This window comes from Hylobates moloch, unplaced genomic scaffold, assembly GCF_009828535.3.
Source record: "Hylobates moloch isolate HMO894 unplaced genomic scaffold, HMol_V3 SCAFFOLD_17, whole genome shotgun sequence".
Taxonomy (NCBI): Eukaryota; Metazoa; Chordata; class Mammalia; order Primates; family Hylobatidae; genus Hylobates; species Hylobates moloch.
This window is the reverse complement of record NW_026652292.1, coordinates 69,637,389-69,865,622: the sequence shown is the minus strand read 5'-3', so window position 1 is coordinate 69,865,622 and position 228,234 is coordinate 69,637,389. Positions and strand designations below refer to the sequence as shown.

The window sequence follows — 228,234 nt, the reverse complement described above, 5'->3', positions numbered from 1 at the left end:
CATGCCGTTCTCATGATAGAGAGTAAGTGCTCATGAGATTTGATGCTTTAAAAGTGTTTAGCAATTCTCCCCTTTGCACTCTGTCTCTCCTGCTGCCTTGTGAAGAAGGTGCCTGCTTCCCCTTTGCCTTCCCCCATGATAGTAAGTTTCTTGAGGGCTCCCCAGCCATGTGGAACTGTGTGAATTAAACCGCTTTCTTTTATAAATAACCCAGTCTCAGTATTCTTTATAGCAGTGTGAAAATGTACTAATACAGACTCCCAGGAGAAGAGTCCTGGGGTATATGAACAGTCATTTGATACAGTCCATTGAAATATTGAACAGTGTCATGCTCATTTAAATCAGTTGCCCAGGAAGTTCCTGATATAAACTATAAAGTCTTTTTCTCTTCCTGGGAAAGGGTTTCCTGGAATAGTAAAGTCATATTAATGAAGATGAAGTGACTGCAGATTTTACCACTCAGCAACCTTGAAGCATGACTCAGCAATTGTTTATATTCATAAAAATCTCAGTGTATTGTCTGGGCATGGTGGCCCACACCTGTAACCCCAGCATTTTGGGAGGCTGAAGCAGGTGGATCACTTGAGACCAGGAGTTCAAGACCAGCCTGGAAAAAATGGCAAAACCCTATCTCTACAAGAAATTAGCCAGCCATGGTGGTGTGCACCTATAGTCCCAGCTACTTGGGAGGCTGAGGCAGAGGCAGAGAATTGCTTGAACCAGGAAGGTGGAGGTTGCAGTGAGCCGAGATTGTGCCACTGCACTCCAGCCTGGGCAACAGAGAGAGACTCCGTCTCTAAACAACAACAACAATAACAACAAAAACTCAGTGTATTTTCATGCAATGTTGATTTTACTGAGAATTTTTAATAAAGAGAAAATAAAGGAAAAGGTTTATCTTGCATAGTAAAAGCATATTGATGAAGACAATGAAATACCAAAGTCATGTTAAGGTAGACACAGAAATGAGTTAGAGGTATTAGAAATTAGAAATGAGAACAGAGAGGGAAGCAAGGGTCAGATTTTACAGAGACTTATAGGCCATGCAGAAGAGGTTGGTTCTTATTCCACATGTGACAAGAAGACTTTGGGGGTCCTGGGCAGGGGAGTGATAGATCTGTTTTATGTTTCAGAAAACATTCTGGCTGCTGCATGGAGAATTGCCTGTAGGAGAATGGAAACAGGAGGCCCAGTGAGGAGACATGGTGAGATATGGTGGTGATTTGATGGTGGAGCCAGCAGGACTTGCTAATGGATCAGATGTGAGGCATAAAGGAGTGAAAGATGGCTCGTATGTTTACAACCTGAATACATGGAACCTGAATACATAAGTAAGTGAGAATGCCGTTTACAGAGATGGGGACTCCTTGGCGAGGAGCAGGTTGAGAGTCAAGACTTTTGGATGTGCTTTCTCGGAAATGATCACGAGGCATCCAAGCACTATGCCAAGTGGGCAGTTGGATACATGAGTATGAGCCTAGAGGAGAGATTGGCCTTGGGATTCTTTAGAAGGCAAGAATGTAGATGACAACAGAAGGGTTCCAAGGACTGACCCCTCGAGCACCCCAACAGGTGAAGGTGGGAAGGGGGAGATGAGGCCAGCATAGGCGACAGAGAAGAACTATAAAGTATACCTATACAGTGTGACCTATGAAGTAGAGGCAAACCAGGAATGTGATGCACCACAGCCACTCAAAGGGGGGAACTCATGAAAGACTGAGTCTGAGTGAGGTGAGCTCTGAGCATCCACAAATGAAAACAAATACATTACAATTCAGGCAGGTCTGCAAAAACCATTTTCTGTAAACTGCTGGTATTGTCTGCCGAATCCCATCCCTTCCAATAAGGGTGGAAGAGGGGGTTAGCGAGGCAATTAAAGGTTGCTTCATCTTTGGGTTTTAGTTTTAGCTGTTTGAGGTTAACTCAGCCTCTTTGGGGTAAATAGTAACTTCAAAGATAAAACTGCTTATCGGGGTTATTTTCTCCCTCCCTCAAGAAGCTCCTCCTTCACCATCTCATTTGCGGGGAAGGTGTCTGGGGGCAGGATGGAGTGTATGGGGCTGGCGTGAGGCCAGTAGTCCTTACTCTCTGCTGGTGTCCCTGAGGTGGGGCTCCTGCTGGCTGGTTCTCTCTGTGCTCTGAAACCAGAAGAGGTCCCTCTTCTGTCCACCAATTCTCTCAGCATCTTTGTGTCCCCTTTTGCAAGGTGGGTAGCACAGGAACTCTGGGGCAGCTTTTACTGCCCTCATCAAATCCCCCAGCCATCACATCCAGGGTCTCCCCTCTGGCCTATGGTGTAGCTGTGGGTGCCATGTTTAACAAAGGCATTCTCTCAGGCTGCTGTAATTTACCTGAGCAATGCTGGGAGAAGCAAAAATAAAGCCTCCTTTAGATCAACTCCAAAGCTTGGCAGATGTTTCTATTGCTCTTCACTTCCCCCCACCCTCTGGAGCGCCCATCCTGAGGCGGAGTCAAGACAGTGGCTGGCATCCCCTTGCCCTAATCTTCCTGTACTTCCGTTCCTGCTCTAATGCATCACATCCAGGGTCTCCCCTCTGGCCTGTGTTGTAGCTGTGATCCTACACAGGTAGGCGTGGCTCTTGATAAGTAAAGGGGAACTTTTCCAATGTAGAGAAATCCTTTTCTCCTGAAAAAAAAAAAAAAAAAAAAAAAAAAAGCCTGGTATTCAAAACTACTGTCTTCCTAGGGACTCTAGAAAATCAACTTTGGGACTCAAAACTGTTAAAAAAAACACTTCAGCCAAATTAAATTTAAAGGAGTTTAATTGAACAATGAATAATTTGCGAATTGGGCAGCCCCCAGAATCACAGCAGATTCAGAGAGACTCCAAGGGCATCTTGTGGTCAGAACAAATTTACAGACAAAAAAATAAAGTCACTTACAGAAATTGGAAATGAGGTACAGAAACAACTGGATTGGTTACAACTAGTGTTTGCCTTGTTTGAAGACAGTTTGAACACTTAGCAGTGTATGAATGGTAGAAGTATGGCTGCTGGGATTGGCCAAGCCTCAGTGACTGTTACAGGTGCATACTCCTAAGTCAGGTTTTCAATCTTGTCTACCTATTAAGTTAGGGTACAGTTCATCCACAAGGACTCAAATATAGAAGTAGGGAGGATTCCTTCTCAGGCCATATTTAGTTTGCTTTAAGAAAACTAAGAAATGACTTCAAATTAGGCCTTCTCCCAAAGCAAGAAACTTATTGATCCAGCATGGTCTGTTGCCACAGGGCAATATGCTCTAAAAGTAATAAAAAATGCAACTATGAAATCGGGCACACTTTTTTACATTACCGCCTTTTTGTCTGTCCCCTTTCAACATCCCTTGGTGTGGTCCCATGAACTATATATATTTGCTCTTACTTCTAATGTGCCCTTCAGCCATCTCTGAGCAGTGGCCTCCTGTTGTGAACTTCATCAGTGCACACTCTTATTGCTGCTTTTCAAAGAAGCCATGTGCAGCCAGGGGAGATGTCCGCCCTTATCCCTGCCACTGTCCTTGTCAGGTCATTGCCAGGCAGGACTGAATTCAAATGACCGTTCCAATTTGCGTACTGTGTGTAAGCTACCCATGATTTCTGAGCCTTACTTTTATCTTAATTGTAAAATGGGTATGATGATACTGATCTCAAAGAGTCATTGTGAATGCTGAAAATAAAGGAATTCATGTAGGTAAAGAGATGGTTATAGAGTTGGCCTTCCAAAAATACAAATGATACAAAAGCAATTACTTAGACTAGAATCCAAACTTCTCTTCATAGCCTGTAAGGTCTTTCACAGTCTGGTTCTTGGGCACCCTCTACCTTTACAGGGTTTTTATATCTAACTAGCCAGTTCTCTGACACCAACTGGGCGTCCTACAATTCAATTTTGACATTAACTACCTGGAGTAAGTCTCTGCCTCCACCGGTTTAAGGGCTTGGTCTCCCAAGACTGCCCTCACCTGAGATGCCAATTGCAAGTAACCAGTCACATTTCTTCCAACTTGGTTACAAAGTTGAGGATTTCCAACACCCTCCCCCTGCCTCAGGTTCAGTTTCAATAATTTGCTAGAATGACTCATAGAACTCAGGCAAATATTCTACTTACTCTCAAAGTTGATTATAAAGGACGCAAATGAAGAGTCAGATGAAGAGGTACATAGGGTGAGGTCCCAAGTGCAGGAATCTCTGTTTCCATGGGGTTGAGGTGCACCATCCTCTTGGCACATGGAAATGTTTGCCAACTTGGAAGCCTCTCAACTCATTGTTTAGGGGTTTTTATGGAGATTTCATTATGTAGACATGATTGAGTAAATTATTGGCCATTGGAGATTGGACTCAGTCTCCAGCCTCTCTCCCCTCCCCGAGCTTAGTTGAAAACTCCAAGCTTATAACAAAGGCTTAGCCTTTCTGGTGACCAGCCCCCATCTTGAAGCTATCCAGGGATCCTCCAAGAGTAGTCTCATTAGCATAAACTGAGATATGGGCGAAAGCGACTCCTTAAGAACAGCAAAAAGCATTCCTCTCACCTCTATTACTCAGGAAATTCTAAAGGCTTTGGGAGCTCTGTGCCAGAAACCCTAGACAAGGGCTATTTTAAGAAATATAATTATTATGTTACAACCTCTTTTCCACTTCTCCTGCTCCCTCTCCTACCACTCTGTCTCCTTGCTTGAACACATCAAAAATATTCTCCACAAGGAACTCCATTTATGCTGTTTCCCTTCCCAAGACATCTGTCCCCAAGGCATGTTTTCTCACTTCACTCTGGTCTCTGCTGAAAGGTCAGCTTCTCAGGAAGCCACTGCCAACTACTCTATCCAAAAGAGCCCCTGGGATCTCTACACCCCATTCTTCTTTGTCTGTTTTTGTAGTAATTGTGACTGTCTGACATTATTAGGTTAGCTTTTTTTTTAATCATCTCCATCCTCAAAAATAATATAAACTCCATGAGGGTAGAAGCTTTGTTTTCTCCACTATGAGAATCAAGATCAGCTCCTGACACATGATAGGAGTTCAACGAATATTGGTTTAATGGAAGAATGAATGATTTTGTCCTGCTCTAAAAGATGAATGGTCTTTGGGTCAAGTGCCCTGCTTGATGTATCCTGGGATTGAGGCAAAACACAACTTTTCGAACTTGGATTTCAAAGTAATTGGGGTGAGGGTGAGGAGGTCTTTCCCATTCCCTTCCTTTCCCTCTTGCCACTCAGTGACTCCCAGAAAAGGCAATGCTGCAAAGATCTCTTCCGGACTGACCTGCTCTCACCTGAAGCGGTTCTTACTCACTTGAGGTTAGCCAACTGCCTGGGGGTTGGCAGGAAATAACAACCTGATCATTCACTTCCCCTGGGAGGAGTCCTTTCCCTGTGATCTCTTTGGGGATAAATTATTAATGAGCAATCAATGGGCTCACTGCCCAATTCACTTAGAAGCCAACACCATGGCACTGGCTTTTGAGAAAAGGAAAGATTTATTGCAAGTCAACTAGCAAGAAGACAGGAGGAAATGCTCAAATCTATCTCTCTGAGTTGGGGGTTGGGTCAGGTTTTATAAGCATTGAAGGGGTGGCCTGCCCCTCCACACCTGTATTTCTAGTCGGGTGGGACGAGAGACTGAGAAAAGAAATAAGACACAGAGACAAAGTATAGAGAAGCAACAGTGGGCCCAGGGGACCGGCGCTCAGCATACCAAGGACCTGCACCGGCACCAGCCTCTGAGTTCCCTCAGTTTTTATTGATTATTATTTTCACTATTTCAGCAAAAAGGAATGTAGTAGGAGAGCAGGGTGATAATAAGGAGAAGGTCAGCAAAAAACATGTGAGCAAAAGAATCTATGTTATAATTAGGTTCAAGGGAAGATACTGTGCCTAGACATGCACGTAAGCCAGATTTATGTTTCTCTCCACCCAAACATCTCAGTGGAGTAAAGAATAACAAGGCAGCATTACTGCAAACATGTCTCACCTCCCACCATAGGGCGGTTTTTCTCCTATCTCAGAATTGAACAAATGTACAATCGGGTTTTATACCGAGACATTCAGTTCCCAGGGACAGGCAGGAGACAGTGGCCTTCCTCTATCTCAACTGCAAGAGGCTTTCCTCTTTTACTAACCCACCTCAGCACAGACCCTTTCTGGGTGTCGGGCTGGGGGACGGTGAGGTCTTTCTCATCCCACGAGGCCATATTTCAGACTATCACATGGGGAGAAACCTTGGACAATACCCCGCTTTCAAGGGCAGAGGTCCCTGCGGCTTTCCGCAGTGCATTGTGCCCCTGGTTTATTAAGACTAGAGAATGACGATGACTTTTACCAAGTATACTGCTTGCAAACATTTTGTTAACAAGGCACGTCCTGCACATCCCCAGATCCCTTAAACCCTGATTTTATACAACACGTGTTTTGTGAGCTCCAGGTTGGGTCAAAGTGGCTGGGGCAAAGCTACAAATTAACAACGTCTCAGCAAAGCAATTGTTTAAAGTACAGGTCTTTTTCAAAATGGAGTCTTTTATGTCTTCCCTTTCTACATAGATACAGTGACAGTCTGATCTCTCTTTCTTTTCCTTACAAGCATAAGGTAATGAGGTGTGATCTGATTGGATCTTGCAGTGAGGTGATGATCTGATTGGGTCCTGCCATAGGGAAATGCCAGGGCTTGATCTGATTGGATCTTCTGTTTCTTCTTCTCCTTCTCCTTCTCCTTCTTCTTTTGAGATAGGGTCTTGCTGTGTTGCCCAGGCTGGAGCAAATTGCATGACCATGGCTTACTGCAGCCTTGACTCCTGGGCTCAAATGATGCTCTTGCCTCAACCTTTTGAGTAGCTGGGGCCATAGGTGTGTGCCACCAAACCCAGTTAAGTTTTTATTTTTTATTTTGTAGAGAATGAGGTATTGCTATGTTGCCCAATCTGGTCTCAAACTCCCAGGCTCAAGTGATTCTCCTGCCTCGACTTCCCAAAGTGTTGGGATTCCCGCAGTGAGCCACTACATCTTCCCAGTGTCCACTTCTTAATTCAGTCTTTGCTCTCAGTCTAAGAACAGGTTCCAGCATGTTTGCACACTTGGTTGATCTGGGCATGCTCAGGTTATCTGACATTTAACCTGGGGGGCCATGGCAACTAAAAAACAATGCACAACTTTGTTACATAAAAGTTGAACCAGATTAGAAGAGATACTTAATGTGTATTTGATAAGTATGTGCCTAGAAGGATACATAAATGAATGAAGACATAAATGAAAGCCATAGCAAAATCCAATGCAATAGGGAGCAACACCTATTTGCCAACTTTCATTTTGCAATATTTAGTATTTAAATTATATGGATAGATTTTGTTAACAATTTTTTTTAATTAAAAAGGCAATATATGAATGTTAAAAATTTTTTAATACCATTGTGTATAAAGTAAAAAGACTCTCCCCCAAATTCTCCTCTTTTAAACAGCTACTGTTGTAATTCCTTCCAGTAATATATTGTGTATATAACAAACATACTTTTATAGACGTGTCCACAAGTGAGAACATCTTGCACACAAACTGCTCTGTATTTTGCCTTTTCCCCTTGGGCCTGATTTTGTATCAGCCCATAATATCTTCTGCATCCCTTTTCACAATTGCAAACCTTAAATGGATATCTATGATTTATCTTGCCACTTCCCTACTAATGTTCTTTTAGGTTGTTTCCAGCTTTCACTATTACAAACACTACTGCAATAACTAACGTTGCATGCATGTCACTTACCACATGTATTTTTGGGCAATATCCAGAAATGGATCTTCTGGGTTAGAGAGGTGGCTTATTTAAAAGTTTGAATAGATATTACCACATTTCTTTCTAAAGAGATTGTGGTAATCATACTACTACTAACAGAGTAGCAGAGTGCCTGTTTCAAAACATCCTGTTTCGTGCCCACTCTTAAGCAGTAAGAGTCTCAAACTGGAGTCTGGTTTTTTTTTGTTTTTTTTTTTTCTTTTGAGACAGAGTCTCCTTTGTTGCCCAGGCTGGAATGCAGTGGCAATCTCGCCTCACTGCAACCTCTGCCTCCTGCATTCAAGTGATTCTCCTGCCTCAGCTTCCCAAGTGGCTGGGATTACAGGTGCACACCACCACGCCTGGCTAATTTTTTTTTTCTGTATTTTTAGTAGAGATAGGGTTTCACCATGTTGGCCAGGCTGGTCACAAACTCCTGACCTCAAGTGATCTGCCTGCCTCCGCCTCCCAAAGTGCTGGGATTACAGACGTGAGCCACAGCGCCCAGCCTGGAGTCTGTTTTTATTGGTGCCTCTTGTCCAGGGCTCAAGTTTTGTGAGTATAGGGGAAAGAGCGCTGGTCTAAAAATCAGAGCTTCTATGTCCTGATCGTGGCTTTCTAATTCCCTAAAAGACAGAGGAAGTTATTTCCACTCTCTGGTACTCCAGTTTCTCATCTGATGAAAAGAGCTTTGACCTAGAGAAATGCCGAATGATTCCAAATCTGTGGTTCCTATCTGATGTGGCAATTGCCAATCACCACAATGTATAAAAGAAGCTCAGTCAATGTCTCATTATGAGCCAACCTCCACGTGTAAGTGCCCTGTGAGATGCCAAAGATAAAGCGTAAGAACTGATCTTTTAAGAAAGATAGCTGGCAAACTTCAAGGAATTGGTGAACCACAAATGACTGCAGATAATCAAGTGTCCAGTAGGATGGCATAGACTATAGGGACTGAGATTGTTCATGCTAATGAGGGCTGGGTGTAACCAGAGGATTCACACAGAAAGATGCCATTTTTCTAAGATTTTGCAGATAAGTGGAAATTGACCCAGCAGTGGTGGTAGAAAGGAAGCTGTGGTCACAGTTGGCCACAGAAGTCAGGGCATGGAGGTGTGCAAGTCCAATCAACATGATGAAACAGGGTACTGGAGTGCGGGAAAGCCTCTTGATATGGTTTGGCTGTGTCCCTACCCAAATCTCAACTTGAATTGTAGCTCCCATAATCCCCACGTGTTGTGGGAGGGACTCACTGGGAGGTTATTGAATCAAGGAGGCAGGTTTTCCCATGCTGTTCCTATGATAGTGAATAAGTCTCACTCAACCTGATGGTTTTATAAAGGGCAGTTCCCCTGCACACGTTCTCTTGACTGTCACCATGTATAATGCGCCTTTCCTCCTCCTTAGCCTTCTGCCATGATTGTGAAGCCTCCCCAGCCATGCAGATGTATGAGTCCATTAAACCTCTTTTTCTTTATAAATTACCCAGTCTCAGGCATTCCTTCATAGCAGCATGAAAATGGACTAAAACAACCCACATCAAATATGGTCGTGCCTTATCACTTTTTTGCCCAGTTGCTGAGAAACAACAGTGAACTCCTAATCTCCACCACCAACATTCCTTCTACAGCATTTCCTGTCTCAAGAGATGCCAACTCCATTTTTTGAATTTGGTTAGACCTTCAGACCATTTTTGGCTGCTCTTGTTTATAACCCATGCCAGTCCATCTCCAAATCCTATTGAAACCAGCTTCAAATATATCCATAATCCAAGTTTTCTCCCCACCTTCGCTGCTCCCACCTTGGTCCACGCTACAATGGTCTCTCAGCTGGATTGCTGGGAATACCTCTTACCTGGTCTTCTATCTCACCCATGACACCCTGCATGCTATTCTCAGCATACCAGTAGAGTAACCTGTTTGAGATAAAAGTCCAGTAATGTCACTCGTCCTATAGCCTCACATGCCACCCAGAGTGAAAGTCAGTCTTTATAATGACCTACAAGATCGTATGTGTCATGACCTGACCCTGATCCCCACCAAACATTAGATCCTTCCATTCTTTCCCCCTCACTCTCCCCTGTCTTTCCAACACTTTTAGCCTCCTTGTTGCTCCAGACACACTCCAGCCTCAGAATTATGGCATTAGCCATTCCCTCCACAGGGAAAACTCTTTCTCAAGACATCAGCAAGCTCACACCCTGGCTGTCTTCTCAATGAATTGTACCATGAAAACCCTATTTAAAATGGCAATCTGCTTTCACCTCCCCTCCATTCTCAATTCCCCATAATGCTCTGCTTGCTCTCATAGCACTTACTTTGCTATATAATTAAATGATTTTCTTACATTTATTGTTCATTGCCGATCTTCCCCTTTCCACTAGGATTTTTGCCTGATTGTTGCACTGCCTGGCTCCACATGTTTGTTGAATGAAAGAGTAAATAAATCATGGAATATTCTGATGGCGGGCTATGGAGACAGAGTGAGTTGGACAGTCACCACTAAATAGGTATTTTTCCTCATCCTGTTTTCATGTTCTCTGCCCAGGAAACTGGTGTGTTCTAGTCTGAGTCTCTGTTGAATGCCAACTGATCCCATAGGGATTAAGAGGCATACCAATGCAGAGTGGTCACACCCAGGGCTTTGCTTTCCGGCTGCCCCACTCGTTGTGTAAACCACCCTCCCTGGACCTCAGTTTTTGTTAGGTAACAGGAGCACCCTAATGGTGCTGGTTCCGGGTTCTTCTTCCTCCCCAACACAAGCCCGCCAAAAAGGAGCCAACCAGAGTTCACGCCTTCCCGCCTCGGCCCAGGCGCAGCCCCTCAGCCAACCAGCAACCCCCACGTAACGTCCCCGAAGACAGAGCTCTCTGTCTTCCCTTCCGCTTCGGCTCTCCCTCGGACTCCTCCAATAAAGATCTCTTGACTGCAACCAGTGTGGCGTGGTCTTAGTCCGAGCCTACAGAGCCACTCTTTCAGTTTTCTCATCTGCAAACTGGGGGCAATGATGCAAACTTCCCAGAGAAGACTAAACAAGATAACGGTTCAAAAGCATTTTAGCAGGATGCCTGCCATTTTATAAGCACTCAATAGATCTTAACAAATTATTAGTATTTAAGGGACATATTATATCTTCCTCTTGAATGTGCGTCCCAGAGGGGGTACTCCAATTCAGATGAAGCTTCTTGCTTTACAGGCACTCAGGTGTAATTGAATGGGGGTGGCCTGGCAGCCACACCTTTGGGACCTTGGCCATGACACCCCCCTTCCACTATCTTCACATCGAACCAGTTGATCTTGCCTAGTCCTTATTTCCTATCCCGTGTAACGACCTTTGCCAGTGACGCGGAAAAAGCCAGTTTAGGTCTTAGGGAAAATAAATAAAATTTTAAAAAGCTAGTCTAAGCCCAACTCTTGCTTTTTTGTTTTGTTTTCTTTTTAAAAAACAAAACAAAACACCGTTCTTTCCCTCTCCCATCCCCACTTAGGCGTTGAGGTACCCGCCCTTTAAGGGGAGGGGCCTTCAAAAGGAATGGAATGGGTGAGCTTGGACAAGGCTGGGGGTGAATGCTCGGAGCGGGCTGGAGCAGGGGAGGAGGTGGGGCCGGAGAGCGAGCCCGGAGCCCGCCAGCTCGCTGGGGCAAGTGCAAGCCGGGTGCCTGCCAAGGGCGGCGGCCCCGCTGATTGGCCCCGCGCGTATGGGGCGACATCAGGCGGCGGGAGGGCCCGGGCGGGGCTGGCCTCTGGCCTGGGGCACCACCGCTCTGCCGGGTGCGTCCTGCCCCTGCCCGAGTTCCCTTTTTCTCCAGGCGTGATTAGGCAAGCGTGCGAGCAACCAGCTGCTGGCTGCCAAGTGGGTGACTCACTGGGCCAGGTGGGTGGGGCGAGAAAGTGAATTTAGAAAGAATGAGAAAGGTTTCCTGAGGCAGAGATGGCCACTTTCAAAGGAGCTTCCGCTTCCCCTCCGTACAAAGGGCCATGTATTGACCCGTCTGCTAAGTACCGGGCACTGTGTGGCGTGCTTATGCGCTCTGGCTCATTGCACCCTCACAGCAAGCCCGAGAGTAGAGGCTGCTTTAAATTCCTACGTTATAGGTAAGGAGAAGGGGGGCGCAGAGAGATAAGAACTGTCCCCTTGCTGCAGTCACCAAGTGGCAAAGTCAGGCTTCCTAGCCTCAGACCCTTGCCTTGAAAAGGACTGAACCACTCCCATCTTCCTTTTTTTTTTTTTTAAAGGAATGTAAGTTGCCATGAATAAGCATCTTCTTATTTATCCCAGATTTTCTTGGGGACTTAAAACTAATATTTTGCATTATAGGTGGTGACAAGGAGCCCACACAGACCTCAACTTCCACCTGTCTGAAAACGATACTCCCAATCCTGCCCTTCAAACCTGTTTGTCTTGGATTTCTTATTTATTTTTATTTTATTTCATTATTTTATTTAATGTTTTGAGACAAAGATCACTCTGTTGCCCAGGCTGGAACGCAGGGGTGCCATTATAGCTCACTGCAGCCTCTATCACCTGTGCTCAAGTGATCCTCCTACCTCAGCCTCCTGAGGAGCTGGGTCTATAGGTGCATGCCACCACACCTGGCTAATTTTTAAATTATTTGTAGAGATGAAGTCTCATTATGTTGCCCAGGCTGATCTTGAACTCCTGAGCTCAAGCAATCCTCCTGCCTGGACCTTCTAATGTGCTGGGATTACAGGCATGAGCCATGGCGTTTGGCCTTGAATTTCTAATGTCACTGAATCACTGAATCAGAAATTTAGAAAGGGGTCCAAACTGCCCACGACTGTTCTCCTGGCAGCCTAGGAAGTGTAGGCTCTTCTTGCCTGTAGCTCCAACCAGGCCAGGCCAGCCCAGTACCCTCCAGATTGTTCTGGATATAGGAGGTGACCCTGCCTCTTGACTGCCTGCCTCAGAGGTCTCAAAAAGTTTGGCCTCAGGATGCCTTTATGGTCTCAAAAATTATTGAGAACTCCAAAAAGCTTCTGTTTCTGTGAGTTATGGCTGTTAATAGTTACTGTATTAGAAATTAAAACTGAGAAAATAAAAAACCATTATTTTAAAACAATAGTAAACCCATGACACGTTCACAGAAAGTTTTATAAAAAATAACTATATTTTCCAAAACCAAACATAACTAGAATAGCGACATTGGTTCACATTTTTGCAAATCTCTTTAGTGTCTGCTTTAATGAAAGCCAGCTGGCTTTTTCTGCTTCTGCATCCAATCTGTCATGATACCACTGTAGCTTCTGGAAAACTCCACTAGTGACTCTGGATGGAGAGAGAGTGAAAGAGGCAAATAATATCTTAGTATATTAGGACAATAGTTGTGACTTTAGAAACCCTTGAAAGGGTCTGAGACTTTTGGGAAGTCCCCAGACCAAGTCTTAGACTGCTTGATTTTCATTTCCAATTCATATTCTGCCAAACATTACTGCTTTGTGCTCACTCATCTAAATAAGGGTTGTAAGTGTCCTGGACATCAAACAGTAAAATAGGTAACTCCCTAAACCAAATAAAATGGAGCCATTTGAAAAATATTTTCTTCTTATTTCAATTCAGTATCTTCCTAAATACAATAAAATCAGAAAATTGTGAATACCTATGAGCTTGTATACCCAAAGACACTCATCAGTACCAATGTGAGTATACAAAACTGAAACTATACCAGGGCAAGAGAGTCCCTGCCTATGGTAGGCAGAAAAATTCCCCTGCCTCCAAGATGCTAATGTTTTGTACTTTTTGTAGAGATGAGGTTTCACCGTATTTCCCAGGATAGTCTTAAACTCCCGGGCTCAGAGCAATCCACCCGCCTCAGCTTCCCAAACTGCTGAGATTACAGGCATGAGCCACCACTCCCGGCCCGGATTGTGATTTTAAACTTAGAGAGCTATTGACAGATTCTTCTGAAAATGGGTTGTCCTCGTTTGCATTCTCCCCACTAGTGTGGCTTCTCTCTCTGTAGTCTACACTCATGCCTTCCCTCATGACTTAAAGAATATTTTGGTCCAGAAAAGATCGTATTCATTAAAAAAGCTAAACTAAAGCAGCAATGCTCAGAGTGCCCATCACTGCCCTGCGGACTCTCAGATCCATCCCCCCACGCTCCCCACTGGTCTATATGGGGTTGGGGTGAGGCTGTAGATGCAAACTCATTTCCCAGGCTCCCCTGCTCATTGCATCTGATCAGATGTGGCCAGTAGGAGCAGAGGGAGGGAAGAAGCCAAGACATTGCTTCTCCCTGTTTCTGGTGGCATTTTCAGCAGTCACTGTGACTCCAGCGTCCCTGGGGTGGTTGCTCCCTCCAGGGTTCCATTGCAGCAGCAGCCCTGCCAAGGTTTCCTGGCTCCAGCTGGGTGCCCTGGACCCCGGGCTTTGGCAACCCCGCCTCCACCATTTGTCATTCCAGCCCTGGGGCTTCCCGTGGGAAGCTTCTGGCTGTTGGATTGCTCCATTCTGCCTAGGCTGCCCTTTTAGCTTTTCCAATATCTTTGTAACTGGTTTTCCATTTTACTTTAATTTAATTTATTTATTTATTTGAGATGGAGTTCCACTCTTGTCCCCCATGCTGGAGTGCAATGGTATGGTCTCGGCCCACTTAAACTCCACCTCCCGGGTTTAAGAGATTCTCCTGCCTCAGCTTCCCGAGTAGCTAGGATTACAGGTGCCTGCCACCACGCCCAGCTAATGTTTGTATTTTTAGTAGAGACGGGGTTTCACCATGTTGGCCAGGCTGATCTCGAAAACCTGACCTAGGTGATCCACCCACCTTGGCCTCCCAAAGCTGGGATTACAGGGGTGAGCCACTGCACCCAGCCTGGTTTCCCATTTTTTATCACCTCTGTTGAACTATCTGTTTCAGTTTTGTCTCATTCCCTCACCTCTTCTTAACTGGACACTGACCCGGGGTTGACAAGACCAAAGAGAAATGGCCACATTCTTATACAGTTGGTGGGAATGGCAATTGTTGCAGAATTTTTTGGCAGGCAGTTTGGCAGTCCATACCAAGAGTTTTAAACATGCGTACTCTTGCCTTATCTTTGAGAGATACGTGTTAAATACTCATGAATGAAATGATATGCTGTCTGGAATTTGTTTCAAAACAACCCAGGGAGTGGGGATAAGTGGGATCTCGCATAGATGCAACAAGATGGACCACGAGCTGACAGTTGTTTGAGCTGGGTGACGGATATGTTGGCACTCATTACTCTGGTCCTCTTTACTTATAAATGTTTGACTTTTTCAATAATAAGAATTGTTTTCTGGCCAGGTACAGTAGCTGGTGCCTGTAATCCCAGCTCTTTGGGAGGCCTAGGCTGTAGGGTTGCTTGAGGCCAGGAGTTTGAGACCATCCTTGGCAACACAGTGAGACCCCATCTCTACAAAAAATAAAAAAAATTAACCAGGTGTGGTGGTGCAGGCCTGTAGTCCTAGCTACTCAGGAGGCTGAGGCAGGAGGATCACCTGAGCCCAGGAGTTAGAAGCTGCAGTGAGCTATGATTGTGCCACAGCTGCACTCCAGCCTGGGTGAGAGAGTGAGACCCTGTCTCAAAAAAAAAATTCCTAAAACCCCCTTGTTTCTAAAAGCAAAATCTTGGACCTTGGAGAATGACTTTTTTTTTTTTTTAAAGATTTCTCTTCAAGGATGGGTTTTAACAGTGTTGTTTGTAATAACAAACAATTGACAACATTCTGATTTTCCAGCAGTGGGATGGTCCTGTCATAACTTACAATATATCCATATACAAAACACGATTCAGACTTAAAAAGATGTTTCAGCAACAAGCTCACCAACAATGTCGTTTGTGATTTTTTTTTCTTTTGGATTTGTGATATTTTAAGTGAAAGAAAAGATGTAAGCCTGTGATATTACCATCCAATTAAAAGATTTGTATATGTGTCTAAGGAGGATTTGTGCCCAAGCGTGAAGGGTGGTGCCTTCGAATGGACAGGCCTGTGCTCTTTCTTCCTTTGACTTGTTTGTGCTCTCTGGTTGGTTTGTTGTTACATACAATCATTACTTTCAAATTCTAAAAAAAAAAAAAAAAGAATGCATTCTTTCTTCCTTCCTCCCTTCCATCTTTCAATGTCTCTCTCTTTTTTTTTTTGAGATGGAGTCTTGCTCTGTTGTCTAGGCTGGAGTGCAGTGGTGTGATCTCGGCTCACTGCAACCTCCACCTCCCCAGTTCAAGTGATTCTCCTGCTTCAGCCTCCCAAGTAGCTGGGACTACAGGCGCCTGCCACCATGCCCAGCTAACTTTTTGTATTTTTAGTAGAGGTGGGGTTTCACTGTGTTAGCCAGGATGGTCTCGATCTCCTGACCTCGTGATCCATCCGGCTCTGCCTCCCAAAGTGCTGGGATTACAGTTGTGAGCCACCATGCCTGGCCTCAATGTCTCGTTTCGAAGGGGTAGGGCCCTGGTTGAAGATGGGCATGTATTGGGGTAGGGAAGCCAAGGGGTCCCACCTTGGCTTCTTTTTAGTAAATGTCAGTTGTCTGCTCAACTTTTCCAGGCAAGGCTTAGGAGAAAATGGGCATAGGTTGGGGACAGAGGGAGGGAAGAGAAAAAGGAGTACTAAAGGAGATGGGGTGGCCACAACATCTTCCACACAACAAAGTGGCTAAACGCGGATGCCACAATCAAGAGTGTGGGTGAGGGTGTGCAGTTGACAGTGGGAGGTGCTGCCTGGCATGGCCCCTTCCCATGCCCCCAGCCATCCTGGCCTTGTCCCCTCTTGCATGTTTATGTCTATTGGACTACGTGGTCCTCCCTCCTGGATGCTACCTCCATTTTGCCTTTGCATTTGACTCCTGACACCTGCCCTTCACCATGTCACTCTCTCTCTCTCTCTGTTTTGTTTTTTTTTTTTGAGACAGAGTCTCACTCTGTTGCCCAGACTGGAGTGCAGTGGCTCGATCTCAGCTCACTGCAACCTCCGCCTCCCAGGTCTAAGTGATTCTCCTGCCTCAGCCTCCTGAGTAGCTGGGATTACAGGCACCCACCACCATGCCTGACCAATTTTTTTTTTTTGTATTTTTAGTAGAGACAGGGTTTCACTATGTTGGACAGGCTCGTCTCAAACTCCTGACCTCTGGTTATCTGCCCGCCTCAGCCTTCCAAAGTGCTGGGATTACAGGTGTGAGCCACTGTGCCCGGCCCAGCATGTCAATGTCTCTTGATGATCCTTTTCAATATCTGCTTTTCCACCTGCTGACCCATTTTTGGCAACATGGTCTAATAATAAGGATAAATAACCGAGCACTGGGCTATGTCCCAGAAATGTTGTCAGGAGCTTCATAAACACCATCTCACTGAATCCTCCCTGCACTCTGCAGTGGTGATAACGTTCCCCCAATGCACAGATAAGAAGGCTAAGACAATCAGAGAAATGAAGTGACTGTCTGAGGCCTCCCCAGACAGTGAGAAGCAGAATGGATTTCAAACCCAGGGCCCTGCTCATTCCACTGCCTCGGGCTGCCTCCCTGGCAGACTCCTCTGCTTCCGTATGAGTGCTTGAGAGCATGGCTGCCTGGGGAGTTTCCAGGCTCTGCTCTTACTAACTCTGTGACCCTGGAAAGTGACAAAACTCCTTACACTCCCTGGACAGTCTTGACAATAGGGTGGTCATGAAGATGAAAGAGCTAATGCAGGGAAAGCAGTTTGAACAGTGCCCAGAGGAGTGGACCTCCACTTTGGGTGTCCATTGTGATCGCTCGGGGTGCTTTAAAAATTCCTGAGCTCCACCTCTACAATTCTGATAGGACTGCTCTGGGGTGCAGCCTGAGAATCAGGATTTTCTAAAGCTCCCCAGGTGATTCTAACCTGCCACCAGGGCTGGGAACCACTGCCTCTAGCATGCAGGAAGCACCTAATAAATGTTGGCTAGGACTCTTTTGTCCTGTCTGGCCCCCACACCTGCTTCTGCTCTGAAGCCATGACCACTCCCCTCCCTACCCTTGCCCTGCCTGGTTTCCCAGAGTCCAAGGGCTTGGCTTTGGGCTTTTTCAACAACATTGGCACATATGCCAGGATGGTCCATCTGGGTCCTTGGATCCCTGCCATTGCAAAATCCCAGCCTACCCTGGGGCTACCAGTATTTGGCTTAGAGCAAACTTCATACTCATTCCAGGAAAGACAATTCTGGGAACTGAATTCACAGTTGTGTTAATGGGAGTGGGTGTAGAAGGAGGTGGCACTTTCAGCTTTGAGGGGCCCTAGATAACTCTGGGACTTTCCTGTGACATTACTCACCTTGGCTACTTTCAATGGGAGGGGGCTGTTGCTTTACTTTGGAAGCTAGTGCTGACAGCATTTGGTAGCAAATGTGCCACCACTAAATCACATTGTGCCTGGCAGTCAGGTTCTGGAGGCAGTGCTTATGTTTGTAAAATTTATTTTAGTCAAAATTACGTTTAACAACCTTTCTTTTGTTGGGTACCAGATAAAGGCATTGGTTTGCATTTAGAGCAAAAATAAAATACATATTTTTACACACTGGAAGACCAGAGACAGACAGAAAAGCAGCAAACTCCCATCTGCTGTCTTAAGTACACCCCGGGCACATTTTCACTGCATCCAAGGGTGGATTAAATTGCTTACAGTATTCATGTCTTTACACTTCTCTCTTTCCCCCTCCACAGCAGGACACGTATTGTTGAAGGAGCGTAAGTGAATTGTGAGTGTGCTGCAACTTCACCGTAGTCCAGTTGTTCTCCACTGTGGGTAACTTTGTCTCCAGGAGGCATTTAGCAACTTCTGGACATATTTTTGGTTGTCATAACAGGGGGGGAAGGTTGCTACAGTCATCTAGGTACTAGGGCCAGGGATACTACTCCACAGCCAAGCATGCCCAGGGCTGTTCCCTACTCCAGGAAATTATCAGCCCAAACTCTCAACAGTGTCAAGGTTGAGAAACACTTCAGTAACCTCTGAGGTTTATTGAGCAGCTGCCATGCACTGGGTGGGTGCTGAGAATAGAGTGGGAAGCGAAGCAGATCCATTCTCTGCTCACCCAGCGCCCACAGCAAGTGGCATCCTGATTCTTATCAGTGGCTCCACTGAGCACCAAGATCTAAATGCAGTGAAGGTAGGGGCTGCTGTACTCACAGGAGGGTCTCCAGGGCAACCAGCTGCCCAGTAGCCTGAGCAGGAGGAGCCTGTAGAAAGTGAGCTGGAAGTCAGGTTAAGAAAGTCACAGAGGCTGCTCATAGGTGCCAGCCTTGTCTCCAGCTTCCTCCTTCATCAGGCAAAGTGCTTCTGTGGAGTTCGTGAGCATGGGGTTCTTAAGGCCCATTGGGTAGAGACTTTGGGAACCTCATGATCGTGCTGCACACAGCCAGGCTCCATCTCACAGGCAGGTCCTTGGCATGGCCTATCTTGAGTCTGGTGCAGCTTTTTTTAGAAAATTGCCTTCTTATCTCCTCTCTCAGCTAATTGGTTCCTTCATTCACTTACTTATAACAAACATTTAATGAGAATACATATGTGTAAGGACCAAGATTTAGGTTTTAATTATGAATAGTACTTATTGGATACATATTCCAGACCCATTTTAGAAATGGAAAATGTGAGATGAAATAACTTGTCACAGTCCTTTTCTTTTACTCTGGAGCCCATAATCATTGCTCCTGCGGTGACTTCTCTCCTTCTCTTTCATGCACTCAACCAATATTTATGGAGGATCCACTGTGTGCTGGGCATGCACTGAGCACCAGGGCTATGATGATGGACAAGACAGATTTCATTTCTGCTGTGTTATTACCCATATTGTATTAGTCTGTTCTCATGCTGATAATAAAGACATGCCTGAGGCTGGGTAATTTATAAAGGAAAGACGTTTAATGGAATCACAGTTCCACATGGCTAAGGAGGCCTCCCAATCATAGTAGAAGGCAAATGAGCAAAGTTATGTCTTACTTGACTGCCGGCAAGAGAGAGCTTGCAGAGGGGAACTACCCTTTATAAAACCATCAGATCTTATCAGACTTACTATCATGAGAACAGCATGGGAAACACCTGCCCCTCATGATTCAATTACCTCCAACTGGGTCCCTCTCATGACATGTGGGAATTATGGGAGCTACAATTCAAGATAAGATTTGGGTGGGGACACAGCCAAACCATACCACACATTTTCAACTACTTTATGGAAACTCCTCGTGGAGAGCCCACCTCAAGCTCTCCAGGTCCCAAGCCAGCCTTCTTCTAGAATCTTCTCCCCATTCCTCCCATTCTTCAGAGGGAGTCTCATAAAGATTCTCTTGGATATTGTTGCATGAAATATTTTTGAGTGAGACATTTCAAGGTGAGCATTGTACACAGTATATTATGCAAACCAGCACATCAGAGGATGGCTGGCGTCATATCTGCTTGAAAGCTTTCAGCCCCAAACACTTTGGCATTCTTGGTTGGTTCTGCCAAAAGCAACTTTGGAGAGAGGCTGGGGAAGGAGGCTGGGTGAGATATGTTGGATTCCAGAGATTCAAGTCAGCACTGGTGTGACTGTGAGTTACCACACAGAGCTGGGGTGCCGGAGGGAAGAGGCTCTCTTTCTGCTGAGATGTGGTTTTATAAGGGAAGAGAGACATTCCCACTTCCGAGTGGCTTTAGGGGGTACAGACATGCCAATCTTCAGAGCATCTTACCTACCTAAAAATTTCCATCTTTTGCTGTCAAAACAAGTCATATCTTAAAGACCACACACAGAGAAAGTTGGCTTCTCTACTTCATATCCAGAAAGTTCTCAGGGAGAAAATATGTAGCACTAAGGTGAATAGAAGTCAATGTAGCCGGGCACGGTGGCTCATGCCTGTAATCCCAGCACTCTGGGAGGCCAAGACGGGTGGATCGCCTGAGGTCAAGAGTTTGAGACCAGCCTGGCCAACATGTTGAAACCCTGTCTCTACTAAAAATACAAAAATTAGCCGGGCATGGTGGCAGGTGCCTGTAATCCCAGCTATTCGGGAGGCTAAGATAGGAGAATCGATTGAACCTGGGAGGCAGAGGTTGCAGTGAGCTGAGATCGTGCCACTGCACTCCAGCCTGGGTGACAAGAGTGAAACTCCATCTCAAAAAAAAAAAAGGAAAAGAAAAAGAAAAAAGAAAAAGAGGTAAAAAAGAAAGTCAATGTAAATCTGTGGAGCCTCTATTTACATATTTCTTTTTACTGTGTTCTTAAAACATCCCCTCAGCATATGACTATAATTGGAGGCCGAGTGCAATGGAAGTGTTTACTTCTAGAACTTTTCTCTCTGTAAGGATAGGAAGAGGATATATATGTGGAATGGACCGATGGATATTGTTCATTGTCAAGTTTGGCCTATATCCAGAGACCATAAATGTCACTCTTCTATCACTGAGTGAAGAAAATCATGCACTTCAGAAGCAGAAAGGGCTTGGGACCTCCAGGCCAGGGATTCCTGTTATAGGCTTTGCCATTTCATAACTTCATAACCCCGGGAAGGTTCCTCAGCTTCTCTCAGCCTCACTTTCCTCGTCTAGAAAATGAGGGTGAGACTCCTACCAGATGGAGTTGTGGGGGATTCATGAGACAACGGAGCAAAACCACTGGCACATAGTGGGTGATCCATAACGGTGGCTCCTGGCCACTTGTACTACAGAAACAAACAAACAAAACCAAAAACCTTCCACAGTTAGAGAGTTTTCACTGGGAATTTTGACTTCCCTCTACAATTCAGTCTCCTGCTGTGGACTTTAAATGGTCAGTGGTGTTGAACAACTATTATCTAACTATTGGTGTAGTATTAAGAGATTCAGAGATATTGACCAATGTCAGTGTTTCAGGACCCTTAATAGTGGGTGGGTTTCGTGATTCCATTGTCAAGATGAGCTCATTTCTGCTCAGAAGATTAAATAATTGGCCCTGAGACTGGTTATCTATCGGCAGAAGCAAACTTTGTGCTGAGATCCAGGTCACTTTTCCATGGTAGAGGCAAAACTCCTTCCAGTTCTGCCAGTGGCCAGAGGCCAGGAGTGAACTCAAACCAGCAACTGCGGGCCTGGAGGAGTTTAAGGAGGCTTTGGGTCTGTTCTTCAATGTTCTTGCCAACCCATAACAAACCTGATGACTGTTGATGACTCCTGGAGGAGATTATTAGTCTTTTTCTATCTCAGGGCTATGTTATTTATGTGGAGGAGGGGGCCACAGGGCTGAGAACCTGTGTAGACCTTAAGGGAAAATATCCTTTCTTTGCTGTGGCTTGAAGGAGCTTGGGGAGGGTCTGGAATGTTGCTTCAGTGCTCTTGGAGTTGGTGGTAAGGTTCACAGGTCAGGCCCCAGGCCCCATCCTACAATGAGCCCACCATCTTGGACATTTCTCTAACACGCCAAGCATGATCCCTGTCATGGGAATGGAAGTGCCATGAAGACAGGGATTTTTTTTCTCTTTTCTTCGTTGCTATTTCTCACCTATGGTAGAGTTCCTGGCAAAGAGAAGGGGCAAATAGGATTGAATAAATAGATTAAGCATGATTTCAGGGCATATGTTCTGACTGGTCCCTCTGTTTGGAACATTCTTACCCAGGAGAGTTTCCTGGCTTGATTCCTCTTTTTAGGTCTAAGCTCAGAAGTAACCTCCACAGAGAGGCTTTTCCTCTCCACCCCATCTAAAGCTCATTACCCTCGATCACTTTATCCCCTTCCCTTGCTTTAATAGTCTTCTCTATTGTGTATCATGTATCATGAGCTCATCATCACTTTTCCCACTGTTCCATGAGGGCAGAGCACTCATCTCTTGTACATCCATTGCTGTATCTCTGGCACCTGGAACACAACCCGGTGCGAGTCAGTGCTCTCTAAGTTATATGTTGAGTGAGTGAGTGAATGAATAAATCCACCATCCATGGGAAAAGCTTGGAACAGTGCTTGCTCATAGCAGGTAAGAGATAAGTGTTCATTTTATTGATGATCATGATGACATCCAAATGTCACTCTGAGGCTATGGTGCTGTGGATTGGCCTCTGACATCCTCAGTGTGCATCCCAGTAGGTTGGTGAATGTAAAAGGCTTTCCTTCCACCCCCCCTGCTATTCCTCCCTGCCACCATCAGACATGCTAAAGAACAGTGCTTTCATCAGCTTCTGCTCCTCTTTTCTCTGGTTGTGGAATTGTGACAAGGCATTGGAGACACTTCATCCTCTCTCCCCAACTCTTAAAATACAACTTTCAGATCCTTAATCTGACATATAAATGAATAATGGCAGTCTCATCCCTGCATCCCATCTGATACCAGACACCTGACCTCTCCCAGAATCTGAAACTTCCCATCTATTCGCTTTCATTCATGTCATCAAATGCCTAAAGTGCCTCCACTTTGCCCCATTTTATTCCTACAGATACTCTTTCCAAAATCCAACTCCACTGTTACCTCCTCTGTTACACTCGAGCCCAGATCTTATAGCAGTTCCTGCCTCCTCTCTCTGGTTTTCCTTGTATCCTTCTCCCCCTTCCTTTACAGCCCTTATTATGGGCCACTGTACTTAACTAGGCCTTTCTTCTCCAAGAATGAAGAATGAAGAAATGAAACTCATTTCTTCTCCAGAAATGAGCTTTGCAAGGCAGGGGTCCTTCGGGTGGGGGAAGGAATGGGCAGCTCTGACATGAATCAGTAGGGGAGATTCCTCAACCCTGTAGACTCAGCTGTCAGAGCTCCTGGGTTCCAATCCTACCGCCCCTCTTACCATCTATGAGTCCCTGACAAATGATTTAATCACACTATATACGAGGTGTCCCACCTGAAAACAGGGATCCTAATTATTATACTTCAATAAGCACCAAACACCACAGACCAATGGATACAATTATAAAGAAGGATTCTGGAAAGAGGTAACGTGCGAAGGGTGGGGAACTAGAAGTTCCTATTTAGATTGTTTTTCCATTGATATATGGGGACTACTTTATGAGTTTATTTGGGACCAGACACAGAGAAACCAAGCAATGTTTGAATGTATTTCTGAAAAACACCCAGAGTTTTATTACCACTAATTCGGCAGAAAGTTCGTTGCACTGAAATTATCACTCTGGCTCATTCAGCTCAAAGACTCTTCACTGCTCAAACACATAGCTGTGTGGGCCATGGAAACCCATGCTGTAGGAAACAGCTTCTGAACATCACATCCAAGAAAAATAAAGCAAATTCCAAAACACAAAAGCAAAAATTACAAAATCTGTTTAAATATTTCGTTGCACTCACTTAGCACAAAAGTTCATATTTTGGGGGGACTGTAGGGAGCTTTATAGTATACAGAGGGACTTATGACATGACATCTCTTAAAGGAACTCGTTCTCTTTTGACCTCATTAGCATGATGTATCCTGCACCATTCTGAGGAAGAACGTGCAGAGAGAGCTCCAAGTCTCTCCACAGAACTCCAGGACAGTCTTCCTCTGGTTTGCCATATCTGGGTCCTCCACACACCTGGGAGCTTTGGTGGTCATGGTCTGGGTCACTGCTAGGCTAGAGGGAGTGGTCTCTTTGCCCTTGATGTGCTCCCCGGAGGACATCTCTGTTTTCTCCTTCCTGGGCCTTGTGTTCCCAGATAGAGTGGAGCTGACTAGCTTAAGACTGGATTCTGGAAAATCCTTTCTGCACACTCTGGTTTTCACAGCTGTCTGGGAATATCTACAGATGTCTTTCTGTGAGCGCAGATTCCGGGCAATTTGTTTCCAATAGACTCTCTCATCCTTGAGCTTTAGGCATGAGGTTGGATTGCCAGCAAAGACACAGGAAAATTCATGGTCCAATCGAGTGCACTCAACCTTGAGAGAGATGCCCTCCTCCTGCTCAGTCGCAGCCCATCTGCAGTTGGCTTGGTCTTTGGTGACAAACTTGCCTTTGTTCCCGGGCCTGCTTTTCTGCTTAATCTGGGTGTTGCCCAGAGTGTCCTTTTGTTCTGAGACCACTTTGCTGTGAAGTCCATTCTTCACTCTTTTTTTCCCCTCCACCAGGAGCACCTGAGCAGCCAGTAGGAGGAAGGAGAACAGGGTGAGGCTACGGATCCTCATGGCTGCAGCTGGGCGGGCACCTGTTTGACAAAAGGCAGATGAGTCAGTGGCAGGCAGCAGTTCAGCTGTGCAGGACTACACACTGGCCTCCCCCTACCCTGACAGGTGCCTACCTGATTTCAGAGTAGACCAAGAATGCTTCTGGCTCCTAGAGTCACTAGACAAACAGGCTGTCTACTCACATTTCCACTTGACTTGAGTCTTGAGTGTCACAAAACTACCACTCTTTGGAGCCCCACGAACTCTCATTTATCATTTATTCACTCATTAACTCCTGCATTTGCTCATTCCTCATTCTTTCATTCATTCATTCAACAAGCATTTACTGAGCACCTACTATATGCCCCCCATTAGACTAGGTGTTGAAGAAATCACCATGATTGAGAAAACCTCAGATTTGAAAGAGCTTAGAGGCCACTCTTTGGGAGAATTTAAATAGCATTGATCAGGGAATCCATCCCGTCATCTCTGTCTCTGATCTGAAACAAGTTACTGCTCCAAACTTTCTTTCAGCTCCAAAGGGCTGACTCCATATGGACACAGATGCCCAAAATGAGAAAAGACGTGACAGATGCCCAAAATGAGAAAAGACGTGACAGATGCCCAAAATGAGAAAGGACGTGGTAAGCACCATGAAAGGTGATGTCGACGCAGAGTTGAACATGCCTGGGGTTTGGGTGGGGTGGGTGTGGTTGTGGGGGCGGGGGAGCCTTTTTGGGGGAAGTAAGAGTTTAAGGAAAGGTGTGAGGTGGGGTGGTTGTCTGATTTGCCTGGGCAAAGTGAATCAGGGTGGAGAGAGGTGAATTTCAACCAGATAGTTCACACTACAATATCGAAGACAAGGATCATGAGAAATCATTGAATCAATAGGATGAACATCAGTGTCACACTGAACTGCATGGATCTGATCATGTGTACAATAAAAACCCATGCTTAACAGAAGAAGAGAAGTCAATTTCTATATGACACCTCCTGTGTGCTAAGTACTGGTCTAGGGTTTGTTTCACACCTTGTGAAATCCACACAAGAGCCCTTCCAGGTAGCTATTAATATGTCATCCCAGGTGACAGCTCTGACTCTTAAGGCTCAGACAGGTAAATAAATTGCTCAGGATCTCATAGTGGGCAAGTTCAAAGCTGGTATGGGTAGCCAGATCAATCTCCTTATTCCTTTCTGTCAGCCCTGGTTGATCACTTTTTGCTTTTCACATTTACTCTGCCCTTTAAAAATGTTGCCAAAGAATAAGAAAAACAACTATGAACAATGACAATTTAGTTTGATATAACACATAATGATAAGATGATTTGTATTATTTGTGCTCCATTTAAAACAAAACACAATTTTTTATAAAAAGAGGCAGACCCAGGAAATGGTCCTGATCTGATTTCTACCCTAGAAGTTGGCCATCTTCTAGGGTTAAGGAAGAGAAAGACAATCACAAAAGGGCAGAGAACAGCAATAAATGGTGAAGAGGAGACTGGATATGCCAGAAAAACACCCAGTCATTTCTCACGGCCCTGGGGTTCAGCCCCCACCTACCCATGATGGAATGCAGGCCCAAAGAACTCCAGGCCCTTGGTGGAGTGAGAAGTGGCAGCAGGTAATAAAGCTGTTAAAGGAACAAGGCTCTTACCTTGTTCTGAGCACACGGATCCAGTGCAATCCCAGGAGGCGGGAGTGAATTGCAGGCTGCAGCTGTCTCAGGTAGAGTGCAAGGGGGGTAGACTATTCAACAGGAGCCAGGCTGACTGGGTTTTTATAACACTCACTGGGTTTTTATAACACTATGGCACCTTACTCACAGCTCCTCCCAGCCACGCCCCTCTGAGGGAGCCGGTTCCTGCGGGGAAAGTGCTGGATGCAATCCAGTGAAAAGGGGGGTTACCTGCATGCCATCAAACGCTTCCTCTAGGCCCTTCCCTGTCCACCCTGTGGCCAGGATAGGAGGACAAATCAGCCTCACAATGACCCTCCTTGATGGGGAGAGGACCCCAGCAGTGACGTCTATGGAGGAGTAAAATAACTATATAATAACATGATCGGAGCTGCCAAACTACTAAGCCCATTTTACCCGAGTTCTCCTTTTCCCTCATCACATCCGCTCTAGTAGGGAATGCAATGATTCTTCCCCTTTTACAAAAGCAGGAATTGGTTCTGGAGATATGCAATAGCTTGTCCAAGTTCACAGAGGCAGGAAAAGGAAGATCTCAAAATTAAATGTGAGATTCTCTACATCCATGGTCTGATCTCTTCCTGCCTGCCACTCTCAATAAATATTTGTTGAATGGGTGACTGAAGTTGCCGAAGTTTTCTTAGTGTCTGAGTTCCTTTTTCCATCTGAAGTTACTATATAAGCAGAGGATTCCCTAATTCTAGAGGTAGGGAAATTTACGTTAACAATTCCCTCTTTTGTATCAGGGAATTCTACCAGGCTCTGAGAGGCTGGTAAAGAGGGAATTTTTAATATAAGATTACTGTGGAAAATATTTACCTTCAGGTCTCATTCAGAGATCTCAGGCTGCCCTGCCTGCTACAGGCACAGTCTCACACCAGAATGACCCAGGTGGAATCCTGGCCACAGCATGTGTTTAGCTGAGTGCTATGCCCAAACCACTCAGCCTCTCCCATCATCCATTTGCAGTGTGCTGACAATAACGACATCTCCTTTATAGCTGCATGCTAAATTTTTCCTGGGCTAAGCTGTTACCATAAAGTGGAGCAGAATCGTTTTGACTCATAATAGGGTCTTAAATTGTATTCTTTGAAAACAGACATTTATTATTTACATATGAAGCATTTAAAAAGAAACTCACTTTTACAGGGAAGATGTGGCCCTCATTATATGTTATCACCTCACCTTTCATAGATTTTCAGAGCAAGAAATTGTTCACTTTCCCTTAATTCAGCCATAAGAAAACTATTGTTTAAGTGTGATATTAAATGGCAACCGACTTTTGGGTTTGAGATAAGGCAATAGGGAGTGATGGGGACTGTGGCAAACTAGAGAGTCTCTGCCTCTGTAGAGGTCAACACTCATCTCCAATTGACTGAGAAAATGCAGGGATTAGGCTCAGTATTGTCACACTTTCTGATTTTTAAAATGACATCCCCAAATCCAGATGTGTTTATATGAAATTGGTTGGCACCTAATTAAAATTTTCTGAAAATAAAGCTGTAGCTCAACAATATGCAGGCCAAAACTTGTAACTGTGTTTGGATTTTATGAACGATCCACCTGTTTGAGAATTCCGTGGTCGTAGCTATAGATGTTGACGGATTTACTCAGAGGCTCAGTCTCTGCATGAATCTGTCGGAAGCAGCCGTTTCTGAAACTGTGTGTCTCTCTCCTAAAATTGCCTCACTCAGGGGTCCGTCCTCACTATCCTCACAAACACCCCACTGAGGCCCTGACCTCCACGAATAGGCTCTCTCATGCGGTATTTTGGAGGATTATTTGGACACAGGCAAGGCAAAGCTGCTTTGCTCAACAAGGGGAATCTTCTGCAAAATGGAAAATTCTACTTGATCCTTGGGAGGCAGGCAGATTCTTTCTGGAGGCAGATTGCAGTTGGAACACAAAACATATTTACAAGGCAACATGCGGACTCCGGGGTCTTTCTGGGAAGTGCTTCTCTGAGCTTTGCCAGGTGATACTGCACACTCCCCACTGGCTCCTTGTGACCCTTCCCCTTCCTGTGACTCCCATCCCAGCATCTGCTTTGCTCTTTCCCTTCTAGACTCAGCAGCACAGCATCAGAGCAGGCTGTGGGGCAGTCACCTCCTTGGCTCATCCTGCCATTCCAACCTCATTTCCAGGTACTCACACCCAGACACATAAATACACATACACACTGACACACACACAAATACACACACAAACACACACTGACACACTCACACACACACAAACACACTCAAAGACACCACAGTCATAGACACACAGAGGCACACACAAACTGACACATAGACACATGCACACACATACTCATAGGCACACACACTCGTAGGCACACACAAACCCAGAATCAGGCACAGTGATACTGACACACACACAGAGACAGACACACACACACATGCACACACACACTGCAATCTGACCACACTGAAACCCTGTCCTACCATTTGCAGATGCTCCGTGCCCACACCCACTTCCTGCCTTTGCCTCTGCTGTTCCCTGCACTTGGGATTCCCTTCCCTTCCCTCTCTGCCTGGCACACACCGCCTCATCCTTCAAGGCCAGGCTCCAATGCAAGCCCCTCTCTGTTGGTGTCATTGGCTCCTGACACTCTGCATGCCACCCCACGCCTTCATGGATGTCCAGGGGGAGAAATGCACGCTTCCTCCAATGAGCTTACAGCGTGCCAGGCACTGTGCTAAGGCTGTTTCCCAAGCTTTCTTCACATCTCCATGAACTTAGGAAACGATGTCCTTTTCCAGTGGCTCTGGGGAGACTGCAGAGGACATGGATCCCCAGCCATGCAGTGCATAGCAGTTTCCAGTAACTTCAGGCCCCTCCGCCTCCCCATGCTCCCAGCACCGAGGGGCTCTGTAACTCCTGGGGATGAGTACATAAAGGCCCATTTCACAAGAACCCCAGGAGGAAAGTCGGCCCAGGTCCTCACGGGACAGATGTGGAGCCAAGGCTTAAAGGGAGTGTCTGACACAGTGTCTGACACACAATTAGAGAAGAATTATCTAGAGGCCACTGCTATTATTCTAAACACAAATGAGGCAACGTACCCATACATTGATAAATTGTGGAACTCTCCTCTCTCTGCCCCTTCGTAACTTCCCTTTAAAAATTTTTTTTGAAGTTTTAGAATAATTTTAGGTTTACAGAGAATTGCAAAGATAGTTATCATTCCACTTCTCACCTGGGTTCCCTATTTACCTGTTACATTACTATCGTACATTTGTCACAACTAAATAACAAATATTGACACATTATTGTCAATTGAAGTCCATACTTTATTCCGACTTGCTTAGGATTTACCTATTGTTCTAGTTTTATTATTATTATTATTATTGACAGACTTTATTTTTTAGAGCAGTTTTATGCTCATAGCACAATTGAGTGGAAAGTATCAAAAGTCCCATGTACCCCTCCCCACACGCAGGCACAGTCTCCCCAACCTTCAACATCATGAACCAGGATAGTGCATTTGCTGTAAGTAATAAACCTACATTAACATGTCCTTGTCACCCAATGTCCATCGTTTCCATTAGGTTCACTCTAAGTGCTGTACATTCTTTGGGTTTTGAGAAATGTATAATGACATGCATAATATCAATTAACTAAGAAATGTATAATGACAGTACCCACCACTATGGTATCATACGGAATATGGTATTCTGTGTGGTATCATGCAGAATAGTTTAGCCGCCCTAAAAATTCTCTGTGTTCTGCCTACTTACCACTCCGTCACCTGCAACCCGTGACAACTGCTGATCCTTTTACTGTCTCCACAGTTTTGTCTTTTTAAGATTGTCATATAGTTGGAATCATACAGTACTTAACCTTTTTATATTGACTTTTTTACTTAGCAATATGCACTTAAGGTTTCTCTATGTTTTTCATAACTTGATAGCAAGTTTCTTTTAAGTGCTGATAAAATTCCAGTGATTGGATATATCTAAGTCCTTTTGTTCGTTCACCTACTACTAAAATTCCATTGATTGGATGTATCTGAGTTCATTTATTCATTCATCTAGGACATTTTGGATGCCTCTAAATTTTGACAATGATGAATAGAGCTGCTATAAACATGCATGTGCAGGTTTGGTGTAGACTTAAATTTTCAGCTCCTAATGTTCTTTTTCTGTCCAGGATCCCAACACGACACCAGGTTGCATTTAGCGATCGTGACTTTTTGGGTTCTTCTTGGCTATGGCTGTTTCTCAGATGTTGCTTGTTTTTGATGACTGTGGCAGTTTGCAGAAGAATTGGTTAGGTGTTTTGAGAATGTCCCTAATTTGGAAATTGTCTGGCATGTTCTGGTTAGATTGGGATCATGTTATTCTTCTCATGGTCACACAAAACTTGAATGATTAATGCTTTCTTTGGGAGTGTGAAAGGAAGTCTGAACACAATTGGTAAAAACACATTGGCTAAGGCTGGTAATTGAATGCATGTCTGGTCACCGGCTGGGGATTTGAAGTTCAAAAGCTGATTTTACTCTCATGCTTACTTCCACGTAGTTTCTTGACCTAGAGGCCTGGCCCTACTTACGCAGTCACCAGAGATTATTCATGTAACGGGTACGATTTGGTTCTGAGGTAAGTCTTAACTGTGCCAAACTTATCACCAGGCCAAAGTTGTCAAAAATCAGCCCTTCCTTCAAAGGTTACTTTATAAACAGACATAGCAAATGCTGAGCTGCTGCACTAAAGCAATATTAATTTGTTGGACAAGTACTGTGCATTAAAATATATTTATTATCGGAAAATAAGGAAATTGGGCTAAGCAAACATCAGTACAATCTAATTCATCTGGCAAAAGGCATTAATCTTAGACCTACTCAAGAATATTTGCATTCCAAATGTTAAGTGCTCATTCATCATGAGATTTCAGGATTCCTGTTCAGGACAACGAAAGTTTTGTTTCTTTAGAAAATGAGGAGATAGCAGAGTGTGGATTCTATAGTATTGGGTATGATTGCAAGGTGAAAACCTATTAAGTTTATTTACGTTAGAAAGAATCTTGTTATTAAACACATAATATTAACATGTTTCTTAACTTTTATTTTAGGTTCAGAGGGTACATGTGTAGATTTGTTACGTGGGTAAATTGCACGTCGCTGAGGTTTGCTGTACAAATGATCTTGTCACTCAGGTAGTGAACATAGTACCCAACGGGTAGTTTTTCAAACCTTGCCCCCCTCCCTTTCTCCCCACTCTAGTAGTCTCCGGCCCTGTTATTGCCATCTTTATGTCCACACTTACCTAATATTTAGCTCCTCATCTTTTTTTATTTTTTATTTTTTTCTGAGTTGGAGTCTTGCTCTGTCACCCAGGCTAGAGTGCGGTGGCACGATCTTGGCTCACTGCAACCTCCGCCTCCTGGGTTCAAGCAGTTCTCCTGCCTCAGCCTTCTGAGCAGCTGGGATTATAGGCGCCCACCACCATGCCCTGCTAATTTTTTTATTTTTAGTAGAGACGAGGTTTCACCATGGTGGCCAGGCTGCTCTCGAACTCCGGACCTCAAGATCCACCTGCCTCTGCCTCCCAAAGTGCTGGGATTATAGTCATGAGCCACCATGCCCGGCCTAGCTCCTTCTCTTATAAGTGAGAACATGCAGTATATGGTTTTCTATTCCTGTGTTAATTTGCTTAGGATAATAGCCTCCAGCTGCATCCATGTTACTGCAAAGGACATAATTCATTATTCTTCAAGGCTGCATAGATAGTATCCCACGATGTATATGTACCACATTTTCTTTTTTCAATTCACCATTGATGGGCATCCAGGTTGATTCCATGTTTTTGCTATTGTGAATAGTACCACAACGAACATATGAGTGCATGTTGGGTTTATTTTTAATTTATATATATATATATATATATATGTAGAATGATTTTCATTTGGGTATATATCCAGCAGTGGAATCATATCAACATGTTTTTAGAAACAATGTTTAATGGTTGATTCTGATTCTCAACACGTTTGAAACCTAACTCCAATTTTTGTGTTAGGTTAAATCATATGAAACTACTATTTGTAGTAAGTCAAAAATGCTGGAATATCAGCCACTAGTATGAAACCACTTAATAATAATAGGTATTTTTTCTCCAAGAATAGGGCGATTTCAAAGCCTTATACAGTGTTTTCTTTTTGTAAATTTTTTTTTTTTTTAGCTCTGCTATAATCAATTGTCCCTACAAATCAAGTTTTTGATCACTTCTTTGCTTTTTGGATCTTTGTTTTTAAGCAAATCATTCTTAAACAGTCAAACACCCTTTAAAGAGGTCTGTGTCTTTTGGATAACATTTTTCAAGATACCCCTACATACATGCACATAAGAAAGCACTCACAAATACACACGCGTTCCCACACACATGCACACACATCACAAAACCCCACACAAGTGCACATTTCCATACACCACCTCCCTTCCTATCTGGGAGCAAAAGAAGGACCTAGAGAGTCTCCCTTTTGGATTTTCAGCCTCTAGACCATGTGTGCTACAAAGAGCACCAGTTGCTCCCTTGGAAAGCTGAAAAAGGGAGAAGGTAAGCTGCCCTTTCTTGGTGTTAAGGCTGAGAGTCACGAGGCACATTGGCTTATGACCACATCCCTTTCTTCACATGCAGAGGTGACAATATTTAGAAAAACCAAACCAGAAAAGCACCTCTGAAAAGACCTGTATGGGTATTCAGCACAGGATACCCTTCTGTGCTGAATGCCGTTACACAAAGAGCAAAAGGACCCACACATGTGGCATGCTGCTTAAGAGAAGACAGGAATGAGCAGGGGAATGAGACTCTGCAAGGCTGGACCCTAACGAGATCCCATTTCTACTACCACTCAGTCATTTTTTCATTCGTCCTAAAAGCAAGCATGAAGCACCTCCTATGTCCAGGCCCTCAGTGTTAATGATTGGCTGGAAGCGCAGTCAAGAAAAATGGTCCGTACCCTTGAGGATTTAGCAGACAATAGGGGAAAAGCCAAGGATATCAGTCATGACAATACGGAGGTTAATGACTATGCTGGAGGGAAAGCTGTGGTGCTTCAAGCTGGGACATCTAGCCTACCAGAGGCAGACAAGAATTTCTCAAGAGACTGCAATTATGCAAAGACAGCTCAACAGTGGGGGAAAGGGGATGTCATCTCTTCAGTCATTATTCAGTAACCACTCTCAGCAAGGCGAAGTACTAGGCACTCAAGGGAAGAGAAGATGAACATGGTTTGGCTCCTGTTGCTAGACCTGACCAGGTGAGCCTATGGCTCACTCTCTGATGATTGCTGTAGTTGTGATACCTCATCACTCTGATGTTTTGACATCAAATGAAGAGGTGATGTTGTCTGGGGTGATGTTATTTTTGTGATGAACTTCTGAGTAAGGGCCGTGTCCACTTGGAAAGGCCATATCCTTTTCCAACTAAGTACCCACTGGAGTTGATGTGAGTCTTACCTTGGCCATGTTTGGTTAAAGCAATGGCTTATTAGGAGGGTGTGAGCCATTGGATCATAAATTAATGAAAGAACCCAGACTGACTTCTTAGTACATTTTCTGTTGCTATAACTGAATACTTGAGACCAAGTAATTATAAAGAAAAGGAGTTTATTCAGCTCACAGTTCTGGATGGTGGGAAGTTCAAGTTCGGGCAGCTGCGTCTGGGAAGGGCCCAGGCATGTTGGCCAGAAGATTGGCAACCTTTCGTAGGCTGAGGAACATCTCCAGGCATCTCAGGGAGAGCAGCATGGGAATTCTTCATCCTCTTTTCCTCTTTCATGAAGAATTGGACCTTCTATCTCCAGGGATGTGATCCCTTGCACCCCACCAGGTCGAGGGACAAATCACAATAGCAGCAAGGCCAGAAACACCAAAGAGATTTGCCCATATAGCAATATTTAAGGTTTCTAGGAGTCATGGTTTTCCATGGGGAGACACCCTACACCTCGCTGCCAACCATTAGAGATGGACCTGTCTAAATTTGGAAACAAATGGGTGAGTATCTTCACAGAGTCCCAATGCTCAGGGGCCCAGCAGTCAAAGTCAACCCGTGATGGACTGTTCAAGGAGGACCTCACTTGTCCAGGACTTTGTCCACCAGAGTAAGAGAAGATTTGTTACAAGAAGGGAGTTGTGCCTGGGCCTGAATGCCCAGCTCCTGAATGCTCTGTGGTGAGCCCTGTCTACAGTCTTGGCAGGCAGGTCATCAGTCTCGGTGCCCTCAAAGCACCCTAGGGGCAGCCACTCCCCGCTCCTCCTCTCTCCAGGAAGCGTTTACTGTGCTAATTACCCAAATTGCCTGCTTAACCTCACAGCTGCCGGGTCACTTGGTCCAATAAGGTGTGCACTGGGGACTTCTCTCACTCCCAGTGGTACTACCTGTGCAAAGCAAGATCTGCGGTCCTTCCCTTGCCACAGTTTAGACTAGAAAACTGTGAAAGGGCACAGCAGAGGTAGCACAAGGCAATGGAAGCCAAAGCACAGGCACCCCACTGGCCGGCAGTGCCCTCCCAGGTATAGCTAATTCCTCCCTGGATTAGCTGATTCCTAAAGATAATATAGTATATGTGGTTGGCACAGTCAGCTAACAAGCCAAGAGCAGCGGGAGGCGTGGTCCTTATGGAATACTGAGTCACCTTGCTGGCTGCTCAACTGTCCCAAAATGTACCTGTGGGATTTTAACTCATGAACGTGACTGAATGATGACACAAAGAGGCTGGTGCCATTGAAAAAAGAATTTACTACAGTTACCTCCTCCCCCCACCCCTGTATCTACAGGTTTCACATTTGTGGATTCAATCAACTGCAGATCAAAATTAAAAAAAAAAAAAAACAATAAAAAATACAACAATGAAAAAAATGCAAATAAATAATACACTATAACAATGACTTTCATAGCACTTATGTTGTATTAGGTATTGTAAGTAATCTAGAGATGACTTAAAGTATACAGGAAGATGTGCATAGGTTATATGCAAATACAATGCCATTTTATAGAGGGGACTTGAACATCTGCAAATTTTAGTACCCGTGGAGGTCCTGGAACTAATCCTCCTTAAATACTCAGATGTAACTGTACTCACCTTTCCAAAGAGAAGGAGCATTCCACAGCACACAGGGCTTCAGCAGGTGAAACGTGAGGTTTGGGTCAGGTGGTGGAAGCAGGAGCGAGGGAACACCTAGGTCAGAGCCTTTATCATCGTTTCCAAGGGAAAGTCGAGGCTGGATGGAGAACACAGTCTCGGATGTGCTGGTTTGAATAATTCCAGCAGGCTCTGGGGCATGTGGTCTGGCTGTCTGGTCCTGTCTCCAGGTAGATTTAGGGTAAGGGTTAAGACTGGCTTGGTATGTGAGGGTTAGATAAAGGGAATGGTTGGTTTACATGTGACAGGCGTGATCCCAAACACACTGTGTTATCTTTAGGAATTAGCTAACCCAGGGAGGGTCTGTCTCTCCCTGAATTTATAAGGCTCCCAAAGGTATCAAAAGAGCATGAGTTGAAAAAATCAAAGCACATGATTAATACAACCACCCAGTCTCATAGATTAAGGAATCTGAATGTCACCATCATGCTTGGTTTTGTATCACCTCAGCTTTTCTTCGCATTTGTACTTTGTTTTCTCAGACTAATTTTCTCTACTTCGTGGGAAACGTGGGTGTCACCAGTTCCAAGCCAAGCAGAAGTGCGAACAGTCCCAGCGAGAGATATGATAGGTTGGTCTTGAGTCGCATTGGACTTGTCAACCATGGCCAAAGAGCAGGATTCTATGATGAACGGCCCAGGCCTCTGAAACATGCAGTTGGGTTTGGAGGAGGAGCAACTGTTCTCCCAGAAGGAGAGCGCTGTTCCCAGAAGGGAGAGAATCTATAATGTAAATGCCTGGGCTGGAAGAAAGCTATGGATAAAGTCAACAAAGAGGTTTGCGGGGGAGCATTCAAGGTTTCACCTTAGGCTTCATCCAGACCAGGGGCTGCCAACCTTGCCGAGGATGAGGATCCTTTTACAACATCCACACTGTGCACACCTGCCCGTCGCAGCACTCAATCACAAACTGGGACTGAGAAACAGTGATGGTGAGAGTGACAGCAGCTACCACTTGAGCTATTACTCCTTGGAATTTGTGTGGATAATCTCATGTAATCCTTGAATCATGCTTAGGAGACAGGTACTGTTATTATTCACATTATGGAGAGGAGAAAATAAAAGATCACTCAAGACCAGACAGCTAGTGAACAGTGGGCCAGAGTCCAAAACAGGTCATTGATTCAAAAAAATGTATTCACATAACCTATGTGATGTTATCAAAACATAATCTATGTTATCAAAAAGTGCCACATGGCTGGGCACGGTGGCTCATGCTTGTAATCCCGACACTTTGGGAAGCCGAGGCACATGGATTACCTGAAGTCAGGAGTTAGAAACCAGCCTGGCAAACATGGTGAAACCCTATCTCTACCAAAAATACAAAACTTAGCCTGGCCTGGTGGCGGGCACCTGTATTCCCAGCTACTTGGGAGGCTGAGGCAGGAGAATCACTTGAACCCAGGAGACAGAGGTTGCAGTGAGCCGAGATTGTGCCACTGTACCCCAGCCTGGGCAGCAAAGCGAGACTCTATCTAAAAAATAAAAATAAAATAAAAGTGCCACAATAGCACATGGACACTTGGTAATGTCTTTAAATACAGTTGCATTTTATTTACCACAATACTATCTACGGTCATTTGGAAATGAATTGTACATTTGTTTACAATAAATGTTACTAATTTTTATTTGTTCTTTTAAAATATTTTTTAGACTTGGTACGGTGGCTTGTGCCTGTAATCCCTGCACTTTGGGAGGCCGAGGCGGGGAGATCACTTGAGGCCAGGAGTTTGAGACCAGCCTGGCCAACATGGCAAAACATTCTCTTTAATAAAAATACAAAAATTAGTTGGTGGTGGTGGTGAGCCCCTGTGACCCAGCTACTCAGAAGGCTGAGTCATGAGAATCACTTAAACCTGGGAGGCAGAGAGTGCAGTCAGCTGAGATCACACTGCTGCACTCCAGCCTGGAAAGACTCCATCATCTCTAAATAAATAAATAAAGAAGTAAAATATTTTTTGGAGACAGGGTCTCACTCTATCACCTAGGCCAGCGTGCAGTGGCACAATTATAGCTCACTGCAGCCTTGAATTCCTCGGCTCCAGTGATTCTTCCACCTCAGCCTCCCAAGTAGTTAGGACTGCAGGCACACACCGCAACACCCAGCTAAGTTTTAAGGGTTTTTTTGTAGAGACAGTGTCTCATTTTTTTGCCCAGACATGTCTTGAACTCCTGGACTCAGGTGATCCTCCCGCTTTGGCCTCCCAAAGCACTGAGATTATAGCCACTGTGCCTGGCAATATGTTGCTAATTTAATGGCTTCATGAATCCCTACATCTCCCCCTTCTAGCCCAATGTCCTCTATTGTCCCTACCCCAAGCCAGCCCCTGCTCTGGAGTCGTTTGGGGTCACCACTTGGGCAACTCTGAGATAACACAGGCTGCCACTCCCGAATGACCAAGGGGAAGAAATTCCACTGGGGGACTGGGAGAGGAAAAACAGTATAGGCATCCCATAACCATCTCATCCTAAGAACTTGTACACCATTTCAAACATGGCGGAGACAAAGCCTACAGAGGGACAGTGTCATCTGAGTGTGACAAATGGAGGGATAGAGAATTAGACTCCGGCCCATGGGGCAGGTTTGATTTAGTAACATGGTCCCCCTTCTTTCAATTTAAATGATCTGAAAACAAAAAAGGGGCCAGAAACCTGTTTCACTCTCCCTTTAAAACAGTTATCTGAATGAATTCAACAACTTAATTTGTCTTAGGCTTAGAACTTACACTAACAAAATGTTGTGACAGATTTTCATATTTAGCAGTGATGTGACTTCATATTTAGCAGTGATGTGATTTCATATTTAGCAGTGATGTGATTTCATATTTAGCAGTGATGTGATTTCATATTTAGCAGTGATTGGGCTGATTTTGGCTCATGTCTTTCCCAGATTTGGTTGCAAGACTCCTATTTCCAGTTTTCAGAAGCATCTGTGACTCCATTGAGATAATATGTGGTAACCTTATCCAGGAAGACCAGACCGATGTATGAAGAGTTTTTCCTTCCTGTTTCATCAAGTTCATCTCTGTCTACCTGATTTATAATCATACTATGCATCTGCATAGCACAATATCGTTGTCAAAGCCCTTCGCTTTGTATTATTACTATATTCGATCTTTTTAAAATTATTTTATTTATTTATTTATTTTTGCAGAAACAGCATCTTGCTATTTTGCTCAGGCCGGTCCTGAACTCCTGGACTCGAGCAATCCTCCCATGTTGGCCTCCCAAAGTCCTGGGACTACAGGCATGAGCCGTTGCTCCCAGCCCCGTCTGATCTCGATAGTCCTCCATAAGGAGTAGCCATTATGACCACCTGAAATAAAGATGAGGAAACTGACTTCTTTAGTGACTTCCCTCAAGTTCGTTGAAGTGTTTCATTTCAACAAGCACTAGTTTGCTAAAGTTGGGCCCAGCTCTCCCACTCTAGTAGAGAAAGTACAGTATTTTTTTCTTACTCTGATGGAAAAAGATGAAAAGTGATACCACAACCCAAAGCTAAATCTGGCAGTAACTGATGCATGCTTCTAGGAAAAGTCCAGCAGGAAGCTGCACAGGGGAAATCTTGGTACCTCTTCAGTTCACAGCCTGACCTGGTTTGGCTTCGAGAAGCAGAGAGGACCACAGAAAAGGAGAGAAAGAAAGGGAACAGATACTTCCAGGGAGGTGTGAGACAAAGGGTGAGTAATTCAAAGGCTAGAGAGGGATGGTGAATATGTGCTCACATAAAACAAGCCACTCTCATTTAATAGGTCTAAAGACTTTCTCAGCTCTAATTTCTAGGGTGTCAATAGCTATTTAATGACTTCATGGTAAGGTAAGAAAGATGTTGTTGAAGGAACAGCTACAAAACCTCCCAGCTGCCTACAGAAGGGCATTAGGCTTGATCTAGAGGCAAAATACGTCCTTTAAGAGTTCCTCTGTGCTGATTATTAACTGTAATCATTGTGGGGCACAAAAATATGTTACATATTAGTAGTTAGAAACACAACAAAGGATTTTTTTTAGTTTTTTTTTTCTGTAGATTTTTGGAAAACCGGTGGTATTTGGTTACATGAATAAGTTTTTTAGTGGTGATTTGTGAGATTTTGGTGCACCCATCTCACAAGCAGTGTACACTGAACCCAATTTGTCCTCTTTTATCCCTCACCCCCTCCTAACCCTTTCCCTCTTAGTCCCCAGAGTCCATTGTGTCATTCTTATGCCTGGTGTGTTAGTTCATTTTCATGCTGCTGATAAAGACATACCTGACACTGGGAAGAAAAAGAGGTTTAATTGGACTTCCAGTTCCACATGGATGGGAAGGCCTCAGAATCATGACAGGAGGCAAAAGGCACTTCTTACATGGTAGCAATAAGAGAAAATGGGGAAGAAGCAAAATCCAAAATCCCTGATAAACCCATCAGATCTCATGAAACTTGTTAACTACCATAAGAATAGCATGGGAAAGACCATACCCCATGATTCAATTACTTTCCCCTGGATCCCTCCCACAACACATGGGAATTCTGGGAGATACAATTCAAGTTGAGATTTCAGTGGGGACACAGCCAAATCTTATTATTCAGCCCCTGCCCCCTCTAAATCTCATGTCCTTGAATTTCAAAGCCAATCATGCCTTCCAAATAGTCCCCCAAAGTCTTAACTCATTTCAGCATTAACCCAAAAGTTGACAGTATGAAGTCTCATCTGAGACAAGGCAAGTCCCTTTTGCCTATGAGCCTGTAAAAGCAAGCTAGTTACTTCCTAGATACAATGGGGGTACAAGTATTTGGTAAATACAGCTGTTCCAAATGGGAGAAATTGACCAAAAGAAAGGGGTTACAGGGCCCATGCAAGTCCAAAATCCAGCTAGGCAGTCAAATTTTAAAGCTCCAAAATGATCTCCTTTGACTCCAGGTCTCATATCCAGGTCACACTGATACAAGAGGTGAGTTCTCATGGTCTTGGGCGGCTCTATCCCTGTGGCTTTGTAGAGTACAGCCTCCCTCCTGGCTGCTTTCATGGGCTGACGTTGAGTCTCTGCAGCTTTTCCAGGCACACAACAGTGCAAGCTGTTGGTGGATCTACCATTCTGGGGTCTGTAGGACAGTGGCCCTCTTCTCACAGCTCCACTAGGCAGTGCCCTAGTAGGGACTATGTGTGGGGGCTCCAACCCCACATTTCCCTTCTGCACTGCCCCAGCAGAAGTTCTCCAAGAGGGCCCCACTCCTACAGCAAACTTTTGCCTGGGCATCCAGGTGTTTCCATACATCTTCAGAAATCTAGGTGGAGGTTCCCAAACCTCAGCTCTTGACTTCTGTGCATCTGCAGGCTCAACACTGTAGGAGATCAGTCAGGGTGGTGGGAGAAATTATAGGCAAAGGGCACAAACCTTCTGAAAGGTCAGAAGGCTCTGCAAAGCTTCGGGGAGAATAAGATAAAGGCAGCTGTTCTCTTACCCTGAGGCAGAGGGCGAGAAGTAGGTACAAGGGAGTGTAGGGGAATTTATCTAAATAGGCTTGTTTACTCATTTTGACCAGAAAATGATCTTTGATCATCTGCACGTGTGACTGGTTCCCTAAAAGGAGAATAGTAAATGTTAATTACCCACAGACTGTGTTTGCTCCAGGCTTTCAGCATTATGCCTGTACTAAATAAAAGCAAGCAGCTCCAGCTTATCGAGGCTGCTCTTTTCTTTGGTTCCTAGTGCCAGCAGCCCCCTCGCTGCTCTTACACTGCATGCCTGTGTCTGAGTACTCCTTTCATCTGTTGCTTGGCCAGGGTCTGCGGGATGGACCCAGCAGCTGGTGCCCCTGTGAGACTCAAAGCTGCCGAGGCTTGAGGCTTCCACCCTCTGAAGCCACAGCCTGAGCTTTACATTGGCCCCTTTCAGCCATGGCTGGAGCAGCTGGAACACAGGTCACCAAGTCCCAAGGCTGCACACAGCATAGGGACCCTGGGCCTGGCCCCCTAAACCACTTTTTCCCCCTGGACCTCTGGGTCTGTGATGGGAGGGGCTGCCCTGAAGGTCTCTGACATGGCCTGGAGGCATGTTCCCCATGGCCTTGGGAATTAACATTAGGCTCCTTGCTACTTATGCAAATTTCTGCAGCTGGCTTGAATGTCTTCCCAGAAAATGAGTTTTTATTTTCTATCGTATAGTCAGGCTGCAAACTTTCCAAACTTTCATGCTCTGCTTCTTTTTTAAAACTGAATGCCTTTAACAGTACCCAAGTCACCTCTTGAAAGCTTTGCTGCTTAGAAATTTCTTCCACCAGATTCCCTAAATCATCTTCTCAAGTTCAAAGTTCCACAAATCTCTAGGGCAGGGGCAAAATGCCTCCAGTCTCTTTGCTAAAACATAACAAGAGTCACCTTTGCTCCAGTTCCCAACAAGCTCCTCATTTCCATCTGAGACCACCTCAGCCTGGATTTATTGTCCATATTGCTACCAGCATTTTGGACAAAGCCATTCAACAAGTCTCTAGGAAGTGACAAACTTTCCCACATTTTCCTGGCTTCTTCTGAGTCCTCCGAACTGTTCCTACCTCTTCCTGTTACCTAGTTCCAAAGTCGCTTCCACATTTTTGGGTATCTTTTCAGCAACGCCCCACTCTACTGGTACCAATTTACTGTATTAGTCGATTTTCACACTGCTGATAAAGACATACTTGAGACTGGGAAGAAAAAGAGGTTTAATTGAACTTACAGTTCCACATGGCTGGGGAGGCCTTAGAATCATGGTGGGAGGTGAAAGGCTCTTCTTACATGGTGGTGGTAAGAAAAAATGAGGAAGAAGCAACAGCAGAAATCCCTGATAAACCCATCAGATTTCATGAGACTTATTAAATATCATGAGAATAGTATGGGAAAAAGACTGAGCCCCATGATTCAATTACCTCCCCCTGGGTCCCTCCCACAACACATTGGGAATTCTGGAAGATACAATTCAAGTTGAGAGTTGGGTGGGGATAAGGCCAAACTGTATCACCTAGCAAAGGATTTTTACGCTCATATTTTTTTAGCCATTTTATTCAAAGCAGTTAGGTGCCATAATTTATGCATCATCTGGAATCACTTAAATTCTTTCTGCAGAAGGTGTGATTGATAATTGTTAAAAATGTCAATAATTGTCCTAGTGTCCAAAATGCCCCCCAAATCAAATAACCTTTGAATTGCTGAATGTGAGTGCAGGAATGTATAGTGGAGATCATGTGGGTCAATGCCACCAGTTTAAATCCATCCATTCGATTAATTGGACAAATATTTGCCTTACTTGTAAAAACTAAAGCCCCACCTGTCAGGTTCCCCTCAAGTACTAAGGGCAGAATTGAAAATGCACAGATTTCTCATATTAAATGGAAGTGGAACACTTCACAGGGCAAGTCTGATCTCATAGATAATTCTCCTTACACAAGTAAGTTGAGACCTTACCTTTAGGGTCTTCTTGTCCCTCTCTTGATTACTCACAGGGACAGCTTTTGACTACCTGGAGACCACTCCCAGGAAGTCTGTGAGGATGCTGAGGCTTGGTTTACTGAAGACTAAATGTGCTGGTGTCCACCTGGTGGCAGCAGCCATCTAGCTCCAGAGACAACTCTGGAAGAGCTACTGCAGGAGGATCCCATAGCCCAATGAGCTATATGGAAAACCATCACCTTTGCCTTATCAGTGCTCGTAAGAATCAGACATGCCTTTTTCACCTACTCTTGGGTACAGCCAGCAAGCTGCCTGGTTGGTGACAACTGACTGGTATATTAAGGACACTCTCTATGAGGCTGTAAGCTATTGATAGCCACTACTGCAGCCTCAGGAGACATTTTTGTAACCCTTGTGGATGCCATGGAGAGGATGCATATGAGGTGAGACAACATGAAACAAAGTGGGTGACTGGACCTTCCAGCCCTGGTGACCAGCATCACTGCCTCAATCCATTATTGGACTCGAGATGGTAATCTTGCCACTAACACAATAGGCTCAAAAGTTAAACCTCACCTGAGTGCCACAGAGAATAAAATGGCCCAGTGGGACTGTGGTTCCTCTGGTTCCTCTCCACAGTTGATCTCTCAGTCTAAAGGTGACAGGGATCCTTAGCTCTGGGGGTGGGGCCTGCCTTTGTCTGGCAAATACAATACATTGGTCCTCTGCTGTCACCTGGTGGCCATTACTGGTGTGCAGTGGTAATTGACAACTGTCATCATGGAGTTGCCATTCTGTGAAGCTGGCAGATTCTGGCCACACCATAGTGGCACTGGAGACTGTTCTCTGCTTGGCTTAGTATCTGGTTCACTTGTGGTTATACAGTGCCATACTGTTCACAGCAATGGTGCCCCCAGTAGTGGGCTAATGGACAAAACATTCAAGCACATTTCATGTCCTGGGTCTCAGGTTGGCGTCATTTTTAAGTGGTAAGATAAACTTTGGAAGATGTGACCGAGAAAATTGCTAGACAGATGATGTTATCTGCACTGTGGCCTACATGTCTTTAGCAGACAGTGTGAGCATTACATGCAGCTGCTCCTCAGAGGAAACATTCCCCTTGGAGGAGGTGTTTGGAGAAAATCAGGACAGAAGAGGCAGGGATTCAGGGAGATTTGTTCTCTATGTCTATGATTTCACCGTAAAATCTCTCAACCACTGCTCTTTTTCTTTAAAAAAAAAAAATTGACCCTACCACCTGGGAATCTTCACTGGTTTCATCATTATTTGACACCATCAGTGACAACACAAAGAGGGTGACTCCAATCTGTTGCTTCTGCCAGCCCCTGGTTTGGGTTATTGAATATGGAAGATCATATGATTAATTGCTACAATTTGTGAACCGTAAGGAACTCTTTCAGTGGCTGAGTTCTACTACTGTGCCCAGCCCTCACAATTGGTGACCCATCGATGAGGAAGGCGTGGGTGTGGGTGAGTACTTGATTAATAAAGATGGATGTAGCAGTTACTGAATTAGAACAAATAGATTATGCCACTGTGGAAGGAAAGGAGCACCCCTAGTATTAGGGAGAAACCACCCTTTACATTTCGGTATATAAACCAATTTCAGTTTATTTTTTGTATCAAGTAATAGTAGATAGTCATATTTTTCTTATGGACATGCTGTTATTTCAGTACCTTGTGAAAAGAATTTTCTTTTTTAAAATTTCTTTTCAAAATTCAAATAAAATACGTATATCATAAAATATGCCATCTTAACAATTTTAAGTGTATAATTTGGTAGTAGTAATTACATTTGTTATGCAACTATCACTGCTATCCACTTCAAGAACTCCTTTAATCTTATAAAACTAAAACTCTATAAACATTAAACTAACTTCCCATTCTCACCTCACCATAGTCTCTGGCAGCCAACATTCTACTTTTGGTATCTGTGATTTTTGACTAGTCTAGGTACCTCATATCAGTGGAATCATGCAGTATCTGTCTTTTGTGACTGGCTTATTTTATCTAGCATAATGTACTCATGGTTCGTCCGTATTGCAGCCTATGTCAGAATTATCTGCTTTAAGGTTTAACAAAGCCTTTCCTTTTAGGATGACTGAAATATTGCTCGGCCAATGTTACTCTGCATAGAACACATGGAAATGTTAAAATACGCATTTCTGGGCCTCACCCCAGATACTGTGGTTCAGTTTGTATGCGGTGGGGCCTGAGAATCAGCATTTTTTTTTTTTTTTTTTTTTTTTTTTGAGATGGAGTCCTGCTCTGTTGCCCAGGCTGGAGTTCAGGGGCACGATATTGGCTCACTGCAACCTCCGCCTCCCTGGTTCAAGTGATTTTCCTGCCTCAACCTCCTGAGTAGCTGGGATTACAGGTGCCTACCACCACATCCAGCTATTTTTCTTGTATTTTTTAGTAGAGATAGGGTTCGCCATGTTGGCCAGGCTTGTCTCAAACTCTTGGCCTAAGGTCATCTGCCCTCCGTGGCCTCCCAAAGTGCTGGGATTACAGGCATGAGCCACCGCCCCTAGCCGAGAATTAGCATGTCTAAAGCTCCCCAGCAGAAGCAGATGCCTCTGGCCCACCTGTCACCCTTTGGGTAGCACAGATTTTCATCTTTAAAATCACTGGTCAGCTATATGGTGATCTTAGTTTAAAATGTTGGTGAAAAATGGTCTGTGACAAATCCCAGTCTATCCTGTGATGTTTATAAATTGAAGGCCATGAGCATTAGAACGGGGTGGACCTGGATTTCTCTGCTGTCCTGACTCTTAACAAGCTGTGTACAACTCACCTCTCCAGGCTTTCAAGTCCCTTGGTTTATAATTGGGAATAAAACTACTTACCTCTTAGGGATGCGGTGAGAGTTATATGAGGGGGCGAGTGAAAGGCTCAGAGCCCTTATAAGAAATAGACTTAGTATGTCACAGCAGATGCTTGATGTATATATATTTTAGAAACTCAACCCCAGCAAATGTCCCCTGGCTGCCCCCACCCACAGCCTTCTCTGTCATCTCCTACACTCATCAATGTGTTGTCTCAGTTTCCACTACTTCACTGCACTTCTAAGATGTGAAACCTAGTTGGTTAGTTCATCTCTCCCCTATCCAATGTCTTGCACAGTGCCTGGGACATAGCAGAGGATGAATAAATATTTCTTAATTGTGTGAACTACATATAGAGGCCATATTAGTAGTCTTCAACTCAGGTTACACATAGAATTGCCTGGAAATTACCTAGGATACACCCCAGAGATTCTAATTCAATTAATCAAGGGTGGGGTTTCTTAAACTTGGCTGCATATTAGAGTCACCAGGGGAAATGTAAAATTGCACATGCTCAGGCCCCATCCCTGGCCAGTTACACCATAACCTCTGGTGCTGACGTCTAAGCACCAGTGTTTTTGAAAAGTTGCCCCAGGTGACTCCATTATGTAGCTAGGGTTGGGCACTGCTGGGCTAGATGGGGAAACAATGTAAGTACATCAAGAGTGGACTAGTGGGCCAGGTACAGTGGCTCACGCCTGTAATCCCAGCACTTTGGGAGGCCGAGGCGGGCGGATCACCTGAGGTCAGGAGTTCGAGACCAGCCTGGCCAGCATGGTGAAAACTTGTCTCTACTAAAAATACAAAAATTAGCTGGGCATGGTGGCACACGCCTGTAATCCCAGTTACTCGGGAGGCTAAGGCAGGAGAATCACTTGAACCCGGGAGGCGGAGGTTGCAGTGAGCCGAGATTGCACCACTGCACTCCAGCCTGCGTGACAGAGAGAGACCCCATCTCGAATAAACAAATAACCATTAAAAAAAGAGAGTGGACTATTAATGTGTTCTTAGGTAAGATAAATATGAAATTAAGAAGAGAGTGAGTCACTTTTTGCGTATGTCTAATAAAATCTAATTTTCTTCCTTTCCAACTCTTGATTAATTTAATTGCTGAGTGTACAGGGTTGTTCTCTTTCAGGTTCACTTCTCTATCTTTTTGGCTAGTTGCTATTGCTGCAGGGTGGCTGTGCTGGGTTGAGTAGTGCCCACCAAAAATGTATGTCCATTTGGAATCTGTGAATATGATCTTATTTGGGAATAGGGTGTTTGCAGACATGACGGAGTTAAGATAAGGTCTTTCTTGATTAGGATGGACCCTAATCCAATGGCTGGTGCCCTTGTCAGGAGAGGGAAATTTGACACACACGCAAGGGAAAATTCCATGTGAAGACAAAGGCAGGGATTAGAGTGATACGTCTATAAGCCAAGGAATGTCAAGGATTCCAGCAACTTTAAGAAACTGAGAGAGAGGCACTGAACAATTTTCCCTGAGACCCTCCAGGAGAAACTAACTTTGGTGACATCTTGAGGCACTTCTTGCCTCCATCACTGTGAGAAAACACATTTCTGTTGTGTAAGCCACCCAGTCTGTGTAATGCACGATGGCACCCTGAATAAAATAACAGTGACTTAATGGGTATACATGATCTCTATAGCATCTAGGTATTGCGTTCATTAAGAAGACGAAAGTCGTATTTCTGAAATGATCCCTTTATTTTGCACACACATAGCTGCTATTTACTGAACTTTCTCTAACTCCAAGTCCATGTTACCATGCAATGAAATGTGACAAATTCATGTCTTGCTCAGAAGGCTAAACTGGAAATTCATGAGTGCGTTACGTATTTAAACTTTCATAGAAGGCTCAGATCAACAAAGCAAAACTTCTACAGATAAAAAGTAGATGTGTATGCTTGTCACTCTTGGGCCCATCAGCACCTGTTCCCTATCATATTGCTGAACTCTGCAAACTCCAGAAAGGAAGATTTCTTTTCCAAACTTCAGAGAAGCTGCAGATCAAGAATTTGGGCAGTTGCATCTGATTAGAGACTCCCTTCTTCCAGTGTGAGAACGTTGGACTGAAAGCGGCATAATATAAAAAGAGACGGTTCTCTGTCAGGGAGAGGTCAGCTCTAAAAAAAAAAAAAAAAAAAAAAGGGATGAAAAATTCTTTGTTAGTTGTTATGAGCTGAATTGTGTGAATTGTGTCCCTCCCAAAACCTAAAAACCGTAGACTTCAGTCCTAACCTCCAGTACCTCAGGGAGTGTTTATATTTAAAGATAGGGGCCATTAAAGAGGTGGTTAAGGTAAAATGGGGCTGTTTGGGTGGGACCTCACCCAGTGTGAATGGTATCCTAACAAAAGGAGATGAGGACACAGATTCACACAGAGGAATGACAGCGAGAAGGCTGCCATCTATGAGTCAAGGAGAGAGTCCTCAGAAGACAGCAATCCTGCTGACACCTTGATCTTGGAATTTCAGTCTCCAGAATTGTGAGAAAATATATTTCTGCTGTTTAAGCCACCCATTCTGTGATATTTTGCTATGGTAGCCCTAGCAACCTAATACAGTAGTCCTATGCAGCTTATCTGCAGGATCAAGTGTTGTTTTAAGCTTTAGCACCTGTATGCATCTGTATATAAACTGTACATCTGTCTGTATAAATATGCACAGATGGATGTCTAAATGGGTACTCTTCTGTTAACATTGTTTATCTCTGTGTGGTGGGATTATGGATGCAGTTTTAAAATTCTTTGTATTTTTCTGTTGTGTTTGAATTTTTCAAATGATTTGCATGTGTTATTTGTAGAAAGACCAAAAAAATCAACTTTTAAAAGAAAAAAAAAAAGGACCTCTCCTCAGTAGTAATTTTTTTTGGCTTAAGTGGCCCCTTTTCTCCTCTGGGACAGATCTGAAATATTAAACAAGCAGAAAACCTCCATCCCAGAACAGGAGACACCAAAACAACTTTGTTGTGACCCAACATTTCTTGCTGCCTTTTAGAAAAAGCCTTATTTGTTTTGTGGTATTAGTTATCAAAGTGCTATTTATCAGGAAATCTGCTTTGTTCCTATTTTTCTTACATAGATAATATGAAAAACCTCAGAAACTCTCCTTTTAAACTCAAAGTGCACAAATAAGACTAGAATCCCATGTAAATGAACTCCTTGCTGGTGTGCAAAATTAATGAAAGCTGCTGCATTTAAGGATAGAGATCAGTAATAAGCCTTATTTCCACAAGAAAAAGTTTGGTCTTTTAAAAGCAATACTTGGAGTTGATTAAATCTGTTATTATTCATTAGATTTTCTCTTCTGTGATGAAAAAAACAATTAAAGGCTTTGAGAGCTGTGAGAAAGACTTTGAAGATTATTTGACTCAAACTTTCCCCAGTGCACAGCACTCCCCACCCTAACTGGACTGTAAGAGAGGAAACTGAGAACAAGACGGGGTGTGGCGACACCTCCACCATGACATAGCACCTCGGCCACAAACAGCTGCAGCAAAGGCTTGGTTCAGTAGGAAACGGCACCCGGCAGAATTCCAAAGGCCTCAGTTTAACAGTGAGGTGGTCCCATCACAAGGAGATTCTCAACCTTGGCTGCACATTCAAATCACTTGGGGGAGAGTTTTAAAAGTCCACATTCCTGCGCTACTGTGTTGGAGACATAGATGGAACGGTCTGGCGAGGGGCCTGGGCATCAGCATTTTTAGAGCTCCTTGTAGGTGATTCCTGTGCATCACCGGGGTCAAGTGCCACTCCGGATGAACCACCTCATCTACTCTGCTCTGCAACGGACAGCCTCAACCCCACCCCCAAACACACACTGAGACTCTGATGTGGTTGCAGCAGCTGTGAAAGTGCTAAGTGCCTCTCACGTAGTCTTTGTATGTGAGTAAAGGAAAGGGTGTTACCTGTAGGAGTCTTTCACCTGTCACCCTTGGAAGAAGCTGATGAGAAAGGCGCACAGGGCCTGGAAGGGTTTCCAACAGTGTTCCCAGGCCTTCTTCTTTGCTTCCTCATTCCCTCCCGGCCTGGGTCCAGGCTGGGTAGGTTTGGCTGTGGGTCGGGTGGTGGGTTTGGCTTTTCCCAGCTCTTCCGTCGCGTCCTTTCCCAGCTGTGTTGCTTCTGTGAGCTTCACTGTGGCCTTGGGCCTCAGAGATGGCGTCCCAGCCTCAGGCTGCTGGTTGGGCACTGGGCTGCCCTTGAGGCTGGAAGTCACCTGCTGCATGTGGGCCTGGGGCCCAGCCTCCCTGCACACGGATGGCCTCAGCACCGGGGCCCCCAGGCATGCATGGGGAAGGCGCCTCAGCTCCTGCAGGGCTTGATTCCAGTAAGGTTTGGGGTCAGCAGCGAAAGCCTGGCACATGCTGGGCTGCCCCCTGTACTCACACCAGTATGTCTGGTCTGTGTTGTGGCAGTCGACGCGAAGCCACACTTCTCCAGCACCTTGCCCCAAGCTGCTGGGGCGCATAGTGCAGGAGTCTCTCCCTCCAGTCTGGAAATGAAATTCCTCCCCAGTGCTTCCTTGCTTTTGCCTCAGGGCCTGACCTAAAGTCCCCAGGCAGGACAAGGTCACCAGCAGGAGGCAGGGGACGAACTTCATGGCGATACTCTGATAAACTTGCCTGCAACACTGCACCAGGAGAGAGAACCCAAGTGGGACGAGTCACCCTTTAAAGGGTGCTGCACAAAAGACTCTTTCTCTGCAAGGGTGGGGAGGGTGTTTTGCAGCAAATGAGAAACATGCCCACAGACCTGAGACACGTAACACTTGGCAAGGGCAGAGCAGCCACCAGGGGCCGCCCACCACAAGCAAAGGGAATGGTTTTCCTGAGTGCCTCAGAGAGATCTGCCCCCGCCCTGTCAGGCACAAAGCACTACACACAGCTTTGGGGCTGAGGGTTTTACAGTTTTCCAACCACAGGGAGCTTGCTCTAAAATTGGCCCTTGTACGGGAACAGCCTTCTTTGTCAACATTTGGTATATGCCAAGGTGTGGCAGTGGAATTCTGGAAAGAGAGGTTTGTAGCTGGGAGTCTGGGCTGCCTCGAGGCTCCCTCCTGCTCCTTGGAATCCCCGTCTTGGGGGACCATGGGTTTAGTTAATCCAAAGGAAGGCAGAATTTTGTGAGCCTAGGTGTTATGAGATGGCCTAGCAAACGCAAAAAAGACTGTGAGGATGTGTGTGCTAGAGGGACACAGAGACACTCCCCCTCCCACCCACTGAGCTCAGAGTCACGTGGTGTGGCCTCTGTGGGGCTGTCCCGCCATCACTGTGGCCACAGGCCACAGAGCTGCAACGTTCACTTCCCTTCTTATTGCATGCCTGACAATTGCACCAACTGAATGACGACGAGGAAGGCATGCAAATATATGTTCACGCTGGGATTCAGTCTATTTTAGACCATGAATTCTATTTCAAATTCAATTGAAATAACACAGTTTTAATTATACCACAGGAAAATATGATTTTAAATATTATTATTATTGTTGTAAAAATAGAAAAAACCAAAATAAATTGAAAATAACTTTTGGTTCTGTGTCAAGAATCATAGTTTGGTATGGTCATAACTGTCTTTTGATGACCCTTTCAGAGGGCACTGTGGAGTGGACAAAAGGTGGCAATTTGCTATTAGTAATAGAGTTGACAGATGTTGGGGGACTAGTTTGAATGTGAGGGATTTATCTTGGCGATCTTATGAGGGGTAGTTGGTACCTGGCACAGCCTTCCTTCCACCTGGATATCCTGAGTCCTGAGAAGACCTAGCAGGGCTGGAACTAAAGCCAGGCTGAGCTTTGACAGCCACTGTGTGTGTAGCGGTGAGAGCCTTCCAGAAGAGGCATCACCCCAGGTGGGGAGCAGAGGAAGCTTCCAAGAAGCGGTGCCAAACCTTCAAGACAAGTCAGTCAAATTGTCAGGTTGAGAAAGGGTAAAGGGCAGGTGTTTTTTTTGTTTTTTTTGGGTTTTTTTTTGGCCTCATTCTGTCACCTGGACCAGATTGCAGTGGTGTAATTATAGCTCACTGTAGCCTCCAACTCCCGGGCTCAATTACTTCTCCTGCCTTCGCCTCTCAAGTAACTGGGACTACAGGCATGGGCTGCCACACCCAGCTAAATTTTAAATTTTAAATTTTTAGGGAGAGGGTCTCACTCTGTTGTCCAGGCCTAACTCAAACTCCTGGCCTCAAGCAATCCTCCTGCTTCCTTGTCCTCTGGAGTCACTGGAATTACAAACGTGAACCCCACTACAACCAGCTAAAGGTAGGTTCCTTTTTTTTTTTTTTTTTAGATAGTCTTACTTTGCCACCCAGGCTGGAGTGCAGTGGCACAATCTTGGCTCACTGCAACCCCCACCTCCCAGGTTCAAGCAATTGTCCTGCCTCAGCCACCTGAGTAGTTGAGATTACAGGCACCTTCCACCATGCCAGGCTAATTTTTGTGTTTTTAGTAGAGATGGGGTTTCACGATGTTGGCCAGGCTGGCCTCAAACTCCTGACAAGTGATCTGCCCACTTCAGCCTCCCTAAGTGCTGAGATTACAGGCACGAGCCACTGCACCTGGCCAAGGGCAGATTCTTAAGGCAAGACAATGCTTCCTGTAAAGGAGTGCTGCTGGAGTGCAGGTTTATGGACTGCTGAAATGTCAAGGGCAAGGAGGCAATGGTGAGAATCAGGCTGGAGAGGTGACGCAGGGTGGGGCCTGCAGCCCCGGTACCAAGCCACAGGGCCAGTTCTAAGACAGACGCTTGCCCTTCGTGTGCTTCCAACTCAGGAGCCCCTGGAGTAAACAGCACTCCAAGCCAGGCTCCACGTCGTGGCCAGAGGAAGGCAGGTGTTCAGCTCCAACCTCCTTTCCCCCACCCACCACAGTGTTGCAGGGAACAGCTTGCTAGACCCATGTAGCCACCCTGAGGTTATGACCAGCCCTTTTCAACGCCCTAGTGAGGCTGAGTTTACCCTGCAATGGGAACTTATCATAAGAGCTCTAATCATGCTCTTCCTCTTTTCGCTTTTGGGACAAGCCAAGCCTCAAGACCTTTGCACTAGTCGTGCCCACTGCCTGAAAATCTGTTCCTTGAACATTGCATGCCTGGCTTCTCCCTGCCACCTTCACAGAGGCCTTCCTTCGCTATACAGTGTAAATGAGCTCTTCTGTTCCTCTATCACTTCATCCTGCTTTAGTCCTCTTGAAGGCAGTGATTTCTCTCTCTTTTTTTTTTTTTTCTTTTGAGATGGAGTTTTGCTCTGTCACCCAGGCTGGAGTGCAATGGCGCGATCTCGGCTCACTGCAACCTCTGCCTCCTGGGTTCAAGCAATTCTCCCATCTCAGCCTCCCGAGTAGCTGGGACTATAAGCACATGCCACCACACCTGGCTAATTTTTGTATTTTTAGTAGAGACAAGGTTTCACCATATTGGTCAGGCTGGTCTCGAACTCCTGACCTCAGATTATCCACCTGCCTTGGCCTCCCAAAGTGCTGGGATTACAGGCATGAGCCACCATGCCCAGCCCAATTTCTCTTCTTTCTTATTTGCTTGTTCATCTTTTAAGTGTGGAGTGTCATGATCAGATTTGCACTGTAAGAGACTGCTGTGTTGAGAAAGGATTGGTGGACAGGGGGGCTGTGCACAGGGAGGGTAGTGGGCAAGCTGGCTGTGTATGGGCTGAGTTGCTGTAACAAAAAGACCTTCTCTACTATGAACCAGTCTTCCAGGTTCATGCCTGGAAGTTCTTCAAATTTAACACATGCCTTCCAAGGTCTGTTTGATTGCTGCCACTTCCAGTGGAACAAGTCCAGGATCTGCGATTTTCTTAGTAGACACTTCAGTTACTTACTGCTGGCCTAAGCCTAGTCACTCAGCCACATCTAGCTGCAAGGGAGGCTGGGAAATATAGTCCCCACCAGGTAGCCTATGTCTAGCCAAAACTCAGGGGGCTGGAAGCCTAAAAGAAAGAGGGGAATGTCTCGCTAGCCAAGAGACATTATGACAACTGTAAGAGGATATCATCAGTGGGGATGGAGAGGAAGGCTTGGTGACCAAGGGTGGATGGAAGGGAGGGGGAAAGCAGACTTAAGAGATTCCTCTGGCTCCAGTGATAGGGTGAAGGTGGAGAAATTCAAGAAAGGGAACATGGTGGGGAGAACCTGTGGGGATGTGCAGGTCAGGACAGTGGTTTAAGGCAGGGGCCATAAACTGTGGCCCATGTAGCCTGCTTTTGTAATTTTTTGAGAACACGGCAATATCTATTCACTTACGTATTGCCTATGGCTACTTTTGTGCTACAACAGAGTTGAGGAGACATAGGCCACATGGCCCAGAAAGCAAAATATATTCACTGTCTGACCCTTTTCAGAGAAAGTTTGCCAACCTCTGGTTTAAGGTGCATCTGGGTGGAGACATGTCATGAACACAGGGTTGGCTGGAGCTCTGTGTGACGAGAGAACCAAAGGGAGCAGGTGAGATGATGAGTGACTGAAATCACCCAAGGAGAGAGTGAGGGGCGGACCAGGAGAGAACTTGCGAATGCCACCTAAATTTAAGAACTGGAGAGATGAGTGTTGGCAGGAGACTGAGGAATAGACAGCCATGCCCCAAGACGAAACTGGAGAGGGCTCTTCTGGGAGCCTGACGGGAGATCTTTGTAAAGGGGATGTGTTCACAAAAGTCAAGTCCTCGGTGACCCCGAGAGGAGCCCTTCAGGAGGGGTGGGGACAGAAGGTAGGTCACAGGAGTTGAAGAACCAGTGGAAATGAGAAAGTGGATATAGAGATGTGTAGAGAGTTCTTTCAAGGAAATTATTTCCAAAGAGAGAGGGAAAAAGGAAAACATCTTGTACTACCAGGCTGAGTGTGCAGTGGGGTTGAGGAAAGGCTGATTTTTTTTTTCTTTTTTGAGACAGAGTCTCACTCTCTCAGCAGGATGGAGTGCAGTGGCGCGATCTCAGCCCACTGCAACTTCTGCCTTCCAGGTTCAAGCGATTCTCCTGCCTCAGCCTCCCAAGTAGCTGGGACTACAGGCACCCACCACCACGCCCAGCTGATTTTTGTATTTTTAGTAGAGATGGGGTTTCACCATGTTGGCCAGGATGGTCCCGATCTCCTGACCTCATGATCCACCCTCCTCAGCCTCCCAAAGTGTTGGGATTACAGGCGTGAGCCACTGTGCCTGGCCAGGCTGATTTTTTTTTTTTTTTTTTTTTTACCAAAGATAAGAACTTTAGGACCATATCCTTCCACTGTGTTTGGTGATTTGAGATACTGAAAAATAAATAAATAAAAGTTGCAAGAGTGACACTAGGAGTATTAAGTTGGCTTGAAAAACTTGAATTATTTAAATGGGCGATAGAAAAATCAGGTTTTCAAAAAATGGGAAGTTAAGAGATAATTTCCTCCAGAAGAATTATACACTATATAGTCTTGTTTAAATTGCAAGCCTCTTGTGTGTTGTTTTAAAGAAATTCATTTTTACTGTTGTGTGTTTAGGAGTACATCAGGCAAAGTAGAGTTTGCCTATAGTTGGTATCCAATTGTGTATATTGTGACCTGGACAGTTCCCTAAGAAATGATGACTTTAGATCTGAAGAAGATCTAAAATATAGCCCACTTTGACCTTGATCTTGACCTTGACCTTGAATTACTTCTGTATAATGGGCCTTTTAATAATAATTAATGGAATAAATTCACAAACAACATACGCCCAAATTTCATCATCTAAGTTGTGAGTTGCTGGATCTACTCAAGGAAGTAATATACAGGCCACGTTTTCCAAGTTCTTTTTTATTGAAATGAATCGGAACTGCAATCTCCACTGAAAAGACCTGGGGGAATGCCTACATCTCGAATTTCATTACGTCAATGTTAAATTTTGTCCGACCAGTTTTTCATTGCTGATCACTTTTGATAATGACAGATCCAACATGAAAACCCTAAAGCAAATGGATATTTACCTTGTGCTTTCATGTAAATTTAGGGACCAAACTCAAAGGTTTCATCCATGCTGGACACCAGATCTAAGAATTGTGACAGGATCTTCTCACATTTCATTTTAGAACACTTGATACTAGTCTGATGATATTCACGTTAGCTGCACTCCAATTAATGTTTATCCTAATGCAACAGAAAACTCTGTTAAACTGTACACCATAATTGGCATCTGTTAAAACAACTCCACTTTTGAACGAACAGCATTTCTTTCTCTCAAGATCTCTCTCTTTTGAATTTGCCAGATGGAGTTACACAGGTTTCTCTAGGATTGCTTTTGCATGCCATTTCCAAGTGGAACGTGGCCAATCTTTGATAAAGTATAACAGATGAAAATCTCTGCGCGAAGGATATGCTGTAGGTTTCACACACTTTTAGTGAAAATGGATTATTTTCAACAGCACCAAGAAGTCAATGGTGACTTATTTAGCTCATTTAGAAGAAAGTCCTATAATACTCATTTATTTAAAAAACTCTGTGGTAACAAAAGGTATATACACCGTTTACTGTACAAAAAACGCATCTTTCCTGTAAACTGGTGTGTGTTTAGCACACTCCACACATGGCAATATGTTAGAACCTAGCCATCACATTTGATAGGGTTTTGACAGAAATGCATCCAATGGGAACAAACACCCCATATATTGTAGTGTCTAAATAGAAACAGTGTAAAAAAGCGAAAAACAAAAATAGACAGGAAGGGAGGGAGTCATCCTTGAATAGTGATGGACCATGGACTATAATGTGATTGTGTTCATTCTTAAAGCACTACCCAGAGACCAATGGCGCCGTTTCCTTGGTGCCCGCCTGAGTCACTTCGTTGCCACTGGCGTTGCTCCTGGATTTGGAAAGTCCTTGTAGACCCAGAAACTACCAAAAATCTGTGATCCTTTCCACTTTGAGTATCCTGATGCTGAAATGAAAGGTAAACACAATTTTAGAAATTGCTTTTGAATTAATAAAGAGAAAACCAGGAATGCATAATCCTAAAATGGTCCCCACCAGGAGCCTAAGAACTAAGGAAAATATAAACTCGTTCAAGAGGCACAGCAATATGTTTGTTGCAAAACAATTTGTTAAAATATAGCATATAGAAAAAAAACTTTGTGGTTTTTGTTTATTTATTTTATTTTATTTATTTATTTATTTTTTTTTGAGAGGGAGTCTCACTCTGTCGCCCAGGCTGGAGTGCCATGGCGAGATCTCAGCTCACTGCAACCTCCGTCTCCCAGGTTTAAGCCTCACCCTCCCAAGTAGCTGGGACTACAGGCATCTGCCACCATGCCTGGCTAATTTTTATATTTTTTAGTAGAGATGGGGTTTTGCCATGTTGGCCAGGCTGGTCTCGAACTTCTAACCCCAAGTGATCTGCCCACCTCAGCTTCCCAAAGTGCTGGGATTACAGGCATGAGCCACCATGCCCAGACAGAAAAAAAGTTTTAAGTCCGTAATACTCAAGGTACATGGTTGGTACACAGATTTCTAGATGTTTGTTTGTTTATTTGTTTAGAGATAGGGTCTCACTACATTTTCCAAGTTGGAGTGCATGAGTGTGTTGGCTATTCACAGGTATAATCATGGTTCACTGCATCTTTGAACTCCTGGGCTCAAGCAATCCTTCTACCACAGCCTCCCACCCCAGTAGCTGGGACTACAGGCAGGTACCACCATGCCTGGCTTATTTTTTTACTCTAAAAAAACACTTTCTTTTCTTTTTCTTTTTTTTTTCCTGTGATGGAGTCTCACTCTGTTGCCTAGGCTGGAGTGCAGTGGTGTGATCTCGGCTCACTGCAACCTCTGCCTCCCAGGTTGAAGCAATTCTCCTGCCTCGGCCTCCTGAGTAGCTGAGATTACAGGCAGGATTACAGGGGCCCCCCACCACACCCGGCTAACTTTTTTTAGTAGAGACAGGGTTTCACCATGTTGGCCAGGCTGGTTTTGAACTCCTGACCTCAAGCGATCTGCCCGCCTCGGCCTCCCATAGTGCTGGGATTACAGGCGTGAGCCACTGCACCAGCCCTTATTTTTTTACTTAAAAAAAAAAACTTATCTTTTTAAGTAAAAAAAATTTATTTTTTTAATATACACACACATACTCACTGTGTGTGTGTATATATATATATAAATACACACACATTTATATAGCAATGCATGTATATACAGAGAGGGTCATTGTATCATATGCATACATGCAGTCGTCCCTCTGGATCCATGTGGGATTGGTTCCAGGACCCCTACACACATCCACCTACATACTGTATATCATCTCTAGATTACTCAAAATACCTAATACAATGTAAGTGTTATGTAAGTAGCTGTTATACTGTATTGTTTTTATTATTTTTATTTTTGTACGTTATTTAAAAAAATTTTTTTAGAGTATTTTTGATCCACAGTTGGTTGAATCTGTGGATGTAGCACCTGCAGGTACAGAGGGTGGACTGGATATATAAAATATCTTGTCTAATATACTGATCTAGATTTCCCACTTAATGTATTAGGAATAGCTATGTTTTGGTGTTCTAAAAACTAAAAACTATAGTCCTGTAGATTCTCTTCAATGAAAGCATCAAACTTACCTCAAGCAATTTCAACATCAGCTATCAATGTTGTGATGGGCTAAAAAACAAAAAAATAAAGAAATATAATACTCCCAGCAAAGCTGTGGGTGGTTTCATCACCTCTGTGCTAAGAAGCAGGCATGTGACTAAAGGTACAGACGAATATAAACCACACCTCATAAAGTTTATCAAGAAGAATGTGTCAGACAAAACACTGGTTACTCTAGCTTCTGTTTGTATTGCTGTTAAAAGCAGCATAGAAGGTAAAGAGAATAAACAGACTATGACAAGTAAAATTGTGAATATTCACAATCTAAAGTTAAAAGTGTTAAGAGTCACTAAGAATACGTGTTGAAGACATTAGGCCAGCAGCAACACAGCAGTACACATGTCTACCACAAGAGTCTTTCTAAAGTCCGCTTCTAGGACAGAAGACAGAAGCAAATGGAAGTTCCACAGGGACCTTGTCACAATTACAAATTCCTGGGTGTAAGATCAGGAAGTGCACATGGCCTCTAAGTGGCTCTCTGGGGGAACCATCAACAGTAGCCCTAGTGTCCTCTAAAGTGACTCTGTGATAATGGCCTTGACAACCAAAAAGGTATACGCCCGGGGGAGACTAGTGAACTCCATCTGGAAGGTCGGCAGTTTCAACTCTGGCACACCCTGCCCGACTGTGACTTCAGGTGGATCACAACCCCTCTGAACCTGCAGGATCCAGCCTGCCTCACTGCAGTGCTGCATCAGACACATGAGGTTGGGGGAGGACATGCACGGAGGACGTCAGGGCACCTGCCAGGCAAGACATTCCTTCTAAGGTTTTTCACTTTAGAAAGTGCACGTGCTTGGTTCTGTGTGCCTCTTCTTGCACTACCCTTTATGCTTTCAGTAGAGAAACAAACTCTTTATTGAAAGGGCTCAAAGGGCCCCTGGAAAAGGGTGCAAGCAGGGGCTGGCTCAATCTCTTGTTACTGTCCACCTCACCAGGACCTGGAGCTGAACATTATGAAGGACTGTAGGCTCTGGCAATCATTTCTAAAGAACACCTACATTTGCCTTATTGAGCAGAGGGATGCTGGGCACGCTAACAGGATCACTGGTTCTTCTCCTCCTGCCTAGCATTGCCTCTCCTCCAGACAGTATATCCATCCTATCCTGGAAGAGAGGGAACTCTGGAGACCTCAGAAGCAGGAAATGAGCAAAACAAGCCAATTTAAGCAGTGTCTTAATATGTTTTCTGCTGCTATAACAGAATATCAGAGACTGGGTAACTTACAAAGAAAAAAATATGCTTTTCACAGTTCTGAAGGCCACGAAGTCCAAGAGCCTGGTGCTGGCATCTGGTGAGGGCTTTCATGATGCATCATCCCATAATGGAAGGGCAAATGAGTGCAAGAGACAGACAGGGAATGGGGTCGAGCTTCCTCTTTTTATCAGGAGCCCACACCCTTGATAATGGCATTAATCCATTTATGAAGGCAGAGCTCTCATGACCTAACCACCTGTCCAAGGTCTCGCCTGTTAATATAGTCGCAATGGCAATTACATCTCAACATGAGTTTTGGAGGGGACAATGAAACTATAGCAAGTAACTAAAACTAATCCTGGAAGCTCCTGATGTAAGAGAAACAAAGGGCCTTAGGTGAGACCATAACTGGAGGATACATTTCTTCAGGCCGTTAGGATTTGGGCTCTGAATGATAACTTCTGGGGTGCCCAACACAATAAAGTAATAAAATAAAGAAGGCCCATACATGACATCTGAGACTCTCCTGTCCCCACAGTAGACATCACACACTGATGACAGCACTTTTGAGTCAGTCTGGATTAAACTTCCAGATTTCCATCAACACAGGGGCTCCGGGCAACCTGACGACAGAGAGAAGTTGGCCCAGGAGGTGGAATCTGTTTGTCACTGATGCACTATCCCTTTCACAGAAAAAGGAGGGTCCTGGCCCTCGAAGAACCTGAAACATCACACAAGGGAAGGGGCTCCAAGCACCCTCTACAAGACCTAAGCAGCCAGAACCTACACAGGTGAGGGTCAGCTGCTGTTTATGTAGCACTCCCTGGGATCCACCTGCTTCCTCCTCTAGGCTGCAGAGGTGCAGCCATGCGAACCCCTCCTACTTCTATCTAAGAATCTGGCCAAGCACAGTGGCTCATGCCTGTAATCTAGCAATTTGGGGTAGATCACTTGAGGTCAGGAGTTCAAGACCAGCCTGGCCAATATAGCAAAACTCCATCTCTACTAATAACAGAAAAATTAGCTGAGCACGGTGGTGTGTGCCTGTAATCCCAGCTACTCAGGAGGCTGAAGCACAAGAATCGCTGGAACCCAGGAGGTGGAGGTTGCAGTGAGCCGAGATCACACCACTGCCTTCCAGCCTGTGTGACAGAGTGAAACTGTCTCAAACAACAACAACAACAACAACAACAACAACAACAACAACAACAGCAGCAGCAGCAAAGAATCCACAGCAGCATGCACAATGACCACCATCTACAGCAGAACCAGCAAGAAGGTGGTTCACAGACATATTTGTTGGGCCCCCATGGTATGTTTTTCTCCACATTGTTTGCTGACATTAAAAAGGGTAATTTCATATTAAAATCAGATTTCTCTCCTTTTCAGATAAACTAGAGTTTCTAGCAACATTTGCCTCTTATTTGTTCCTCTTTCTACCAGTTTGATAGTCTTCAGAGTGAAGACTGGGAAAAATAATCAAATTTTTCTGTGGTCTTTCCACCTGTTTTGGGAACTTTTCTTTGCCCACCTGCCTTTGGGAGAAAAGGAGAAAGAGCTCAAATCTTAGCTTGGCCCTGGCTAGCTGTAGAGACCTGAGCATGGCCTAGACGTCCCTGAGTCTATCTGCAAAAGACAGACAACAGGGCGATGACGACAGCCATAGAAGGCCGATGTGGGGACTGTGCAGGATGAGGCGGGGTGGTCATCCTGCCCAGTTCCTGGGGCTGCTGGACCAGTACTGGTGTTTGTTTGCTCTCAAGCCTTTGTGGCTTCACAGTAAGCAACTTTCTCTCTTGATCTCTGAAGTCAGAGCTAGAAAGAGTAAGTTTACACACACACACACACACACACACACACACACACACACACACACACACATTCTCTCTCTTTTTCTCTCTCTCTCTCTCTAAAGAACTCCCTAGCAGCAGGAAGATCACAATCTGAGTGACCTCTAGTGATCCATGAAAGGCCAGGAAGAAGGTTCAGAAACGAGTCACCCAATATTTCCTGAAATGAAAATGCCTCCACTTGCTCCGCAGACTTTGTATGGGAGACAGAAGCATCGTTGGAAAAAAAAATCCAGGCTTACATAGGTTTATATGAAAGTCTATTAACTTTTCCTTCAAACAAAAGCAAACAGCCACAGACTGTATAATGGACTAATTACAGTGGGTGTGTGTTTAAGAAATAAATAGAAATAAAAGAAAAAGAGATAAAAAAAACTAGTTTATGAAACTGAGTTTGCCACTCAGAAGCAGCCCACTTCATGGTTCTTACTTAAGAGAATTCTCCTGGGAAATGCTCCATGAAGCAATATTAGTTGTCAAACTGCTCTTCACTTGGGAAGCACTAGTGTCCCGGTTTGCAGAAGGCTTTTCTTTCATTCTTACATTTAATTTTTTTTTTTCATTTATAAACACAGTGTCTTGCTGTGTTGTCCAGACTTGTTTTGAACTCTTGGCCTCAAGTGATCCTCCATCCTCGGCCTCCCAAAGTGCTGGGATTAAAGGCGTGAGCCACTGCATCAGCCAGAAGGCTTTTCTAAAATAGCCAAGCACTTTCTCTGTGCACTGATCATTTTCCTCCTAAACCTAGCTTTGTCCTGAAATGCAGGCAACACCTGAAAACTGTTGGCGGTAAACACTGGGGGAAATCACAGTCTCAAGCTGTGTGGAAGAGGCACCAATTTGGGCTCATTGTACAGAAGGTATCAAGAGGTGTTGGCTAATATCCAGAGCCCAGTTGGTGTCATCAGTGGAAGCTAAGTGGAGCTGGCTCAGCTAACAGATTAGAGCCACACTTAGTTATCTTCTGAATCACCTTTGGGTTCCTTCCATCGGAAATGTCAAGGTAATAAGAAAAGATTATGGTTATTATAGTGAACCACAAACCCTTAAATAAGGGCTTACAATGGTCAAAGGGTGAATGTTTTGCCTTGTTACCTCATTGAACCCTCACAACCCTGTGCAAACAAGGCTCTTATTTTTATTTATTTATTTATTTATTTATTTATTTATTGAGACAGAGTCTCACTCTGTCATCCTGGATGGAGTGCGGTGGTGCAATCTCAGCTCACTGCAACCTCCGCCTCCCGGGTTCAAGCGATTCTCCTGCCTCAGCCTCCCAAGTAGCTGGGATTACAGGTGCCCGCCACTACGCCCAGCTAATTTTTTGTATTTTTAGTAGAGATGAGGTTTCACCATGTTGGCCAGGCTGGTCTCGAACTCCTGACCTTGTGATTTGCCTGCTTTGGCCTCCCAAAGTGCTGGGATTACAGGCGTGAGCCACCACACCCAGCCTCAAAGCTCTTATTATTCCCTCCTTTTACAAGTGAGAAAACTGAGGCTCAAGGACATTAAATAGCACTTCCACAATGACACACGGAGGCAGAGCAAGGATCCACTCCAACTCAGACCCCTGGGACCTCTAGGAGGGTCTGGGTGGAAAAGAAAGGTGTCCCAATGTCCCTAGAGTTTCTGGCATGTCATTTCCTAACCTTCTGCAAATAAACCAGATCAGAACTGTGCTTCTTCACTGACTGCCTGTAGACGGGCTGAACATCCAGGAGGCTTGCCAGGGTTCCCACTGGAGGTGGGTGTGCAGGAACGAAAACAAGTCTCGATTTAATTGTTACCATGAAAGATGCTTCAGCGAAACTCACATAGGGTGTCACTCAGTCTTTGGGATTTTTCTCTTGCTGAAACAAAACACTTCAACCCACCCTCGGAGCTCTACTATAGAACACAGAATATAGAAAGTAGAAAAAAATTCAAATGCGCTGTGGACCGTTAAGGAAGGAGGTCCAACATTAGTATAGCCCTAGCCCCAGGCTTCACAGGTGGATGAAGTGCTAGGCCCTTCACAAAGACAAGTCCTTCCAATGTCTGTTGTAAGCAGAATGACCACAGAATCATCCTAAAACTTCATTTATGTATTTAATAGAACAATGGCATTTAATCTAGTTTGAATTTCAACACTAACAGCCCAAGATGAAATGTCCACTGGCAAGTGAGAAGAGTGGCATTTCTCAACACCGACGAGGGCTGTTTTCTAACATCTTCCTGTTTTCTATCATTATCATGTCTTTTTTCTTGTACAGCAAGTTAAATCCACGAGTTATCAAGTCTTATGCTGTTCCAGCAATGTGGGTAAAAACTAGTAAATAAGGAGAGCTACGACAAGCTTCTTGAGCCTGGAGAATTAAGTCTTTGATGCTACACGCAGGACATCTGTGGCACTAATAGGTGCTCAGTTATTCTCTTATTGATGCTAGAACTGGAAGTCTACCCTCCTTTGTGGGAAAGATCTCACGTGATCGCATAAGACAGAAGACAGCTGACACCTGCCTATTTCCAGCACTCAGATCTGAAGCTGGGAATTAGCCAGAGTCCGGATGGCTGTGATGATCATGCCTCAGTGACAAAGGTCCATGGCAGTACTGGTGTGCTGAGAAGACCCTGGCATCTCAAAGATTGTCTTGTCAACTTGCACACTGACATCTCCCTTTCAACTGTGGGAGGATTTCTGGGATGCAGCATATTCTTCCAGGCCTACCAGTTTATCTACTTCTCAGGGAGCCATGGAGTTGTGCCTTCTAGATTCCCTTTTAAGAATGACTTGCCTCCAGCTGGGGGCAGCATGGTCAGCAGAGAGCCTCCAGCTGTTAGAGCCTATCGCTCTGACAGCAGAGCCTACAGCTCTACAGCAGCGCTGCTCCAGCCCTGGGAGCAGTGACTGGGGGAGGAGGGGGTGCAAAGACTTAGCTAATCTATAATGATTAGCCCAGTGTGGGCAACTCCCTACAGGCCATGCTTGATCCAGAGCTCCTGCCTGGTTGGGCCAAGGCTTTGGCAGGCCAACCTTGACTTCTCCCCCTTTCTTTCACAACCATGGCTCCTCATAAACATCCTGCACTCCAAACTCAATTTGAGCACTGCTTCCAGAAAACTTGCCTGTGGCAGCCTCCACCCAGGCTTGCGTCTCTCTCTCTAGCATCTTCCAGGCAGCCTCGATGACTCTTCTTAGAACAGAGAGTACTTTCAGTGCCTTTACAACCAACAGGCAAACACCAGGAAACAATTCTACAAATTCAGAGCAGTCCTAGAAGATCCGATGTTAGGGCAACAGAGGTAATTGAGAACAGCTGTCCTCTGATCTTGAAAATTTCAGTCCATATATATAAGATACCCTCCAAGCATGCTATACCACAAAAAGGAAGGCTAGGACATTATGCAGGCAGCTGTACTGTCTACTCTCCCCAGAGCACACCTGGCTAATTGATACTTAAATCCATCTTCAACTCTGTCACAACACAGCACTCTAGCCACCAAGCCTTGCATACCGGAAGTATCAGATGAGATGAAGTCAATTTGCCATTTCAGGACTTTATTTATTTATTTAGAGATGGAGTCTCCCTCTGTCTCTGTCACCCAGGCTGGAATGCAGTGGCGCGATCTCGGTTCACTGCAACCTCTGCCTCCTGGATTCGAGTGATTCTCCTGCCTCAGCCTCCCGAGTAGCAGGGACTACAGGCGTGTGCCACCATACCTGGCTAATTTTTTGTATTTTTAGTAGAGACAAGGCTTCACTGTGTTAGCCAGGATGGTCTTGATCTCCCGACCTCGTGATCCACCCGCCTCGGCTTCCCAATGTGCTGGGATTACAGGCATGAGCCACCGCGCCTGGCCGAGAACTTGATTTTTTTTATTATCACCATTTCTGCTCTGATCTGAATGTTTGTGCACTCCTAAAATTCATACATTGACATCGTAATCACGGTGACGCTTTAGGTCATGAAAGCAAAGCCCTCATTAGTCTCTCATTAACGCCCTTAGAAAAGAGACCCCAAGGAGCCAGCTTGCCCTTTCTGCCATGTGAGGATTTGGCAAGACAACGCCACCTATGAGAAATGGTCCTTCACCGGACACCGAATCTGACAGCACCTTCATCTTGTATTCCCAGCCTCCAGAACTGTGAGAAATAAACCCTGGTGTTTATAAGCTACCCAGTTTAAGGCATTTCGTTATAGCAGCTGGAATGCACTCAGATAACTTCTCTTCCCCTAAATGGAAAATTATAATGCAAAGTTCTGAATTTTTTACAATGTTCAAAGTTTTAAGTTCAGGAAGCCATTTACCTCTTGAAAGGACAAATTTTAATGACTTTCTGGTGCTGTTCATCTTGAAATCTGACCAAGGTGGAGCATCAACTGTTATTAGATAATATTGCTTAAGATAAGGGTGTGCCTGACTGGTAAGCAGCTTCTGGCCTGGGAGGCTCTGAATATAAATACCTGGTGTGAAGCCAAAGCTGTGGGCTTCCCTGAATGTGGGCACTTTGAATTGGATGCCTCCCATGTGGAGCGCGGGCCTTCTAAGGTGGATCTCCCCCATGCATCAACGTTAGACTCACCCTTTGGCATCTGAGACATCACTGTGGGGAGCGGGCTCGGGGGAGCACCGGGGGGCCAGCTGTATGGGCGTGGGAAGGATCACGCCCACTGAAGAGGACAGCCCACTGCTGCCCTGCTGCCCCGCACACTACGGCTCCACCTCTTATGAGCAGATAGGTCCCTGGCTGACGTGTGGGTCTGAATTCTTAGCAGAGCCTCAGCAGAGGACTGAGTTACCTGACATATGATATATCCAGAACCACAGGAGCTCCTTAATTCTAGAGAATGTAAATTCATAAAGATTTTGGAGGAATAATTGAGGTTCTTTTTCTGGTTGGTTACAGTTAATTTATTGGAAGGAAGGAAAAGAAGGAAGGAAGGAAGGAAGGAAAAGGAAGGAAGGAAGGAAGGAAGGAAAAGCCTTGAAAACTGTAACTACTCAGTTTATTTGGTGCAGAGAAATTCTAAATGCAAGGTATGCATGCATTTAATCTGTAATGATCTACAGCCATACATAGCATTTTAAGATGACACCAAATTTTAGTTGCTGAATAATTCCATTGTTTAGAAATCGACTGAACATTTAAATTCATGGCATCATGGAACACTATGTAGAGCATGATTGGAGACTAGCATTGATAAAGTATCATACAGAGAGAAGTGAAGGCATCAGCAGCATGCAGAAAATTCAGTGCTGATCTATAGGAGATGAGACGGTTTATCATAGGACGGGCATGCACTTCCAGACTTTGCTTTACCTTGTCATAACAGGATTGTGAATACCATATATATGATCTTTATGATAACCATTATTACCATTTTCCATACTGTAACAGAAATAAATACACCAAAAACACCATGTTATCTCTAAGATGAAGTATTTACATCATGGATTACAAAGACAATGTAATGGTCATGAAAAGTATGTAACAATTTGTTAAATCTAAAAAAAAGACAAATGAGTAATTGACATTTTGCTCCTTTTAAACTTCAAAGACCAAATGACTACTTTATAGATTAATAAATTTAACATATAAAATTTCATTAATTCATCAAGTATTTCTTGAGCACCTTCTATGTGCCAACCCTCTTTTTAAGAGGTGTTGCAATTTATTTTTGCCTGGACAGATCTGCTGTTTCTACGTAATTTTAAGACGTTAATGACTTAATTTTTAAAGTCCATTACATAATAATATCAACCTCCCCCATCCCATCTAGGAATATGGTTTTTTTAAAGAAGGCTTACTTTTTCATAGGTATAGTTTCAACACTATAAAATACAAAAAAAGGGAGATAAAATTAATTTTTTAAATTATTATGAAAGCTCAGCAACTACACCCCCGCAAATATTTACTCTAACACAGATACTGACAGTGCAAATTCAGGAGAGACCCACGTTGAAAGATGAGTGAAGTGAAAAACGAGGCATACACATTCACCAGACACAGAATGAGGGGCAGACTACAGAGCTAAAATGGAAAGTGTAAAAACAGTTATCATAAAGTGAAATGCCAGGTCCCCGAGAGAGAGGAACTGCAAACAAGAAATAAAAAGGCTGGTTAGGGAAGCTGAGAGGATTAAGCAAGAGGAAAAAAGTAGTTAAAACAAGTATAGAAAAATCAGCACCAAGAAAAAAAAAAAACACCTGAACAGAAATGACCCAACTACTACTACTAAAAAAAAAAAAAGAAATCAAGTTTAGCCTCATCAGAACTCATCTTATTCATCTTTAGCAACTCTTTGAAGACAGCACCACCTAGAAAATGACCCCCACATCTGTGGAAGCCCGCGTACTCACTCATCGTACACGTCCTCCGAATCCATTCGACGATAGTACTTAGCCAGTTTCACCGCAAAAATTAGAGCCGGAAGTAAAAACACAGTAGCTTTTCCTATGCCAAACCAAAACAAATTCTAGGAAAAAAAAAAATCAGAAGAATTAAATGTTTGAAGATAAGAAATGGGAAAAACAGTTGTTTGGGGGAAATTTTTTTTTTTTGGAATTTTTAAAAATGAGTTGTCATTTTGTTCTTTAAAACAATTTGAGAATGTCATGTGGACCAGGCACTGTGTGAAGTGCTACTCACATTGTTAGGATTCATTTCATCTTTCTAAAAACCTTGAGTAGATCTTATTATTATGTTTATTTTACAAAGGAGGAGCAGAAACAGCAAGTGGTAAAGCCAGGATGCGAATCTAGGCCACTCCAACCCAACTTCTAACCACCCCAAACAGATTCCCTTTGTTGCCTGACCGTCCAGTAATCAGAGCATGGATGGCCAGCAGGTTTGAGTTTCAATCCCTCCTATGAGTTGTTATTTATTTATTTATTTTTAAACAGAATCTCACTCTGTCCCCCAGGCTAGAGTGCAGTGACGTGATCTTAGCTCACTGCAAGCTCTGCCTCCCAGGTTCACGCCATTCTCCTGCCTCAGCCTCCTGAGTAGCTGGGACTACAGGCGTCCGCCACCAAGCCTGGCTGATTTTTTTGTATTTTTAGTAGAGACGGGGTTTCACCGTGTTAGCCAGGATGGTCTTGATCTCCTGACCTCATGATCCGCCTGCCTCGGCCTCCCAAAGTGCTGACATGACAGGCGTGAGCCACCGTGCCCAGCCGAGTTGTTTGTTATTAAGATGACAAATTAGCTGGGTGCGGTGGCTCATGCCTGTCATCTCAGCACTTTGGGAGGCCGAGGCGGGCAGATCATGAGGTCAGGAGTTCAAGACCAGTCTGGCCAAGATAGTGAAACCCCATCTCTACTAAAAATACACAAAAAATTAGCCAGGCATGGTGGTATGTGCCTGTAATCCCAGCTACTTGGGAGGCTGAGGCAGGAGAATCGGGTGAACCCAGGAGGCAGAGGTTGCAGTGAACCGAGATTGTGCCACTGCACTCCAGCCTGGGCGACAGAACCAGACTCTGTCTCAAAAAAAAGAAAAAAAAAAAAAAAGATGACAAATTAACCCTTCCGGCTTTGTTCTGCATCTGAGCAGCTGAGATGCCTGCATCTTCATTCCATAACATTACTGTGTCAAGAAGTTAGAAACAATGCTCACTGCACGCTAGGGTCTCAATCAATGTTCCACGTTTAATTTAACCAACCTTGAAGGTACATAGAAGGTAGATGACCATGTTTTGTCTAAAGAGCAATGATAAAGTATCCTTTTTTAAATAGTTGCCAACATTTGTAAATCACATTTCACATGTAAACCTGGATTTACATCTTTTTTTCAAAAATCTAAAGTTCCCTCTCTTAACATTGAACCCTTGTTTCGACAAAGCAACAGTCTGGAAGTGGTTCTTCCTTCAAGGGGACATTTGTCCTCAGTGGTGACACAGTCTACACCACTCACATCTGCAAGGTGATATTCCAAATGATGTAAACTTATGGACCAATCAGGACAAACACACAATGCATAGATATCATGAGCTGAATGCCACTCTGGCCAGCATCCTATACTTGGCCTGCTACGTAAATCTACAACCTGCCAAGTTCCTATGTAAGTTCGAGTCTGACGATATCCCTGCCTTAGGAAAATGCTGTCAGTAACACTAGAACGACTCTCCCCAGCCCACCATGAGGCCAAATGCCACTTGGAAATAACATCTGCTTCACCCTCACAGCTTGACCCTGCATTTCTGCTTTGCTCCTGGCTGAGTTCAGAATTACAGAGGTTGGCACCACCTCTTGGCCCCTAACTTCCAGTCAATTTGTTCCCCCTTCCCTCTATGTTCTGTTAGATTTCTGTTTTCAACCTTGTCTTGGGAAGCTTTATAACTTTATAACAACCTTATCCTTTTTCTGGAAGCTGCCTCAATCCTTTTGGGGAAAATTGAGATACAAAATAAACATATTAGCTAGCCCACAGTCTATCTTACTGACTAAATGGATGCCCAGAGCTCTTCCTTACGATGTAAAGCCTCTGCTATACCGCTCCAGTCTATGATCTTCCTGAGCAGCCTCTAGGCCTCCCCTCTGTCCATGGTGATCTGTGGAGAGGCATCTGGTGCCTATGTGGTTCGACTGAATGGGGTGGGTGGTGGAGGCTGGACATAGAGAGAGGTCAATTCGGAATCAAGCAGGTTGGCTCTGGACTCCCCTAATGAAGGCTTCAGCCAAAGCTGGCGGCAGGGGCCACCAAGCACAGGACAAGAAAAGTAGTTGCAAGAGGAAGGAAGCATCCAGGAAGCAGGGCCTAGGGTCTGCGTGGTTGGGTCGGTGGCAGAATCCTTTTCACTCAGGCATGAAAGACCCTCCAGCAGACAGATGGACAAGTGAACGAGGGAGATGGACAGACAGGGCAATAGGGATGAACTGTGACAGAGAACCTGACAATGCATCAGTGATACTCTGTGCCAGGTATTATGCCAGACAACAGGGACACAGCCTTGAATGCACTGGTGACTCATGGAATGGAGAGTCTGGAGTGTGCTGGAGGGACATATAAATATGTAATTGAAACAGCAATAACATCTCTAAGGGAAAAGCATAGAGTTCTACAGGAATGAGGAAAACGGAGCCCAGCCTAGTTTGGGGTATCAGAAAAGGCTTCCTGGAAAAAATACATGTTTGAGCTAAGACCTGAAGGCGGAACAACAGTAGTGAATATTCATTGAGTGCTGATGCTCCAACAGAGTGAAGGGCTTCACATGTGACCTCTCATTGAATCATCAAAACAGCCCCATATAGGCGAGGAACTCAGAAAATTTCAGTAATTTTTCAAAGTCACAGAGTTCTGAAAATGTAGAAGTGGAATTTTCATTCAGAGTTCATGTTCACCATTGTGTTACCAGACCTGGAGGAGTTAGGTCTTAACAGTGGGGAGTGGGTAGGTGGGAAGGGGAAGAGGAGAGAGAAAGAGAAAGGCGCTGTGTGCCCATCTCCAGTCCAGGCAGAAGAAACGGCATGTGCGTGGGCCCTAAGGTGGGGAAATTGAGATGTATTTGATGAAGTGAAAGAAGATGAGTATGTCTGGAGCACAGAAATAAAGGCGGGCAGGCAGACAGCACACAGTGAGATCTGGAATGGGGGCGCTCAGCCATGCAGAGCCTAGTATGACCTATGAGGGATCCTGATCTTTAGATAGCAACAGGAAGCCTTTGAAGTGCTTTCAGCAGAGGGAGAGGATCCGCTCACCGAGAGTCAGCATCTGTTGAGGAGGGAACAGAGCTGAGGATTAAGCCCGATTAACTGGAACTTACCATCCCAATAGTCACATTTCCAAGGGCTTTTTAATGACAAATGAAGTTTGGTGCAGCTTTGGGGTTGTATATGTAGTTGTACTGAGTATTCTTTTGAAGATGAGAAGTCTGCACACCTGTGACTGTCTTTCCGATTATTCTGAACTAATAGGAGTTTTCTCCCTGCAAGTCTCCTGACTCATAAATATAAGGAAAGAAGATAACCGCCCAGAACTTTGGCTTTTCTAGTCTATTAGCACCTTAATAATCTTAATACATTGATCAAAATGTTACATTTGAGGTTTTGGATTCTCTCAAGCAGAAAACAAATATTATAGTGTATATCATAATCCAGAAAAACAACCAAAGATGATGGATTCATTGTGTCTTCTTTTGAAAGATGAAATCTTACCAGGGGGTCGATAATGTAGCTACACAGAAAGACATCAACAGCAGTATCTAGAGCGGTGGCCACAGGTTTGCAGGATGCCACTTTCTCACTGATCTAGGGGGGTGGAAACACAGGGAAACTTTGAGCCGCATCCACAGAAATCCACAGGAATGAGACGTGCCGTTTACTTTTGACTTGGTGTCACAAAAAGGATCTCCATGTCCTCTAAGACAGGGGTCCCCAACTCCTGCGTCACAGATGGATACCAGCTAGTACCGGTCCATGGCCTCTTAGGAACTGGGCTCCACAGCAGGAAGTGAGTGGCGGGTGAGCAAGCAAAGCTTCACCTGTATTTACAGCTGCTCCTCATCCCTTATGTTACTGCCTGAGCTCCGCCTCCTGTCAGAGCAGCAGCAGCATTAGATTCTCATAGGAGCATGAACCGTATTGTGGAACTGCACATGCGAGGAATCTAGACTGTGCTCCTTGTGAGAATCTAATGCCTGATGATCTGTCACTGTCTCCCATCACTCCCAGATAGGACCATCTAGTTGCAGGAAAACAAGCACAGGGCGCCCACTGATTCTACACTATGGTGAGTTGCATAATTATTTCATTATATATTATACAATATATTAATAACAGAAATAAAGTGCACTATAAATGTAATGCCCTTGAATCATCCTGAAACTACCTCCACCCCCGGTCTGCGGAAAAACCGTCTTCCACTAAACCAGTGCCTGGTGCCAAAAAGGTTGGGGACCGCTGCTCTAAGACATGGAACTGATGGCTGATGTGCATGGATGAGTTCTGCATATACAGTTACAGTCGGCCCTCCGTATCCCTGAATTCTGCATCCATGGATTCAACCAATCATAGATTAAAACATATTCAGAAAAAAATGGATAGTTGCATCTTTACTGAACATGTACAGACTTTCTTTTAATCATTGTTCCCGAACCAATACAGTATACCAACTATTTACATAGCATGTACATTGTATTAGGTATTATAAGTAATCTAGAGAGATTTAAAACATACAGGAGGGTGTGCATAGGTTATGTGCAAATAACTATATCTTTTATATAAGGGACTTGAGCACCCAAGGATTTTGGTATCTGCAGGGGGCCCTGGAGCAAATAACCCATGGATAATGACAGACAATTGTATATATTTTAAAGCAAGATCCTTATTCTCTCTGAGCCTTGGTTTCCAGTTTCCTCATTTGTTTTGGAACAGTGAGACCCAACCTACAGGACTTTGAGAGAATTAAAAAGTTCTCGTGCCCAGCATAGTGCTTTAGTTCAAATTTGTTACCTGGCCCCTTTGTTACCTGAAAAAGGGGGTGGGAAGCAAATGGAAGAATTGCATATGGCAAAGGTGAGCAAAGGGGACCAGGAGGTGGCTGTCCTCTGACCTGGTGGGAAGCCCCAGAAGTCTTGGTCCTGCACATCAATGTCCTTTCACTTACTTCCTACCAAATTACGGGAAATTTAATTTTATTTCTTCCACATTTTACCCTAGAAAATGACTATCCTAAAACTTGAACCCCCTTAACATTCATAAAAGATAAACTACTTACAGAGAACTCGATCCACTGCAGATAATGTTCAAAATATCCTATTATTGTTCTCCCATACTTCTTAGTTTCCTGGAAAGAAACAAAAGATGAGTAGAAGCATTAAAATGATGACAGCATACTTAAACATTATAAATATTTAATCTGTAACATTCAAGTGCCCACTTATGGACATGCTTACTTTAAATACCATTTGACCCAGCCATCCCATTACTGGGTATATACCCAAAGGACTATAAATCATGCCACTATAAAGACACATGCACACGTATGTTTATTGTGGCACTATTCACAATAGCAAAGAGTTGGAACCAACCCAAATGTCCAACAACGATAGACTGGATTAAGAAAATGTGGCACATATACACCATGGAATACTATGCAGCCATAAAAAATGATGAGTTCATGTCCTTTGTAGGGACATGGATGAAACCGGAAAACATCATTCTCAGTAAACTATCACAAGGACAAAAAACCAAACACCGCATGTTCTCACTCATAGGTGGGAATTGAACAATGAGAACTCATGGACACAGGAAGGGGAACATCACACTCCGGGGACTGTTGTGGGGTGGGGGGAGGGGGAGGGATAGCATTAGGAGATATACCTAATGCTAAATGACGAGTTAATGGGTACAGGAAATCAACATGGCACATGGATACATATGTAACAAACCTGCACATTGTGCACATGTACCCTAAAACCTAAACTATAATAAAAAAAAAAAAAACTATGAGAAAAAAAAAAAAAAAAAAAGGCTCACCTCAATGATAACAGAGGAAGTATTGTTTGTGATGAAGTTCTGAGCAAAATCCAGAGAAGCTAGAATCCTGGTTACTCTCTCCTGAAAGACACAGCCATAGTTATCAGGGCATCAAGTCACAGAAAGATTTAATTAGACAATTTGCATAGTGATTCAAGTACTGTAACTCAGCTCCGCGACACCGTGACCTGGAGCTGCTAGTTAAGAGGAAGACAGAACCCGCCCAGCCCCTGAGGGCCGGGAAGGAGATGAGCTGAGAGTGAGCATTTACACTAGGCCAGACACTGGGCTAGTCCTTGAGAGGAATGGCCTTTCTGGACTTGCTGGAAACACGCAACCAGGCAGGTAGGAAGGTACTGTTTGTTAAGCTCCCTTCACAGATGAGGCAGCTCAGCCTCTTCAAGGTCACCCTGCTGGGGAAGCATACGACAATGCTGGGATTTGCATACGACAATGCTGGGATTTGCATACGACAATGCTGGGATTTGCGTACGACAATGCTGGGATTTGCACGGAACATTTTTTGGCTTTCACCGCAAAGCCCATAGTCTTTGCACCACAACACAAGCAAAGACGAGTCCTCTGCCAACCCACATGGCAGCTTGGTGCAAATTGGAAATGGGGCCTTTTCTGCCCAGGGACCTCAGGGCACAGAGCCTGGCGAGTGAGTCAATGGCCAGTTCCTGCCCCCGACTAACCCCCTTGGCTGGGCACCTCATGAAAGGCCTCGCACCACTGCACACCCTCGCCCTGTTCACAGAGGTAGCAAAGCACCTGCACGTAGTCACTGGTGTGTTTCCAGGTTCCCCTGGCATGAGACGCACACCCATGAAATGGCAACTGTGATCAGAGGCATAGGGAGGGTCCTGGAGCAGAGTAAACCTAAACATCTTCAGAGGAGCTGAGCCATGATGTTGGGCTCACTGAGAAAAGTGGAAGGAGGAACATTTAGTTTTCTCCTGTGCAGCTGACACCCAAAACCTCTCATGTACAACCTCTTCCGTTCAATGAAAAAATATCTCCTAAGTTGCCCATTGGTACTGTGGATACAAGATGAACACAACCCAGCCTTGCAGCTCTGTGTCTGCTGAGGGAATGCTTGCAGCCCACACGCGGCCCCTGTGGTAGATTGCATTAGCTGTTCAGGATTATTGATATGCTCCTTGGATGGCCGCCCAGAGCGTGGAGTATACTTCCCCAGCCAGATGATGACGGGTGTGACCATGTGATTTGCTTTGGCCAGTGGAATGCTGGTGAAGGGGCAGGGTGCCCATTCTGAGCTTAAAGGACAACCTGTGCCTCCACTCATTCCCTGAACTCCTGTCCTCCACTATGAGGACATGAGGTGCCCCAGACAGGAGCTGCTCCTTCAGGCCGGGTCTCTCCATGGGAAGATGTGTAGAGAAGCCTGCTGTCAAACCAGCAGGGAAAATGAACATTTATACTTAGAAGGTACTGAGGTTTGGGATTGTGTGTTAGGCAGCATTATCTCTGTGAAAGGGACCGATGTACCTTCTAAGCTTGCATCCTACACATCAAAACATAGATTTCACCTACGTATCTAATAGCCTGCTAAGATGAGGTCTGCACTTAGAGAAGTACTTGTAGAAAGGAAATAGTAGGAAAACCCAATTTGCTATTTAAAATAGGTAGATAACTGAGGCTTTTTTTTTTTTAACTTAAAGTACCTACAAAAATCCACATTTCTAGCATTCTTTTTGTGGTATTTTATAACAAAACCCCATGACAGAAAACAAAGTAAACCCTTACCAACAATCCATTCCCTGTGCGTTGAAGTATCTTGACACTTTGGTATAGAGTGCTCTGGCGAAAAACATAGATAATATTTCCAAAATTATTACATGAAGCAACAAGATCACATACCTTGTGTCCTCCCTTCCCACAAGACAGCCATCAAATCTGTTTTTACACTGTAATGGTTTCATTCTAGAAAAAATAATCAACACAATTAACAGTATGTACCTTCTATGCCTCTGGTGTAAGAAAACTTGAAGAAAAAAATTGGATACATATCCTAAAGCTGTGAAGAACAGCAAATCACATGTGACGCATCCAAGAAATCCCTTTGAATTAGGTTTGATCAAAGTGGAAGGCATTATTTAAAACAGAGCCTGCCCCGCACGAGTGGTTAACCTGAACAGTTTAGACTGGAGGTTGACAAACTTTATCTGTAAAAGGCCAGAGTAAACACTTTAGGTTTTATCTGCCATAGTCCCAACTACTCAGCTTTGTCCTTGTAGTCAAAAGCAGCCCCAGAGAGTTTGCAAATGAGTGGGTGTGGCCATATTCCAATAAAACTTTATTTACAAAAACTGGTGGTGGGCTGAATTTAGCCTGCAGGCTGTAGTTTGCAGGGGCCCTAGCTTGCCAACCCCTGGTTTAGATCATAGGTCACAGGTACGAAGCATGTTGACTATTTGTGGACAGGTTGCCCTAGCTCTGAAAAGGCCAAAGAGTCCTGTGCACTTGGAAAAAAAGCATTTAAAAAAAATGCAAAACCAGCTTAAAATGTTAACAAATTTGTGTTAGGCATAAATCAGTGTACAGAAAATTATAAATAGCACTGGACACAAATTAAGAAAATTTAATGAGAGGATTTTGTGAATAATCTAATAAATTAGGAAATCAAGAGAGAAAAAAGGAAACTAGTTCTGGAAAGTTTGGTGGCTGAGATGTTCGGATGTTCGGATGTTGGAGCTGAGTGTATTTACTTGCTTGTCCAAACCTGAGCAAGCTGATTCAGTAACCCAGTTTCCACACAGTTCTCTTCTTGATGGCTACAAATACAACTCCCACACAAGCATAATATAATAATTCTTCCTCTTTACTGAGATCCTCTGAGGTCAGGTCCTTCATTTCCATGAACAGGTAAGAGCAAGGCAGTTATTGATCCCAACATTTTTAGATGAGGAAACTGAGAAGCTACAATCGTTTGGAGAGCCAGAAGCAGGATTTAAAACCGGGTCTGTCTGACTCCAAAGTCCATGTTCTTTCTTTGCTAGAAACTGCCTTTACTGCATTAAGAAAAGAAGCTAGAAGGTGGTGAGAAGCAAACGGAAAGGATGGAAGAGAGGAGAGACGAAGCAGCACTCATCGAGACAGCAGACAGGGCTAAGTGGATCTACACAGAGAAGCACTTAACCTCACCTTCACATATTTCTAGACAAAGTTTGGAGAAAAAGAATCGAAGAATAAGTGACAGTGAGTCCACAGCACTGTAGCTAAATGCGAGGCATAGGAGTGCCTGCTCACAGCAGTGGAAACTAGAGCAAGGTGGAGGAGACAGCCACAGATTTTATCTAACTGTTCACACTCAAATGAAAAATGGAAGGGAATAAGCAGAAGAGGGAGGGGCAATTTTTTTGTCTAAAGGCCAGCTCAACTTCTGGGGCTGAGGCCAGTCAGCTGGGACCTATGAGAGATGAGCATGCGTCGTGAGGCTAAATGAAAGCCAACTAGCTGCAGTAGATTTTGCTCAGGTCACAGTGAAATATAGTACGTTGTCGACTGTTACCAGTGATTGCTCTATAGGAAGGACTCGTTGCTGGTGAATCGTTTTAATAGTTTGTGCATCTCTTTTCAGGGAGTTCCTCAAATTTCCTGGGGGCTACAAAAAGAATAAAAAACAAAGATCAATACCATCTTTCCAGACTCAAAGCACTCTTGCTATCCTCAGGGGCCCTGCGCAGCCAGGAGGGCTGCCATGACATAAGCACGCAGCCCTCCTTGTGCAATGATGGCTGTGAGTGGGCATGGGGGCTGGTGTGAGGGACAGTGCCAAGACACCCTCCTTCAAAGCACAGAACCATGGACTCTCAGCAATAACCCACACCCAAGAGCCCTTCCTGAGTGCCAGAGGCTGTGTTCTCTCCACCTCACCATGATACAGCCACTCTCAGTTTCCCATTTTACAGGTGAGAAAACCAAGGCTCCATGGAGAAATTTTTATTTAACCCACACTCAATGAGTGTTTAATTTATTAATGAATAACAATCCTATAAGGTAGATACCATTACCCCACTTTACAGATGAGGAAACTAAGGCAGAAAGGAAAAATAACTTGCCTAAGCTCCTATCCCGAGTCAAGACTTAGACCCAGGTCTTCCTCAAGAGCCCAGGTTCCTCGTCACCGTGGTGTGCTGCTTCTTGGACGGGGCCAGTTAAGGCCAAGTAGTCACCAAGCAGCAGAGGAGTTGAAAGGGGAAGCTTATGGGGCTGGGGTGGTACCTCTGCCTTCCCTCATCACTTACTATTGGTAATTCAAAGCAACACATGAAATCTTCCTCCCACAGCCCCAGGTACTATTCCCTACACTGCAGGAAAACAACCTGTGTGCATGGGTGGGTGTGTTTAGAAGTGGAGGGGTTAATAGGAGTGGAAACAGACCCAGAGCTAAAGTAGTGAGGGTGCCTGCCTGCACTCAGAGCAGAGGGTGGAAGGCTGCAGTCATCTTGAGATAGAAGGCAGGTGGGACGCTAGACCAGATTGAAGACTGGCGGAAACCAGAAAGAGGAGCCCAAAGCACCTCTCCCTGTCCATCACCATAAGGCATGCCCGCCAGCACCATGACAGCTAACCATTGCCATGGCAACACTGGGAAGTTACCACTCATTTTCTAGCTATTTCTGAACAACCCGCCACTTAATTAGCATTCCATCGAAAGTGGTTATAAATAAGACTACAAAACTGTCCCTAGGCTGCTACTTTCTGCACACTGCCTATGGGGTAGCCCCACTCCAGAAGAGCAGTCTCTGAGCTGTAACCCTGCCACTGCCTCAATAAAGCAGGTTTCACCTGCCCTGCATCAACCCGACACCATCCTGGCAACATTCAAGGCTCAGAGAGGTTTGAGCCACATGGCAATGGCTGTGGACGGAAACGTAATGACACGCACAAGAGAGGTGTTTATGAACAAGGGATTACTCACAGTGTGAGGAACCTCTTCAGCAGCTTCCCTAAGAATGGTACTGACATTTGACATCTACAACTACTACAGTATTTAACCGGACGATTTGAACTCACCAAACTATTTGCTTTTGCTTCTAGATCATATGCAAATGATAAAAGATTCACTCCTGCGGGGGATTTACCAGTCTACAATAGAAGTGAAAAAAAATTGTCTTATGGATATGGCATCTTTAAGCCTTAACACAACATCTAGTAGGCAACAGATTAAACATGGATTCATAACCATAAAGTAATCATGTGAGGTCAGAAGCTCTTAAACAGGTGGCAACGTTTGCATTCTTATTTATACATATAAAGCCATATTTTTATTCAATCATATTATTCAACTATGAAAAGGAATGAAGTGCTGATAATGTTATAACATGGATGAACAGCAAAAACATGCTCAGTGAAAGAAGCCAGACACAAAAGTTTACGTGTTATATAATCTTTTTGTTTTTTAAATACCCAGACTAGGTAAATCCATCTAAAGAGACCACAGATGAGCTGGGCACGGAGGCTCACGCCTGTAATTCCAGCACTTTGGGAGGCCAAGGTGGGCGGATCACAAGGTCAAGGGATCGAGACTATCCTGGCCAACATGGTGAAACCCCGTCTCTACTAAAAATACAAAAAAAAGTTAGCTGGGTGTGGTGGCGGGCGCCTGTAGTCCCAGCTACTCGGGAGGCTGAGGCAGGAGAATCACTTGAACCCAGGAGGTGGAGGTTGCAATGAGCCAAGATTGCGCCACTGCACTCCAGCCTGGTGACAAAGCAAGACTCCGTCTCAAAAAAAAAAAGACCACAGATGGGTGGTTGCCAAGGGTTTGGGGAGGAGGAAATGGGGGCAACTGCTTTGGGGTTTGCTTTAGGGTGATGAAAATGTTTTGGAACTACAGGAACTACAGAGGTAGTTGTGCAACACTGTGAATGTACTAAATGCCACCGAATTGCGCACTTTAAATGGTTAGTCTTATATTACATGAATCTCATCCTAATAAAAAATCAAAAGCAAAACAGAAATACACATCTGACGCTTTAATTTCTCCTAAAGGATCAAGCAGGAACACATGCGTCATACCTGAGCCAAGTAGCTGTCATAATTCATTCTGTCTATTCCACAAGCAGCAAAATCCTGAAGGTTTTTTCTTCCTGCTGCACCCAACAGAAAGATATTGAGATTTACCTTCAGACTTTCCAGTTCACTGCTTATGCTTCCAGTATGCTGTGAAAAAAGGAAGTTACAAATCAGTCCCTTATTCTCCAAGAATGTCACAAACCAAATGCTTTAAAAGAGCAATAAAAGCATGATGTGGTGGCTCATGCCTGCAATCCTAGCGCTTTGGGAGGCTGAGGTGGGAGGATCACTTGAACTCAGGAGTTCAAAACCAGCCAGGGCAACATAAAGAGACCTTGTCTCTATTTAAAAAAAATTTTTAAACATAAATTAAAAAAAAAAATAAACAAAGAGCAATCAAACCACAAAAGACAAAAAAAATGTGCAAGCACTTGACTGGCATCTCTTCCTGGTACTTCCCATCCTGTTCCTTTCCCATCCCTTTCTCTATGGGTCCCATGGCTTCTAAGCCTCCAGCTTTGACAAACAGAGAAGCTGAAAGGGACAGGGTAGGCTGGCGTTCCAGGGAAGGGACCAGCACACACAATAGCTGGGAGTAGGAAGAAATGGGAGATATCATTTGGGGAACAGTGTTTAGTTACTTGAGCAAAGATTATGGAAATGTGGTCATTGATTCAGGGTTGTACTGATAGCAGTTTCCAGCAGCGTGGAGTGCCTGCATGTCCCAGGCAACCTCTCCAACTGCTACCCACCATAGCACACAGAGAAGTGACGCACAGCATGATGGGCATCTATTTAGGGTTTGGTTACAAGATTATGTCTGTTTAATGTATATGTGTGGACTATTTAGGGAAGATAATAAACATTTCATATACAGCTTTCAAATACAGCTTTTCACATTCAAGCCATCATGGCCTCATGGTAGCTCTAGCAGCAGTGGGCAAGCTGTGGGGGCTTGGGAATAGCCTCTTCCCTTGGGATCCCTTTGTTTCTGCTCTCATTCTGGAAACCCAAAAGAGAGATGACGCTCTAGATTCTTTCTGATAGAAAGTCAGAAGAGGCCTCCAGGTACAGGGAGTGGGGTTGGTCTCGGCTAACGGCACCCTAGGCCTGGGCAGCTGAAACTCTCACTCTTTCTTCAGGCCAGTGTGCTCTGGAATGGCCGTTCCTCCAAGTCTTAAGACTCAAGACTGGGGTGTGGGCTCTGGCAAAAGAAAAGAGGAGGTTCTGTCAGCTTCCATCCTTTGCTTTAGTTCACACTGGAGTCCTGGGGCCACCATGTGACTCGTAAGGAAGGAGGACGGTGTGGACCATGCTCCTCCACACTGAGTGCCCCATTTCAGGGACTGGCAGAAAGGGAGGCTGGTCTTGGAGTGAGAGCCTTCCTGAGGAACACATAGGGGCTGTTCCCACAAAACCATCTAGACTCAGCAAAATGACATCTTTCCCTGTGAAGTGTCCATACTGAGGCCCCTCTAGGGGCTCTTGCATAATCCACTAGAAAAACTCAAACCACAAGAAAGACAACTGGTCGGGCAGTGAGAAAATGTTTTGGAACCAAACAGAGGTGAAGGTTACACAGCCATACAAATATACCAAACGTCACTTTTAAATAGTTAATTTTATCTTATACAAATTTCATCTCAATTTCCAGAAAAGAAAGAAAGACACCTAGATTTGGTGAAGGAATGTGTTATGTCGATTCCATGACGAATTCTAATTACCTCATTAATGTTGAGACGTTCACTGATATTGAAGCTGTTCTGCAGGTGAAGAGTGCCGTAAGTGCCTCTATTTTTTTTGCAGTCACTGTGGGAATGAACAGAGAAATTAGGACCTAGTAAAGCTGTTGCAGCTACCTCTGTCCACGGCTGAAGATGAGGAGAAAGGCTCACTGTTTCTCCTTGTTTAATCTGTGAACACAGAAGTGGGGCTGGGTGTCCCCAGTGGCCACACAAATCCCCCAGCACCCACCACTTCTGACTTCTTGCCTTGCTTTACTAACAGTCCTGTTCTTGGAAAAAACGCAAAAGGATTGATAAATATATCTTTCCATCTGTCTCCTACGTGCTCTAGTTCTGCTGTGGACCACAAGTTTACACACTGGGAAGAAATAAATTCTCATTAAAAAGAAAAACAATACTTGCTAGAAAGAGATACACTGCAGAGTAGATTATGAACTTCATTAAATGATTCTATGAAGCTCCTGCCAAGAACATTTCTGCTCTGTATTTCCAGAGCCGAGCTGCACTGACTAAATATACCCTTAGATGTATTCCTCACGGTGAGGACAGAGATAGGGAGGAGACGCACACATCTCGATGGTCAGCACAGTTTGGCTGTAACCTAACTCAGCCCCCTGGGTGAAATGGCCTCACCTCACCATGCCTCAATCTTATCTCTAAAATAGGAAAAGTTGACTTTTTTAGACTTGACTGAGGTAAGAAGGGGAGGCCTCATTGGATGCGTATTCCTGCCTCAAAAAAGCGGCATCCAGGAATGTGGCATCTCTTCCTTGCCACAGCAGCCAGAGCCCTCTAGGCCTGAGGGATGTCTGGAAGAAGCAACTTCCCCACATCCCTAGGAGGTGTGATCCTTCCCTCCAGAGAACAAGCGGGTTGGTGTTGTTGGAACTTAGAGCCTGATGCATGAACAACCAGAGGTAAAACTGGAGGGCGCTGCAGAAGCCAGAATCGCAAGGAGCTAGCATGCCAGGCTGAGACACTTGGCTTTGTCCTCTCAGCCTAGGGGTGGTGAACGGGTTTAACTGTGCAGAGAAAAGCCAATGGATTGCTAATGTATGCCTAGAGCACGCTGTCCAGAAGGAGCCTGAGGCTCCCTGGGCTAAGCTCCCTGAGGCTCAGTTGACTATCAATGTCTACCCTGAGTATGGGGGATGGGCACTGGACACTTAGCTGCCTCTGCCAGAGGCAATGGAGAAACTTAGGTAGGAAGTGACACATGCAGTTGGGTCACATCACATCATGCTTGGAGGTTTGGAGGATGGAATGGGAACAAGGAGACCAGTTGGAAGTAGAAAGAGAGAGAGAGAGAAAAGAAGAAGGAGGAGGAGGAGGAGAAAAAGAAGAAGAAAAAGGAGGAGGAGGAGGAGGAGAAGAAGAGGAGGAGGAAGAGGAAGAAGAAGATTTAAGAAAGATTGAGAAGACGAAGCCTACAAGTAACATTTATAAGTTCATTCTGAGTGTTGTCTCAGGGCTCCAGAAGCTCAGCTTTCACTGCCATGGGCTGAATAATGGAAACGAGGACTTTTCTCTGTCCTTTAACTTTGTATTTGGCCCCAAAGTCGTAGTGGGATTTTTAAAAGCTCCCAAAGAGTAGCCTACTGCTCCTGCCTCCCTGCCTTTGTCTGTGTCCCTCAGCCTAGGTACCTTTTTCCTTCTTGGCTCAGCCAATCCCCACTAACCTACTAAGATCATCTTAGGTGCCATTTCCCTCAGGAAGTCCTTCCTAATCCCTCCATTCCCACACTGCATAAGACACCCTCCTTGGGGCTTCTAGAGTAGCCTCAATACATTTCTATCAGCTGTAAGTATCACCGTATTCTAGAACACTTCTTTACAGATCTAACTCCCTACTAGGTTGTCCTTGACAGTAGGACCAGAGTCTAATTCAATTTTGTATAATATCTCAGGTATCCCGTTACCACAGGTGCTCATGTAATAATAAAAGCAGTTGTTAGTATGGTACTTAGCTCCCGTTACGCCAGGTGCTCATACAATAATAAAAGTAGTTAGTATGGTACCTAGCTCACAGAGTGGTGTGGATATTAAAGAAGTTTATACATCCGAGGTGTTTCCATCAGTCTTGGCATGCAGAAAGCACCATGCAGGTGCTAGCTCTTAGAATTTTGTTAAATTACCACTATTACCACTTAGCATAATATTTATTAGGTAATAGAAATAAACAGTAATGGCCGGGAGTGGGGCTCACGCCTGTAATCCCAACATTTTGGGAGGCCAAGGTGGGTGGATCACCTGAGGTCAAGAGTTCGAGACCAGCCTGACCAACATGGTGAAACCCCATCTCTACTAAAAATACAAAAATTAGCCAGGCGTGGTGACAGACACCTGTAATCCCAGCTACTCAGGAGGCTGAGGCAGGAGAATCGCTTGAACCTGGGAGGCAGAGGTTGCAGTGAGCCGAGATGGTGCCATTACACTCCAGCCTGGGTGATAGAGCGAGACTCCGTCTCAGAAAATAAATAAATACATAAATAAATAAATACTTAGCAATGACACAGCTATATTTGTTTTAAAATAACTTCTGTGGTTTGGCTAGAGGAACTAATGATCATTGATTAATTAAATGTGTGCATATTTCAAAATGTTTTTTAAAAAGTACAAAAAGAACCTTGCAATACCTAAAAGTATAACAAATTCACAAAATGCTTAAGAAGTCTCTTGAATATCAAATGATGGCTAATACTACTAAGCTATATAATAATGCTAGGCATAGGGTTAATACTTGCTTAAAATTGCACAAAGGAACTCTGAGAGAGTAATAAGAACACTAAGAATGGTGGTTCACGTGTAAGGCATGGAAGGGCTTCTGTGTCTATGACTTATAAAGTTCTCTCCTCTCAATGTGAATCCCTATCACCCTGTGTATTTTTAGTTTCATTCACTATGAACACACCATGTTAACACACACATCCTCTGGCCCTTCGGTCTCACCGTGGGAGAAATAAGTGTCACCAGTGTTTAAAAAGCATCCTGTGAATTGATTTCAAATACTCTTATAGAGAGTCCCTTCCCTATGGCTCATAGCAGAGAGCTGCCCATGGGTTCACACCTAAGATCAGACACCTAAGTCTACCAGCCATCAGACTAGGAGCCTATTTCACCACTGGGCAAAAGCAGACACTACACAGTCAGCTAAGAGAAATGCATTTCAATGAAACATACATCTATATCTATATCTATCTATCTATCTATCTATACACACATACATCACCTGAGGTCAGGAGTTGTTACATATATATATAGTTTTTTTGTTTTCTTTTTTCCTGAGAGAAAGTCTCACTCTGTTGCCCAGGCTGGAGTGCAGTGGCACGATCTCGGCTCACCACAACCTGCACCTCCCAGGTTCAAGCAATTCTCTTGTCTCAGCCTCCTGAGTAGCTCAGTCTACAGGCGCATGACTGGCTAATTTTTGTGTTTCATTTTTAGTAGAGATGGGATTTCACCATATTGGTCAGTCTGGTCTCGAACTCCTGACCTCAGGTGATCCACCTGCCTCAGCCTCCCAAAGTGCTGGGATTACAGACATGAGCCACTGTGGCCAGCCTAGATGAACAATATTAAGAACAGGTATCGTTTATCAAGTCCAAATGATGTGTCAGGCACCGTTCGAATCTCATGTGTCTTCCTTAACCCTAAAACAATCTCAGGGTCAGATTCCTATGACCATGACCTCCATGGAACAGAGAAGATGTGGAATCGCCCAGGGCACAGAGCCTCCAGGAGGGGGCCGGGGTCACAGCCCAGGAGGCCTGACAGCAGGCAGCTCTCCAACTGCATTGCCTTCCTCCTATCAGGGATCCAAATCACTGAATCACCTGTTCACTATTCTTGTTGGATGGCTTTTACTTAGAGCAACGTGGTTCTTGAACAAGATCTCTCATGGGGTCCTGTTAGTGCATCGTAGGGTTACCTTAACTAGTGAGTTCCAGAGATTATTGGAGAGCGAGACCTTGAAACATCACCATTCCAGGTCTCAAAGGCTTTCAGTAGAAGGAATATATTTTTGATCTAATTTCTACTGTGTCTTTAAAATACTATGGGACAGCTTATCTCTGAAACAGGAAAGTCATATAATTAAGATTTAAAAACACTTCAAATGCAAAATTCTCATTCCGGAAAAAGAACATTTTAAATAGCAAAATGTATAATGCAAATATTGATACCTGTAAACTTGTTCAAAAGTGAGCTTCATTTTTGATTTATTAAATAGCTTCCCAGAGAGATAGTATTCCCAGTCTTCATTTAGTAAGTAGGGTGTATCCAAAACCTAGAACACATTAGGAAGTATTTTCGAAAAATCAGTTTTACACTAACATACATACTAATATAATAAAATTAATATTCTGTTGAATATTTTTTGAAATTTTTCATAACATTATTTTTCTGGTTGATTTCCAACTTATAACTAGAAAATAATAGTATAATTGGAATAAATCAATGTATTATATTTATTGACAGGCAGCATCAATCAAAATTATTAAAATTACTTTTTTTGAGAACTTTTTTTTTTTTTGAGACAGAGTCTCGCTCTGTTGCCCAGGCTGGAGTGCAGTGGCACTGTCTCGGCTCACTGCAAGCTCTGCCTTCTGGGTTAAAATGATTCTCCCGTCTCGGCCTCCCGAGTAGTTAGGACTACAGGTGCCACCACTGTCTGGCTAGTTTTGTATTTTTAGTAGAAACAACATTTCTAGTAGAAACGGCATTTCACCATGTTGACCAGGCTGGTCTTGAATTCCTGACCTCAGGTGATCCACCCACCTCAGCATCCCAAAGTGCTGGGATTACAGGCGTGAGCCACCATGCCTGGCCGAGAACTCTTTAATCTTTATCTTAATAAAACAAACATATTATAAATAGAAGCAGAGTAGACCATTTGATCAGAATAGCTAATATACAGCCATGAAGTGGCGCACCCAGTGCTGTGCTATTTCTCTCTCTGGACAAAATGTATTAAAATTCACACACTCGGCGGGGCGTGGCGGCTCACGCCTGTAATCCCAGCACTTTGGGAGGCCAAGGTGGGCAGATCACGAGGTCAGGAGATCGAGACCATCCTGGCTAAAATGGTAAAACCCCGTCTCTACTAAAAATACAAAAAATTAGCTGCGTGTGGTGGCAGGCACCTGTAGTTCCAGCTACTTGGGAGGCTGAGGCAGGAGAATGGCATGAAACTGGGAGGCGGAGCTGGCAGTGAGCCGAGATAGCACCACTGCACTCCAGCCTGGGTGACAGAGCGAGACTCCGTCTCAAAAAAAAAAAAAAATTCACACACTCTCTGCCTCTGCGCCATACATATTTAAGATGGGCAAATCAATGCGTGACTGTGTATGTGCTTGAGAAGTGGAAATGGTTTTGAAATATCCCGTACTTAAGAAAAATTATCTTTGAATGATTCGACACTCTACAGGAGATAATGATGCCTGGCTTGATGTCTTTCTTTTATCAAAAGGCCAAATGGAGATCATTTGACCTGCTGGTGATCTCAACTTAATCTCCCTTGACCAGTGAAATAATTAAAATACTGTGACAACAGTATTCTTTTGATTTCCTAACAGATCTTAGGCAGAAAAATGTATATACAATGAAAGAGTGAAATAGAAATATATTTTAAAAATCAGAATCTGGCGAAAAAAAAAAAACACAGAAAAGCCACAATTAGAAGCCAGACACTTAGAACAAAATTTCCTCATTAATGAAGAAAGCAAAACTGCCAACTGGCCCCCCGGAGTCTGTGGGAGTTGGACTGAGAGGGAGAAAGCGAAGCTTGAATTCATTTCCTGGTGGCACCACTAGACGTCTGCCAGGTCAGCCCTCTGCCACGAGTCATCCGCTTATCAGTCTCTTTCCCTTCAAATTTAGGGCTCATCTGTGTGGACACCTCTGTCATCTGGGAATCTCCCAGGGTGTGTGGGAGGAACCCGGGAACTGATCTTCCTATGTTCCCAGCCACATTTGGAAACTACGGCTGAGGAAAATTCTTCTCTCCCCAAATGCTGCAATCCACACTGAGCGGCAGCACTTTAACTCCTGGCCCTGATTTCGCTCATGATCCGAAAATAAGGACACTCCCAGATTTTTTTTCTCTTACAAATAGAAAGGATCTATTGAATGTATTGAATATTTAAAAATTTATTGAATTTAATAATTTCAAGAAATTTGCTGAATTTAAACCAAATTGCTTATATGTTTGCACTGCTCTCAAAGTAACGCGCAATATATGAAGAAATCCAAGTTTCTGTTCAAGTCCTTTCATAATGGGTAGAAAATCATATTTACCCGGAATAATTCCTTGCTCGTGTAAGGTTCACAGATCAATTTTTCCACATTTGCACCAAAGACAAAGGTAAGAACCACAATGATCATCAATATCCAGCAAAAGAGGAAACTTAATCCAACTCCACTGGAAAAAAATATAAAGTTAGTAATTCAACAAAGAATGATTCAATATTACCTGTTGATACTAAATCTACCTATACTCTGTAAAATAGACCTGGGGTCTTCAGTGTTATTCAGGTGAAACAGATCAGACCACCTAGGAGTGACACAGGGCTTGGGGACCTGGGGAGGGGCAGCTCCAGGACAGGCAAGGGTGCCCTGGATAGGCCTGGGGACCTGGGGAGGGGCAGCTCCAGGGCAGGCAGGGGTGTATGGTATAGGGGCCTGGGGACACACGAGGGGTGGCCAATAAGGGGCTGAAAGCACAGAAGGAGCACAACCTGACTTCTCTCTGAACAAGAGCACTCTTGGCACAGTGTAAAGGATGGACTGGACAGGTGCCAACATGGATGGGACATCATTGCAGAGGCTGTTATTATGGCCCATGAGGGTGGCCTAAGGGGGCAGGATTGGTGGAGAGTTGGTGGATGATGGAGACGTAATATAGGACACACAGTAGGCATAATATAGGAGGCAGCAGGACTCAGAAAGCGCTGGACACGAGAGGTAGAGGCAAGGAAGGGCTCCAAGGGCAGTGCCAGGGAGCACTGATGCTCTGGAAGGAGAGAAGATGGGCTGAATGTTGGTCTTGTTGCCAGAGAGACATTGAGTGGGAAGACTGTGTAGGAGTCAGTATGTTTGGAGCTCAGATATCTGGGTTTCGGATGTACGTTAGGGAGCCAGCAGCTTAGCCATGGTCATTTATCCCCAGGGCTGGCTTGGAGAGAGAACAGCCTAGGTCTGGAAGACTTCAACATTTACAAAGACGGGTGGTGGAAGGAGGGCCGGCAAACCAGACCAAGATGATGAGGCAGAGAAGTAGGAAGGCAACTATGTGGGCGTGATGCCACCTAGGGGACAAAAGGAGTGTTTGCAGGAGGAAGGAATGGTCGGCTGTCACCAACCAATGTGCTGTCTGCATTGCACAGAGAGGTCACTGCCAACTTGAAACAAGTGCAGTGATGGGGGAGGAAACCAAATTGGAGTGGACTGGGGAGTCAGCAGGAGAGGAGGGCACAGGCAGCAAGCACAGATCACTCCTCTGAGAGCCTGTGTGGGGGAAGGAGAGCTATAGGGAAGAGGCAGTGTGGGTAAAGGGTTTCTGCTTTTATTTCTGAAGAAGGGAGAGAACAGAGCCTGGTTAAGTGTTGAGTGAAAGTCAAGGAGACAGGAAGAGAATAAAGACATGGAAAAGAAAGGGATGATCCATTTTATCAGGATCAGGGAAAGGAATGGGATCGAGAATATAGCTGGTGGGATCAGCTTGAGAGGGGAGGAATCCCTCTGCTTCTGGCACTGCAGAGAAGGGACAGATGTGTTTGAGAGCAGGTGTGTTTGGAAGTTTGATGATGGGAAGTTGCATGATGGCTTCTATTTTCTCTGAGACGAAGGAGGTAAAGCCATCTGCGGAGAGAGGGGTGAAGTAGAGGAAGATGGATGTATCAGAGTGAAAAGACTGTCGCAGGAAACTGTGGGGGGTGTCGAAAAAGAAGAAAAAGAGAAAGGGAAGGAAGAAAACAAAAGAAATAAAAGATTTGTCAGACTATGGCAGGTCCATTTGCAACAGGAGATCGTAAGTTTGTAGGGATACCCAATGTACCCGGTGCGTAGCTCTTCTCTAGCAGTGCTTAGCTATCTAGGTGTAGACATAGAGAGAGAACAAACTCTTAAATCGATCTACGTGCAGTTGCCAAATCAAATATCATACACTAGGAAGGAGCCTCAGAAGGGTGTGGGCTGATGCTCGCAATCACCACAGCATCCCCTCCTAAGGGCACAATTCTCCCCTTTAGCTGCAGCTGCCAAAGCCATAATTACAATATTTGTGTATCTTCACTAAAATAAATAGCAAGTAATGTTCACTGGAAAGGCCTAGGTCAGCCTGACCTACAAGGCTTCTGAGTCTGGGAGAGCACAAAGAAGTGAGTGAGGGCCACGCCAGGATCCCTGTCTGAGCATGTGTGTCTGTGTGTTGGAGTTAAACAACTCATAAAAACCAAGACAGCTGTCTAAAAAGAGCACCATGACTCTTATTCTAAATCGCATACAGTCACTATCTCCAGCCTTTATTTTCTAAATATGCACATTCCTAGATCAGGGGTAGGTGAACCACTGCCCAAGGTCTGTTTTTCTAAGGTTAGTGAGATAATGGCTAATGTGTACTGAAAATATTGAAAACAAGGAAGAGGAGGAGGAGAATAAGAGTAAGATGAAAGAGCAAAAGAAGGTGAAAAGGACAAGAATATGCGACAAAGACTGTGTGTGGCCAGCAGAACCTAAAATATTTATTACTCGGCCCTTCTTGGGAAAAGCTTGCTGACTAACCCCTGATTTGCACAGTTAGGATAATACATGCATCATTTTCTGACCCCCTTTCAAATGCATTATCTTAGAAACTTTTGTCAACAAATCAGGACAGTCACCTAGTTATCACTTCAGGGGCCAAGTGATCTTCCACGCATGGATATGTCATAACTCACTTGGCCACTCTCCTACAGCTACATGTAGGCTGTTTCCAGTGCTGCACTATCATAACTAATACTGCACAAACACCTCCCTCTTCATGATGCTTTCTTTATAGTTTGGCCTACTGCCTTCACCTAGATTCCCCAAAATGGAAATTATTGGGCAAAAAGCATCATGGTCTTTTTATAGCCCTTGCCATATAGCCTGACAAACTGCTTTCTGTAACCTCAGAAACTGCCACCAGCCATAGCAATGTGCCCAGTTTGTGATATCTGTGGCTGCTCTTGGCATTGTTGTCAATACCTAAAATGGGAAGTTTTATGATGGGCTTCAAATCAAGAGATGCTTGTGCCTCTGTTAGATCTCCTTATCTCTGGAGAGGCCTCCTACGCCCCCCTGCAACAGATAATACATTCACCACTGCATCCTATTCAGCTGCTAAAATGCTCCCGGGGCCGGGGTAGTGGCTCACACCTGTAATCCCAACACATTGGGAGGCTGAGGCTGGAGGATCTCGAGACCAGGAATCCAAGACCAATCTGGGCAACAAAGCGAGACTGTCTCCACGAAAAGAAAAATAAAATGCTTCTGGGACCATCTGAAGATGAAAGATCAGAGCAGAGCCAGGGCTCTCTGAATTTCCTCCTTCCAGATCTTTCACTGGTTTCCTTTTGGGAGGTAAGAATTCCTGCTTGCTTTTGAAAGAGACACAAGCTTTTGAAAGAGAGCATCCAATCACATGCTCTTGATTGGATGGTGTCACCATTTTTAAAGAGCAGGTGGTGTTTTGGTTGCAGCAAAACTACACATACTCTTTCTGGTTTCTACAAGCAAGTAAACAGTTTTAAAAAAAGAAACTGCATTCTTCCAATTAGTCTGATTAGACTGGTGACTCTTGTATCATCTCCTCCTTTTGCAATTATCCAGTTGTTTACCAGATACCTCAAGAAGTAGAGAATTCTGCCAAGCACAGCAAAGCGTGCCGTGCTGACTGGTGGCATTCAACAATAAAGAAATCATAGCCACCCTAAGTCTGCAGACTCCTCGAAATGAATCGAACAACATCTGACAGTTACCAGCCTTCTTTCTGCTGCTGAGATGAATCCTATGGCCTCCATGCCACAGGTCTTCATGTCTATAGAACTAGTATATCTAAACTTAGGTAGCTTTTAGCCTCCATCAATTTGTTGATGATTTCTCTGTTTTATTTTTTCTGTCTTTGAAGCTGGATATCACATTTTTGGTTGTATCCCTTTAAAAAGTGTGAATAAAATTTCGATGAGGGGTGCACCATTTTTCAGAGCAATTTACCCTACCTTTCAAGTAGTTAAAAAAGATGGAAATATATGTATATACACACACTCCACCAAAACACTGACAACCAAGTATCAGGGTTGTTAAATTTGTAACATTAAACTTAAAATCAATTAAACATTAAAAGTATGGCAAAAACTGCAATTACTTTTACACCAACCTAATAATCTTCTGTTCAATGTATTTTTGTGTATCTGTGTACATTTGAACAAGGGAAGACAAATTCCTTTTTCCTTGCAGATGTGATTTCTCCTTCTTTTCTTCTCTGTCCAGAGGTACTTGCAGCTAATTTCTTTGTCTCTTTCTTTTCTTTCTTTCTTTCTTTCTTTCTTTCTTTCTTTCTTTCTTTCTTTCTTTCTTTCTTTCCTTTCTTTCTTTCTTTCTCTCTCTCTCTCTCTCTCTCTCTTTCTTTCTTTCTTTCGTCTCTTTCTCTCTCTCTTTTTTTTTTTGGACAGTTCTCACTCTGTCGCCCAGGTTGGAGTGCAGTTGGCATGATCTCGGCTCACTATAACCTTTGCCTCTCGGGTTCAGGCGATTCTCGTGCCTCAGCCTCCCAAGTAGCTGAGATTACAGGTGTGCACCACCATGCCCAGCTAATTTTAGTATTTTTAGTAGACATGGGGTTTCGCCATGTTGGTCAGGCTGGTCTCAAACTCCTGGCCTCAAGTGATCTGCCTGTCTCGGCCTCCCAAAGTGTTGGGATTACAGGCGTGAGCCATCGTGCCCAGACAAATATAATTTCTTAAGCTTTGGCCTGTGAGCATCTAGGCTTCTCTTTGTGTGGAGTTCTTTGTCCAGCCCTGGTAGACCTCAGGTCATTAGCTCTAAGGTTATTTTAAGACTCTTGTTAGTAAAGGCCTATACCATACTGGAGCCTAATTATTTTAGGGAAAGAATTTAGAATCATAGCTTATAAGAAGCTTGATTTATTGTTCCAGTGACCCAAAGTTTTTTGTTTGTTGTGTGTGTGTGTGTGTGTGAAAATTTGGTTTGAAGACTCAGTTTTAAAAAACAAATTAATCAAATTAATGCACAGCACCTGCTCTCCAGCGCGCTCACTCACAGCCCCGTGCTAGTGACTTCAGTGGATAAATGAGAGAACGTGACTCAGGTTTTGGTTCTTCACCCCCCAAAGGAATTGTTTCAAACCTTAACCACTGATCTCGAGCCCCATCTCACTCCCTACTGCTGATTCTTCATGATCTTATCAAGAGAATATTGACTTAGAACCCACACAGCTGTCTCTCTGCAGAGCATTCAAAGCCATCACACCACATCCTAGCTTACAGGTCTGGCTCTGGCTCCAGGTGCACCTGGCTCATGCCTGCTATGCTTTGTCGTACCCATAGAGTCAAAGGTTTTTCAAAGACACAAACTTGGAGGTGAATGTCTTTAAAGCAGGGACAGTCACTCCAGTCTTCTGGTGCAGGCATACCTCTCCCTGCCGCCTCACACCTGTTCTCATGCCTAATCTAGGCTACTTGTCTAAATCCTAAGGGTTCTGCCTTGACAGCCTTAGTTCTAAATCAAGTTTCTAGAGTTTCAAGCTAGCAATACTGCTGACCAATACTGCTGTCCTACAAGAGATTGGCTCAGCCTCTGGTGAGTGAATAAATGAATGAATGAATAAAAAGAAGGAACAATAGAAATCAAGAAAGCAAGCCTAGCTGCTTTTAAAAGGAGCCTGCCATATATAAATAGTGTGCTTAAGCTGGTCTATCAAAATGCAAGTAATTTAGTGTTGTTGTTGTTGTTGTTTGTTTGTTTTTAATGTTTAGGCTTGACAGAAATACCCAAATCAAGGAAGGTCCCATCACAGCAAGATCTCTCCTCCTCGCGACCTGGGAGCTGGAACCCCGTGTACGTGGCCCAGAGGGCACCGGGTTCATGTAACACCAGAGTCAGCACCCAGTCTCTCTCCTGCATTCCCACCCCCATGTGACAGAGAGGAGCAGACACTCACACCATGAGGAAGACGCCTCCGGTGTTGGAGACACAGCCTCGGGTGGTCGGGGTGGCATGCCTGTCATAGCCGCACACACCACACAGTAAGCCCAGGTAGTAAAAAATCACGATGAGGGTCAGCAGAGAGCAGATGACCAGGCCACCCAGCCACCTGGAGAAGCAAGCACAGTGTTAGTATACATGACACAGGTGACGCCACCCTAACACAAAAGCTGCTGGACTAAGGCTGGAGCTGATGAGTTATTCTTGGCTTCTAAAATCAGAGTCTTCTATCAACTCCTCAGAGGACAATAATGTTGAGTGAAAAGATCCCTTCACACCCTTTGTCTTCCAATTCAACCAACAGGGAAAGTTTTATCTTGATTCTAGGTTTGCATTGTTCTTGGTGGTCATGGGATCATTGCTTCCTTCCTTTGCCTTGATTCCCACGGGTGTCACACAGGGTTCATAAGCACAGCACGCTGAGCTTCTCCAAGGCTACTGATGAAAACACCCTTAAGATTTTTATGTTCTTTTAAGGTTTCTGATGTTCTAAGTGCCTATTATAATAATGAAGGCATATGGCTAGATCATGATTAGACTACAGATAAAGAAATACTGGATTATTTTCCCTGGCCTTTTGCTAAAATATTTTGTGGTTGCAGAAATATTTGGGGCCACTGTGTTCTTTACTGAACCAGATTACGTGGCAGATGCATGGGGTATTTAGAATTTTATGAGCATCCTAAATCAAATGCCTGCAGAATGCAAATCTCAATTTCATAATGGTCCTGCAAGACATTTTAGGATAATGGATCCTCAATTAGGCCTTACTGGCATTCCCGGAAGGTAGAACAACCTTTCCCGGCAGCAAGAGGCATTCAAGGGTAGTAATGCTTCCCAACATTTAAGACACTAAAAAACAAAGAATTTACTTCTGCTTGGTGCCTCTTGACAAAAGTCGCCACTGAATCTTTTCATTCAATTAAGAGCAATCTCAGTAATTATAGTAATAGCCACAGGCAGCCATTCTGGGGAGGTTTGTTCCAGACAGTGAGGGCACAAAATTAAATAAGCTATGGAGACTGGCCTCAGAAAACTTTTAGAGTTAAAGGAGTATCTGCTTAGTTAATTTTCTTTTTAAGATAAGCTCATGGTGTCAGGGCAGGGGGAAAAGGAAGGGAGATGGATGGCAGTCAGGTAGACAGGTAATGGTACTATTCTTTCTCGTTTGTGAAGCTCTGATCTCTAATGAGATTATAAGCTCACTGAGAAAGGGTCTGCCTTCTGTTTGTTCTGAGACTTGCTGGGGTGGCCTAGCTCCACAAGGGAATCATGGCAGGTGCTCCCTGGAGCTTGTTGTTTGTGGGGCGATGACAAAAAGCAGAGCCAGATGGAGCTTTAAAACCTACCTCTGCCGTATGCTAGGTGGCCTTAAGGAAATCACTTCACTTCCCTGAGCCTATCTCCTTGTCTATAAAACAGGGTTGTAAATGGAACACAGGCCAGGGGATTTTTGTGAGTATTAAAAGAAATGTGCAGAAAGTGCTTGGTGGGCACACTGAAACTGTCCCTTAAATGGTAGCAACTGCTATAATTTTAATTACGTATCTTGTGGTCTTGTATAAGAAATAATGCACATGAGAATGAGTCTCCGGACTCCCCATGGGCTTGGGAGATATGAAGGGCGGCTGAGCTCTTCAGAGAGAAGTGCATCTTACATAATACATGATCCTCTAAATTTCCTGAGCCTCCAAGTCCTTCCCTCCCCAGGGCTCTGGCTGGGATGTCCACCACCCTCACCCTGGGCCAAACCCCACCACTCACATTTTCTAATGGGACAACCAGTGGGTACCACAGTCACTCACCTAAGCTCTGGGAGCAATTCACTGGTTTCAAGGCACAGCTATGAAAAGGATGCTCTTTCAGTAAGAACCAACCTCTGCATATTTATTTTATAAACCAATGTTCATACTGGTTTATAAAATAGAAAAGAATATTTCCCAGATGTCCTTCTTAATTACTTTTAAGCTTTAAAATCTCATTACATGTCTGTTTTGATAATTATAACTAGTATTCCAGAAACCACTAATGACATCAAAGTTGCAAATTATCAAGTATTTGGCGCACGAAGGTCCAGTCTTCAACTTAAAAATAAACGTGGACTGCTTTACAAATTTGCATATCATCTGTACACAGGAGTCATGCGAACCTTCTCTGCATTGTTCCAATTTTAGTATATGTGCTGCCTGGTCTAAGCGAGCACTTCAACTTTTTTAATGAACGCAAACTGGGGTTAACATATATCAGGTCATGGCCTCCTTGTACAATTTGCTCTCATAAGATTATCCTGGTGCTAATGTCAGATTTTTATCTTGTTCTCTACAAAGTTCACTCTCGTAGTTCACCAGCTCCAAGGAGACACTCACCAGTATGAATCATACTCTTCCAATGTAGGTAAATTTCTGTGGATGTAACTTTCAGTGTTATTAACATAAACAGAGAATTCTGAGAGTATATCCTGAATAGGAAGACGCTGAGTTACGTTGTCGATATCTGAACCAATGGAATTCAAGACCCTTTTGATACCTGAAAACAAAGATACCTTTGTTATGCATTTGCAAACATGGAGGAAATAGAAACTTTGTTTTGGAACCAAACAGAAAAGCCTGAACCACCTTTAGTTTTTCTCATGTTATATTTGTGTTTAAAATATGATAAGATTCGACAACAAGCATGAATATAGCCAAGACCATCGAAAAGCAATTACTTAACAAAACAGCAAGCTGTGAGCACTGACTTTAATGAGATGGTACTGAAGTCAAGCCAGTTTCCTTCTTCCACTTACTTAAAGTAGATCAAGTGATTAAAATGTATAGTGTGCAGACCATGTGCCAGGCACTTTTATAAATGGTAACTCATTTATTTCACTGAGGTACATATTCTCATTCCCCATTTTACTAACAGCGACCTGGAGGCTCACAGAGATTCAATTAATTGCCCATGGGTCTTTTAAAGAAAGCTCTGGTAACAGGATTGAAACTCGGGTGTATCTGACTCTAAAGTTCCCGTTACATGCTTTTGGGAAAATAATTAAATAATAATAATAATTTCTCCCACTAAGAAATAGTATTCAGGGCCAGGCACAGTGGCTCACACCTGTAATCCCAGCACTTTGGGAGTCTGAGGTGGGAGGATCACCTGAGGTCAGAAGTTCGAGACCAGCCTGACCAACATGGCAAAACCCCATCTCTACTAAAAATACAAAAATTACCCAGTTGTGGTGGCACACGCCTGTAACGCGGGAGGCTGAGGCAGAAGAATCACTTGAACCTGGGAGGCAGAGGTTTCAGTGAGCCAAGATTGTGCCATTGCACTCCAGCCTGGGTGACACAGCAAGACTCACTCTCAAAAAAAAAAAAAAACCAAAAAAAAGTCTTCAGGAACAGAGTAATTCTCAAGGCCCATTTAAAAAACAAACAAACAAACAGAAAAACACAAGTGACTCTGAGTGATATTTTTGTTAAAATTTCACCTGACTGATACAAATTGAGACGTCTTAGGAAGTACATCTGTGTCTTTTCTATGCAAAACCAATAGTAGTCTCAGTGGCCAGTTTCTTTTGCTATCAGTCCTAATTTCTCAGATAGGAGTTAAGTTCAGAGAAAACCAGTTTTCTGGAGAGTGTCCATCACAGCAGGTCCTAAAATCAACTCACCTGGGGTGCAGGATTTCACCTGAACCAATGCTCACATGAGTTCTGAAGGTGGCTGTATCCAAGTGATTCTTGACACGGACATACTAAGAACACACTAATCAGTTAAAAGTCCACTGATCCTGCAAGAGAGGTGAATCTCTTTGCAGCAGCAGGGACAAGATGAGCAGTTCTCAAAATATTATCCCGAGGCTCCCGGTGAACTTCAGGTAGAGAGCAGAATGGTAGCTTGGTCCAAAACGTAATCACATAAAAATGGCAAGAAACTTTTTGTTTTCTTTTTGAGACAGGATCTCTCTGTATTGCCCAGGCTGGAGTGCGGAGGCTCAATCATGGTTGCCCAGGCTGGAGTGCGGTGGCTCAATCATGGTTGCCCAGGCTGGAGTGCAGTGGCTCAATCATGGTTGCCCAGGCTGGAGTGCGGTGGCTCAATCATGGCTCACTGCAGCCTCAACCTCCTGGGCTCAAGGATCCTCCCATCTCAGCCTCCCAAGTACTGGGAGTACAGGTGTGTACCACCATGCTCAGCTAATTTTTTATGATTTTACTTTTTGTAGAGATGGGGAGATGGAATCTCACTATGTTGCCCAGGCTGGTCTTGAGCTCCTGGTCTCGAGTTATCCTCCTGCCTCAGCCTCCCAAAGTGCTGGGATTATAGCAGTGAGCCACCACACCCGGCCCTGGACACTTTTTTAAAGTTTGTTTTTCACATAGCTATGACATCTCGAAATCAAAGACACAGAAGCGAGCAACAGAGTGTCAGGTGTTTGGATGTGACTTGTTAAGAAAGGACTGTGACTCCTTGGGGGCTCGTTGCCTTCTCCAAACGGCTCGTGTGTGAAAACACCTGAGGATCCTTGGTCAAAAATGACTCAGTGGGTCTCTTGGTTACTTCTGAGATTTTGAGAGATGGGGAATGCAGCCTTCCCATCTTCTAGGAGCAGCTCCTAGGGCTCCTGCCTGCTTCTCAGCCTGGCTTGCCCTCACGTACGACATGGCTCCGTGACTTTGCTGCTCTGACGACTCTATGTGGCTGGTGCCCTCTCTCGGCACCTCTCCAAACCTCTCTCGATGTTGCCTTTTCCAGGCAGCCTCCCACTAGCCTCTCCTCACCTTGTTTCCCTGGCACAAACCTGGTCATGGTGCCAGAGTGTGACAACAAGTTTGTGTACACATGGCTGGCTAAAGGACAAGCAGAACTCATGGCTTATGCATCTCACAGCCCAGTGCCTGGCAGAGCCTGGCACAGAGTTGGCACTAAATAATTTGTTCAGGTTGGGATGAGACAACCTAAACACGAGAGCTAAGGACATGAAATTAAACACCTGCTATCCAGGCTGACAGAGCGGCACTGGCCCAGCTCTAGGAAAATGCTGGCTTGTGCTCAGGCAACGGCACCATGCACCATGGGCCACACTCAATGCATGCAGCACAATTTGCTGTGTCAGACTTACAAGGAAGGGCTGCATGTATGGGCAGGAGAGATCCAGAGAGGGGAAACCAAAAAATTAAACACAGAGATTAGTGAGCAGGTGGCTGTCAGACGTACAGCATGCATCAGCCTTCAGAGGTTAACACATGAAAGTCTGAACCCTGTCCTTAATATCTTAATATTTTAAAGTAGAATCTTACATTATGCAAAAGGAAATCCACAAAACATCTAAATTGTTATGTAGCAAGATAAAACACTTTTTTACTCAAACTCTTCATGGGTCAAAAAAACACTATTAGGGAAAAATAATCAAGTATCTCTAACATAATATTTTAAACCCACTTACTCAACAGTTAAAAGCAGCACTAAAATGATTTTTAAAAGAAATAGAAGAGAGCTTTACATAGCTTCAGAGATTTCTTTTCTGTTCTTTTCTGTTTGTTTGTTTTTGGTTTTTTTTGAGAGAGAGTCGCCCAGGCTGGAGTGCAGTGGCGCGATCTCGGCTCACTGCAACTCCTCCTCCTGAGTTCAAGTGATTCTCCTGCCTCAGCCTCCCAAGTAGCTGGGGTTACAGGGGTGCACCACCATGCCTGGCTAATTTTTGTGTTTTTAGTAGAGATGGGGTTTCACCATGTTGGCCAGGCTGATCTCGAACTCCTGACCTCAGGTGACCTACCCGCCTTGGCCTCCCAAAGTGCTGGGATTGCAGGCGTGAGCCACTGCGCCCAGCCCAGAGATTTCTTCTCTAAGCAAATAACCCAGGTTTGTCTCTATCCTTGCACAAAGAACTGCTTCCCCTGCATTCTCTCCCTCTGTACGTTCACCCCAAATCCCGTAACCCAAATACAGCACTATTCAATAATTTGAGTAGAATCCTCTCCATATTGATTCTGTCTCTCCAAAATTGTAAGCAACCTTAGGACCCTAAAATACTATTGCCTCAGCATCAGTGGACAGATTAAAATCTCCCTAATAGACAAAATAAATCCTTTTACACAGTATTCCTTTAAAAAGTTTGATTTTGGCCGGGCACGGTGGCTCACGCCTGTAATCCCAGCACTTTGGGAGGCTGAGGTGGGTGGATCACGAGGTCAGGAGATCGAGACCATCCTGGCTAACACAGTAAAACCCCATCTCTAGTAAAAATACAAAAAAAATTAGCTGGGTGTGGTGGCAGGCGCCTGTAGTCCCAGCTACTCGGGAGGCTGAGGCAGGAGAATGGTGTGAACCTGGGAGGCGGAGCTTGCAGTGAGCCTAGATCGCACCACTGCACTCCAGCCTGGGCGACACAGTGATACTCTGTCTCAAAAAAAAAAAAAAAGTTTGATTTTAAGTTTGTCTAGAAAATATAATAATCTACAGTTTTTCTCTTCAGTGAAAATCAGAATGGGTTTCCAAACTGTGGCTGCTGTAAGATCTGAAGGTGAACACTCTGGGGACCTGGATCACACTGTGGCCCTCAACCACGTGGCAGCTGCCGGCTGGGCTGGATGATGTTATCAGTGTTCAATAATAGGTTTGTTCTTGTTTTTAAATCACCGAATGAAGTGACACAATTGTAAAGCTCTGATATTTGTTTAGTTTTGACGGTTTTAATGAGAAACTGTTTTTTGAAGAGGAAAAGAACAATGCAATACTTGGCAACACATTTCTCTGTACTGACCTTCCAATCACCAAATCACCTCAAACTGTGAATCTCACCTGCTACGACAGTTGTGGTTTGGCGTTGTACTCTGTCAGGTATATCATTAAGGGATTGATAGCCCTGAAAAATATTTCAAAATAAAAGGATGTACAGAGTTAAGTTGAAGACTAGTTGACTAGTCACTCATTTTGCAACTTAGTATGAGTAGAGAGGCAAAATAAAAATATAACATTCATCTTAAGGGTGAAAGGATCATTATATGGTCATCAAGAGTCTAAAAGAGTCCCCTTTAGAGAGCATTGTCTTTAAATTACATCAATCAAAGATCATGTTAGAAGTTTTTCATATAGGGGGTCCCCATAATTTTAAAATCAACATATTTACACGGAGCCTAGGTACTATTATGGGTACATACATCTATACCAGTGGTTCTCAACTGGGAGAAATTCTGTTCCCAACTGGGGTATGTTTGGCAAAGTCTGGAGACATTTTGGTTATCACAGTTGTGGGGTGCTGCTGGGATTGTGTGGGGAGAGGCCAAGGATGCTAATAAATACCCCACCACGCACAGGAGAGCCCCCACCGCTAACAGCCACGCACGGTGTCAGCAGTGCTGAGGTTAAGAGACCCTGATCGGTACAATATCCCATGGGCAGACAGAAACTGAATTTCTAAAAACAGAATCTTACTTTCTAATAAAAAATAAAATTAGAGATATAGTCTAACTGAAAAAAAAAAAGTCCCAAAGCATGGCTTACAGAGGACACAACTGTGGTGAGGATAAAACAAAAACAAAGAACAACTGTGCCAAGTGATAGGGCTTTGGGGCTAAACCCCCCATGAGAGGGAAATATCATTATTTCCAAATAATTCAACTAAACATCCAGCCTTTCCTCTGGAGAGGTTTAGTGGGTGTTTCTTCACTGTCTGCTGGTGTACTTAGCCGTCTGCCAGGGCAAAGTACAGCACTTTCAACCTTCGTAAGATTTATGGTGCCAGCCAGTTTCCACCTTAGCCTAGCTACATCAGATGTCACAAAATGAAAATCCATGACTTCTGTTTCCTCCAAGGAGACGAAGCTACTCAGCACACCAGTGCTTGTGCTGGTTTTCTATGTGCCTGACTCCTTGACACTCATCTGTGTCTGGACTTGCAGATGTTATGGGGGGTTTCACAGCTGGAAGGTGTCTTACAGATCTCCCAGTTCAATGCCTTCTTTAACAAATGAAGTAACACCAGAGTGCAAAGACCAAGAAATTTTGAATAACTTGTTTAAGGGCCCACTTACTTTGTCAGTAAGTGAGTGTCTGGTAAACACATGTAGACAAGTGTTTAATCCATTTATGCTGAAGGTTGCAAATATTTTTTGTGAAAAATCAGAACCTGATGATGACATTTGGCAGTAGGATATAAATAACTCCCACAAGCTTAGCGTTCCAATAATGGAACACTAGGTATAAATGGGTTAATAGAGATTTGAGACTTTTTACATCCATGCTAAAAGACAGAGTCAAGAATAAAACTATTCTCTCATTTTCCCATAGGCCCAGGCACTCTACTGAACCATAATCTAAAAAGAAATATTTATTGCATACTCAGTATCTATTGGTTGAATAAACAGCAAGATTTGGTAAGCTACTGGGGAAATCAGGGAATTCCAGACCAATGCTGTCCCTGTCTTTTTGGGGGTTTACAGTCCAGTGGTGGGAAGGGAGACATTAAAGAAATAATTACAGTTATGAGGAAATTAACAGAGAATATTTGCAATGCTGCAAGAATGTATTAAAAAGGGTTTGACCTAGTCAAGAAGCCCAGGAAAGTCCTGTTAAGAAGGTGATATACGGACTGGGCGCGATGGCTCATGCCTGTAATCCCAGCACTTTGGGAGGCTGAGGCGGGTGGATCACCTGAGGTCAGGAGTTCGAGACCAGCCTGGCCAACATGGTGAAACCCCGTCTCTACTAAAAATACAAAACTTAGCAGGGTGCAGTGGCACGCGCCTGTAATCCCAGCTACTCGGGATGCTGAGGCATGAGAATTGCTTGAACCTGGGAAGCAGAGGTTGCAGTGACCTAAGATCATGCCACTGCACTCCAGCCTGGGCAACAGTGCAAGACTCCATCTTAAAAAAAAAAAAAAAAAAAAGAAGAAGAAGGTGATATATGAAGCTTAAAAAACTAAGTAGCAGCCGGGTGCGGTGGCTCATGCCTGTAATCCTAGCACTTTGGAAGGCCAAGGTAGGGGCAGATCACTAGAGGTCAGGAGTTCGAGGCTAGCCTGGCCAACATGGTGAAACCTCATCTCCACTAAAAATACAAAACTCAGCCAGGCATGGTGGCGCACAGCTGTAATCCCAGCTACTCAACAGGCTGAGGCAGGAGAATCGCTTGAACCCGGGAGGCAGAGGTTGCGGTGAGCCGACATAGCACCACTGTACTCCCTCCTGGGTGACAGAGGGGGATTCCATCTCAAAAAACAAGACAAAACAAAACAAAACAACTAAGTAGCTAGGCTACTAGGAGGGGGGGAAAGAAGAGAGTGCCAAGCAGAGGGCAGAGCGTGTGCACATGCGTGAAGGTGGGTAAGAGCAAAAAGAAAACCAGTATAGCTGACTCACTGGCAGAGGGGGACAGCATTTTGTATTAGAATCAGTGTGGGGTGCAGCATTACACCCACTAAATTCTGAGGCCTAGGAAAGCAGAGGTCATGTTCTTCTTAGCATGCCACTTTACATATCATAGATGCTTAACAAAAATTCCGGGAACTGGAAAGATGAACACAATTGCCTTGAAGGTAATAGCTATCACCCTTCTTGGCAACCTTTCTCTAGAATTTCACTGCTTTTTTGTTGTTTCCTACTATCTTATGTACTAGTTCACCCTTTAAAATGATATAAAATCAGTGATTGTATTTTTTCCAAAAGCATACCTGTTGGACCAGGCCATCCAAATCTGTCCTAAGAACGTTATTAATGTTGTCAAGTTCTGCATCCACAGGTGGAAGCTGAAAATTTATAAAACAAAATATAAGATGAGGTTGTTACCTTCAAAACGATTCCTCATGAAGAAAGAAGTCATTGTATATCCAAGTCCCACAGCATCTATACTATAGGGTAAAATCGCAGGTTTTTTTTTTTTTTTGAGACGAAGTCTCGCTCTGTCGCCCAGGCTGGAGTGCAGTGGCGTGATCTCCGCTCACTGCAAGCTCCATCTCCCGGGTTCACGCCATTCTCCTGCCTCAGCCTCCCAAGTAGCTGAGATCACAGGCGCCCGCCACCATGCCCGGCTAATTTTGTGTATTTTTAGTAGAGACGAGGTTTCCCCGAGTTAGACCACGATGGTCTCGATCTCCTGACCTTGTGATCCACCCGCCTCAGCCTCCCAAAGTGCTGGGATTACAGGCGTGAAGTTTCTTTTAAACAACAGAGTTTTATTTGGGAAAAACACAGCTCAGACCCTCCTTGACAAGCACTAATTTTTTGATGTCTGGAGGTCTCTTGCTGTAATCAGCTAAAAAAAAACGAGGCAAAGAAATGTAACACAAATGTAATATATATGACTTCACAATTTCAAATACTAAAGATGGTTCAATAAAATTGTAAACAAACTTTTAAAAGTCACTTTTAAAAGCAATGTAGTCAGTGGTTATACTAGTGAGTAATCTGGAATAGTTTTTCCACTTACAGCATTATACATGGATTTGAAGTGCTCTAGCTCCCACCAATACTGGGACAAACATCATATGCCTCTCACATGATGTCCAAGAACATAATATCACTACTGTGATATTTCCCTGGCAAATATGAGTACCTTTAATCCCAAGAAAACATCAAACAACACTAAACTGAAGACCATTCTACAAAGTAAATGGCCTGTTCAAAAATGTCTGTGTCACAAAAGAAAAGACACACTTAGAAACTGTTCCAGATTAACAGGAATGAAAGAGACATGACAATAAATGACAATGTGTGATCCTGGCCTGGACCCGGGACTGGAAAAAGAGAAGATAGTTATAAAAGGCATTTTTGGAAAGATCAACATCTGAATGGACACTGTGGATTAAATGGTAGTGTCGGGTCAATGTTATCCTAATTTTGATCATTATATGATTATGTAAAGTTAGGAAAGACAACGAAATATTTAGGGGTAAAAAGGCATGATGATGTCTACAACTTATCCCCAACTTACCTTTTGAGAAAAGAACAAAATGCATATTATTTTATGCATGTATATATTAAATGATATGAACAGACAGACAAACTGATAAAACATGATAAAGCAAATGGTGCAAAATGGTGGCCCTTGAAGAATGTGGCCAAAGGGTGTGAACAGGGATCCATGCATTCATCTTGCAAGTTTTCCACGTGTTTGATACACATTAAATATAAAAAGTGCCCCCCAAAAAGGATCTATCTCAAACAACTCAGTTGCAACTAAGCTCTAAACAACTGTTCAATCGAAAATGATTATAGTGATAACGAGACACAGATGTTGCAGGTGAAATGTTTGAAAAACAATGGAATGAAATATAAAAGTGAGAAAAAGTGTATCTATACTAAAATGTCATTTTATATAAAATGGGAGGTGTCTGGGCGTGGTGGCTCATGCCAGTAATCCCAGCACTTTGGGAGGCTGAGGCAGGCAGATCACTTGAGGTCAGGAGTTTGAGACCAGCCTGGCCAACATGGTGTAACCCCATCTCTACTAAAAATATGAAAATTAGCCAGGCATGGTGGCGGGTGCCTGTAATCTCAGCTACTTGGGGGGCTGAGGCAGGAGAATTACTTGAACCTGAGAGGTTGGAGGTTGCAGTGAGCTGAGATCGTGCCACTGCACTCCAGCCTGGGCAACAGAGTGAGACTCCATCTCAAAAAAAAAAAAGTCAGGTGTGTATCTAACTAAATAAGTTAGACATCATTAACAGACATGGCCATTTTACCTATATCTCAGAACTTTATATAATCCAAGTTGTTCCAAATTCTTTTAAAAAAATATTTTCTTTGGGAAAATGAGGGAATTTTCTTCTATTTCAGCATACATGGCTAATAGACTAGGCACATCATTTAAAATATTTTTTAATTCTTAAAATTCTACTTGAATATATTCTATTTCCTTTTTTCCTTGTAAAGGTGAATTAATTCTGATGTGTTTCATTCAATGGCAGAGAACTCTCAAGAAGCGGTTCCCTTTTACTCCTTTGCTCCTGCTGTGGTCATTCCAATATGGTGATCAAATGACTCAAGAAGGCTGACAGAGACCAGGGGCTAACTGTTCTCCAAGTCAGGCCACCATGCACTGGAGATAGGTCACCCACGCTTAGCCCTGCCAGGCAGTCCCCAGCATGCAGCCCCTGACCATGGCAAGCTCATGCCTGCTCACCTGCCTCAGTTCAGGGTTGCTATTCAGCTGGCTTAGAGACAATCTGATGCTGTTGCAGGTTTCACTTGATGGACGCACGGAGCACAGAGGGTCATTGAGAGACGCCCGCAGGCTAGTTTTCACACTGGTCAGACTGCTGCTAAGCTGTGTACTTTGTTGGTGCAAGCTCTTCAAGGTGCTGTTCATGTTCTCCAACGCCTCTTTGGTCTCCTTGATTGCTATGGAAACACAGCCAGCTTCAGAACAGACATGCCAAGTCCCTCCTCATCTACAAAAGTGTGTCTAAAGGGACTTGGGATGGACTGGTAAATGACTTTAGATGGCAGTGAGAGGGACACACTGCAAGGGGCAGTCTGAGAAGGGAATACAGGAGCATCACTAGGCTGCTCTAACAGCTGCTCCAACTAGCTCCACTCTTCCGCTTGGGGTCTCTTTCCAACAAGAAGCAGGGGGCAAGCACCAACCCAGGGGCACGATGGGGACACCTCAATGCAGCATTAACTGGCCAGCAGTGGCCAGCAAAGCTGTCACCACCCAGCCTCAAAGAGCTCAGTCCAAACAAGTCAATCCCAGCAGTTTAAATGCACATAAAAATGGATTACGCCCAGATACATTTTAGCTCTATTTATTCTAAGAGTTGGAATCAAAACTAGCACAGTAGCTAAGAGCATGGTTTTAGATTCAGGCAGGTCTAGGCATGGATCTCAGCTTTGCTATTTGCTGTGTGACTAAAAATAGGCTCCTGAACCACTCTGAGCCAATTTCCTCATCTTCAAGTACTGAAACACCACCACATTCATCATGCAACATGGGGGTTAGATCAGTCAGATGAAAATGCCTCAAAGGCAGTGGTCTATCTGTTTAATTTTGGAAGCCCTACCCCCTAGGACACATTCTCATACAGAGAGTACCCAACTAACAATAGTTCAATTTATGATTTCTCAACTTTCTGATAATGGAAAGCTATATGCATTCAGTTAAAGTTATACTTCGAATTTTGAATTTTGAACTTTCCCAGGCTAGTGATACGTGGTAGGACACTCTCTTGCAGTGGCAGCGAGCCATAGCTCCCAGTCAGCCATGCAATCAAGAGGGCAAACAACGCATATTCTACAGTGTATTAAAAGCATTTTCAACTTACAATGTTTTCAGTTTACCATGGGTTTATTGGGATGTGACCCCCATCGTGTATGTGGAGGGGCATCTAGTACTAGGAAATCCAGAATAATTGTTTGCTATCCTGATTTATCTGGATGGTGGAGCTCCCTATACATGACTAGGGAGGTAGGGAATTACAACTTTTGTCTACAGTGGCTTAAAGCCACAGCAGTAAAAGATGTGAAATTTAAATTAGAGGGCATTGCTCTTCTTCTAAGCAAATAAATCTTCTTGGTCAGGTCTTTGCTCTGTGGCTCACAGAACAGACAGTGGAGGATCAAGCTGCAATTGGGTGTTTCAGGAAAAGTATGAATGCCCTTAAAAACTGGCTTCCCCACTCTTTCCTGGCAGCCACATAACAGATAATACTGGAGTGTTAAAACCACACACACACACACACACACACACACACACACACATTTAAAAAATGTTTCCATGTTGAGTCTAGCCAAAAGTAGCCTGAGGTTGCATCCCAGTTCTGCTTCTACCCTGCTACAGCACATCTGGCAGACTCTCAACTTCTCAGGACCTCGGTCTCATCTATAAATTAGGGAGTGTGTTGGGTCACCTACTGGTTACTAGAAAAGTCTGATTCCAGGCTGTGCCCTAACAGCTTGTGGGGCTGAGCTCTTAGGAGATGGTCTCCCCCACGCTAACTAGGTCTGGTTAGATACTGCAACCTAGCTTTGAGGATGTTCCCAGAGACCTGGGGAGGCTTCCAGAATTGAACTGTATCCTCCTTGGTCTCAAATTTCTATCACTTTACCTGAATAGAAAACCTTAAACTCTGCTTCAAACAGTATTCTCTCTTGAATTTCAGTCTAATCATAGCTTAACAATATTTAAGATTGTAATAATATTTAGGACTATTGAAGAGCACCCTGGGTATCAGTTCTTCATCTCTCCCACTTATCATCCAGTATTGTCGGTGAAGCATGAAGCCTGGTATCTGGTTCATAGCAGAAGCTCAATAAATATTAACCACAGCTGCAACCAGAAATACACAGAAGTACACCAGAAATACACAGAAGAACACAAAAGAGCAGGCTAAAACACACTTCATGTTTTAATGTTCTGCGGTTTACTCCTCATAGCCTTTTCACTTTGACTTCAAGATAAGTTATCTTAAGGCAAGAACCACCACCACCACCACCACCACCACCAACACCACCACCAACACCAACACCACCACAACCACCAACACCACCACCACCACTGCCAACACCAACACCACCACAACCACCACCAACACCACCACCCACCACCAACACCAACACCACCACCACCACCACCACCACCACCACCACCAACAACAACAACAACAAGAGAATGACAGGTGATAAAACAAATGCATGGCCCAGGAAATGTGTATTAAGCACTGTTCATAGCCATTCTAGCCTATGGATAATATTCTGTCATGTCACAGGGAGGACTCAGAAGTAATAAATACATGTTTTCCAAAAGCTTCAAAGTATTTTATGTCTATAAACTATTAACTGGGTTGTAACTCTGGGAGTCAGTCCAGGCCCACCAGGATCATATATGTTATGTATCTGAAATAAGTGGAAAAGATATCTAAGGTTCTCAATTTTAGTTAATTACCATTTTACCAGCCCATAGTATATTTCCTTTATAGGTCCTGATCTGCAGTCCAAATATGATTTGCACCCCAAAACAATTGCATGTTTCTGCTCTCTCCAAAACCCGCTAAACACATAGGGCTACAAATCATTTTTAGCAAAAAAAAAAAAAAAAAAAAAAATTGCTGGAGTAGTTTATTAAGCATGTTTTAAGAAGTTCTGGGAACACCAGAGACTAAATTTTAACTTATTCTGGCTGAATTAAAAAAACAAAAAAAGAACTTTAATAATAACACAGGAGGCACTGAAGAGAAAAAGAGAATCTTTGAATTATCTTTTACCTAAAAAGTACTATAATTCAGTTACTAAAAATTGGGCAAAAAGCAAAGGTATGCAGCAACCACAGTCGATCATTCATACACTTTTGCCCAGCCTTCACTGTTACTTAATTTGGGGCTGGAAGAGACCTTGGATCTCTTCAATATTGCGAACGTAATATATGTGATCTCTTCAACATTGCAGTCACATAATATATGTGATCTTGGTGGGCCTGGAATGACTCCCAGAGTTACGACCCAGTTAATATGTTACAGACATAAAATACTTTGAAGCTCTTGAAAAACAAAAAGATCTTGTTCAATATTGCAAACGCACTGACGCACAAGGGATCTGGGCTGCAGGGATGCCTGGCATTATCTGGGGCCATGTGAGCACTGGAATCCCAGATTTCCAATTCTCCCTCCAGAGGTGCACGTGTTGCCTCCTTATGGATGTCACCACAACACCCTCCATCTTAACACTCTTCAGGGTACTAAGTCCCATCTGGGGTGGTCCAGGTAACACGCGCTCTTGCTATAACGGGGTCTGAATCCCAACTCCACCACTTCCCAGCTACCCAATTGCTATGGACTGAAGTATGTCTCCCCCAGATTCGTATGTTGAAGCCCTAACCACTGATGTGAAGTTTAGGGAGGTAACTAAGGTTAAATAAGGTCATAAGGGTGGGTCCCTAATCCAACAGAACTGATGTTCTTACAAGAAGAGGAAGGCACATCAGAGATGAGTGTCCCAGACAGGAAATGAGACTGGAATGATGGACAGGGGCCAGGTGTGCAAGGAAGAAAGGAGTAGGGGAGGGAGGGAAGGAGAAAGGAAGGAAGGAGGAAAGAAGGGAAGGGGGAAAGAAAGAGGGGGGGGAGGGAGGGTGGAAGGAAAGAAAGAAGGAATGGAGAAGCCACGTGGAAAAAGCCAGGACAGGAAGGCAGGAGGCAATGGTCTCTGAGGTCATATCCCTCTTCTGGGCCTCCGTTTCCTTGCCTGGAAAGAAAATGGTTGGTAATGAAGAGAACAGATGTCTAGAGAACTCTAAGCCATCAACAACAGAGGACGTTGTTCGTGATGTTATTGTCGATGTTGAGAATGTTGTTGTTGGCTGGACCCTTTGCAGGGTCAAGGAGAAAGGGAAGGAAAGGCCTTTCAATTAGTTAGGACTCATCTTAACAACTCCTGGCCTGTTTCCGCACATTTGTCTCAGTTGTTGAACTATAAGGCATGCCAAAAGGAACGGGAATAATTTTCCAATTTCCACGCAATTCTCTTCTTTATGGACTATGTTCTCAGGGATGCTAGCTCATGAAAGTAAAATTCATATTGGCAAAATGAGTGTTTTACATAGATGCAATTGTCCTCTCTATCAAGTACCTAGCAAGGATATTTTTCTCAACATTGGGAAGGGCCTAGGAGGTCTTTTTTCATTACAGTGGAGCATGCAGTTTATTAAAATCAGTGTATCTGTCACTTATACGATTGACCATGGAGGCTTAAGATATATATGTATATTTCTTGCTTCTAAGTTTCTCTTTCAGGAAGGAAAAAGGAATCAATTTCCCTCTGATTGACCTACACATCTATAGGTTCCTCGTCTTCTGTATCAGGGTCAACAAACTTTTTCTATAAAAGGCCAGATAGATGGTAAATATTTTAGGCTTTGTGGGTTATACTATCTCTCTTCCAACGACTCAACTCTGTCATCATAGCACGAAAACGGCCACAGATGATATCTAAACAAATGCATATGGCTGTGTTCCAATAAAACTGTGTTTAAAAAACAGGTGCTGGGCCCCTAACAAATTCTGCCCCTATCATCTGAAATGGCAACAGCTTTGGCACAAGCTTCAATAAAGAGCACCACCAAGCTATTGCAACACAGTGTCTTGATCTGAACTGTCCGCATGGCCATGGATGGTGGCTCTCCCCAAGCCAGCTCTCAGGGAACAAGAAAAGAGTGAGCGAGCCTGCCAAGCCCAGGGACTCCTGGATGGAACTTTCTTTGGTCATTTTTACCCGCTGCTTACCTGTCGCCATGGACTTAATCTCATCAAGAACAGGGATGATGTTTGGTCTCAGCCGGTCAAGAATTCCGCCTCCTAGCACTGAATTGATACCTACATGCAAATAAGCACAAGGATGGTGAGGGTGGCCTCTGCTCATCTCTCCACCCCTCCCTCATTCTCACCACACTGCCTCAGCCCCTCCTGCTGCAAAACCCATTTGCATCCTGGACCCTGTCTAGGGGTCAACTCGTGTATGGAGATTTCTCTTCAGGGTCTCCACACCAACTGTTCCCCAGTGAAAAACTAATCACTACAGACTCACAGACCTGGTATTTACTTATACCAGGAGCATGGTGTTACCATCTTGACCTGTGTGTAACTCCCTGTGTATCTAATCTCTCCGGCTAGACCGGAGTTCGCACCCGGACTGCACTCTGGTGGGGGCTGTTGTGAGCATTATGGGATGCTTAGAGGCACCCCTGGCTTTGACACACTAGATGTTGGTAGCACTGTCCCCACCCCACCTTCACCTCATTGTGACAACCCAAAATGTCTCCAGATGTCACCAAATGTGCCAAACATCACCCCCCGGTTGAGAAGCACTAAGCTAAACCTTGGCGTGCAGGGTTGAGCCCTCTCCATCCAGCCATTTCTGAAGCCACTGGTTTCTCTGAGGAGCTGGCTGTGTCTGCGCAGGGCACCTGGCAGGAAAACAATCTTTCCCTCATGAAGGAAATGGAGAATGAGCGCTTGTGACTGCAAGAATGCTAAAGCTTTCCAGTAAGTGTAAAATGAAAAAACAAAAGGTCCTGCTGCCTGTGAAACAGATGCCTTCGATGAGGGCTAGATTCTAATCGCTGAGTAACAAATGCCACGTTGGCAATAAGGCTAGGGAGTCATCTTTCTGTCTTCCCCCAACTTTCACGTACATCATTTCTTAGTCCATGTTTTATGGGAGATGAGTCAAAACAAAGAAAAAAAATGTGAAGCAACTTTAAATTTTACTCACTGTTCAGATCTATGAACGCCTTGTCCTTGGTAGTGTTGTACTGGGACAATATATATTTGATTTGCTGAAAAAAGAACATTCTGTGAATCCTCCCCTTCTAAGGTCCAAAGGCAAAAAAAGGGCAAAAAGAGATTTAATATACAAAAGTTTTCCTGAATCGGGACATTTTCAGGTAACCAGCAAGTTCCTAGAAACTTTTCTACTTTCTGACAAGTTGGAACCCATGAGCATCACACATTTAGGCTGCTTCCTGCCCAGACACTTTTTAAAACGATGCTCTGAATAGGTAATTCATCAACATACTTCTGGAACACAGAAGAAAGGGGACCTCCTCTCCCATCCCCACCCTTCAACCATCCCATTGCCCTTCTCTAAAGACAATTTGTGTGTCCGTGAGTATGTGTACATGTGTATATGTGAGTGTGTGTGTGTGTGTGTGTGTGATAAACAGAGACTGTGCGTGTGTGTCCTTCCCAAGGAATTGGACATACCTATACAGACATTAGCAAATGGATGTTTATAAAGCTGGATGGTTTCATTACAAGAGTAACTTTGTGCAAGTGATGGAAAGTTAACTATACTGCCAAAAAGAAAGGATAATAAGGCCCAAAAACTTTTCTTTTTAAAAAAAATCATAAGAGCCTTAAAAGTGTTAAGTCCTTCTATAATACGTACTGTAATGTGAAGTTATATCTTAATAAAATAAAAACACCAGTTCTGAAATTCGGCTTTCGTACTCTTGAAAATCACTTTCCGGGACTTTATTCATCCAGGACATTAAGAGATAACACCAGTCTATGCTGATTCACTGTGTTTCTAGAAGGTTTGAATGAGATTCCAAATATACACAGGAACTCCAAAAAAACAAAATTATAAAGCATCGCGGTACATAGAGATGATGGTTTTTACCTCTGGAGTTTCATTCAAGAGAGTTCGCAAGTCCTTGAAATTGCTGTCTGCCAGTTTCCGACTCCTTTTGATCCGGGTTCTTACCTGGTGATTTGCCACAAAACCATAGAAGATGCCAACGCTGCAGGAAAAGGCAGAGAGAAGAAAGAGCATTTACTGCGTGCTCCATGGTTCTTTGTCCAGGTCCAGAGCAGGAGTCAGGGAGGAGCCCGCAGAAAGACTGGCCTTTCCTCTCCCACTGCCCTCTCCTACCACATCCTTCCCACCGCCATCCCACAGTCAAACCACCACCCACGCAGGGGCTACAAAACAGGACTCAGTCCTCTCAGAGGAGGCAAATTTCCATTCTGTTCAAAATGACTCTCGTCCATGGAACAATGTTCACAACAAATTGTGGAGGAAATAGGTGCAAAAAGGTTATAAGGCAGCATGCATGGTCCAGCCCATTCCTGTCCTCATGGGAATGTGTGTACACACCTTCTTGTGTGAACATATGCATGTGTGTGAACACACACACACACACACACACTTCTGCTCCCTGACTCCCCAAAGAAGGCTATAGAAAAAAACATCAAAATGATGAGTACTTGGGGCTTCTAAGGTTTTTGGTTTCTCTAATTGTCTGTTAGTGCCTGTATTGTCCAGGTTGAAAGAAACATGAGTTACTTTAGCTTTAAAATGCTTTGTGAGAAGCCACATAGAACAGAGCACCTATGTATTATTTCATCTACAGAAAGTGCAAAAACAAGTGAAACGGTGGTGCTGGAAGTCAGTGGTTAGGCCCAGAGCAGGGGTGGAATGGCAGAGTACTCTGTTCATGGGTGGATTCACTTCATGGACACTTATGCATATGTACTTGTGAAAAAGACACTTTCCTCCATGGGAAATATACTTCAAAAAAAGCTGCAAAAAACGCCATATGAAAGGCATCTTACAGGAAAGCCTTCTCTATGTGAAACAAACCAAAACGTCTTTTTTCAAGCCATCTAAAATGTCTAATGTAATAATTTTAAGGGCTCTTACTGTTGACTAGTTACTAATAATCCTTTGACTTAAAATAATTTGACCAATTGGCCTGTTTTTGTGGCAAAGCCTTTGAATATTAAAACGTTAAATTAGAAGGTGCTAATTGCCAAGGTTCTGTTGAATTTGGCCACTAGATGGCAGTAAGGAAATACATAAACATAGACGAACCTTTTTTTTTTTTTTTTTTTTTACCTGCAGAAGCAAGTAACAAATTGTAATCATCCAGTGGAAGATGTAGATATGGTTTTAGAACTAAGTTTTGCAAATAATAGGCTAAATTTAAAAACATATCAGATGCAGAGAATCAATACATTGCCTCTTCAGCAAAAGCAATGTCTTGAGGCTTTATTTGTGCATATAATTACGGGTAGGATGCCTAAACATCCCATTTTTTGCACCTAAAATCCCATGTCCCCAGGAAACTTCTCCATCCTGGGTAAATGGGGACAGTTATTCACCCCACTTATAGTATAAATACATTCCAAGGAGCACTGGTTCATTACTGGTTTCAAAACATACTTTTCCATTGCAGTATAACATAGGTCCATTAGGTTTCCCAAAATGCTCCAAAAAAGTCTATATTATATAATGTTGAGGAATATTTCTTATGGTTAACAAGTTTCAGTGTACTGAGTACTAGACTAGGGGCACAAGATTTGGGTTCTGGGTCCTGTCCTGCCACCACCGTACTGTACAAGCTAGAGAAAATCACTTTCTTTCTGTGGACTCCAGTTGGTACCTCCAAACTGAAAAGATCAGTTTAGATCTTTAGGTGTAATTAGATAAATTAGATCCAATCTAATTTAGACTAGATAAGTGCTTCTCAAGCTGTAAAGGAGAGTAGTACTGGATGTACACGTTCTCTAAGATTTTTAAGTTTGGGTTAATTCTGATGGTAATCTTATAAAATAAATATTAACAATATTCTGTCCCATTTGGAATGACCACCTTATAATTTGTCCTAAATTTGCATTGGTATTTTGGGAGTCAACGCACTATAGCAATAAGAGTTATCAAATCAAGCACTCATACCAAAGAGGTCAAATGACTCAAAATAATGATTTTGGAGTTTTGTGAAGAAGAAACACACACACACACACACACACATACACACACACACACACACACACACGTTGAGTCAGCAATGCACCTGGAGCTTGCTACCATGCCAGATTCAAATATTCTAGACCATGACGAGTCAGGATCACCACCCGAACATACCTGATGTTCACAGTGGGGACTCTTGCTTTCTCTTCCCAGCATGTCCAGATTATTTTATTCACTCGTCAGATTCCAGATATAAGAAGTCAAAGTGAACTTGGGAGAAGAGAACCAGTCCAAGTCCACTTTCACTTGACCCTCACTGACCCCTCCACCCATCCCCAAGAGGGAGAAGAACCTCCTTGCCTTGAACTCCCAGAGGCTCTCCCTTTAATTCTGATGGGGTATGTCTCACTTCACACTCTAATTTGTCTTTATTCTGATCTATGTTTAATTTTCCTAAAAAGAGGTGGAAACTACTTCTTTGTTAACTTTGTATAATGCAGTCTTATCTACACTGGGTGCTCCATGAAGGTGAGTTTAGGGGTCGAGCTTTGGTTTCATTTGGTCTATTTAGAAGACTGGCCATATGTCTTATAAGTGTGAGTCAGAAACTGTCTCTGTGCCTTTATTGAATAAATGTACTTACCCACAAGATCATCAGTCAGTGAAATGAATTGCAATACAACATTTCACTACAACACTCGATTTCAATGCTACGTATTTTAGACCCACATTTCTACTAATCAATAATAGATCTAATTAAAATTAAAGCATTGATAATTTTTTTAAAAAACTGTACTAAGCTAGGTGTGGTGGCACACGCCTGTAATCCTAGCTACCTGGGACACCGAGATGGGATAATCACTTGAGCCCAGGAGTTCCAAGTCCAGCATGGGCAATATAGCAAGACCCCATTATTAAAGAGAAAAAGAAAAAAAAACTGTACTAAGCATAATTATAGAGTAGAAGTCAGTGATTTTCAAAGCTGATTTTCAAACTAATGCACAAAGTAAATTTTGTATTTAAATTCTAATGCCTGTGTAAGCAGGCAGAAAGCATTAAGGAAAAATTGGGTAGCATGGGGTCATGGGAGCTGGGAGATCAAAAATGGGCTGGAGGAGCAGCTAAATCTGCAGGTCTCAAAAGCACCACCATGATGGCAGATAAATGTTACCGTATCTTCCCATTATCCACAAAAATCTGGGAATCTGGATTCTTATGTGAAATCTCCCAATTTTTAAATATTAGCAACTAACAAAAAAAATTTAAATACTATGTAGACCAACTGATGGTCTCCATTTGCAATCTCAAATTTAAGCCTTCTATTCAAACACAAATAGAGAACAAAGAAATTATGCTTTGAGGTATTGATTTAGACACTACCTGTTGTTCGATGTATTTTTTGAGCAAAAAAAAAGTATGTGAATAAATAGTTTTATTTGAACAACCTCCAATTATTAGAATATAAGGATACTAAGAGACATTTGCCTAACACGAAAAGGAAATCATATTTCAGTGAATATCAGTTCTCTGGCATTTGACATAAATGCCTTTAAACAATCTAAAACATATGCTTTTAAGCAGTACAACAAAATCTCTTGGAATTGTTAGCAGAAGATAGGAATTTTTATTTTTATGGCCTTACATCTTCTATATTTTATTGTGGAAAAATCAATTTTCTTACATATACACTTACAAGTAAATAAGCTTTTTACAGAGTAAGGCTAAACCTTACTTTTAAACCTTTACTTTAAAACTTGTAACTATATCGTTCTTACCAATTTCTACTGATTTAATAAAATTAGCCAAAGAAAGTCAAACAAATGCTTTCAGTCTATAACTGATCTCTTATTAAAAAACAAAAAAATTACATTTAAACTGTAAGTAACCAGACCTCATTCACATGAAGAAAGTTTCATGATTTTCAGGACTGCTATATCTAGCTCAATCTTTTTTCCACAACCTTGCATGCCTCCCATTCAGGAATTGGCAATCACGTCCTAGTATAAAATGAACTTTGAAAATAGCCAGCTTCCTGAAAATGACTGGAATTCAATTCACCATGGGAATTGTTAGCAAGACTGGCTTATTATACTCAGAAACTTAGAAACATACAGAGGAAGTCAAGGCATGGTTTTTTTTTTCTTCCATAACCTTTACGAGAAATGCAGCGGTGACAAGCAAAAAGAAAGAAAGGAGAAGAAACTTGGCTTTTTCTGGAGTAAGACACATCTGCTTAACAGTCTACAGTGAGAGGTGGAAATTCGATCTTGTGCTGATGGTCAAACAGACTGCATAAACATATGTCAGTGTGTACGGAATTCTCACATTCCACAGCTGCTTCTGGGACGCTCAGAGAAAGAACATGCCCACGTAGATTGCACATCTGCTAGGGCATCTTTCTCCTTAACACCTATGTCTTCCCTTCACCCCCTAAAGAAAAGATTTACATTTTTTAAAATAAAAAAGGATGCTCAAAACTAACTTGAAAACCAACTGCGTTTAATTGTAACATTTTGAGCCACAAAATGAAATTGAGTCCAATAAAAGGCAGGTGGACTGCTCTGGGTTTCTGAAAGAATTTTTTAAAAATTATATGCAAAGATTCTTTCTCAAAAGTGTCCCATCTCCGCTGAAGTCAATGTCAGCTAGAGGCCCTGCATTAAAGAAGAGAGTCCACTCTCCTATCTTTCCCTCCACTTGCTTTCTTTCCCTTTCTGCCTTCCAATTTTGTTGACATTCTTTTCCTTCTTATTTTTATCTAATCTTCTGATTTTGTTGACATTCTTCTCCTGTCTAGCTACTCATAATAGAGAAATCTTAACTTTCCCCAGGTCTTTAATTCTCCTGGCTAGCTTGGATTACTTGCAAACAATATGTAGGTATTATGCAACTCATGATGTTTAAGGTATTTGCAAACCAGTGGGGGTTTCAAAAGGAAGCCATCAAAATAGTTACCGGAAATCAAAAAGTTCAAGGCAAAGAAGCTTAAATTCTCATCAGAATTTAAAGTGAGAAAAAAAAAATTCACATACTACTCTTATTCAAGCCTATTTATAATTTATATATAAATTCAATGTGCTATATGAAATCAAATTAGTTTTAGTTTTGTCACAATCTCAAACAGTTGATCAATTTTGATTTAATTATATTGAAATCTAAAATTACAATTTTCACATTAATGTTTTACTTGGGTGGGGAAAAAATTGTTTTAACTGAATATGTAGGAGAGTATAGAATCACAGCATGCATTTTTAAAAAGAATTTTCTAAATTAAAATATACTTAGAAAAAAACATTGATTTGATAGGTCTGAGTTCTCAAGAATTAACAAAACGGTAGCTTTCATTTTATATATAAATGGAAGCCAAGTTTATTTTTTACTTTGTAGCTTTATTGTTGATATATTTTGGCATTTTCAACATAATGTAACTAACTCAATCAGCTTAGAGTGAACTGCAATGTGCATAACACATAATTATATGTAATGCAAATAAAAGTTCAATTTTGAAAAAGAAACCCATTGTAGTGGCTAGGCACGGTGGCTCACGCCTGTAATCCTAGCACTTTGGGAGGTTGAGACGGGCAGATCATTTGAGGCCAGGAGTTTGAGACCAGCCTGGCCAACATGGTGAAACCCCGTCTCTACTAAAAATACAAAAATTTGCCGGGCGTGGTGGCGCATGCTTGTAATCCCAGCTACTAGAAAGGCTGAGGCACAAGAATCACTTGAACCCGGGAGGCGGAGGTTGGAGTGAGCCGTGATAGCGCCATTGCACTCCAGCCTGGGTGACACAGCGAGACTCTGTCTCAAAAAAAGAAAGAAACCTAATATATTGGAAACCCATTATTACACATGTAAACACTTATTCAGGTAAATAAATAACTACATTCAATAAAGAATTTTCCTGAAATTATACTATATGTATTGACATCAAGTGAAAATTATTAACTTGTTAAGTAAGTAATCACTCTAACAAGAAGCCCTAAGGGCAATATTTCCAGATGACGCTTTCACATCCGAGTCTCATCTTTGAGGTCCAGGGTGTATGGCGCAGGTAAACATGGCTGTGCAAGTGTCCAGACAAATGCGGCATGTAAGTTTCAGGCTTACAGGGAACACACCAGGGATCCCTGGTGGGTTTGACAGGTTTCAGGGCTGTAACTGAGATTCTTCTGGTAGCTGAAAAGGAGGTAACTACCCCTATAACTAGGAGTCTGTGCATTCCTTAGAGTATATCAAATACAAAGCAGAGAGAGACAGGGACATCTGGAACGACCACTACTGACCTGATCCCAAACTGCCTCTCAAAATCAAATGTGAAAAAAACAGTAAGGATCAAATGATTTTTGGAGACACAGAGAAAGAGACAGACAGTGACAGAAAAATACAGAGAGGCAAGGAGAGACAGAAAAGAGAAAAGGGAAGAAAAGGGAAGAAAAGAAAGAGAGAGAGAGAGAGACAGAGGGAGAGAGAGGTTGACAGGCAGAGATGCCCACATCCCAATGTCATGGAGAAAAAACAAGTAACTCTCAGGCTAACCAACAGTGCATGAAGTCAGCTAACACATTGACTTGGATCCTGTTTACACACATAGCTAGTCAAGGTCGATTATTCCACTATTACCAGCAAAAGTATGTCTTTGCTTAAATAGTCACTGCCCTGGAGTAAGTGGTAATGCATTGGCCTTTGTCTGTTGTGAAGATTTTTTTGTCATTGTTCAAGTTTTAGTTAAGTTAATTCAATAGGTAATACCCGAGCCTGGTACATAATCAAAAGAGACAAAAAGCCCAGCTACAGCAAGAAATGAGTTTCCTTCCTTCCCCTCCACAGCCCTCAATTTCCTTTCCAGAGGCAACCACTGTTGCCAGTTTCTTGTCAACCCTTTCACATCCCATCTGCTCTATAAAAATATGACCAAGTGCTTGTGTCTCCTTCCTGATCTTTTTTTTTTTTTTTTTAACATAGTTACCATGTTCTACACGTGGTCTGCAACCTGCTTTTTTCACTTCATCTGTCATGGTGACTGTTTGGTATCAACAAATCCAGAGCTGCCCAGTCCTCTCCAATGGGTACACTGCATTCCAATGAGTGGTCACCCTAAGCCATACACAACTTATCAGACCCCTGCTGGTGGCCACACTTAAGGGCTTTCCTTCTTGGGTTTGCAGCTAGAACTCCAACTCACAGGACTTACTGTTTTCTGCTAAAATTCCTGAATATCACTTCCTTAGTAAAACTTGAAAAAAATCTGATGGCTACTGAGCACATGTGGTGTTTGGAGAAACAACAAAGAGAATGCTGTTGGCCAACCCTTGCTGCGCCTTCACGTCATGGGCACATTTATTTCTGCTGCTGCATGAAACAGTGGCAGAATGAATGAGGAAATGTGGAACAATAACCAAGCATCATAACAAGGGAACACTGTTGCGGCGCACGTTCTTCAGATGAGCAATCTAATTTGGACTCGAAAAAACGTCATCTTAAAAGCAATGTATTTCTGATCTGCCAGTCAACTGGAAAACTTTTGAAAGCAGCAGACGCTGCAGCAGAAACACCCTAAATCGTGAAGTGTGTCCCAGACTTCAAGAGAGTGTAGCGGATTAACAGCACATAAAAGAAAAATGGGTTTATTATTAGAAAGTCAATTGCATTCTACAATATTTTCAAATTTCCAAATTCAGGGACTGCATCTGTCTGTCAAGATTCCTTTGGACTCAACTAGCAAATCAACTTGCAGATCCATCTCTCTTTTCTGCATGCTGCCTGTCTGCTGTGCTGGGAGGTAAATCCTTTCTGCAGTCCAAGATTTCTCAGGATACCTTCAAGAGGAAAAATACCAAAGGGCTGGCTCATCAGCTCAGCTGGAGCAGCTTCATTACAACGCTAATGTCTGGTGATAATGAGATCCTTTCGAATCACTCTAGACAAGCGCTTGTGTTCTCCCTTTTCTGTTTTGTGAGTTTTTTTTTTTTTCATTGTTGCTATTTTGTTTAGTTTTAAACTCATGGTTTAACCATTAAAATATGAGACACTCTTCATCAGCCTAAAACACAATCAGTTGTTGTCCAAGATTGTACTTGCCTTATTATTATACAAATCACCAACAGGGAGATTGCAAAGCATTTCCTCAGGAAGGGCCCATTTTCCTTCTGTCGCTGGTGCATTTCTCCACCACATTTGTTACAGCAACGACACATACAAAAGAAATACCCCACCAGAGGCATCAGAATAATAAACAGCAGCCCCAGGACACAGCATAGAATAATCCCTGCTTCATAGTAGACAATCTGCAATTCAAACAAAAGAAACGGCACATATTGTAACACAAAACAGTAAGTAGAACATTCCATGGTGTACAAAGTTCTTTTTTTTCTTGAGACAGGGTCTCGCTCTGTTGCCCAGGCTGGAGTGCAGTGGCATGATCTCGGCTCACTGCAACCTCCGCCTCCTGGGTTGAAGCGATTCTTGGGCCTCAGCCTCCCGAGTACTGTATTTTTAGTAGACAGGGTTTCACCATGTTGTCCAGGCTGGTCTTGAACTCCTGGCCTCAAGCAATCTACCTGCCTCAGCCTCCCAAAGTGCTGGGATTACAGGCGTAAGCCACCACAGAGAATTGAGTTATTAAATACATGGCCAAGTGGTTACTGGAAGATGTCTTTCAACCCCTAGGAAGATGTCTAAATGCTAGTTCGAGCTGCAAATGGTTTAATTTTAACCCCAAAGGTATTTTGTTTGTTTTTAAAAGGATCAATAAATCTTGGCAAGAGTACTTGCGTAACAAATAATCTACATATAAGGTGCTTTACACCAGGAAAACTGCACAAACAAATAGAAGTTAAAGATTCAAAGCACTTTGGATTGGCTGGCAAACAATTACTCAAGAATCTGGAATGTATCTTAATTTAGAAAAAAGGCTCAGACTCTAAGTCAGGCACGTTAAACACAGGCCAGTCACAGGGTTCCTCCTCTGATACACTGGAAATAATAATACGTACCTTGTCAAGTCATTGTGAAAATTAGAGATAATGCATGATTAGAAATAATGTGACAAAGGACCAAGCACTGAGTAGACACTTATAAAGGTGCCTCTCATGCCACGCCCAGGAGCCAGATCCACAGTGAAGGACCAACCTTGGCAGTCTGTGTCTCAGACAGTTCCTGAGTTCCTAGGAACAGCACAATTTCTAGATACAATCATGTGACCTAAACATATTTTCATAATCACTGCTGACTTTATTCCGGGATAAACGAAAATTAATGCAACTAGATGATGAAACTTGATGTCATTCCAATTCATGCATGTAGCTGCTTATATTTCTAAAGAATGGCAGAAAATTGCAAGTTGGCAGTTTGCAACTAAATGGACAATCTAGACAGCTGCGAATTCTGAAGCCAAGCTGAGCAAAGGAAAATAAAACACAAGTCTTGTTCCTGGGAGCAAATGTGATGTCTTGGAGGAGAGACCTGCTTTGCATCCCAGCAGCGGGCTTCCAGGTCCCTAAAGTGGATGGTGTCACATTAGCATTAACTTCATAAACATATTGTGAGGGACAAATAACTAAATGATTGAATGTGAAAACAACTAGCCAAGTGCCCAGCACACAGCAGATATTCAATAAATGGTAGTTAACTCTATGAGCAAATGCTCAAGACTAGTAAATCTGGTGCATCTGGCACTTGAATATTATCTACTTCCATATTAAGATTAAATTGCTAAAAAAAAAAAGTGGCTGAATCTTGCTGCGTTCATCAAGTATGTGCTCACGCTTAAGCTAACCCTCATCTCATGTCCACGAAGAGGCATTATTAGGGGACTTAACCCTTCCTCGAGGACCAATATCACTTGTCAGTTAAGAAACCAGCCCAGACATTCCAAACTCTTACTTACGTATTTTTCCATCATTTCTCAGCAAATATTCTAAATTGTTTACTATTTTAAAGAAATGTAAATTCTATCTGAATTCCAGGAGACACTGAACCAAAACCCAGGAGAGAAGACACATTGAAACGTTTTAAATACGCTAATTTTAGCTTTAAATACAAATTGTACATTTGATACACAGCCCTTCTAATGTTACTGACTAAATACCAGGCAGTATCAGGAACAAGATAGGGCATTTCAAGAGTTCACTTCTAGGCTGACTAGATGAAGGCCTGTCACTACTTAAACTGTTTTTTGATACACCAAGATCTTCCAGTGCTTTGTTGATTGTGTTGAAGATCAACATCTAAATATTACAGAGATATCTTTCTTAAAAGAGAAGGTTAAAAGTGATGGTAAAAACAGAAATGAAACGGACCATTTAAAAATCTTCACAGTGAGGATGACAGTGAAGAACAGGAAGGCCTTCAAAGAGCAACTTGAAATAGCAGACAAGGACTTTACCTTTAGACCTAAGATTACAGTTTCTGGCTGTAGAAGTCAACGCAGGTGAGGAATTTTGGCAGAGGCAGCATGCATCAAGAAAACAGACAGAAAAAGTTATGACTGATCAACCATAACCAAGAACATTCATATCCCACAAGGAGGAAATCGGGTGATAGAAGGATAAACACGAGAAAGGAATATAAAACTTGAGTGTGAATTCAAGAGACAGTGTTTTCAGTTGCTTCGAGTTCTGAAATTTACATATGCATTTACATTTGGATTTCCCAAAAGGTTCTTAATCCGTATGCTAATCGGTTACGAAAAGGAGAATTAGAGGGGAAGTTACAAATGCTTAACACACTAACCATGTGATCTTCATAAAATAGAGAATCAGATCTGAGAACTCCAGAACCAATGGCAGCATCTTCCCAAGTGCCCTTTTCTAAAATAAAAATCTGATGGTGTTATTCCCATGCTTAAAGCGATCAACGGATTCCCACCATTTTTATTCCAAACATCTCAATGTTTGATTTTAAATGTCCTTTCATGCGTTTCATGACAAAATAAAATTAGGTGGCTCTATGTCATTTTCTGGATCACTTTTTTGAAATATTCTGGTTCAGGAAATCTAAAAGTTTAGAAACTATTGCCTCAGCTGGCAGATCTTCACAGATCTGAGGGAACACCATTTGTGATGGGAATCACTTTTAAATGAGGCATCCAAAATACTGGGACTGGGGGGCAGTTCAGATATACCTGCCTCTGGGGTCACACAGGGCATTTTAAATGATCCCAGTCTCCCTTTCTTGGGGAAGGGGTACGCAGGCTTGTTACCAACCAGGGCACAAGCTCCCAAGCTCACCAGACATAAAGAAGCACCTCACAGTGTGTGTTAAAGAAAAACACTGACTCCTGGCTCCTCTGCTACAGCACATGAGTTGGAAGATATGGGTAAGACCAGGAATCTGTGTTCCCTGAGCCTGTCAAACAAACGACTTGCCCTGGAGTCATTGGCGTAGGGTCTGCTTCAGGGGGAACCAACTCAACACACTCAGCCTTTATCAGACTAAATCTAGTCAGAAAGCCCTCCTCCAGGTGTGGCCTGGCTCCTTTGGTGCCTTTGTTTAATTAAACTCTTTCTTTGGATGATGGTAGAAAGCATGGTCCAGTTCCACATCTAGAGTAGGATTCAGATCATCCATGTGGGCTCAGTTCTGCATCTTCTCTCCACTGCACCCTCACCCAGAGTTTTTATTCATTTGCAAAGGCAAGGAAAGAGAACAGGAGCCAGGGGTATAAACCAAGGTTATGGGAGCGCCAAATCTAATACCAAGTCAAGCACAAAGACCCTGCCAGGGACGGTGGCAGCCCAGCTCCAGCTCAGACTTGCAGGTTCCTCGAGGCCACCTAAGGGTCCCAGGACCTCGTTCTCCAAGTCCCGGATCCCACTGAAGCACTACCCCTACTCCCATTCCTTGGTTGGCATTCGGGCTGGCTAAGCATGTTATGCTAATTTTGAATATAAATGTAAAAGCAACAGTCATTTGCTTCCCCCCAGAGATGCAGGCCGACATGGCAATCACGTTTGGGAGATATAAATGAAGCCTGTGGCACTGAGCGATGCAAATGCTTTCCACGGTGCTGGGGAAGGCTGTGAGCCCTGGGAACAGCTCAGTTCATCTTCTACACAGTCTTCCCTTGCTGAATGTAAACGGCCTCTAGATAAGGCTTTCCTCTTCAGCTTCCGCATTTACTTTTCTCTTGAGTATAATTTTCTTCAAATTAAGAATATGATGAGGCCATTTGTAACTACCGTATCTGAGGTAACAATTCACTGGGCAAAAGGGAACTGCCCTCTCCCGTGCCGGAAACACTAGCATTCAGATTTGTTGTGCAGGCCAGTAAAAAACATCCACCTATACATCTGCTTACTGGTAGCCTGATAACCACCTTCAAACCGGGAAAGGAAGGAACAAAGTGCTTTACTTACCGAGAAGGACTGAGAACCTGGCAAACACATTTAACTAATTTTTATTATCTTACATTCAGTGCTACACACTTTTGTCTGTTTGCTACATGGGCAACCTACACTCATAACACACCAAAATCAAAAGGCCATTCTTCTGTTTAGGTAGGCAGTCACAGAGGAGTGCATTGGCAGCACCTTGGGTAATAAGCAGAAAAATGCAAGGAGCTTTGATACTTTCTGAAAATACTATGGACTCACTCGAGGGAGGCGTTCAAGGCCCTCCCAGGATCAGGCCCCAACTTACCTTTTTTTCTCTCCCTCTGGCCAGGGGCCTGCTTCTTTCATACCTTGACCTCTTTGCTCACATGGTTCTGAAGCCTGGAATGTGAGCAGAGCGCCCACCCATCCCACCGGCTCTGCCCTTGTATGATCCTTGTTACATTAACTAGATAATGTCCCTGCTATCTGTCTTCTAGCCTCTTGAGACCAAAGGCTATCATCCTTATCTCCACCTTCCTTCAGTTCTAGCCATGCACTCACACAGCAGGAGCTTCATAAACCTTATACAAATGCAAAGCTACTTTTTAACAAACGATATTTTATAACAGAGTACACAGTCACCCTCTCTAGGAATTTTCAAACAATTCTACTTAATAAGGGAGTTCTCATCCCTCAGCTAAAAGAAAAGTAGCGTAATATTTCTTTTTGAAGAAATTCTGGTTTTTATTTAATTAATTAATTAATTTATTTATTTATTTATTTTGAGACGGAGTCTCACTCTGTCACCCAGGCTGGAGTACAATGGCACCATCTCGGCTCACTGCAACCTCTGCCTCCTGGGTTCAAGCAATTCTCCTGCCTCAGCCTCCTGAGTACCTGGGACTACAGGTGAGTGCCACCACGCCCGGCTAATTTTTGCATTTTTGGTAGAGACGGAGTTTCACCATATTGGCCAGGCTGATCTCGAACCCCTGACCTCATGATCTGCCCGCTTTGGCCTACCAAAGTGCTGGGATTACAGGCGTGAGCCACCGCACCCAGCCTTAGTTTTTAATTTTTTTTTTTTTTTTTTGAGACGGAGTCTTGCTCTGTCGCCCAGGCTGGAGTGCAGTGGCGCAATCTCGGCTCACTGCAAGCTCCGCCTCCCAGGTTCACGCCATTCTCCTGCCTCAGCCTCTCCGAGTAGCTGGGACTACAGGCGCCCGCCACTACGCCCGGCTAATTTTTTTTTTGTATTTTTAGTAGAGACGGGGTTTCACCGTGGTCTCGATCTCCTGACCTCATGATCCGCCCGCCTCGGCCTCCCAAAGTGCTGGGATTACAAGCTTGAGCCACCGCGCCCGGCCTTAGTTTTTAATTTTTAAATAACATACAACTTGAAAAGTTTTCTTCAAATGCTACTTTTGAAATTTCTGCTATGGTTCAAATGAGATTTGTAAGGTGGTTCAATATTCCATGGAAGTTCTTAGTCAAAAAAGGTTGCTAAAATTGCAGATTGAATAACTGGTCGTTTGAAGATTTACTTTCCAGTCAGCCAAAATTTTTCTCATACTTCATATTTTTAATAATAAATACACCAATGAAAAATTACCTTATCATAATCAATTTTGGACTCATGTGCCTTCTGTATGATTTTTCTCAAAGTATCTGGAAAAAAAGCCACAAAACAGCAAAATTATTTTTTCAGTAAAAATATAAAATGCGTATTTAGAAAAAGATCTTTATATGCTTACAAATTATTATACCTAAATTTCTATTATTCTTATAATTTTATTCCTATTTCTTAATGTAGGTAAATAATTAATGACCTCTAGCCAGGAGCCAAGAATAGAAGACAAATACTTGTGATTTACTATTTTGTCAGTGACAGAATTAGAGTTGTCACTTTTAAGTTAGTAATTTATCATAATACACCTTAATATTTACCAGCAAACCACATACAGCTTATTAATAATCATTTATAAAAATTATGCTGAAATTGTTAATTCTTAATTATCTGGAAACACAAATGAAATTTATTTTTCAATAATTCCACATTTGCCTGATATTAATATTTTACAAAGGAATGGATGAAAGGAATCTTAAAATTAACCCAACTCGGCAGGGTGCCGCGGCTCACGCCTGTAATCTCAGCACTTTGGGACACAGAGGCAGGCGGATCTTCTGAGGCCAGGAGTTCGAGACCAGCCTGGTCAACATGGTGAAACTCCGTCTCGACTAAAAATACAAAAATTAGCCAGGCATGGTGGCGCATGCCTGTAGTCCCAGCTACTTGGGAGGCTGAGGCGGGAGGATCACTTGAACCCGGGAGGTGGAGGTTGCAGTGAGCCGAAATGGTGCCACTGCACTCCAGACTCCGTCAAAAAAAAAAAAAAAAAATTAACCCAGCTCGAGTTCTTAACATGGGAAATCCTTCTCTTCCTGTCTCCAAGCAGTACACAAAAACCTATACAATGCAAACTTGAACTTCTCCATAAATATTCATTTAGAGCATTTTCAAATTCTCACATAGGCCTAGGACCAAAAACGGTTAAGAGCCACCTCTTAACCCTGAGCTGCCATCTAAGAATGATACGAGACAACTGAGGCATGGACAGAGAGGGTGACATAGTGATTCATGAGGAGGCCAGACCAAGGCCCAGGTCTTCCTTCTCCTGTGCGGGTGCCTTCCAGCCACCCTGTACACTGTCTCTCATCCCAGGAAGGAGCTTCTGCAGTGCTATCGCTATATCCATCACACCTGAAATGTACTAATGGGGGGGTAAACAAAGCCCTACATCAACTCCTTTTTTGATGCAAAAAAGTTCAGATTAACATACAGGAGAACAAAGCAAGCCACTCTCCCACAAGGCTTTCTGCAAAACAACTTTTCTCCTCTACAACTCAGAGATATGGGCTGATGTTTAAAGATTACGCTGCAGGAACAGAGATTTTCAAACTGATATGTACCCAGGGAGCCCCAGTAGTTTCTTCACAGTACCTCGGGGGCTGCCCAAGGACCAGAGGGACACTGAGGCTGTCTAATCCCCTTCAGACACAGGCTACCTCCCCCTTCAACCAGTCAGCATTGCTTTGGTCTGTTTTACAGATCAGGCTTCTGTTTAAAATTTCATTGAATGAAAGAGTCTACTGTTGATTTAAAAACTGAGAAATCATCTATTTATTAAAATATATTTAGCTGCACAGCATAATATGTTGCAATTTTGGGTCTTGATCTAGTAACGAGTTAGAAGGGAATCCAAGCTCCACCACTTAACTGGGTGTCTAATCTTAGGTGAATAACTGCTACAAACATCCTCATCTGCAAAATAAGATGTCCCTACTCTCAAAAGACCACTCAGAGTGAAGTGAGAAAACACTTATAAATAAAACAGCACCGGGCCTGGCACACAGTGGGCACATGGTATATACCTGCTATTATTATATGAAGCAATTTAGAGAATGCAGATTACAGAACAGTATCCATGGTAAGGGCAGTGTGGAAGACTGTTATTTTGGCCATTCAATGTCCATTCACTTTTTTTTTTTCCCTTACAAAACAAAGCAAACAAACAAAAACAAAATGAAAACCTTTGGATTTCTTTTGGGGAACTGCTCCTTCCATCCTCTCAGGCCACGTGGACTGGGGAAGCTGTGAGCCCAGCACCACAAAAGTAGATCGTCACGGGTCTAAACTAGCAGGTCTCCAAGCGTGGGCTGTGGGAATCCCCAGGATATGTTCAGGGTGTCCATGAGGTCAAAACACAAGATGTTAATTGCTTTTTTTGTTGTGTTGACATTTGCACTAGAGTGCAAAGGCAGTGGTAGATAAGAATGCAGGTGATTTGGAACAAATCAAGATTGCAGCTAATACTCATTATATTCTTTGCCATCAGGCATTCGTGTTCAATAGTCAGTTACACTCAAGAAGGTTCTTGATAAAGCATTAAAAATTATTTTTATTAAACTTCAACCTGTGAGTACAGCTCTTTTTATTATCCTGTGTAAAAAAAAAAAAAAAGGTAACTACACATAAAGCTCTTTCATATACATCAAAGTATAATGTGCAAAAAGCATTTGTGCAATTGTTTTAAGTTGTGAGCTCAACTAGCCACAGTTTTCATGGAACACCATCTTTACTTGGAAGAAAAGTTGATGGCCAGGCACGGTGGCTCACACCTGTCATCCTAGCACTGTGGGAGGCCAAGGACAGAGGATTGCTTGATCCCAGGAGTTTGAGACCAGCCTGGGCAACTGGGTAACATAGTGAGACCCCATATTAGTCAAGTGTGGGGGCATGCACCTGCAGTGGGAGGCTGAAGTAGGAGGATCATTTGAGCCCAGGAGTTCAACTAAGCCACAGTTATGCCACGGCACTCCAGCTCAGGTGACAGATCGAGACCCTGCCTCAAATAAATAAATAAATAAATAAATAAATAAATAAATAAATCTACATAAGAAAGGCTGAGAGACAAATTGTGACTATTCAGACTTAGATATACCCAATCTCAGCCCTTAATCGTGGTTCACTGCAGGCTCGAGCTCCTGGGCTCAAGTTCTCCTCCCCTCTCCCCTCAGCCTCCTGCATAGCTAGGACTGCAAGTGCACATCACCATGCACAGATAACTTTTTAATTTGTTTTTTTTTGTAGAGATGGTGTCTCACTATGTTGCCCAGGATAGTCTTAAACCCCTGGCTTCAAACAATCCTGTCACCTTGGCCTCCCAAAGCACTGGGGTTACAGGCGTGAGCCACCGTGCCTGGCCAGCATTTTCTCTGAAATGAAAGAAGTGGAGCTTGCAAATTTAAGAAGCCACTGACAGGATTTGTTGCCAATGATAAAATTAGAGCTTTCAAGCAAAAATTAGAATTTTGCAAAATGCATATCCACCACCATGAGCTTGACGGCATTCCAGTACTTATGCCTTTCTAACATGATCAGTAAGGATATTAAAGAATTTTTCATACTATAAAATGAAATATGTCCACATTTGGGAGATGTGCAAAACTCAGTGAACGAGTATTTTCCAAAAGATTCATGCATCATGCCACAAAATCCTGCATGGAAAAAGATCCATTCAAAGTGGAAGACCGGGAGGTGGGAGGAGGGCAGATGATAAAACATTACTTGATGGGTACAGTGTACGTTATTCAGGTGATGGATACTCTAAAAGCCCTGACCTCACGACTATGTGCTCTATCCACGTCACAAACTTACACTTGTACTCCATAAATTTATACAAATTTAAATTTTTTTGATAAATAAATACAGTGGAAGACAGACCAGTGGATGTTAATAGATCAAAATGTAAAAAATTAATTCATATGGTTCCAGATTCCACATTGCAAATAACCTTTAAAAACTAGCACTTGCACAGTTTTAGTGTGGTATTAAAGAAAAATATCCACAATTATCTTTAGAGACTACTAAAGTACTGCTGTCTTTTACAACTACATATCTCAGTGAGAGCAGACGTTCACCCTATACATCAACAGAGCTAACACCCAGTACCTCAACAGGACCAACTCAGATACAGATATGAAAATCCAGCTGACTTGCACTAAGCCAGATGTTCATGAGATTTGCAAAAATGCAAAAACCAATGCCACTCTTCTCATGATTTTTGCTTTTGGAAACTATAGTTATTTTTAACAAAATTAAGTTATTTATGGAAAGGGTTTATTATCATTCTTTTAAAATGAATTGACAAATATATGTTAAGGTGTTCTCCATTTTATCTTCAAATATGATAAATACTGATAAACAAAATCTCTTTGGGGCCCTGAATAATTTTTAAGAGTTAAAGGGGATCTGAGACCCACGGTGTGTGAGTAAGACCTTCCTTCTGGTCTGAGCCAAGTAACATATCCGCCCAACCCCTATAACTTGGTTTAGGAGTGAACAGATAATCCAGCTTCAGCCAGTGACAGACAGACTCAACAGACTCAGGTCTTGGCTTTTCTTGTTTTTTTGTTTGTTTTGCTTGTTTCGTAGAGATGGGATCTCATCTGTCACCCAGGCTGGAGTGCAGTGGTGCCATCATAGCTCACTGCAGCCTCAAACTTCTTAGCTGGGACCGAAGGCGTGCACACGACACCCAGCTAAGCCTTGGCTTTTTCGAGGGAGAGATGCTCACTAACACCGCCCTTCACCAGGCCCGTGCTGGAAAGGACACGGGTCTGGCGTCACTGCCACAGTCCTCCAAGCGCAAGGCAAGAGACTGAGAATTGAAGCCCCACATGAGAACCAGCCCTGGCAGCATCACTGGAGCCCCACTTTGAATGGATATTTTTCTGGACTGCACATGCAGAGGTGGTGGCAGGGATGCGTACTGTAGCTGGAAAGTGCAGAAAACAAGGGGAGTCTGCTCTTGAGGGCACACGGGTTGCCCCATGACGCTGTCTGGAATGTGGTTCTGCGCCTCTTCATCCATTGCTCTGTCCATAGCTCTGACTGCCAGCCTCTCCAGGGTGTGTGGCCTGGGAGTGAGCAGCCCTGTGAACTTCAGGATGGACCTTCTGTGGCCAGCAGCCAAGTCTGTAGAAACGAGTTCTGGAACTCAGGGCCTCTCTGTCTGTCTCTCTCTCACACACCCCCCAGGTCAGGGGACAGTGCTGGCAGGATGTCTTAGCTTTGCGGGATTCTCTTGCACCTTCTCACTACACTTCAACAGGACATGCAGCAGGAGCTTCTCCAACAGGCTGCGTGCGTACGTGTGCGATTTATGAGTTTTGTGATGTCTGAGCGACGGAAGTAAGCTAAAATAAGAAATGTGCCTTGTGCAGGACCCATATATTCTAACAGATCCGTCTTCTTTATGTGAGTCAAAACTCATCTTTGACTAAGATATTTCTGTTCTCAAACTGGCTTCTCTGAATACATATGTAGATTCTGGCCCAAGCTGGGCCTAGTGAAATTCCATCCCTGTAATGTTCTCTTGTAAAATGAATAGAGAACTTAAAATCCCCTGTTGTTTGCAGTAGATTTATCAGACTTGTGCCAAGCTTAAGTGCTCTTGGAAAGATTTTGCTGATAGTATCTGTAAGTCAGCTTGCTTGGGCACTTGTGTTTACTTAGACATGTGATCAATTAAGAGCATAAATAGTGTTAAGTGCCTCTCTGAGGAGAGACCACAGGGTCCCTCTTTTGCCTTTGGTGGCCCCATCTTAAACACACATAGTTCAGGGGGTCTCACACGTGGCTCTGTGCTAAGAAGGATTTAATATGTTAACTCATACATTAAAACAACACTGTTCAAGTGAAAGAGATTATTCATATTTTCCAAAAAAGACACAGAATAAAATAATATTCAAGTTCAATTTAGAGACTTGCAGAAACTAGGTTTGTACATGCATCATTTTTGTAAATTAAATACTAATTAAAATGCAACTATAATTGTTTCTTTCCAGGCACATAAGACTTTCTGCAGGCACTTCCAAATAAATTTCACAACTTGCCCCCATCTAGACAAAATTCCTGAGGGGACAGGGGGAAGCAGGCAAACCAAGTAGAACTGACAAGCCCAGAAAAAACACAAATCTACACAGTTCAAAAAGTGGTAAGTCTCTGGATGTGCTGGCATTACACAGGCTATGAAAGATGGAAAGGCATCTTACCCCAAGAAAAGTGTCCAGCACAGTGCCTGGTATATAATATACAGAGCACTACAGATGCTAAGAGACGTGTTAGTCTCTCCCACCTCTACTCTGGGATCCCACGGCCTTCAACACTCCACTCCTCCCTGCCGGCCCTCAGCAAGTGGCACAGAATGAAAGCGTCCTGTGCCATCTGTGTGTGGCCTCTTCCTCCTTGACCCACAGCCTGACTCTATTCCCCAGCTCTTTCGCAGCTAAGAGGGACTGGGGACTTGAGTTCTGGCCAGCGGAACACAGATGGACATACACGCACACCACTTCCAGGCCTGGCCTCTGAAACCTCCCAAAAGATCCTGCATGTTTGCCCTCTTTATTCTTCTATCAGCCAAATACAGAGGATCCAGTGGAGAATTCTGAAGCCCAAGCGGCTGGCAGAACCATTAGGTAGAGCGAGCCGGAGTCCCCAGACCACATGACCCAACTCGCAGCAGCCTCTATGTTGGACTGAGCAGTGAACCACAAACATTTTGTACTGAGATTTGGGCTTGTTTCTCTTAGCAAAGGGTGTTACTTACCCTAATAAAACACACCTTACCGAATTAAGACCCCCAACATTTTCTAGCTACGTGCCTCCTCTACCAGTAGCCTATCCTGTCAGCTTTGACTAAATAATGAGAAAAAACAAAACAAAACATTTTTTCAGCAGAAAGTAAACATATGCATGACACATGCAGAGACTTAGTGAAGCTTATAGACCAGCACCCACATACACTGAGATTTTTAAAACATCTTCACTGAAATGTGTGAATTCCTATATTCATAAAACAGAATGCATGAAAAGGTACTTGCACTCATAAAAATCATGACCAAATACAGTGGAGTATAGCTCAGATGAATCACTCTTCCCACCTGCTTCTCATTCATGGTCTACAAAGCTTGGAGAGTCATCCCGGGCCTGAGACACATCCAATAAGCCTACCAACTGAATTGTCCTGATCTACAAAACACATGTTCACAACCAGTTTAAACCACCAATTCAAACAAGTCTCTACTGCCAAGATACTTAAGGAAAATGTTCTCAGGTGACAGTGTTATCCTGGGAATAGTGCGTCAGATAGGGGTCAAGGCTAAGTTGGCTTAAGATCTCGGTAGAATCTCCAAGAGTTATGAGTACAAATGGCTGGTAAAATGAGCTGGGAGCACCAGCTTCCGGGTCCAGCCTGCCCTTTCTGGAGGAGAATGCAGATTTAACTCAAGACGCAGAGCCGGTTGGTGAAAATATAAACATTTACATGGTTTATATGTGGCCACCAGCACTTTCTCCAGGGCTCCCACAGGGAAGGGATCTTAAATTACAAACAGAGGTAAACCTGCCTCTGAGTCCTGTCTTCCCTCATTGGGCTAGGCCCACTGGGTTTTGTTTTTATGCTTTAGAACTTCCTGATTCCATTTTCTAAAATGAAAATTTGTCTTCTTTTGATAGGAAAATACCTCATGACTTTAAACAAATTCAGAAATGCCTAGTTATTTGCATAGCTTGACTCAATTTACCTTTCATCAAGGAAAACAATGTTTAAGGAGCCAATTCATTGCCTGAAAATGTTTAAATCTACATTGAATCAGCGTAGGAGATATAATCACTTCTGTTAGGTTGATTGGAAAAGAAAAAGAAGGAAAACGACCCTTAGATATTTTAACTTATTTAAGACATGCAAATACACATGCATTTGCCTCTCATCTGGTGCAAAGCCAGTCACTTCAGCTCCAAATCACAAGCTCGAGGGAGACGAGAATGACCCCATCGACTCACGGAGTCACACTGTCTACACAGAGTGGGTACTTCAGAGACAGCACTCAGTCATCACAGACTCTGCCTCAGGATACAGGTGACCTTGCTCATTTGATTCTTCAGTGACTAGAATAGGCAGAGGGCTAGGCCTTCCTCCAACCATGCACTCCTTCCCACCCTCATTCCCAAACACTGGGAATAACTGCCTGTGTCTGTCATGGTTCCCTAGAGAGACAGAGCCAATAAGAGACAGTACTATAGACATTCAGAGACTTATTCTAAGGAATTGTGGGAGCTAGCAAGTCTGAGATCTGTAGAACAGGCTGGCAGGCTGTAAACTCAGGTAGGAGTGGACACTACAGTCTTGAGGCAGGATTTCTTCCTCCTCAGGAAACCTCAGTTTTTCCTCTTAAGGCCTTTCAACTGATTGGATGAGGCCCACCCACTTTATCAACGGTACTGCCTTTCTTTTTTTGAGAGAGAGAGTCTCTGTCGCCCAGGCTGGAGTACAGTGGGGCAATCTCAGCTCACTGCAACCTCTGCCTCCTGGATTCAAGCGATTCTCCTGCCTCAGCCTCCCAAGTAACTGGGATTACAGGTGCATGCCACCACACCTGGCTAATTTTTGTATTTTCAGTAGGGATGGGATTTCACCATGTTAGCCAGGCTAGTCTAGAACTCCTGACTTCAAGTGATCTGCCTGCCTCGGCCTCCCAAAGTGCTGGGATTACAAGTATGAGCCACCATGCCCAGCAGGTACTTACAGTGTCCGGCCGGTACTGCCTTTCATTTAAAGGTTGCAATTAGTTTCATCACAATTAGTTTTGTTACAATTAGTTTCGTTAAACTAGTTGTAGATAAAATACTTTTAGCAGCAACACTAGATTAATGTTTGTTTATGTCATCATCTACTATAGCCTGGCCTAACTCTACCCTGCCAGCTATTGCTCCTGCTGGATGGTTATACCTCACAGGTGCTGGAGCAGAACATCTCTGAGCAGCTGTGTTTCAGAGCAGGTAGAGGAACCATCATTAATGACAACTGCCAACAACCTGAGCCCTCTACCAAGCAAAGGGCAGCAATTGGGGCCCAGTGGGCACAAGGGCAAGAGGCCACACATAGTCTCTGAGGATAAAGATCTTGAACGCGGGTCCTTAACCATTCCCCCTAAAACGTTGTTTTATATTTGGTGTGCACTCAATTCAAAGGCCTGAGTTCAAATAAATGCCTTTTGAAAAGATTTCTGTGGAAATACTAGAGCTAAAGAAGTTTGTCACTTGAAGGGTTATGTGTGGCTTCTCTGAAAAATATACTTATCAATTTCACCTTCCAGCACTCCCATTTGGTTAAATGTGTTCATTATTTATAATGAAGTGAACACAGTCTGTCCACTCCTGGGCTGACATTTTCCCGTGGCTGGTATGGGTGAAACTGAGACCAAAGAAGTGATTCTGGGGGGACCCAAACAGCACGACGGCCTCGGGTCCTGGAGTTCACCAAATTTCCTGACTGAGCCTATTTCCTTATGCTGTGGCTGAGCTGCACCTGTCTGAATTTAGTACCTGAGTGATATGCATTGAAAAACCATTTTCTGCTACAACAGGGCTGTACTTTTCAGTTTCTCAGAGCACTTTCGTTAAACCCTTCAAATCCTCACATCCACATGACTAAACTGTTCAGTTTGGTTTTTGATAAAAGGATTGAAGCTTCAGACTTTTAGAAGCCAAGCCGTATTTATTAGACTTATCAAATGTATCCCCGCTGCCTCCACAAATACAACAAAGTACTCTGGAGAGGGAGGTCTCCCTTTTGTTTATTTAAAATGCAAGTTGAACACCTTTAGGGTGCTTTGTTCCTACATGAGTTCCTCTCCTTTAGCTGACTGCAGTGGCTTCTCCCTGCAGGACTGACATACGTTGGCTTTTACTAGAATTAATGGTGGCACGAACTCACTCTGCACGTAAGGAGCTCAGAAAACATGCTGCCTGGGAAGCTATTCCTGTGAAAACATCTGGACCAGTCTGGCCTGTTCAGCGTCCTGGCAGCCATGTGCTCACAGCCATGTATGGACTGTGATTTTACTTTACCTGGATGTAGCATGTGGTACAGCCCAGCCTGTAACTGGGAAGATAATCATTTCCAGTTCCTTTAGAGGAAGTGAGTACTCAGGTTGCACAGGGTGAAGGGACGCTCCAGAGATCTCCTGGAGCCTGATATCCTGACCATTGCGGTGCAGCCACCCTGATGATGGGGCGGCTGGGCTGGGGCTCCCCCACAGTGCGATGGGCCATGGGCCGGGGTCCTGTGCTGCCGCCCCTGGCGAATCCAGAGAGTGGGGGTTAAGGACCACTGCCAAAATATTTGTGGATTCCGACGGCATTTCTTTCCCTAAGACGTTCCTGGAAAGCATAATTCCATTTACAGCCTTTGTCCCTGCTGTTCCTGGGGGAAGGATTACTGGGAGGACCTTTGAGAGGAATGTTATTTGAATCACATTTTTTGGTCTGTATGGAGGTCCATGTGAGATCACAAACACTGCTGTGAGAATGGGAATCAGCCAAACCCTATTTTGTTCTGCGTGAAAAAAGGCTCAGCTGTCAACAATGGCTTCCCCAGGACAGGCAGTATGATTAGAAGCAGTGTGAAGGGGAAATTATTTTCCTTATATATAGTTTGAGCTCACGTAAATTTGTTTTAATTAAATGAAATGTTTAAAATAAAATAATTTTATTAATCTAGTACTCTATCTCCCTCTTCCCCCAATCACAAATAAGAAATACACACTTCTTGACAAAACAAAGTTAAAAATGCTGGTTCCTGTAAATCAGATCTCACCATATTCTTATGTAGGATATGTGACCTAGAACCATTTTTACAGTATTTCGGCATGTAGTGTTTGTCATAAGAAACTTACCAACTACCAGTAATAATTGTACTGAATAAGAGGGCTCTGATCTCCTTAAATTTATATATATATAAGATATGTATATATAGTTTATTATTATATTCAATAGGACATGAACAAGATGATGAATTTTTTCTTGTAAATTGATGTGGATGGTCTGCCACTGCAGGCTTCAGCTTCAGCATTGTCTCATTCCTTCTTAAAATGAGTTACCTATTTGCAAACTGTGATTTCTTTGAGGCATTGTCCCCACATAATATGTGTAAAGCATCCATTATTTCACTATTCTTCCACCCAAGCTTCACCATAAATTTGATGTTTGGTCAGGGTGCAGTGGCTCACACTTGTAATCCCAGCACTTTGAGAGGCCAAGGTGGGCAGATCACGAGTTCAGGAGTTCGAGACCAGCCCGGCCAACACGGTTAAACCCCTTCTCTACTAAAAATACAAAAATTAGCCGGGCGCCGTGGTGGGCACCTATAATCCCAGCTACTCGGGAGGCTGAGGCAGGAGAATCCCTTGAACCTGGGAGTCAGAGGTTGCAGTGAGCCGAGATCATGCCACTGAACTCCAGCCTGGGTGACAGAGCAAGACTCCATCTCAAAAAAAAAAAACCACACACACACACACAAACTGATGTTTGTTCTTGCTTCAGTTTTTGAATTCATGTGGCACTGATACAGGGTGTTTGTTTGGTTTTTGTTTTCTTTGAGACAGGGTCTCAGTCGGTTGCCCATGCTGGAGTGCAGTGGCACGATCATGGCTCACTGCAGCCTCTATCTCCTGGGCTCAGGTGATTCTCCCGCCTCAGCCTCCTGAGTAGCTGGGACTACAGTCACGTGCCACCACATCCAGCTAATTTTTGTATTTTCTGAAGAGATGAGATTTCGTCATGTTGCCCAGGGTGGTCTCGAACTCCTGGGCTCAAGTGATCTCCCCACCTCAGCCTCCCAAAGTGCTGAGATTATAGGTGTGAGCCACCATGCCCAGGCTAATCCAGGCTATTTTAAAACTGAGTCTTATCCTTCTTAGTGAATCAAACTAGTACCTATTCAGATATCTTAGAAGAAGTTAATATAAGTTTATTCTGATGCAAAAAAATTTTGAAATCCATGCATAGTTTTTTCCATATACACATTTTCCATGAACGTTTTGAAATCCCTTCATATATTTAATGGCATGGTCAGACTATATTCCCAAAAATGCTTAATAGGCACAAATAGATTTCAGAGTCTGCACTGCATTCTAAGGATACAAGGATGAAAAGATGCAATCCATGCTGTTAATAGGCTCACTGCCTACTGGGAAGACAGATCAGTAAACAAAATAAAGTAGGTGTGCTGTGTGGGGAGATGCAGGCATATAAGGCTCAGCATCAGCTGGCTAGGTTGGGAGAGTTATAAGGAGTAAAGACTTACTAGAGCAGATAATATTTGAGCTGTGTCTTAAGGGAAAAACCTCCAGGGACAGGGAAGGCATGTTCAAAGTTATTCAGACATGAGACAACATGACAGGCTGAAGGAACTGCAAGTAACTGGTACTGCTTAAATAAAAATGCCAGGATGGGAGATGAGGAAAGACAGGCAATTACCATAGCAGTTAGGAGCAGAGCACTCCAGCCCTGCTATTTAATGGCTGTGTGGCCTTGGGCAGGTGGCTTAGCCACTCTGTGCCTTCGTTTCCTCTTCTATAAATGTTATGCCATTGTTATCACTAACAACCTTTTGAGTGCTGGGAAACATTAACAAATGATCAGCTGTGAACTCTCTAACCACTCTAAATATCCATCATCCTGTGAGGTGAAGAAGGCACCTATTGTGTGCCAAGCCCTCTCTGAGCACAGAATGAGTTGATTTTACACTACAGGATGCTCAGTGTGGGGTTTTGGCCACAGGTTGAGTGAGACACGTAAGGCCTCATCATGATGTGCTTTGTGAGTTCAGACTGTAAAGTCCCTTCCCCTTTGTGCCCAACAGCAGAGCCACCGTGGCTGCCTGGTCAGGTGGTCAAGACCCAGACTGTCTTTGGACACGGAATGTTTTTTCTCCCAGCTGAGCAAACTGGGACCGGGTTTCTGACCCTGGTTTAATGAGCCCAGCATTTTAACAGAGTCTTCCACTTATTCATCGCAGCTGAGAGCAGAGTCAGACACTCCAAATGAGACTGGGATTTGTAAGAATTCGGTAGCCCTCCAAGAAGCTTCCTAGAATCCAATACAAACATGACACCTTCTAATTTGCTTTGAATCTGTCCTCTATAAAGTTCTATATAATGTCTGAAAACAAAACCCCAAATGAAAAGGGAGGGAATGAAATGCCCAAAGGCTACCTTCTTTCAATCTAAACACAAAACAAACCAACATCTCTGGTGGATCTATATCTATGCCTGTTTATGAGCTATGGGATTGGAAACCCACAGCCAATGTGGAGATGAAAAGGAATGCTTTGTGATAGCTGAGCCTGAACGCTTGTGAACCCCCACTGAGAATGCCAGGCTAAATCAAGCCTCCTTGGCAACCGAAGAAGCATCCAGCCTTTCCGACTGTTTCTACGTCTCCGCATCTCCAGCCTTACTCGCTGCACTCCCACAGAATCCACAGCCCTGAGCTCTGTTCTGGCCACTCACAAAATCGCCATCAAGTCCTTGGGAAATACTGAAATAAGCAGGTTTCCCCATTTCTATAACATGGTATCAGAATGCTCCCGATACAGCAGAATGCCCACTAATAAATGGAAAAGAAGTGACAGAACACCACCACTTTACAGGACTATAGTAAATGGTTTATTTTTTATTTTTTGAGACAGTGTCTTACTTGGTCACTCAGGCTGGAGTGCAGTGGTGTGATCTCGGCTCACTGCAGCCTCAACCTCCCTGGGCTAGGGTGATCTTCCCACCTCAGTCTCCCGAGTAGCTGGGACTACAGATGCACAACACCAACATGCCTGGCTAATGTTTGTATTTTTTCTAGAAACGAGGTTTTGCCATGTTGCCTAGGTTGGTGTCAAACTCTGGGGCTCAAGTGATCCACCTACTTCAGCCTCCCAAAGTGCTGGGATTACAGGTGTGAGCCACAGGGCCTGGCGGTAAATGATTTATTAAGGCAAGAATAACCTATGAATGCTAAAAGCCCTAGGCAAATGATTGTTGGGGAACAGGATAGTATATGGAAAAATCTAGAAGACACTACCTTAACCACATTGTTAATTTCACCAACAATGAGACAAATTGACATCATGAGCCTCCTACTGTGATAACAATGACAGGGCATGTCATTTATGTAGTACCACAGACAAAATATTTAATTTGAATAAAAACTATAAAAAAATTAATGTAAATATTTGAGAAATGTAAATATCAACTGTTTGGGAGACAAAAGTGTCATAACAATGCTAAATGTCCTGCATGTCAGATTTGCATGTGGTTATGTAAGAAAATGACCTGAGGTGCATGCTGAAGTATTTCACTGTGTGGCAAAATATTAACAACTGATGAATCCAGGTAGAGAATAAGCAGGTGTTCATCTGTACTACTCTTGCAATGTTTTTAAGGTTTGAGGTTATTCAAAATAAAAGTCTGAAATGAAAAAAGTTGTTGGACCTCTTTCTATTTTTCTCTATAATCACTTTCCCTTTTCCGAACTCCACTTCTCAGTTAACCAGTTAACTAATTTTCCTCATTTATCAAGCTCAAAACTTTTTGACTCAGTTTTGGAAAAAAACCACAATGTTTAAAGAGTTTCTTTCTCCTTTGCTGTGATTCTGATTCAAGGGAAGGAAAGAAACAGTAAAAAAGATAACTGAGAAAATATGGGCACTAAACTTAATGACGATACTTAAGAGTAAAATAATTAGAATTCTTATTAACTTTGGTAATTTGGTAATGACACTATGGATAGTCAATATTCTTTAGAAATGCACTCTGTGGTGGGAGGGAAAATGACATTATGTTTGGGTTTGCTTTAAATGCTTCAGCAAAGAAAAATGGAAAGAAAAGACAAGGAAAAGATAAATAAAGCAAATATGATAAAACCAAATAATTTTTTATCTGGGCCACTGGCATATGGGGATTCACTGTATTCTTTCTGGTTTTGAGTAGGTGTGGAATTTTTCATTATAGACAATTTATAAGGCTGGGCACACTGGCTCACGCCTGTAATCCCAGCACTCTGGAAGGCCAATGCTGATAGATCACTTGAGGTCAGGAGATCGAGACCAGCCTGGCCAACATGATGAAACCCCGACTCTACTAAAAATGCAAAGTTAGCCAGGTGTGGTGGCGAGTACCTGTGATCCCAGTTACTTGGGAGGCCAAGGCAGGAGAATCGCTTGAACCTGGGAGGTGGAGGTTGCAGTGAGCCAAGATTGTGCCACTGCACTCCAGCCTGGGTGACAGTGCAAGACTCTGTCTCAAACAAAACAAAACAAAATAATTTATAAGACGTCTTACCTCCCTTGCATTCCATCATCCAGTTCAGATCTCCATCACATCTACCCTGCTTTTAATGAAGTCACCCACTAATTATTCTTTTGGCCTCTCATCTCTCTTCTACTCCATTCCATTCTATACAGTGCTATCAGGTTAATCAGTCTATCTAACCCCTTTTACATGGCCTCCATCAATTGTCTTTAAAGCTACCCACAAGGTAACCCTACACTTCCAATGCAAATCAAAGTGAAATCAGGCTTTGGAGTCAGAGGGACCAAACACATATCTTGATTTGCCCAGACAGCCCTGGTTTACATCTGCTGTTCTAGCGTAATCATTACCGGCGCTCTCTTTTATTCTCAAAAGGTGCCCGTTTAAATGACAAATATATGGTCACCATAAATCAAGAGATGCTGAGTTCAAATTCCAGGTAAGAAACTTAATGCTGTGTAACTTTAGCAAATTATTTAAATTCCCTGGGCCTCAATTTTTCTCATCTGTAAAATGAAGGTAATAATACTCATCATTAAAAAACAATGTGTGAAAATCTTAGCAAGATGCCCAAACATATTGAGCAATTAATAGAGTTGCTATAATTATGTCTCCCTTCAAATGAGACCCCTTCAATCCAGCCAGATCCCCAGCCTCCCAAAGCATGCCTTGTTCATGACCCCTCTGAGGTCTGCTGATGCTATTTCCCCACCTATCAAAACCCTCCCTATAACGGTCAGTGCTCAAGTTCCAGGGGGGGAAAAAATCCTCCCTATCCTGAAAGTTAAAATATGAGGTCCTCAGCTGATTTCCCTCATCACTAAATCCCTGCAACTCATAACTCGTGACATTTAATGATCCACTGGCTTACATGTTCCCTGGACTATTTATTCTATGTAAATACATTTGTCTCCTCCACTAGAGACTGTTCATTTCTTAAAGTAGAAAATGTTCTCTCTGCCACACAAATCCTGTAACCCCTAACCAGTGCTGTCCACCTGCAGCAACTGCTCAGTCTAAATGAGATCTAAGAACCTAGCATTCTCCTAGGCAAGACTATTTTCCTTGGGGAAACAAAATGTGGATTCATAATCACAGTACCATTCTTGATAAATTGTGCTGGTCATGGTGGCTTACATCTACAGTTCCAGCTACTCAGGAGGCTGAGGCAGGAGGATCACTTGTGTGCTGAGATAACCTCCCAGGCAAAAATTCCCCTTGTCCTCTTTCTGGCTTAGTTATCCTACCAGCTCTCATTTGGCTGCAGGGTCTTAAATGAGCAGGCTTCTTCTATCTGGGCCTTCGTGTTCTCATCTACAAAATGGAAGTAGGGAATTGAATGATTATTTCTGATCGGAAGATCTCCCCTAACTCACAGATTCCCTAAAACCAAATAGCCTAATACCAATTCACGGTAAACAGCCTAGGGAAAGGGTTTTCGTCTGAAGAGAGGCTGTCATGGAATCAATAATAAAAAGACTAAGACTCTGCTACATAGCTAGGCAGAGGCATTTCACAGACAAACCCCTTAGAAAGGAAACAGATGTGAAAACGGTCAACCTCGACAGTAATGAGAAATATATATACATGGCACATGGCTACATATGTAACAAACCTGCACATTGTGCACATGTACCCTAAAACCTAAAGTATAATAAAATAAAATAAAATAAAATAAAGAAATGTATATTTTTAAAAATGCAATGTCATAGCCTTTACAATTCCATTTTCTAAATACCCAACACATTACTAGTGGTGGCATAAACATCACAGACCTTCTGGTGGATTGATAATTCTTTCAAAAACTTGGAAATTAATCATATCTTTTGGCTAAGAATGTTCTGAGAAAAGAATCCTAAACACAAACAAACAAAAACATTTCCTGCATATCTAACCCTAGTAAAAACCTGGAAGTCAAAACAGGGAGGGATGAGTGAGTCTGCAAGTCACTCCGTCCATATTCTCCATGAAGAGTACGGTCTCTAGCTGGCAGAGGACAGTTCAGGGTAGAGATCTGAGAAGAGAAGAGGACGTGTGCAAGCAGGGTGTTAGGAAAGAGGATTGACTGAGAAACAGGTCAGAGCTGTGAGGAGTACGAGCATCCTCGTGGGGGCTGTGGATATTCATTTAAGCGAGTCCAGCTGGCACGGTCGCAATTGTTTCTGGGAGCAGTCGGCCACTTGGGTGTAGGCCTGAGGAAGTGGGGTAACCAGAAAACGCTGCAACCAGATTTAGGATTCCACCGAACGACAACCATGGTGGGAGAGGAGGGCAAGAGGATCTTTATAATGCAGGACTGTGGGTGCTCACAAAGGGAAGAGGAGGGGGCCCTGAGAGGGTACACAAGAGGGTATCTGCTCATGCACACGACAATTATGGGGCATTTGCTGGGTTGTAGGCACCACTCCAGGTTCTGGGGCTACTGTATGGAGGAGTGAACAAAATCAGTAGTGCTCCCCTCTTCAAGAAGTTTAGAGTCTATCAAGTGAGATAAACAAATATTTACTGTAATACCAGAATAAATGCTATAAAGAAAAATGAAGCAAGGTGAGGGGTGTGGGGGTGGAAGACGATCTGTCCCTCTGAGATGACATTTGAGCAAAGGCTGGAATGAAACAAGAAACAAGCCATGCAAAACAAAAAAAAGAAGAAGAAGAAGAAGAAAAGAAAAAAAAGAAACGAGCCATGCAGAAGAGTCATCCAGGCAAAGGGAATAGGCAGAGAAGCAAAGGGTCTGAGGCTGAGGAGCGTTTAGCATGTTCCAGGGAAGCGGCTGGCCTAGCTGTTACAGGAGTTCGGGGCTACTACTGCAAGCTGCTGCCCATTCTCTCTGCCCATTAGGAGGCCCTGGCCATGGTCCAGGGGACTGGCAGCCTCAGCTGGGAGAGGGCAGTCCTGGTGGTCAGAAGGGGACAGATTTGAAATACACTCTCACACGAGAGCATGTGATTTCCATGCGAGCAAATTAGTCCTCAGAAAGACTGGCCTGCTCCTGTTTTTGCAATACAACTCTTGGAAAGCTGTCATTTCTGAAGTCAGGGAGCTATTTACTTGAATTTCAGAAGGAGATACTCATTTCTGCTCAGTTTGATTTCTATGCACAAGTTATATTTGGAATGGCTCTTTAAAGAAACACAATTCCTCGCCAGGCAGGCATCCGGGTAGTCAGTCATTTATACACAGATCTGGCACATAAAACGCAGCATGTCACAATCAATCACCCTTCTGAAGGCCTGCTGTCCAAATCTCATTAGGCTGAGCTTCTGGGTCAGCCAGTTTCCAAGAGGATATAAAAACGTATACAACCTCCTCTTTCCCAGGATGCAGTTAGGTTCGAAGAGAGCCTTCATCTCAATTGGTAAACATGTCCTAATTTCATCAGTGACAGCATCAGATTGAAACATTTCAAATCATAATTCAGGAACTTAAGAGATTCCTACACGAAGTAATCAACGCTAAGGAAAAACCAAATGTGAATAGTCACATCACCACTTTCTGGCTCCCAGGGTGGACTAAGAAGCTTCGTTCTCCACAGGCTTCTTAAACAGAATCTTTGTCTCTCCAGCCATTTTCTGTAAACTAATCACCACTCTCCTTGCAAGGCTAAAGAAACTTCTTCCATCCAGGCTGATGGGGAAAACAGATCTTCTCTATTTCCCTTCTGTAGTTTTAAATTATCGACTCTCCTTATTTTAATCCCACTCAAGAAAGATTAGGATTTTTATTTTTATTTATATCTACCTAGGTTTACAGAGATAGATACAGAATTATGATAACATAAATAAGAAAGAAAAAGAAAGAAAAGCAAGCCCAGGGACCTAAGAGGAAACAGGAGCTCCTCCACAGAGTCAGATGCCCTCTGACTGATGGTTCCATCCCCAGCAGCATTCACTCCTTACCTGTTTGCTGAACAAGGAACATACGAAGCAAAAGGTACAGCAGAGTCCTATACCTGTGGCAAAGGGTGATTCACTGTTTCAAAACTTCCCAGTAGCAGCCACCTGAAACTGTCCAGGCCAATTGTTCAGGAAAAAAAGACTAGAAGGAAGGTTTTTTCCCAAGGGCTCTCACAAAGAGGAAACTGAGACATAATCAACAGATGCCTCAACAACTGTAATGGAAGGAACAGGTTTCATTGTGCAATGCCATAAAACAATGAGGAGAGAGTGAAGGGGCCTTACGAATCGCTCTAGGCATCCGGCTCACAGCTCAGGACAAAGCCCAGTGAACTTCAGAACATAACCACTGAAGGCTTTAACATTTTTTACTGAACTAACTATAACAACTCACACTTTTAAAAAAATCACTGCTTTTCAAGAAGATAAAATTCATTCAATATTATTAGCCAAATGAGTAAAGAGGGGAATCAAAACTCAAATGATAAACTATTAGAAATAAAAAATGATGCCAACGCAGGTGGATCACCTGAGGTCAGGAGTTCAAGACCAGCCTCGACAACATGGTAAAACCCCATCTCTACAAAAATACAAAAATTAGCCAGGCGTGGTGGTGCATGCCTGTAATCCCAGCTACTGAGGAGGCTGAGGCAGGAGAATTGCTCGAACCCGGGAGGCAGAGGTTGCAGCGAGCCAAGATCACGCCACTGCACTCTAGCCTGGGCGACAGAATGAGACTCCATCTCAGGAAAAAAAAGAAAAAAGAAAAAAAAGAAAAAATGAGAACACCGCATTTAAAAACTTACAGGAGGGGCCAGGCGCAGTGAGTGGCTCAAGCCTATAATCCCAGCACTTTGGGAGGCCGAGGCGGGCGGAACACGAGGTCAGGAGATCGCGGCCATCCTGGCTAACACGGTGAAACCCCGTCTCTACTAAAAATACAAAAAAAAAAAAATTAGCCGGACGTGTTGGTGGGCGCCTGTAGTCCCAGCTACTCGGGAGGCTGAGGCAGGAGAATGGCGTGAACCCGGGAGGCGGAGCTTGCAGTGAGCTGAGATCGCGCCATTGCACTCCAGCCTGGGGGACAGAGCAAGACTCCGTCTCAAAAAAAATAAAAAATAAAAATAAATAAATAAATAAAAAATAAAAACTTACAGGAGGAAGCCAAAACTGTCCTCAGGAGAAATTTTACAGACTTAAATGCATTTATTAGAAAATAAGCATAAAAATAAAATAATTTACCTCAAAAGGCTAAAAAAAAGTAAATAAGCTTCCAAAAATAGAAGAATTACTAAAAATAAACTAAACAAAACAAAGATAATTTTTAATTTAAAAGGCACATAAGAAGGCACTAAAGCCCAGCTCTTAACTCTGGAGCCTAGTCGTGTCGCAGCGGGGAAGACACACCTGGAAAACAAGCAGTACGGTGTCCGAAAAGGTACCTTGGGAATGGGCTAAAATCCACTGACTAATACCTGGCAGAACCTTTACATCAAATGTTCAAAATCACTCCATTTGTTTTTCCTTTCTAGACATCTAGGAAGTACTGGAACTTACAAAGCATTTTCCACGGAATGCATTGTTCAACCCTCCCTAAATGTATTATGTAATAGCCTAGTCTAAGAGGATAATGAAAAAAACAAGATTCTGAAATCAGTCAGATATGAGTTGAAATTCCTGCTCTGCCCACTCACAAGCTATGTGACCCCTGGCTAAGTGAGTTACCCTCTCTGAGCCTCCATTTCCACGTACATAAAATAGAAATGATGTCCACCCCACAAGACAGTGGACAAAATTCAGTGAGCTGTTTCTGCATTTTCTGACATATAAGTAAACTGGTTCAACGTTTCTGGAGTGCCATTAGGCGATATCTATCAAAAGTGCAAACTGGCCAGGCTCAGAAGCTCACGTCTATAATCCCAGCCCTTTGGGAGCCCAAGGCGGGAGGATGGTTTGAGCCCAGGAGTTCGAGACCAGCCTGGGCAACATGGGGAGATCCCGTCTCTATAAAAAATAAAAAAATTAGTCAGGTGGGATGGTGCATGCCTGTGTTCCAGCTACTGGGGAGGCTAAGGTGGGAGGATCGCTTAAGCCCAGGAGGTGGAGGCTGCAGTGAGCTACGATTGTGTCACTGCAGTCCAGCCTCAGTGAAAAGTCACTCAGTGCAAATTCATGAAATTATAAACTGACCTGGCAATTCTATTTCTAGGAATTTATCACATATATATACTTGCATATTTGTGAAATAACTAAAATAATTTATAACAATGTGTATAACAGCAAAATGGTTGAAATTAATTGATAAATAATAAACTACCTCACACAATTTAAAAAATGGTAGTAAAACTGTTAGGAGTAGATCTAAAAAAATAAGGATGAGTGGGCTCTTTATGTGCTAATATAAAATAATAATCATGCTGTGTGTTTAAAAAGAAAGCAAGGTGCCAAGTAATATATACAGTATTTTTTCACTGATGAAGACAAGACCATATACACATGTTGGCTTCTACATGCATAAAATAGGTCTGAAAAGACACAGACAGACACACACAAACACTGATAGCAATGGTTGCCTATAAAGGGAGGCGGGTGGCTGAGAATCAGGAACGGGACCGAAGCTTCACACTGCATATCCTTTTGTACTTTGGAATTTTCAGTCATATAAATAGGTTATCCCTGCATTTTTTTTCCAAATTAAAGAGAAACGCATGACTAGAATTATCTACCAGATATATTAAATTTTAAAAGCAAGGGGCAGAAGAGCATGTCAAATAATTCCTTTCTTTTTTTTTCTTTTTCCTTTGGGATAGGGCCTCACTCTGTTGCCCAGGCCAAAGTGCAGTGGTGCAATCTCGGCTCACTGCATCCTCCACCTACCTCCCAGGCTCAAGCAGTCCTCCCACTTCAGCCTCCCAAGTAGCTGGGACTACAGGCGTGTGCTACCACACCCGGCTAATTTTTGCATTTTTTTGTAGAGATGGGGTTTCGCCATGTTGCCCAGCTGGTCTCAAACTCCTGGGCTCTCAAACAATTCCTTTTGAAAAAAAAAAAAAAAATGTGTGTGTGTGTGCGTGTATGTCTAAAACATTTTGTGGATGTTTATTTCCCAGAGCCTAAGACAGAGCCTGGCACTCAATAAGCATCTACCAAATGAATGAATGAATGGTTGCGTACAAAACTTGGTTATCATTAATTACCTCTGGAGAGTGAAGTGGGGTTATTTTACTTTTCCTTTTTCATCCTTTAAGTGATATTTGCATTTTTCCCAACATATATATATATATACATTGTTTTAAAATTTAGAATAAACTTAGTTTGAAATTATTTTAGCAAATATTGAACATGAAAGCAACACATATAATTGAGCCCATTCGATGATTCGGATTTAACGCAACACTATGTCTTCTCATTTCGGGTATCCCCAGGAGCCCTTGTCACCTTTGGTCTGCAACACACAAAGTGTTCCTCACATCACAGTTGTCCCTTGCCCCTGAGCTCTTCACAGATATTTAGTTACTGTTAAGTAGTTACTATTAAGCTGGGGACTCCTGTTGGCTTAAGTATTATAAACTTGAATTTTCCCATGGAAGTAACAAGCAGTTATCTTGGAAATAAATTGTTAAGTCCCTGAAATAGAAATAGCCATCACAAAATCCAGGCACTTTGAATTCTACAGGAAAAATGGAGCCCCCCACTGGAACTCACCCAGAGACTTAAATGAATCATTAAGATTTTAAGAAAGGAGAGATGCATTATCAGCCGACTACAGAGAAACAACAACAACAGAATGTCAACCCTGAGAGTAAGGGCTTCTTCAGCTGAATACTATGTGATCTAGCTGTAGAACAAAGGAAGAATCATGTGTACTATTTAAGCTATTTCACTTTTTCCTTTTCCGCACGTAGAGTTGAATCTTCATGATTAAATAGATAATGTGATTCAAATGTATGTATAGAGAATAGAATATGTAGAATAGAGACCCCAGGAGCTAAAGCCCACTTTCTCGGCTGACCAGATGACATGGACATCAGTTCCGTCCCTCAGAACACATGGCTGTGCTGTCCCTCCCCATGAGGTGACCACTCTGTCGGGTGCTCTTAGCCCTCTGCAAATACCAGCTCATTTATCCACTTACAGGGTGAATTAGTTTTCTGGTGCTGTTGTAACAAAGTGCCACAACGGAGTGGCAATGTATTGTCTCCATGGTTCTGGAGGCTAGCAATACAAGATCGAGGTGTCAACAGGGCCACAGTCCCTCTGAAGCCTCTAAAGAAGGATCTGTTAGAGATGTCTCCTGGCTTCTGGTGGCTCCTTGACTTGTAGCAGTGTGATCATCCCTTGGCATTCTCCCTGTGTGTGTGTGTTTACAAATTTCCCTTTTAAAAAGACACCAGTCATATTGGATTAAGGACCCAGCCTACCCCAGTATGACCTAAAAGTAACTAATTTCATCTGCAACAATCTTGCTTCTAAATAAGGTCACATCCTGAGGTACTTCGGGTTAAGACTTCCACATAATTTTTAGGTGACACAATTCAACCCATAACATTGGGTTTGCTCCCAGGCCCCTTTCTGTATAGTAAGCACAATTGTTAATGAATAATAAATAAATACTACACAAACTAAAGACCCACGAACATAAAGAGAAGGGGCATTAAAAACCTAAGTCAAATGTTCTATAAAGACTTATTAAAGGCCAGTTATTTGAATGAAATTACATGTGAGTAAATTTTAAAAGTCTGGGGAGAAAAACAACTAAAAATCTAGAACTCTGAACTCTAAGTGTTTTAGTTTTTGCTATACTTCAAAGAAACCAAAACAAAGAAACCACAAATTATAAAGGATACATTTAGAGTATGATTTATATCGGAAACACTAAATTTGAAACTTCTAACAATTAACACCTAACAAAAACAAATTTTAAGCCTTGGCTTTACATCAAAAGATTGGTGAATGTTTTAAGTTCTTTACTTAAAAAACTTTCTTAATTTAGGCAACACCCTATTAGGAACAGACATGGAAAGATGCCCATGATATAATGTTAAGTAAAAAGTTTAAGTTACAAAATATGCAAAGTATCCCCCCTTTTCCCCTAAAAGTTGCAATATATTTGAGAGCATGTTTGTGAATGATTTTGAAAGAATTGGGCCCATTACGAATGAATAAATCTAGACAGTGATCATCATCGCTGCCAACGTCACAAAAGATACAGCCAGAAACTATCCATCTCCTGATGTAAATATATGACACTATCTATAAAGGTGTTTTTACCCCAAAATGAACCTGAATCTGATCTCTATAAGTACTAGTTTACAGGAAATGCAGTAGACAGAGGCACATGATAAAGAACACCATAAAGGTGCAACCAGCAAAATGCAGCCTAAGGGAAATACTGTTAGGAAAAGCAACTTGGTTCTTCAACAAATAAATTGCAAGAGGGAAAAAGACATAAATGTGCACCTTATAAATCAAAAATAGATGTAAGGAGGCTGGGCGCAGTGGCTCATGACTGTAATCCCCCACTCTGGGAGGCCGAGGCAGGGGATCACTTGAAGTCAGGAGTTCAAGACCAGCCTGGCCAACACGGTGAAACCCCGCTTCTACCAAAAATACAAAAATTAGCCAGGCATGGTGACACATGCCTGTAGTCTCAGCTACTCGGAAGGCTGAAGCAGAAGAATTGCTTGAACCTGGGAGGCAGAGGTTGCACTGAGTCCACATCTTGCCATTGCATCCCAGCCTGGGTGACAGAGTGAGACTCCATTTCAAAAAAAATAAATAAGTAAATAGATATAAGGAGATATATCAACCAATTGCAACGTATGGACATTATTTATATCCTGATTCAAACAAAAAACCTTTTACAAATGCATCTATGAGAAAACCAATAAAACTGAACATTTCCTGAATGTTTGATTACAATGAAGAGATACTGTTAACTTCCACAGCATGATAATAGTATTGTTCTTATTTTTGGAGAGGCATACTGAAATACTTACAGATGAAATGACAGAACAACTGGGATTTCCTTCAAAGTAAAAGAAGGGGGTAGGAGGAGTGAATAGAGGTAGAACCAGAGTAAGACTGGTAATGAGTCGAAAGTTGTTGGAGCTGAGTGATGGATAGATAGGGGCTCATCAGACTCTCCTATTTTTATACATATTTGAAATTCTCCATAATAATTTTTTTTTAATTTGCTTGGCATATGCACTTGGGAAAACTTTTTGGTAGCGTTACTAGAGATGAAAAAAATGCATACCCTATCGTGCAGCAACTCATTCCTAGATATATGCCCAGCAGAAATGTGTACATAGTCACTAAAACACATAGAAAAATCTTCATAGCAGGACTAAGCATAATGGCCCCAACCAAAAACCTCTCAAATGCCAATGCAGTAGGGGGATCAACAAATAATGGTATATTCACATAATAGAATAGTATACAACAATGAGAATGAAGATTTACAACTACACATGCCAATAAGGATAAATTTCACAAAATGTTGAGCAAAAGAAGCCAGAAACCAAAGAGTATATATGGTATGATCCCACCAGGAATAATTAATCTATACTACAGAAAGTCAGGTGGGCGTTACCCTTGGGAGGAGGCAGGAGACAGTGCCCAGGTAACAGGAGGCAGTTCTTCCGTCGGATGGTTCTTTTTCACGATCTAAGTACTAGTTACACGGATGCAATTTGTGAAAAGTCATCAAGTTGTGAGCTTACACGTACTTTTTCTGTATGCATATTATACTTTAACATTAATACTTTAAATATTTTTTAAATTTAAAAAACCAGAAAATTAGCACTTTGGGAGGCCAAGGTGGGCGGATCACTTGAGGTCAGGAGTTCAAGACCAGCCTGGCCAACATGGTGAAACCCTGTCTCTACTAAAAATACAAAAATTATCCGGGCGTGGTGGCGGGTGCCTGTAATCCCTGCTGCTCGGGAGGCAGAGGCAAGAGAATCACTTGAACCCAGGAGGCGGAGGTTGCAGTGAGCTGAGACTATGCCATTGCACTCCAACCTGGGCAACAAGAAAGAAACTCCATCTCAAAAAAAAAAAAAAGAAAAGAAAATTCTGATTTAGTTAAGTGTGGGATGGGTCCCAAGAATCTGCATTTATAAAAAGCTCCCTGGTGGGGCTGATGCTGTTGGCACCAAAGGCCACACTTTGAACAGGACTGAGCTAAGCCACTAGTGTCCAAATACACACAAGAATTTCCAGAAACAAACTCAGGGGCCAATCCATGCTCCCCATGGCCTCCCTCATGTTGCTTTGGCCAGGGTTAGAGGTTTTCTTCTGAGTGATGCTCAATCTCCCCTGTCTGCAGCACCCTGACGGCATGATATTCCAGAGCCTGCATGCCATATGCCTCCAAGCTACTGGCCAGCCCATGTCCTCACAACCTTCCAGACATGCAGGGAACCAGCCTCACTGCTCCCCAGGCCATGTCCTATGAGCCTGTCTCAACTTGCATCATTCAGGCCTCAGTTCCCTCCACCTGGAATGTTCTCTGTGTCTTGAACTCTTCCGCACACTCATAGCTTAGTTTGAATGCTACTTCCTCCAGGAAGCCTTCTCTGATTGCCCCCACCATGACCAATCCCTCCTCTAGACAGCTGTGAACACTATTCATACCTCACAGTAAGCACAGACCAGCCTGCCCTGTGCCACAGCTGATTGTGGAGGTGGAGGTCTCCTCAGTTGAATGTCAGCTTTTTGAGAGCAAGGGAGCCCAGTCAACACCATCTGCCAAATAGCATCAGGCTTGGTGCCCAGTAGATGCTTGCTACACATCTGCAGAAGTGAAATAAGCACTTGGAATCAGACAGTCAGGTTTCAATCTGATTCTGTCTTTCTCAAGAAATATGACCTTGGGTGCATTGCTTAATATCTCTGAGCAGCACAAGGTTACTTGGAGAACTAAATAAGAATATCGCAGGAGTAGCAGGCTGAATGGTGTTCCCCAAAATGACAGATCCAAGTCCTAACCCCAAGACCTGTACCGGGCGCGGTGGCTCACGTCTGTAATCCCAGCACTTTGGGAGGCCAAGGTGGGCGGATCACGAGGTCAGGAGATCGAGACCATCCTGGCTAACACGGTGAGACCCCGTCTCTACTAAAAATACAAAAAATTAGCCGGGCGTGATGGCGGGCGCCTGTAGTCCCAGCTACTAGGGAGGCTGAGGCAGGAGAATGGTGTGAACCCGGGAGGCGGAGCTTGCAGTGAGCCGAGATCGCGCCACTGCACTCCAGCCTGGGAGATAGTGCGAGACTCCGTCTCAAAAAAAAAAAAAAAAAAAGCCTGTGAACATGACTTTACCTGGAAAAAATTTCTTTACAGACATAATTAAGTATCTTGAGATGAGATCATCCTGGACTTGGGGTAGGCCCTAAATCCAGTGCCGGGTGGCCTTAGAAAGGAAGAGACTTAGAGATGGCCCTGTGAAGACAGGCAGAGATGAGAGTGATCCTGGCCAGGCCAAGGAACACCTGGAGCCGTCAGAAGCTAGAAGAGGCAAGGAAGATTGTCTCCTAGAGCCTTCAGATGGAGCGTGGCCCTGCCCACACCTAGATTTTAGACTTCCTGCCTACAGAACCACAAAAGAATACACTTCTGCAGTTTTAAGCTACCTGGTTTGTAATGATGTGTTAGAGTTGCCCTAGGAAACCAATAAAGCCAACGTCAAATAAATACTTCTTTTTTTTTGTCTATGTCATCACCAAGACCTGAGATTAATTTCAAAGCTTTTAATAAATATGGATTTTATACATTCATATTTTATTTGGAAAACACATATATAACACTCAGTATCTACCAAGGGCTATTCTAAATGCTTTATAAATATAATTTACCTAAACAAATATTAAGATAACCTGAAAAGTGGTACTATTATTGTCATTTCCACTTTAGAGAGGGAAAACTAACAAATAGAGATTATTAAGTAACTTGTGCAATGCAGAGCTAGTGGACGTCAGAGTTAGGATTCAAATCCAGGCAGTGACTCCAGGGCCACTGAGTATGGGGCTCCTTTCTGAATCTTGATCCCAGGCACAGGCCATCTGTGTCATCCCTCCTGGAAAAGTCATCCTGCTCTAGGATCTGACCTGGCACCACCTTGCAGACCACACTTTCCCGCCACTTCTCTAAGGGTAAATCTCAAGACTTCATTTCTGCTCAAGCCCAGTGGACAAATGCTATTTAATACCATGGTGGCTTCACGCAGCAGCTGCTGGGCGGCCTCTCTGTATTTACATTCACACTTAATCTCCCCTTTGCTGCATGTGTTGAAGGCCTCCTGAAAGGATGTCATCGCTGAAGATCAGCAGAGCAGGAAGCTTTTCTTCTGGTGTCTTTTGCCGGACATTTCCCAGCTGTGCATAGCCTGCCTCGATTATTTATGTAGGGCAAGATAGGACCCTATTTCAGAGGGACTTTGTAGGCTAGATACTAGGCTAAAAGTCTACAGGACGAGTTTTTCAGTTTGGTTACAAAAGACTGTCCTATGAAAGTGAAGACACACAAGGAAGATTAGGATTATCTATTATAATCTGCAGACACGTCACCTCCCACTCAAACCCACCCACTCACAGGTCACTGGGGACGTCAAATGAAATCCGTACAACAGATCTCCTCCTCCATGGAGGCAACAGGGTGCAGCACGGAGGGAAGAGCCTACGCTTGGAAGGCACAGGGTCCCGGGTCTAACCCTGGCTGGGCCTCTTAGCCATCAGGGTGTGTGACCCTAGACACTCCTTAGCCTCTGAGTCTCACTTTCCTCACCAGCGAAAGAAAAGTGGCAATTATGACTTGCCTCTGAAGCCTGCCTGGATTCAAACCCTGCCTCTGCCACTGACCAGCTGTAGCACCCGGGGCGAGTGATTTGATCTCTGAGCCTCGACTTCCTCTTCTGCAAAATGAGGTAACAGCACTTAGCTCCCGGTGCTGCCGACTCGCCTAAATCCCTGAAAGTGGGCACACGGTGGTGCTTGCCATTCTGACTGTCAGGATGGCAGCTGTAAGTTGCCCAGCAGAGTGACTGACATGGAGGAGGAAGGATCAATAGATATCAGTTTTCTTTCCTCTGTGTGTGACCTAATTTGTGGCTAGGCCCATTGCCAGCATGAGTCACATGTTCTAAAGGCGACAATGCTGGCTTTGTCTGAATTAAGTAAGGACACGCAGATGTTGGAGCCTGATTCTATGTGGACATGGGCATAGACACGTCGATTTGGCTATTCGCTCAGCCTTCCCCTTCCTGGGTACCGCTTCTCTCTGCCTCTGCGGCCATGGTGACAGTGAGGGCCCACAGCAGCCAGGTTCACACAGACGACCCTGGCCACGTGACTCAGTGGCCCATGGTTTATGATTGGTTCGGGTGGGCCAGAAGCCCTCCCTGGGAAATGAGTATTGGGATAGAAAAAGAAAGAACTCCCAGCCACTCTCCAAGAAGCTGGCCTGAAACCTACGATGCTGACAGGCTGGTTCTCCACCACGAGGACTGCAGGGGTGCAGGAAGCCAGAGGGAGAGGGTGGGGAGGAGGCACAGAGTAGATGCACAGAGAAGTCAAGATGAGAGGCAGAGAGAATACAAGTGAGGGCTGGTCCCTGGTGGCTCATATGTCACTGAGTGCCCTAAGACAACCCGGAGTCCTGATGAGAAACTCCCTGTTTTTGGTTACCTTGGCTATATAAATAAAAATGATAGGAGGCCACTGTTTAGGACTAAGCTCCTGTACTAGGCCCCAACAGAGCAGAATAAAAATCAAAATGGAGTCACCCATGCTAAAGTTCCACATTACCAAATGGAAACTGAGTTGTTATCTGGCTTTCCAAGAAATCAGGAGAGACAGATAGCAGCCTATTTCCCAAACAGGCCAGTTTCTATTGGCATGATAATGAAGCTCCCTCCATTTCAATCTTTAACTTGAAGTCACTTGATGTAACCAGTTATTTCTCTATTGCTCTGTCTCCATGTCCCTGTCTTATAAGGAAAGTAACTTTGAAGTGACCAATTCACTTTGTGTTCTTTGTTTCTGCTTTCTTCAGCCCTTCTTCTGAATATTAAGCTAGGCTCTGCTGGACTCACTGCAACATTTATTCAATTTTATGGAATAAAGTGTTGCTCAATTCTAGAATTGCAAATATAGCCAATTGAGATCTTTCAACTAAATTTGTTATAATTTTGTCCTTACAGCTAATAGGATTCTGTTACCTGTAATGGAGGGAGCCCTTATACTCACTATAACATCCTGATGGCCTCTCAAATTCCACGGAAACAAGGCTTAACTCCCCACCTTCCCCACTTCTACCAACTCACCCAACTCCACTCCCACACACACCAAATCCCACGAGCAAATTAGAATCACCTAAAATGTTTTTACAAATAGGCCAACCATCCTAAAATCTAAATTTAAAAACATACCAATGCCGGGCATGGTGGCTCACGCCCGTAATCCTAGCACTTTGGGAGGCCAAGACATGCGGATCACCTGAGGTCAGGAGTTCGAGATCAGCCTAGCCAACATGGCAAAACTCCATCTCTACTAAAAATACAAAAATTAGCCAAGTATGGTGGCGTGTGCCTGTAATCCCAGCTACTCGGGAGGCTGAGGCAGGAGAATCACTTGAACCCGGGAGGCAGAGGTTGCAGTGAGCCGAGATCATGCCACTGCACTCCCGTAGGGACAACAAAGCGAGACTCTGCCTCGAAAAAACAAAAAACAAAAACCAAAACAAAACAGGGCAGAGAATAATTTTAGAGAATTTATAGGAAACTAGCAACAGAGGAGATGTATTTCCTTGTTTGTTCCATTAGAATAGCTCAGATCTGGGTCAGAACTTATGCCAAGTTCATCACGGCCACATAAAATTGGAAGTGGCACTACTCATCATCCACATCAGACAATCTTTTACAATGCACACTTTTAACGTGCAAAAATTACTATTTTCCATACTAACCCATGGTCATTTTAAAAGCATCGTAGTAAAATAAAAGAAAAACACACACAAGGCAGCTGTGTTTTATAGGAGATAAAACTAGTCCTAGAGACGAGAGTTTCTCAATATGCCACAAGCTAGTGTGTGCCTTGAACATGTAATCTCTTACTGACTTAGTTTTCCAATCTGTCGAGGGGAATGTAAGAAATAATATCACCACCGACCACCATCATCTACCTTCCAAAATTATTGGAAGCATTCAGGGAAAAACTTTAGACAAATCGGATTTAATAGCGTTTAACTGAGCAAAGAATGATTCATGAATCGGGCAGCCCTCGGAATCAGAATACATTCAGAACGACTCTGGGTCATATAACATTTATGGACAGAAAAAGGAAAGTGATATGCAGAAAACAGAACTGAGGTACAGGAACAGCTAGATGGGATACAGCTGGGTGTTTGCTTTATTTGAACAGGATTTGAACTAGTGGCCACCTGCGATTGGCTGAAACTCAGCTAATGTGATTGGGTGAGACTCAGCTACTTGTTATAAGAGTAGGTCGCAAGTCTGTTCACACATGCGTTTAGGTCACAGTTTACTATGTATGGAGAAACATTTAGGCCAAACTTAAAATATGTAAGGAGGCAGCTTTAGGCTACATTTAATTTTTTAACAATTTTCCCCCTTTAGATCAACCTCTCAAGATTGAGAGGTTGGTAAATTTGGCAATTTTGAGAGGCTGACTAAAACTTTAGGCATTGAAGTCACTCTGTCACCATCATTAACAGACTTATTTCATCTCAAATCCCACTGGAAAACAGCAGAACAGTGGGTTTTGTAAGATGGAAACAAGGACACAGAAAGAGAAAAAAAACCTGACTGATTATTTCAGGTTACTTGTTTTTTAGTGGGGTTTAGAGCAGAGGGGACTTTGTTATTATGATGCAATCTCCTGTTTTCAAGAGTTAAAAAATTTTTTTTGGTCTGTTTTGGGTCTCTGCTTCCTTAAAGTTTCAATTTGATTACATCGCAGTTACCATGATTGAGTCCATTTTGGTTTGGACTGGTCTGTTGGGGCCAGTCTAGAACAAAGACCTCCCATAATTTTGTTTAACAAAAGAATCAAATGAGCAAACAAAGTCTTACAGCAGATACTGAGAACTGCAGAAAAGAACAAAGAAACCGAGAAAAACAAGAGCCTGTCAGATGTAGATATTTTTGCAGAGAAGCAAAGACCAATCAGTAAACTAGCATCACATCCAAACCTTGGCTTCTAGACCCTGTTCCGCTACTGTCAGGCTTGCCAAGGGAACATGGCCCACTTAACCTCAAAAGCGAAGGGATTTTTTTTGTTGTTGTTGTTGTTTTTTGAGACGGAGTCTCGCTCTGTTACCCAGGCTGGAGTGCAGTGGCGCAATCTCGGCTCACTGCAAGCTCCGCCTCCCAGGTTCACGCCATTCTCCTGCCTCAGCCTCTCCGAGTAGCTGGGACTACAGGAGCCCGCCACCACACCCAGCTAATTTTTTGTATTTTTAGTAGAGGTGGGGTTTCACCGTGGTCTCGATCTCCTGACCTCGTGATCCACCCGCCTCGGCCTCCCAAAATGCTGGGATTACAAGCGTGAGCCACCGCGCCTGGCCAGGGACTGTTTCTTATGAGGCAATGCCATGTAGAATGTTCCTAAGGGAACAGTAGCAAGGACAGTTCAATGATCCCTCCTGGAGACACCTTCTGATTCCTAAGTCTCCTCCCTACATCAATCGTGGCATCAAATTGATAGTAACTGTAATCCACTTTATGTCTAACAGAAAAAAGGGTCTGAAAGTTAGACAACTTAGCCAAGATCATCCAGCAGTTAACAGGCAAGAGCAAGGATTTAAACCAAGTTCCTGGGACATGGAATGGACACTGCATCCATTTCCCCTATTCCCTTTTTGTTTCATTTTGATTTCATTATTACCCCCTCCAGACCACTGCAAAAGCCTTCACCTCCCTGTGCTCTAACCTATCAGCTATTGAGGGGTCCTCTTCCCCAAACTGAATTCCACGTACACCCTGGCTGACAGCATCCAGCAAGGTGCACCGCAGAATGCAGGGACTTTCAATAAATGCTTGTCCAACAAATGAAACCTCTGCTGGAAGGCCTCCTCACCGTCCTCCTCTAAAACTCCCTGGAGGTCAAGGTCCTCCAGCTCTGGTTCTCCCTAACTTTGGTCAATTTATTCCATGAGTACCTATTTCACCCTCTGTCATGTCCTGAATGTCTGTGTCCCCTGACATTTCTGTGTTGAAGCCCTAACCTCTGACATGATGGTGTTTGGAGGTGGGGATTCTGGGAGAGGTAATTAGGTTTAAATTAGGTCATAAGGGTGAGATCCTCATGATGGAATTAGTGCCTGATGGGATTAGAGAGAGAGAAGATCTCTTTTCACCCTCTCTCCAGGAGCCTGCACCCAGGAAAGAGCATGTGAACACACAGCGAGAAGGTGGCTGTTTACAAGCCAGAAAGTGAGCCCTCCCTAGACAGCAAATCTGCCAGCACCTTGATCTTAGACATCCCAGCCTCCAGCACTCTGAGAAATAAATGCCTGTTGTTTAAGCCACCTAGTATATGGTATTATTCCAAGAAACTGAATGGAGTAGGACACTCATATTGGAACCACGGTCTCCTACATGCCCTAGACATGCCCTACTCTCTACCTGGAACACCCTGTCCCTAACTTCCTTTGGTCACCCTGCCACCAAATTATACTTAAAAACCCCAATCTCTGAATTTTGGGGGAGACTGCTTTGAGTAGTAAAACTCCAGCCTGCCACTCAGCTGGCTCTGCTTGAATTAAACTATTTCTCCACTGCAATTCCTCTAAATTGATATATCGGCTGTATCTGGCCAGCAGGCATGAAGAGCCCATTGGGCAGTTGCACGCTTTCAAATGAAAGGATATATCTATGGGAGAATAGCTTCTATGAAGATATTACTCCACAGAGGACCTGTCCTGAAGTCTTGTGTTTGGTTAATGTACTAAGGTATTAAACTAATAAACAATATATAGGAATCAATCATGCACATGTTCTCACTCTCTCTCTGTTTTGTTTTTTGCATCTTCAATTATGAGGGCATCTATTTATGATTTGGTGCTTGTGAAATGCACTGGCCCCAAATGGAAAAATCATGATTATCTTATATGTGTCCTCTACATTGCAAAGCACCCAGTGGGCACTTTAAGACCACTAGGAAATGTAGTAACTAGGTGAAAGAATACAAACAAATGGGATGACGGAAGAAAACCAACACCCCAAGATTCATCTGTTAAACTCAATATTATATTATTTAAGCAACCTAATAATTTTTCCTCCCAAAGAGGTAATGCTGGTCTGCCCTGGTCTACTGTTGAAAGTTGAGAATTTCCTTCTCCAAGGTAATAAGTATTGATGAAAGTCAAGAGACAAACTAGGCTAATACCCTCAGATTACATTAGGATTCCAATTCTTCAGTTCCCTCCTTCGGTCTAACAATGTTGTTGCAGTTCAAAACCTTGTAATGCATTGGAAGTTGTGTAAGCTAAAAGACATCTTCTAACTTGATCACCAGAATGAAGACCTTAAAATATATTGCTTTTCCTTATTAGAAAAAAAAAGTATGAGGAAACTTTCCAATCAAATCTAAAGGGACCAAAATAGAGCAACATATGGAAAGAGATTATGGGATTAACTAATTACATGATATGCCTTAGAATGAGAAACGGGAAGCTTTCCAATCTTTTTGAGGAAATGATTGTAAATTCATATTCGACAACTGAATTCTATGCCTTTTATATTAAAACAAAACCAAGAAGCAAAGACTAAGAACATTAGTAGGAAAGTAGTTTAAAAGAATGAATAAGACCTAGTATCTGATAGCACAACAGGATGACTATAGTCAATAATAAAATAATCGTACATTTCGAAATAACTAAAAGAGTAATTGGATTGTTTGTAACACAAAGAATAAATGTTTGAGGAGATAGATATGCCATTTTATATGATGTGATAATTACACATTGCATGTCTGTATCAAAATATTTCTTGTATCCCAGAATATATACACCTACTATGTACCGACAAAAATTAAAATTTTTTTAAATAAAAATGTTAGTAGGTTATTTTATTCAGTAACACATATTAAGTCTCCAAATAAGCCAAGAGATGTCTATTCAGAAGCGTGAATTTGCATCCAATGTTAATAAATAAACTCTAATTTTCTACTTCTGTCTTTGGGATTTCCAACGTTAGTATTTTAACAGCAACATAAACAGTAAGTAGCATTCGTTCAGGATTCTCTTCAATGACAATAACGATTCAAAGAAATTTGTTTTGGTGAACTGAAATTTAAATTAGCAAAAATTGACAGCTATACTTCAAGCTGTTTTAATTGCCCTATCTAAGACAAATAAGTGTTAAAAAATCAATACAAATGTATTTTAATGAAAATATATAAACTCCCCATAATATAAACAAGTGATGAGATTCACTAAATACATCCTCTCTCTTCCTCCCTCTCTTGCACGCACAGGCACGTACACACACCAGTAGGACTCTTACAAACAGTAGCTGAACAGCTAAGGAAAATGATAAGAAAGATTACAGGTAATTCTATAATCAATGATTGTAATCAAATCTTTGTAGCTAAAAGAACAGGCTTAGGATGGACTTATTGTTAAGCCAATCAAAAATTTAGGTGCCAAACCCTAGTAGCAGATATTTCCCACAGGCTATTTTTACTTTCATAATCCCTTTTCTATGAACACATACCCTGAATTCAGAAGAGTATGGAAAACAACAAACATTAAGAAGGCGAAAATGACAAACAGCACTGCGTGTGATGAATAACAGCACTATGGCATGACAGTTCTGGCAAGTGCCAATCCTCTTCCTCACACCCAAGCTCTTACAAATGAAGAAAATAGCTGATCAGGTAAACATGTTTGTCCTTACCCTAAGCAACGTCAAAATTGGCATATTGTGGTGGGGAGAAGAGAGTTAAATTTTTAAGCGCTGAGGTGGCCATCAGATGCTAGATAGTTATTCGTTTCTCCTTTGATGACATACAATTTGCATTTTTACCCTAACTTTACTTTAACTTTTACCTTTGGTAAGTGCCTTAGAATAATTCATTGCTCTAACCCAAACAAAGCAAAACCAAGCAAAACAAAAGGTAAAGAAGTGGAAAACCAACATAGCAACATCGTTTGCTTCAGTTTCTTATAATAACATTCCTCGCAACCTATGTAACCTGGCACAAGTCTTCTTAACTTCTGTCTAAATGCTTTCTGCTTCTGTGCAAAGCAATCGCTAAAATACTGAATATATTATATATTGATTGCATTGACATTAAAAAGCAATATTGTGGGTGCGTTTGGAGATAAATTCTATCTTTCCCTGCCATCAGCACTTACCTTCTGGGAAATCACGCGGCTGTACCACATAGAGAAAGATATGCACTAGTTCAAAGAGAATGCCAATGGGTCCAGCTTTATGGGAGTCTTCGGTCTCATAATTTGTTGCAGGCAATTCATAATTCCAAGCCTTAGGAGCATCTGTGGATGAAGGCTGCCCTCCTGAAAAGGTGTTCCCGCACAGCCCCAGCAGCAACAGGGAGCCGAGTACGAGGGCCATAGCTAGCAAGATCCTCCAAACATGAGGTAGAACTGGGTGCCTCCTGCCTCAGAGCTTCTAGAAGCCTTGGGGAAGGCAAGCGTGTTCCTGAGCAGAAGAGGAGCAGGAAGCACTGGATCTGCTGAATCTTCAGTTTTCTGTCTGAGGCTGGCTTGAGGCGAGGGACGCAGAAGAATGTTCTCCAAGGGGGTCATTCACTCAAGGCACCATCCCTGGCAGGAAGAGAAACAGCAGCAGAGTCATCAACGCATGTAACCTGCCTGCACCTGGAGCTGCCCGGAGAGGAGGCTGCAAAGCTTTAGAGCAAGGCCTCCAGCCTAATCCGGATGGGTGGGTGGAAACCAAGCACACAACCTGCTCCACAGCCACAAGGCAGGTGCTGGCATCAAAGCCATGACTCAGAGAAGGTCCCTCCTCAGGAGGGCCAGACTCAGAACACAGACCCTTTATGGGTTCGGGAAATACTAGATATCGTAGAGAAAGCTTGGGATCTTGGAAACTAACATTTATTGGGCACTTACTATTTTCCAGGCACTGTTCTCCATGCTTCATGGATAGAAACAAGGTCCTCCTTGTTTAAGGCATTATTCCATTTTGCAGATGAGGAAACTAACACAGAGAGGATTCTGGTGACTAGCCCAAGGTCACAGGTGATTAACCAGGCGGCCAAGAGTCAAACCCACTAGTTTGCCTTCAAAGTCCAAGATCTAACTATGACATCAAGACACTGTTCCTACAGTGCCCTCCCTCTTGGGCTCTAGTAAGAGCCACTGGGGCCCCAGCAATCCAGTATATGCTTATATGCTTATTTCTTCTCCAAGTGTGTGTCGTTCTCTTTGTCGCTGGAGATATATCTTACTCTGCCTTACAGTCTACTTATTTACTCACTAATCTCATTTCAAACATCCCCCTCTCCACCTCACCCCGAATCCAAAGTAGAAGGGCATGGCCTCAAGTCTGGGGACCACACTGTTTGAGGCTGGACACATGTGCGACACTGGAACCTGTCTTTCTAATAAGCTTACCAAGTAATCCTGATGGAAATCTTCACCCTAAGTCACCACCTCAACAACTAGGGGTCTCAGAGATGAAAGCCAGGGCAGAGGGAGACTCCTACCTACCCCTTGGGAGAAGGAGAAAGACACAAGAATCCTAAAAGCAGCTGTGGCTCCAGCATCTGGGAAGGGAATGGGACAGAAAGTGCCTCCAAGATGGACCCTGTCCTACTCTTCTTTCAATCCCCAGACCTTAACACTGGGCATGGCACGCAGTCAGTGTTTAGTAAGTGCCTGCTGAGCAGCTTGTTTCACTCATGGCACCATCCCTGGCAGGGAAAGAAATAGCAGCAGAGTCACCAATGCATGTAACCTGCCTGCAGCAAGAACTGCCCCAGAGAGGAGGCTGCAAAGCTTTAGAGCAGGGCCTTCAGCCTAATCCAGGTAGGTGGGTGGAAACACAGCCTGCTCCAGAGCTACACTACAGGGCAAGTGCTGGCGTAGAAGCCAAAATATGTTATTTCCTTGTGCGGTTTCATGAGACTAGGCAAATCAGCACAGAACCTGGAAGGATCCCAGGTGTACCACTCTTCCTCTCTGTATTAAGTGTTCTGGAGCAAGAGCAAGCTGCTGTCATTTTGTGAGCTAGATACATACTTACTAACTTTCAAGATAAGTACAGGGTGCTCCTGAAACACATACTGTAAGAAAGGGAAGGGGGATGATGAAGAGGGTGACATACTTTACAGGAGGCCAGAGGACCCACTACCAATATTCCAAGTCAAAGAAAGCTTTGGACAAGAGATGGGATTTCATGAGCTATTTGAACAAAGATGTTAATTATCTAATCCCTCCATTGCCTCATCTTCTAAGTCCTGTCCCACTCCAATTACTCCTGCACAAAGCTACCAATACAATGGCCCTAAACTCTTCCTTTGTCAAATCATTGGCTGCCAAATCTCAAAACTCAAATCATGAGATCCCAAGTGGCTGCCGGTACTAACCTCGGGCCCACGCTTCAGGTTAAGCCTTCTGTCACACCCACAATAGACACCTTGACCCTGGTGTTTCCAAAGGGCTCCCTTCGAACATCTACTGCAAGCACAACGAACCACATGTACACTTTATCTTGTTTTTTTTGCTAAAGGACAGGCAGAGAGCTAAGCCTCCAGCACAGCAGCTGGAAGGATTAAAGGCTCAGATGCTGAGAAGGCCCACTTTCTGGTAATTCCACCAAGCCTCAGCCCAGGACAGAGAGAAACTGCCCAGGGAAGAACTATGAACAAACAGGCTCTCCAACTCCCTCAGTGACAAAGCAGGGGAAGAGAAATTCCCAGTGAAGTGAAACACAACTGCTCACTGCAGCAAAGATGGGAGACAATGATCTGAGATAGACAGCAGCTGGAGTTGCACTTCCAGATTTCTTTACATCTTGTTCCAAAATGTAGGTCCCTCTGAAGTTTTAAAGTACATTTTAAGAAAGTATTAAAATCTCACTAACTGTGAAATACTAGAAACTCATTAAAGTCAAGTCAAAGAGGAAGAGTTTTTCATCTTGGGTTTAATAGGTTGTGCCAAAAAGAGAAGCTTTGAGTATTTATCAGCTAAACCCCACTAGGTCTGAGAGCCACTGAGAGCAGCATCTGTCTCAGGATCAAATGGGGTGTTTAGTTGAAATGCAGACTATTAATGGACCTAATTTCTGGGATGAAGCCCATTAATCTGCATTTTTAACAAGCTCTCCTGGGGACTGATCCTTCAAAGAAAGTTTGAGAACAGTTCTGTTCCTGGAGTGCTCTGATCCTGGAGTACCCGCCTAGTCAATTCATGTCACTTTCCAAGGACGCTTCAGGCTTCCCAAACACACTGGAAAATAACAGATGTAAGGTGAAAGCTCCCCAAATGCCCTTTTCATATTGCTTTTAATTGATCTATCCCAGCCGCTGTGCAGGTCCCTGGCTTATTTCTGTATCCCCAGAGCCTGGAACACAGTTGGTACTCAGTGAAGAATTGCTACCAGCCTGGGCAACATAGAGAGGCCCTGTTTCTACAAAAAAAAAAAAAAAAAAAAAAAAAATTTAAATTAGCGAACGTAGTGGTGCACAACTGTAGTCCCAGCTACTCCTAAGTCTGAAGCAGGAGGATTACTTGAGTCCAGGAAGCTGAGCCTGTAGTGAGCCATAATCATACCACTGCACTCCAGCCTGGGAGACCTTACATGATTCTGAGCCTGGAGTCCAGAGAACTGCATTTCAATACCTGTTTAAAAGCAAATATGGCCTGGGCACGGTGGCTCAAGCCTGTAATCCCAGCATTTTGGGAGGCCGAGGCTGGCGGATCATGAGGTCAGGAGATCTAGACCATCCTGGCTAACATGGTGAAACCCTGTCTCTACTAAAAATACAAAAAAAGATTAGCCAGGTGTGGTGGTACACGCCTGTAGTCTCAGCTATTCGGGAGGCTGAGGCAGGAGAATCACCTGAACCCAGGAGGCGGAGGTTGCAGTGACCCGAGACCGTGCCACTGCACTCCAGCCTGGGTGACAGAGACTCCGTCTCAAAAAGAAAAAGCAAATATGGTGATCAATCACCTTCATTTCTTCTTTTCTTCTTTTGATGGAACTTCTCAGAATCTTTCTTTTTAAAAAAGAGCTTTGTAGTAGATTTTTGTCACCTGGGGTGCTTTTGGTGGGGGTACGGGGGATACCCAACTTCTGAGACCACATTTGTGAGCTGGGTGGGAGGCGGCCCTGCCTTGAATTGTGAGGTCAGCTGAGGTGCCCAAACTGTGTTCTGGTGGAGCTGAGCCATGCTGGGCCAATCAGAAGCTTTCTTCTGAGCCTGGGCCTGCACACTCTGAAGCAGGACAGTGTCTAATTCATTCCAGCAATGATGGCAGCAATGCCAGCAGCCACATCCAGGGTCCTGTTCTGGCAGCCGCAGCCATCCACCCATCAGGAGTCCTGTGGCATGTCCTGGATTCCTAAGCCTGGCTAGCCAGCCTTGCTGCCACTTACCTAAGCCACCCAGGGTCCATCCTTCCAAGAAGTCCTTTATATATATATATTTTTTTTTTATTATACTTTAAGTTCTAGGGTACATGTGCACAACGTGCAGGTTTGTTACATATGTATACATGTGCCATGTTGGTGTGCTGCACCCATTAACTCGTCATTTACATTAGGTATATCTCCAAATGCTATCCCTCCCTCCTTCCCCCACCCCACAACAGGCCCCGGTGTGTGATGTTCCCCTTCCTGTGTCCAAGTGTTTTCATTGTTCAATTCCCAACAAATGCTGCTGGGAAAACTGGCTAGCCATATGTAGAAAGCTGAAACTGGATCCCTTCCTTACACCTTATACAAAAATTAATTCAAGATGGATTAAAAACTTAAATGTTAGACCTAAAACCATAAAAACTCTAGAAGAAAACCTAGGCAATACCATTCAGGACATAGGCCCATGCCTATGGGCAAGGACTTCATGTCTAAAACACCAAAAGCAATGGCAACAAAAGCCAAAATTGACAAATGGGATCTAATTAAACTAAAGAGCTTCTGCACAGCAAAAGAAACTACCATCAGAGTGAACAGGCAACCTACAGAATCCAAGAAGTCCTTTATCTGATAAAAATTACCTCCGACTCAGCTTCCACCGTTTTAACAAAGTATCCTGACCCTTAACAAATCTCAGAAATAGCTCTTTGCTCCCTGAAAAACCTATTTCCTTTATATTTTAAACAGTACCAACTTGGTTTAAAGTTTTCAGCTTGTCCTCTGATGCATTTGTTTACTTCATGGTACTAAAACACAAAGAAACTGTCTCGTATAAAAATCAGAAGGAAGTTTAGAAAAGTTTAGAAATCAGAAGGAAGTTTAGAAAAAAAACATGGAACACATAAAAAAACAAGAATAAGCTAAAGGGCACTGCTGAATAGACAGACAACAGCAACAGTAAGGGGGCTCTGGTCCCCCTTACTAATTCTGCCAAGATGACAGTTGTTTGCATTCTCCAACCCTTCTTCTGCTCCTCTGTCAAAGGAGGATTTCGCATAAGGTTGGCAGTCTAGCAATCTAATAGTTAAAGCACCTGGCACGCAGCTGGAAGGCTATCTGGGGTCTGTCTGCTTCTGCTAGCATCAATACTCTGAGCTCAACTCCACCGGGGCTCCTAGGATAACCGGGACAGAGAGGACGGTGAGAAAAGAAAAATGAGTAACATCACACAAGTTGAACCATATGAGGTTGACGATATTCACATCTTCCATCCGAAAAACCGACAATTTCTTGTGATTCAACCCAACATATCGCAGCGGTTGTACGTGTCGCGTGAGTCTCGGGGGGCCCTCAAGAACTACGATCGTGCACTTGCTTTCTTAACAAAGAACAGCTGCCGCCCTCAGGAACTCCAGCAAACCTTTCTCCAGAAAGGTCAGTCGCCTTAGCGGGCTCCAGAAGCAACCTGTTGCAGAATGAAGCTTGGGGCGCCGGATTCCCCGCCCTTTACCTCCAAACCACCTCCAGGCCAAGCCCCCTCCTGGCCTAGCTCCCTTTTGGGCGGAAGCCTCTCGCGAGCTGCGGGACACAAAAGAATGAGTGGCGGGGCGGGCGCGGGAAGCCAAGAGACTCCAGGAATTCGCAGCCGCGCAGGGGAGGGGGTTGCCGGAGTAACTTGGCTGCTCCGAGCGCGTCGGCGCCAGTTCCCCGCCGCGGCCCCTGTTGGGCACAGATCGGGGGCGATCTTGCCAGAGAGAAGGGGTTCCGGAGCTCGTTCCTCCCTCCGATCCGACTCCCTGCCCCTCCAGACGCGGGCTCTCGGGGAAACTGATTCCGAGCCTCCGACTTTCTACAGCCGTGAAGCTCCTGGTCTGTCCACGCTCCTCTTTGTTGTCCGGTCGGCGCGTTCTGACAGGGTGCGCCTTGAGCACCCCAGTTCCCCATCTAGCGATAGCCGCGGGTCCCCGCGCATGCACGCAGAAGGGCCGTGGAGCGGGAGGCTGGGAGGGTGCTTCAAGCCAGGGGTGCATGCGTTCTCCCACGGGCACGGGGAGATGGCCTCGCTTTGTACCCCCATATTCCTCCTCCGGCTGTGGTCGGCTGCACAGTGTTGGCCCCTTTCCGCACTGAGCCAGGGAAGCTCAGCGCCTCACGTCCCCGGGGCCATCCCTAGAGTTTTCTTTACCGCAGACTCGTTCCCCAGACCCTGGCGAGTCTCACCTCGGTCACCGTTCTCCCCGAGAGCGAGTCCGAAGTCTCTGCGGCCCCGGTCGGCTTCGCACACTCACCTCCGACTCCCGCTCCGGAACCACAGCCGCTGGCCACCCCCACCCCCGCCCCCATCCCCAGTGGATGGGAAGGAGACCCAAGCGGGGCGTCGCGGGCCACCACTCAGCCGAAAAAGTTTGGGTTGGCCGGGCACCGGGACCGCCACGCGCTGCCCGCAGTCCTTCTAGCTCCCAGCCGCTGTCCGGGTCCGCACTACCTACTGAGGGGCCAGGGAGGCGGCGCAGATGGCTAGGGTAACGGGGGCGCAGAGCGAACCCGTCCACTCCTCACTGTACACCCCCAGTACAGTGGAAAGAGTGCGCTCAGCCCCGCGCCTGGTCAGCAGATGCCTCTCTCGCTCCCGGATGAGGACCCAGCTACTCACCGTGCACCCGGCTCCCGCTCCTGCTCCTGCCCTAGTCACCGCTGCCGCCGCCCTGTTCGCCCTGTTCGCCAGGCCCTGGCTCGTGAATTATTTATGACCCGGCTTCTGGGACCACCGCGACGGCTTTCGGAGAGCCCGCCCCCCACCGCCGGCCGGGGAGGGGCTCAGGCGGCGCTGCGGCCAGACCCTCGGACGTGGCGGGAGGCAGGAGAAACGCCCGGGTGCCCGGGGGGACCTGTTGCGGCTTCCTCTGTCCCGGACGGGGACCTAGGTCTGGAGCCGCCGTAATGGGAAGGATTCCTTAAACATACTCACCGTGGCGGAAGAGCTGAGCGCATGGCCAGGTGCCGCGTGGGGATCTGCCTCAGTCATTTAAAGATCGCGAAACCCGAGCCCCGGACGCGCTCTGATTGGACCGGCTGAGCTGCTTCGCCACGTAGCCCCGGGGCGCCCACCAGCACCTGGACAGCATCCATTTCCTGTAGAGGTGCCTGCTCAACTCCCGCACTCCCTTCTTGCAACGTTCGCGCCTCTTTTACCCCAGCAGAGTCCCTTACTTAGAATGCAACTACCCTCCTAAAAACTCTCCTCTCTCATCCCGGCCGCATTAGACCTTTCTGTTGCCTAATCCCAATGCAATTTAAAAAAAAAAACAAAAAGCAATAAAACAAATATCATTTGAATCCTTAGTGTGCAGCAGTACCAATGCTAGTGGCTGAAGCGGTTGAAAAACAGCATAAAGCCACATTCGCTCCCATGTGTACACACAGGCATCTGCTATAACGTGAAGCCGCTGCAACTTCTTTTCTCACTGCCTATTGGTCTTCCCGCTCTGTGAGTTACAGCTCACCCTCGGAGTCTTCACCTTGTTACTTAGCTGAGTGGTGGAAACCTGTCAGAAGTAATCACTCGGTGTCTAAGTGTCCTCACCAATTTGCACTTCACTCTTATTCACCACTTCTTATCTTGAATTGAGAATACTGTACTCTCCGGCAGGCAAAAAAAGACGTAGGGAAGAAAAGCACCTTCAGGATGGTGTCTAGCATACAGTAGGTGTTTAATACATGTTTGTGATATGGATAGACAGATGAAAGGATGGATGCCCAAGCTACAAATGAATGATAGGAACATTAAGTCAGTACCTTTTACCCCAGAATCTAACATAAAACAGGTACTGGAAAATAAGCATTTTTTGTTTTTAATAGTTAGATTGATCCTGAGTGTGTATATTTCTAGACAAGAAATGTTAGTTCAGAAAACTTCCAAAAATTACACTAGGACATGGCAAGGTTAGATGGTTCGGCTCTGTGTCCCCATCCAAATCTCATATTGAATTATAATTCACTGGGAGAGGGACCTAGTAGGTGATTGGATTATGAGGGTGGATTTCCCCCTTGCTGTTTTCATGATAGTGAGTGAGTTCTCAGGATATCCGATGATTTAAAAGTGTGTGGCACTTCCCCTTTGCTTGCTCTGTCTCTCCTGCTGCCATGTGAAGATGTGCTTGCTTTCCCTTCTCCTTCCACCATAATTCTAAGTTTCCTGAAGCCTCTCTGGCCATGCCTACCATACAGCCTCTGAAACCCAGTCTCAGGTAGTTCTTTATAGCAATGTGAGATCAAACTAATATGGGTGGAAAACAAATCTTCTAATCAGGGCAGATTTCCCCTCTGCAGCCCCTGCAGGTCGGAAGTCTCTGGTTGAACATCTCCTGGGGTCCCATAAACCTGCTCCTAGATAGCACTTTTAGGCTGGAGCTAGCAAAAGAGGTGAGTTCTCAGAGGAGTGGGTCCTGATCTCCGTCAAAGTTTGGTCCCGCCTTTTTTAATCGCTGTGACTTTGGCTGCTTACTATTTCTCTGAGCCTCAGTTTCCTGGTCTGCAAAATGAAGACAATTATAACTCACAGGGCTCATTTTCATTCCTAATAATATCAACAACAATAGTATCAGTAGAAAGGGATGAAGCAAAACGGTCAAATAGAAGGTTTGACAACCCACCCCCCCACCCCAGCCAGGAACACAATTTAACTGCTATCTACACACACAAAAAGCACCTTTATAAGAACCAAAAATCAGGTAAGTAACCACAATATCTGGTTTTAATTTCATATTACTGAAAGAGGCACTGAAGAAGCCGGGAAAGATAGTTTTGATTTTGCCCATGCCGCCAGTCCTCCATCCCCCAGCAGCAGCAGCCTTGTGGCTTGGGAAAGGGAGAGTGCAGTGATTGTGAGACTTTGAATTGAACTCAGTGCTGCTCTGTCATGGCAGAAAGCAAAACTAGGCTGAACTCAGCCAATGCCTACCCATGGAGGGAGCATTTAGACAAGCTCTAGCCAGAGGGAATAGCCCATACCAGTGGTGAAAACTTGACTTTCAGTAAAGTGCTCTGGGGCCCTAAATAACCTTAAAGGCAGCCTAGGCCACAAGGACAGCAACTCCTAAGCAAGCCCAAATGCTGAGCTCAGAGCCAGAAGACTTGGAGGGCATGTGACTTACTGAGACACCAGACAGGGGAGCTAAGGGAGTGCTTGTGACACCCCTACCCCAACCCCAGGTAGTGCTGTTAGTGGCTCTTCACCACTGCATGCCCTTTTCTAGCACTCATGCCTCTTTTACCCCAGCAGAGCTCTCTACTTGGAATGCAGCTACCCTCCTAAAAATGCTCCTCTCTCAAAAACTCTCAGCCACATTAGACCCTTCTGTTGCCTAATCCCAATGCAATTAAAAAAAACAAAACAAAAATAATCATTTGGATCCTTAGTGTCTCCATCAGTCCCAATGCTAGTGGCTGGAGTGATTAAAAACAGCACGAAGAGACCCATTCCTTCTGCTTGAAGAGGGGGAAGGGTAAAGAGGACTTTGTTATCTTGAATATCAGTTTAGCCACAGTAGGACAGGGCATCAGTCAGAGTCATCAGACCCCCATCCTAGGTCCTAACTTGTGGATAACATTTCTAGACACACCCTGGGCCAGAAGGGAAACTGCTGCCTTGAAGGGAAAGAAACAGTCTGGGCAGGACCCCATCACCTGTTGGCTAAAGAGCCCTTGGGTTCTCAATAGCTAGAAGCAATACCCAGGTAGTACACTGTGGTTCTTGGGTGTGACTCTGAGATCTGCTGGTTTCAGGTGAGACCTAGTATATTCCCAACTGTGGTGGCTAATGTGAGAGACTCCTTCTGCTTGAGAAAAGCAGAAGGAAAAGTAAAGAGGATGTTTTCCTTCCCCTTAGGTACTAGCTCACCCACAGGGAGGTAGAGTACTAAGCAGGCTCTTGGGGTAGTCTTCAATGCCCAGACACCAATGAATATCCAAAAGCTTCCAGACCACCCAGGAAAACATGACCTCACCAAACAAACTAAATAAGTCCCCAGGGAACAACCCTGGAGAAATAGAGATATGTGATCTTTCAGACAGAGAATTCAAAATTGGTATCTTGAAGAAACTCAGAGAAAATTAAGATAACACAGAGAAAGAATTCAGAATTCTGTCAGATAAATTTAATAAAGATATTGAAATAATTTTAAAGAATCAAGCAGAAATTCTCGTTTAAAAATGCAACTGACATACTGAAGAATGCATCAGAGTCTTTCAATAACAGAATTGATTAAGGAGAAGAAATAGTGCACTTAAAGACAGGCTATTTGAAAATACACGGTCAGAGAAGACAAAGAAAAAAGAATAAAAAATAATGAAGCATGCCTACAAGATCTAGAAAATTACCTAAAAAAGCAAATCTAAGAGTTACTGGCCTTAAAGACAAGGTCGAGAAAAGATGGGGTAGAAAGATTATTCAAAGGGATAATATCAGAGAACCACTCAAACCTATAGAAAAGTATCAATGTCCAAATACAAGAATTATATAGAACACCTAGCAGAAAAACCTAAAGACAACTACTCCAAGGCATGCAATAATCAAATTCCCAGAGGTCTAGGATAAAGGATCCTAAAAGCAGCAAAAGAAAAGAAAGAATCAACAAACAATGGAGCTACAATACATCTGGCAGCAGACTATTCAGTGGAAACCTGACAGCCCAGGAGAGAGTGGGGTGACATATTTAAGCTGCTGAAGGGAAAAAACTTTTATCCTAGAATAATTATATACAGCAAAAATATTCTTCAAACATGAGGGAGAAATAAAGACTTCCTCAGACAAACAAAAGCGGAGGTATTTCATCAACACCAGACCTGTCCTACAAGAAGTGCTACAAGGAGTTATTCAGTCTGAAAGAAAAGGATGTTAATAAGCAATAAGAAATCATCTGAATATATAAAACTCCCTGGTAATCGTAAGTACGCAGAAAAACACAGAATGTTACAACACTGTAACTGTGGTGTGTAAACTACTCTTATCTTAAGTAGAAAGACTAAATGATGAACCAATCAAAAATAATAACTATGACAACTTGTCAACACATAGACAGCACAATAAAATATAAGGAGAAACAACAAAGAGTTTAGAAGCAAGGGGAGGAAGTTAAGGTGTAGAGCTCTTATTAGTTTTCTTTGTTTATGTAATCAGTCTTAAATAATTACTAACATAAAATAGTGGGTTATAAGAAGATAGTCTTTGCAAGGCTCACGAGAACTTCAAGTCAAAGAAACACAATGAATACACAAAAATAAAAAGCAAGCTATTAAATCATACCACCAGAGAAAATTACCTTTGCTAAAAGGAAGACAGGAAGAAATGAAAGAAGGAAGAGAAGACCCCAAAACAACCAAAAAGCAAATAATTAAAGAGCAGGAGTAAGTCCTTACTTATCAATAATAATATTGAATGTAAATGGACTAAACTCTGCAATCAAAAGACATAAAGTGAGCAAATGGATTAAAAAATAAGACCCATTGGTCTATTGCCTACCATAAACATATGTGACCTATAATGACACAAATAGACTGAAAATAAGGAACATAAAAAGATATTCCAAGCCAATGGAAACCAAAAAAAGAGCAGGAGTAGCTATATTTATATCAGACAAAACAGACTTCAAAACAAAAACTGTAAGAAGAGAAAAAGGTCATTATATAATGAGAAAAGGCTCAATTCAGTAAGAGGATCTAACAATTGTAAATGTATATGCACCAAACCCTTGAGCATCTAGATATATAAGGCAAATATTATTAGAGCTAAAGAGACTGATAGACCTCAATACAATAACAGCTGGAGACTTCAACATCCCACTTTCAGCTTTGGACAGATCTTCTAGACAGAAAATCAACCAAGAAACATCAGACTTAATCTGCACTGTAGAATGAGCCTCATAGATATTTACAGAACATTTCATCTGATGCCTGCAGAATAGACATTCTTTTCTGCAACACATGGATCATTCTCAAGGATAAACCATATGTTAGGTCAAATCAAGTCTTAAGACATTTTTTAAAAACCTGAAATAGCAACAAGCATCTTCCCTGACTACAATGGAATAAAACTAGAAATCAATAACAAGAATGATTTTGGGGACAGATACCCCCTTTACCCTTATGCCTTATTACACATTGCATGCCTGTACCAAAATATCTCACATAACCCATAAATATACGCACCTACTCTGTATTCACAAAAATTTTAAATTAAAAAAAAAACAGAAGTAGTGAGAGTAACACCCACACTTAACGAGCATTTACTATGAATGAGGCGCTGGGCCCAGTGCTTTAAATAAATTATTTTATGTAACCTTAGCAATAACAGCGGTTTGAGATCATATTATCTCTATCATAAAGATAAGGCTAAAATAGGTTTAGTAACCTGAGGTCACCCAGGTAGTAACTCAAGCACTAAATTTGAACTCAGATCTGGCCCATGATCACCAATGCACCAGAAGATAACATAAAACCTTTTCAGGCCACTGCCACATTGGATTGAAATGGATGGCTATCTGCCTTACGGTAGGGCACCGAATGCTTCAACTGTTTTCACCCATTTCCATACCATATCCCAACATCTCCACCTGGACCATTGTGGTTGTTCAATAAGTGAGTGAATTAGTAATAAACATAGAACACAATATTATGACCTAGTCTGGGCAGTCTTTTGCAGGCAGTGACAAGACCTAATGATTTGTTCCATTCAATTCCACTTGGAACTCTCATTCTACAGTCCAGCAATTTAGCTCAGTTGAATGCCTATGTCATTTGTTACATGCAAGGCTAGAGGGTGAGATGTTTATTCCGATACACACACTCAGAGTCATTAGATGCAAAAGCTTAGATGTCCCTTTCTGAAATTACTGCTCATTTTTCCTGCCCAGATGAAATCTAATCATGAAATAGCATGATGTTCTAGAAAGAGAACTGGACTGAGAGCCAGGAGATTCATTCAGGCTCCATCAGCTGCCAACATGGGCCCTGGTAAGTCACGTGACCTTCCTGAGCCTCACACTCCTCATCAGCACAATAGCCGTGCTCAGTGACCACGTGGGCTAGTGGCTGAGGAAAGGTTTTAGTTACTTTTCTCTGAGTCACTAAGACTAAAACAAAATAGGTTTGTGCTCAAATTATTCCAATTAACCTAATAATTTCTACCACGAATAACCATGCTTTAAAAAAAAATTATGTGTTTGTATAACCAATGAACATGGCAGCATATGACCCTGAAAGAAAGAGAGTTGTGTCATCTCATGACATGCTGCTCTGCTCTCTTAAGACTGAAATTTGTGTACGAGATAGTCAAGGAGAGAGGGAGAGGAAAGGAGAAGAGGAAGGAGAAAGAGAGAGAGGGGGATTGAATAGCTCCATGCAAGGCACAGTTGTCCTGTAAATATTTAACTTCATGATTTCCTGTTCCTCTGGTCTTTTTGTGTTTTTTTTTTTCCTCCCTTGCTCTGTACTTGCATACCAAAATAGCATTGCTGGTGTTTAATAACCGAAAGCCAGGAAAACATTCTTCTTGTACTTTAAGCACCTTCAGGTATGATTCGTAACTTGTCATCAAGCCCATTCCACACTAACTCAAAGGCAGAGGAAGAAAACTTCAATCCAGCTTGAACAAAGGGGAGGAAAGCAAGATGGAGCCGGGCAAGGGGAGTGCCTCGGAGCTTGGATTCGGAGTAGGAAAGCTGGGGAGCAGTTGGAAAACTCAGTCACACGTTGATGGGGGCTGTGAGTAGTTTTGTCTTTCACGAGTCAAAATCTGGTTTTCTTTTTTTTTTTTTTTTTTTTTTAAGACGGAGTCTTGCTCTGTTGCCCAGGCTGGAGTGCAGTGGCACGATCTCGGCTCACTGCAAGCTCCGCCTCCCGGGTTCATGCCATTCTCCTGCCTCAGCCTCTCCGAGTAGCTGGGACTACAGACGCCCACCACTGCGCCTGGCTAATTTTTTTTTTTGTATTTTTAGTAGAGACGGGGTTTCACCGTGGTCTCGATCTCCTGACCTCGTGATCCACCCGCCTCAGCCTCCCATAGTGCTGGGATTACAGGCGTGAGCCACCGCGCCCAGCCCAAAATCTGGTTTTCAATGATCATTTCAAATAAAGTTCTCATCTCTAGAGCCAGCTTTCATCTGTGCGTTTCCCTCTGACATCATTTTTAATATGCGCCAACTCCAACGGGGCTTTGTAACTTACCTTTATTAACCATGTGGAAAAAAGGAGAGCAGCACAAAAAGCATCCGGGTACTTTCTCTCACTTGCTCCAGGAAGGGGAGGTTCCATCCACCGAAGTGCTATGGAGAGACTGCTGAAGGGGGCAGCCAGGAGAATTCCATAATTTCTGATTCTAGAGTTGTCAATTTTTACCATAATCCAAAAAAGTTTCACCCAACAACTTACAATTTATAGAAGAGCAAAACATATGTCAATGATAAGCAGTGTTTTACCTTTCTGGGAATAATTACTATGACTAGCTTTCTCTAAAGACTTACTAATTTGCCCTTATTCCCATCATCATCTGAAAGTACGTATTAAGCATCTGTTAGTCAGTCATTCCATCAGTAATATTCACTCTGCACCTACTACAGGTCAGAGTTAGGGACTCTAGTTACTGAAATGACCTCTGGCCCAGAACATACATATGAAAATAAACTTTTTATCAAATGTTGTCTTTTTTTCATTCTGACCCCTTGCATATTTACCCTATGTGAAACATTTTTCTTAAAAGCAGTCTCTGCAAAATTCTCTTCTGCTTCATATTTTATCTGCTACCTAAGCTACAATAAGATAATTATTTTAAACCCAGAAAACTTCATGCTAATTCAAGCACTCTTCCTTTTTGCCAGAACAATCAAAGTGTTAAATTATGGTGCCAGCCAGCCACTTATATAGAGAAGGGAAAAAGAATAGCAATTTTTATATAGTGGGAAAACCATGAGATGTGAAGGTCAAACAGACCTGGGAATGGGTCCTAGCTCTGCTACTCCATTCATTCTCTCGTTCATTACTTACTCATGCATTCAACAGATGTTGATTGTGTCATTTCTGCAGGACAGACTGAGCAAAGAGATATGGCAGAGAAGAAAACAAAGCCCCCTGCCCTCCTAGAGATTATTGTCTTACAGAGGAGAGCACCAAACCAGCCACCAAATCTATAGGCATGTCACTGTATAGCCTTAAATAAGTTCACCTTAAATACTTCACCTCTCTGAATTTCAGTCTTCTCACCTATAAAATAGAGGTCTTGCAAAGATTAAATGAGGTTATATATGTGTAATACCTGGCACACAGTAGGCAATAAACAGTAGCTATTATTTCTGCTCTATTTCTTTGTCAAACTCTCTCTCATTCCCACCACATCCCCTTTTTAAAAATTTTTCCAGTTTCCTAAATTAAGAGTACAAGGCTTTTGAATCCACAAGCTAAATCTTCATTTCACAAATATTTACATATGACGTCTTGAGGATTTGGAAGGTTCTAGGCCAGAAAGATCTAAGGAGCTAGAAATATGCTGACCTGTAAGCGGGACCATCTAAGGGAATTACTCTCTATAATTACCCTCTAGGAATTACTGGAGTCTCGAAAGGTGAGTGCCTTGATTGTATTTCGATTGGCTAGGCTATATTTCAGTTGGCGAGGCTATATTACAATTCTGCAAGAGTAGAAGTTAAATTTTAGAAGACCGACAGCAATGCTAATGAATGTTCTCCAGGAGGTATCAATTCATCTCTACCCTGTAGAAAAGATCCCAAACATAGCATCTTATTGCCCTATAGGATAGTGAAAAGTTTTACATCTATTAGAAAATATTCATTTCAGGGGACGGAGCAAGATGATCACATAGAAACGTCCACTGATCCCTCCACCACGGGAACACCACATTTTAACAACTATCTGCACATAGAAAAGCACCTTCATGAGAACCAAAAATCAGGTAAGCAATCACAGTGCCTGGTTTTAACTACCTATCACTGAAAGAGGCACTTAAGAGGGTAGTAAAGACATCTTGAATCACCTGTGCCACCCCCCAACATCCCCCCGAAACAGCCTTGTAGCATGGAGAGAGAATCTGCACATGGAGGGGAGACAGCACAGTGGCTGGGGGCTTTGCATTGAACTCAGTGCTGCAAAGAGCAAGAGCAGAGAGGAAAACCATGCTGAACCCAGCCTGCGCCTACCCACAGAGGGAGCATTTGGATCAGACCTAGTCAGAGGCGAAGCGCCCATCCCAGCAGTTGGAAACTGAGTTTCTAGGAGAGCATTGCTACTGCAGGCTGAAGTGCTCTGGGGTTCCACATGAACTTGAAAGGCAGTCTAGGGCACAAGGACTGCAATTTTTAGGCAAGTCCTGATGCTGTGCTGGACTTAGAGACAGTGGACTAGGGTAGAGCATGACCTAGTGAGACACCAGGTCGGGTGGCAGGGGGAGTGCTTGCTCCACCCCTCTCTCAATCCCAGGCAGTGTAGCTCACAGCAACAAAAGTGACTCTCCTTCTGTTTGAGGACAGGAGAGTGAAGAGTAAAGAGGATTTTGTCTTGGATCTTGGATACCAACTCAGCCACAGTAGGACAGGGCAGTGGGCAGAGTTGTGAGGCCCCCATATCAGGCTCTAGCTCCCACAGGACATTTCTAGAAATACCCTTTGCCAGGAGGGAACGTGCTGCCTGAGGGGAGGAATCCAGTCCTGGGAGGATTCATCACCTGTTGATTAAAGAACTCATGGGCCCTTAATAACCAACAGCGATATACAGGTAGAAAACTTGCTTCTTGTGTGAGACTCTGAGATGTCCTGGCTTCAGGTATCAGCTAGGTCACAGTGGAGGAGAGCACCAAACAGGCTCTTTGGGTACCTGAGTCCAGGCCCAGGCACTTGGGTAGCATTTATAGATCTGCCATGGGCCAGATGAAAACCCACTGCCCTAATGGGCAGTATTCACCACAAGCTGAATGAAGAGCCCTGGGCCTTAAGTGAACATCACTGGTGGCCTGGCAGAGCTCCTTGTGAGCCAGTAGTGGTGGTGGCCACAAGGAGAGGTTGCTCTGCCTCTGAAAACAGGAAGGAAGAGGGAGAAGGACTTTGTCTCATGGTTTGAGTACCAATTTAGCTACAGTAGAATAGAACACCAGATAGATTACTAAGGTTTTTGATCCAATCCCTGGCTCCAAGACAGTATCTGTGGAGCCACCCAGGGCCTGAGGGAGCTCGTTGCCCTGAAGTAAAGGACACAAACAAGGCTAACTTCAGCAGCTCCTGATTGTAGAGCCCTACGGCCTTGATTAAACATAGATGGTAGCCAGGTAGTGGTTACATTAGGCAGTGGACAAGACCCAGTGCAATCGCAGTGGTGGTGGCCACAGGAGTGCTTGTGTCATACCATCCCCAATATCCAGGCAGGTCAGCACAGAGAGAGAAAGAGACTCCATTTGCTTGGGAAAAAGTAAGGAAAGAGAACAAGGGTCCCCACATGGTAATCCAGATAATTCTTCCAGATCTTATACAAGACTACCAAGGTGGTACCTCTACAAGTCTGCAAGAACCATAACATTACTGGGCATGAGACCCAAGTCACTTTGAATATCTGGAAAGCATTCCCAAGAAGGATGGGCACAAACAAGCCCAGAATATGAGGACTACAATAAACACCTAACTCTTTGATGCTCAGACACTAATGAACATCCACAAGCATCCAGACCATCTAGGAAAACATGACCTCATTAAACAAACTAAATAAGGCCCCAGGGAACAACCCTGGAGCTATAGAGATATGTGACCTTTCAGACAGAGAATTCAGAATAACTGTCTTGAGGAAACTCAAAGAAAATTAAGATAACATGGAGAAGGAGTTCAGAATTCTATCAGATAAATTTAAGAAAGACATTGATATAATTTAAAAGAATGAAGCAGAAATTTTTGAGTTTAAAAATGCAATTGTCATGCTGAAGAATGCATCAGAGTCTTTCTACAGCAGAATTGATCAAGGAGAAGAAAGAAATAGTGAACTTGAAGACAGGCTATTTGAAAACACACAGAGGAGACAAAAGAATAAAGAATAAAAAACAATGTGTAACTGCCCAAATTTGTAACCACCCAAGGGGTTCACCTTGCCTGCTACCTAGACAGAACTGATTTATCAAGACAGGGGAATTGCAATAAAGAGTAATTCACACAGAGCTGGCTGTGCTAGAGACTGGAGTTTTACTGCTACTCAAATTTGTCTCTCCAAGCACTTGAGGATCCGAATTTTTAAGGATAATTTCATGAGTAGGGGCCAGTGAGTTGAGAGTGCTGATTGATTGGGTCAGATATGAAATCATAGAGAGTCAAAGCTGTCCTCTTGCATTGAGTCAGTTCCTAGGTGGGGACCACAAGACCAGATGAGCACTTATATTGATCTGGCTGGGTGGTACCAGCTGATCCATCAAGTGCAGGGTCTGCAAAATATCTCAAGCACTGATCTTAAGTTTTACAACAGTAATATGATCCCCAGGAGCAATCTGAGGAGAGTCAGAATCTTTCATTTTTTTTGAGACAAGAGTCTCACTCTGTCGCCCAGGCTGGAGTGCAGTGGTGTGATCTTGGCTCACTGCAACCTCCACCTCCTGGATTCAAGCAATTCTCCTGCCTCAGCCTCCTGAGTATCTGGGATTACAGGCGCACGCCACCATGCCGGGCTAATCCTTGTATTTTTATTAGAGACGGAGTTTCACCACGTTGGTCAGGCAGGAGGCTCAGAATCTTTTAGCCTCCAGCTACATGACTCCTAAACCATAATTGCTAATCTTTTGGCTAATTTGTTAGTCCTACAAGGTCAGTATAGTCCCCAGGCAAGAAGGGTTTGGTTTTGGGAAAGGGTTGTTACTGTCTTTGTTTCAAAATATAAACTAAGTTTCTCCCAAAGTTAGTTCGGCCTATCCCCAGGAATGAACAGAGACAACTTGGAGGTTAAAAGCAAGATGGAGTTAGTTAGGTCAGATCTCTTTCACTGTCTCAGTTATAATTTTGCAATGGTGGTTTTAAATGAAGTATGCCTATAAGATCTAGAAAATTACCTAAAAACGACAATCTAAGAGTTACTGGCTTTAAAGAGGAGGTAGAGAAAGAGATAGGGGTAGAAAGATTGTTCAGAGGGATAATATCAGAGAACTGTCCAAACCTATAAAAAGGTATCAGTATCAAAGTGTCAGAATGTTATAGAACACCAAGCAGATTTAACCCTGAGAAGAGTCTCTCAAGGCATAATCAAACTCCCAAAGGCCAAGGACAAAGAATCCTAAAAGCAGTAAGAGAAAAGAAACAAATAACAGACAATGAAGTTCCAATACATCTGGCAGCAAGCTTTTCAGTGGAAACCTGACAGGCCAGGAGAGAGTGGCATGACATATTTAAAGTGGTGAAAGAAAAAAACTTATACTCTAGAATAGTATATACAGCAAAAATACTCTTACAGCATGAAGGAGTAATAGAGACATTCCCAGACAAACAAGGGCTGAGGAATTTCATCAACATCAGATCTGTCCTACAATAAATGCTAAAGAAAAGACTTCAATCTGAAAGAAAACGACATTAATGAGCAATAAGAAAAACCATCTGAAGATACAAAACTTACCGGTAAGTGCACAAATAACACAGAATATTATAACACTGTAAATGTGGTATATTAACTACTCTTAAGTAGAAAGACTAAATGATGAATAAATAAAAAATAATAACTACCACAAGACATAGACAACGAGATAAAGAGAAACAAAAACTTATAAAGCAGGGGGATGAAGTTAAGGTGTAGAGTTTTTATTAATTTTCTTTTTGCCTGTTTGTTTGTTTATACAATCAGTGTTAAATTGTCACTAGTTTAAAATAATGAGTAATAAGACAGTATTTGCAAGCTCATGGTAACTTCAAATCAAAAAACATACGACAGATACACAAAAAATAAAAAGAAAGGAATTAAATCACTAGAGAAAACTGTCTTCACTAAAAGGAAGACAGAAAGGAAGGAAAGAAGGAAGAACGACCAAAAAAACAAAAAACAAAACAAAACAAAAAAACAGACAGCAAATAAGAAAATTGCAGGAGTAAGTCTTTACTTATCAACAATCATGTTGAATGTAAATTGAGTAAAATCTCCAATAAAAAGTCACAGAATGGCTACATGGATTTTTTAAGAAGATCCAAGAGTCTGTTACCTATGAGAAACAGACTTGACTTACAAAGATACTCATAGACTGAAAATAAAGGGATAGAAAAAGGTATTCCATGCCAGTGCAAACCAAAAAAGAGCAAGAGTAGCTATACTTATATCAGACAAAATAGGTTTCAAGACAAAAACTATAAGAAGAGACAAAGAAGGTCACTGTATAATGATAAAGGAATCAAGTCAGCAAAAGGATATGACAATTGTAAATATATCTGTATGTACCCAACACTGGAGTACTGAGACATATAAAGTGAATATTATTAGAGCCAAAGAGAGAGATAGACCTCAATACTATAATAGCTGGAGACTACAACATCCCACTTTCAGGATTGGACAGATCTGCCAGACAGAAAATCAACAAAAAAAACCATTGTATTTAATCTGCACTATAGAACAAATGAACTTCATAGATATTTACATAACATTTCATGAAATGGCTGAAGAATATACATTTTTTCCTCAGCACATGGATCATTCTCAAGGATAAATCATATGTTAGGTAACAAAACAAATCTTAAAACACTAAAAAGAAAAATCACTTGAAATAATATCAAGCATCATCTCTGACCACAATGGAATAAAACTAGAAATCAATAACGAAAAGACTTTTGAAAACTATACAAACACATGGAAATTAAACAATATGCTCTGGAATGACCAGTGGGTCCATGAAGAAATTAAGAAGGAAGTTGAAAATTTTTTTGAAACAAATGACAATGGAAACATAACATACCAAAACCTGTGGGATACAGTGAAAGCAGCACTAAGAGGGAAATCAAGCTATTAAACTACTATAAGAAAACATTGGAGAAACTCTCCAGGATATGGGATTAGGCAAAGATTTCTTTTTTTTTTTTTTTTTCTGAGACAGTGTCTTGCTCTGTCACCCAGGTTGGAGTGCAGTAGCGCGATCTCGGCTCACTGCAAGCTCTGCCTCCCGGGTTTAGGCCATTCTGCCTCAGCCTCCGGAGTAGCTGGGACTACAGGCGCCTGCCACGACGCCCGGCTAATGTTTTGTATTTTTAGGAGAGAGGAGGTTTCACCGTGTTAACCAGGATGGTCTCGATCTGCTGATCTCGTGATCTGCCCGCCTTGGCCTCCCAAAGTGCTGGGATTACAGCCGTGAGCCACCGCACCCAGCCGTAAAGATTTCTTGAGGAATATCCCACAAACATAGACAATCAAAGCAAAAATGGACAAATGGGCTCACATCAAGTTAAAAAGCTTCTGCATAGCAACAGAAGCAATCTGCAAAGTGAAAAGACAACCCACAGAATGGGAGAAAATATTTGCAAAGTACCCATCTGACAAAGAATTAATAACCAGAATATATAAGGAGCTCAAACCACTTTATAGTAAAAATATCTAATTGTCCAATTAAAAAATGGTCAAAGGATCTGAATAGTGTGGGTGTGGTGGCTCATGCCTGTAATCCCAGCACTTTGGTAGGCCGAGGCAGGTGGATCACTTGAGCTCAGGAGTTTGAGACCAGCCTCAGCAACATAGTGAACCCCTGTCTTTATTTCTAAATAATAATAATAATACAAAGATCTGAATAGACATTTTTCAAAAGAAGACATACAAATGGCAAACAGGGATATGAAAAAGTGCTCAGCATTGCTGATCATCAGAGAAACGTGAATCAAAATTACAATGAAGTATCATCTCATTCAAGTTAAAATGACTTTTATCTGAAAGACAAGCAATAACCATTGATGGTGAAGATGTGGTGAAAAGGGAACCCTCATACACTGTTGGTGGGAATGTAAATCAGTACAACCACTATGGAAAACAGTTTGGAGGTTCCTCAAAACACTAAAAATAAAGCTACCGCATGATCCAGCAATCCCACTGCTAGATATATACCCAAAAGAAAGGAAATCAGTCTATCAAAGAGATTTCTGCACTCCCACATTTGCTGCAGCACTGTTCACAATGCCCAAGATTTGGAAGCAACGTTAAGTATCCATCAAGAGATGAATGGATTAAGAAAATGTGGTTCACATATACAATGGAGTACTATTTAGCCATAAAATAAATGAGATCCTGTCATTTGTAGTAACATGAATGGAACTGGAGGTCATTACGTTAAATGAAATAAGCCAGGCACAGAAAGGCAAACTTCACATGTTCTCACTTATTTGTGAGTGCTAAAAATGAAAACAATTGAACTCATGGAGATGGAGATTAGAATGATAGTTACCAGAGGCTGAACAGGGTAGTGGAGCAGGGAGAGGGTGGTAGGTAGGGATGGTTAATGGGTACAAAAATTAGAAAGAATGAATAAAATCTAGTATTTGCTAGCACAACAGGGTGACTATTGTCAAAAATAATTTAATTGTACATTTTAAAATAACTAAGAGTATAATTGGATTGTTTGTAACGCAAAAGGATAAATGCTTGAGGGGATGGATAGCCTATTTACTCTATGTGATTATTACACATTGCATGCCTGTATCAAAGTATCCCATGTACCCTATCAATATAGACACCTATTATGTACCCACAAAAATTAAAAATTTAAAAATTTAAATATTCATTTCAGAATCCCCAATTGCTTGTATAAATGTTTGTTCTTCAAATTTCCCTTTGAACCATTGTGGTCACAACATCTTACTGGTTCCTTCATTCATTAATGAGTTGAGTAAAATCTTTGACTTGTGTTCAGTGTATATTTGCATGAAAGTCTTGTTTGTAATTCCTTGAAAATAATAATTTAGAAGCCTTAATGGGGCTTATCATCTCTAGGGATGCAAATAGCAAATTGTAAACATTTTGCAATTAATTTGTAGTTAAAATTTGAATGAACACTGGAAAGGTGAAATGCACAGCTACCTCTAAACCTTTCAAGAGACTCTCATATTGATCTGGGATTACAACAGCCCTTTAGCTGGGACACAGGTGCTGCCAGCCTCACACCAAAGATTCCTATCAAGTTTTCTTCTGATCTCCCAACAGCAATCCCATTTAGAGCAAACTTTGACTCAAGGCTCCAAGGAACTGCTAGAGACAAAAGAAAATATTAAAAGAGCTAGATTCTAATAAATTCCTTTTGACCGCTGAGAACACAGAATGATTTGTTGCTTTTTCATTAACAGGGATGAGGTACTTGAAGATCAAGGAAAGTGGGAAGTATGTTCAAATGTTGACAAAATATCCATCCTTAGAATTTAAACAGAACTCCCCTGCCCATGAAGATCAAGACCAGGGAGCATTAAGGCAGGTTTGGCTGGATGGAGTATATTTGCAGAAGCTGTGCTTGGAGAGTGAATAAAACAGTGAGACTGCCTAATGCTTTCCAACCTGGGTTAAATTTGAGGGAGATTTTCAGAACACTTTTCATATAGAAGGAAGAAGAATTACAAGTTAAATCAGAAAATTGTTCTAGATTGGAGCTTTTAAACCTCAGTACTCTCGACACTGGGGGCTGAATAATTCCCTGCCGTGGAGGGAGGTTGTCCTGTGCATTCTAGGATGTTTAATAGCATCCCTAGATTCAACCCCACGAGTGGCAACATCTCTCGCTCCTGACTGTGACAACCAAATATGTTAAAAACCTAGGGTTTGATTTTTTTTAAAGTCACGGGTGAAATGATTGAGTTCAGGCAGAATATTATCAGATATATTAAGCAGGGGGTCCCTGGCGGCAGTTTTGGCAAATGCTAAGGACTGTGGTCATGAGCTGAAGCAGACTTACCTGTGCATCCACCCTACTTGACCCAGTTGTGGTCCCTACCTGGCCCTGTGGGCAGGTGAGTTTCTTCTGGTTACAGGATTTTTGCAGTTGATAGATACTTGTTTTCTCCCGTAATCTTTAAAACAAGCCAACTGGGTAGATATTATTAGCCCATCGGGCAGATGGAAGAGTTGAGGTGAAGAGAATACGTGATTTGCCCAGAGTCACGGAAGGGGCAGACCAGTGCTCAAAGCTCTCAGAATCCTCTTCAGGACCCTTCCTACTACAACACAGAGGAGAAGGTTTGTACTGCCCAAGCATGAGAGAAATAAAAGGCTATTGTGGGAAACTTGGACTTCACTACGGTGGGTAATTAAGCTTCTAATCATACAGACCTCTTAGTTGTACACCCCGACAGCCAAGACAGCAAGAGTAAGAAGTTCACAAGGACGACGCTGGGGAGTTCTCACATTTATGCCGTATCACCCCCAGTGACAGCCTACCCCAGAACAATTACAAAGTGAACTGTTTCAGGGAACGTACTCGCCTCCTTGTATTCCTCACTTGGACGTTTGCAGCACACAGGGCTGGATGCTTGTTACGAATGTAGCCCAGCACTTGCCAAAACTCCAAATTTTACTCATAAGTTTGATTGAGCATAGAGGCACTTAGAAAAAAGAATAGAAGGACTATTAATAAAATATCCTATGGACTGAATGAGAAATTGCTTAGCAGATGATAGCCTTCAATAAATCCCAGAGGAAAGCAGAGGCAATAAAGTGAAACTATAAGCTCTTTAAGCAGACAAATAAATGTGGCAACAGCAAAAGTTGTCTAAAAGATAAATGCAATGTATCCAAGGGGGAGTTTTATGTCCTTGTTGCTGCCATTCGTCGACTATCTACCATTTCTCAGGCACGGAGTGAAGTAGTTTCCATACATTGTTATTTAATTAAACCCTCATAGGGGGCTGTTTTTATCCCTATTTTCCAGAGAAGGAAATTGAAGTTTGCAGAGCCAGGCTGTACGCTGTTATTTCCATAGAAAGAGGAGCAGTAGAGCAGTTACCATTTGTCCAGGAAACCATTGCTCTAATCACCTTACACACATATTTCATTTAATGTGTAAGATAATCCTAGGAAGAAGATATTATCCAGCAAACTAAATAGAAGCACACTGAGTAACTGTTATGCACCAGGATGGTGCGAGGTGGAGGGAATACACCAGTAAACAGTCCCTGCCCTCACAGAACTCACAGTTTAGAAAGAAAAGTAGGCATTAACAAACACTTTCAGATGCGGTGAGTGTTACATACGCGGGCATATCCATAGATGTTATGAAACTATATAAAATGATGTCTGTATTCATTTCCTGGGGCTGCCATAACAAAGTACCACAGACTGGGGGGTTTAAACAACAGAAATGTATTGTCTCACAGTCTGGGGGCCAAAATCAAAGTGTTAGCAGTGCTGGCTCCTTCTCAAAGTGGTGAGGGAGAATCTGCTCCAGGATTCTCTCCTAGCTTTTCGTAGCCCCAGATGTTCCTTGGTTTTTAGATGGAATTCTCTCTATGTCTGGTCATCATCTTCCTTGTGTACGTGTCTGTCTCTGTATCCATGTTTCCCTCTTTATAAAAGGACACCAGTCAGAATAGATTAGGGTCCACCCTCATGACCTCATCTTAACTTGATCATATGCAATGACCCTATTTCCAAATAAAGTCACATTCACAGGTACTGGCATTAGGACTCTAATATCTTTTAGGGATACATAATTCAACCAGTAACAGTGTCATTATTATAGATGGAGTAACTGATGCTCAGAGAAATTGACCTGTCTAAGGTCACCCAGCTGACAAGTGGTAGAAGTGCAACTCTGACTTGGGTCTGACCAGTCCTGGAGGTCAAACCTTTAACAACTATGCTAAACCAGCTATCAAGGAGACACGTCTTAAAGTGCTTCAGAAATTCTTGCTCAGTGATTACCTCTGTGAGACACAAAATCATTCATTCTTTTGTTCATCCAACAAACAGTTATTGAGCATCTACAGTGTGCCCATGCCAGGCTTGGTGTTAGCATTTGGGACCTATCCATGGAAAAAAACAATAATCCCTGACCTCAACATTTATACACAGTTGCTAGGAGTTGATAAGTGCTCTAAAAATAGAGAATAAAAGAATGAAGGAGAGAGCCTTGGAAGCAGCAATTACAGCGGGGCTCACTGAGAAAGGGTTTCGGGTTGAGTCCTGCAGAGGGTGAGGAGTGAGCCAGGTGGTGAGGACAGAGGACAACCAAAGCCAGGCCCTAGGGCAAGAGCAGGCCTGGCCTGTTCAAAGAGCTCCCAAGAGGCCAGACAAAGTAACTGAGTGTGGATAACTGGCAGAAAAGACCTGCTTGCTCAAAGTCAAAGCCAATCAATGGCTAATGTGTTTTCAAATCCCACCTCCTGCTTCCAAGACAGAAGGCCTTACCGTAAAAATACAGATGGTGATGTTCAGACCTAGGGCTGGAAGTAAAGACATTTTCTCGATGAGCTTTCAGTGAGCATTTAGTCTGTGACAGCCAGGCTCTCTCCTTGACACTTACAGACATAGAGGTGACTTCAACCCCAGCCCCAGAAACTTTTTGTTTGGACCTGGCTGCTTACACACTATAGGTACCCAATTAAACTCTATTAAATGGCAAATAATGATAGTGGTTAGCAAAATGCAAAAGGAACAACAACAACAAAAACCTGGATCTATCTGAATGTGACAAAGTAATGATCATAAGCCTAAGGAAACAAGGCCTTGGAAAACTGAGCTGAGGTTAGAGGATTTTAGAGATTAACTGAGTTACAAATTTGCAGAAGGTAACATTTATATGCAAGTCATTCTGCACATTTCAGGAGCCATTTAATACTGTCAAGAAGCACTAAAATGCATAGACCTAAAAAAAGGATTTGTTGCTTTCAGAGATACCTAATTTGAAGATGGGTTAAAAAAAAAGAAAACAAAGTAAGTAAAATTAACATTGAATTCTAAGGAAAAATTCCCTGGTAAGGAGACCTAGAGATGGAAGGAATGCTAATGAACATTGTAAGGGTACACTGAAGTCAAATTTAAGTCAGTAAAATTATTAATGCTGGGTAATAGGTATCAGGGGTCTGTTTGGTGCAGGTTTGAAATTTCCCATCTTAAAAAGGTAAAAAGAAAAAGGAAGAAAAAAGATTAATGGCTGGAATGCTGGAAAATGGAGGTGGCACCATAGCCCCTCGTATTAGTCCATTTTCATACTGCTATGAAGAAATACCTAAGACTGCGTGATTTATAAAGAAAAAGAGGTTTAGTGGACCCATAGTTCCACATGGCTAGGGAGGGAAAGGTACGTCTTACATGGCGGCAGGCAAGAAAGCGTGTTCAGCACTGGCCTTCATAAAACCATCAGATCTCATGAGACTCATTCACTATCATGAGAACAGCACAGGAAAAACCCATCCCCATAATTCAGTTATCTCCCTTCAGATCCCTCTTATGACAAGAGGGAATTATGGGATCTACAATTCAAGATGAGATTTGGGTGGAGACACAGCCAAACCATATCACCCCTCAACAAGCTGCAGGGAGGGTGTGCTGGAAGCAGGGTGCAAACCCAAGGGCTGGGTGAATCCAGAGTAAAGACCAGAGTCAGCAAGCAAGCAGAGTGCTGTCATTGATATGCTCAGTCATTTTCATCACATGAAGTCTTACGGAAGGAAAATGTCAAATGCTCAAAGGCTTAATAAATAAGGGACCGCTTTTATTGGCCAGGCAGCAACAGGGTCTCTGGGGCAGACCAACTTGGGTTCAAATCTGACTCTGACACATCTAACTCCATATGTCATCTTGAGCTTCTTATACTTAACCTTCTATGAGCCTCCATTTCCTCATCTGTAAAGTAGAACTAATAATGGTAGCACTGCTGGGTGTCATGAGTCTCACATGAGAAAAGGCATGCATGGCACCTGCACAGCAGAGGGTTCCAGTAAGAGTTGGTGCTCTCCTCCTGACCATTCAACCTCTGATTGTATTTAGGGCAGCACAAGGATCCTTCCTTAGAAGGATCCTTGCTCCCTGCCATCCTACAGGTCTATAACTGGTTAGATAAGCCAGATAATGTAATATCATAAAGATGCTAGAGGCACGGATTATAGCACAGCTCTGACTCCACCCCAATCCCACCACTGAGAGAGGCAGCTCTTTGGTAAAATTGTGCAGGGAAGTACAAAAGGGCCTCAATCTCCTCACAGCTTGTCCTCACAATAAAACACAGTCCAAATGCATCCTAGATGGGGCCAAATACATTCCTAAAAGTGAAACCAATTTAATATTTTCCTTCTGCCATTTAAAAAAAATACAGGTTTGTTCCTTCTCCAGAGTTCTCTATTTTAATTAATAACTTCAGTCTCCCAAGAGGAAAATTCAGCCTCATCTATGTTATTCGTCATGTGGATCCAACCATGCAACCCCTTTTCTTGCTGGGGACCCCCCATTTGTGGAGAGTGGCAGTGGGACACAGCCCAGCACTTTTCACCACAAAAACCTAACAATTGTCATTCCATGCACCTGTCACACACCCAAGCATGACCCTTTCAAGGCCTGGCTCGTTGGCTACTCCTGCCTGGGACTTTGTCCCTGGAGGGTGTGATGCAGGACATGAGGCCAATCAGACATCAGAGTAGCGGCAGGGGTAGTGGTGTGGGTGGTGCCAGGTGCCAGCAGTGGTGTCCTAATCAGGCTGTACCTGACCTGGAGTGCTGAATCCGAACTGCAGGCTCCTGACAGGGCCAGGAGCCATCCAATACCCTTTGGATATATTCCTCTTCTGAGTATCATTAGCCAGAGTTGGCTGCTGGTGATCCCTGATTGATTAACACACCACCTTCAACATTGCCCTCATGTTCCTTTTGTAATCCATCCCTTCCTCTACAGTCTCATGGTGGCAGTGCTAACTCAGCCACTCACCTACTGTGTGGACTCATCATACTCCATGTACTGTGTAAAGTCCCCCAAAGTCCCAGCTCATTGCTCACTCATTGGGATTAAGAGGAGGCAAGTGATTTGTCATGCAAGTACAGGTTCAGATCCTGTCTGTATGTTACATTCTGAGGCATGTGTATTATGGAGTTTGGGGCATAAATACGGATTTCTAAGATATTGCATTAAGTATTATTTACTATAATTAAAGAGCTGTTTGGGAACGCCCTTAAATTTTGTGCTGGCCCTTGAGTGACTATGCAATACTGACCAAGACCATAGCTCATCCACACACTTCCCTTCCTTCACTAAACAAACTCTTCAGGGCATTGCTTTGCATCCAACTGTACTAGGCTCTAAGGATGCAGAGGTAATTAACACCAAGTCAGGCCTTCAAGAGTATCATTTGTCTAGTCAGGGGAACAAATCAATGTCACTTTGAATTCTACATGCACCAATAAAGGGAGAGTACAAGATAAGCATGCCCATAAGGCAGGAAGTCTCAGTTCAACCCCATATGAAACCTTCCAGAAAAGGTTTCCCAGGGTTATGATGCTCCAGCTAACTCATTAGAATGAAAAGTTTGTCAGATGAAGAACAAGGCAAACAGGAGAGGAGCCCTGGGCAGAGGAGTCAGCACACACAGGCGTATTCAGATTCAGTCAGTGGTATGGTGGGGCTAGATCGTGTGGGCTGGGACATAATGTTGGTAAAAATGAATAATGATAGATGAATCTAGAGCAGTAAGTTGGAGGGGCTTGGGATGTGGAGGCACTCACATGCCATGCTGAGGAATTGGGACCATCTGAAGGCAATGGGGACACATTGAGGATTGTAGAGGAAGAAATGCTTGACATTACCTGTAAGAAGATTACCCCAGAAGGAGGGCTGGGGAGGAGAAAGGTGTGGGGAGAGAGGAGCCTGACAGGAGTCACCCAGGTGGGTACTCAGGGCTGGTTCATGGGCTTGGCATTTTGGAATAATCCATTAGGTTTAACCTCTCCTTGTGCTGCTTCTTTCCCCCTAGTTGCTGGCAAGCAAAGTGCAACTATTATATGTAGCAACTGTCCGCTGGCCTCAACACCCTGGGTCTACAAAATAAGGTCTCCTTTACACTTACATCCCAGCTAGAAAGACTCCATGCTCTGCCCCGCCTCCTCTTGCCTCAGCAGGAAATCAAGTGCCTCTTACAGCACTTATGCGGCATTTCTGGGGGTCCCCCACCTCTCAGGGCCTGACATCTTCTTAGGCTCTAGCTCTGATGGTCACGGCCAACAAAGCCACCTGATGAGGTCCTTCCACTGCCCCTGCTGACCGAGCCCATCCTGAGACACCAACCTCCCTGCCACTGCTATCTCCAGATTCTTCCAGAGCCCTCAAATCTTGGAGCTCCAGGGACTGCTGCATAGATCTTGGGAGAACGGCCTTCTCCCCCAAGCGGGGCTATAATTCGGACTTCAAAATGGCTATGCACGTTCCTAGAAATTCCTAAGAGTCCCAGGAAGTGTTTCATTAGCTTCAAGATCTTACCCCTCAGATGAGAAGGATGCTAATATTCTCATCTCCCACGGGAGTGGTGGGGCAAAGCCTCTGCCCTGCCTCCCCCATTGTCTTCCAGGACCCATGCCCGAGTTTTGGTCTCCATCCAGCTGAGAGTTAGACTTTCCCAACAGTGTTCAGAGCATGTTTGCTTCCTGGAGCCATGGTCTCAAATGCTTCCACCTCAGAAGACCTTCAGTGTTCATTTGCATAGCTGGAGGCTCACTGGGGTGGGCAAGTTTTTCAGAAAAACAATGGGACAATCTGAATATATCCAAATGTCACTTCTTCCAGAGACGTGCTCAGCTTTAAGTTGCTCTCCCCACTAGGTTTCCAAGAGCCAGGCCCAGTGCGGGTGAAGACTGTGTGTTTCCCCAGTGCCCTAAATGTTGTCTGCCAGACGGAAGCTTCCATGAAGCCTGAGACAGACATGGTAGGAAGCTCAGCCCAAGGTGGTGGCTCCAAAATGTCTATCTCCTGTGTGTTTCATTTTGGGCCGTTTCCCTTTCCTCTGATCCACATCACTGAAATTTTAGATTCCCATGAAATGTAAATTCTGCAAGGGCAGGTGTCTTGATCTGTTTTGTTCACTAAACTATCCCAGGAGCCTAGAAGTATGCCTGGCACAGAGTTGGAGCACAATAAATATGCGTTGAATGAGTGAGTGCTTATTCTCAGTAAGCAGATTGTGTAGTGAAAAGAATATGGGATAAGCATCTAAACCTGGATTCAAATCCAGCTCTGCTACATGTTAGTTGAGTAGTCACTTTAAACCCATCACTTTACCTCTCTGCACCCAAGTTTCCTCATCGGAAATGGGGACTATAGCTGTGTTTTAGAAAGAAGTGACATATAGGCTGGGCTTGATGGCTCACGCCTGTAATCCTAGCACTTTGGGAGGCTGAAGAATGCGGATTGCTTGAATTCAGGAGTTCAAGACCAGCCTGGGCAACATGCCAAAACCCTGACTCTACCAAAAATACAAAAATTAGCTGGGCATAGTGATGCACTCCTGCAGCCCCAGTTACTCGAAAGCCTGAAGTGAGAGGATCACCTGAGCCCGGGAGGTCAAGGCTGCAGTGAGCCATGATTGTACCACTGCACTCCAGCCTGGGTGACAGAGCCAGACTCTGTCAAGGAAGGAAGGAAGGAAGGAAGGAAGGAAGGAAGGAAGGAAGGAAGGGAGGAAGGAAGGGGAAGGAGGAATGAGGAAGAAGGAGGAAGGAAGGAAGGAAGGAAGAAGGGAGGGAGGGAGGGAGGGATGGAGGGGGGAGGGAGGGAGGAAGGAAGGAAGGGAAAGGAAAGGAGGGAAATAAAAGAGACATATATTAACACACAAAATGAAATGTGACTGTAGTGTGCAGTATATTGTAGGTGCTAACAGATATTTCTGCCCCTCTTTCCTCTTTCCCTTTCTTCTACAAATATTATCGAACACCTTCTATGTGTGTAGGCATCACACCAAGTGTTCAGGACACAGCAAGATCAAGATAGTGGAGGGAAAATTTACTGTCTAGTTTAGGAGATGGATAAAAAAATCTGGAAACAAATAAACCAAACAAATCATTTCAAAAAGTGCTCAGAACTATCTGCCCATGTCCAGATTTTAATCTAAGTGGAAATCTCTTTTGTTCCTGACCCATGGGCCAATGCTGGGTGCTAACTGGGGTCAGGGGCTGGAGGTTCTAGGCCTGACTCGGCCCTTGACCAGAGATACATAGACTTGGGGAACTACCTAATACTTCCAGGCCTCAGCTTCCTCATACAAGAGCAGAATCTGAGATTCTTCTCATGGTCCAGTGGTCTGTGATTCATTTTTTTTCCCCAGGGTCAGCACTATATTGGAGCAAGTTTGTGATTTGTAGGGAGCTTAACATTTTAATTTAGGAAAGGACCGTTAAATTCCTTGCTAATAGACACTGTCATGCTGCTCAGCAGCTTCGTTAGCCAATCTATCCTGAGTCTTAAATTAAAGCCAGGAAACCCCAGGGTGTCACTCAGTGTTAATGTCTTGACAGCATTAAGAGGTTTATAGGAGCTTATATTAAGCTTCTCAGCCACCTTTCTTCTTGAGTCAGCTTCCATTCTGCTCCAGCTTTCTAGATGCCACTCAGAGCAGCCGATGTTGGCAATGACTTTGATGGTGGTGTTTCAAAGACATTTTAAGTACAGTCGTGTGTTGCTAAATGATGGGGATATGTTCTGAGAAATGCATTGAAGGCTATTTTGTTGTGCAAACATCACAGAGTGCACTTACTCAAACGTAGATAGTCTAGCTTACTACACACCTATGTATATGGTATAGGCTATTGCTCCTAGACTACAAACTTGGACCACATGTCACCATACTGAATACTGTAGGCCACTGTAACACATGGGTAAGTATTTGTGTATCTAAACATAGAAAAGGTACAGTAAAAATACGGTATTATAATCTTATGGGATGACCAAGGTGTGTATATGTGGTCCGTTGTTGACTAAAATGTTGTTATGTGGCACACAACTGTAACTGTGCACTGTAGAAGGCACTGCTCTGCAACAGCGTGTCCTAGACGTCTTCGTGACATGACAAGTATGTTATCCGCAGGGTCAGCTCTAGACAAAAATGGGGAGTATGCATAGGAGGAAGGACATGGGCTTTGGAGCCAAACAGACGTAAGTTGAAGCCTATGTCTGCAATATCTTGTGCGATCTTGGACATGTTTTTTCATCATTCAGAATTCCAATTTCGTCATTGACAAAGTGGGAATAACAGCATCTATTTTACATTGTCATTGTAAGGATTTTATGGAAAGGACAGAGTTGGTGCTCAGTAGATTGGGGGCCTCTTAGAAGCTGCACCTCCATGTCACTCTCTGGAGTCTCTGCGCCCATCTGCTTTCCCTATTGTCCACCCTGGGTATGCAATCTCTGCCTCTACCTCATTTTCCTGTGTCAGACATGAGCCTTTGAGGTATTCAGAGATTTGGGGGAACATTTCTCTCTCCTTAGCCCCAATCCTAGCACTGGAAATGACTTAGGCTCAAGCATCGCCCCATCCCACCAGCCACCGCACATGAGAAAAAGGAGACTCCAGGAAGTTGTGTGCATGGAGTGTTTTATATCAGAGGAGTTAAAAGCATGTGTTCTGGAGGTAGATTGTCTGTGATTTATGGTCTATGTCCCCTTGATGAGTTATCTGACCTCTCTGTATTTCCGTTCCCTCGTCTGCATATTGTGGCTAGCACCTAATACAGCATAACATTGTGAGGATCAAATGAGTTAATACACACAGAGCTTTGCCCAGCAACTAACATGCATTATTTCCAACAAGTATTTATTGAGTGTCTGCCCCATGATGGCTGGTGTCTTTTCTAATGTCACTGTGTCAGTCAGTGGGGAACAGGTGATTAAATCCCAGGTCTCTGACTCAGAAGTGCCCCTCTTCCCAAAATATGCACCTTTCCTTTCTTCCCTCCCTGTCTTTCAAGCAGGAAAATGAGAAGGAAGGAAGGAAGGAAGGAAGGAAGGAAGGAAGGAAGGAAGGAAGGAAGGAAGGAAGGAAGGAAGGAAGGGAGGGAGGGAGGAAGAGAGGGAGGGACGGGACGGAGGGGAAAGGGGGGAGGGGAGGGAGGGAGGGAAGAAAGGAATAGAGGGAGGGACGGAGGGAGGAAAGGAAGAGGTATAGGATTCAAACCTGCCGAGAATGCTCTCCCTCCTCCTCTGGGGTCAACTGAGCCTGAGCTCACTTCCATTGGGTGGAAGACAATGGATTCTGTGGGGGTTTCTATATTTGATGTTCATGTCTACCTTTAGCACATAGTGTGTGTAGACTCATATTCTCCCCTCAACCACAGATTCTTCATTCGGAAGGGTCCAGTTCCAGTTACTGCACAGCTGATAGAGACAGTGAGAGGCTGGGAGGAAAGAGGATAGATTTCACATCCAGGGCGGAGCAAATGATTTCCTCCCTCTCATTCATTTGCCCGTTGTTTCATTTAACAAATACTGACTGTGTGTCAGATACTGTGTAGTATCTCATCTAACCCTCACGAACCACACAGTGATGGAGGCATCGTCCCATTTTCCAGATGAGAAAGCTGAGGTTCTAGAGGTAAGGAAATGGCAGAATGAGAATAAGTCTGTCTCCTTTGGTCTAGCACTGGATCTTTATTGATCAAGCACTGATTATTATTATTGTTATTATTTTAAGAAACAGGGTCTTGCACTGTCACCTAGGCCGGAGTGCAGTGATATAATCACAGCTCACTGTAGCCTCAAACCCTTGGCCTCAAATGGTCTTCCCTCCTCAGCCTCTGAAGTAACTGGGACTACAGGAATGTATCACCACATCCAGCAATTTTTTTTAAAATTTTGTTAAGGTGGGGGGCTTATTATGTTGCTCAAGCTGGTCTTGAACTCCTGGCCTCAAGTGATTTTCCCACGTTGGCCTGCCAAAGTGCTGGGAGTACAGGCATGAGCCACTGCACCCAGCCCACTGATTATTTTTTAAGTCATCAAACATATTTTCACTTGACTGGTGGGAAATTGTCTAATGTATTCCATAAATTTACCCCAACAAGGCAGAGAACGAAAAAGTCTGAAAAGTTGCCCTATTCCTAGATCATAGTGATAAGAAGGTGGGGTTAGTCAATCAGTTACCCCTATCTGAGGGTGCCAACTCCCTGCCACACACTATTCTTGGGGCAGGTCATCACTCATGTGGTGTTCTTGGAGCACCTTTTGGTCCAAAGTGTGGGCACCACAGTTTTCTGTGCAGAAGCAACATTGCCCTGATGCACTCTTGTGTTTCAGAAGGAAAAATACCAGCCAGGGATGCAGAGAGCTGGGTCTGGTTCCACCTCTACCACCTACCAGATGTGTGACTTCAGATAAGCTGATTAACCTCTCTGAGCTTCTGCCTCTCCTTTCAGGAGCCCTGAGAATGTCCTCATCTCTGCTTGTGCTCCTTTTGAGTGTTCCTTAATTCGCACTTGGTCAAAGTTTGTCAGGGCAGAGCTATTTACAGTTGTCCAGGAAGCTGAACTTCATTGAAAGTTCTGGAGACTTCCATTCATCCCTCAAAATAACTCGCATAAATAAATATCAGGCTCAGATGCAAAGTTTCTTTTTATAATAGAGAGGGGACATTTGAGAAGGAACTGTTGCTGTGCTGAAATAGCCACTACAATCATGCTTTTGCCTCCTCTTTGACCTTTCTGTTCTGGGAACCTCTTTTGGGAAGGAGTCCCTGAGAAATGTATTTCCAAAACTTATTTGGTGATAAGATTCATCTGGGACACTTGAATAAACAAACAAATAAACAGAACAAGAATCCCAAGTCCATCTTCTGAAGCTGTGATTCTGTAGGTTCAGGTGAGTATTCTTTTTTTTTTTTTTTTTTCCGAGACAGAGTCTCGCTCTGTCACCCAGGCTGGAGTGCAGTGGCGCGATCTCGGCTCACTGCAAGCTCGGCCTCCCGGGTTCACGCCATTCTCCTGCCTCAGCCTCTCCGAGTAGCTGGGACTACAGGCGCCCACCACCACGCCCGGCTAACTTTTTTGTATTTTTAGTAGAGACGGGGTTTCACCGTGGTCTCGATCTCCTGACCTCGTGATCCGCCCGCCTCGGCCTCCCAAAGTGCTGGGATTACAAGCGTGAGCCACCGCGCCCGGCCGTTCAGGTGAGTATTCTTGCAAGTGTCCCCGGGCCTGGGTAATTCTTGTGGTCAGACGGACTGGGGGAGCACTTGCAGATCCTGGAGCCCTGGAAATGAACCCAGCATCCAACCCTGTCATTTAATAGTTGGGGAAACCGAGAACCAGAAAAACTGAACGTCTTACTCACCAGCTGTCACCAGCTGAGGCTAAACTGAGACTTGAGTTAAGGTCCAGGGGCCAGGAAGAAGTTGGAAGCAGGAGTTTGATCCTTGATCTGCCCGCTTAGTAGCTGTGTGATGTTGGCAAGTATTCTGTTCACCTCACAAAGTATTCCTTATCAAGGGTCCAAATATTCAGGACAGTCGTGGTGCCATCAGGTTTTTGGGATTGTGCACTTGGCTTAAGTGCTGACGGTTGAACAAGAGAGAAGTTGACCTGGCCTTGGTGACTGGAGCCCAAAGAAGGAGGCCAAAAAGAGCAGGTACTCCCAAAAGTGAGCAGTGTGACCAAAGTAGAGGGGGGAACCCTAGGCTGTACAGAGCCCCACCCAGGCTGGTCTGCGAGAGGCAGGAGCGGCTTCCCTGAGAAACAGAAGGTTGAAGATGGTTAAGGTGACCAGGTCTTAGCCAGATAAAGAAGTGGAGGAGAACACTGCAGGCATCAGGGAAGTGCACATGGGCCGGGTAAGTAACAGAAACATGGTCTCGGGTGGAATCACCAAGTAAGAGAGAGAGAACAGAAGGCAACTCCATGGTAACAAGGCAATGCAGAGGGAGGCTGGTGCAGATCATGCAGGATCTCGTGGGTGCCTGTGTATATGTTCCATTTTAAAGGCAGAACGAAGTCACCTGAGGATCCAGGACAGGGTCACAGTGCCATCAGAGTTTGGAGGCACATTTGTGAGCTGAGAATCATCATCTGAATATGGAGGGGGGTGGGGTGTTCCTGATTTGCCTCCTGCTTTCTCTCTGACCCCTCTGTGGTCTAATTCTCCACCCAGTGGCCCTAGCAATGCTTTCATAACGGAAGCCAAATTCTGTCACGTCTTTGCTCAACTGCCCTGATGGTTCCCATCTGATATAGTTTGGATGTTTGTCCCCTCCAAATCTCATGTTGAAATGATTCCCAATGTTGAAGGTGGGGCCTGCTGGGAGGTGTTTGGGTCATGGGGTGGATCATTCATGCATAGTTTGCTGCCTTCCCGGCAGTAAGGAATTCATGTGAGATCTGGTTGTTAGAAAGAGTCTGGGACCTCTCCACTTCTCTCTTGCTTCCTCTCTCACCTTGTGACATGCTTGCTCTCCCTTCTTCCACCATGATTTTAAGCTCCTGAGTCCTCACCAGAAGCAGATACTGGTGCCATGCTTCCTGTACAGCCTGCAGAACTATGAACCAAATAAACCTCTTTTCTTTATAAATTACCCAGTCTCAGGTATTTCTTTAGAGCAACACAATACAGATTAACACGCTATCTCATTCCTCACTCAGCACAATGTGCAAAGTGCCCAGTGTGGCCTGTAACTATCTGTCCTAAGCCCCAACATCCACAACTTCCCCATTCTAACTGGGCACCAGTCGTGCTGGCCTCCCTCCACATCAGGCAGCCTGCCTCTCGAGACCTTTGCACTGACTGCTCCCCATGCCTAGGGGCAGAGGGGTAAGCCCCAGACACCCCGACAGCTCCCTCACTCGCCAGGCCTTTCTCCACTGCCTGCCACTCGCCGACCCCGCAGCTCAGCTTTCCTTTGATGCACTCACACCTGTCATCACTTATATGCATTTGCCCAATTCTTTCCTGAATGCTTGCCCATTAGAAGGTAAGCTCCATGGCAGCAGGAACTTGGGTCAGTTTGCTTCTGCTCTCCCTATCGTCTGGCACAGAGCCACCAGCCAATAATATTGTTGGGTCAATGGCTGAACAATACCTACCTTGAATGTTTATTGAAAAGCTTGAAGAATAGAATTATTATACACATAGCACTAGTTGCAATACATGGTCAGTGAGTAGAAGCTTCTAATTTCTTTCTATTGCATCCTCCCTTCCAGATTTACAATTAGAAGTTATTTCCAGGACATCAGTCACCCCTGGGCCCCCAGCTGACTGCACTAAACCCTCTGCCTTGCCTGCCAGCACCGGGCTCTGTCCTTGACTGAGCTTGCTGTTTGCATTTCTCTGGTGTTAGCTTAGCTGTGTCCCTAGGGAAGGAGATGGCGAGCAGGATGGGGGAGTGGCGGGGCGGGGGTTGTGCAGTTACTGTACAGTGCGTTGGGATGGTTGGGAAGCTGGTGCCTCTCAGATCCAGTCATTGCTCTGGTTCCTCTGGACCCTGTGTGATCAGAACCCAGAGGTGGTCATCACACCCATCTGACACCAACTGCATGCCAGGGCATGTAATGACTCAGGACCATTGTGCAGGGACAAAAAAAACCAAAGCCTTCCTTGAGCCTTGACTAATAGGTTCTTCTCCACTGACCCCAGCACAGATAGACTGTGCTAATCTGGATGTCGCTGGCAGTGTGGACTTGGGATCATGTGTGGAAGCCTGCTTTCCTCCCCACTTCCTATAGCATGGCTTGAGATTCCCAGAGATAGCAAGGCTGTTTGTAGTAGAAAGGCCCAGATGACAATCTGAGAGGGCTTTCTCCTCCTTCTTTCTTTACTTACAACTCACATGGACTCAAATAATAAATGGAGACATTCGCAAGCTTCTTTGAGAAGGCAGAATTGCAAACTGTCAAGGAGTCTGATACCTAGTTCAGGATGTTTAACCTGAGAGGCTCCTGGGTCGCTAAGGGATTTGGACGTGGGCCCTGAACTTGTATGCAAAGCGTGGGTCTATCGCGGATATTTGTGGAAAGAGGGTCCGCTGCTTTTCTCAGATTCTGAGAAACAACCTGTGAAAACGTCTGGCCTAGAGATGAGAAATGACTCACCTGACTCACAGAATCACTGGCCGCCCAGCCTCCACCTCCACGTCTGCTGCTATCCACAACCTGCGTCTGCAAGGTCATTGGCACTGTTTAGAACAAATGATGAGCAAATCAATGACAGCAAAGCCAAGGGCTATGAAAACCACGCTTAGGGAAAAGAAAATACGTCAACCCGTTAACCATGATCGCCTCTATGAGCAGCGGGGCAAAAATCTTTTTCTTATTTCTTCCCTATTTAATTTTTGTGTATTTTCCAGATTTTCTATGAAAAGCATTTAAATTTAATTATCACCAAGAGGAAAACTTTAAGAAAAACAAATAGCTGTAAATATATAAATGTAGCTCCATCCAGCCCTTCTTTATATAGTTTTTTAGGTTTTTTAAAAGGGTTACTATTGTTCAAAGTTTACAGGTTAGATACTTTGGATCAGCTTTTCTGGGGAGAAAAAGCATGAAAGTTTTAGAATGCATTCATTTTCACTCTGGAAGCATTTAGATGAAGAAGGAGTTAGTGGACATGCTTTAAAGGACAATTTTCATGCTCTGATATGTTCTATTAAATGGCATGCTGCATCCATTGGAAAGATGCCTTCTTACAATTAGTTTTGATATGGCAAAGATTTTGGTTCCCTTAACTATTATAACGTTTTACTTCTTTAGGGACCAAGCTAAATTCAGTGAGCTACGTTTGCCCTAAGATACTACGCCAGGGTAGCCCTCTATTTTCCTACACTTTAGCTTCAATGGAGGTTTTCAAATACGAATTCTCAACTGTTGCTTCAGCTGATAAACTCAAAGTGACAGCTATTAAACTCAGTATTTATAAGATTTCCTAGAATAAATTTAATCGTCATAGGAATACTTACAGTCAGCTGTCACTGTTGCTATAAATACCTCTCTTGCCTTCTCAAGTCCCAAGTGAGCCAACACTAGCTCTGGCCTCAAGAAAAAAGTTAACTAGGTATCACCAATCTATGTGACCTCACCGTAGTCAATTGTTTTGATTCACCTGGGGTAGTTCTCTGTGTAGTTAGACTCTCTCCACACAAAAAGACTATATAAAAGTATTCTCATCCTCATGAAGAAAGGACACATGGCTTTTATTTACCCTTTGGCATGTTAAAACCAGGCTTCCAAATCTATGCCTGGTGTGTAGCTATGCTGTCTACTAGAATCCCATCCTGAATTTGTAGGGATAAAAATAATTTAAATGAGTATAAGTCATTTTGTCTTTAAATATATAAATCTGACTTCAAACCCTGGCTCTGCCTCTCAGTAGCCGTGTAACCCTGGGCAGCTCACATAACTTCTCTGACCATCCTGTACAAAACAGGGATAGTAATACACTTCAGTAAGATTGCTGGGAGGGTTTTTGGAAATAAAGTATATTATCGCATTATTACCCCAGTGTGTAGCATACAGCACACATTCAAATTCATTTCATTTTCCCCATCTAATTCTCAGAGAATAATGTCAATTTTATTCAATTAAGCAAACATTAATTGGGCATTTGTTACGTGCAAATTACTAGAGATACCAGCACTTCATTCATGCCTTTAAGAATCCCAGCCGGGTGCTGTGGCTTGCGCCTATAATCCCAGGGAGGCTGAAGTGGGAGGCTCGTTGGAGGCCAGGAGTTCAAGACAAGCCTGGGCAACATATGGAGACCTTGTCTCTGTTAAAAAATAAGAAAAACTTAGACAGGCTTGTGCCTGTAGTCCCAGCTACTCAGGAGGCTGAGTAGGGATGATGCTGGAGCCCATAATTTGGGACTGCAGTGAGCTATGATCATGCCACTTTCCTCCAGCCTGGGTGACAGAGTGACAGAGTGACAGAGTGAGACCCCATCTCAAAAAAAAGAAAACAAAAGCAAAAACAAACAAACAAACCAAAAGACCTCCCTATCTTCCAGGGAGGATAGAGCCTTTGTCCTTTTTTATGTCTTAATTACATCAGATTTTAAAAATGCCTTAATCAAAGTATCAAGAAAAGGTTCTGGGATCCAAGGAAAAGGAATACTCGTTTCACCTGGTATGATTTTACAAAAAAGTTTACAGAGCCTCCAGTTAGTCCTTGAAGGATGAATATGTTCCTGCCTTAAAGAGGAGTAAGATTTTGGAAAGCTGAGAATGAAGAGGGAACCGTAACATGCAACAGCAAGAGCACAGGCAAGGAAGAATAAATGTATGGAGTGGAGTCAAAGAATCCTCTGAAGGGACAGATCTTGGGAGAAATGACCAAGTAACAGAAAGATAGCGGGACAGATAGGAGAAAGGACCAGGTGGAAATAATCGTGACTTTTCACCATTGCCTCTGGAGTGTTCCCACTTCTTGAAGCAAAAGTCTTAGAACTGTAGTAGAAGCTAAGTTGACACCTGTTGTCTTCATTCGCTCAACAAATATTGATTGAAACTTCTATGTGACAGGTCCTATTTGAGGTGCTTGGAAGTCAACAGTGGTCAAGATACAGTTCCTGTCGTCATGGTGCTTACACTCTACTGTGGCAAACAGACAATAAAGAGAGAAACAAATAAACGTACTGTAGAATATAATCGTAGGAAATTAGTGTTGCGTAGCAAGAGAATGTGTAAGGGATAGATAAGAGTTGTTCTTTTCCATGGGGTGGTCAGAGACCTCTCTCTCAGATATTTGAGAGGACTTGAGTAAAGTGAATACCTGAGGGAAGCACGTTCCAGGCAAAGTACAGTGCAAAGGCTGGGAAAAAGGGGCCGGCTTCATGTGCTTGGGGAACAGCAAAGAGGCCTGGATGGGTCCAGTGCAGGACTAGGAAATGGGATCAAAGAGATATGGAAGAGCACTGATAAGGTTGCCCAGCCCCAAGTTCTGTAACCCACTCTCTGCTCCTGCTCTGACTCTTGGAGTCTGGAGTTTAAACCTAGGCTTTCTGGGACAGACCGTCTTGGCTCCCTGCTGGCTCCCTCTGTCCTTACAAACAGCCCTGACCCTCGGCACACAATCCTTGACACCAGTCTTTGGGCAGAAAACCCACTGAGAAGGGCTTCAGTCCCTGGGGTGGCTCTGCCTCCCTCACTGGCATCCTGATCAAATGCTCCCCTCGATTCTCCAAGGTTGGCAGCAGCCAGGGAGATTCTCCACCATGGGAGGGCCTTTCCCTCAGGGACCTCATAGTGCCATCGTATCCCTGGCATGGCGAGGCTTGCCTGTTCTTTAAACTCTGATCTATACCTGAACACGGACTCTTCCCTCAATTTGCCCCAACCCAAATGAGATCAAACCGATTGTTTAGCAAGATTTTAGAGAAGACCTAAACATAAACAGAGTAACTGACAACTGCCCACTGCTGCCCACAGCTGCTCTCAGAACCCTCAAGGCTGCCCACAGCCATCCCCTGCCTGGCTCAGCCTCCTCCAGGGCAGTGGCCACCACCTCCATCACTCCCATCACCTGGCAGCCCTCCTCTCTATGCCTGGGAACTCCTAGGGTCCAGATCTAGGAGAAAGGAGCCCACAGAGAAGAAAGCAGCAACTTCTACCAGGCTAAGGCCCACCTCCAAGCTACTTCCTGTCCCAGCATCCTCCCCTTTCTGCCTGATTGACATTGGGAACAGCCACTCTCTGGGGAGACACTGCCCAGCACCCTGGAAGCTTGCAACTCCCCTCAATCTCATCAGAACATCAGAGCAGTGTCCTCTCAGGGTCATTCCTGAGATCACTGATATGCCCGCAGGAGGGTTTCTCATGGCCCCATTTGGTGCACGTGGATTTGGTCTGTCCCTGCCCTGAGCTGCTTAGGGTGGGAACTTCCACCTGGTCTGGCCCCTCAAAGATCAGCTCAGCTCACCAGCACCACGCAGCACTGGGAGTCAGGAGCCTGGCGAGGCAGCCTTCCTGCCCACACTCTGCCGGGACAGATGCTGCATCTTTGGGAGGCAGCTTGGGGGCAGAGTGGGCTCACAGAGGGTTTCTTGAAGACCCGATCGACTCAGCGGGGGAGCGAAGTGGTTCCTTTTACCCATCAGGATCTGGCTGAGGAACTCTGACCCTATTACAAGACAGATACTAAAGTCAGTGGTGCAGAGCAGTGCAAATTCAAGTGGGATGTGAAGGGAATGGAGCCTGAATGAGTTGCCAGGAGAACAGAGACAGAGAGAGGTCATACTGCATTACATAGTTGTACACACCAATATTGAGTATATGTAAACTTGGTAAAGAAGATACAAGAGCAAACTTTAATCCAGACATAGAGGCTGTGATTAATTCTGATTTCCAAGATGAAGGGCCATTGCTGAGGAATGGAGGTGGTGGGGGGTTGAAATGCAGATTGGCTGGCTCTGGGCCTGGGAGTTTGGCTACTTCAACAGACTGCTTGTGAAGTGAAGAGGTCTGAAGCATGAGGAAGAGAAAACAGGGTCTGGAAGAATTCACCCAGCCTGGGTGCCCTATGACATTTGATGCTGAGTTGGGACCACTATGACATTTTATGCTGAGTTTATGGCATGTGTCCCTCACAGTGTACAGTGGAATCATCTGTAGTAGGGTAGGGAGTCACCCAGCAAAAATCCTATGTGAGTTGCTTCTATAACCCAGGCAAGATGAGGACAGAAAACGTCCCCGAAAGGAAGCCTCCCTTTCCTCTAGGAGAGTGACATTTAGGAATGCTTACCCATCCCTGATTTCCTGTCATCACTGCAGCTACCCTGTTACGGGCTAAATGGTGGGCCCCAAAAACTCATACATTGAAGTCCCAATCCCCAGTACCACAGAATGTGACCTTATTTGGAGACAGGGTGTTTATAGAGGTAATTTGTTTAGTTAAAATGAACTCATTATGGTGAACCCTAATCCATTATGGCTAGTGTCTTTTTAAAAAGGGAAAATTTGGACATAGAGACAGTGTACAGTGGAATCATCTGTAGTAGGGTAGGGAGTCACCCAGCAAAGAAGGAAGTCAATGCGAGGAGACACAGGGAGAAGGCCACCTACGAGCCAAGGAGAGAGGCCTGGGACACATCCTCCCTCAGAGGCCTCAGAAGGAACTGTTGCAATCTGATCACTCCTTAGTTCAGCTAGGTCCAAGTTCTTGACATGCAACCAAGAAGAGTAAGGCACGTGGCCACCCGAGAGTGAGTAGAGCAGAACAGAGTTTTATTAAGCAACAGAAAATATCTCAGCAATGAGAGGGAATCCAAGGAGAGTTAACAAAAATGGGAATGAGTTCCGGGTCTTTATGTGGCAAAGACAAGGAAGTCTTCTGTGGGTTCTGCCCACGTGAGGGGTAAAGGTCCCCCTTGGGGATGTTGCATCTGTGCAGGCCAAGATGAGGACATTTTTATTGTCCTCATCTTTCCCGGGTGGTAGAAGCAACTCATGAAAGATTTTTGCTGGGTGGCTCCCTACCCTATTGCAGGTTATTCCACCATACACTCTATGAGGGGCTGGCCATAGTGACTTCATCTTGGTTATCACTCATGAGTGCCTAAGTGAAACCTACATCAGGGGAGGGGGGGAGTGGGAGGGCTAAAACACAATGCTAATGACATGTTAATGACATTATAATGAGCTGGGTTAAGTTAAGGACATTTAGGTTGATTTATTGCGCCTGCACCTAGGTCGGCACAGTCCCTTCTGAGCAACATCCTGGCATTAGAGGAAATTCTTAACCACATTTCTTTCCACTAGCAACCGGGGTAGTGCAGGTGCTATCCCACGGGTATTTTTCCACTCCTGAGACCCTCCCTCTCTATCTGGCTAACCAGCCTCTAACTGCCTTCTCTCTCAGAACCAACCCTGCAACATCTTGATCTCAGACTTCTGGGACAATACATATCTTGTTTAAGCCACTTGGTCTGTGGTACTTTGTTACAGCAGCCCTCAGAAACGAAGCCACACTCCATGAGAGAGGAGTTATTATCCGTTTTGCGGATGAGGACACTGAGGCTCAGAGAGGTTGGATGTTCCCCTCAAAGGCCCTCACATCCAGTAAGAGGCAGGGATTTTGGCTTCCATGAAATTTTCCACTGCACTGAGCTGCTCCTCTGGAGGCAGTCAGAGGTTTGGGGTCCCTGGGGTTTTCCCACACCTGGCACAGGCTGCACTCTTGTGCTGTACACAGAGAAGGCTCTGTAATTATGATTATTCTCCACTCTTCTGTGGTTAGGTAACAATGCTGCCAATTATCTCCCTGGTGCTTACACGGGACGAAGCACCTGCTTCTCTGAGGGGGTGCCAGGATCCCATTCCTGGCAACCAAGAGGATGAAAGGCCCAGCAGTGTGTTTCCTTGTTTACATTGCAAAGCTGAAGAAAGCCTTGGTTGTGAGGCACCAGCTCTTTCAACCCGAGCAGCCCTTCACCCACCTCAGCCTCTCATACCTCTGCGAGCCAGAGGCTGGGCTTTTATTTCCCCCTATCACAGACAATGAAACCCAAGCTCAAGGAAGCAGAAAAACTCACCCAAAGTCACCCAGCTAGTTACTGGCAGAGCTGAGAGTCAAACACAACCTTTTATTGTCTCTCCATAGAATTCATCTAGTAAACATTACTGAGCACTTGCTGTTTGCACTGAGGAAGGCGTGGAAGAATGAAATCATGAACCAGCCTTTCTACACCATCTGGAGGTGTCTCCTCTGAGTGTCCTTAAGGTTGCCTTACCAATTTGGTTTCCCAAAAGTGTTGAAACGGAATCAGGGTGCTCCTATGTCAGATGCCCCAAGACCCACAGGCCCTGAGGCTACAAGGCAGGTCTGATGTGGCCACAGTACCTTGCCAGCTTGTTCGGAACAGACTTTTCCCAAGAGGCAGCAAACCAGGGAGAAAATTCCAGGTCAGAAGATTGCTCTGGACATTCAGGTTCTATTCCCCATTTCAATTTCAATAATCCTGTGAGAGCAGCTTTCCAATTTTTTGCTCAGTGAGGGTCGGGGGTAGCAGGTTTGAAAGATGGAGGGGGTTTAAGGGGGAAAATGATTCACCTTTAATGTCCACATTACAGGTAAAGAATTTAATGATTATGTTCAGAAACAGGCACATTCATTCATTCCCCCATCCTGCTGGGCCCCGAAGGGACTGTTGCCAGGATGAAGACAGGATTCTGGGCTCTGAGCCATCAGTGGAGTGGAGGATGGAGGTAAAAGGCAGGCCCAAGAAAAGGCCCGCAAGGCACCAAGGGACCTGATGAGTGCCTCCTCCTCCTCAGGGGTTGTGAGACCACAAACTGAGGGTCCGGCCCCTCCCAGAGGGTCAGGGAAAGCTTCAGCAGGGGAAGTTCTCAAATGAAGCTTCTCCCTGGAGGAGGATGAAAAGGAAAGGTACTTCCAGTGTATCAAGTCACTGAATAGGAATTAGCTACCCGCATGACCCCACCCCCCTCTCTTTTTATTTTTATTTTTATTTTTTTTTTACATTGAGGTTAAATTCACATATCCAAAAATTAACCACTTAGAAGTGAACAATTCAGCAGCATTTAGCATATTCACAGTATTGTGCAACCACCACCAGTGCCTAGTTGCAAAACTTTTCATCCTCCCAAAAGGAAACCTGTTCCCATCAAGCAGTTGCTTCCCATTCCCCCGCCAATTCCTTGACAATCACCAGTCAGCTTTCTGCCTCTATGGATTTACCTCTCCTGGGTATTTCAAATAAATGGAATCACTCAACACCCCCTTCTTAACAGCATGCAGAGCATCAGGCTAAGGGCTGGATTGGGGTTTCTGTTTTTCTATATTTTAACCACTGTTGAGACCATTTTGTGTGTGATAATCAAAGTTACACATTCTGTGGTAGAAAACCTGGAAATGGAGAAAAGTCCAAAGATGAAACTTAAAATGACAAATTTTCACTCTTTTATTATTTTATTTATAGAAAGATAGAGCATATTAACTATGCTAATACTTCAGAGACACACCTTCCATTTTCCCCCTTGTGCAAAGGTGGATGGGCAAATAGGCTGCAGTGTGCCCTGGACTGGTTTCTTAAACTCTCTGTATCTCATTCCCTCACCTATAAAATGAAGACGTGACTTGTACCCACTTCATAGGTTTATTGGGAGGATAGAATGGGTGAAAATGGTGTGAGCCACAGAGCAGTGCAGCACACATCAGTTATCATGTTTTTCTGTGCAACTCAATGACACGAGGCTTGTTATATCTCCAGAGGAGGAAATTGAGGAGTCAGGAAGGTGTCAAGTAACTTGCCAAATGACAAAAGGAAGCAAAAATTCTTTTCTGAGTACCTCTATGTGCTAGGTCATTATTGTCGGCCCATTTATCAGAGCGGGAAATTGAGGCACTGAGAGGGTGAGAGTGTCCTAAGTCACTCAGCTGTTTCAGGGCAGAGCTGATCAATATGGCAGGCTTTGTATGTTCCTCCATCCCGCCCCACTGCCTTTTCCTGCTTGGCAATGCCCCTTGTCCGTGACTAAGAGTCACCCGGCCAGGGCCCCTCACCTCTGGGTGGTTCCAAGCATCTGCTTCTGCCTTCCTGCTTGTCCAAGGTTGCTGTTTACCTCTTCTCTGGCTTCTCGCTGTGGTCATCTCCCGGCTATAACTGCAGGCACTCTTGTAGTGCTTCCAGGAAGCAGAGGCAGGGGCCAGCTCTGTGGAAACAGGTGTGTTGGTCCCTGAGTTTCTGTCCTCAGAGTGTCTCAGGCACTGCTCTGAAGCTTCACAGGGCCCTCAGGCGATCCCAGGCCAAGAGACACTGTCAGTGTCAGATACTGAGCCTGCCCGACCAGAAACATCTTATATAAGCCTCCCAACTCTGCCCTGGAAGGGTTACGCCCTCAGAAATACAGGAAAAAGGCTCGAGGCGTTGTTGAGCATGGAAGACACTGTCTGTCTCAGGTCTGGCTTCTCATCCAGAGATGCCAAGAGCTCAGGGTGGTTGGTATTTGGTCCTGTAACCAAAACAATGTGATCAGCCTGTAGGGCATTCCCTGAGATTCCACAGGAGGGCCACGAGACTGCAGCATTTTCCCAGGATGCTAATTAAAAACACTATGAGACCAATATAGCATCATAAATAATTCAACTTGGAGAGCCCCAGGGACTCAGGGTCCATGCTGTTGCTCAAATCCCTCCAGAGCAGGCTGGTTCTTGCAGTTCTTCATCTTTCTAAAGAGCTTTTAGAGATGAGGGCACTTCCTGGTAGGCAGCTGCTCCCCAGTCCCTGGGAACCCCAGGACTAGAGGCCCATATAGCTGCCTGGGTCCCAGCATCCCCAGGGACATGGCAACGTTCACTGACTGAGCCCACCCTGGTGGCACTGCCAGGTTGGCCTGTAGCTTGTCAAGTGGGAGTTGAGTCTGGAAGCAAAATTCCCTCTCAATGAAATTTCACAGCATCCACTTGGCATGATATTGGGCAGGCCATCTGCTTTCTGAGCTCCCAGCGGGTCCACAGGTAAATCCTGTATGAGACCAGCTTCCTGTTGTCATCTACTCTCTTCTGGGACTCAGCTGGCATTGCTGGTGGGCTGCACACCCTGTTACCCCCATCAGCTGAAACTGTTAAGTTGCCATTGCATCCCCCTGAGATCATGGTTTTGAGCGGTAGTGGAAACAGGTGTCAGGAAAGACCTTAGTACTGTTAGTTCTGCATTCTCTAGCATCATCATCTTCACCTCTGTCCAAGGTAAGCATTTATTGAGTACCATTCTGCTCAATCAGCTGAGCCCTTTATAAGCAAAATAGCATTTCATCGCCCCCCACACTCATGAGGTATATGCTGTCATGATCCCCATCTCACAGAGACCCACTGGGGTTCACAGAGCTTACATGCACTGTGAACCAGGTCACACCTGGTTTGTTAGTAGTGGGCCAGGGGTCAAGATCAGGCAGGCTGACTCCAAAGCCCACAGTCCTGACAAAGGCTGCTAAGATCTACCAGTCATGGGATGGTCTGTAGGATTAATAATCTGTGGTAGGAAGAAGAAGATATATACAGACTGTGAGAATGAGACAGGATGTTTAGTTCCAAAGCAAAAACCTTATCAACTAACAAGAAGAATGTGAAGGAGGAACGGCAGATAACAGCAGAACCCGTGGGTAGACTGACAACAGGGCTCAGCTTCCCAGTGTGAGAGCTTCTTAACTGTAGAAGGGTCAAGGGGTGACTTTGACGCACACTTGATGTACTTGCCTGGGTCCCCTCTTCTGCCTCTTCCTCCCCTCAAACTAGATATAAGGTAGTTCCCTGGTATCTATAAATTTAACAATCCGTGTATTAACCTGCCATTTTTCTGAGCTAAGAATTTGAATGACAAACAGTGATGGGTGAAATCAGCCTCCCAATCAAAATAGCTTTATGTCATATAACCTAAAAGTTAAACAGTACACAAATACTGACTCCTTTCCTTTTCAGATGCTTGCCTAAACCTTTCTTTCCCTTGTTTATTGTTTATCTCTATTTTCAAAATGTATGTTTACATCTCTTTTCTGATGTTTACTTTACCATTTACTATTATTCCATCTGTTTTCAATGTATATACTTAAAACGCTTGTCAAATGTGCATTGCATGCTTATTTACTTGTAAGCACCAGGACCTGTCTCCAGATGTATCTCAAAACACAAAACAAGAAACTTTCTGGAAAGGTGCGTGTGTAGGGCGGGTGGAATCCTGGGTTTCACTCATGTATAAAACAGAACCTATAACCTGAAAGGACCAGTCACTTGCCTTCTGGCTGCTGGATAAAAAGCCCACACTTCTTCCAGCATGCACAATTTTTGTAAGACAGCTAAAGTGTTATCTCAAAACATTTTATGTCAGTGATTGTTCCACAATAACTCCACGGGGCTATTGTACAGTCATTGACAAGTGAGTGTGCTGAGCTGCCTGCCCAGCGCCCACATCTCGACTTAGGTGCTTATTCCTTAGCATACTTGTTGTCACTGATGTGAAATATACTTAGTGCATTTCAGAGGGAATGTGCATGCTATAGTGGTATTCATGAATTTAGGAATTACAGATACCTCGGAACCTATCCTTTGAGATGTCAGGTATCCACTAGGTGATGAGATAACTGGCATGTGTAGAACTACTGTTCTGTGCCAAACTGATAAGGAAACCCCGTTGGTGTTATGGGTATGGCCTTGACAATGGAGAAGATTTGGAGCTTCCACACCAGGTAGACCTGTGAAGCATGTGATGTTTCCTGTGGCTTCTGAGAGGAGTGAACCCCTGCCCACCCAATCCCTTTCCTAGGCCTTTCTGAGCCAACAAAAAAACTCACCTGAAACACCTTGAAACATCTCTGTTATTCGTGACCCATGACGCTGATGCTGGTCCAGCCCTCAAATTTTGAGTAGCTGCGGCTCAAACTAATTTTAGTTGCATGCTTTATTACTTGCATCCAAAAGCATCCTATCCAATCAGTGCTTTTGGTGGGTATGTGACAATGCATATTTTTACTTTATATTTACAAAGCTCTGATACAAATATTAGTTCACTTGATCTTCACAACAGAACTAGGAGGTAGCTTATTTTGCAGAAGAGCAAACTAAGACTTACAGAATTGCATTTGTCAGAATACTTCTTGCAAGTGACAGATAACTAACTCCAAAGAAATTTAAACACAAAAGAGAAGCTGGCTTAGGTATCCCGAAAGAATAGGGACAAGCCTCTGGCACAGCTGCATCCAGTGACTCAAGTTATTTTTCTAGGGCTTTGTTAATTTTATTCTTCTCTACTGCCGACCAGCTTTCTTCAAGAAGTAGAGAACCTGGCCATTAGCAACCCAAGGCTGCTATCTCATCCCATAGGATTCGGACTCCAGAGGAGAGTATTTTCACCTGCCCAATGTCCATATACAAAACCCCTTGAACCACTTACAGAGGGTAAGAATGGATTAGACACAGTGTGAATGATTTGGAAAGGCCCGTGATAGACAGGCATGAGATTATGTGGCTTACATTAAGGTGGGAGAGGAGGAGGTTATAGAAAGCAGTTGGATGTGCGTAAGTTGGGATATTTTCATGTAAATATATTTTAAAATCAGAAGAAAAATACTTTATCAGAATTCTTGTTGCAGGGTCTGACCCAGAAAATGGGATCCCTGTGGTTGTAGCACTTATTCGATCCTACAGCTTGTAAATGTACATTATTACCTCTTCCACCGGATTACAGGGACACCGACAACAGAAAACATTTCTTTCATGTATTCATTTACTCAACAAATATTTGTTGCCGTGCTGTGGGCCTGGCTCAGGGAATGTCACTGATAAGGCTGCGTCTGTTTTGATTAGGAGGTCTTATCTGAACAGCTGGCCTTTCTGTGTGCCTGGTGTCCTAGGAGAGGCAGCCTTGTAGCTGAAAGAACCACTTCATCATATTCTCCTAAAATACAAAGTATGTGATCACAGTTTTGCTAAATTCACACACACACACACAGACACACACACACATCAGTTGAAGAGTTTGACTGCAAATACCTTAAACAGATGTTGAGAAGGAAAGAAGGGAAGAAAACATGCTGAGAAGGCCACTAGCTGTGTCTGCCATGATATATATTTGTAATAAGATGTTCTGATATTGAACCTAATTTTTTTGATACCTCAATACAGAGAAGTGGAAACACATTAGTATTTTTACATACAGGCAGATAAGGCAGACTTTATCTTTGGGCAAAGACTATACATTGATTTTTGTTGTTGTTGTTGGTTTTGAGACAAGGTCTCTGTCTCCCAGGCTGGAGTGCAGTGGCATGATCACAGCTCATTGCAGCCTCAGTCTCCCAGGCTCAACCGATCCTTCCATCTCAGCCTCCTGAACAGCTGGGACCACAGCTACTGTCAGCGTGTTGTCAAGCCCAGCTAATGTTTTTAACTTTTTTGTAGAAACAGGATCTTGCCATCTTGCCCAGGCTGATCTCAAACTTCTGGGCTCAAGTGATCCTCTTGTCTCAGCCTCCCAAAGTACTGGGATTACAAGCGTGAGCCACCGTGCCCGGATGACACATTGATTATGTGAAGACACTATAAAAAGACTTCTATAATCCAACAAAAAGACCAAGACCTCTTCTGAACTGAAGAAATTCTGAATGAAGTTTTGCTAACCATGGGCTGCAAAATGATACAGGTGGATGTGTTCTTTGATGGCAGAGTTGCATTGCTTTGAGGATCAGGTTTGATCTGTCTCTTTGGGGTCCAGGACTAAAAATATCTGAATCTGGCAAGGAGAAATGGCAAAAGACTGTCATCTTGTTTGGAGACCAAGTAGGTCAGAGGTAGATGTGGGGCTAAGGAAAGCCCATCTAAGACGGATTTGTCCCTCGAGGCAGGACTCAGCCTCTGGATCTGGGAGCCATGATACTTTGTGTCCTGTTTAAGTGGTTTGTTTTCTTTTTCTATTTTTAATTACCTTCTGAGGATATTGCCTACAGGGATATTTTACTAACTCTTCCAGTCTTGAGTCAGCTGTGGTCTGGGGATTAGGGAGGCAGGATCCATGCATGGGAAAGCTTCTGCTGTGAAGTATTGAGAGAACATCTGCAAGGAGTGGGCAAGGCCTAGAGGGAGGTTGTTATTGAGGTGACAAATAACCATATTTCGGAACATGTTGGTGTCACCCCTCAGAGCGACTCTGTTAAATCTGTATTTTCTGCTAATCAGGTAAATGATCTGGGGCTTGGGCCTACACTGGTTGTTTTTTTGTTTTGTTTTGTTCCGTTTTGTTTTGTTTTTGAGACAGAGTCTCGCTCCGTCACCCAGGCTGGAGTACAGTGGCTTACTGCAACCTCTGCCGAGTGGAGTACTCGGCTTACTGCAACCTCTGCCTCCTGGGTTCAAGCAATTCTCCTGCCTCAGCTTCTCAAGTAGCTGGGACTACAGGCATGCGCTACCACGCCCAGCTAAATTTTTTTGTATTTTTAGTAGAGATGGGGTTTCACCATACTGGTCAGGCTGGTCTCGAACTCCTGACCTCAAATGATCTGCCCACCTCGGCCTCCCAAAGCGCTGGGGTTATAGGCATGAACCACCACACCCGGCCCACTGGTTGTTTAAGGGAAGCGTTTCTCATAGGTTAGAGAACTTGGGAATAGCCGGGCGTACACTAGGGGTTCATAGAAGTTTGACTTTGGTCTCAATGTTTTTCTAGATATACAGTTGGATTTAACCTTGGCCTTTGGAAGGCTCAATAGCCAAATGCCCACCACAATGTAATATCTGGCACCTCTGAGCTATTATAAACATTCCTCTTATACTTCTACTCCAGGGAAAGGCTGAAATTTGTGTGCATGCAATGAAAACTGAGATACAATAGAAATTTAGGTGGGATCTTACTGTCTTGAAAACCAATTACCTAGCTTTATTACCACATTTCTAGATCCAAAATTTAAGGACACATTTGTCTCAAAGCATTGTATAAAGTATCAAGTCCATGCAAAATATAGGGAATTTAAAACTGCAAGAAAGGGCAACAATCTTAAGAGTACATTTTTTTTTCTTTTTCTTTTCTTTTTTTTGTGACAGAGTCTCGCTTTGTCACCCAGGCTGGAGTGCAATGGTGTGATCTTAGCTCACGGCAACCTCTGACTCCCAGGTTCAAGCGATTCTTGTGCCTCAGCCTCCCAAGTAGCTAGGATTATAGGTGCCCGCCACCACACCTGGCTAATTTTTGTATTTTTATTAGAGATGGGGTTTCATCATGTTGGCCAGGCTGGTCTCAAACTCCTGACCTCAAGTGATCTGCCCTCCTCGGCCTCCCAAAGTGTTGGGATTACAGGCATGAGCCACCGTGCCTGGCACTTTATAAAATATTCAAGAAATATTTTCTTTCTTCCTTTCCAATCTGTATGCCTTTTCTTTCCTTTTCTTGTCCCATTGCTAGGCCTTCCAGTATGACATAGGAGTGAAGAGAAGGTGTCTTTGTCTTATTTTCAATCTTAAAGAGAAACCGTTCAGTCTTTTACCATAGTATACTGTTAGCTATAGGATTTTTAAAGAAAATATTACCTTTATTGTGTTAAGGAAGTTCTTTTTTAATCCTAAATATTTGAGAATTCCCATCATGATGTGACTATATGGGTTTTCTTATTCCGTCTGCTAAAAATTACATCGATTGATTTTTAAATGTTGAACTAGCCTTGCATTTCTGTAACCATATATATATTTATGTATATATGGTTTTGATTTTGCCCATATTTTGTCAAAGGTTTTTGCATCTATATTCATGGAGAAATATTTGGTCTGTAGTTGCCGTTTCTTGTACTGTTTTTATCTGGTTTTGGTAGTAGGGTAATATTGCCCTCTTAAAATGAGTTAGGGAAGCATTTCCTCTGCTTCTGTTTTCTGGAAGATATTGTGGAGAATTGGTATTTTTTTCTTCAAATGTTCTGCAGAATTCACCACTGAAATTCTAGTGCTTTACTTTTTTAAATTTTAATTATCCATTTGATTTTTTAATAATTATAGGTCTATTGAGATTATCTATTTCTCCCGTGTTAGTTCTTATAGTCTCTTTCAATGAATTAGTTTATTTTATCTAAGTTATCAAAGTTGTGTGGAAGTATCTTCTTCAAGTGCTCAAAACATTAGTTTATGAAATTACTTCCATGAAATTGCATCAGCATCATGAAACAAATTCTCCTGTCAAGTAGGTGAGGAGGCAGTAAGTCATGACCTTAGTTGCTTACTAAAAACGAAAGGAGTTTGAGGAAAGCCTGATAATTCATTGACAACATTGCCATCAGCCACACCTTATCATTCCTAGCAGAACTGGCCAAACGGATCTTCCTCTATCAATAGCGGGAAGTGGGTATCTATTTGGTATTAACAAACATGCAAATTAGTGATTTAGGAGCCACACAGCCCCTGATGATGAAGATACATGATTCCTACACTATAACTTCAAGATGTAACATTGAATACTAAGTTGTTTTAACAATAACAATTTTTAAATTAATATATTTTGGATAAAATACCAGATTTATGTTTTCATTGCATAACATCAATCTATGATTATAATATTCACTTTTTGCCTTGGCTTTGACCAGAGACAGATTTTACCATTTGCCAATTTGGAATCTGGTCAAATGCATATTTACCGGGCACCTCTAGAATATACATGCATGGACACACACCGAGTCCTCATTATCTCAATGTCTCTAAGCCTCACCAGGCTGTATTTATAACCACATTGAGAATAATGCCTGTGGCTTGCAAGTAGTTCTTCTGTTTATATACCAGGCCCTTTTCTTCCCAAAGTGCATGTTAGTTGGGTCACAATGGATTTATGAACACAACCTCACAGAGCATTTTCAGATCCCCAGTGCTCCTGTGTGGTCCCCAAGTCTTGAATCTGACTTGTTTTGTCAAAATCCCACTTCTCTTTTGAATTCTCTTGCAGGGTGCCCACAGCACTCTTGGTAGCTGTGTAAATTCATTCATCTCTCAGTTCATAGAAAGACAAGAGAATCACAGTTGAAGTTTGTCTGCAATGTTTGGGACTCATTTCACATCTGTATCATTCAGGGCTTATAATTAGCTTTCTTGAATCTAAGCAAACACTAAACAGTGGCTTAAACAAGATTGATGTTTACATTTATCTTATGTAAATGGAGTCTGGAGGCGGACTGCTCAGGGCAGAATGATGACTCCATAGCCATTGTGGCTTTGGTTTCTATTTTTTTGCTTCCTCATTCTGTTGTATCCTCAGGGTCACTACCACATCCAAGAAGGCTGTTGGGGCTTCACAATATCTGCATTGGGGGTCATGCTACTGTCTGAATGTTAGTGTCCCCTCCAAACTACATGTTGAAATTCTAGCTCTGAAGGTAATGGACCTCCTAAAGGCTCCACCTCCTAATACCATTACCCTGGGGGTTAGGAGCCATCATGAATGGGATTAGTGCCCTGATTAGGTCATGGAGGGCAGAGCTACCATAAACATGATTAATGCCCTGATAAGAGAGACCCCAGGGAACTTGCTCACCCCTTCCACCATGTGAGACACAGCTAGAAGGCACCACATGACAGCAATATGGAGGCAGAAAAGAAGTTAAGACCAATTAAGATGGAAGGCTGATGGTCACATAGGCAGAATCAGGAGGTCCATGGGGTAGATAGATGTGGCCCTGCTGATGATAGTAGTGCTGCGATATCCATGTGGTGCTGCCACAGCTGGTCAGAACAGCCACCTTAGAAGCCTCAGCTGAAAAGTACTGCTTGAAAGCACAAGAGAAATCTGGCATGTCTACAGAGGAGAATAGACACAAAAGAAAACTCTCCCTGGGGGTACATCCAGGTTTGAAGGGCAGAGGGGAAGTATAGCAAATGGAACCAGTGAAGAAGACAAAGAAACAGCAGCTGGAGAAATAGGGGCAAAGCAGGGCAGTGCAGAATGGCCAAGATCCAGGAAGGAGCATGGCTGGAGGGAAAGGGAGACAGAAATGGAGCGGAAGCACCGAGAGCTCAAAGTCAAATGGAGCAGACAACGGCAGAGCAGGCCAGTGGGTCTAGTGTTTAGAAAGCCACTGGCACCCAAAGAGGGCATTGTTTTTTGAGGTATTACCAGTGGGACAGATGGTAGTGTCTTTAAGTCTAAGTCAAAACGAGTAATTAAAAAAAAAGAGTCAGCTGTGAAAATAATTTTGAAGGTTATAGCCAGCCCTTGCATTTGCATGATGCTTGGTGCTTTCCCAGCAGGACAAGCTCCATAATTTGTAGGGCCCAATACAAAATCAAAATGTGGGTCTCTTACTGAAAAATTAAGTATTTCAAGACAGTAACAGAACATTAAAATAAGGGCAGAGTCATTCTGAGTCTGGGGACCCATGCAACTGCATAGATTCCACACACCCATGAAACCCACCTGCTTCCAAGCAGTTTTCCTCTACTCTTTAATTTCAGAGATGAGTTCTGGAGATGGAAAAATTCCATATGATTCATTTGGGATAAATCTCTTTCTTGACTTCTCAGCACAGAACACCCTTATTACTTGGGGGATAGAGGGATTTCCCATTGTGTTCATCCAGGTGAGAAGCATGGTTCCCTCTACCAGGCAAATCCTCTCCCAACCTCAAGCAACCAGGCTTAGCTAATTAGGTGCTCCTTCCCAGGATTTTGAGTCTTGAGGGAGAAGTGCAAAGATGCAGGATTATTACAGACAATTTCCTGTGGCCGTGGCAGAACAGAGAGGTCAGGGCAGAGGTGAGGGTAGGGCAGGAACAGCAGTGAGTGTCCAGTGGAACCCAGGGGTAGTGTCCCATTCCATATTTCCCTGGGACCTGCTTGGGCATTCTCTGCTGCTGAGCCTTTCTTGACTGTTGCCCATTCTCCACATACAAGTTTATGTTGGGGAAAGGGTCCCTAAGACCACCCTTGGGCTTAGTAATTCACTAGAAGTATCACAGAATAATCAGCAAATTCACTAGAAGGATCACAGAATAATCAGCAAAGCTGTCATGCTTACAGTGTTATTACAGTGAAAGGACACAGACTAAAATCAGCAACAAGAAGAGGCACGCAAGGCAGGATCCAGGGATGAGCCTCCAATTGCGCTCTCCCAGTGGCATATGTGGACAGTGATTACCTCTTTCAGCAATGATGTGTGGTAACACAAATGTTGGCAATGCTGATGTGTAGCAACACAAGTGTTGCCAACCAGTGAAGCTCACCAGAGCCTTGGTGTCCAGAGTTTTTGCTAGAGGTCAGCCACGTAGACACAGCTGACAACCCACATGGCTGAGATTAGTATCCAGTCTCTCCAGAGGTTGAACTGTGGTCCAGGGGCCCCATCAAAAATCACATTCTAGCATAGCCTATATGACATAGTCCCAGACCCCCAAATAAACAAAGACACTCCAATTCAGCAAAACATTTCAAGGGCTTAGGGTTTACCCCTCAGAAGTAGGGATAGAAGCCACACCTTTCTTTGGGCAAGATAAATCCTTCACTGCACGCCAAGCCCTCTTCACCTGCTTTCTCATCCAAGCCCTGGGTTCTCTAAGCCCTTTCTTAGGAAGCCCCTCCAAAGAGTACCTGGATACTCTCAATGCCTCCTGAGGTAGGCACAGCAGATACTGTGATCTCTATTTTTCCAATGAGCCAACAGAGGCCCAGAGAGATCTAGGAACTTTCCTGAAGTCACATAAGTTGATGTAGGGCTCACATGTTCTGAAACCTACCCCAATGTCCTTTTGATTCCACCCAGCTTTCGGGGATGTAATTGCTCTAACAGGCTAGCAGCTGCCCAGGAGGAATTGGAGTCACTGGAAAGGTCAGAAGACTGAGGTTGGCTGAACTTCATCTCAAATATTTGGGGATCTGAATTTTTTAAATTCCTCATAAGCCTGATGAAATTAACCAAGGGTTTGCCCTCCAACAGTATTCTAAGGAGTTTTGTAGATAAATAGGGCTTTCTGTAGATTTTTTGAAACGTCCAATGTTAAGACATTTCTCTATGTTACGAAGCTGGCCAGACTTTCCAGGAAACATGGCAAAACCAAAGGGCATCTTTATATCCATGGAATGGAAAACAAGCCTTTATAACCAATAGGTGACATCCCTAAGTGATTATCCCCCACCGTGACCCAGAAGTAAAAGTCCTTTGTGGTGGGCAAGGCTTGTCTCCTAGCCAGGGGACAACTTACCCCAGCCCTACCGCCAGTTGGTCCCATCTGCTGCCGGGAGCCCTGGGAAAGAGATGGTCACTAAGGTAACTGCAAGACACTGAGGGTTGGGCAGACACAGACACACAGCAGCTGCCACTGCTGGGCACACAGCCCATGCCCTGCTCTGGAGGGACTCCGGGGGCCTTCTGCCAGCTGAGGCTTCAGACCTGGGGCACACAGTGCTGCCTAGAGAGAGGTGCTTTGAGAAACTTCTTGTCTCTGTAGTGTTCCTGCAGATCATGGATCATGGAGACATCTCTTCCAACTGGGGAGACTGAGGCCAGGAGCAGGAACTGGCATTTAATAGCAGAGCTCAGACTTAAACTCAATGGTCCTGACACCAACTTGAGAGCTCCCCGCTTTAGAGGTGTCCTCTTGATGCAATAAGCTCTCCAGGATCCCAAAGAAAGGGGCTGAATACGGCTGCAAGGGACAATGCAGAAATACCTCATTCACTCACTCAGGAAACATTTACCAACGGAAATCAGTATGTTGACAGGGACAGGACTGTGGCCCCTGTATTCAGAGGATCCAGTGGGAATCCCTCCTTGCCTCTTCTGGCTTCTGGCGGCTTCAGGCAGCTCCAGGCATCCTTGGTTTGTGGCTGTGTAACTCCAAACTGCCTCTGACCTCACATAGTCTTCTCTTCTGTGTCTCCCCACATTCTCTTCTCTCAGGAGGACACTTGTCATTAGATTTAGGACCCAGCTTAATCCAGAATAATCTCAACTCAAGATCCTTAACTTCATTATATTTTCAAAGACGCTTTCCCCAAATAAAGTCAGATGCACAGATTTTAATGGACGTATATTTTGGTGAAGGGGCACCATCCAACCCACTGCCCCCACCCTGTGTTAGGCTGTTTTAAACCCTGGGTGCTACCGAAAATACAGTAGACAGGGCCTGGTTCTCTGAAGTTTATAATCCTTTGAAGAAAAGACAATCTACAGATGGTCAATGGTTCAATTTAGATTTTTTTTACCCATAAGAGGATCCAAAAGCAATATACATTTAGTAGAAACAGTACTTCAAGTACCCATACAACCATTCTGTTTTCACTTTCAGTACAGCATTCAATACATTACATAAGATATTTAGCACTTGATTACTAAATAAGTTTTGTGTTAGATGATTTGCCTAACTGTAGGCTAGTGTAAGTGTTCTGAGCATATTTAACATAGGCTAGGCTAAGCTATGATATTTGGTGGGTTAGGTGTATTAAATGCATTTTCAGTTTACAATATTTTTAACTTACGATGGGTTTATGGAGATGTAACTATGGGTATCTGTATAATTTAAGGTAGCTTCAGGTAATGATAACTGCTCAGAACAGTTACAAAGGGCAAAGGAAGACTGTGGGCATGGAGTGGGTTCTCTTTTGGATGAAATGGTCACAAAAGCTCTCTTGGAAGGGGTTTCGGATGGCTCAGCTCACTTGCACATGTGCCAGTTTCCACCTATCCAAGTTCAGAGGCCTGGGAGACAAGAGTATAGTACCAAGGAAAGAGCAGAAACTTGGTAGCTTGTCTTTCATTGCGCTTGCATTGGAGGGGCACGACATTTCCTGCAGTCCTTGTGGCTGTAAGCTGAAAATGCATTTAATATACATAACCCACCAAATACCATAGCTCAGCCTTGCCTACCCACGCTCAGAACACTTACATTAGCCCACAGTGGGGCAAATCATCTAACACAAAGCCTATTTGGTAATCAAGTGCTAAATATCTTATGTAATGTATTGAATGCTGTAACTGAAAGTGAAAACAGAATGGTTGTATGGGTACTTGAAGTACTGTTTCTACTAAATGCATACGGCTTTTGCATCATCTTAAAGGTGAAAAATCCTAATATCTGCCAGTAACATGCATGAAAGGAAATGGCAGCACTTTGGGACTGTAGTCATTGGAACCTGGACTTCAAAGACTGCCATTTACCAAGGGTTTTCTATGAACGAGGCACCTCATCCACCAACCAGGATGCTGAATGGAACTTCTCCATTGAGATTTCCTGAGTCCCCAGAAGTGAAGACAGTGGGTTCTCATGCATTTTAAAAGGAGGTGTTAGACACATGCCCACGGAAATGCCCAAATCTGCAAAAACCTGTGGCCCTTGCTCACCACTCACTTCCAACCTATACAAGAGATGAGAAATTCAGAGAAGATTGATCAGAGAAAGCTATCCCTTAAAGCAAATGCACACATGTGGAGCTTGTGACAGTGTTTGTCCTCCTCTTCTTTTTATTATTTTTAGAGACAGAGTCTCACTGTGTCTCCCAGGCTGGAATGCAGTGGCACAATCATAGCTCACTGCAGCCTTGAGCTCCTTGGCCCAAGGGATCCTCGCAGCGCAGCCTCTTGAGTAGCTGGGGCTACAGACCCACACCATTGTGCCTAACTTGTTTCTCCTTCTTTTCTGAGAGGAAAGAGAAAAGCCAGGGCTCTTCATCCTAAATGAGGGGAAGGGGCAGGAGAATCTCTGGGGAAGGGAAGGGGTGTCCATGGGCCAGTCTGGTTTCTGACTACGTGCTGAATTTCTCCTAAGCTGCTGAACTGTGCACCCAGGGCCACTACAAGGCCACAGCAGAGTGCGGTGACAATGCTGGGTGACACCTTGGCCTCCTGAACTTTGGAGGTCACACGTTAGAGTCAGCTTTTTTCCTGAAGATGTCCAGGATGCATGAGGAGGATAGTCAGGCAGCCTGGGGAGCAGCCTGCACCCCCAGAAACTGCCTGGGCCGAGGGAACACCAAAGAAGGGGCCGGACTAGAGCCACCCTGGAAACAACCCTGCCCAAGCAGGCTGCCTGCTGGAGCTCCAGGGCGGGCCCCTGGGGCGGGAGATGAAGAGATGAGAAGGAGCTGGGAGAGGTCAGACTAGAGGGTGCATCTACCATGCCAGCAGGCCCCAGATGGGGGCAGGGGTGGAAGTGATGCTAGTGGATACCTCTGAAGAACCCACAAAAGGTACCTCCTGGGAGACAGAAAAGAAAGAGGGCTGTTATGGGTTGAATTGTGTCCCTCAGAAAGATGTGTTGAATGAATTCCTCACCCCTAGAACCTGTGAAGGTGACCTTATTTGGGAATGGGGTTGGGGCTGATGCAATCAGTTAGAATGAGGTTGTAGTGGACCAGGGTGGGCCCTTTATCCAATATGACTGTTGTACTTATCAGAAAAGGGAAATTTGGAAACAGACACAGAGAAGAGAGCACCATTTGAATAGATGCAAAGATTGGAGTCATGGTATCACTATCTAAGGATAGTGCTTTGGGGGCTGCCAGAAGCTGGAAAAGGCAAAACAGGACCCTGCCCCAGGGGTTTCAGAGGGAGACTGGTCCTGCCAACACCTTGATTTTGGACTTCTAGCTTTCAGAACTGTGAGAGAATAAATTTCTGTTGATGTAGGACACCCGGTTTGAGGTATGCTGCTATCGCAACCCTAGCAAACTAATATAAGGGCCAACCTTTGGTCATCTGCCACATAGAAGACCCATGGCCAGATACTCCAAGAGTCAGGTGAGGCAGCCGTGAGTTCACATCTCCCCTCCGCCACCCACCCCCTCCCCCAGCTCCAGGTGCAACAGGGCATACGAGGGACACACCGGGTCCTATTCCTGGGGCTGTCCTTGTCTCAGCTTGGGAAAAGGCAACTGCTTTGAATGGGACGTGAGATGGAAAAAAACAAAAAAAGCAAAATGGAAGATCTGAGTGGCTTAGACTGGCCTTGAATCTTTTTACTACCAGAACATGCTATAGGATCTACCTATAGTGTGAGAAGTTTCCCCAAAGAGTCCACAGGAAACATACAGCTAGGAATATCTGATGGGCTCTGGCCCAAAACTTTCCCCTAAGCCTCAAGGAGAACCAAAGCACTACTCCGAAAATGTTGGAAGCAGAAGAAAGTTTTCTCAGATTCCCTGCCATCTCCTGGGCTTCTCCATAAATGGAAAGAAGGCTCAGTTCAACTTCACTGAAGTCTTGGATTCTTGTTCCCCAGGAACTGAAACCTAACCTGGAGCCCAGGTCACTACAGGGAAATGATCCAGGCCTCAAGGAATTTCAAAACACTTCCTCAGGCAACAGCTTTACCTGGAGGCTGGCCAACAAAGGTCACATAATGGACAGAGCAACATTCTGTGGTTGGGGCAATGCTTTCAGAGAGGCAAGCCTTTGGGACTGTAGATTAGGATCCAAATACCAGTGTAAATAGAGTAGAGCTTCCTGGTTGAGCGCTTGGTTGCTCAAGGTGAACAGTGTGTGTCTTTGTCCATGGTCAGCTCCACAGTCCGGAGTAAGTTACTCTATCTTCAGAGTTAATGGCAGGAAACAGAACGTTCCCTAGTGGGTTTTAGGTATATAGAGAATTAATACAGTTAATTAGGTGCTTGCAGAAATCATCTGAAAGCTGTCAGGAAGTTGGGTGGCTCTAGACTGGGTCTCTAGGAGTGTTTAAAAGGCATCCCAAATTTGTTTTAAGCTGGTATGGTGAGACATGAAAGTGACTGTCATGAAGAAGTTTGCTACTCACAGGTCCCTAGAAGCAGGGTGTGCAGGGCCACGTGGAGAAGCACCCATGTTAGTCCTTTACTGACATTTCCACAGGGAGGAACAGGTGAGGTAGTGTCAGCAGCTTTAGGATTGTCTAATTTGAATAATCTTAGCAGGCTCTTGGGCACAGGGGCTGCCCCTGGTTGTCTATCCCTAATTGTCTTTCCCTAGGGCTGACCCAAGTTGTCTGGCCCTGGGGTGATTAGAGAAGGTGGATAGCGGCCTGGAGTATGAGAACAGATATAGGAGGTGGTTGGGGTATGGCTCTGGATTGGTCAGTTTGCATATGAAAGGCACATTGGCTCACACACCAGATGTTTGCTATTCCTAGGAATTCGCTAGTCCAGTAAGGGGTGGTCCCTCCAGGGTCAGCAAATCCCCAAGATGTCAAAGCATCAAAAATACAGAATAAAAACACAAACTGGGCAAGGAATTGCTTCTGCAACATTTGAGAAGGCAAGGAAATGGGGCTACAAGGAAGCTCATGAGTGCCAGAGGATTAAGATTGTGTCTGTAAACCACTAGCAGAGTTAAAGGCATTAAATCCTCAATTAACAGAGACTGCTACCATTCTTAGCATTGTTTTCAGTTCTGTAACTTGGGCTACACAGACAATGATCATATTATTAGGTCTGCACTTAAAAAGAAAAAAAGTCCCCTGTCATTTGACTATCTCTGAGACATCTGGAGTTTGAGACTCTCCAGGAGCACAGTACTAATCACACATACACTCCAGCAATATTGGATGCACTAAGTTAAACTGGTGACCTGGAGCATATTTGAGGTGTGTAGTTCTGAACCTCACCTTTTCATAAAGGTTTGGTCCTTGCTGGGGGCTGACATTGCCTATAAGAGGACCTAACAAAGCTCAGTGCTCTTTCCAGCATCTTCCTGTAATACCTTTAGAGGTCTTCTAGTCGTGTAGTGCTTTCTGTTGCCCACTAGCCAAGGAGCAGAGTGAAGTGAGACCCAAACCAGAAAGTAAACCTGAAATGCAGGCAGAGAGGGCCAATCCCCACATGCACAGAGCAGAAGTGCAGAAAAGGGGGGCAGAGGACACAACTCTTGTGAACACCCTGGACAGCTGTTTTGCATTTAGCCATCAGCAACGTCGTGAGGCTGAGATGTGTCTCAGTTTTTATAAAGGATGGCAAAGCTCAAGAGGTTATGCACTAGCGGAGGTCCCACAGCAGGGTTCACACCCAGGTCTGCCTAACTCTGCAGGCCAGGAGGCTTCCAACCACACTGCACAGCCTGGAGAAAGAACTACACATGAAGAATGAGCTGTGGAGGAGGCTGCCATTGCCATGTCCACAGAGGGCAGCCGGGTGGGGCTGGGGAAACTGCGGAGTGAGGTCAGGGCCTCAGAGAACAGCAATAGAGGCAGGCTGCAAAGACTTCCCCTCATGTCCCTGTTCTCCCAGATGCCCACCCAACTTCCC

At 43.8% G+C, this 228,234-nt stretch overlaps 3 protein-coding genes and 1 non-coding gene across 13 annotated transcripts; all 4 read right to left on the bottom strand.

The window, feature by feature from the left end:
* Positions 1-23,733: 23,733 nt before the first annotated feature.
* FGFBP1 (fibroblast growth factor binding protein 1) lies at positions 23,734-26,914 on the bottom strand. Its single transcript, XM_032135410.2, has 3 exons — positions 26,861-26,914; positions 26,423-26,643; positions 23,734-24,809 (listed from the first exon to the last, which is right to left on the bottom strand). Exon 3 carries the CDS (start codon positions 24,787-24,789, stop codon positions 24,085-24,087), a length of 705 nt encoding a protein of 234 aa, XP_031991301.1. The 5' UTR covers positions 24,790-24,809; positions 26,423-26,643; positions 26,861-26,914; the 3' UTR covers positions 23,734-24,084.
* Positions 26,915-47,880: 20,966 nt separating this feature from the next.
* Positions 47,881-50,461, bottom strand: FGFBP2 (fibroblast growth factor binding protein 2). Its single transcript, XM_032135643.2, has 2 exons — positions 49,770-50,461; positions 47,881-47,986 (listed from the first exon to the last, which is right to left on the bottom strand). The coding sequence occupies exon 1, from the start codon at positions 50,459-50,461 to the stop codon at positions 49,790-49,792; it is 672 nt and encodes a 223-aa protein (XP_031991534.1). The 3' UTR covers positions 47,881-47,986; positions 49,770-49,789.
* Positions 50,462-56,318: 5,857 nt separating this feature from the next.
* Positions 56,319-211,102, bottom strand: PROM1 (prominin 1). 10 transcript variants are annotated; one of them, XM_058430234.1, is made up of 28 exons: positions 206,089-206,175; positions 205,038-205,160; positions 202,666-202,748; positions 163,453-163,884; positions 127,082-127,137; positions 121,235-121,440; positions 113,081-113,201; positions 112,172-112,235; positions 111,184-111,273; positions 106,092-106,309; positions 103,642-103,716; positions 100,770-100,833; positions 96,351-96,510; positions 93,941-94,093; positions 88,039-88,162; positions 85,926-86,029; positions 81,724-81,808; positions 80,003-80,146; positions 78,998-79,069; positions 77,490-77,582; positions 75,725-75,778; positions 73,955-74,035; positions 73,194-73,262; positions 71,633-71,725; positions 67,837-67,952; positions 67,285-67,308; positions 58,417-58,456; positions 56,319-56,750 (listed from the first exon to the last, which is right to left on the bottom strand). In XM_058430234.1, exons 4-27 carry the CDS (start codon positions 163,670-163,672, stop codon positions 58,441-58,443), a joined length of 2,502 nt encoding a protein of 833 aa, XP_058286217.1. In that variant the 5' UTR covers positions 163,673-163,884; positions 202,666-202,748; positions 205,038-205,160; positions 206,089-206,175; the 3' UTR covers positions 56,319-56,750; positions 58,417-58,440. The 10 variants fall into 10 exon arrangements, with proteins under 10 accessions (XP_058286217.1, XP_058286218.1, XP_058286216.1 ...); XM_058430235.1 differs by lacking the exon at positions 67,285-67,308; XM_058430226.1 differs by lacking the exons at positions 56,319-56,750; positions 58,417-58,456 and adding an exon at positions 66,756-66,865.
* On the bottom strand, positions 96,076-96,187 carry LOC116457203 (U6 spliceosomal RNA). The gene has a single exon (XR_004244963.1). It is a non-coding gene; the product is annotated as a U6 spliceosomal RNA (small nuclear RNA).
* Positions 211,103-228,234: the final 17,132 nt, after the last annotated feature.

Excerpts from the sequence above, each read along its gene's own strand:
- FGFBP1 (XM_032135410.2), bottom strand. The coding sequence starts at position 24,789 with ATGAGGATCCGTAGCCTCACCCTGTTCTCCTTCCTCCTACTGGCTGCT.
- PROM1 (XM_058430231.1), bottom strand. The coding sequence starts at position 163,672 with ATGGCCCTCGTACTCGGCTCCCTGTTGCTGCTGGGGCTGTGCGGGAAC. Across the intron at positions 112,236-113,080 it reads TCTTGAATGAAACTCCAGAG|CAAATCAAATATATATTGTC; the intron begins GTAAAAACCATC and ends TTCTTTTTTCAG. Across the intron at positions 100,834-103,641 it reads TGGATGGCCTGGTCCAACAG|GGCTATCAATCCCTTAATGA; the intron begins GTATGCTTTTGG and ends AATATTTTTCAG.
- FGFBP2 (XM_032135643.2), bottom strand. The coding sequence starts at position 50,461 with ATGAAGTTCGTCCCCTGCCTCCTGCTGGTGACCTTGTCCTGCCTGGGG.